At 36.4% G+C, this 255,262-nt stretch overlaps 12 protein-coding genes and 2 long non-coding RNA genes across 38 annotated transcripts; 8 read left to right on the top strand and 6 right to left on the bottom strand.

Annotated features, from left to right (window-relative positions):
- The first annotated feature begins 65,215 nt into the window (after positions 1 to 65,215).
- Positions 65,216 to 88,286, top strand: LOC114360310 (glycine receptor subunit alpha-3). Of its 4 annotated transcripts, none has more exons than XM_028314981.1 (10): positions 65,216 to 66,297; positions 78,151 to 78,214; positions 79,475 to 79,542; positions 80,930 to 81,150; positions 81,670 to 81,752; positions 82,472 to 82,630; positions 84,156 to 84,354; positions 84,856 to 85,066; positions 85,756 to 85,866; positions 86,640 to 88,286. In XM_028314981.1, exons 2-10 carry the CDS (start codon positions 78,160 to 78,162, stop codon positions 86,850 to 86,852), a joined length of 1,320 nt encoding a protein of 439 aa, XP_028170782.1. In that variant the 5' UTR covers positions 65,216 to 66,297; positions 78,151 to 78,159; the 3' UTR covers positions 86,853 to 88,286. The 4 variants fall into 4 exon arrangements, with proteins under 4 accessions (XP_028170782.1, XP_028170781.1, XP_028170780.1 ...); XM_028314980.1 differs by having other exon boundaries at positions 78,147 to 78,214; positions 82,472 to 82,603; XM_028314979.1 differs by having other exon boundaries at positions 65,217 to 66,297; positions 78,147 to 78,214.
- A 1,896-nt stretch (positions 88,287 to 90,182) lies between these two features.
- On the bottom strand, positions 90,183 to 91,664 carry LOC114360311 (mitochondrial inner membrane protease ATP23 homolog). The gene is made up of 5 exons (XM_028314983.1): positions 91,186 to 91,664; positions 91,056 to 91,101; positions 90,880 to 90,961; positions 90,578 to 90,802; positions 90,183 to 90,461 (listed from the first exon to the last, which is right to left on the bottom strand). The coding sequence occupies exons 1-5, from the start codon at positions 91,421 to 91,423 to the stop codon at positions 90,267 to 90,269; spliced, it is 786 nt and encodes a 261-aa protein (XP_028170784.1). The 5' UTR covers positions 91,424 to 91,664; the 3' UTR covers positions 90,183 to 90,266.
- A 464-nt stretch (positions 91,665 to 92,128) lies between these two features.
- Positions 92,129 to 98,355, bottom strand: LOC114360315 (protein-lysine N-methyltransferase EEF2KMT). Its single transcript, XM_028314990.1, is given in 6 exon segments — positions 92,129 to 92,474; positions 92,572 to 92,787; positions 92,889 to 93,015; positions 93,017 to 93,163; positions 93,240 to 93,557; positions 98,215 to 98,355. Coding segments are annotated over 6 exon segments (1,008 nt in total). The 5' UTR covers positions 98,302 to 98,355; the 3' UTR covers positions 92,129 to 92,361.
- A 26-nt stretch (positions 98,356 to 98,381) lies between these two features.
- Positions 98,382 to 106,409, top strand: LOC114360313 (uncharacterized protein YdcI). Of its 3 annotated transcripts, none has more exons than XM_028314987.1 (13): positions 98,382 to 98,457; positions 98,678 to 99,177; positions 99,430 to 99,583; positions 99,747 to 99,973; positions 100,309 to 100,551; positions 100,839 to 101,073; positions 101,442 to 101,563; positions 102,161 to 102,308; positions 102,553 to 102,636; positions 103,487 to 103,629; positions 104,501 to 104,713; positions 105,645 to 105,901; positions 106,140 to 106,409. In XM_028314987.1, the coding sequence occupies exons 2-13, from the start codon at positions 98,693 to 98,695 to the stop codon at positions 106,325 to 106,327; spliced, it is 2,499 nt and encodes an 832-aa protein (XP_028170788.1). In that variant the 5' UTR covers positions 98,382 to 98,457; positions 98,678 to 98,692; the 3' UTR covers positions 106,328 to 106,409. The 3 variants fall into 3 exon arrangements, with proteins under 3 accessions (XP_028170788.1, XP_028170787.1, XP_028170790.1); XM_028314986.1 differs by having other exon boundaries at positions 98,408 to 98,517; XM_028314989.1 differs by having other exon boundaries at positions 98,429 to 98,517; positions 98,686 to 99,177.
- A 705-nt stretch (positions 106,410 to 107,114) lies between these two features.
- Positions 107,115 to 117,806, bottom strand: LOC114360327 (cilia- and flagella-associated protein 65). Its single transcript, XM_028315007.1, has 25 exons — positions 117,670 to 117,806; positions 117,336 to 117,555; positions 116,903 to 117,057; positions 116,373 to 116,492; positions 116,003 to 116,285; positions 115,492 to 115,573; positions 115,117 to 115,407; positions 114,898 to 115,030; positions 114,503 to 114,666; positions 114,233 to 114,400; positions 114,083 to 114,149; positions 113,838 to 114,008; positions 111,578 to 111,766; positions 111,385 to 111,461; positions 111,038 to 111,308; positions 110,391 to 110,630; positions 109,771 to 109,944; positions 109,554 to 109,697; positions 109,363 to 109,478; positions 109,152 to 109,271; positions 108,950 to 109,082; positions 108,734 to 108,871; positions 108,248 to 108,369; positions 108,049 to 108,171; positions 107,115 to 107,896 (listed from the first exon to the last, which is right to left on the bottom strand). The coding sequence occupies exons 1-25, from the start codon at positions 117,778 to 117,780 to the stop codon at positions 107,797 to 107,799; spliced, it is 3,912 nt and encodes a 1,303-aa protein (XP_028170808.1). The 5' UTR covers positions 117,781 to 117,806; the 3' UTR covers positions 107,115 to 107,796.
- A 261-nt stretch (positions 117,807 to 118,067) lies between these two features.
- Ack (activated Cdc42 kinase) lies at positions 118,068 to 132,716 on the top strand. Its single transcript, XM_028314926.1, has 10 exons — positions 118,068 to 118,430; positions 118,509 to 118,762; positions 118,900 to 119,317; positions 119,958 to 120,159; positions 122,675 to 122,870; positions 124,781 to 124,906; positions 125,227 to 125,303; positions 128,188 to 128,415; positions 129,582 to 129,704; positions 129,785 to 132,716. The coding sequence occupies exons 1-10, from the start codon at positions 118,344 to 118,346 to the stop codon at positions 130,861 to 130,863; spliced, it is 2,790 nt and encodes a 929-aa protein (XP_028170727.1). The 5' UTR covers positions 118,068 to 118,343; the 3' UTR covers positions 130,864 to 132,716.
- Positions 132,717 to 134,159: 1,443 nt separating this feature from the next.
- LOC114360294 (tyrosine phosphatase IA-2) lies at positions 134,160 to 154,118 on the top strand. 6 transcript variants are annotated; one of them, XM_028314924.1, is made up of 23 exons: positions 134,160 to 134,599; positions 140,171 to 140,260; positions 140,924 to 140,977; positions 141,069 to 141,129; positions 141,439 to 141,573; positions 143,811 to 143,904; positions 143,977 to 144,109; positions 144,178 to 144,696; positions 144,778 to 144,921; positions 145,129 to 145,206; positions 146,093 to 146,195; positions 146,272 to 146,361; positions 146,451 to 146,530; positions 146,605 to 146,672; positions 146,756 to 146,998; positions 147,463 to 147,614; positions 147,901 to 147,955; positions 148,067 to 148,288; positions 148,820 to 149,020; positions 149,368 to 149,534; positions 149,651 to 149,704; positions 151,824 to 152,001; positions 152,370 to 154,118. In XM_028314924.1, the coding sequence occupies exons 1-23, from the start codon at positions 134,434 to 134,436 to the stop codon at positions 152,481 to 152,483; spliced, it is 3,201 nt and encodes a 1,066-aa protein (XP_028170725.1). In that variant the 5' UTR covers positions 134,160 to 134,433; the 3' UTR covers positions 152,484 to 154,118. The 6 variants fall into 6 exon arrangements, with proteins under 6 accessions (XP_028170725.1, XP_028170722.1, XP_028170723.1 ...); XM_028314921.1 differs by lacking the exon at positions 145,129 to 145,206 and adding an exon at positions 145,207 to 145,359 and having other exon boundaries at positions 134,161 to 134,599; XM_028314922.1 differs by lacking the exon at positions 145,129 to 145,206 and adding an exon at positions 145,207 to 145,359 and having other exon boundaries at positions 134,162 to 134,599; positions 146,768 to 146,998.
- A 4,481-nt stretch (positions 154,119 to 158,599) lies between these two features.
- Cjhbp (cytosolic juvenile hormone binding protein 36 kDa subunit) lies at positions 158,600 to 168,886 on the top strand. The gene is made up of 5 exons (XM_028314978.1): positions 158,600 to 158,833; positions 159,247 to 159,296; positions 159,467 to 159,732; positions 167,366 to 167,521; positions 168,113 to 168,886. Exons 1-5 carry the CDS (start codon positions 158,741 to 158,743, stop codon positions 168,403 to 168,405), a joined length of 858 nt encoding a protein of 285 aa, XP_028170779.1. The 5' UTR covers positions 158,600 to 158,740; the 3' UTR covers positions 168,406 to 168,886.
- A 3,116-nt stretch (positions 168,887 to 172,002) lies between these two features.
- On the top strand, positions 172,003 to 214,626 carry LOC114360300 (regulator of G-protein signaling 9). 14 transcript variants are annotated; one of them, XR_003656502.1, is made up of 17 exons: positions 172,003 to 172,132; positions 172,739 to 172,900; positions 184,185 to 184,355; positions 196,986 to 197,082; positions 202,408 to 202,560; positions 203,669 to 203,778; positions 203,983 to 204,207; positions 204,925 to 205,107; positions 205,320 to 205,495; positions 205,760 to 205,963; positions 206,343 to 206,567; positions 207,089 to 207,230; positions 207,622 to 207,689; positions 207,923 to 208,067; positions 209,830 to 209,979; positions 210,650 to 211,932; positions 213,887 to 214,626. XR_003656502.1 is itself a non-coding variant. In XM_028314957.1 (17 exons), the coding sequence occupies exons 2-17, from the start codon at positions 172,832 to 172,834 to the stop codon at positions 213,945 to 213,947; spliced, it is 2,829 nt and encodes a 942-aa protein (XP_028170758.1). In that variant the 5' UTR covers positions 172,004 to 172,132; positions 172,739 to 172,831; the 3' UTR covers positions 213,948 to 214,626. The 14 variants fall into 14 exon arrangements, 12 of the variants coding, with proteins under 12 accessions (XP_028170758.1, XP_028170763.1, XP_028170766.1 ...); XR_003656503.1 differs by having other exon boundaries at positions 172,004 to 172,132; positions 202,408 to 202,464; positions 213,887 to 213,986; XM_028314957.1 differs by having other exon boundaries at positions 172,004 to 172,132; positions 210,650 to 211,299.
- A 1,211-nt stretch (positions 214,627 to 215,837) lies between these two features.
- On the top strand, positions 215,838 to 216,234 carry LOC114360301 (uncharacterized). The gene is made up of 2 exons (XR_003656504.1): positions 215,838 to 215,931; positions 216,129 to 216,234. It is a non-coding gene; the product is annotated as an uncharacterized LOC114360301 (long non-coding RNA).
- Positions 216,235 to 219,097: 2,863 nt separating this feature from the next.
- Positions 219,098 to 220,603, bottom strand: LOC114360332 (venom serine protease inhibitor-like). The gene is given in 5 exon segments (XM_028315017.1): positions 219,098 to 219,161; positions 219,294 to 219,383; positions 219,386 to 219,475; positions 220,011 to 220,199; positions 220,552 to 220,603. Coding segments are annotated over 5 exon segments (423 nt in total). The 3' UTR covers positions 219,098 to 219,159.
- A 697-nt stretch (positions 220,604 to 221,300) lies between these two features.
- On the bottom strand, positions 221,301 to 222,189 carry LOC114360293 (uncharacterized). Its single transcript, XR_003656501.1, has 3 exons — positions 221,999 to 222,189; positions 221,869 to 221,892; positions 221,301 to 221,420 (listed from the first exon to the last, which is right to left on the bottom strand). It is a non-coding gene; the product is annotated as an uncharacterized LOC114360293 (long non-coding RNA).
- Positions 222,190 to 224,659: 2,470 nt separating this feature from the next.
- On the top strand, positions 224,660 to 242,457 carry LOC114360325 (uncharacterized). 2 transcript variants are annotated; one of them, XM_028315005.1, is made up of 29 exons: positions 224,660 to 224,714; positions 224,871 to 224,932; positions 225,679 to 225,803; positions 226,051 to 226,198; positions 226,468 to 226,599; positions 226,791 to 226,884; positions 226,971 to 227,087; positions 227,162 to 227,406; positions 227,592 to 227,709; positions 227,859 to 227,991; positions 228,084 to 228,202; positions 228,316 to 228,428; positions 229,057 to 229,266; positions 229,662 to 229,773; positions 230,555 to 230,672; positions 233,158 to 233,300; positions 235,254 to 235,373; positions 235,451 to 235,549; positions 235,760 to 235,861; positions 236,020 to 236,117; positions 236,641 to 236,814; positions 237,251 to 237,409; positions 237,744 to 237,844; positions 237,954 to 238,041; positions 238,148 to 238,246; positions 238,599 to 238,790; positions 239,457 to 239,562; positions 239,931 to 240,066; positions 241,964 to 242,457. In XM_028315005.1, the coding sequence occupies exons 1-29, from the start codon at positions 224,688 to 224,690 to the stop codon at positions 242,110 to 242,112; spliced, it is 3,639 nt and encodes a 1,212-aa protein (XP_028170806.1). In that variant the 5' UTR covers positions 224,660 to 224,687; the 3' UTR covers positions 242,113 to 242,457. The 2 variants fall into 2 exon arrangements, with proteins under 2 accessions (XP_028170806.1, XP_028170805.1); XM_028315004.1 differs by lacking the exons at positions 224,660 to 224,714; positions 224,871 to 224,932; positions 225,679 to 225,803; positions 226,468 to 226,599 and having other exon boundaries at positions 226,035 to 226,198.
- Positions 242,458 to 250,570: 8,113 nt separating this feature from the next.
- On the bottom strand, positions 250,571 to 253,112 carry LOC114360331 (uncharacterized). The gene has a single exon (XM_028315015.1). It carries the CDS (start codon positions 253,110 to 253,112, stop codon positions 250,620 to 250,622), a length of 2,493 nt encoding a protein of 830 aa, XP_028170816.1. The 3' UTR covers positions 250,571 to 250,619.
- Positions 253,113 to 255,262: the final 2,150 nt, after the last annotated feature.

Genomic DNA, 255,262 nt, shown 5'->3' with positions numbered 1-255,262 from the left:
CGCAGAGGTCCTACTGATTCTGACCTCATGCTGGTGTTACGTTGCGATCTCTGACGAGGACGTGCTTTGTTGCTGTCCCAGTAGACACGCTGCCACAGTGTTGCATTTGTGACGCAGCCTGAAAATTCAAGTGTTATACGCGTATAAAGTTTGCAACAAGTTTTTTAGATGTAACTACTTAGTGTGAAACTGTACATTGTAAGCTACATGTTGCCAGTATTTTTGCTCTACATAAAAATTTTACATAGGTACCTTTTATAACAGTACAAACTGGGAAAACGTGATGAGTTATAGTGGGGCTTAATTAGCCGCACTAATTACCACATGTTATTGGGTAGGGCTAATTATTATCAACAAATGAAAGGAAAACTGTCTTATTGGAAAAATACCTACCAAAAATAAAATGTTTACGAATAGAAAATCGAGCAAAAAATAGGTAAAAGGTGTATACTTCAAATATGTAGTTTTTATAACAGCTATAAAATTAGCAACAAATATTTTAAAAACATAACTTTTAACTAAACATTTTGCATTCTGTCACTTTGGCAACGTTATTGTTATCCAACATTCTGTGCATGTCGTGGCAACCTTTAATTAAGGCAACACCTTAGCTAAATTTATTTATAAGGATACTGCGAATGTATGGTGTATGTTTTGTTGGTTGTCCTTAAATAAATAAATAAATAAATAAATAACCCTCCTTCTGGCGCAGTCGGGTAAAAAAGTAAAATTAAAAGAAATTTTGCAGATTAAAAAAAGTCTTGTGATAATTGGAATACCGATTGGTTTCAATATTTATCAGCCTTTCAGATCATAATTATTTACACTTATTAATCCACGTAGGTAATCATAATTATGTTAAGCAGGTGATTTTAATCAACTCGTTTAATAATTATGAAGCCAAATGCAATTTAAATTAAAACACGAGCGACGTTTAATGAGCTTAATGGCGGGCGCGACTGAAAATTGCAAAAAACTTTTTGCCGTGCTATCAAATTAATGTTTTTATTTTCATAGTACGGGCTTACGTATTAAAAAAAATATACAGGGTGGAATTTTGTAAAGCCACCTGGAGGGAAAGTACTCTTAATACTGCAGATAGAAAATTTTACTGAAAGAAATATTATAACTATTTCTTTTCAAAAATAAAGGAATGTTTTCTTTGAGAATTTTTTTCTATCTACAATATTAAGAGTACTTTCCCTCCAGGTGGCATTACAAAATTCCACCCTGTATTTAGTGCACAGTTGAATTGATTTACGAAATGGGCGTTATCTCAAGAGTTATCTCTCCTCTACAAATATTTTTTCCTATTTTACACGTGTTTTCCATGTACCATCTTACCAATCGTCATAAAAAAATGTTAACAACAACGTTGTGTTCCTGTAGGAGGTAAAATAGCCAATTTCTCTGTGGAAGAGGATTCCGGATGGGGCTTGCTTCAACCTTCGGCCTAATCATCTTTTTCCATCAGGTGATATGCAGGCCAAGAGCTTTTTAATGTGGATAAAAAAAACCAAACAAGCAGTGGTATGGTTAATACTGAAACGTGTAAAAGTGCTTTTTAAGAGCCTACTTGCATAAATAAATGAGTTTTAAGAGTCTTTTTAAACTTATGTTAAGTATTTTTAACAGCCATCCATTTCTGGTTGTGTAATATTGTCTAGCAACTACGTAACACGTGTCAGAGTAGTCAGCGTGAGATCGATGTTGCCCTGTTCAGTGACCATGGTTCTCAAATTACTGGCAGCGTACGGTTAGCGACACTCGGGCACATTTATTAGGGCCCTCGCCCACGGCGACTTTTTGTAGGGACGCAGTCGCGCTGCTTTAGCGCGTTGGTAGCGCGCTGTCGAAAAGTCACCGTGGGCGAGGGCCCTTAGATAGCTAGCATACTCATTCGGTACCTACATACCTAGGTACGAAGAAGACCAGCTATAAGTCTATAAAGCTTGTTTCAAAGTTGTTTATTCCAAAACATGCTAGAAAATGTCAGGTTGGAATTGATACTACCATTCAAAAGCATTCCAACTTCTAAATTCTCACTACTACGGGATTTGGCGACACACAAACACTTTTAAAAAAGGTAAAAAGGTATTTGATTTCCCGATGTTATTCTAACTTCTCAGAACTGGCCCTCATTAATTAATAATATTAAATCCCGGAGCTGTACTGATCTGCAGAACGGCATTCTTAGTATAGTATAGCTAAGAAGTAGATTTACTGTTCTATTGATTTATTATTTTTTAACATTTGCCATTTTAAACCATTAACATTAAATTATGCATACCAATGCATTCCACTATCCAGTAAATATAGACTCGACTGACCAAAATAGAAAGCATTCTCTTCAGTTTCAATCACTATCTGACATTTGCATCGCTGTCATGTAGGCGGCGGGCCGGCATGAAATCAATGCCGCGCTCAGTGGCCAAAGCCTGCAAATTAGCGGTCGTGTCGCGAACCGAAGCTCCCACGTGTTAGGGCTGTGTGCATAGTGGACAGAATTAGTCGTTTAATACATTAGTTTAAACTTTAAATGGTATTGACGTTTACATACCTAAGTTTTAAAAATGTGTATTCATCGCACCTATGGACGTCGCACATTTTTTTGCTTTGCGTTAGACTGTCAGCTAGCTTAATGGTCCAGATTGTTGGTTTCTACGGGTTCTACAGAATCGAAAAGTGACCTAAGTGAAAATAGTAGGTGTATGTATTTTTGCTACTTCCTTTTGCCTCAGTCGCAGACATTATTTCTAGAGCTCAGACGTAAAAAATAAATCGTTAACTACTTATAACGGCCGATAAAGGTCAGGCAGATTTAATTATTAAAAAAATCTAATTTCCTTTTAATTCTATACCTAAAATGAGTGACCTACGCACCTAAAATATTTAAAAACCTTAAGCGGACCTCATTTGCCAGGCAAATGAAATAATCCCGCCTGCAATGTATTTACTTAGGCCCTACCGGACGCACGGAGGTAATTACGGTCTGATGTCGTTTAGCGCATTCCGCTCGCAACGGTCAGCCGGCGCTTGCGACAAATTGCCCAGAGGCTTCCATTACCGAATACCTAAAATTGTAAAGGAAAACGACACAAAATATATTTTATCATTCAGTCGAAATTAGCTTGGATAGCAGGAGGATATTTGAGACGAAATGTTAATTACTTACTTCTTTCGTGTCTCCCAGCGTTATAATTTTTTGAAGGTGGAAAATGAAAGATAAACAAAATTCTGAGTTTAAGGAAGAGCTGTCCTTTTGTGATATTTTTCAGTTGGGTTTACTGTATTTAACTTCTGCAAAAATAACATCGAAAATAATCTAATTGTGTGATTTTAACCTAAAAGCAACAACGTCTATCTACAACCAATTAATGTTTGTTGAAATAAGTTTCCCCATACAATGAGACCCTGGTAGCTAATTAAAGTAGTAAAACTACGTAGTTACGATATCGTCAAAGTTTGTTCCGAAGTTCGTGGAAAGCCATACAAGTAATCCATACGTTGTACATAATGGCATTTCTGAGAAGTTCATATGTCGCTTAGTATGTTAATTACATTTGTGGTGTGATGACAAGATGTTTTTACCTAATATTACTAAATACAGGGTGTACTTGCTCATTTGACAAAATATTTTTGATTTCTTTCTACTTACTCGAGATAATTGCGGACAATGAACAGTAGTAAAAAGACTACAGATTACGGATAATCTGTAGTCTTTTTACTACTGTTCATTCACTATTAATTATGAAAATATTTAAACCAATTAAACTATTATATTCCATTCTAAAGATGCATAGCACACAGATAAGGTTGTTTGCTTCTAAATGTGAATAGACCTATTAAACCGTCTGGCTTTCCTTTATCTGCCCCTCGCACGGGATCCATAAATTAAAAAGCCGAGATCACCGCTCAAATGTTAAACTCGTTATATTCATTCTAATTTTGTTATTTATTTGGAGCCGTTAAAAACCGACATTACATATTCAGAAAGGTTTACAGTTGGGAGCGGAGCGTGTCCTGTCACTTTTTTAATGCTGGAAAATATTATGCGAGGAAAATCATTGTGACAAGAACTTGAAGACCTTCCTACTAAAAATCAGACGATTGTCCTCCAGTTCTATTAAAATCTGGTAACGGATCAACAACCCATAAGCAGCATTTCACAACATGTAGGCTACACCGTCTCATGGTCCCATCTATCCTACAAAACAGGTTCAATATTAATATACAATTATAATAATATCTCATAACTCTATCTGCCTCTATCACTATTATAGAGATATCAGTGAGTGAGAGACGAGGTAAAAATTTCGATTTTAAAATTTACTATCGGTCAGAAGAGGGGCTAAACTTGCAATGAGTATCGATTGCGGCCGATGGCAACAAGCGTGGTATTAATAACGATGCCACTAATGTCTCTGCTGACCGCACGGCCGCCGCTGACATGCACACACCCTGTATAATTGCCATTGATAGGCGATAATAATGTCAGAGGTGACTGTTTTCCTTCTTTAAAGGTTCAAAAATAAGTTTGTATGTCATTATTTATAGGCAGCGGCGATTACCCCTTTGGTATTCGATTAGTTACTGAAAAAAAAAACAATTAAAAAGCAAAAAAAAAAATAGTACTGCGTGAAAATATCCGTGAAAAAAGAAACAATTTGGTTGGTTAGTGGTTAGTGCGTGCGTGACCAATAATTTGGTCAAAAGTTCCAAACTTATTTGTTTGAAAGGAAAATAGTAATAAATTATAGTCATAAAACCCACATAGTAGAGATTCCCTGTTTTATACCCATACTTCTAGTTCCATGAAAAGTCACATGAGTTCATGGAAATCAGGTGTACGATTACAATGTGTTAATTAGCTTAATAGATACATACCTGAAAATAACCTGTTCGACACAAATCACGCACGCATTGTGGTGAAATCCAAATGTGAGATATTATAGGCCAAATAGGTCCTAAAGGTGTATTCTCACTGATATGGATCATCTTTTTCACTATTTACAATATATTCCATGGAAAAGACAAGTGGTGAGTAAACGATTTTTATAATTATAATTGGATCAGTGGGTATCCACGCAGTCATGGAAATATAATTTGTTATGAATTCGTTAGTTCGAGGCACGATGTTGTTTAATACGACTTAAAAACAAAGAAGACGATTTGTATTTAAATGAGGCGCTGTGGTTTGCCGCCAAAATTTTTTTTATCATATGGAATAATATAAACATTTGAATTCAGGTTCGTTTGTTTCAGCCAAAGGACATCCACCACTGGACCACGCTGCTGGCATCCAGGTACTTCCCGCGACCTCTGATCAGGTAAGTATTTCATTTAAGTAGGTACCTACTTTATAGAAAGAAAGAAAGAATTTTGTTTTACTTATTTGGCAAGAAATTACATGTATACACATATTAAACTTATTTTTAACACTAAATAAAAATATATAAAGAAAGTACCGCTCTTTTATCAAAAACAAGTTTGACACGTGAAAGCGATTATGAGCGAAAAATACACGACGTATTAAAATATACAATAAGCTCTTGGTGTGGATTCTTCCCTATTGTAGTTGTAATAGTACCTATGCACTCCTAGATAGTTGTAGTACATTATGTACCTCAGTGTAGGAAACACTCGTGCTTGTCTATCTCCTCAGATTATAAGGTTAGTGTAACAATAAGCTTGTCGGGTTTCATTGTGCCACTGTTTGTATTGTTCTAAGTCTATACGCTTTACTAATTACACAATGTTAATTGTTTTACTATTCACGAATGATATTGGATATATTAAACGTATGAAATGTAGGTTTGTGTGTTTAGGTAGGAACTTCAGCCGAACGTGTTTTACAGTACCAATTTGTTAACAAACCATTTATTTACTTATATTAATAGCAAAGTTAAAATAATCAACGGCGCAACAAAAACAATGAGCTTGTGAAAATAAAAAGCGAACGGAAAGGAAATTGCGAGTCGACCTACTAGTGCATTGAAAAACATCTGGAGCGTAGGCCAAATAGTACACAAAGCCCAATGAAAACATCAATGACGTTACTCACAAAAATTTTAATCTTTGATAATAACTTTGATTCAATCGATTTAAGCCCGTTTTCAGTTAGGTAAAAAGGTACCAGCAAGTACAACTGGCTTTCAAGGCTAGTTTAGTACCTAAATGTAAATTACCTGTTTACAAAACAAGGTAAACAAGTGAACATCCAATTTCTATGGAAATGAAGTGCTTTTAGATGACACATTTGTATTTGATGTTACAATAAAAAAAATTCTTATCTTTAACTAAAAAAAAACTCGGTTAAGGCGATAGATGAGGCAAAACTGCAAAATAGACCTCTCTTTGAATCCCTACTCCTCCTAAATGGATGATCCAAACAAGAAAAAAAAATATGTGTGAGATGTATAATATCTTAAACTAAAAAATTGTTGTTCGTTTTTTTTGTTACAACTATTAGTTTTGACAGAAAAAATTCTTAACTTTCTTCTAATTTCACCTAAGAAATTTCCTANATAGGCTTGAAATTTATTGAAATCCAATTTAGTAACCCTGTGGTACAAATTATCGAACCGGTTGGCTAAATTGGACCGAAGCTCTGAACTCGTACTTTGTTGATTTGTGCTAAATTTACAACAATCATGTTAATTAATACTTATGAAATAGTAAGTTGAATAATGTATCTTTTATTATATACCATGGACATTAGCAAAAACAAAAGAAAACTATGTGTAAAATGGGATTGAAAAAAACTGGTCCAAATTAGCGGACTCTCCCTTATATTTAAGATGCTACAATCAAAAAAATTACTTATCTTTGACTATAAAAAAACTCGGTTAAGCCAGCAATAAGATGATCTCGTTTTAGGGAGTGGTTAAACTTTTCTCACTGCACCATGTTTGGGGGAATATTGTTTAATAGCAGCCGCCCGCCTCGCTTTGCAATTAATAACGCGGTATTTTCTTGAAATGTCATCGCTGTTTCCCTTACACCCTGTATAAATACAGGCCGAAACAAGCTGATGCTTAAATAGGTTACCTAATTACCGCGCCGTAGATTTGAGACGCAGCGGCAAAATTTCAAATGTTTTGTTTATTTGTTTTGTTTCAGTAAAAAATTAATTAAAACGATGGTCTCCAATACAGTTTAAATTTAACCCCAAGTCTTCAAAATACCTACAGTTTATCCTCTAGTTACACTGGAGAAGTAGGGGGTAATTTGAGAAGATTTTTTTCAACTTTAAAAAGTAACAGTTGTTGCAAAATATCAGTTACACAATTATGTCATAATAACAGGCGTCAATGCTACGAATACTACTAAAAGATTCCATAAGCTTAATAGCTTGTTAGGTACTTATAACCTAAATTACACAAACTGCAGTCCACAGAAGGAGAAATTAGCCACTACAATTGAAATACAATTTTCTACCCGGAAGTTCTAGGTAAATTATAGACAGTAAGTCAGTCCAGTTAAGTTCAAATTGCCTGTTCCCCAAACACAATCTATTTGGAGTGGTAAATTAAGCAAGGCAAGTTCTGCTCCACGCTGATTGTTGGTTAAATTAGTTTCCTTACACACGCCTCTCGGCGTTCGTTGTAACTTAGTGCGGTTCAATCGCCCTTCCGTCTATTAAAATTGGTAAGAGTAATTTCTTGACTTGGTTTGCCTCTACTGTGGTATTGAGTTACGGTTTCTGGCTGTTTCTAAAAAGAAATTAAAGAAAGAATATTACAATGATAGTCACTTTATATTGAAACGGTTCGACTCTTGAAGGTACGTACCTAGTTCTGCCAATATAACTCACTATACTCGTTGGCTTAGGTGCGTACTACGTATTCAGGCAAACGCAAAACGTGTAGGCGGACAAAAGCAATCAATATTACAATATATCAGAGTATTCATGAAAACGCTGTCTTCAGGAACGCTCTCATCTCGACGGTCCCTACGTACAATTCAGTATCTACCAGTTCCGTGATTTGCCGTTTTTGTTTGCAAAACCTTCAGAGGACCCAACAGTTGCGGCTCAGTTCAAAAAACATACACTTTTTATTCAAATTGAACCTTAAAACGCCAAAAAACAAATCCCGCAACTACAAAATTAGAACGATTTCCGCAGTAAAATTGCATTAGTGGGAGTTACGAAATTTTACGCTGGACCTCACGCTTATCCCCGCGCGCCCAGCCCCGCAACTGCCACTTTCTNTTTCCATACCAAATGACAATTTAAGCCAGAGTTCAACTAGGGTGTAACTTTTATTAATAAAGGTGTTGGAGTTTTATTACTTCTTAAGGGTTTTATTATGGGTTGCTAAAGCGAATAAACCCACAAGACCCAATAAGTCCACCCACAAGATGGACCGACCACCTCATAAAGGTAGCGGGAACGCGCTGGATGCAGGCCGCCACCAACCGGCCATTGTGGAAATCATTGGGGGAGGCCTATGTTCAACTAGACGTCCTATGGCTAAAATGAACATGATGATGATGATGTAAGCGAATAAAGGGCTAATGGCTTGGGTAGTTCATCGTAGGTATAATCCTTTCCTTTTCAATGTTTATTTTGGTTATATTAATAGATTCTAGTCATAGCACATACTCGTATACATGGATGATTGTGTTATACTTTCATATAATACTTAGTGGAATTACTGCTTTCAAAACGTGAGTTAGAACTGGCCCCATAGCAGACATTTTTCTACATCAAAAGGCCTTTTGAAATATATATTGGTTATGGCTATTGGAGCGGGTACCACTTTCCATACATTTGTGCCCATCATCCTTTCCAAAAGTTATAGGTGCATTGGATTACACACATATAAAGATAATATCACCAGGAGGAAGCCATGCTGAAACCTTCAGGAATAGGAAAGGCTATTATGTCAATAAATGTGCAAGCTATCTGTAACGCCCAGTTGATATTAACTGACCTAGTAGTTAGGTGGCCAGGAAGTAACCATGATGAACGGATATCGGATATTCCGTGCATCTAGAAGGCATGCAATGTTTGAATTGGGAATGTATGGTGATTCAGTGCTTGTTGCAGACAGTGGCTACATGAACAGAAGTTACATGATGATGCCATTAGATAGAGTTGCAACACCGGCATAATCGTTATATAATGAATCCCAAATCAGGACTCGCAACCCAATTTAGAGATTATTTGGGGTTTGGAAAAGGCGCTTTCCAGTGTTAGGCCTTGGAATTAGAGTTAATTTGAAAAATGTGCCCCCTATTATAGTAGCTACAGGTGTATTACACAACATCCTACAAATGAGAGGGGATGAAATGCCTTTAGACAGGGCCGCGCCGACCGCCGGCAGCGCCTGTGTGCGGAACCTATGAAGCGCCTCTTTTCTAATGAATCGTCATAAAAAAACGAATTTAAATTTTTAACGAATATTTTAATTGTTAATTTTTCTAAAATAAATGTTCTCCAGTTTTACAGTACTTAGATAATATTATCATAACTGTATTAAAACTGGAAACCACTCAGGAATTAGGATACTAAATAGGTAAATCCCGTTTCGTTCTGCTTTAAAAAAAAATTTAACATACTTATACAAAGAGTTTTATACTTAAATATTAATAACAAAGAAGCTGACTTTTTTCTATTCATATATCATAATAATACTATTACGTACTTACCTATGCTATGATTAAAAAAACAGAAGAACATTTGCAAGAATATTTTAAACATACTTATAATAAAGGATGTCCCAAAATTAACGAAACTTTTGAATTAACTTGAAAACATAGTTTTTAGCCTTATTTTTATTGAATCATAAAATACATAGAAAAGGGTTATTTATGGAATAATAACACATCGGGCAAATGGCACGCACGCAGCAACGCACTCGTTTGTCGAAATTTCCCATGACTATTCTGCATAAATGTGGCTGAATTTCGTTGACGCAACGTTGAATCTCCTCCTTTTAATGCACGTGTGGTTGTGGGCTTCTTAACATAGACCTGTGATTTTAAATAACCCCATACCGTACCGTACCACACGTACCGTGTCTCTTACGCAAATAAATGATTTCTATTCTATTCTATTCTTAAAAAGAAATGTAACATCTTGTCCATGACGCCGATTAGAGATTCCTGGGTTGTCACCGATAACTCACGCACTGCTTCGATAACTCACGCACTGCTTCGATATTGACATTTTAACGACTTGTTTTTGGAAGAACAGAGTGTTTTGCGTCTCCAACAGATCCTATCTCCCGGAATTTCTCAATTAATCTCTTCACAATTCATGAAGTTAAAACACTATTTCGACCATATTTTGTATGAAATTTTCGAATTGCGGACGAAGATGGGTTGTTCTATCGTGCAACGCTACATTTTTAGTAACCCTAAACTATCAGCTATCGATTTTTTTTATTTTTAGCGTTGTCAAAACTTTATTGCATAAATGGTGGCAAAAAAAGTTTCGTTAATTTTGGGACACCCTTTATATCCACTTTTCTCGCTTTTTTGTTTGCGAAATCCTTAATAGTTTCATGTATGTCTATATGGTCTAGTATGGTACGTTCTTCTTCTTGTTTTCTTTTCCGTATTAGATTCTGGTAACCAGATAATTTCTTGTTTTTATCATGATTACTATCACTCATCGTGAAAACACGTTAAAACAATCAGTAACACAAACTATTTATTATAATAATTCAATGTGCACCTTACACTCACTTTCTATCAAATGATTGTTCAATTGTTTCGTTTTGGCACAGTAGATTAGCTCATAAATTATACAGGGTGTTTGGCGGTAGGTTTGACAAACTTCAACCATACAACATTAGTATCGCGACTCGCGAAAGGCTTTGGTTTTGGCAAGTAGGCTAAAATGTCACTTTCTTCAACCCCGGAAATATCATCCCGGACCAATTTGAATTCCTTTTTATTTCCTAAAGATTTAAAACCTTCCACTACCAGTGGGTCTAGATCGATAATGCGACACACATATCTTTAAGTTTTCTTGCCTCTTAGTGACCAAAACTTCGCCAAAACAAATCTTCCTAGTTCCAAATCAGCATATGCTTCAGAAGGTTCATTTCTAAAAACACTGCTCTCTTCTTCTGCAGGGACCATTTCGTAATTTTCAGTAGTTGGATCGTCAACACTAATCGGCTGACTATCTTCCGTTTCACAATTCAAAGCAACAGAAACGTTCTCTTCAGTCTCTACTGGGTTGGCAGTCGATACGCTGGCACCTGGCTCTATATTTAATCACGTTCTCCTTCTTGGAGCAATCGACTGGCCGCCAAATCTTTGCTCCCTCAAATAATTTGTTAAACAGCTCTCAACTTCATTAGTTGGGTCGGCATTCTCATCTACAGGCAGTCTTTTTAGTACTGCTTCACTTGAAAAGGGATAAATTCCAGTACTTTTGAAGGCACTTACTAAATTCCTTTGAACTCCTTGAGTTATTTCTGCAAATTGTGAATTAGGCTTTGCTTGCACTGCATCTATCAGTGTTTTTTGCAGCAAGCGCGGGAAAGTGTCTTTTGGGACAGTCGATAAACGGGGGTTTTGTTGTTTCCAGGTAGTAAGCACATTTCTCCAAGCACTTTTCAATGGTCTAAAAAAGCCCAAATCTAAAGGCTGGCAAAGGTGCGTGGAATAAGGCACAAGACAAACAAAAACAATGCCATTTTGTTTTCATTCATTGAGCACATCTAAATCAATGTGCGATGAAAGGTTATCGCCAATTATTACTTTCTTTCCTGGCAAAGCTTTGGCGTGAGGCAAAAAAGCACTACGAAACCAATCTCGAAAAGTGATGCTGTCTATCCAACCACTGTTGGTCCTATTAAACCGGGAACCTTGGCTGCAGCAGATCTTCTGACAACATGGTGCGCCTTGTGGGCTTCCCTCCTTCCACGTGTCGTACAGGTGGATGCTTTTATAAATAACGTAAGGTGGTAATAGGACACCGTCTGCAGATCCGCAAACCCAGGCTGTCGCCACTCCATACAAAATAAGTTAGGTTGACTTTTTTCGTCAACATTGCAACAAAACATACAATCCTAACAAATCAAAAAGTATCCGCTCTACATTGAATCTTTAGATATGATAACATTTTAATTTGGTCGCATTATACGAATGAACGAAGCTCGAATTTACTGTTTTTATGTTGGTATTATCGGAATTCTTGTTTAAATGAAAGCCCCATAAGTAAAAGTAATCAGTGACATTTATTTTTAACTTCTCAATTATAATCTAATTAAACCTACGCACAACACGTCCGCCATTGCGAGTACGAGGGGACCGGGGATGAGGGTGTCATTTTGACAGCTCCACAGATAAAGTATTTTATCGAATAAGACCGAATGAATGATTATATTCAACACCCCGGCTCAAGATCAAGTCTCAATTTTCTTGGCCAAATTGACTTGAACTTGCAGACAATAAATTTAATCTTTAAATAGCAACACTTGGCATGAGCTGTCACAATGACACTTGACATTTGACATTGACACTAAAATTTTAGGTTATACTATACTTATCTTACGTCTCGATACAAAACAAGTCTGAAATATTCAAAAAATCAATATTAATCAACACAACTCTGATGCTATAATGTGGTTAAAACATAATACAACTAAAATATTAATCGCAAACTAATACAATCCAAGAGATTTACAGAAATAGTTATGTTTAACCTGGCACAAAGACTTTGTAAGATATCTGCTTTATTTTCATTAGTACACACATATTTCAATGTAATTAAGCCTTTTTTAACAATATCCTTAATAAAATGAACTTTGATATCGATATGTTTCGACCTTTTGCTATTTTCGTAACTTTCTAAAAATCTAAAATCTTATTTTTCTCTCGATTTTACCAAAAAATAATAACGGAGAAAGTAAAGTCTTAAATTGTATTCGATGATCAAAAATATTTTATTCAATGTTGACCGATATTTGACCAATATTTTGAATACCTGCAGACAGATATTTACATTTAGGTAGGTACTCGTACACACACTTAAAAACTGTTTAGAAGCTCACTTAGACACACGAATATCGTCAGCCTAACTTTCAAACTGCTTAGGTAGTATGTCCCTTTTTGCAAACTTTACAGTAGGAAATAACTGTTTATTTTTCATAGTTATGGTACTAATTAAAGTATAATGATGTCTAATTGAAATATAATCATTTATTTCAATTTTGTTTCACTTTGAAAATATGCTGACGATAATTATTATTATTTTGTATAATGAATTATTTTCTTTTTTTAAATTCTGTTTTGAAACACAAAATAAGCATCGCAATTTTTTTTTGATCTGCGTAAATTAAAATCGAGTTAACATTCCCGTAGGCAGTTATGTTAGAATTGGCAGCGCTTCGCATCTGTTTCTGAGCGCACTTTGGTATCGGGCAGAAGCACGGGCGCGCGGCGGGAGGCGCGTTGTCTCGCTCTAATGCTCAAGGTCGTTCGGCCATGTAATCGCCTTAAACCAGCAATAAGATGACTTCTCGTTTTAGGTTGTGGTTAAACTTTTCTCACTGCACCATGTTTGGGGGAATATTGTTTAATAGCAGCCGCCCGCCTCGCTTCGTAATTAATAACGCGGTATTTTCTTGAAATGTCATCGCTGTTTCCCTTACACCCTGTATAAATACAGGCCGAAACAAGCTGATGCTTAAATAGGTTACCTAATTACCGCGCCGTAGATTTGAGACGCAACGGCAAAATTTCAAATGTTTTGTTTGTTTGTTTTGTTTCAGTAAAAATTTAACTAAAACGATGGTCTCCAATACAGTTTAAATTTAACCTCAAGTCTCCAAAATACCTACAGTTTATCCTCTAGTTACACTGGGGAGGTAGGGGGTAATTTGAGAAGAATTTTTTCAACTTTAAAATGAAACGGTTGTTGCAAAATATCAATTACACATTATGTCATAAAACAGGCGTTATTGCCATGAATACAACAAAAAATTAATTCCATAAACTTAATAGCTTGTTAGGAACTTTTTAGCTACATTACACAAACTGCAGTCCACAGAAGGAGAAACTAGCCACTAGCCACTACAATTGAAATACAATTTTCTACCCTAGGTAAATTATAGACAGTAAGTCAGTCCAGTTAAGTTCAAATTGCCTGTTCCCCAAACACAATCTATTTGGAGTGCTAAATTAAGCAAAGCAAGTTCTGCTCCAAGCTGATTGTTGGTTAAATTAGTTTCCTTACACACACCTCTCGGCGTTCGTTGTAACTTCAGTGCGGTTCAAATCGTCCTTCCGTCTATTAAAACTGGCAAGAGTAATTTCTTGACTTGGTTTGCTTTTAGTGTGGTACCTATTAAGTTACGGTTTCTGGCTGTTTCTAAAAAGAAATTAAAAAAAGAATATTACAATGATAGTCACTTTATATTGAAACGGTTCGACTCTTGAAGGTACGTCGTACCTACTTCTGCCAATATAACTCACTATATACTCGTTTGCTTAGGTGCGTATTCAGGCAAACGCAAAACGTGTAGGCGGACAAAAGCAATCAATATTACAATATATCAGAGTATTCATGAAAACGCTGTCTACAGGAACGCTCTCATCTGCGAGCACAGTAGATACCTGTCCTTCGCGATTATTGGTTTTCGAGCGGCAATTTACGATTATTGTAATTGAGATGGTTCCACGCCGCAGTGCGGAGTGGTGAGCGGAGATCACACATCTTTTAGCATACATTTGATAATTTGATATTTAGTCATACTTTTTTTGGCATATTAATATTATGTTTGATGATGAATGAGGCTGCGTGAAATCATACTACACACATTCCAGATTCCACCAATGTCTTTTTTTAAGAAAAATGCGCATTGATACCTTATTTTACTCACTACTCGTTTTACTTTCTTTGGGCTAAGCTCTAAATATAATTCAGCGCCTGAATGTTAGCTAATTCAATGTGAATTACTCTCCAAAATGTAATATGTAAAAAACTGTAATATGAATTTTATCTTTTTTCCTTAAATCGTTATTAAAACTGAAAAGCATCCACGTGGTACTTGTTTCGACGAGTATCTCAAACAGAAAAACAGCTATATGATAATACCCGGCATTTTTGCGATACACGCGCAAAAAGACGGATTACATAGAGATTACCTCGCAAACATGCAGCACAAAGGGCTCGCCGATAATTACCTACCGGAGACGCCGTAGGCTGTACCAGATACCAGACTACAGGCGACAGCACATCAGAGTATATAGTTTTTTTGCAAACTTAACCAAAGTAGAACTTGATAAGAACCCACGGTTTTAGCTTTATTTGCTGGTCTGTACCAGCTGTGTTCAGCTGGGTTTTATTACCATTATTAAGACGATATTTCAAGACAGGACAGGATTTCTAACGCAACATCAGTGCTAGGATGCAATCTAATTTATAGAGACTGAAATGGAGGTGCTAACAATCTACTTTATTGAGGCTGAAGTTAAACAGCAAATTAAAACCTTCCATGACACTAGGTAATTAATTTGTTGCTGAAAATTCATTATAATTCAGTATGCATGAATGACTTTTAGTACTAAGCAGATGTTCTAAGATTTAAAGGCTAGTATCTATTACTTAGGTATGTGATCACAGCCACGTTACAATAAAATTGACGAGAGCCCTCATATGGTATAGGTAGAGAGTTACTCAACTAATCGAAAATATCTTTGATGACTGGCTATCTGTCAATATGTCTCACTCCACCTAAGCCTAAATGATTTGGGTCAGTAGCAACGAAAAATAGAACATCCAAAAATGTTCTCGTACATCTGAGCACACACAATATAGATTAATTAACAAATGGTACGAACAAGTGTCCAATTACAATAATCTACTAGGAATCCGAAAACCCCGAATCCTAATGAAATTACCCAAAAATACGAACCACAAATATGATACCGATCAAATGGAACAAAGGCTCCAGATCCTCATCGATACCCTTTGACACTAATATCTCCAAATTGACCCTTTTCCATGGAAATTTATCGAAACCACGTAGCCTTAAGCCAAAGCCTACAAATCACGATCCACGATGTAACATTTTATCCAATATTAGATCCAAAGGATATAAATAAACGAAGTTCTTCGTGAAAAATATTATACACAGAGCTTTTACTTCAATTGAGCTCACTTCTATTTCCGTTACCCTATTATTTATTCAGCACATAACAGCAACTACACTAGCTACATTACAGTGTTCAACTGATCATCATTCATGTATTCAAAAACAGTCCAGTAATTTTCTTAAAATCTTTTGAAAATGAAGATATTTTTTGAATTCACCCAAAAACCTTCCTGGTATAAAGTGAATAGACCTACAGACGATGTTATTAAAGAAAAACACCGTTAAGTATTTCCAAAACTGCTCAGACGAAAAAAGTAATGCCATTACGAAATTTTTGATCACGAAAGGAAAAGAGGCACCATTACATCCTCTTTTAGGTTCATTAATTTATCTTAGCTAACGCTTGAAATAGCCTAAACCTAAAATCTTTGTAAAAAAATATCATTGCTGTGGTCACGCCTTAAGTAATTTTGTGTAACATTAATCTCTTCCTCGAATGAGCCTTTACATTTCCAAACATATTCGAGGTTCTCACGGATCCCAATAACGGCTCGGCACACGTAACAAATATCCGACAACTCGGCAAGAGGTATCATCGGCATTATCAAGATAAATACACCAATAAATCTCTGGCCCTCCAGGTAACCGCACTCCGCCCGGTATCTAATCCTGTGACAGGTACATACACAGTAAAAGAAAATACAGAAAGCCTGTCATCAACAAAAAATCATGACGATTCTTACAATAAGTTTTTTTTAATACCGCTGTTACAGACAATTTATGTGTAATTCAATTTTGTACTTAAGCTCTATTATGAAAGCTCAAAGTTTATTCTAAAGTCAAACCTTAAAAGTCTATTGCCAAATAAACCTAAGTATTAGCCTTAGATACGAGTATGTTAGCTAATTACAGTCACATTTTGATTGGATTACTAATTTAGCCTAATGCCTATTACGATTAATTGCTTTAGACTTTAGAGTTTCTATAGGAATTTGAGTGTGAAGAACCGAGTGTAATCGATAGTGATACAAAATACTGGTTAATACTTCATTGTTAATAAATATTTTTATTCATTTATAGTTCCATTTCCGCAAATCAGCTAAAATCGAGTTTACTTAAAAAAACAATCCCAAGCTTGAGTATAATTCAGAGTTAAAGTCGAAGAGTAATATACCTTACTTAAATGACTGCGTTAGTTTAAATTTATCTCTCAAGCTTACTTTGTGTACTGACTCTACTGTGACCCAGATCACCTGACAGTCATTTTATTTGCAGACCCCAAACGAATAAGCAAAGCTCGCTTCAGAGACTTGTTATTTAATACGGTTTGTATCGTCGAGAAGGCACGTCCTTGCGGTTTTTAGCCGAATACTCAAATACCTATATTGTACGTTGGTTGTTTGATTGTGGAATTTATGATTGACTGGTTCTTAGACACAAACCTAAACGTGAATTATAGTAAGGTAGACCACAACAAAACCTGCCGAGTTTCCGAATATCTTCTATGGACAATCTTCATCAATATCTCACAAAATTAAATAGGTGTACTACATGTTCTAATTGCTTCCACCATACCTAAACCCTATACCGGACTAAAACAATACCCGCTGCGACATACGAGTACATAACTGATGACATACGAAGCTAACGATTCAATATCGATATTGGAGTCTCCTTGATGGTAAAAATAACGATGAAGTTTAATTTATTAGAGTGCCGTGCACACGAGTGTTGTCAGAAAATTACTTAATCTAATTAACAAAATAAAAAAAATTGATACGGTCAAGAGATAAGCGCTTCAATAGGACTCGAAGACGGCTAATTCCCATTCAACATAATGAATTAATTCTTTGACAAAAAAATGTCGAAGACAAAATAAAGATTTTTTTTCTATTTTTATTCCAAAATAAATAAGAATATACAAACGCCATCATTGTTACGGGTTCCACGCTCGACATTTTCTTTTCCTCAGCTGGTTTACGCGACAGATAAAACAACTTAAGAACTACTGAAAGTATAAATTGTTTTAAAAGTAACGTAGTGCGGTGCACCTCGGCTCTTACCATTAAAGATTTAATGTTTGTTTCTAGTACAATAGTCAACAGGAGGAAAAATGATGTGGACTCTAATAGCTGGATATAAGAGGCAATATCACTTTGACCTGTCTGAAAACTATACGTTCTACGCAACGCAGCAATTGAATGCATCCTACCGTTTTGGTCGTTATCTGCCTGTATTTTTGATGCAGCTTTTAGTCTTTCATAACCGTTGTGGAAAATTGGAACCTTTTTTATATTCCGTCCGAGCTTCCAACTAAATGCAAGCTATTAGAGCAAAGCGATATTTTTGATAAAATGAAAATATACCAAAATATCAATGTCGGGTGTAGGTTTTTCAATTATAGCCTGACCAGGAACATTAAAACCCTGGCTTAGAGGCGCTTCAATTGCATTTGATAGTGCAACACAGGGTACAGTCGTACCTGTATTAAATTAATAGGCTAACTTTATGTATCAGGATTCAGGATTATAGGCTTATTTAATATTTTCATAAATTAACAAAAACGTATTATATTATAGGTACCTAAACTGGTTTAAATAAATTAAATGAAACCATCAATCGAGCAAGTAGGATTTTATTATTATTAATCAATAATCAAATTCTGAACTTGAATATTCAACTACAATGTCTGCTCATGAACGCTTCAAACTCGGTACTTCTTTCCCAATTCCATAAAATTCAATACTTACAAAGTGACAAAAAACTTTAAAATAGGTAGTTGAAACAAACCACAGCTAATTTTCATAGTTGACTGTACTATACGATAAACATGTCAGTCAATTTGACAACCTTTGTCGGAAACATTATTCAATGAAAATATTGTCCGAACCCTTAGTATTTCTCTTCGACAAATACTTTAACACATTGTGAACCACTTTTCTTTCACGACTATAAAAAGATTTTAGCAATTTAATTCACAAAATCAATTGCGCACATTTAAAATAAAGTTTGTTTACACTTTGACAGCAATAGACTGACATGCAAGGTGACATGTCAATGAAGTTTTCAGTTACTGTTGCCATTAAAAGAAATTAGTACCATTAATTTTCCGCAACATGGCGAGGGTTTTTATGTTCCTGGTCAGGCTATACTGTTTCACTTACAGATAACGATGCTGCGTAGTATTCAGATTCCGCTGTGGACAGTGAGACCGATGATTGCTTCTTGGAACTCCAACTGACCAAGTTGCCTTTGTGGAAGATTGCAACTCCACTCACACTTTTGCGGTCCATTTGCTCGGATCCCCAATCTGAGTCTGAAAAAGCTATTAAATTATTATTTTCTTCTCTTTTATATATTAATCCCATATGTTTTGTTTGTTGCAGGTATCTGAGGATTCTCTTCGCAGCTGTCCATAAAGTTGGTGTTGGGCAGTGCAAGTATCTACTTAAAAACCCAGTGGCATAAGCGATGTCTGGCCTGCTGATAGTAGCCAAGTACATGAGTGAGCCTATGAGCTCTCTGTAAGGGATGTTTTCCATGATTTCTTCGTTTTCATTTATTTTTAGTCCGACTTCCATTGGTGTATTGCAACCCTTGCAATCTTGCATATGAAATTTTAATAAAATCTTTTCAATTATTTGTGTTTGTTTTATTTCTATTTTATCCAGTGTTTGTGTTATTTCCATTCCTAGAAATTTGCTTATATTTCCCATATCTTTAGCTTGAAATTCTTCTTTTAATTTATTTATTATTTTCTGTCCATCTCCAATTACTAGTATGTCATCCACAAATATAAGTATGTATACATTTCTTCCTGAGTACAGACAAAAGTCACTTTGAGATTGCTTTAGTCCATTTTCTGTCAAAAACTGATTTAACTTTTCATTCCAGCATCTGGGAGCTTCTTTTAATCCGTAAAGAGCTTTTCTGAGTTTTAGTACTTTTCCTTGTTTTTTATTTACACCTTCGGGATAATCTATATATATATCTGTATTTAATTCTCCATTTAAAAACGCTGTTGGGATATCTAGTTGTTTGATACTTAGATTTTCTTGAACTGCTTTGTTTATAAATAATCTTATTGTTGTCATTCTTGCTACTGGTGCGTAAACATTCTGAGTGGTTTCTTCTTGAAAGCCTTTAGCCACTAATCTGGCTTTCTTAGTGTTGTCAGATTTTGTACGGAATACCCATTTTGTATCGATTATCTTGTGACCTTTGGGTAATTCACACTCTTCCCATGTGCTCAGCTTTTTATGTGCTTCTAGTTCCTTCTCTATAGCTTCTGACCATCCTTCTTTCTGTATTGCTTCTTTGTAGCTTATAGGATCTTCTGAGATTAATGCATACGCTATATTTGTCATGTCATAGTCATCATATTTCTTAGGAATCTTTACTTGTCTCTTTTCACGATGTAGTTCCTGGCTTTCTTCTGTGCCTTGTACTGGTTCTTCTGTCATATCCATGTTTGTCATATCCGTGTCTGTCATATCCGGTGTAATATTCTTAGAGTTTTCTTCTTCTTCACTTTCTTCTATGTGAATAGTATTATGATTCTTTTCTTCTTCATATCTGTAATCTGCCTCATCAAATCTTACATCTCTTGACTCTATTATCTCATTAGTCTTTGGATCCCATAGTCTATAGCCTGATCCACAGTATCCTATCATTCTCATAGGTTTTGCTCTTGGCTCTAATTTGCTAGGCCTTGGAAGTATTAGGCTCCAAGCCTTTGCTCCGAAAACTCTCACTTTATCCAGATTGTTTTTGCCATACCATATTTTTGCTGGTGTGTCACCTTTAAGTGCTTTCGTTGGTGACCTGTTTATTATATAGGCCGCACATCTGATTGCCTCACCCCAGAGATACTTTGGGAGGTTGGTTTCTAATAACATTGCTCTTACTTTGTTTAGTAAAGTTAAGTTCATTCTCTCACAGATAGAGTTCTGCTGTGGAGTGTATGCGCATGTAGTTTCTTGTATAATTCCATGCTCTTCATAGAATGAATGCAGTTCCTCATTTAAAAATTCTCCACCTTGGTCGGTTCTGATTCTTCTAACATTGTTTCCATTATTTTTCATAATCTTTATGTACCTCATAATATAATCCTTGGCTTCATTCTTTGATTGCAGAAGATGTACCTCCAAGAAATGTGAACAGTCATCTATGATGGTTAAGTAGTACCTTTCTCCTTCTAGTGTTACAGGTGTGACTGGCCCACCTATGTCACAGTATACCAATTGACCTATTTTGTGTGTTCTCGGTATAGGATTTTCTGTAAATGGGTTTCTGCCCGCTTTTGCCTCCATGCATACAGTACATTTTTCTTTGGATAAGGGCAAATCCAGGACTTTCATACTACTGTAATTTAAGTGGCCCATTCTTCTATGCCATAGAAGCTCTTGCTCTTCTTTTGTGATCAATCCGTGTGACGCATTTAGATTCAATTTCATTTTAAATAGTTTCCCATCACAGTTTCCTTCAATTTTAATATTACCTTTTCTCATCATGGCTTTTTCTTTGTTAAATATCACTTGAATTCCTTTCTCATTTAGTTTTAATACTGACAGCAGATTGTGTGTTAAGTTTTCTACAATTAAACAATCTTCTATAGTCACTCTGTATCCTTCTTCAGACATTCCAATTAAGTCTCCTTTGTATAAAGCTGTCATAATTCCTCCATTTGCTGCTCTTATATTTATTTGTGAAATCTTCTTTATGTTTGTCATGTATTTTTCATATTTTTTATTTATCAAATGGTAAGTAGATCCTGAGTCTATAACTAGTTGTATATCTTCATCATGTGACATTGTCTCAGCCGGTATAGTTTGTGTGGCTACAAATGATACATTCTTGTCTTTGGTGTTCTGTCTCTCTCCGATATTTGCCGAGGCTCCTCGGTTTCCTCTTCCTCTGCCTCTGTAGTTGCCTCGTCCTCTATAGTTATTGTAATTTCTCTTCGTGCAATTTCTAGCAATATGACCGAGTCCTCCGCAACTGTAGCATTTGAATGTGGTGCTCTGAAATACATATTCTCCTTTTGAATTATTTGTTGCTTTGTTATGAGCCTTCTCTTTCATTTCCACATCAAGTAATTTGCATTTTATAAATTCCACAGTGAGTTCGGTGTTAGACATTTCCAAAGCTGTTACTAAAGGTTGATATACTTTCTCAATACTAAGTAATAATTGACAGACTTTTTCTTTTTCATCTACTTTTGTACCGCTCGCTTCTATGTCTTGTATTATTTTCTCGAACTTATTTAGAAATTCTTGTACGTTTTCTTCTTTTCCTATTTTTAGGTTACTGAGCTGGCGTTTTAGGCATAAAGTGCTGAGAGTGCTCTTTCTTTGGAAGACAGATTTCAGCTTCACAATCATTTCAAATGCTGATTGGGCTCCTTTGACGTACTCCAAGTATTTATCAGGTATTCCTTGTATTATCAAGTTTCGTGCCTTCGCATCATTCTTGTTTGTTTTCTCTTCACTTTTGGTATAAATTGTTTCTTTTATTCCTTTTTCATCGAGTGCCATCTCAATCCTGAAAAGCCAGTTTTCAAAATTTCCACTATCCAATTGTGGCACATTGCTTGTTGTTGCAGACATTGTATATATTTTCTCTGAAATCAAGAGCCTACCCCAAGAGAATTTCTATAACACGTGTGGACCTTTTTTTATGACCACGTTTTTTGATTAGACNTTTGGTCGCATTATACGAATGAACGAAGCTCGAATTTACTGTTTTTATGTTGGTATTATCGGAATTCTTGTTTAAATGAAAGCCCCATAAGTAAAAGTAATCAGTGACATTTATTTTTAACTTCTCAATTATAATCTAATTAAACCTACGCACAACACGTCCGCCATTGCGAGTACGAGGGGACCGGGGATGAGGGTGTCATTTTGACAGCTCCACAGATAAAGTATTTTATCGAATAAGACCGAATGAATGATTATATTCAACANCAGCTCCACAGATAAAGTATTTTATCGAATAAGACCAAATGAATGATTATATTCAACACCCCGGCTCAAGATCAAGTCTCAATTTTCTTGGCCAAATTGACTTGAACTTGCAGACAATAAATTTAATCTTTAAATAGCAACACTTGGCATGAGCTGTCACAATGACACTTGACATTTGACATTGACACTAAAATTTTAGGTTATACTATACTTATCTTACGTCTCGATACAAAACAAGTCTGAAATATTCAAAAAATCAATATTAATCAACACAACTCTGATGCTATAATGTGGTTAAAACATAATACAACTAAAATATTAATCGCAAACTAATACAATCCAAGAGATTTACAGAAATAGTTATGTTTAACCTGGCACAAAGACTTTGTAAGTAATATAAATCAGGTATGTACATATAAATATCCTAACACACGCATGAAATTGCGACAGATGTGCTGCAAACATCCTCTATTGTAGGTATACCTAGTTAGTTTCTAGACTGAGAATCTATCAAATATGCGTACGGAATTATTAGGCTTGTACGAGTATATCTAGTGACGTCAAACGGCAGTGTGACTTAAGATTATGCTTCAGATTTGTATGCTCTGTCTATTAACTATAGTTTATTATCAGTGATAGAACTATAGTAAAATATTTTTATACATAGTTTTTCTCTCTAAGTACTGATCGTACAATAAATCTCCTTACTGATTCATGTTCAAGTTAACAGTATTTTCTAGTCATCAAACTGAAAATTCTGCATGTAACAACGAAGGATTTTGCTGAAGCAGCTTGTTAGAGGACCGTTAAACGTGCCGACGCGGCTTCCCGCCCACGGCTCAAATCATCCGATCCGTGATCTTTTCCCTATTTNATTCAACAGAATATACAAACGCCATCATTGTTACGGGTTCCACGCTCGACATTTTCTTTTCCTCAGCTGGTTTACGCGACAGATAAAACAACTTAAGAACTACTGAAAGTATAAATAGTTTTAAAAGTAACGTAGTGCGGTGCACCTCGGTTCTTACCATTAAAGATTTAATGTTTGTTTCTAGTACAATAGTCAACAGGAGGAAAAATGATGTGGACTCTAATAGCTGGATATAAGAGGCAATATCACTTTGACCTGTCTGAAAACTATACGTTCTACGCAACGCAGCAATTGAATGCATCCTACCGTTTTGGTCGTTATCTGCCTGTATTTTTGATGCAGCTTTTAGTCTTTCATAACCGTTGTGGAAAATTGGAACTTTTTGTATTCCGTCCGAGCTTCCAACTAAATGCAAGCTATTAGAGCAAAGCGAAATTTGATATTTTTGATAAAATGAAAATATACCAACCATTTATTTCGGGTGTAGGTTTTTCAATTAGAACTTTTTAGTTTTAATTAAAACGTCAGCAAAGTTCTTGGCTTTACAAAAAAGTTCATGATAATTTGAAATAGTAATCGTTTTAAAATCCTGAAAATCTAACAGAGCAAAATTATAATTACCTACAACTTAATCAATGGCTCTGTAATGTTGCTAGTAAAAACAGCCTTGTTCCACAACTGTCAATAATATGGACTGAATATAGTCGTCAGCCAAATGTTTTTTAAGATAAATGCTGATTTTACCTACACTAAACTTGTGTCGAGACAAATTGCAGGTTAATTACGTAGTTTCGAATGTACGTCGAAGATCGCCGGAGAGGAAACGTTTAATTCGCCTGAACTAGGTCAGAGGTCGTCACGCATTGCATTGTGCGAGAAAATCTGCGAACTTGTTACCATTTCCATTATAAAATAAATTGAAATCTGTCAGAGGCAAGATGTAAGTAGTTTAGGAACCGTCGCGTCGAAGGCAAAAAGGTATTTTAAACTGGTAAATAAAGGATAAGCTACAGGCTTGCTACGAACATGCTACGAAAATACTACGAGTTTACTACGGCTTTAGTGAGTAGACTTTATTAGGTAGATATTATTTGGATATTTTATGGCTTAAAAAATATTAGCTGTCTAAACAGGTATTGTCCTACAACCGCCAAATTGCACTTTAATTACGTAGTTTCGCATGTACGACAGATTACGGGACGAAATGCGCTCAATTTACATCTAAACTAGATCAAAGTTTGGCGGCTTTACATTATGCGAGTAGATAGGCTAGATTTAACTATTATATTCTTAAAAACCTGTTAACGAAACATCAACGGGGTGCGCCTACTCTTAAACTTTTAAGCTAAAACGTATTGAAAGGTAATTATACTACGGGTAGGAGACAACAGAATACTACGGTTCTACGAGTATACTACGATTGTACTACGACCATTCCCGTAGCATAGTATAATGAACAATATAAATTTATCACAGCACTGTTTAGCTAAGTAAGGTAAATTGCTAACAATCCTACTCTCTGACTAATGTTAATATTTACCTTTGATCTCAGCTGCTTTTGTGTTGATAAATCTAATGATAAATTGTGGAAACGTTTATAAACATCTCGTTTGAACAACATGTTACAGTTTATTTACATATTACGGTGTATTTTTTAAAACTACAGTAGCTTGATATGCTGTCATCGAAAGGTAACATAATATACGTTCAATTCACACCTAAACTGGGTCAGATGTTGCGCATTTCATTGTCACATCGGGAACCTGTTACCTACCTTTGTTATTACGGAGTGCTCAGCTTTGTCGTTTAAACTAAAATTATACTAACTAAAATAGAAATACTAATAGGTAAATGAAACAGCAACTTTTTAATTAGCAATTAGTTGAGATTAAAGCCATTTCTAATTAAAATAATTTTATGTTTGCTGCAGGTATTGATCATTAATTAATACTTATTCTTGTTGTTGTTCTGTTATCACACTAACATTGTTCAACTAAAAGTAATTGAAGGTTCTGCCTGCATACACTAATTGATTGATCTTATCCTTGGTCATTCAAGCTTTCATTTTTAATTAACTTCACAACCTTTTTCCAACACGATCCGACTCGTAAATGCGAAATGTGAAACAAAAACGTAACGGAATTTTATGGCATTGATGAAAAAGCTAAATGAACAAAATCCGTGTTTATCCCTTCGCATACAAGGACTTAATAACCCCAACAACAGTCGAATCATTCTATTTACTTAACTGATAATGAATTTCCCCGTCAATTCGCTAATAAACAAATAATTGTTTTTACGAGTGATTAATTGTTCCGCTGTGCAAACTGTATTTGACAGCCTCCCGGGACTCATTAATGTAGATCAATATATTTTTAACCCTTTGCGTTTGGCGTGACGTAACGACGGCTAATAAAAACTTGCCGTTGAAAGTGTTTCATTAGTTTTGGACTATAGCAACTAATACTGCCTCTCAAGATAAGTCAAACATGCAATGTACATAGGTAATAAACATACGCACGCATGAAATTGCGACAGATGGGCTGCAAACATCCTGTATTGTAGGTATACCTAGTTACTTTCTAGACTGAGAATCTATCAAATATGCGTACGGAATAATTATAGGCTTGTACGAGTATATCTAGTGACGTCAATCGTCAGTGTGACTTTAGATTATGCTTCAGATTTGTATGCTCTGTTTATTATCAGTGATAGAACTATAGTAAAATATTTTTATACATAGTTTTTCTCTGTAAGTACTGATCGTACAATAAATGTCTCTCTACTGATTCATGTTCAAGTTAACAGTATTTTCTAGTCATCAAACTGAAAATTCTGCATGTAACAACGGAGGATTTTGCTGAAACAGCTTGTTAGGGGACCGCTAAACGTGCCGACGCGGCTTCCCGCCCACGGCTCAAATCATCCGATCCGTGATCTTTTCCCTATTTATCATGTACAATGTACTTACATAGTTACCTGGTACATACAATGGTTACATCTACATAAAGTTTAAGGAAAGCCACCGTAAATGAAAGAGAAAAATAAGCTAGGTTTATGCTTCATTATGATCAAATAATCCATCTAAACTTGAGAAAAAAGTAACGTTTAGAGTTATGCCTTTACTAAAATAACTCCAAAGCATGTTGACGTTAAATACTGCATACTCTTACGAACTACAATAAATCTAATTATCCAAATATTTATAGTATTTGTTTAATAATACTTAATGACTACACGAAAAACAGCACACAGACATACACCAAGTCAGGAAGTTGTCTAAGAATGTACCTAACTTTTATCGGAAACCTCAAGGGAAATGTGGGTCCTACAAAGATGAAACTGTTATCATTGTCATACAAAATTATGTTTTGATCTATCGCCCTCTAAAATAAAGGTCACATTAAAGGAAATTTATAGAGGTAGACCCGCATAATAGCAGAATTGTAACAAAATATTATATTGTTTCATTCTGAATTTTTCCGGCGCGTAATTTTCATCTCAATAGCGATATTTTTAATATTTGAAAAGATAGGTATGAAGATAAAGAGGTCGCCTAAAAACGTTTTTGTATGGCTTTTGAAGTATTTCTGGCGATTATGTAGATTAACTTTAATTAAAATTGAAACGTTTTGATATTTTAGAAACGAATTGCGATATTTCTGAGTTCCAAGTAAGGCTTATTCACCATTGATCTTTGCGTCAGATATAATTAAAGGTATTGTAACATAAGATTTTTATTTTTTATTTATTGTCTCATAAAAGTTACATCTATTTTACTTGTTACTAATCTGCCAAACTGCTGAACAGTTTGTCGACAGTCGTTCTCGTGCTAACTGTTGTAAGTGTAACTTTTTATACATAATAACTTTTAAACGGTCTATCAGGTTATTCTGCGACCTCATAAATCTATATATATAAAAGAAAGTCGTGTTAGTTACTTCGCTTATAACTCAAGAACGGCTGAACCGATTTAGCTGAAAATTGTCAGGGAGGTAGTTTAGAGCCAGGAGAAGGACATAGGATACTTTTTATCCCGTTCGAAATTAAAAAAAAAGTCTGCTTATTTATTGCCATTAAGGCGGAACAAAGTTCGCCGGGTCAGCTAGTACTCTATAAAATACCTCCGAGATATAACATTGACAGTAACTTTGGGAAACTGTTGCATAGTTTATGGGACTGTCAAACTAAACTTTTTTACTATTTCTCACATAAATAAGGAAACGAGTTCTCAAGAGCTTGAATACATAAAACTCATAAGTCATATCATAAACGATTACAAACTTGCGACACTTGGCAGCGCGGAATACTTGGCGCCCGTTAAAATCGTGACGGATCCCACAGAACTGGGACGGGTCCCGCAAAACTGTGACATTTGAAAACATTACTCACGGCCCGCGATTTATTATAGGGCTGCTCAGCATCTGCGGCTTTGTAATTTCAGCGGTGTTTTCTGTTACTTATGTTCCTCATTTTGAAATGACACAAACGTAACACAAGGCTTCAAAGCGTGAAACGAAGTTGTGGGGGATGATGGTACCAGTTATGTTAATATTAATAAAGTAGAATTCCAGAAAGGGGACAGCTAACTAATAGGTATTTAGAACGTTTTAATATATTATGTAGTAATCAACATCTCAGTATATTAGACTTTAAAAATTTACTGTTTGAAACTTATTTTTTCATAACTTTATTTCATAAAGAAACATCGTTAGTATGCATAGGTTACTTTTTTTTTCACAAATCTTTGGCATGGTAAATCTTTTAATGCTGAAAAAAGATTAATTCTGGATATAATTAATTCTGTTTGTGAAAGCCGTGCGAGCCTTTCGATAATTTTATTCTTTATGTACTTCAATCTTGCGTATTTCCAACAAAAGCCTAGATTTCTCCGGTAAAGACATAAAAACTACAGTAACACCTTACAAATCCTAGCTGACATTTCAATTTCATTCCGCCATACAGGCCAACTGTTGAAAAGCTCTTGCGCTCTCGCATAATGGCGACTAGTGGGTATAATAACGTCATTAATAACTCTTTCCCCGACGTTTAGGGGGCGCACTGATCGATTTTCCATGAATTCGGGTTTCAGCTTCAGGTTACGTACGGTTAAGAGGGGTCTCGGCAGTTAAGCAGACTTTTTCTCAATAGTAAGCGAAAATGTTGGCTAAAGAAGTAAGGTACTTAGAGTCTACTTAGCTTATATCGGAATATTGAAATATGAATCGAAGTAGGTAAATATTCGTAAATTACCCCAATTATGTCTTCTTTCCTTTTGGTCCTTGTGGACGGATCCTTCATCGTCATTTGGCTGAAACGAACGAACGAACGAGGTCTTGTTTTACAACATACATCGCTAATGTATCTTATCTTTATTAAACTGAGATTCAAATACCCTGGCATTGCTTACAAATATTTGTTAGGAAGACGCCAAATCAGAACTCCTTTGCAAATTATAGTACGTTAAAATTCCGTGGTAATAAAAAAACAAGGCAATAAAGCACATAAAAGTTCCTATAATAGGAACTTTAAACGGGAAAACGATACAATTCGGAAAAACGAATTCATGGGATACTTCATCAACAATCGTTCTGTGTGAGTGCGATAAAAACAAAACAATACTCCGTCAGCAATTTCATCGTGATGCGCGCTTTGTTTTGCAAAAAACGTTTTTCCCAGAGACTGTACAAAAATACAAAATAAACGATTTATCGAAATATTTTTGTCACTTGAATGGCCCCAAATCGTCTTGAACAAATGATATAAAAGCGATAAAAATCAAAATAAATAACGTATACTACTACAAACTATCCGCCAATTGCAATATGTGATTATATGAATGACCTCATAAATTAATCACCTAGCTAGTGATTAATTTATGTTTCTTCAATGGAGGATATTTATTTGTCCAAGCAGCCTTTTCTCTATCGTGCCGGAGGGTCAAATAATTTTCGAAGAGCAGACCGATGCAAACTGACAATCATATTTATGTGTGGGTGCAGCTCCGTAACTAATCATAAGTTGGGCTATATTTCAGCTCTGTCTAATGTACCGTGATGCCAGAGAAAGCTATCGATTTACACTACACTGAACACAGACCATACATCACGGTATTGGCATCTGCAGTATTTGTTTCTCTCACTCTATAACTCATCGCATTGTGTCACTCAATTAACGGACACCCTCTACCTAGCCATTAGTTTTCACTAGCTTTTAATGTGAAATATACCTACTTAATGAAACTCTCTACTCCCTATTAAAATGCTACATTACATAAGGACATAATATACTTATTTTGTTTTCTTACTTTCTTAATTTTATCCTTATAACTTCCCAACAGTTTATTAATTATTCCCCTGAGACTAGCTTGGCTTTCATTGAATGGGTTTTTACTCGTTTATAGAAGAGGTTGAACTTTATAATTAAAGACTTTCAACCGTGAGAACTAGAGATACGAGTAGATGTAAATAGACCCAAATTATCTGCATACAGAACCTTAAAAAATACTAACGAAATCAGCAAAATTTCAAAGACAGAACTCGGCCCCCTCGTTTTGTGGAGTCCCATAATTAAGTTACCTTAACTATGTCCCAACCCAACTGAGGTCCACTCTTGACCTTCCTTGATGTAATTAAAAAGTAAACCCTCAAAAGAAGACAGTAATAAAATTATGGAGAACTCGTCCGTAATGTTAAGAAACAAAAAGAAAATAAAACAATGGTAGTTACATACACGTGGGCGTGGATGTTAAATCACGTAAATTAGAGGCACTACACACTAAAGTGGGCTGGCGATATAATATGTGTGATACAGTCGGTAAATCGTAATAACAACAAACTGCCAAGCTGAATATAACGGCTTATGTGACATATAAATACATTTCCCTTGACTGATGATGATCATCACGTTACATCCACGTGGGACCTCAAAGTTGCTACTGGCGTATAACGCCAATTTATTCCAATTCAGTAGGTAACAGAACCACCAAGCGGAGCAGCTGTCAGATTTGATAAAAAAAATAAGTGCCCGAAATTAATTATCCAACAGACTTAGATATGTTTATTAGCTTTTTGAGTCCTTGAGACGAAGAAGTCTGTAACTATAATGAGGCAATTTAAGCTCAGTAGCGAAATAATTTGTACACTTTGATATAAATTAAGAATTTTCTGAGGAAAATTAGGATTGCCAAAAGACGTTTAATCTTTTTATCCCGTAAAATCCATCAAAGACCACTGAATGTAATGAGAAGAATTTTCATGTTAATAAGTAGGTACCTACCTAAACAATTGTCGTGGCTCGTGCCTGGCGTATTAAAACACCACGAGGAAACTTCACAATGGTCTATTCGAATTTACATTTATTACGCCTTTTAGCAATTCAAACCTAGCAGAATGTGTGTACGGTTTACTCACATATAATATCTATATTCTAGAAATTTTCAGTCTTTACTGTATGTAAACGAAGTCTAGTAAATAACCAAAGGCGTCTAAACATAGGTTATAATTTCAAGAATTATTACCTGTCTGTGAGTATGTATTAATTAGTTACATCATTATTATTACAATTTCAAAGAACCACTTCTCTAAAAACACCTCGTTTAGCCCTGAAAATATATTTTGTTTTATTACATTAATTTGACGTTAACATCAATAAGTAGGTATTGAGTTATCTAAGTGACGTCGTTAGTCCCTAATACTATACTAAATATTATGGGGGATTCACAGCATTCTGGGTATTATAGAGATAATGTCAACGAGCAATTGCGTTAAAAATGTTTTCCCATATTCGGCAGTCATTATGTCCTTCCAGGAAACCCCTATCATTATCTACTTCAATGTATGTCGTTTACGAATCATAATCATCTAGTTTAATAACGACCATAAACGCATCACAAGCTTCAGGGAACAGCGTTGAGGTAATATTTTCTTAGTTGTTCACACTACAAAAGTACGTAAAGGTCGCTTGTAGGAGGCTTTGATGAGCCAGGCGCGACCGGCCGACTGTGAACACCCTTAATGCAGCCCGTGGGGAACAGACAACTTCTTTAAAAAAATAGGAGACGCTGTTTAAAAAAAAAGAAATAGTACGTGTCAACAGGGTGCTTGGTGATATCTAATTTCAATGATAATTTTGAGCGGTTAACTCTTAATAAGCACACTAACAATATTCTAGCTGTAACAACTGTACCTATACCATGTTTTATACAAACAAAAAAAACAATTATTCTATTATATTCTAAGATTTGTAAAGTTCAAAATTCCAAGCAATCTCAGTTTATAGACTCAGTCCATATCACCAATTTACACACAACCAAAAAGCTTCAATCTATGATTGTCTCCTTAATATTGCAGTTTCGAGCTTCGTTCTTTCTGTCATCTTTGTAAATAAAGTATGTAGGTACTTAGTGATAAAAATCGGCTAAATCAGAGATTTAACTATCTCAATCTCTAACCTTACCTCACTCGGCTATTTTATGACTTGAATACATAAAATACCTTCAGTTCAGTGGAAATATTATTCGGCTTTATTTGCTACCAAAATTGTCAGTTTCCATTGGCGCGGACATGAATGGCTGTTCTTTTTAGTCTGGGCTCAGCGCCCACGGCGATACGTCTACAGATCTACAGCCGCTTTGATCGTCGATCGCTGAGCAACTGAAGAGGTTATTGTGTAGCCTATGTCTACGTTTTTATGGACTGACGCTGTTTATTTTATGTTTATTATATTTGAGTATTTTACATTTCATCATCATCATCATCAAGTCTGCGTACCGGAAAACGCAGAGTGCACAAGGTGGACCGACGACATCATAAAGGTACGGGACTATTCCCACCTCTCGTTCCCACCACTGCAACTCCTGTGTAGCCAGGATCTACAGCTTGACCGCCACAAAAACCCAACCAATGAAGGTCAAGTTTGTCCCGGGGGAAAGTTAAACTGTCATTGTACCCGCAACGAAATTAATCAGAAGAACATAGGAGGAGTTCGAAATTAAGGTTCGACTTCCCTCCATTGCAAAGCGGATGACAGGTGACAAACAAAGGTTTANAATGATGACAATGATGATGATGATGATGCTCATCAAGTCTTCTAGTCTCCATTGCAGGAGTACGACCCTCTCTAATTTACCAGAGGCAAATGGAGGATTTGGTCTACATGCTACCACGCTGGTCAGACGGGTTGATTTACGCTCTGTTATTTAATAAGTTAAAAATAATAAAATAATATTCTAGGCCTTATAATATCAACTAAATTAGGTCTAAACACACTCATTTATTGGGTAATTAAATTTATTAGACTAGGTATTTCTCTTCTCAATATCGTTTGGTTGAATTATTTACAATTTAACTAGGTATTTCGATACCTAGTTAAATGATTTATTAGAGAATAAAATAATAATACATTAACTTAAAATGACTTAAAAACTAAAATTTAAAAATTACTAATGATAAAAACTAGTTAAATTGTCTTTAAATATTTTAATGTCACAATATGTCAATATTGTAGTACCTACGAGTATTTCATCAGAAATATCACTCGAGCACTGCAAATACAAATGTTATCATTTGAATGGTATATCTGTTTCTATTTTAACCGTTCAATGTATTTTTAACTTCTCGTTTAAATGGGGATACATGTATATTCCTCTTCGGCCATTAAAATAATATGGAGCTCTATAAATACTGTTCTATCTCGATTTTAATATAAGACAGACAAGAAGAGTACACCCGCTATGTATTATGAAACACTAAATAGGTACTTTATTAAATAACATAAATCACCTTTATGTAACTTGTAATCGTTATTTTGTTTAAACTATTTTAAGACCCCCGAATGGACTCGGATTAGTACCTAGATTTAATTTCAAAAATTTTAGCATAGTGATGTAGGTATATTAATACATCTTACCTTTAAATAATGGAGCTTAAAACAACAGGCGCTCACGTCATTAAGTGCCTCGTTCAGTTGAGTTTAGATGTACTCGTAGAATGAACTGTGTTAGGTATACAGTGTGAGTCACGTTAAAGTGTACATATGAAAATAAATAAAACTAGACCTATTTTTATCGACAAAAAAGAGGTCAAAAAAATTTTGAGATTTTTTTTTATTTTTTATAGAATTTTTTTTCTTCTAATTACTTATTGTAAAGAAAACGTAATAACGTTTAAACTAAGCGGTATATCCTGATAAAATGAAAACAGTAATAATGCTAAATAATAAGCGATACTAAAAAATACATAAAATACACAAAAAAGGCCAACAAATAACGATCATAGCAAATGTTGTGATAGGGATAGAGACATGCGATTTTTGGTTTTACAAAGATAATACGATAGAGAATAATACAAAGTAATAATAACCACCTGTTATAGGGGCATTTTTTGGAGAAATTTATCAAATAACCAAAAAAACACGAATTTAAAAGCAGATTTTTTTCAAAAAGTATCATTTTTTATTATTAGTTGGCATTTTTTGTGTATTTTATGTATTTTTTTAGTATTGCCTGTTATTTAGCATTATTACTGTTCTTATTTTATAAGGATATACCGCTTAGTTAAAAAAATATCACGTTTTCTTTACAATAAGTTATTAGAAGAAAAAAAATTCTTTAAAAATTTTAAAAAAAATCTCAAAAATTTTTTGACCTTTTTTTGTCGATAAAAATAGGTCTAGTTTCATCTATTTTCATATGTACACTTTAACGTGACTCACACTGTATACTACGGGCAATAATTACACAATTCCCGAAGACTCATATTCATCTGTAATCTGCAATCTCCAATACACACGGTCCTTTTGCGTCTGTATATTTTGTGATAGCGAATGTTTTAGAATCGCAATCTGAATTGTTTCATCTCACGTTCCCCTGAGATGGAATTCAGTGAACAAATTTAACTTGCAGGAACATGCAAGTTTTAATCTGTTTGTTGTTTATTAATATAGCTAGCCAGCATGGATTTTAATGACGATATGATGGCGTGAGCGAGATGAATTACCGTGAATGAAACCAAGTTCGATTCCTAATCGAGTCAAAAATGATCCCTTATTTAATCAAGTATCAGCTAAATCGAGAAAATTGCAGGGAATTAAAAATCGGACCATGATGACAAAAAGTGTGTTCTTTATCTTTACTTACGTGTTCCCTGGACGAACACTCTTGTACGTGTGAAAAACATCATTTTATAAGCACTCTTTTTGTAACTTTTAAGTTTTTGTTAGATTAAACTGTTACTTAATATTTTATTGATATGTTTTAGCTACTGTTGCGGACATCCGCAAAACTGTGCCATAGGTACATTGACCCTCAAAATCTTGCAAAATTATTATAGTAAAATTCTCTTTTCCAACCCAAATTCTACTTGAAATTGAGTGACTTTCGCTTGCTAAGTCAATTAAAAATACATGACAGAACGAAGCTCGTACATAAGCATTTTAAGGCACGTTCCTTGTAGAACAAACAAAACAAAGTCAATAAGCGAACAGTTAATTAAGTTTTCAGTTCCCTAATTGGAGTTGGCTCATTATGCGTGTTCTTATAATCCTGTAAAGGCCATTAGTTACGACAAGATTCGTTACTCCGCCGATTAAAAGTTTGCGAGATAGATACCCACGATAAGCCCTGTTGTGATTTCTTTTAGAAGTTGGGAATGGGAAAGGACGATAAGAGCAGTAGCTAGGTTTAGGTACATTTATTGTAAAGTCACAAACACTTTTAGATTAAAAGCAACAGGTTTTTTGGAAAATCGTTCTTATTAAAGCTGTTTGAAACAGCGTTCTGTCTTTCGTTCAGTTGATTACTCGTACAAATGCCGAATTTATCACCCTACGGATTTTTCAAAATCTATAAAAGAGCAACATTTTGCGCTGTTGTCATAAGATGTCACTTATTCGCTAACTCTTATCAGTTTAAATATTAGGTATAGATGAAAATTTACTGGATTTTTTCAAAAGATAAGGATCTTGTAGAAAATTCTTGTTTTTAAATTTTTACCCTTTGTTTGTTCACCTTTAATTTCCTGAAAAAATCTTATTTTTTTAAAGGCTCGCCCTTTTGCTGAAAGCTCCTCAATTGAAGTAGGTATATTAGGGTGGTCCTTATTTTTCGACTTTTGAATTATCCCCGGGGCTTTCATATTTAGAGGTATATAATCGAATGAGAAAGCATTCGATTATATACCTCTAAATATGAAATTAGCTTTTTTGTTTTTTTTTTTTTTTTGGTTAAGATTTAGAGGTCGCTACCAGCTGTCAAAATATTTACAAAAAGCTTTGAAGATCTTAAATCATGGTTTCATAAATGTTTTATTTAAGTGTTTATATCACATTTTAGGTTCAAATGAACAACGCATAGATAGAATAGACAATCGCTTCTTGTCCCCTTCTCCCCTCAACCCCTCTTCTGTACCGACCATGGTACCGACGCGTTCAGATACTAACAAGTAAACTCTTATATCTTAGAAATAATTGATTCAAATATGTACATTGTACCTACATAATATCTTAGTTCATAGCTACAACAATAATTTGTAATATTTTTATTTGGCTTTGGCTTTAAAAATAAATGAATCTAACAAATACAGATTTTTGTTTTTACTTAAAATTCAAACCTTGGTAGCGACCCCTAAACGTCTTTTAAAAATTAAAAAAATAATAATGAAAGACGTGGTGCCCCGCAAAATATAAGAAAAAAAATTTTTTTCGTACGTATAAGGACCACCCTAAGGTATATGACAAAACGCCTCATCGAAGCGCAACACCTCGAGTTTCTCCACAGCAATTTAACGACTACACACGCCGACGGGCTTTTATGTTTTATCCGTTCGTTTCCGCGCGTGGGTCGACCGAGCCTCTATTGAAAACTCAGGCCCCCGAAATCTAATTTGTATGTACGAGGCAAGTTTCCCGTGGTTTAGGGCGTTGTTTTCGAACCCAGTGTTTTTATTAGACGGTGTGCTGATTTGAATAAATACGACTATTAGCTAACATTTGTCTGCGGATTTTCACTTCAAACTTTATTTTAGTCCGGCTTTCACAAAAATGAACCTTTGTTTAATCTAATCACAAACGTAGAGCTACGCAATAAGAACGAACTGTTTTTATGCTTAAATTCGGTTACTTACTTAGATCATTTAGGCTCAGTGGCTCAAATATCGTAGTGCAATTTTTTTTAAATGGTACGACTGTACAGACTAATAACAATAAACGATTAAACTATCACATTTTCACAAAGCATTAATCCTAGACTCAAAGTTAGGTCATCAGTTATAAATTATAATACAAAATATTAAAGTTAAAGGTTATGTTTCTTGATTGATGATACCTATAGGTAAGTAAGAGTATATGTAATCAAAATTGATTGTTTACATGTAAGGAATTTCGAGCACATACTTATCCAAAAGTTGTAATTAAAATTGATTTTATCTGAATAGTTTGATGTTATTAATATTTTGTTCATCAAAAATTCCACGTTACATAAACCAATCTACACTACATTTAGGGACTTCAATTTCAAAGCCCACAGTTCCTGCAAACATATAGAATGGCACACGTTTTAAAATAATTAAAACAATGGTGAAGTGGTATCGGAAAATGAGCGCACAGTTTGCGTGGAAGCGAACGCAAACACAGTTTACACTGACGTGCAAACGTTTGGCCATGGTCAGCCTTCAATGGTGGATTGTGCAGTAGTTTACACTGCAGTTTGTTGTGTGAAGGGATGATAGGAGATTGGATGGCAGTTTGAGCAAGGCTTTCCGGTGATATTTTTACTGGGGTCAAAATTGGACGTTAGGGAGACCATGGCGAGGCCTATCGATGGTTACAGGGTTATCCATTGTTTTTGGGACACCCTGCATAATGAGCAAATCAAATCTTTATCACAATGCAAATCTTTTAACACTTCTCTAATATATGCTGTTTCACTTACAGATAACGATGCTGCGTAGTATTCAGATTCCGCTGTGGACAGTGTGACCGATGATTGCTTCTTGGAACTCCAACTGACCAAGTTGCCTTTGTGGAAGATTGCAACTCCACTCACACTTTTGCGGTCCATTTGCTCGGATCCCCAATCTGAANAAACATTAAATCGGTACTTTATTAAATAACATAAATCACCTTTATGTGACAACTTGTAATCAACGTTGTTTTGTTTAAACGATTTCAAGACTCCCGGATGGACTCGAATTAGTACCTAGATTTAATTTCAAAAATTTCAGCATAGTGATGTAGGTATATTAAGTATTACATCTTACCTTTAAATAATGGAGCTTAATTAAACAACAGGCGCTCATGTCATTAAGTGCCTTGTTCAGTTGAGTTTAGATGTACTCGTAGAATGAACTGTATTAGGTACTCGTATACAGGGTGGAATTTTGTAATGTCACCTGGAGGGCAAGTACACAATAATTTAAGATTTCATGGTTTTCCTTTCATTTGATTTATCAAGTTTATTTGAGAGATTTTATCCTTATACTTAACCCTAACGATCGATGCAATAAAAATACAGGGTGTAATTTTTAACATATTTTAGATAGTCCGATTCCCGGGTATATCAAGCAAATTTTTGGAAATCTTTGAATACAGTTTTATTTCTTTTCAAAAATAAAGGAATGTTTTCTTTGAGGAAAATTTTCTATTTACAGTATTAAGAGCACTTTCCCTTCAGGTGGTTCCAAATTCCACCCTGTATACTACGGGCAATAATTACGCAATTCCCGAAGACTCATGTTCATCTGTAATCTGCAATCTCCAATACACACGGTCCTTTTGCGTCTGTATATTTTGTGATAGCGAATGTTTCAGAATCGCAATCTGAATTGTTTCATCTCACGTTCTCCTGGGATGGAATTCAGTGAACAAATTTAACTTGCAGGAACATGCAAGTTTTAATCTGTTTGTTGTTTATTGATATAGCTAGCCAGCATGGATTTTAATGACGATATGATGGCGTGAGCGAGATGAATTACCGTGAATGATACGTCAGTTCAATTCCTAATAAAGTCAAATTATAGTCTATAGTCAATGATCCTTTATTTAATCAAATAGTAGCTAAATCGAGAAACTTGCAGGGAATTTTCTAACTATTGGATCATAATGACAAAAAGTGTGATCTTTATCGTTACTTACTTGTTCCCTGGACACTCTTGTGCGTGTGAAAAACATCATTTTATGGGCATATTTTTTGTAACTTAACTTTTTGATAGATTAAACTGTTACTCGTACTTAATATTTTATTGATATGTTTTAGCTACTGTTGCGGACACCCGCAAAACTGTGCCATAGGCACATCGACCCTCAAAATCTCACAAAATTATTACAGTAAAATTCTCTTTTCCAAGCCAAATTCTACTTGAAATTGAGTGACTTTCGCTTGTTAAGTCAATTAAAAATACATGACTGAACGAAGCTCGTACATAAGCATTTTAAGGCACGTTCCTTGTAGAACAAACAAAACAAAGTCAATAAGCGAACAGTTAATTAAGTTTTCAGTTCCCTAATTGGAGTTGGCTCATTATGCGTGTTCTTATAATCCTGTAAAGGCCATTAGTTACGACAAGATTCGTTACTCCGCCGATTAAAAGTTTGCGAGATAGATACCCACGATAAGCCCTGTTGTGATTTCTTTTAGAAGTTGGGAATGGGAAGGGACGATAAGGGCAGTAGGTTTACATTTATTGTACAGTCACAAACACTTTTAGATTAAAAGCAACAGGTTTTTTTGGAAAATCATTCTTATTAGAGCTGTTTGAAACAGCGTTCTGTCTTTCTTTCAGTTTTCAAAATCTATAAAAGAGCAACATTTTGCGCTGTTGTCATAAGATGTCACTTATTAGCTAACTCTTATCAGTTTAAATATTAGGTATAGATGAAAATTTACTGGATTTTTTCAAAAGATAAGGATCTTGTAGAAAATTCTTGTTTTTAAATTTTTACCATTTGTTTGTTCACCTTTAATTTCCTGAAAAAATAGGTCTCTCTTATTTTTTAAAGGCTCGCCCTTTTGCTGAAAGGTCCTCAATTGAAGTAGGTATATGACAAAACGCCTCATCGAAGCGCAACACCTCGAGTTTCTCCACAGCAATTTGACGACTACACACGCCGACGGGCTTTTATGTTTTATCCGTTCGTTTCCGCGCGTGGGTCGACCGAGCGTCTATTGAAAACTCAGGCCCCCGAAATCTAATTTGTATGTACGAGGCAAGTTTCCCGTGGTTTAGGGCGTTGTTTTCGAACCCAGTGTTTTTATTAGACGGTGTGCTGATTTGAATAAATACGACTATTAGCTAACATTTGTCTGCGGATTTTCACTTCAAACTTTATTTTAGTCCGGCTTTCACAAAAATGAACCTTTGTTTAATCTAATCACAAACGTAGAGCTACGCAATAAGAACGAACTGTTTTTATGCTTAAATTCGGTTACTTACTTAGATCATTTAGGCTCAGTGGCTCAAATATCGTAGTGCAATTTTTTTTAAATGGTACGACTGTACAGACTAATAACAATAAACGATTAAACTATCACATTTTCACAAAGCATTAATCCTAGACTCAAAGTTAGGTCATCAGTTATAAATTATAATACAAAATATTAAAGTTAAAGGTTATGTTTCTTGATTGATGATACCTATAGGTAAGTAAGAGTATATGTAATCAAAATTGATTGTTTACATGTAACGAATTTCGAGCACATACTTACTTATCCAAAAGTTGTAATTAAAATTGATTTTATCTGAATAGTTTGATGTTATTAATTTGTTCATCAAAAATTACACGTTACATAAACCAATCTACACAACATTTTGGGACTTCAATTTCAAAGCCCACTGCTTCATGCAAACATATCGAATGGCACACGTTTTAAAATAATTAAAACAATGGTGAAGTGCTATCGGAAAATGAACGCACAGTTTGCGTGGAAGCGAACGCAAACACAGTTTACACTGACGTGCAAATGTTTGGCCATGGTCAGCCTTCAATGGTGGATGGTGCAGTAGTTTACACTGCAGTTTGTTGTGTGAAGGGATGATAGGAGATTGGATGGCAGTTTGAGCAAGGCTTTCTGTTTCACTTCTTGTTTAAACGCAGAATAATCCATAAATTGCAAGAGATGTCTACCTTGACTATACATTAAATAAACTTTAACTAAATAGACATCAATAATCTAATTTAAACGTTGCGTTCAATCGTTCAGTCAATCACCGAACGTAAATTGAGATCTTAGGCCCAGAACAGACGGTGAAACGCAACTGAAACGAAACTGCAACTGCTAGTTACTTTTGAGTTGCATCTAAGTTTCTGCCATAGCGTCCGTTGCCGAACACATGACGCGACCAGTTTAAAACTTTCAGTTTCAGTTTCATTAATAAGAATCATCAGAAAGTTGCAGTTTCGTTGCAGTTGCGTTTCACCGTCTGTTCTGGGCCTTAGGTGTAGTTCTGATTGCGAGTTTCATTGATATCCCAATTAAATAATTTGAAATTCGCATTGCGTCGTTTTAGCGCTAGAAATTCACGAAGCAATTTTTACCCAGGCTGTCATTTGCATTGCTACTGTTACTCGTAGAATTTAAAATTGTTAACAATCCATGTTTTCTCTACTTTCTAAGGTGTGGTTTATATAGTTTCATTTTCACTGTATCATTTGAAATCCTATACATATTTGGTACTTCCTACGTAGGTAAGTACATAAGTAATATTTCTTTCAGTAACTAGGAACTTTAAAGGCTATCTTCTTAGTAATTTCTGAATAGATAGAATATACATACAGGAGAGGGCGATTATAGGAAACTTGTCCTCAAAGACATCGTCACTCGAATATCAAATAAACGTAAAATTATGATCCAGTCTTGAATAGTTGTCATGTTTCGAAGAAAAATGTATTTATTTTACACCAGCATTTTTGTTGGCCGTGAGCTTAATGGACTTCGTTAGTCAAATTAAATGCAAATCATAAAGTGTAAAATTTTAAAGATAACTAACAAGCTACGCTATTATCACTTCAAGATATAAAATAAACATTAATTAAATTAGTACATGAATATATACTTATTAGTACTTTACCTCTCTGTTGTTGTCAAGCAATTTTTCAGCGAAAAATAATAATACAAAAAAATTAAACTTCAAGCAATTTTTCAGCGAATATTACGAAAAAAAAAATTAAAACTTCTCGCTGATCACAATTTGTTCGGAAACTCTCTAATCCTCCTTTTTTGTGTACTTTATTATGGATTGATAGATTAATAAGTTTTAAAGAAACATCATTTATTTTGTTAAGATATTAAATTTTAACTTTCCACCTAAATACAACAAGCTCAGTAAGCTTTAAGATTTTTTCCAGCGACATAATCCTCGGCAATAATCCGACATCGTAAATTTATACTAAATCAGTGTTTACCTTGGAAGTTAAATATTGTCGCTATCCAGAGAAACAAAGCAGTAGGGCAGTTAAGAGCCAGTTGGGCAGTTTAAACAATAGCAAGGTTTCAATGTTATTTTAACCTTAAATGCTATGACAATTTGGATAATATCGCTGTAATACCTAAAAGAGGTAATGGAGATAAATGTCTCTAGGATATAAGTATTCAACGCCAAGAATTTTATTGTTCTTAAAGTAATAATAATAATAAGCCCCGCAGGGCAGCTTTGTGGCGAGCTGTTGGTGAGTAGCGACACCACGGGGCCAGTTGTTAATCCGAGTGCTCCCGAGAGTCGGTCAAGACCCTCGTCTTCGGCTTGCCGAAGTGGAATCCGAGAGGGTCTGCAGGACTTTCACCTCTGGCTTGCCTTAACCGGCCGGCCAGAGTGGAGTCGCTAGAGCTATATGCTCCAGGGGCGGAAGTGTTAAAGGGCATAACGCCGCGAGTAACCTCGGAGAAAGCGCAGCACACCTCTCTACACCCCTGAGCTGGCAGACGCCAATGTTGCCCCTCAGTCCGGTCTATACGACCCATGACGCCAGGGGGGGCCCATTTAGTCGCTGGCTAGTCACCGCCTGCCATTTTTTCAGTCCGAGACTATGAACCAGGCAGGTGTCCCGTAGTCTCCATCCATAGCCCAGTAACCAGTCCATCCATCCTTCATCCATAACCCTAGTCCATTCTCCAATAACTGCAATAGCTCCTGTGCACAGGCTGGGGATGGTCTCTGGCTACATCCCATGATATAGACAGAGACTAGATCCAGCATGTGCACCACTTTCACTTTTGTCGATTATTTTGCGCTTAAAACGGCCTCTACGTGTTGGATCTGTATCCCCACGCAAGCCTTATAAAGGACCGGGCCACTTTTGACCCGTGAGCTCCAAAGCGTACAAACATAATAATAATCCCCTCTTCTGTACCGACCATGGTACCGACGCGTTCAGATACTAACAAGTAAACTCTTATATCTTAGAAATAATTGATTCAAATATGTACATTGTACCTACATAATATCTTAGTTCATAGCTACAACAATAATTTGTAATATTTTTATTTGGCTTTGGCTTTAAAAATAAATGAATCTAACAAATACAGATTTTTGTTTTTACTTAAAATTCAAACCTTGGTAGCGACCCCTAAACGTCTTTTAAAAATTAAAAAAATAATAATGAAAGACGTGGTGCCCCGCAAAATATAAGAAAAAAAATTTTTTTCGTACGTATAAGGACCACCCTAAGGTATATGACAAAACGCCTCATCGAAGCGCAACACCTCGAGTTTCTCCACAGCAATTTAACGACTACACACGCCGACGGGCTTTTATGTTTTATCCGTTCGTTTCCGCGCGTGGGTCGACCGAGCCTCTATTGAAAACTCAGGCCCCCGAAATCTAATTTGTATGTACGAGGCAAGTTTCCCGTGGTTTAGGGCGTTGTTTTCGAACCCAGTGTTTTTATTAGACGGTGTGCTGATTTGAATAAATACGACTATTAGCTAACATTTGTCTGCGGATTTGCACTTCAAGCTTTTGAGCGTTTTATTTTAGTCCGGCTTTTACAAAAATGAACCTTTTTTTAAACCAATCACAAATGTAGAGCTACGCAATAAGAGCCAACTGCTTTTATGCTTAAATTCGGGTACTTTCTTACATCATTTAGGCTTAGTAGGCTATACATTTTTTTTAATGGTAGGTACGACTGTACACACTAATAACAATAAACGATTAAACTATCACATTTTCACAAACCATAGTCCTAGACTCAAAGTTAGGTCATCAGTTATAAATTATAATACAAAATATTAAAGTTAAAGGTTATGTTTCTTGATTGATGATACCTATAGGTAAGTAAGAGTATATGTAATCAAAATTGATTGTTTACATGTAAGGAATTTCGAGCACATACTTATCCAAAAGTTGTAATTAAAATTGATTTTATCTGAATAGTTTGATGTTATTAATATTTTGTTCATCAAAAATTCCACGTTACATAAACCAATCTACACTACATTTAGGGACTTCAATTTCAAAGCCCACAGTTCCTGCAAACATATAGAATGGCACACGTTTTAAAATAATTAAAACAATGGTGAAGTGGTATCGGAAAATGAGCGCACAGTTTGCGTGGAAGCGAACGCAAACACAGTTTACACTGACGTGCAAACGTTTGGCCATGGTCAGCCTTCAATGGTGGATTGTGCAGTAGTTTACACTGCAGTTTGTTGTGTGAAGGGATGATAGGAGATTGGATGGCAGTTTGAGCAAGGCTTTCCGTTTCACTTCTTGTTTAAACACAGAATAATCCATTTGCAAGAGATGACTACCTTGACTATAAATTAAATAAACTTTAACTAAAGAGACATAAATATTCTAATTTTAACGTTTCGTTCATTCGTTCAGTCAATCACCGAACTTAAATTGAGATTTTAAATATCTGATTGGGAGTTTCATTAATATAATACTAATTAAATAATTTGATATTCGCTTTGCGTCGTTTCAGCGCTAGAAACTTACGAAGCAATTTTTACCTAGGCTTTCATATGTTACTATTACTCTTACAATTTAAAATTGTTAACAATCCAAGTTTTCTCAACTTTGTAATGTGTGGTTTATATAGTTTCATTTTCACTGTATCATTTGAAATCCTATACATACATATTTGGTACTTCCTACATAGGTAGGTACATAAGTTAATATAACTTCTTTCGGTAACTTGGAACTTTAAGGGCTATCTTTTTAGTTATTTCTGAATAGATAGAATATACATACAGGAGAGTGCGATTATAAGAAACTTGTTCTCAAAGACATCGTCACTCAAATATCAAACGTAAAATTAAGATCCAGGCTTGAATAGATACTTGTAAATTTGAAGTAAAATGTTATTTAATTTACACCAGCATTTTTGTTGGGCGTGAGCTTGATGGACTTCATTAGTCAAATTAAATGCGATTCAAACAAGTTTTAAATTTTAAATAGGACTGAGTTATATGAATAGATTCATTAAATATCAGTCTAGCTTTCCAAACGACATTTAAAGAAAAAAAATTTATGAATTACCTAAGCTCAAAACAGTCGCAAAATTTTAAACATACCTATAAATGATAAAGATAACCAACACGCTGCGCTATGATCACTTCAAGATATAAAATAAACATAATTAAATTAATACCTGAATGTTAATTAAATTAACTTTTAGTACTAAAGGTACACTTTATCTCTCTGTTGTTGCCAAGCAATTTTTCAGCAAAAAAGAATAAAACAAAAAAAAATAAACTTCTCGCTGATCACAATTTGTTCGGAAACTCTGTAATCCTCGTTTTTGTGTACTTCATTATGGATGGATAGATTAATAAGTTTTAAAGAAACATCATTTATTTTGTTAAGATATTAAATTTTAACTTTCCAACTAAATACAACAGTCTCAGTAAGCTTGAAGATTTTTTACCAGCGACATAATCCTCGGCAATAATCCGACATCGTAAATTTATACTAAATCAGTGTTTACCTTGGAAGTTAAATATTGTCGCTATCCAGAGAAACAAAGCAGTAGGGCAGTTAAGAGCCAGTTGGGCAGTTTAAACAATAGCAAGGTTTCAATGTTATTTTAACCTTAAATGCTATGACGATTTGGATAATATCGCTGTAATACCTAAAAGAGGTAATGGAGATAAATGTCTCTAGGATATAAGTATTCAACGCCAAGAATTTTATTGTTCTTAAAAACATCTTAAGCTTTCAGTTTTATGAAAGAAATCTTGAAACATTCACACGTGTAAATTTATACTCGTACGAGTGTGAATAATGATGAACCCTCAAGTTATACTTAACTTAGGTTTTATATTTTAACTTGTCTTTTTTTTCTGTGGATGTCATTCAGAACACCTAAGGCCGAGTTGCACGGTGTTTTTGTATGGAGTTTGACAGATTTTTGACGTTTAAAGTTAAAATAAGATGGTGGACTCTATCGGTTACATAACTATTGTATCTGCATACAACGACTACTATGTAACATACCAAAATATTATAACAAAAGTGTTCTATGCAAAACCACACCATTTCTAACAATGCGCCGCGGCTGCCTCCTCGAGGGGTGACAATGATTGATTACCATAACCGCAAAATTCCACTCACATTGTAATCATTGTTCTTTCATGTCATGTACTTCTCCATTTTTCATAATATCTACCAACTTTTAAATATTTCACAACTTCAGAAATGTTTCAAGAAAAGGATTAATACACTCTAGAATACCTACTCAAAGTATATTTTAAAGAATAGTCCTTGAACACGATTCTTAAATTCACTTATCATTTTATTAGATGCAATAGGTAACATGACTAGAACCATTCCGATCCTTTTTTTTCTGTGGATGTCATTCAGAACACCTAAGGCCGAGTTGCACGGTGTTTTTGTATGGAGTTTGACAGATTTTTGACGTTTAAAGTTAAAATAAGATGGTGGACTCTATCGGTTACATAACTATTGTATCTGCATGTATACAACGACTACTATGTAACATACCAAAATATTATAACAAAAGTGTTCTATGCAAAACCACACCATTTCTAACAATGCGCCGCGGCTGCCTCCTCGAGGGGTGACAATGATTGATTACCATAACCGCAAAATTCCACTCACATTGTAATCATTGTTCTTTCATGTCATGTACTTCTCCATTTTTCATAATATCTACCAACTTTTAAATATTTCACAACTTCAGAAATGTTTCAAGAAAAGGATTAATACACTCTAGAATACCTACTCAAAGTATATTTTAAAGAATAGTCCTTGAACACGATTCTTAAATTCACTTATCATTTTATTAGATGCAATAGGTAACATGACTAGAACCATTCCGATTCTTTTTTTTCTGTGGATGTCATTCAGAACACCTAAGGCCGAGTTGCACGGTGTTTTTGTATGGAGTTTGACAGATTTTTGACGTTTAAAGTTAAAATAAGATGGTGGACTCTATCGGTTACATAACTATTGTATCTGCATACAACGACTACTATGTAACATACCAAAATATTATAACAAAAGTGTTCTATGCAAAACCACACCATTTCTAACAATGCGCCGCGGCTGCCTCCTCGAGGGGTGACAATGATTGATTACCATAACCGCAAAATTCCACTCACATTGTAATCATTGTTCTTTCATGTCATGTACCTCTCCATTTTTCATAATATCTACCAACTTTTAAATATTTCACAACTTCAGAAATGTTTCAAGAAAAGGATTAATACACTCTAGAATACCTACTCAAAGTATATTTTAAAGAATAGTCCTTGAACTCGATTCTTAAATTCACTTATCATTTTATTAGATGCAATAGGTAAATCATGACTAGAACCATCCCGAACCTATGAAAATTATTCTATAAATTTTAAGTATTAGAAACTCATTTTAATGTAAATCTTCTTTCAGTTTATTATCATGTTGCTAACTTTGACGTAGAAAAGCGACGAGTTATCGTTTTCAAAACATTCTTTTTTATCTCACTATTCAACCGAATATTCCTGAAGCGTGACTTATGCCTGCTAGCAGTACGGCAACGGTGATTTTCTTCGGATATATCCGCGAACGTGTGGCTTTCGATATAAACGTGGAATAGGAGGGATTTCGCTGCACGCCGCGGTCGGTGCATATCCGATGAACTCCCTATACGTGCAGGGCTACCCATGTAAACCCAGAAAATAATATAAAATGGCCTTACTGTCACATCTTACTTTTACTGCTTTTACCGTGTGGATTACGGTGATGTCCGACTTCGTGAAAAACTATTAGGATTCAGACAATTGGAATTTAAGATCGGGCACACCAAAGCACCAAATCATTTCCTTTTGTACGAACTGATTTTAAGAGGGCATTGTTTTAGTAACAAGTTTGTATCAACACCAAACGGCCTTAATGTATGAAAGTATCTAGTGGCAATGCGGATATAATAAAATCTTTGCAACCAGCAAGATAGACCAATAAAGACAGAGATAGGTACCTGCTTTATTTTATATTTATACACGGCATAGAATGGAAATACGGCGTTTTTTCATTAACCGCCAACAGCGATAGGGACAGGCGGGCGGGAAAGCGCGTGCATTTAATTTAATACCTTATTTTCCTTTTTGGCTGTGTGTACAATATACATTTCAGTAAATAAGTAGGAATATTTCTTCAAAAGAGTTTTATTTATAGCTCTCCTCTTCTGGTGAGCTATGAGAACTGAAGTCATTTTATGAGCACAGGTGTCTGTTAAACAATATTATGCTTAATCGAAGAGACAGCTTAATATACCCGTACAGGCAACAATCTCACAAATATAATAACCATTTTCTGTATCCCAACTGATCGAAATCAAACCCGGGATTCCCGAACAAATAAAGGGAGTCTGTGACAAATTAAATCATATTTATTGTCCCTTTAAAACCTATTTGCAGAAAGTTAATGACTAATTAAAAGCATACCATTAATATTACTTTCACTCTTAAGGAATACTATATTTACTCGTATTTTTCTCTTAATATGTCATTGCCATGTCCAGTCTAGTCCAGTAGATAAACACTAAGGCTGGGTTGCACCATTTTATTTTAACTTTGACAAACGTCAAAAATGTGTCAAAGTCTATACAAAAAGCACCGGTTATTGTTAATGTTACGGTTAAAATAAGGTGATACAACTCAGCCTCAGTCAATAGACAGAATGTGTCAACCCTAACAATGCCGAGGTTTTAGCGTTACTACGCCAGGTTTTATTTGACATCTGCGTGTGAATTTTAACAAAATATACGGCACTTTTACCGAAGTGATCGCCTTTTTCAACTACTGCCTTTTGTTATTTTATTTTGCTTTTCCTATTGCAACTTTGCTTCGGGTTATGTTCGCCAATTCAAATCCATGCTGTCGCACTATGTTTGAATAGGAAAACTTGAAAAATATCTCGATTTGAAGTTAATATTGTTACTATATCTTTATCGTGATATAAATTAATAAACCCGCGACTTCGTACCTACGCGTGAAAAACATACGGGTCGAATTGAGAACCTCCTCCTTTTTTTGAAGTCGGTTGAAAATAGTTTAAATAACACTTCCCGTTTTTGAAACATTTTTACTGCTCCGCCCCTAATGGCTTTAGGGTGATGTTAATAGCTTAAAGCATTTCTAGATAAATGGGTTATCCAACAGAAAAAAAAAATTCATATCGGATCACAGTTCTTGAGATTAGCGCATTCAAGCTTTAACAAACTCTAAATACAAATTATTATTACTAAAGATTAGGTAGATAGATATTCGTAGATTGAAGTGGTCTTAAAAAAATCCCACTGTAAAAGAACAAAGTGAAAACACTATTCAACGTGAATGCAGAAAATAGATCGAGAGATTCCAAAGAAACTATCTAGGTACAGACGACATTTAGTTACGCTAAACTATGCCACCCTATGTCCTTGTAATAAGTGATATTTTCCAAAAAAATGTATAATCTAGTGTGCTGACCACTGTAATAATCCTCTTGAAAGACGTCTCATGTTCGAATGCTGCTTGGGTATTTGATAACAAACAAAACAATACAATAAGATACCTTTAAATAGTTGGTACAACCCACACAACCTATTCGTAAGGATGCCTTCACATTGATATTACATGCACGAATGCCACAGTGCTTAACTTGATGTACTACCATAGTCCTTATGTTTGAAATAACATAGCCATGCCAAAGTTGAGTTTGTTTCATTATTGTAGAGACACTCTTACAATCAGCTATTATTACGAGCATTTCCTAAAGGTTTTCCATTATGTAGATGGGAGCTTACGCACTGTTTACTCATGAATTAAATTAAGATAAAACAAATACAACGAGAACATTTTATCGTTTACTAGGAAATCAAATTCCTTCACGTGTGTGAAAACTGCGTAGTTAGCGTCAAATTTTAGTCCTTCCATACTTAATTGATTAATTAATTAAATTGGATTACAATTAAGTACATGATTACATTAGTTCTTGTACATATTTATTTATAGCCTATAATTTTTTAGTATAACACGCCAGGCTTTTTTATGAGAAAGCAACAGTTCCCGATTGATAACATTTATTTAATTATTATACGATTCTAAATTAAGTGCCTTAGCGTATCAGAAACGACATCTAGCAAACACTGTTACAATAAAATACTAATTTTGCAAAGTACACGAGCGTGGAAAACAGAACCACTTTACAGCTCGTTTTCTACTCGTGAAACCACAGCTTTTCACAGAAGCTGTCTTCAGCGTACAACAGATGGCGCTACTTGTCTTTAAAGAAGGTTAAATTCTATACAGACTTCATATTTTTTTGCTACTGGCAGCTTAGATTATAACAAAAACAATAAAACAGCATTGAATGTCATTTTATACCATTTTTTTTTTAAAAGAACTTTTTAAAGCATCATTACTTCATTTGTTTAAATAGCAACTCCATTTTCTTTTGTTTTACTGGAAACGTAGAGGTTTTCAATGTTCTAGAGAACGGCTTTTCTACAGGAAACCCTGTATTCATATTTTCCTTACCTTTAAATAAGTTAGAAAGAACGAAAACGCTCCTAATTTTTCCTCACTTTTCTTTTGTTTTAATTTAAGGTGAAAGGTTTTAATGGTGAGACAGAAATCCAAAAATAATTAAACTGCGCAAATTCCCCTAATTATGCACCTTATTAATGACACAATAAGAACCATAACATCAGCCTTGGCGCAGTCACGCAGCCGGTAGATTGCCCCGTCCTTGGCAACGCACGGAATCTGCATGGTAAGACATTTTTTACGTACGTTAATGTAGGTATTTTGTGGATAGAATTTCCATTCATATCTTATCTTCTGTCGTTTTCACAACTGGAGTAATGTAGCTAAATAAATACGTGACTTATCGCCTATTAACCCCATATTATTTCAACCATTTTTAGGAAAAAAGGATCCTTTAAAATGCACACCACACAGAAAACATAGAAAGCAAGAAGGATAGAAATACACAAAAAAGACAGTAGTATAAATTAGGCGGTCTTATCGCTATCTATATTTAATTTATATTTATTCAAAATCGGCTTAGTGGTTTAGACTTAAAATAGTAACAGTATCATACTCTTTTTTAAGTAAAACATGGTGTAGGAAAATACTTCTACCTAATTATGAGTTTGCTTCTTAATTCTAAGTTGACGTAGATTACAGTAGCTAATTCAATTCTAGGCCAATACCAATGATGAAAGTCTAGTTCTATTATTCAAAATGTTCGCCAGTGAAATGAAATACTAAATCAATACCTAAAAGTCAGGTGTCAGAGCCGTCAGGGAGCGGCTCCGGTAGAATTTTAAAGTATTTGTTAAATCAATGGCCGGCGACGTGCCCGGCTACGTGTAGGTTATCCAGGGCTTAAAATGTACAAAGGGCACTAATACCAAACTCGGACTTAATACTCGTTATAACGCAAATCTTCCTCTATGATGGCCTAGATAGGGACTATAACACTTAATATTATTGTACCTACCTAATTAAAATATATTAAAAATATAGATTAAAAAGATCTCGTAGCAGAATATATGAATATGAATATGAATAAGAACCAGACAACTAGTGAGCTCATACACTCATCTTGAAGTAATGATGGAAGTATTACTATTTAAATGAAATTAAAAATATAAACTTCCTAGTTATTCAGTGTCAAACTTAGTTTAATAATCCTGTAATTTTCAGACTGTGCAATCTGAAAAATTATCGACTGAAAATCCATCGAATATAATTTTTAGTGGACATTGTTGGCTTAACTATTTACATTAGCTTACTTATATTTTTTAGTTTGTATTTTTCATGTCCGAATGTACACAAAAAATCTTGGTTATCCTAGTATCCGTATATCGTGACAGTTCGCTGTAATGTGATGTAAAATCAATTGCAATGACGTTGCCGGCCTTGTGGAAAACTGTTATTCTTTTCATTAAGAGGGCTATTAAAGGAGTAGAAGGAGAAAAACCTGTAAAATTCGTAAAAGCTCAGAGCAAAAGAGGTGAGATGCCTAAGAAAATATTGAAAACTGACACATTAAACGCCTATAAGTAATGGAGGCAGCGAATCAATGGTATAATGTTTTAAGAACTTACTCGTATTAGATTAGATAATGTCTAGTCGTACATAAATCAACTTCTAAACTCTTTTTTGATGTTTTTTACTAGGTTAAATTAACCTAGTTACAAAGATCTTCCCACTCGTATTAATATTTTTGAAATTTTGTGTTATTGTGCTCAGTGCCTACACCTTGACTTTAGCATGATTCTACTTTACATTTTGTTTTATAATGAAACCATTACTCGTTTAATGTTTATTAAGAAATTCTAATGTAATTCTTGCGAGCACGCGAATTGTACGCGCGAAAGCTTTGTCAAGGCTGCTTACAAAATTAAATATCAATGGCATTAAATAAATGAGCCTTTTAGATTGAGTTTTTTGTTACAAATAGAAAATTCCTCATTTTTATTTCAACTTTAAAGAAAATAATTTACATACTAAGTAAACTTGCTGGGGCAGAAAAGTTCTCGATTACCAACCACGAGCCGGAAGACGTAGTGTGGGCAAGCCTCCCACTGGGTGGACCACCGACGATTTGGTGAAGATCACGGGTAGTCCGTGGATGCGGGGAGTGCGGGACCGCCGCGGTCGTTGTGGAGAAATCCTTGGGAGAGGCCTTTGTTCAGCCATGGACGTTATGTGGCTGAAACGAACTAAGTAGGTAAACTTTTATTTTTGATACAATCGTCATTCATATCCTGACGTGTTCAGGACCGGTCATTGTGGAGAAATCCTTGGAAGAGGCCTTTGTTCAGCCATGGACGTTATGTGGCTGAAACGAACTAAGTAGGTAAACTTTTATTTTTGATACAATCGTCATTCATATCCTGACGTGTTCAGGACCGGTCATTGTGGAGAAATCCTTGGGAGAGGCCTTTGTTTAGCCATGGACGTTATGTGGCTGAAACGAACTAAGTAGGTAAACTTTTATTTTTGATACAATCGTCATAACCTAACGTGTTAGGTAACTAGATTTATTTTAATTTATTTTCTTACTACATCATTTGCCGCCTTATTTAAGGGTGTTTTTCAACTCATACGGTGACAGGAATTAGCATAAGCTCTTCAAGTATGTAACTGCAGTAAACAACTCGTCGACCTACTTAAGTCTATCGTTATCACGATTAGGAAACTTTGTTCATTGTAGGTATATTTCTTGTGAAAAATTGTACCTTAGCACACCTTCTGATATATTTCATTATTCGGAAGTACCTAATTTAACGCCTCATTTACTGTGCGTAACGTATTAAATAATAATAATACAAGAATCTTTTTCTTTTCTTTACTATGTAGTGTAAGGTGTTTTTCACAACTTCACAGAACATTACTTGATACGGACCTATTAAGAACTTCACTGGTATTTACAAGACTAAACTTGCTTTTTTATCTTATCGATTTTCCGCAAACGAATCCTTGATCATTGTAATCAAGCATCGGACAGATGGATATAGTGAAACTCTGATAAATATTGTGTTAACTAAGGAACCCAAAAATTTGCGACAATCCACAGGTGTAGAGATGAAACGATATAAAAGTCTCCGCGAAATTAGCGAGAAATGAGCAGAACACTGTTTATTTTGATAACTAGTCCAGCGACTCTACCAGTGACGTCAACGGTGTACGAAAACACAATTAAATTATAGCGTTTTACATTTCCAGAAGAGGTATCTCACAATTTAAGATATTATTATCTCGGTTTAATGACATTGTTTTTTGCTACAACTTTGTTACTTACGGTTATTTTATGTTAAATCGAGTAAATACGCAGGTGGTTGTACATTACAATTTACAGTTCATAGCAACAAAATACAAAGGAAATATTGTAGTTACCAACACTGCTTAGCTACTGAACTGATAGATTGGTACAGAGAGTATTAATGAAAAACTTGGTATAATTTGTATCCCGGTTTTTGGTACGGTGACTCGCGCGTGATGAAGTCTTTCTATGAAAGACTGAAATTTACGCGGGCGAAAGCTAGTTCTCAAATTAATTTTTCACTTATGTATGACCTTGCTTTCATAGTTGAAGTTCCTTAATTATGAATATTTTACCACATTTGCATATTTTATGTAAATGTCTTCAGTAAAGTGTTCAATTTTGTCACGTTATGTAATAATGACAACTAATTCATTTGTTATTTTAATTGTAAGTAGTAAAATACCTTTGCTGACATTGAACATGGTTTTGTATTCGAAATTGAGCTGGTAAAAAAGTATATTGCTTAAAGTGTTTTTATCAACACGTTAAGTATAGCAAGGAGCTACCTACCTAACTAGTTTTTATTCCAAATTATTGTAAAGAATCTACTACGCTCTATATTCAATGCTCTATTATTTTGTTAATACGAGTACCTATAGTCTGCTCAGGAAAGAACTTCTAAAATTGGCTCATTATTTCCAGAGAACTTCCTACATACAAATCTCTCTTTATATACTGAAGATTAACATAAATGAAGATTTGACACAATCTAAATCTTGGGAATTCTAACCAACTGATAAACCCGGTTTGTACGACATTGAACAAATTTAAGGTCAGCCTAAAACGAGTACGGGAGCCAACTGACTCTTGTCACACAATCTTTGTGGTCCTCGTAAAGAGAAGTGAGGAATGCGCGTGCGCATCCACGCAGGCAAAGCAGGCATGCGTCAAATTAAACCATAATTTAGATGTTCTCGGATACCAGAATAATAATTTCAAATAGGAATAGGAATGTTAAACAATCTCAACATGCCAATGTCTACTTCTTTGTTGAAACCATCAACAAAATCTATCAACATGTTTTGTATAAATAAAGAGTCATCGTAACTGAAAATGAAACACGTGCTGGCGATTAAAAAATTAAAGACAAACTAACAACCTTCAATCAACATAATATCATTTCTTATTCTTAATCAATTTCATCATATCTATACCAGTTAAAGGCTTTAAGTACTGATACCAAATTATGTACGACGAAGAATCCCACAAAGATTTAATTCTACGTTGATTATCATAAGTCATATTGTTTACTGAATTTTCTGACGGTACCAAGAAACAGAACGTGTCATAAAAACAATACAGTATCAACATTTTCCTCTTAAAATACCAAACCAAAAATGTACACAAGAACAAATTACTGTTTCCCGTTTAATTTGTATATTTCAAATGTATCGGAAAATTTGGGAAGTTGTCCCAGTTTTTTGTTGCAGTAATTACGGGCGATGAAAGCCCGAGTTTCCTTAGAGCTAATTAGCGAGAGTGGTCACGGATGACCGGCGCGCGCGCTGCATGCTCTGTAGGATGACAATACGTGCATTAAAAGTATGAAAATGATCACAGAATTCTGGGCTATACATACTGAGTAGTTTACTGTAGTTATTTAAGCTCAATCTTTAGGAAGATTTTGGCTTAACAAGATTTTCAACATTCATAAACAGTAAGCATCGTTGTATACTTAAGACCTAAAAACCTCACAGACCGTGAGAAACGTTACCAGGGGCCATGAAAATGTTCGATTATGAAAATGACTTTTAAGTGCAGATTATAATTATTATCTTTAAATAGAAAATCCCAAATTATTTACACTCGATCACATTTAAAGGAACAATATCCCTTCGACAACGTCTACGTAAGACAATAACACAGATATAAAAACGACAGGTGTAGGAAAAGTCAGCAATAATGTCAAAACATGCGCCGCTCTACTATCCTATTAGCATATGCAAAGTTAGCCACCCTATCATTCAGCGGGAATCATGCTGGCAGCGTCTGCGCAGTTTATTTTGGCGACCTGCTACCAACACCCAAATAATTACATTTTTCGAATACCAGACAACGTTACGCAACTTCAATTGACACGAGTATCCTCGCCGACGCACTCTCCACCGTCTGGCTTTCTTAGCAACAATAGAAATACAGTGCAGGAAGATAGAGCAGGCCTATTAACGTGTAAACCATACACGCTTGGCATTTGTAAATTGCTGATGAATTGCCCAATCAGACTATCATCATTAAGATCTTTTTATTATGCTCTTTGTGTAAAGTTTTTGCGACTGCCTAAATATTGTAGATTGTCTTATATTTCGTTATTCACGTGGTTCACAAGAATCGGACTTCTATAATTGTCTTAGGATGTTTAATTTTTTTCCGGTAAGCCTACTGTGCTACCTTGAGCCTCATTACAATCAAAGATTTTGATACAAAAAAGTCACACATACATCTATCACTTTACCTACGTAAGCTAGAGACAAATGTTCATGAGCTATAAAACTTGTTGAATAATGAATTACCTATTGAAGATTTCGTTGTTTCTAACTTAACGAGTTCTACATTTCCTTCTTTGCAAATAAGATGTTTGAACGGCAACTTTGAAACTTTTAGTTATTTGTGCAAGCAATCGTAAGATGCAAATAATAAGGCTGAAATGTTGCATCATTAAAAATATCGTGACACCATGCAAGATAAATACAAGTATAATAAAAAATCCTAATGTTGAAGCTAGAAGAAATCCAGAAGAAGTAGTCGGAAGGTTTTTAAAGGATAATAAAACCATAAGAGTCGCTAACCTCGTCGGAGCAACAATGCAGTGTATTAATAAATCCAACATTGACAAAGACCGCCAAAACAACTGGCCGCCGGCCAAGCGCAAAAAAGCGGCCTACGCCGCGGGTCTCGATCAATTACGTGACGCGCCGGATCGACACACTAGTCGCATCTCCGGGAAAGATTCGACTCCCGAAATAGACCGAGGAGCCAGGAGTGGGCTTCAAATGGTCTAAGTCACAAGAACAGTGGCGGATTTACTAGTAGGCCATTAGGCTAGGAAGGTAGATTTTATGGGGCGGCGAAGCCAAATGTCTTTTTAACAATAATGTTTATAGGTAATACGTACCTTTATTAAACTAGGATGAGGANTTCAATTTGGTCACGTTATGTAATACTAGCTTTCCGCCCGCGGCTTCGCCCGCGTGGAATTTTGTCTGTCACAGAAAAACTTTATCGCGCGCGTCCCTGTTTCAAAAACCGGGATAAAAACTATCCTATGTTCTTTCCCGGGACTCAAACTATCTCTATGCCAAATTTCATCAAAATCGGTTGCGAGGTTTAAGCGGGAAAGCGTAACAGACAGACAGACAGACAGACAGACAGACAGACAGACAGACAGACAGACAGACAGACAGAGTTACTTTCGCATTTATAATATTAGTTGGGATGACAACTAATTCATTTGTTATTTTAATTGTAAGTAGTAAAATACCTTTGCTGACATTGAAAATGAGTTTGAATTCGTAATTAAGCTGGTAACAAAGGTATAGGTATTGCTTAAAAAGTGTTTTATCATCACGTTAAGTATAGCAAGTAGTTGTCTAACTAGTTTTTAGTCCAAATTATTGTAAAGATTCTACTACCTGCTACAAATATTCAATGCTCTATTATTTTATTAATACGAGTATAGATTGCTCAGGAAAGAACTTCCAAAATCGGCTCATTATTTCCAGAGATAACTCTCTAGTTCCCTACATATAAATATCTCCTCTTTATAATATACTGAAGATTAACATAAATGAAGATTTGACACAATCTAAATCTTGGGAATTCTGACCAACTGATAAACCCGGTTTGTATGACATTGAACAAAATTAAGGTCAGCCTAAAACGAGTACGAGAGCCAACTGACTCCTGTCACACAAGCTTTGTGGTCCTCGTAAAGAGAAGTGAGGAACGCGCGTGCGCATCCACGCAGGCAAAGCAGGCATGCGTCAAATTAAACCATAATTTAGGTGTTTTCGGATCCCAGAATAATCATTTCAAATAGGAATAGGAATGGTAAACAATCTCAATATGCCAATGTCTACTTCTTTGTTGAAACCATCAACAAAATCTATCAACATGTTTTATATAAATAAAGAGTCATCGTAACTGAAAATTAAACACGTGCTGGCGATTAACAAATTAAAGACAAACTAACGACCTTCAATAAACATAATATCATTTCTTATTCTTAATCAATTTGATCATTTCTATACCAGTTAAAGGCTTTACTGATACCAATATGTACGACGAAGAATCCCATCAATCAAATTCTACGTTGATTATCATATAAGTCATGTTGCTTACTCAATTTTCTGACGGTACCAAGAAACAAAATGTGTCAAAAAAACAATACAACATCAACATTTTCCTCAAATACCAAACCAAAAATGTACACAAAAACAAATTACTGTTTCCCGTTTAATTTATTTGCCTCAAATGTATCGGAAAATTTGGGAAGTTGTCCCATTTTTTGTTGCAGTCATTACGGGCGATGAAAGCCCGAGTTTCCTTAGAGCTAATTAGTGAGAGTGGTCACGGTGGGCCGGCGCGCGCGCTGCATGCTCTGTAGGATGGCAATACATGCATTAAAAATATGAGAATGATCACAGAATCCTGGGCTACAAACTGAGTAGTTTACTGTAATTATTTACGCCCAATCTTCAGGAAAATTCTAGCTAAACAATATTTGCAACATTCAGGAACAGTATCATTGTTTTCGACCTAAAAACCTCACAGACCGTGAGGAACGTTACCAGGGACCATGAAAATGTTAGTCAATCATTATAAAAAGACTGTTAGTGCAGCAGATTTATTGATCTGAAAATAAAAATTCCCAAATTATTTAAACTCGATTACATTTAAAGGACCAATTTCCCATCGAAACTTATGAGTAAGACAAGAACACAGATAGAACGATAGGTGTAGGAAAAGTCAGCAATAATGTCAAAACATGCGCCGCTCTACTATCCTACTAGCACATGCAAAGTTAGCCACCCTATCATTCAGCGGGAATCATGCTGGCAGCGTCTGCGCAGTTTATTTTGGCGACCTGCTACCAACACCCAAATAATTACATTTTTCGAATACCAGACAACGTTACGCAACTTCAATTGACACGAGTATCCTCGCCGACGCACTCTCCACCGTCTGGCTTTCTTAGCAACAATAGAAATACAGTGCAGGAAGATAGAGCAGGCCTATTAACGTGTAAACCATACACGCTTGGCAATTGTAAATTGCTGATGAATTGCCCAATCAGACCACCTTCATTAAAATCTTTTTGCTATGCTCTTTGTGTAAAGTTTTTGCGACTGCCTAAATAATTGTAGATTGTCTTATATTTCGATATTCGCGCGGTTCACAAGAATCGGACTTCTATAATTTGTCTTAGGATGTTTATTTTTTTACTGTAAGCCTACTGTGCTACCTTGAGCCTCATTACAATCATAGATTTTGATACAAAAAAATCACACATACATCTATCACTTTACCTAAGTAAGCTAGAGACAAATGTTCATGAGCTACTAGCGGCCGCCCGCGACTTCGTATGCGTGGATCCCGTTTTACCCCCGTTTCCCGAATTTTCTTTGCTATAAACCTCACGGAGCCCGAGACCTTTTCAACGAATGCAAAACCGTGGAAATCGGTTCGTGCGATCTGGAGTTATAGCGTCAGGGAGGAAAACCCGACTTATTTTTATATAGTAGATTAAACTTGTTGAATAATGAATTTCGTTGTTTCTGTTTTTGATTTTTTTTCTAACTTAACGAGTTCTACATTTCCTTCTTTGCAAATAAGATGTATGAATGGCAACTTTGAAACTTTTAGTTATTTGAGCACGCAATCGTCAGATGAAAATAATAAGGCTGAAATCTTGCATCATTAAAAATATCATGACACCATGCAAGATAAATACAAGTATAATAAAAAATCCTAATGTTGAAGCTAGAAGAAATCCAGAAGAAGTAGTCGGAAGGTTTTTAAAGGATAATAAATCCATAAGAGTCGCTAACCTCGTCGGAGCAACAATGCAGTGTATTAATAAATCCAACATTGACAAAGACCGCCAAAACAACTGGCCGCCGGCCAAGCGCAAAAAAGCGGCCTACGCCGCGTGGTCTCGATCAATTACGTGACGCGCCGGATCGACACACTAGTCGCATCTCCGGGAAAGATTCGACTCCCGAAATAGACCGAGGAGCCAGGAGTGGGCTTCAAATGGTCTAAGTCACAAGAACAGTGGCGGATTTACTAGTAGGCCATTAGGCTAGGAAGGTAGATTTTATGGGGCGGCGAAGCCAAATGTCTTTTTAACAATAATGTTTATAGGTAATACTCGTACCTTTATTAAACTAGGATGAGGATAGGNGATGAGGAGGGGGTATATAAATCCCAAAAAAGATCAGGAAGTCAAAAATGGGGTTGTAATGACATCCAGTTAATTCCAAGGACAAATTGCACCGCTTGGACTCGATAAATTAGATGGCGCATCTTATCGACACACTAGTCGCATCTTCATAAAAGATTTGACTCCCAAAATAGATCAAGTATCCAGGAATGGGCTTAAAACAGACCCTAACCTTATGGCAGAAAACTATCCTAACCGTATTATAATTTCGATTAAAATACTTATGTAGTTAATGCAATATGACACTTTAGATAGTTACTTCTTTGAGAAATATTCGAAATCCCAAAATAGATCGGGGAGTAAAAATGGGCTTGTAGTGACATCCAAGGGCAAAAGAGCGGAGTGCATCGCGTGAACTTGAGCGATCATTAGTAGTAGTATTTATTTAGTAAGTGTCGTAGCAGATCGATAAAAAGTCTCACCTCCTGGATATTTAGCCTCGAAAAAGATTAAGTTCAGAAAGAGGACTTTACATGGATGCAGAAAGAGGATTCTCATTTAGGGGATGCCCGGATCACGCATCTCATCTTTGGGAAAGACTCAATGCCCAAAATAGATCGAGGAGCCAGATATTGGATTGTGGAGTGGTGACAAGAATATTTTGTTTGAACTTGTAAATGAATTTTAGAGCTTTCGATATAACCAAGCTTTAAGAAAGCATTTTACCAGCATAAGTTTTAAAACTCAACTTTGTACTTTGCTGCCCATGTTCTATTTTTTGATTAATGAATACTTAACGTTCATTTATTCGTTAATGTTGAAAAACTGACCGTNCTGACCGATTTATACCATCTGTTTTCCCTCTCATCTTCATCCTTCAACGTTGACTGACTACTACAAGGTCCCCAATGGTCCAGGCGGTTAATCCGGCGCTCTAATTACGATGCGTAGGCGCATCGCAGTGACACGTCACAGACACGAGTTCGCTTTCGCCAAATCGTGACGTCACGTCGCCGGGTACACGATCATTTTCAGAGCGCTCTTTATTTTTATGCTTTTGTCAAACGATTTAGTCAACAACGATCTGTAATCATGAAGTAATCGTAAATTAAAAAGTAACAACATTATACACTTTGAGACTGAGAGATTCATTAACTTTTCGAATTATATCTTTGAAGTCTGTGATGCTGTTGAAAGAAGTATTGATGTAGTTAATAATAATATTATTATTAGTGCTAAAGATCTGGCCGGGAGCAATTATTTTACACATTTGAGTTCAGACTTTATAATTTAATTAATTATTCGTTTTAAGTACCTCTTAAGAACAGTTTAGTTTCGTATGTTTATGAACCTGTTTGTCTGAGCGAATTCAAGTATGCCTGCATATATTTTGTCACCACAGCCGGCAAGAGAGTTCTAGCAGTGTTTTTTTTTAATCTCCTCACAATCACAGTTCACAAGAGACCCATAATATGAACACCTAGTAACATCCACGTGTGTAGGTGAGCTATAGGCCAAGGAGAGTTAAGAAGAAGCAACGAATTAGTGTATTAAATAAATCGACTAAATATCCCTCTTAGTATGTCTCTTTAATCGTTCTCTCATCTTTAAAGATCGTGACGCTTTTCATGAAGGTTACTAATTCCTTGAGTTGCTGCTTTGGCACTTGTTCCAACCAACGCTTCGGAATTCGGCTTCTAGGACATCCTACTTTATGATACAATCAAAACAGATGAAGGCGCAACATCAAGATATCCTCAGCATTGAGGAACCTAGAAGAAGATAATATCAACACCCTTTAATGATTAATACCCAAATACTATATGTTAGGTTATACATAATTATAATATACTTGAGTTAGACTGTCTAATGATATTATTAATGTTTTCTAAGCAATAACTTTCAGTGTCCATTTAATTGTCTCATTATGATAATTTTACACTGCACTTCCGGTTTGTGATCTCATGTTGTGATTTGTAGTCTTGTATAAATTAAAATCAAAACAGTAAAATGTTAATATCAATTTTATTTAAAATAATGATTTATTACAATATTTTTAGTACATTGTTATAATAAGAAATAATTTATATCAAAATGCGCCGGGGTTTCCGCTTCCGATCACACTGTAGCGAAAACCACGTTAGCATTTTGTGGTCAATGGCGGGCAGTCGTTGGTGAACTATCGTGTCGAACGAACGGACGGCCGAAATGTAATTGTGTAATACTGATGAGTAATATTGTTGTACAAGTTATTCAATAAATACTATGAAAAGTATCAACCAGCGTTTGAACTTAAAAGGAGGATAAAATATAATATGCAGTACCGATAATAATCTCACATGTTAGCGTGCAACGCCGAAATTAAATTTCAACTGAAACCAAAACCTTTATAGCATCGGCCAATCACCAGCGTGAATGATAATCAAGGAGACGTCTAGGAATAGATCCGAAAAGGCCAGTAGTAAATACCTAATGGCGAAGGTTAGGGGCTTACGGCATAGCTCATTATGAAATTACAAAACTAAGGCTTTGGGATTTAATTGAAAATTCAATCTGATTGACAATGTAAAATTAATAGACAGTCAATCATGTCCAAAACTTGTTAACCTGAGTAAATGTTAATTTAATACCTGTCATAACAAACTATAATACCTAATTCAGCCTCCCAATAAAAACGTAAGAAGTCCTCGATTAAACAAAGTTGGGTGTTCTGATGGAAGACCGGAGTTGGGTTGGCAGCACGTAGCCCTAATATCATATTTTTAGCCATATTAATTACCTACCCTTATTTTCAATGTAAATTATTCCAAAAATGCGTGAACTTGACTTTGTCTCTATACAAATAAACGATTGTAACGCTGATAATTATGTGCTTTAGTTTACTAACAGCCGCTAATCGTAAACGATCTCATAGCTTCGTTTTACGATCACCTCTTTATTAGCATGCAAATATGTTTACCTCTTCAATAATACAAGTTAAATATCGCCTACAGTTCTGCTAACGAAGTAGATTCATAAATATATTGACATCGTTTTCTCTGCTTTTGTCTGTGAAAGAAAAGACTCAATGAAGAATCGTGATACTGAGATAGTAGAGTTTAATATTTTTAATACTCCCTAAATTTTGTCTCCAGTGTTAATCATCTTCATCATTTATTAACATAAGTTATTAATATCACGATTATTGTATTTGTAGGTACTTAATATGGCAAGTGTACAAAACAATTAGGTAGGTACTCTGAGTGATATTATAGTCTGTTATGGGAATAATGACTGACGATGTTATAACTAAATGTTATCTGGGTACCTACTTTACCAATGATTTGAGACTTTTCAAAGTCAAGCATGGATTCGTGTCGCTGATCATATCAACAGTAAGTAACGTAATAAGTGTGTAAAGAGTAATCGTCGCGTGGTCGGACATGGGGCCGAAGGAAACCGGCCAAGTGCAAGAGAATAACACGCCTTGCTTATCATTACGTGAGCGGGTACCGATGCGTGTTTTGTTTTTATTTTGCATGTACCTACTTGGAGACGAGCTGAAAAATACATTTTAATGGGAACGACAGCAGATAATGTGGAATTCCCTTGAGGATAGTACTTTTTCATCTCCCGCTTTGATGGGAATCAGAGGGTAGTACAGTAAATTCCCTTGAAGATTGACAGAATTATCCTTCATCAACCGTTAGCTTCTATATCCCACCAACTACGCTAATGAAGAATGTCCTAATTAGCCAAACTTAGAACTATCACGTAACGCACGTAACGTAATGACCTCTTCTTCACTCTTATATGGCTTACCGATTGTGTAAAATGGAACTAGAGTATTCTTGCTCTTTGTAACCAACGAGATAGTTGGTAGAACTAGAGATATAGGAGAAATTAATTTCTAGACAATTAAGGCTTTTGACTCGGCTCGGCTAAGTTCTCTTATGTAGAGGATAAAAGAAAATGAGCTTAGTATTTTATAGCCAATCATGTTAAGGGTACATGCAAAGCCTGCATTCACTATACACCGGTCTAAAAATACTTGCAAAACAACGCTGCGTTGCTTCTGCGGCATTGAACAAGTATTAATGCGAGAGTCGATCGAAAACAACCTATCGAGCACGATAGGCCTCCATTGGCTCCGTTATTTGAATCAATTTCCCCTCAACGGAATCCTCGCTCATTGCTAAGGATGAGATAGGGACTTTTATAACGATAGGCTGATAACACTAATCGCTATCACCTACTTCTATCATGAATGATGAAATTTTCAGAACCTCTACAGGCCACAAAAGTGTTGGAGTAGAGAAGATGTAAATGTTGTTAATTTTCAGACTATAATAGATTCAGCGACCAAATCAAATGCTTGTCCTAGGCCTTAAAAGAGGCTTTTTCAAGCTACAATCAAGTATCTCCTCGAGTACGGCCTCATAAAGGTAACAGGAAGGCGCTAGATGCAGGCCCCCACCAACCGGCCATTGTGAAAATCATTGGGGGAGGCCTATGTTCAGCAGTGGACGTCCTATGGCTGAAATGATGATGATGATGGATCAAGTATCTTTCTTCAAGTGCCAAGGAGAAAACAATACTCTTTTTATTATTTGAAACTTTTATAATCATTAAGTATCATCATCATTATCAAGATACAAGTACTCTGCAGTAATGCTAAATAAATATCTATAATTATGTGAAAAGAAAAATGTCATGATGGTGTGTGTGTGTGATGTATCCTGAATATGAACTATACTCATGCCACTACAAAAGAAATCGCTACAAGAGTTGTTAATGGGCCTCCTGTCTCATGAGGCTAAGTTCAGTAGAAATTAAATAAATTCGCGAATTGAGCACGCAACCACAGATGGCACGATCGATAAGTCGGCGAAATGTCGTTCGTGAATTATTATTACTTACTAATTTGATTTAGGTACCTTAGTCTGAAATTTATTGATGAGTGCAAATCATTCTTAGAAATGACAAAGTTGAAATGCGACCTTCTCTTGATCATTAATATTAAACAAAATCTTTACTGCATTACTGAAAATATCATCACGACATATTTTTAACGTTCATTTAATTTCACGATTGTTTCCAATCGTTGTCTCATTTCTTTTGTTGACGACAATGAAGACATCGCAGTTTTATATTAGCCTCGGATATTTATAAAAGCTGTTTGTTTGAAGTTTAATCGCGTCTGTTATTTTGGGGAGCGAGTAGATTTGCGAAGTCAAACCGTTGTCTAACGATTGGGCACGGCAGGCTGTCACGCGACCGCGACACGCCGTTCAACCCGCACTGGGATTCATTTTTACCAAGTCAACTATAATAATTAGGTGGCAGAAGATTTGTGTAGGTATATGAGTACGTGAGTGATCGCGTGTGTCCGCAGTAGACTGAACGCCGCGTACGCCGGTAGCGGTTGCGTAGTTTTTCTCGTGGCGCGTCACAGGGTGAGATCGGAAGCGAAGGTTGCGCCCGTGACCGCGCCCGCCGCGCCGCCGCCGCGCAGTGTCGCTCCGCGCTCGCTGCTCCTCGGACCTCGACCCGCGGGAGGTCGCGTCCTGCTGCGACGGTGAAGTGATGTGCGCGTAGCCGACGATGTGCCCCCGGCGAGTGAGTGTTGTGAGATGCACGCGAGGTGACCGCCCGCGCCGGCCCGCGCGACCGTAGCCATGTGGACTCTGCTGCTGCACACCCTGGCCCTTGTCGCTCTCGGCGGAGGGGCCACCTTCACCCCCAACAAGGAACTGCTCGAGTGCGCGAGGTTCGTTCAGCCTTATTTAAATTGATCACCGAATACTGTGCCCGCTGGGACCTCGAACGAGCTACGAAAATAATTTAGATGGGCACGCGAGACAGCCGTCTGGTTTACTGTAACAATTATTTTATCTTCGTCACTATTCCGAAGACGAGAGTGTCTTTCTTTGTTTAAATATAGTGTCTGTTTTTGAGGCTAAGATATCTGATGAAGATATTAGCGAATGGAAAAGTTACAAGTCATTTTAACATCTCAAGAGACCTTTGAATTAAGTAGCAATAAAATAGTTTTTGGTAACTTATTTCCATAAATAGATAAAATACCTGAAACTTAACAAATAGTGCGATTAATGTAATCTTAATTGCTTTATCTAATGGACAATGAATATGGGCTTATAATATGCATTAGTAAGTATTTATAACGTGCATATCGGCGCTGATCTGGCAGGGCTGGTGTCTCCGCGGCCGCGGTCTTGGCAGCCGGCTCCGTTGTTGACATAAACACCGACACTGCATTATGCACACACAATAATATTCGCTTTTCACGAAGAACAATCTGGTAGACAATCCCAAACAATATATAACAAACCACTAGAAGTGATTTCAGTGGTACTATTTTCTTCGATCTGATTTTTAATATTTTCTCTTACCTACTTAAGTATTCCTGTGGTGTAAAATAAACACACATAGTAGGTAGGTGTTTGTATCTATCAGCTTAGAACATTCAAATTACTAGTTTACTACCTAAGACTCTATAAAGCGCTTCTCCGTTATATTCACCACTAGCATCCCTAACTAAGTTACCACTTAGGTATAAGAGGGGGAAATCATCCTGTGAAAAGAGACGACCGGAGAAGGGAAACCATGTTTACTATTAGTTTTATCAACATTAACTCTGAAAAATAAATGCATGTAAAAACATACTTGGCAAACATTATGGAAATGCACGGCGGGATAATTTACCGGATGTCATCTGAAGATAAAAAAGTGTTATTTTAAAATATCGCAGACGCCGAGCGTCTAGATTATGTATGTAGGACATAGAAAGAAGCCAGAATTCAAAGCATTTCCTGTGCGAATACGAAAGGTAGTTCTAACCTGCTATCAGAATCCTATGAATGTTTTATTTGAAGATACGATTAGGTCATTTTGTTACAATTTACGTAAATTGGTACTGCTCCATGGGAAAAAACTTCCTACATTAGGTTCAGCCGAAAGACGTCCACTGCTGGACAAAGGCCTCCATAAGGTATTTGGGTATTTCTCATCGCCACGGNATTTTAACGTCTCAAGAAACCTTTGAATTAAATAGCAATAAAATAGTTTCTGTGTGGTTAGTAACTTATTTCCATAATTAGATAAAATACCTGAAACTTAACAAATAATGCGTCTAATGTAATCTTAATTGCTTTATCTAATGGACAATGAATATGGGTTTATAATATGCATTAGTAAGTATTTATAACGTGCATATCGGCGCTGATCTGGCAGGGCTGGTGTCTCCGCGGCCGCGCTCTTGGCAGCCGGCTCCGTTGTTGACATAAACACCGACACTGCATTATGCACACACAATAATATTCGCTTTTCACGAAAAAAAATCTGTTAGACAATCCAGAACAACTAGAAGTGATTTCAGTGGAACTATTTTCTTCGATTCTGATTTTTAATATTTTCTCTTACTTAAGTATTCCTGTGGTGTATAATAAACACACATAGTAGGTAGGTATTAATATCTACCAGCTTAGAACATTTAAATTACTAAGGTACTTACTTAGTTTACTAAGGCTCTATAAAGCGCTTCTCCGTTGTATTTACCACTAGCATACCCAACTAAGTTACCACTTAGTTACCTACAAGAGGAGGAAATCATCCTGTGAAAAGCGAAGGGAAACCGCCATGTTTACTATTACTTTTATCAACATTAACTCTGAAAAATAAATGCATGTAAAAACATACTTGGCAAACATTATGGAAATGCACGGCGGGATAATTTACCAGCTGTCATCTGAAGATAAAAAAAGTGTTATTTTAAAATATCGCAGACGCCGAGCGTCTAGATTATGTATGTAGGACATAGAAAGAAGCCAGAATTTAAAGCACTTCCTGTGTGAATACGAAAGGTAGTTCTAACCTGCTATCAGAATCCTATGAATGTTTTATTTGAAGATACGATTAGGTCATTTTGTTACAATTTATGTAAATTGGTACTGCTCCATGGAAAAAATCCTACATTAGGTACCTATAGGTAACTGTTAAGTAAATTTACATTAGTGTAACGACAGACTCTTAAGTCTTAACTATTGGGAAGATAAGTAGACCCTATTCCTAAAGGACATCATACCTACTACATGTAAGAAAGTCAAAATCCACTTATAAAAACTAACTCAGGTAACAAACTACCAGACTGAATAAAACATGTTTTAAAAAAATGCGTGGCCAAACCCCAGAACTTACTTCGAAAAAAACACATGGGTGTTTCAGATTCATTCCTGCCTGACCATTTAAATCGCATACTTTAGTTTACCTATTTCATTTGTTGTGCATGCATGTATGTACTTATTTAAAAAGAAATTCCCATTCATCTGACTGAAAAGCGCGACACATCCTACTGTAAAACGTACCTTAAGCTGTTTCCCATTTGTCGCACTAAAGTCGAAGAGCTCCTGGCACGCTGCAAGCTTCACGGCCCTCGCATGTCAACGGGAACCAGTGTGATTTATAGCAAAAACATAATTATTATACCATCTGCAGGTTGGATGACCCAAATCCGAAATTATTTTGAACACGTAGAATCAAAACATATTTTTATTCTGTGTTCCTAAAATTAGACAGTCATAAATAAATAAATACATTCATAAAAATGTTGATAGAGTTTATACATTTAAAACACAATATTTATCTCAGATATTATTGATTTATGTTACACTATTGTTAGATTTAGGGCTAGGGCTGACAAAAAAATCTATACCTATTAAAAACTTTTGGATACGTACTATACCTAAAATATATTGCGTAGGTAATTCTGTCTACTCACTATATAATGTAAAGAATAGATGTCCCTAACTCTATGAAAACCGTGCCATGGCGTAATCAGATCGGCAAGCCTGATAGATTCATGATAAAAATTACATAGGTAAATGCAGCCGAATCCAAAATTCATTAGTTATAGAACCATGATGGCAATTTAATGTACAAAACCTCGGTCTTTACTCCAGCCATTAGACCGCTACAATAAGATCAACCAATAAATCTGAAGCTAACTCATAGTAAACAATCCCCGACTTAGTCAACAATAGATTCTAAAGCGGCCGACCGAATTTAACCCCGTTTATCACGCTATTTGCGTCACTGATACCCTAAATATACCTAGTGGTTGTAACAGTGACAACTGAAATAGCTGGTCCGAATACTCGGTGCAGCTGCGTCTGACGGTTGCATAATGCACGCATGCACGGCGTACCGGCTTGACGTGTAGTGACGTGGGTCCACATAATTCGACTATTTAGACCTGAAGGTGAGGGAATAAAACTCTCAATGATAGGTATTCTACATTCCGTATCCGTATGCCATCGTCCGGGCGTGGCTATACGTCAATTGAGACCTCGAGTCGAGACGACCAACGTTCATATTAGCTGTTGATCAGAAGTTCACGTTTTTTACTTTTTCCTTTGACAGCATTTTGTTTTGTTGAAATAAGTGTATGTAAACAAGGCATCAATTAGGCCACTTTAATAAAATAAAAAATAAAATAAAAAATATAATTATATCTCATACATTTAGGATGTAAGTAGGATATGACAACGACAGTATTGGAATAATCCAACACTCAAAGCGACGACATCCCTTGGTACTGTAAAAGGTGTTATTAGTCAAACATCTTAGGCCCAGAACAGACGGTGAAACGCAACTGCAACGAAACTGCAACTGCTAAGGTAGTTGACTTTTGAGTTGCATCTAAGTTTCTGCCATAGCGTCCGTTGAGAGACCACACATGACGCGACCAGTTTGATACTTTCAGTTTCAGTTTCATTCATCAGAATCATCACAAAGTTGTAGTTTCGTTGCAGTTACGTTTCACCGTCTTTTCTGGGCCTTACTCGTATCATGTGATCAGTGTCATATGTGATCATTACACAAGTCATATTCTGACCGGAGATGACTTTGTATAATGATATATCGCGCATACAATAAGCATATATTTCGAGTGTTACCCCGCACTTGTTGTAAATTAGCATTTGTAAGAAAAATAATTGCGGCAAAAAAGTAAACAATCAAAAGATGATTGGCATTTCTGCTAGAGTTGTGAGATAAACATTGAAGTACACGTTTTTACATGAAAAACTTCATAATATCTTCTGACTTGAACAAAATATGAAAGAAAAACATAATTTCAGTTAAAAACATGCAATATTGGATTTCAATTGGTTTGATGAGCAGAGAAAAGAGGTTTTAGTTCGGACTAGCAACTCGGATAACTTTAACTTTCAAGATCAATGGAATCAAAATTTGATCACCTATGCACGAGTAGATGGCAGTCACCGTACCAGCGCTCTACCATTATTATACTATGGCTATACAATGCTAATAATACTAGTCTACCAAAACAACAAATAAACAATCAAAATTACTGTTTTATAGATGTAAAGCGCTCCTAAATTCACTATGAAAACGATTACAGTTCAATCTACAAGAGATTTTCTGATCAAAATATTTTTTCTTTACTTCACATAAAATAAATTAATTACGATCTTCAGTGCTATTTAAAAAATCTTTTTGACATAGATTATCTAAAATAGCAACAGAAGCGTGGGAAAGTTCTTTAACCTATGCGTATTAAATAAATCAATATATATATATAATTTCGAGGGCTATGGAAGTGTCGTCCCAGAAATTTGGCAGACTTTGGCACATCTCCAATGGATCATCATCTCGGTGTGAGCCAGCCGCAAATGGCTATGTATAAACACACGAATCTGTGTGTAAATAACCTCTGTAATGATATAATTGTGAACGTATTCTGAACAGATTATTATGCCATTATATCTCGTTAAATACACACACGTAATAAACGTTCAGCTTGATATTTTGAGCGGGAGGTAAAGGTAAACACCCAATTATGATGCCGCTTCCTTGTGATGTTTTCAAATCAACATGTGACAGTCCTCTAATCATGGGTAACAATTTTACCTCGCATACTTTGTGTCTCTGTTATGGTAGATTTTCAAACTTACTCGTGCCATATAAGGATTTGCCACACTGGATACGTTCTGCAGTCTGCGGTCAGGTCAACTAAACTCGGCCCGCATCATTATGATCAGTGTGGCATTAAGAAATACTCAACATGAAAAAACTAAAGAAATTACACGAAGAAAAATAAAGTAGGATTTAAAAGAGTTGATCTAATTTGTATCTCGTCTAGACGATCAGACAACTGCAATTATTCTTAATTCCCAGTATTTCCCAGTGATTATGACTTGATATAAAAGATTGGTTCCAAAAAAAACATGTTTCTGAAAATAAAAGCTCGACTCAAAGACGAGGAAAAGTGGCATAAAGTGGCAATAATTTAGGATGCAAATAAAAATATGTCTGGTCCCTGTCTGTCACGGAATAGCAGTTTGCAGCGGCTATAAAAGCCAGGATACTTTGTGGCTTTTACACATATTTTCAGGTTTTATATTTCCGCCATCGCTTTGCGTAGAGTAAACACGACTGAAACTCTTGCAAGCTCGTCATAACAACAGTGTTTATTGTCCGAATCCACTTGTTCTCAACAAGACTGAATCTTGTTTTCTAGTGTATAAAAGTTTGTGATTCAAGCGCTTCATAATATTGAAGTTTATGGAAATGTATTTTATTGTCCCTACACACTTGAAATTATGAAAAACTTAGAATGCTAAGAATTATGACTCTATCTGCCTTTCTTTTTTGAATAAGTCTGAGTTGTATCTGAGCGGCGCTGTGGGCTTATCGGTTGTCGTTAGGTACGTACGTTCAAGTTCAAATGAATCTAAAAAAGACAATTTATCGTTACTCTTTTAATAAATATTTCATTAAATGCGTATTTTCTTTATAGCTAAGTTTAGTTTTAAACAAATTACCTTTCAGTAAGTTAAGTAGCAAATAAATCATAACCATATCGCTAACAAGAAAGTTGCCTTGAACTCATTTAAAATTGTAGTACCCTAAATAGCAATATAAAAATGTATGTAAATATTGCCAAGGGTGTCGGAATTAGAGATGGGTTATACTAGGTAAANACAATTATTCTTAATTCCCAGTAATTATGACTCGATATAAAAGATCGGTTCCAAAAAAAAACATGTTTCTGAAAATAAAAGTGTTGTTTCTCAAAGACGAGGAATAGTGGCATAAAGTGGCAATAATTTAGGATGCAAATAAAAATATGTCTGGTCCCTGTCTGTCACGGAATAGCAGTTTGCAACGGCTATAAAAGCCAGGATACTTTGTGGCTTTTACACATATTTTCAGGTTTTATATTTCCGCTATCACATTGCGTAAAGTAAACACGACTGAAACTCTTGCAAGCTCGTCACAACAACAGTGTTTATTGTCCGAATCCGCTTGTTCTCAACGAGACTGACTCTTGTTTTCTAGTGTATAAAAGTTGTGCGCTTCATAATATTGTAGTTGTAGGTTTTTATTGTCCGTAGACACTTGAAAATTATCAAAGGACTAACAACGTCTAGAACTATGGCTCTATCTGCTTTGCTTTTCTGAATAAGTCATGAGTTGTATCTGATCAGTGTTGTGGGCTTATCAGTTGTCGTTATTTTACGTTTAAATTTTATTCAAATTAATTTAAAAAAGACAATTCATCGTTACTCCTTTAATAAATAAATAAATAATTCATTAAATTTGTATTTTCTTTATAGCTAAGTTTAGTTTTAAACAAATTACCTTTCAGTAAGTTAAGTAGCAAATAAATCATAACCATATCGCTAACAAGAAAGTTGCCTTGAACTCATTTAAAATTGTAGTACCCTAAATAGCAATATAAAAATGTATGTAAATATTGCCAAGGGTGTCGGAATATTAAGGTCATGAAAAATACAACAGGAAACGTTTACACTCCATAATGATTGCGTAAGGAAATACGATAAACGTCTGGTTATTCTGCAGTATGGAAAGTGCGTGTACCGGAAACTGAAAGAATTACTGTGACTGTTCTTCGTCAGTCGCGTGTAGCCGTCCTTCCGCCTATAGCCGGGGCTGTGAATCAGCGGAGCTTTTCTGCAGATAGCTTTCAGTTAAGTTGAATTCCATTTTGCAAACTTCAGTGAAATCAGATGAATTCCATTTGCAAGCTTCGCAAGCCGGTATATGGCCCCTGAAAATTATTGAACTTGGATAAAAGTAGATAAATACTTACGAATACTAATTCTACCTGTCGCCGAAGAGTTAGGTTTTTCGGGCGTAAAATATGTGTCTATTTCGTTGGCACGTTTGTATCATTTTTGCCTGAAGCAGAGAGAGATAGACAAATTCTACATTTGTTGCCTCTTTAACTACCCTTGCGCGATAAATACATAAGGAAGTTCATTTTGATCCTTAAATATGGTATGTAGTCACTTGGACTTAAAATGTCGTGGAGTTCTCCGCTGTATTGCAGCCACGTCTTTACATAATAAATCCTAAGCTGATTTACTGCATTTATACTGCGGGTGTTGTCATTTAACTACAACTAGAAAACACAAGGCATTTGTTGAAATTAAAATTTCTAAATCCTCTAGAATCTAGATAGGCAAATTCAATTACTTCATGAATAAAAAAGGTGTGTAAAACTCAAAAAGCACGAATTATGTTTAATTATTATTAGTGACTCATGCTATACAGAAAAGAAATCGACAAAGGTAACTGAAAAGTGTAATCCTATATGTTCCTTTAATTATTTATTACAAGTCTCATATTTGTCCTGATAGCACTTCTGCCGATATTGTTAGTAACAAGTATGTGCTTTGATAAGTACCTAACAAAAATGTTATGTGAATAAGTGGATATTTGAAACTAAAATTATAGGGTTGGCTCGATTGAAAATAGAATTTATTGAAATTTAGGAACAAAATCTATGATATAAAATTAGGGTTGACCTTGACCTCATTTTACTAGGAAAAATATGGAATCTCAAATCACGTCGCGGGAATCTCAAATTCGCCCAAGTATTTATAACTTTTGACTGGATTATGATTTCATTAGGTATGTACATATGTATATCTAAGCTAAGCTACTGTTTTTAATTTTTTCCTATAAATAAAATTATTCTAGTTAATTCACATTGACGTCTAACAATGCAACCTTGAAAATAAATTATTCAAACGAACTGAAAACGCGGAAACTGTGGTGTTATTTCGGAATCATACAATGTTAGTTAAATAGGGTAATAATTAGTTTACTAGTGCATATGAATGACCTAGAGCGATAAAAACATAAGCATATAGAGTTGCCTTATGACAAAAGTTCGTGCCACGCCAAGACATGCGATTTTTAACCAAGTTCTTAATTGCATACGACTTATAGTAAAAGTCACGTGTAAGCTAGGGATGGACGAAGCTGTCGATAGCTAAACTGTATTAATATTAAAAAAAGAAAAATAATGTAGAGACGACAGCACATAGGTAATCACAAAGTTTTTATCGTACTTATAGTTACTATTTAGCTACAGATTAGCTAATAATACAACCAATCTTACTAAATAGAGCTACTATTTACAGTTTAAAACGTAAGTTTTATTTTGATAGGTGATAGATCAACATTGATACCTGCAACTCCAAAGCAGTAAATAGCTTACACAATGGATTATAATAGTTCAGAACCCTACAAATTCTAAACGGAACAAAACTCCTCTTCACTAACTTTCATTTCGATATCGTTGTTACTTTTAAACATCCCTAGACCCAGCACAAGGTTAATATGAACTTGATGCAGCCCCATTAGTTGCAAACGAAGTCATTATTTATACAATATATTAACCCAAGACCAAGTATAGTAATGTAATTACGTAAGTATATAGGCATTTTTACAGTGACGTAGACGTGCAAAATTCATCAGGCCCAAAACTTGCGTGGAAACATTTACTTTCAGTTTTCTGTTTATAAATAAACTTTATAGCTATTTAGATCTGCCATGACATACTTTCCTTACCTATTTCATACGTAGGTCCAAAAAGAGTAACATTTTACTTCTAAATACTGAAATGATCAGGGGTGATTGCGGTCAAATACCTGCCTTGTTCTGTATAAAAAAAAATCGTGAATTCATGCCACAATAGAAAATTCCGTGATAAAGCTGAAAAATAGCTTCGTGAAATAATAATAATAATATGGATGGAATGAATGAGAATGCTAGCCAGGTTGAATGGCAGCTGATAGCACAGTGACGAGACCGGGATGAATGGAAGACAGTGTGTCGACCCCAGATAGTGCCAAGATCCCAGACGAATTAATTGGGAGCAGGACGTGAAAATGATGACCTACATGTTATTACATAACTATACTAGGTGCATAATGCGTATGTGTAATGTAGGACGTAGGTACTGCTCTACGTTTCAGGAGGAACTACACGATTTGTTTATTATATTATGTATTATTAAAATGGTTGCCATTTATTTATTTTTCTAATTATTGCTTATTGGCAACATATTTTACAAAACCTGCAAGTGTGTAGGTAGGTACTTTTGGAGGATGACTACATCTTGCGAATAGGCTATCAGAGAATATAGTCCAGAATTCCAGCCATCTGCTAGTGCTCAAACTGGCCCTAGGATAAAAAAATCAGAGGTTTAGATGGATGTTGAGTTTGAATCAAGTTTTGACCATCAATTTAAAATACACAAGTAGGTACGTCTAAACTACTATTATACCAAATTGTGAAATTTTTCGCATTTTCCTTTTATCTTGAGGTTACTCATACTTAATTTAAACACAAAAAATACTACATGCTGTTTTTGCTCTTATCGGTAACTTTGTTAGTAATGTTTAATTTGTTACCCCTGTTTTTACATACAACATACTTCTCCGTTGCGTGTTAAACCAGAAGTTTATAAGGTTTCATTTCATTAACATGACCTAAAAATACCAAGTGTTGATGCGTAAAGTACCTAAACAAATATTATGTATTTTAAGGACAAGCTGAAAACTGTTATGTAAAGATTTTTTTTGCTTCCATTATAATGGTTGTATGATGAAATGTTCATTGGTGTGACCAGATGTTTACTCGTATCACAAGAATATCTAAAAACGTAATATCTACGTGCTTGCAATTTTTGTTTGTACCAACTTGGAAGATTTTGAACGGCTGAAAAAAACAATTTAATTGAAGATATAACTCATCTTGTTTTACTTTTACAGTATTGCAGTCTTCATATACTTTAAAATAGTTTTTTTTTTACTTTCCTATTCAAGCATTTTAATGATTAAAATTTTATTTAGTATTATTATTAAATACTTCTAATCGTAGATACGAGTAGTTAACGTATTTCCAGCGCTGAGCCTTGCTTAGGCTTGCCCCTAATCCGTTCAGATCTTCACCTTGTTGTAATTGTATTACCGGCGCATGCACATGTTGACCTATGTGAACCTACTTAGTAGTGCACTTCCGTATGTTTTATATGTTACGTTAAACATTTCGATAAACGTTTTAAATTTCTTGAGTGATCAAAAACTATAAGAGGGAGTGACACAGCCCTAGAACAACTTACAGTGATAATAATGTGCTGACATCAGCGTAGGATAGCGTACTAGAGATATTGACCCTGAGACCCTGTGTTGCACCATCTTCATTAACTTTAACATGCGCCAAAAGTCTATTAAAGTCCATACTAAAACACTATGGTTACGGTTAAAATAAGACGGTGCAACTCAGCCTTAGGGTCTTTCAATGATCGATGTTAAGTTTAAGAGTCGATTAACGTTTTGTAAAATACATCTATGTGTAAATGACGATGTAATAAAAATAAGTAAGACAGCCTTAACAGCAAAAGATTACTAAGAAAACACTGCACGTCAATTAATGCTCATTTTAATTTTGAACACCTTATGCAAGTGTTCCCTGAACCGATAACATCTGACAGGTGAGGTAACTAATTACCTGAGTTTAATCGAACTTGCAGTTATAAAACGTTTTACTTAAAAGTACTTTTATGTTGCTTTAAATTCTGAAATATTCTTAAAGATTTCGCAACACAAAACGTGTGCAATTAGTTTTAAACTTACAAATTGTTTGTCATACCTACCAAAAACTCATTATAATTTTAAGCATACCTACATATTTAAAAGAGTCAAAATGTTGATAACAATCCAAGCAAAATAAATCGTTGGTGGGTACCAACGATGTATGAAGATGGTAGAAATGGGGCATTACACGATATCCACTTTAACCTTTCTAAGATTACACACAAGTAGAGGACATAAGGTGTGTTGGACAATTAATACGGCAAAATAGAGGCCATTAACAGAATTAGTCGATGTTTACTACTGCGATGAACCAGACCCTAATCCCACAAATCATATCATATTATTTTATGGTGTGTATACTTACCCCTTATGAGTTAANTTAAGTAATTACAATAAAATAATAAAGCATTCAAATTACAATGACATGTGCTGTTGTAATATAATTAAAACCTAATTCCAAACTTAGCGGAGCAAAGCATTCGAACCCGCCAATTTAGCTAAAACTAAACTTAATATCTAGTCCATTTAGTTAGACCAACTAACTATTCGCTAGTAAGCCTCAAAAACAGACCAAGTAATTTGTATAATCATGAAATAACTCTATACATCTTTCAGTCGTTTTGTTTCAGTTCATAGTAATCTGATAAATCTTAACTTTTTTCAGCCAGATCCTGTACATGGACCAGCATATCTACCAGATACCAACAAACTACAATAGGAACATTCCGCCTGGTAAGTGCCTACTTAATTTAAATAATGTAGAGCCCCAAAGTCTATAAATATGCCGAGAAAGCTCCTAAAAATATTTTCATTTGTATAGTTACAGTTACACCAGGTACAAAAATGATTTGAAACTTGAATATTTCTAATTTCCATTTTGATCATTACAATACGAATACGATTCTAAAGCAATTTAATAGTAGGACTTCGCGGAAGCAATTTTAGTAAAGGCTTCATTTTGTGAATCCATATTAGACAGACACTTTAAAATGGAGTGGGAAAAAACGCATTCAGTAATTTGTTTATAGGTAGGTAGAGGCATAGTCATATTGTCAAAATAAGGAAGAAATTCTGAGAATGGACATGGAAATTATCTTATTAATTACCTTTCAGTGTAAAAAGTAGTAACCAGTTATAACTTTGTTTCCTTTGTTCTACACGAGTCGAAGTAAATATCATAATATACAGTTATCGTGTATTCGCTAGATCTGCGGACATAATAAATGATATACGGTCTAGATCCAAAGATAATCCTGTTTCAGAGGCGGGTTGTATCAAAACAGGGTCTGTTGCTAAAAATATCGGCCTATTTTTGACCAAAGATCAACTGTGGCTGATATAACCACTATCCACTTAGACGCGGATGTTAGTCAGCGAATCGCCGAGGTTGACGAGCGGTCATTAGTCAAGCTATCCCTCCTTGACAGGTTTTATGTAAACGGACCGTTTCAAAATAATTTTAGATATCGAAAGCTGTGCTTGACCTACACATAAACGTTTACATGACATAGATAGATGCACTCTCTCTAGATCAATTAAGTAATTTTTAGTTGATTGCTTAAATATGAAAGGGTGCAGTACGACAAAAGAACTATAAAATAGTATACCTAGTAGGTATCTAGTATACCAGGATTAATTAAGGTTTATAGACTTTCAGCAAGTCTTTTTAAGTGTCAGTCAACACATTTCATCCAAGACATGATCGTGAAATACTAATTATAATTTTAAATATACAGAATTGAATTGACATTTACTGTAGCTAAAAGAGTGGAAATTTGTAAGCGATTTGCCTTCATTTCGTTGTCTTAGCTACTAAAACTTTGTAAATAAACATGCATATTATGGGTGGGTGGGCAAAGTGAACATAAATTCCGCCAAGGAGGCACCGGCGATGTCTCCGAGTAACCACAGTAAAATTAGATATCATTACTTGTATTTCGCTATAGTTTATCATAATTCGAGGAAATTGAAAGAAATGTCGTTGTGTTTCAGGGAAAAACACCACCGTGTACATAGGTGTGAACGTCAACAGGGTGTCCGGAGTTGATGAGAACAAAGGGGTATGTAGGTATCCATTTATTTGTACAACTTTATACTAGCGTAAATTGTTCATTACATAATAATATTTTTTTAACAAATAAGACTGTTTAATGATGGAATGAGTTGTTTCATGATACATTTGCTGGAAACTGGACAAGAGTAGGTAGGTATTTAAAGTTTAAATGCGTTTTTTTTTACCAGTAGCTAAGTCAAATTGCCACATTATGTTATTACATGATAATTATAGCCTTATTGAAAAAGACGAAACATTACTCGTAAGTGATGGAAATTATCACAATCAAAAAAGTCTGTTTTAAAAAATTTTCATTTCAAAACAAAAGTTCGTGCCATTTTCTTTGACTGAAGCATGAAAGGGAAATTATGAATCGCAAATTCCAACTGCCACGAAACTCCTAAAAAAGTTTTTGGAACTACTATAGCCACAATGTGGTAGCTGTTTATTATTGGACAGGCCATTTATTTCTGTATTTGTTTTGCTTCGGTATAATTTTATTTTTATATTTTTATGGTTTCAAAGTGTCAATAGAAGACGGTGAATAGGTAAACAAAGGGGACAAAAGAAAATACACGGCATAGTAAACGTTTTCGCAGTAAAGCTAACATGCTTAGGTTCATAGTAGAAAACCACCTCTGGAAAAAGGATTTTATCTTCTGACACCAACGAGTAAGAGATTAAGTTTTTACGAAATACGTTTCATTATTAAAATAATCATAATAGAGACTGTCCTACGCAAAATAAATGGCAAAATATCGTTGCCCCAGAAACTGTTGAGGTCGCCCCAAAATATGACGACGCTCATTTGAAATGCCAACCACGACCTGAAAACAATAACTACTTAGCAAAAGTCAGGTTTACGAGCTTTTCAAGCAGTGATTTAGGTCAATTTTAGTGTCCCGAGTACTATAATACAAAATCAGACCTTAATCATGAATCTCGATATGGGTGAGCTTTATCACTGGTGTTTGCTTAACTTTTAATAAAATATGACTGTCATTGTCTTACAGGCCAGAAACAAATAACTTCTATTATGTAGTTTGAGAGGTATACTAAAAGAACTGATCCAATAAAACTATTACGAAACTTTTCAAATGTGACATTCTCGTACATATTAGTTTTCCTCAACAAAACTTGAGCACGTCGATAAATCTTGTTACACTGGTAAAACATGTAACAAGCAAAGACACGAGTAAAACAAAAACTTGACGAAAGTTAATGCAAAACATGAATAGATAGATACTCAATATTCAACATGTTTATTGCTTCCAACTAACTTAACAACATGAGTTTCCACCGAACCATATGTTGCTACGAGACTACGACTGAAACTCTACAAACGATTCTAGTTCTTAAATTGGAATACAGTTAACTGAATTTCCAATTTCCAGGAGATAACATTGGACATTTTCCTGCAAGTATCATGGGAGGAGCATCGGTTACACATTCCGAAGAACACGCCGTTCATCGACCTGCCATGGGAGTACCGGCAGCTGATCTGGACGCCGGACCTGTACATCTGGCAGCTGCAGACCATGAGGATCCTCTCCGTGCTCCAGGAGATGGCGTCACTTAGGCTGTATTCCAATGGCACCGTCTCAGTCAGTATTGGGTTCGTCTGTTTTTCTTATTAATTAATTTATCAAGCTGTTTACTCACGAATATGTTTTCTATCACATGGAAATTGATGTTGATTTGTAGAGTCTCAAGAAGACATTGATTTAGTTAACATTCATTTTTAAACGATGGCGATAATTCTGATGATAGGTATATCAAGATGTTTTTGTATCTGAAATCATCTCGAGTAAAAAATAAAGCAACAATTTGGCTTATCGAATTTCGTGTATTTTGACAAACCGTAACTAATGTTGTTGCCGTTAAACGCAAGTATTGTGTAACAATACATTATAAATCCAATCTGAACTGTACAATGTTCACTATTTGTTTTGGCAACTTACAACGCACTAATTTTAAACGCTGGTTGGCTCTACGAAGACACATAAAATTTACCGCGGTTCTCAATTAGATTTAACAAAAGATTAACGGTTTACTCGAGTGTATAACGACTAAGTAGAGGAATTACGAGCAAATTACAACGCATTGAGATGTGACTGTGCGCTTTTGTTCTCAGTGCTACCATCACAATCAAGTGCGAGATGGACTTCGTTCTGTATCCATTGGACGTGCAGAATTGTGCAATAGACTTCAGTAGTTGTGAGTATTTTCAGATCTTTCTGATTTTAACACAATAGTTTCTCACTCAGAAAATCGAACTGTGAAATCAAATTTTTTACATCTTATATGTTATCTATTTCCTCCACGAAACGATATTGACTCGATTACGTGTTAGCTTTTCTTCACCCCTAATAGTTCTCAAACAATAATTGAACTCTACCGAATCGGAAGCGAAATCTAATAGCACTCGTGTCTACGTCCGCTAATGTTATGTGAGAAATTGCGTCCCTAATGATTCCAATAAAGGGGTGGTTAAAATATAAACAACTTTTATGCAGACAGTGTCTTCATCAATCAACTCATGTAGACTACCTTGTATTCTACTTCAGTCTTACAAAAGTAATTCTTACTATCCCACTTGCTACTTAATACTTTCCAAGGACTAAAAGATCGCTTATATGATTATATCTATCCAGGATTACTTTATTACAGAGGAGTAAATGCGATTGTAATATTTATTACCCATAATAATCTGTCCTCATAAATCAAATCCAAATTCGAATAATACAGTTATTCTTGGAGATTGGTAAAAATATCAATTTTAGACTCGTCTGCTCTCAAGCTGACAGACCTTCGTCTAGACAATGCCACAGCTGACGCAACTCCAACAATAGTTTTCATGAAGAAGTAACCATCTGCATCGCATAAACCATTTTATTATCACAGTCATAATGATGTTTAATGGTATCTCTTTTTAGATAAGTACACAACACAAGACGTTCGGTTCGAGTGGCGTGACGTGGCGTCGTGGTTGGGCCTGGGTCTGATTAGCGAGCAACGCAGCCACTTCCGACTCCCCAAATACGTTGTGACGTTCGTCACGGACAAAAGTAAACATATTCGCAATTTTGGTGAAGGTAAATGTATATTTATTGCTTTGCGCTTCTGTTTGCGCCTGAACTAACTGTGTCCACTAACGCTATGCGTTGTGCTACGCTCGCATGCCGCCCGCTTGGCCCGGATACTAAGCAACCCTGAACAGTAGGTACTTTAAATTTAATATTTTTCATAAAGTACCGATATTTTATACCATTGCCGATTCTAAAATTCGTAGTAAGCGCTACTCTATATTTTATGCTACTAAACTAATTCATAACATTTGAGTCGTAGAGCTACGAATCTTAATAATAATTAATAAATGAATTCAAATCATCAACAGTCCTTTACAGTCCACTGCTGGACTATGAGCCTCTTCCACTAAAGTGAAGGGTTTTGCCATAATCTCCACGCTTGGCAGGCGGGTTGGAGATCGCAGTTTAAAAGATTGATGTTTTTCAGAGAGCGCTGCTGCCCATTCTCTGTTTGATGTGTAGTCCCTAAGTCGCCTCTTACGACACCCGCGGGAAGAGTAGGGGTTGGTGACAAATGTATTCTTCTCTGCCGTCACCAAATGAATTCAAATAATTTGAATTAATCAAAAGCGAAGGGGGTTATGTTAATTTTGAACGCGTTACTTTCATCCACCAAAATAACTTCTTTATGATTTTACTATTAATTTATTTAGATTTCAAAATTTTAGACAGCGTCCGAGCCGAGCATTTCCTTGTTTGTAAGTGTGTGGTTTTATATTTGTATTTAGTCTAAAACACATTGTGAATGTCTTTAATTTTATGATGTTTTTAACTAGAAATTGTATTGTTGTCGTCGTTGTTTTTATCATTGTATGTAGTTAAGTAGTTAGGTATAATTTTTTTGATGAGATGTAGAGCATCTTTGACACCTTATACATATCTAAATTACATAAAATATTTATTAAACACATAAATATTAGTTTTAAAATAGAGAAGACTATTCATCAAAGTATTTAGTGTTGATTGGTATCTTTTTGTAGGAATAATTTTGCCATTTTCTAAGTAGCTAATTTGAAGATAGTTTATGTAGAGTTGGACTGCATGGAAATTTTATGTGTTTGTTGATGTTTAGTGCAAGCTAAGATTCTTGTTATGACCATGACAATTAGAGTACTAGGCGCACACCGTTGATTTTTAGTTGGCCGATAGTTGTGCCCGATTTTAATTTGTATGAAGAATCGGCCAAATCGAATCGGCGTAGTGTGCGCACTCCCATAGATGTCCATACTGATCAACTGCCCGACTAAATCTACCGACGAAAAATCAACGGTGTGCGCCTACTCTTAATCTGCATGGTACAGTCAGCGTCAAACAGTTCGTGACACCCAAAGTAGCCAAAAAGTTAGTAACGGGACTTTGTTGCATTCGGAATATGGTTGTATCAACTTTTTGGCCATTTTAGGTGTCACGAACTATTTGACGCTGACTGCACAAGTGGATTTAAAAAAAAATCTTATGGAGACAAGAATCTTAGCGACACTTTAAACATTGTATTTTCCAGTTCCTTATTAACCCTTTATGCTGATTCCAGGCGAGCACTCAGCAGCTCGTCTGCAAATCAAACTATCCAGAGAGCTCCGGAGCTATCTCCTGGAGAGCTACCTGCCTTCCTCCCTGTTCGTGATCATCTCCTGGGGCAGCTTTTGCGTCATCCCGGAGATCGTGCCGGGTCGAATGGTGCTGTTAGTGACCACGCTGCTCTCGCTGGTCACCATGTTTGACACAGTCAGGTAATTTGATAAAGAACATCTTAGCCCTTAGCCCTAAGTGCTTCGTCTTTTCAGAATCGGTACTTAAACTAGCTACGCTACGATACTGTCAGCGTTAAATAGATCGCAACACCCAAAGTGGCCAAAAAAATACAACACAACCTTACTCCAATTGTAACAAAGATTGCTAAAAAGCTTTTTGGCTACTTTGAGTGTTACGAACTAGTTGACGCTGACTGTACCTACTATTGTCGTTGTCTCCACATATTCGTTGGTCTTCTGTTACCGACGAACGACTTAAGTGTTGGTTACAGACATTGGCTTTACAAATCAGTAATAATATTTCTATCAGATGTTTCTTCAATTTCAACTATGCTTTAAAAATCTGAATTTTACCTTTCGCTAATATCCGTGTGCATCCAAGTGCATTTTACGAAGATTCTCTATGCTATCTCCATGAATTTTATGCCCAAATAAGTAATACAATCTCATGGAAAAATAAAACAGCTTACCAATTTCCAGCACAAATTCTCCAGATGCACTCGAGCTGAAGTGCATAGAAGTTTGGCTGATCTCGTGCACTTTGTTCGTGTTCTTCGCACTCCTGGAGTACTTCGTCGTGCTGTTTGGAATTCGGTACGACAAGAACTGGAGCAGGCGACGGCAGGACCTAAGAAGAGCGGCCTCAGCTGCCCAGCTCGCGCCGCCGCCCTTACATATCAACCACTCACAGGTAAAGGACTGTCCTCTAGAGCATTCTAGGAGTGTACAGAATAATTTGACCCTGTGTTGATAAGTACTTAATACCAAACCAAGCTAGATGCTAGAGAGTAGACCGATTTTATGGTCCGAAAAAGGCACATTAGGAGAACTTAGAGTATTAGAGTCATATTACTTCTTAATCAAGATACTTAAATGTACTTTACTCGTATTCGGTAGGTATACAATAAGCGTGGCCTAGCAACTAGTTTGAAATGTAAATTGTAACTTTATTATTTTAACCACTTTTACTTACCTACACTTTTAGGCATCTTTTATAATGTTACATACAGAAGTCTCTAGGCAATCTTTTTACATAGGTAGGTACATACCACTGGGTAGGTAGACTTTTAGGTAGTTTAGTTTTTTTAAATCAGCAATTTATAAATGCTTTCTGCTTTTCACTATCACTATTAAGTATAAGTTTTATACGAATACTTGACTAATTATCATTGTGTATTTCAGTGTTTTGTAATTTTGTTTCCAAATCCTTATCATTTTCAGGTGGTGTCAACGTGGCTAAACATTAATCGAGGCCATGTTAATTTATAAGTTTATTGTTGTTGCGATTGCACAAGAATAAGTTATAATCAGTTAGCTAGTGTCACATAATTTGACGGTTGTCCCTGCGGTCAGCCCATAAAAATACATTTCTTTTCACAGAGGTTAAGCACCCCTGTGACGGGTACACCGCAAGGCGGTGTCTTCTCCCCGCAACTAAGCGTCGAGGACGAAGGCCTAAAACAACAGTTCTCCCACCAGACCATCCAAAGGGTAGGTACAAAACACAAGCGCCACGAGCCTTCAGCTTGAGCAAAATATGTACCTAACCTTGTACGGTGTTGTTCTTTGCACGTATAATAACATAGGTTAACACGTACGCGTGGTATGATCATTAAAATTAGGACACAAATTTTTAGTCGTCCCACTCGGGAAAAAGGAATTGGAGACAAAATAAGGTTGGATGTGAAACAAGGTCTGTTAGCAAGGTAAAGACGAAATCAAACTGAACACTGCACTGTGTGGCTAGCGCTATACGCAGTCGTTGGTACACTTTAAGTAAAGAGTAGGCAAAATTAGAAAAGCTAAAGCATGTAGGTTAAAAATTTATGAATCACTTGAGTAGATTGTAGACAAGTATAATAAATTGGACGAGGCATGTTATTGTTCACGTGTCCATAATGTTCTGAATCATTCGACCGATCAAATTAAACAGCAAGTACCTAATCTTATCTGCGATTGAATTTGAAAATCTTCAGGACTGGTTTATAATGACCAAGTCGCTTTATTCAGAATAGGGTTGGTCTAGACCTTGTTAAATGTGATGTGCTGAAAATAGTTGTACAAGTATGTAGGTAATTGGTTAAAGAAAATTGAATGTGTGCACAGCTTAAGCGCATGTCAGCCGACAATCGTGCGTGTGTGAAGTAATCGTAGTTCGTTTGTGTCTAGGTTATTTTAGTCTAGAAATTAGATATTGCTTTAGTACTGCGTAATTGTTGATTTATGTTGATTATCATGTTATTTTATGGTGTTTAAATTTTTAGGATTCCCCCATTTTGGAGGCAATGGCCAGTGGTGATCGGCCGACTGGCGCCATGGCGCGTATGTCGGCGATGGTGTATGACGGCGTCATGTTCTGTGGCGCCCAACATGGTACACTAGACCGTATCGCCCTTATTCTATTCCCAGTAGGTTTCTTCCTTTTCAATATCATCTACTGGACAACATACCTCAGTGAAGCGTCACGAGATAAATAAGTGCCGGAGAAGTTCCTGTGAATGTGACTTATACTTTGCAATATCACAGACGAGATGTGATTATAGTGCCTCAGACTTTGTAATATATTTATGTAAATATTAGACAATTGCTAGTCTACTTACGGATAGTAGTGTGACCCTTTGAGCGTTATTAATTATTTATAAGAAATCATCAAGTATTTAGATTTAAAAGAACAAGCACATGCTGTGTCTACATCAGCAACAAGATCGTGTGAACAACGCTTTACCAAACTGAAAGTTGCTACGTTTGTCGCTGATGGGCAAGGAATAAGTAGGTACCATGTAATAATCACGATACCTTAACATTTATGGGACTTACCAATGCTTTGGCCATACCTATGGAATAAGGACAGATTTACTAATATGATTACCTAGGCTATGGTTTAACACTAAATTCAAAACTTATTAAAGTTTCAATATCTAAATCTAGCGTACCTACTGGCTAACATATCAGAACGAAAATGTGATAAATATTTTATTTGATTATTTTCGTATTTTAAAATTACACAAATTGTTATTAGAATACCTACCTAATTAGTGGGCTGAGTGGGACCATAACTTAGCTTGGTAATATTTAAAAATATTAACTCAAAAGATGCCTTTTCTTTTAAAATGTTTATTTTAAAATATCTATTGTGAATTTTAATGTTCGACGTAAACATTTACTCATCAATTAAGATGTGTGATGTCGTTTACTGTACTAGGTACATTTTATTACCAACTTTATATCATGGTAACAGACCCCATAGTGATTATTAATAAATACCTAAATGGTTAAGCTTTTAAAGTTAACTAATTAAAATACAAACGCCTTCATAGTTCTAAGATCAGTTCATTAAATATAAGATTTTGAAATGTAGTGCTTATTTTGCAATCACATTTCTATAAAATGTAATTCCTTTGATAATAAGTGATAGAAAACTTTAAAAAATTATGTCATAGGCGAATTACTTCTATGAGAAATGTAATTATTGAAAGCATTATCAAGCCATCGGCCCATATTACAGAAAGAAACTCAAAACTCGTTTTAAGCAGATCCAAGATCCGTTGAATTTAAGTGAATAAGAGCAAACACTAAAAAGCTCCAGATTAAAACTAGTTTTAGTTAGTTTCGTACCTAATCAAGCCTTAAATTACTACTCCAGTGATTATCCTTTTGAGTGATTTCAGTACCTCTAGCACGAAAAATTACGTCTTCGAATCGTTTGCGTATTCGACAAAATTCGATACCTAGCCTTCGAATTCAACGATAACGTGACGATATCGATTGTAAAAAATAATTTCGTGCTATCATTTCCCATACTTAGTTTCACGTCACGTTCACAGGGGCGCTGTTTATGTTTTCATACTAAATCTTTTGATGGCGATTCTAATACGCAAACAATTCGAAATTCGAAGTCAAAAGTTTTTGTGTTAAAGGTAAAGGAATGCAAGTCGCTATGGATCGTTCAAAGAAAAGATCAATATATCACGGTAATAATATCATACAGTATTGTAACTTCATATAAACAGACGAAACGAAGAACTTTCTTTCGAAATTCAAATCTCGGTATGCGCTCGGTATGCAAAAGTCGGGGGTGTCGTGAATCTGCCGAATGGACGTCGGTGGCCAAGTGTTAAAAATGACAAAACTGATTGAATTTGACTGACCGTCATTTACGGTCAAATTGATCAAAAACTAGTCAAATTGCCATTTTCAGTCAGTTTGATTTGAAATGAAAATTATATTGTATTAAACCAGCTTTTGCCCACGACTTCACTCGCCCGAAATTAACGTAACAGATCATTATGATTATTAAAGTTTCAAAATTATTTAAGTAGTTTTAAATAATTTAAATCTACTAATCACAAAACAACACACATTTTTAACCTATTCCATTCACAAAGTATTTTGTTTATCTAACTAAATAAAAAAATATAATCAAAAAACTAGATGGAAATTCTAAGTAGGCAGATGTAATTAAACTGGGTACTGTAGGTGGGCAGCCCTATCGCATGTTGTCATACTGTGACGTACCGCGCGACTGTTGACATTTATTTCAAAAATATGGCCGAGTTGGACTACTGTATAGATAGTATTACCGTGAATATATGGGCCTTTAATAATAAGGAAAAGTGGCTCAAACGGTTATCTGGAACTTTACCGCAATAATATTCAGAAGGATCGTGTTATTTATTAATTAATTAGATTACGACTAACAGTATCTGATCCCAAGACGATTTAGTATCTCATTCATTTATGTTTACATCTAATTTTAGGAACTAATACGTAAATTTCACTTCCATTATTATTTGTATGGTTTATTAATAGTTAGTTATAGTTGCTGCCTGTGGTGGAGTTTTTATTGTTAAAGATTTATATTTTATGTAAATAGGTTTAATGAGATGTTATTTAATTTTGTTAATTTTAGAAATGTTGATCATCGTCCATTTGTGAAGTAAAAGTGATATGGTTCAAGGGAGAGTAAAGCAGTAGAGCCTAACCGTGAATTAAAAATAAAAATATAAGTTATAAGTGTAGCTAAAGTACCTACCTAATAATTCATTTAATAAAGACTCTTAGCGAAATTTCCGAAAGTTAAGAAATAAATTAATAATTTTCCAATATCTTATCTTAATTTTCTCGTGATCGACCAAATATTGACGAACTCTAGTTATTCTGGTAGGCTCTATCTACTATCCTTTGCGTTAACCAAACCATATTTTTACAGCACAATAATATCCTACAATTTAAAATGTGTAGGTACAATGTTTTAAATGTACAAAAGCATTATGGAAACTCTAGTCATTTTTACCCGACTACGGCAAAGCAAAAGGAGGGTTATGATTTTTATATTCAACGAAATAATGTAGTGAAATACTACAGATTTGTATTCACCACCTGTGGACTGAGTGTGAGTTTACGTCAAACGCGAACTAAAATTTTCATATATTTCATGTAAACTCACACTAAGCCCTCTGTCCTTACTTCATGTTATTTATAAGCACAAATTACTTAATGGCACAAAAATATCTTCAGTAATTCCCCAGATTTAAACAAATTTATGTATATTGTATTATACACAGTCAATCAATCTTGTCCAAAACACATGGCGTCCATTAATACAAGGATTGTATATTTATAATGTTTAAAAATACCAGTCCACCTAGTGCCTTTTTGCTCCTGTTATAAAGTTTAAATTGAAATATTTTTATTTGTAATTTAATGTTTAATACAACCTTGGAAAGGACAGTATTAAATACCAAACTTTCATGTGTCTTAGACATGTACTAGTGTTAATGAAAATAATGAAATAAAAGACATTATTTTAAATCACTTCATATGTGTATTATTTAACAACTGATATTTACATCTACACTAACAAGTCCTATAATAATTTCACAATAAAGTGACTATTCATAGCCATAGTAAGCAGCTTCTCTAAATGCTCTGGTCATATCCTCAGAGTTTCTCCTGATTCGCCTACCAATTGGCTCAAGATCAGCGTAACACTTTGGGAACACTTTCTCTATAACATCAATAGCTTCCAACTTGCTTATTTGTCGAACCGCCATTACAGAGTATAATGCTTTGGTTTTCACACAATCCTGAAAGGTAAAGGAAATGGTTAAAATTTTTTCATATATTAAACCTATGGAATTTTTGAACATGTTTGAATACCAATGAAATGGCTTTAATTAATTTAATGTTGTAGAAAATTTACCTGATGAGCTTCCTTGATTTTCGTCCATGATGCGTCACCTTGCGACCAAGCACTGGTAAATGAGCAGTGAGTTAGGTTCGCAGCACGGATTTCCGTGCATGCTAAATGCTCCATATTTTTAAAGTCCAGATGGTTGCGGCAGTAATCAAACATGTGGATCATCTCATGAGCTAATACACCTTGGACCATGCCTTGCCTCGTTGAAACGTTTTGACATACTACAATCTAGAATGTATCAATTAATACATATTTTATAAAATTTCTTTATTTCTTGCTGTAAAGTAAAATAGTAATATTTTTACCTGATTTAATTCAGGATCGTAACCACCACTGACAGAGTAGTCACACACCTCACAGGAAATGTGTCTTCGAATATCAATTGGACTGAAAAAAGGGATTAATTACATTACAATGAGTAGTTATAAGTATGAATTTGAGATATCGAAGTCAAAAAGAGTACCTAGAGAAAAGTACTCACCATCCAGAGCTTTTCAAAGCAGCCATCATAACCTTCACAATTGCACCTGGAAAAAGAAACAGCCCTTTTCATATTGCTCTTACTAAGGTACTATTTACACTCAATTTCTAACTTAATCTTTAAAACTTACTGGTCTTGACGCAGTCGTAAACATTTTGTTCGCACTTTAATTTATCAATGTTCTCCTTTCCCTCTTTTCCAATTAGAATGTTACCAAGTTTGGGGGAAAATGTACCTCGTCTCTCAGGGTACAAATCGTACCCCCAAGCTTCTTCCTTTTTACCCGGAGGGTTCTCTTGTTTATTTTTGTTAGTCCCGCTGCTACTTTCTTGAGGAGTAGTTGTAGATTTATTACTTTCTTCAGACATATTTAACTTTTTTGTTCAATGCACTTTTGAGGTTATATTTGATAGTAAAGTAGGTATAAATAACAATTAATAAAGCATGATAGATCAAATGATAACTTATCAAAACGAACTGTTTGAAAATACGAAATAACTTAGTATTTATGGATAAAGTTACAGACAAAACAATGAAATTGTGAATGAAATCGCAAATACTCCAACAGCTGATTTTGACAACTGCCTGAGTGTCCTGTGTCATTTCAATCTTGCGTGCGGTCCGAATCAATCCCGCTATAGTTCCAAAATACTGGACTGTCCTGTCGATGACATTGACAGTGGGGCGCCACCGTCAATACCGGATCGCTGGTTCAGATTTTTGCCATGTTGGAAACCATATAGTTGAACGATGTTAGCGCCCCCCTGTCATTGAGTTTGGTGGGACAGTTCAGCGTGGGTCATCTATACCGACTAAGCTCCTAAAAAAATATTTCCGGCAATATTACGCAAGTTGCAGGCAATTTTATTTTCATAATTAATATAAAAAAAATCTGTCAAGATCTTAGCACTTAATTTAATTTTAGGAACCAATGTATCATTAATAAAAAAAATCNTACTTCAATGAACAAAATCAGATTGTAAGGAAGTGAAACCTAACATTTTTAATAAGGAATAAACACATACAGGATGTTTTTTATACTTGATTAAATAAAAAGGGTTGATTTTACTGTTCAAATGCAATGACTTTCCCTACTGGACCAATATCAATTTCTCAAAAAAATATCGACACCTCCTTACTAAATGACTGCTGTAACAATTTGTATGAAACGATTTTTGTGTATATTTGAACTTCGGTCTCATCTCATGGGAAAAGTTGTTGCATTTGAGCAGTAGAAACAATCTGTTTTTTTTTATCAAGTATAAAATTTATCACATTCAGAACATAAGTGAATAAAAACTCGGTTTCACGTTTCAGATATTTTATTAATTCTTAACAAATACTGTTTTACCTTAATATCCCATTCTACAAAAACATTTTCCGTAAGTTGTATATCTTCATATTCTAAATTAATATTTTCTGAAAAAGAAAAAAAACGACGCTTCATTATCATTTAGGTACATTTTGATAACAATCATGCAATAACTATAATTTCAATTAAAAAAATTGACAATACTTATTCTTTCCAGAAACATGTTGTATGTTTCTTCATTTCTTAGCACTCCAGCGATGTAAATTTTAATATTCTCGTTTTTGTCACACAAAGCTTTTATAACGTTACATAAAGGTTTAATTATTGCTGGATCATAAATAATATCACTTCCAATAATAATGTCTGGACATAATTCACTTGGAACATCATCAATGTGATTCCAGTCTAAATTCATAATTCCTATAAAAGAAACAACTCATTTTCAGTACTAACTACAGTATGTACTTCATTCATCGTACCAAACTACGAGTATATTCAAGAAATATAACTACTATACCTACCTAATGAAACATCAGCAGTACCCTTGAATAAAACAGATTCAGGCATTTGATGCCGTTTCAACATGGGAAAATTAATGGAGACATTCTCTTCTATTGTCTTTAGTACATCATTCTTCTATTGTCTTTAGGCTGTCAGTTAGTAAAATAGATTCAGGTTGACAAAATTTTCCAATTACAATACCAGTGAATCCAACACCAGAGCCAAGTTCTAGAATCTTTTTCTCCTTAATTATTTCAATGTTACACAGTGCCCAATCTGCGAGCATAATTGCTGCCTGGAATTAGGAGAAGTAAATATTAGTAGTATTTTTGAAAGAATTCCTAATGATGTAATAATAATCATCTTCTTACCTCCCACGTACGTAATCCCGTTGTGCCATTAACAACCATGTTATTTGTTTCCTTTACAGTAACGATATTTTGAATACCTTCACCAATGATATAATGGCGATAGCAAAAGTCGTTTTGTGAGCTATCCATTACCTTACATAAATTCTCATAAACACCATCATTCACTTCTTGAACACCCTCAAGGAAGGCTATCAACTTTTTTAAGAATAATCTGGAAAATTCTCTTTTTACTGGGTACCTTTTTATCAGTGGATTGTTAACAGTTGCACTCAAAAACTTTTCCTGTTTACTCCAAGTCATTTCTTGCACATCTTCTGTCTGAAAAAATATTTATATACAAGACGATTCTCACCAAATCATACGTGGGGGAAAGGACCCCCCCCCCCCCCTTCAAGTATCACGTAATTTATTTTTTCCACAAACAACAAATTGCAAACAGGAAGAAAATTACGAGGATATTTTTTAATGGGCTGAATAAACAAAACGTCGCTATCTCTGTTGAAAATTATGACTACAGTGTTGTTTTTAAATAAATGCCACGATAGCCGAATGGTGAAGGGGTCGAAATCCGGGGAACGCGGGTTCAAATCCCGCCGCCACGGCGCCGCTCGACTATTTAAATGTGGTGAGCCCACTTGTAACACAAGCATATTAAATAGCTTAGTACGAAGGGCTAACGGGGCTATTAGTAATTTGTGCAATATTAATTATGAATATTCTTTTAAAAAAATGTAATAAAGCTCATACCTACCTATTAACGTATCTCATGTAGGAGGGAGGTAGAGGGGGTCCAAAAATCGACAAAATCACTTTTTGAGTGGTTGATTAAATAAAAAAAGCTTTTATATTTCATCAAAATCTGTCCAGCCGTTCTTAAGTTATAAATAGTGTATATAAGTAACTAATATTTATTTAAATAGTGTATACAGGGTGTTAGGTAAATGGGTATATGAGCCGACACTAGCCCATGTTAACATGGGCATATAAATGGTATGGTGAAGTCAGAAATTTGATATCATCATTTTAATTTTTTTTATTTTCATACAAAATAAATTTTGGAAAATCCGACTTGTATGAAAATTAAAATAATTAAAATGGAGATATCAATTTTCTGACTTCACCATACCATTTNTAACATGGGCATATAAATGGTATGGTGAAGTCAGAAATTTGATATCATCATTTTAATTTTTTTTATTTTCATACAAAATAAATTTTGGAAAATCCGACTTGTATGAAAATTAAAATAATTAAAATGGAGATATCAATTTTCTGACTTCACCATACCATTTATATGCCCATGTTAACATGAGCTAGTGTCGGCTTATACCTATTTACCTAACACCCTGTATAAGTACCTAACACGATTTTATTTAAATTAGATTAAAGAAGGTTTGTTAAATAAATACCATTATAAGTCAAGAACGCACGGAACAAGTCCATATTAAAAAAGTAAAAGTTGTAAATTACAACTGGCCATAGTAGAATTCGGACTTGTTCCTGCCACCACGCCAAAATGTAAATAGTTTAACGCCCGTTTTCACCATCAATCCTTAATTTTTAAGCAGTGCCGGATTAGCCACGTAGCAAGAGTAGCAAATGCTACGGGCCCCGCGAATTTGGGGGCCCCGCGCTCCAACGCCTGTCTGACCGAAATAAAAAAAGATTAATTTAGATAGGAGCATAAAATATCTTGCATGCCTTAAACGCGAAGCGCTTAGGCTATGCTTTACTTTCACTTGAAAATCTAAAACTCTATTTCATCACGTTAAAAAATCATAAAAATAAGTAGGTAGGTATTTTACGAACTTTTTAACGTGAATGTTCTAATGTTTAATTATAATCGATAAAACTCATTTATTACTGTAAATAGGCTTAAAAAAGCACTTTTACACGTCCCAGTATTAACCCTACCACTGCTTCAGGACAATAAATGGGCCAGTGCTGAGAAGAAGCAGCGCAAGAAACTCAGTCACTATTGTCAGCCTCTTTTTCAAAGGTTTACAGGCTTTAAAATGTACAAAGTTAACTATAAATATTTATGCGAGCTAGGCAGTAACGCATCCCAAACATTTTTATCTTTTAAATAATCATCGACTTTATAGTAGCCCTTTTTCATTAAGGTACTTTTAATATGTGCTTTGAATTTATGAATGGTCAATGGGTAGTTCTACAACAGTTTGTGGTAATTTATTAAAGAATTTAATACATTTTCCCATAAATGAATCACCAATTTTATGCAGTCTGAATAGCAGTGGCGTAACTATAGGGTGGCAAGTCGGCAAAATGCCACGGGCCCCCAGCCCGAAGGGGCCCCCGGTCAGAGGAAATCTCATGCCCGTTTTCACCATCAATCCCTATTTTTTAAGTTACCCCTATGACCACAAAATTCCTGTTAATTGTTACCATAGGGGTCACTTAAAAATTAAGTATTGATGGTGAAAACGGGCATCAATCTCTCAAAAAAACACTTTATGTTGCCTGAACACGGTTTGAAGAAAATGACTAAAACTGTAAAAAAAGAAACGGCATCTGGTGAACACACTAACCGCACCCGAACGTAATGATGACCAGAAAAATATTCATTTATTTAATTCAGTTGATTTTGATAAATGTAATAATTTAAATTTTAGATACCTAATGGTTAAATAAATTCACATAAAATCACCTCTTATTGCCATTCATAAAATTCACAGCTAAAATTTAGCGCAATAGTTTGGTGTATTTTTTTCTTTCTCAATCGGCAACACTGCTTAAAATTTATGTTGGTAATACTTGTTGATGCTTGGGGAATCCCCGATTCGAGTTTGTATATATGAAAAACTCCACTATTGTATTACGCAAGAACTCACCGAGCAATTAGCAGTTTATTGTTGTAAGAATTGGTTGTTTGTTGCAAGTGAGGAAAAAGTCTTACANTTATATCTATTCCAAACCATAAAATTATTTTTTCTTTAGTTATATCTATTTATTTTAGTCTAATTTAACATAAAAGTAATACAGAAAATATAAGTGCTATGTATTTCAGTGTTTTTCAGTCGGGGACACATATGTCCCTATATGCGTTAAGGTATACATTGCCTCATATATTGAAAATAAAATACTTCGACGCTTTTATTGCAAAATAAATACAAATCACACTACAAATACACATCAAATTTAATCAATAAGCTTATTTTTAATATTTATAATAAGAAATTTAAAATAGATAGCATAATATTTTACGTATTTTTATATTTGATCCTCATCTCATCGTAGACCTCTTTCTTGAAGTTAGACCTACCTAACTAGACTATTTGTTTCAAGAACAACTTTGAGTTTAGAGTCTCCAGCGTTCAGAGGAGTGCGTGTAACACGGATATTTGACATAATTTTTTCGTCTTGTCCATGTTTATTTTGAATCGCATTTATTGAGAGCCTCTACTGAGGCCATAGAGCATTGATTCTAGGTCTTCCAAGGTCTCAGCCATGCCATGACTACAATCGTTGAATCTTACTTGGGGGGACAGCATCCAAGAGGCTTCGCGACATCTTATTATCCAAAATACCGCAGTGTCTCAAAACCTTTGACTGAAAGTCTTTGACCAATGTGTGTTGGCTTGGCGGCGATGACGCACGGAACGGAAATGTGTTCCTTCACTAACTATGGGCCTTATGAGAAGGCTCAGTCACCCAAAGGGTGATGAGGGAGGAAGTCTGCAGGAGACTCAAAGTAACAGACATAGCCCGCGCATAATTACCAAACTTTCGTGGCAATAGGCACACATAGCTCGCAGAAGTGATGGCCGTTTGGGCAGAAAATTTCTCTAGTGGCGCCCACGGATAGGAAGACGCAATGTTGCAGGCCTCATGTTCCTGTGCTCCTCATATACATTCATGTATACGAACAGCACAGGAACGATTGTTGTGGAAATCCTCAGGGAAGCCTCTGTCCAGCAGTAGACATTCTTTCATCAAGGAGGAAACCATCCTCGTTGTCACTATTGTCAGTCATCATGACTTCTAAATTTCGACTTTCCTTTCTTATTATTTCTTCAAGTCGATTTGAAGACAAATGATTTACAAAAAATGTATGAATTATAAATAAAACATCAATATAAACATACAAATTATAACGAGGCAAACAATATCCTTAGTAAGAACCAAGTTGCCTTTGACGCACATAGGGACACCCGTGTCCCAATACACATTTTTACATAATATTTATTATGCATACGAATAAAATCGAAAATATGTAATAAAACGATAATTATACTTATTAGTGAATGTAAATCGGAAGAAAAATAATGGGAAAAAAGCTGCTAAGTAATATTAAAATATTTTTTAATTTTGACGTCGAACGAAATTTTTTTTCACATTTTGTGCCAGTATTTTTTAACACAAAGAATCGCGTTTTTTATTATTTATAGCGCATCAACATAAAAGCTGATAATAAAATTTAAGAATATTAAACTACAAAGGGTTTAACTTAACTAGTATTACTGTAAATCGTAAAAACTTTGCGGGGACAAATGTGTCCCATATGCGTGAAAGGGTTAAAACGTATTAAAAATTAATTAAGGAACACGATGGGACAAGAACGTCTTAATCATCTTACTTTGTTGAATATACTCGTAGAGCATGATTTCCTTAAAGAAGTTGATATTGAAAGTGTTATCTCTAAATTTGTCCACATTAAATCAAGAAAAGTTCATTTGTAGATAACAGTTTTGTTTCATTTAATACCCTAAACTTGAGAACCTAAAGCAAACCAAGGGCCCCTTGATAGAAATTTGCTACAGGCCCCGCGCTGGCTTAATCCGGCACTGTTTTTAAGTGACCCCTATGAAAACAAATTGCCTGATATGTATTACCATAGGGGTCACTTAAAAATTAGTTATTGATGGTGAAAACGGGCATAACCCTTAGACACAGATATGGATCTGTGCCCTTAGATATTATTAATCTAAGGTTTAACCTAAAATTTACTACATACCTTGATGGTAAAATCCAAAGAACCTCTATAAAACTGTTTTATTAGAATATTTATTAGATCAATATTTTTAGACAAAGGTAACAACATGATAAGAAATAATTTTAATTCAATTTTTGTTTACGAGTTTGTTACACATTAATGTTAAACTGACGTTTCAATGTCAAAATTGTCATCTACAACTGTCAAACTCAAAAAATTCATTTCAAACTTCATGATCAGCTGTTCGTGTTTGTGTTTTGCTTGGTTGGTTTGGTTCAGTTTTTAATTTTTCTATTAGTAATGATAGCACCGATTACTATCTAGGTTAGTTTATGATTTAAAATAAACCTGTGATTTGTTATTTTCGCAATCAGCTAGCAATATTTTTCTATAGTACTGGCATGATTGACTGCTCTTTACAATACTGTTTACGTTTTCCGCTACATTGACTAATAATACCTGTGTTTCGTAATTATTTTACTAGTTTAATAGGTACGTAATGGAAAAAGAAACTGCCAGTAATCGTGTCGGCACTGCTACAAGAGGCAGAAAACGTAAAACTTCAGATGGTGAGACTTCTGAATCCGAGTGCAAAAGGAAAACTACAGTAAAATCTAAAACAAGTGATCAAGAGCCAAAAACTAAGAAACCAAGGCTTAAAAAAGAGCCAATAGTAAAAGAGGCAAAACAAAAAGTAATTAAAAAATCGTTAAAAGAAAATACTGAGATGGGTTTAAATAGCTCGAAAAAAGTAATTGAAAAGCCATCAAAAGTAATTACTGAGATGGGTTCAAATAGCTCTAAAAAAAGTGATAGTTACGATGGAAATTCTACAACGTGGGATGAAGCAGAAATGCTTTCACTTCACCAGAAGATACCAAAGAAACTAGCCGAAAACTTCATAGAGTTGCTGGAAGAAGGCTGCACATTACCCTTTATAGCGAGGTATCGAAAATCTGCTGTGGACCACTTGATGCCTGACAAGTAAGTAATGCTTTCACTTAAAAATATTGATATCACCTAAGAGTGAGTACACCTTTAAAATATGTAGATAAGCAATAATAATTGTTTGTGAAATTGAATGCAGTCAAATTAAAAATTATTAGGTAATGCTAATCCTACTAACTACTTACATCCTGTTTATGAAGTTAATTAGTGACTAACCTAACTCAAACCTTAACAATAGTGCAAGAAAGAGTAGTTGAACACTGATAAAATGTTGGTATTCTTTTTTAGACTTCAAGAATTGTTTGAATGCTACCAAAGTGTTTCCCAATTGAAAAAGAAAGTTAAATCAGTCATAGAAACTCTAAAAAAGTCAAAAAAGTTAACTCCAGACATAGAAAAGAGCCTATTAAATGCAAAAAACCTGTCAGAAGTAGATTTAGTAGTAAGTATTCCTTCAGCAGTCATTATTTAGTTCTTCAAACATAATTTTTCTACAACGTTTAGGCTATGTGTTACTTATGTCTATGAAATTAAGTCTTACGCTGTTTCAATTATTTTTAATTTGGTCTGCTAAAAAAATATTGTAAATGTTTGTTAAATTTCAGTATGCTCCCTTGAAATCGCACTCTTTATCATTGGCTGAAAGAGCCCGAAACCTGGGTTTAGAACCTCTTGCAATTCGTGCCTTGAACGGCGAATTTATAGATCTCAAAATGGTTTGCACTGATGACGAAGAGTTGAGCACTCCTGATAAAGTAGATGCTCACATCACACATATTATTGCTGACATTATTTATAAAGATACAAGAGTGCTTGAACAAATGAGGAACTTGTAAGTACATAAATAGTATTATCACAACATAAACTTATTAGTGATTTATATTGAAATAAAATAACTGATACACCAAACAAAAAATAACAAGCATGCCCTCTACTATCACATGATAATAGTGACTGAGTAATTTCTTGCGCTGCTTCTTCTCAGCACTGGCCCATTTATTGTCCCGAAGCAGTGGTAGGGTTAATATTGGGACGTGTAAAAGTGCTTTTTAAAAGCCTATTTGCAAAAATAAATTAGTTTTATGAGTTTTAATGCTCTGCCAAGAGTTTTTACTAAAATAATAATTATGATGGAAAAATACTTCATAATTTTCTAATACTTTTCAGGAAAGAAGAAACTAGATTTACAATCCAGAGTAGCAGAACCAAAACTTCAACAAAAGAAAAAGATGATGGTAAAAAAACTGATTCTAAGTCTGACCCAGAGACATACAAGTTGTATTTTGAATGGAAATGTCCCAGTCAATTCATTAAGCCCCATCAAACATTAGCATTGAACAGAGGAGAAGATGAGAAAATCCTCATTGTTAAAGTGGTTGTCCCTGATTGGTTTTATAATAGATTGGAAAAGTAAGACTTATTTTTAAGTACTTTTTGGTAGTAAAAATTGTAGATGTAGATACACACATAATTCGTGCTCATGACTAGCACAGACAGCCTAAATGATAATTGGGCCATCAGCAGTGCATTTTTTGAGTTAAATGATGCACCAACAACAGCCTTTATTAATAAATTAACAGTATTAGAATTAAGTGAAGTACCATATTTAATTAAACTAAGAAAATTAGTATAGTTTTGGTAGTGAAGTGTGCAAGAATCATCCGATTTAGTAACCATTTTCTTTTCTATTTTTCAAGATTTTGCCTTACCCTCTGGAAAAGTAATTACTGGGTACGAAAGGGTCTGATCGACGCCTACAATCGTCTCATAAAGTCATGGCTGTCAAGACAAGTCAGATCTGACCTTACGTCGCAAGCGCAAAAGGAAGCAGTCAAGACCTTCACCACTAACATGGAGAAATACCTTCTGACTGAGCCAGTGAAAAACAGAACCATTGTAGGATTGGATCCAGGGTTTAGAGCTGGTTGTAAGGTAGTTACGTTTTTGTTTAGTAAAAACAGTTGCACAAAAGTACTTATTCTCTTTAAAACGTTGCGTGCGCGAAACGTGTCGATATGAGACTTTTTAAAAGACACACGCAGATTCGTTCTCTACGAGGGGTCATACAAATACTCACTTGTAGATAATTGTCTGTTTCATTGCAAAATCGCCCTTATCACAGATGAGTAAGGTGCCATAATTTTAAGATTAATAGCTGTGTTAATAGGCCCTCATCGATACATACAAACACCCTCGTATACCACGTGGCAATCTCAATATGAGTCATGCACATGCCTAACTATGCAATAACGTTTTTGCATTTTACTTTTGACTTTAAACGATACATTGCTATGTTTTAGGTGGGGATAATTAATCCTAATGGAGACAAGCTGGATGCCTGCACCATTTATCCTAATTTGCGGCACATGAATCAGAATGATGCGGCAGCGAAACAACTGAGAGGTCTCATTGCTAAATACAAGTACGTATAGAGCGACTGAAAGAGATAACGCTATACAGGGATGGAAACGATAAGTGATCTCACTCGATAATTTCTAAACTATACAAGATTATAATAATAGTAGGATGTAAACTACATAATATCTTTTCTGTATCTCAACTGACATTGAGTTGGCTATCGGGATGATCTTTGTTTTGTATTGTATTGTTTAGGTAGTGTTGTGTGAACTTGTGTGGATAGGTATTGGTAGCATTCCAACCTTTACTAGTACTATTGGTAATAATTTAAGGGAAACCTGTTATTGGCCATATTGTATGTTAAATTTATGTATGGTAAAATTGTATAAATACGCTGTTGGTTTTCTCAATAAAATAAAATAAAATAAATAAATAAAGATATGGAAGCTGGAAACATTGAATTTTCAGATAGATCCAGTTAATTCTATAACATATTGGTACCGTTTGTAAGAGCTCGTGAAGCACTTTCGGGATCAGTAACCTGATTTTCGATATCTTGTATAGTTTGGAAATAATCGAGGGAGATCATTTATCGTTTCCACCCTGTAAACTTCGGGATCGTAAGGCATGTAGTAATATCTAATGGAGGTATTTGTTTCAGAGTAGAATTGATCGGATTAGGTAACGGTACAGCGTGTCGTGAGACAGAATTGTGGCTGAAATCGCATAAAATTTCAGAAAACATTCCAATTATTATTGTGCCTGAACAGGGCGCATCTATTTATTCTATAAGCAAAGAAGCTCAAAAGGTACATTTTATAACACATTTCTTAACATTTGTGTACGGTTCTTAATTCTTAAATGAATCCTGAATTCTTAATAAATTAAATTACATCCTGTATCTCTTAGGCTGAGTTGCACCACCTAATTTTAACGGTAACTATGACGATAACGGGTGCATTTTGTGTGGAGTTTGACAGATTTTTGACGTTTGTCAAAGTTAAAGTAAGGGTGCAACACGGCCTTAAATTAAATCCTGTATTCTCATTTCAGGAACACCCAAATATGGATCCTAACTTGATATCAGCTCTATCAATAGCAAGAAGAGTTTTGGACCCATTAGGAGAATTAATAAAGGTATGTATAGCCTGACCAGGAACATAAAAACCCTCGCCATGTTGCGGAAAACTAATGGTACTAATTTCTTTTAATGGCAACAGTAACTGAAAACTTCATAGACATGTCATCTTGCATGTCAGTCTATTGCTGTCAAAGTGTAAACAAACTTTATTTTAAATGTGCGCAATTGATTTTGTGAATTAAATTGCTAAAATCTTTTTACAGTCGTGAAAGAAAAGTGGTTCACAATGTGTTAAAGTATTTGTCGAAGAGAAATACTAAGGGTTCGGACAATATTTTGAAATATTTTCATTGAATAATGTTTCCGACAAAGGTTGTCAAATTGACTGACATGTTTATCGTACAGTACAGTCGACTATGAAAATTAGCTGTGGTTTGTTTCAACTACCTAATTTAAATTTTTTTGTCACATTCGTGTTGAATTTTATGGAATTGGGAAAGAAGTACCGAGTTTCAAGCGTTCATGAGCAGACATTGCAGTTGAATATTCAAGTTCTGAATTTGATTATTAATGAATAATATAATAAATCCTACCAGCTCGATTGATGTTTTCATTTAATTTATTTAAACCAGGTTACCTATAATAATATTTTTTCGTTAATTTATGAAAATATCAAATTAGCCCGTAATCCCGAATCCTGATACATAAAGTTAGCCTATTAATTTAACACAGGTACGACTGTACTCAGTGTTGCACTATCAAATAAAATTGACGCGCCTCTATGCCAGGGTTTTTATGTTCCTGGTCAGGCTATACTTATTTAACGACTGAATCATTCAGAGCACGTTAAAGTATTTTAAATTTTAGCCTATAGAATAGTAAACAGTTAAATCCTTTTTTATATAGGTTGATCCTAAAAATTTAGGAGTAGGATTGTATCAGCATGACATTCCTCCTAAAATGCTGGAATCTGCATTGGACTGTGCTGTGGAGAAAGTCGTGAGCTTAGTGGGTGTGGACATCAATACCGCATCAAAAGCTATGCTGAGGTAAGCAAGAATATTTATAGATAGTGCCATCCACGAAGACGCGCCCCACCAATTTTTGGTTTGGAAGCTCGGGGTGCGGGAAGTTTTGATCCGAGCGTCATTATTGTAGTATGCGTGTGCACTCATGGATAAGTAGCGTGTACCGATAACACCGACCACGGGCTGGAAGACGTAGCGTGGGCAGGCCTCCTACTAGGTGGACCGACGATCTGGTAAAGGTAGAGAAGGGAAGAGCCTGGATGCGGGCAGCGCAGGACCGTTCATTGTGGAAAACCTTGGGGGAGGCCTTTGTCCAGCAGTGGACGTCATTTGGCTGAAACGAACGAACGAACGAACCGATAACACTCAAATATTAGCGGACTGCGGAAGAAATATGGGGTGCGTCTTCGTGGATTGCACTATCTATACTCTACGCCGTACGCTAACGTACCATAATGAGGGCTATCATTTTAGCGCTCACCAGTTGGCGCCACTGTAGAGTAAGGTCACTGTCACTTGCTAGTGACAAAGACTGTGGCGCCAACTGGTAAGCGCTGAAGCGGTAGGAAGACTATCGCATAAGGTCAATATCAATCGCCTATTATATTTCGTCGCTTGCCTCTCTAACTGACGTAACTGACATTTAGCAAAATTTTCAGGCGATTAGACAGATCGATTCGTCTTGCAAAATTGATTAAGATGGTGTAGATAACTCAGTTTCGAAAAAAATTTCAGATACGTCAGTTAGAGAGGCAAGCGACGATTTATCGCCTCATTGTTAAAATGAGGGCTATCGTTTTTGACAGCAAAAAGTTTCTCCATTGACTAATGACCTTATAATTACCACAAGTAATAGTAAAATATTGGTGACTAGCTAACACTTCATTTTCAGACGAATATCTGGACTAAATGAAGGTAGAGCGACCAAAATCTTGACTTACCGCCAAGGAAATGGCGGTTTCAAGAGCCGAGCAGAAATCCTGAAGGTTGGCGGCATTGGGAAGATAACCTATCAGCAGTGCGCCGGGTTTTTGAAGGTGTTGGGAGGGACCGAGCCTTTAGATGCGACTATTATACATCCAGAAAGTTATAGTATAGCTAAGCTGTAAGTAAATCACTCGGTAGACAAACTAAATTCTTGTGCCCGTTTTGTGAGAGAAGCCAAATAGCACTTTAAAACCCATGTTGTAAACTCTCTTGCTCATGTCAACTGGTTATTACTGATAGTTATCTGACATAATATTGAATTCTTGAGAGATTTTATTTATAGTCTCTTGGTTCTTTTTACCCGACTACGGCAAAGCAAAAGGAGGATTATGATTTTGACAGGCTATGTATGTATGTATGTATGTATGTATGTATGTATGTATGTATGTATGTTCATCTGTTCCCTCGTAACTTCTAAACTACTTATCAGAATTCGACAAATGACATATCATTAGAAGCGTCTTAATTGTCCGCTGGTTATAGGCTATATGCGGTTTCACAAAATCTAATGTGGCGCCCTCTAGCGGACAAAACATACAGAGTAAAAAAATAAAGTTTAGATAAATATGCCGTGTTTGGTATCATTTGAAAGCGCTTTACTTGTACGTTTTGAATATATATATATTACTAGCATTTGCTTGTGACTTTACCTGTATTCATAGGCTGATTGCATATAATTCACATTTTTTCGTTCATAGCTTCTTTACTACTTATTAGTTCATCAATTTAACTTTAGTTAATATTGCGCCACAAATACACTTTAACACCAAAACAGTACAAATAATAAATAAAAAGTAAAAAAACTAAAACCCAACTACGACAAAAAAACGACGCTGCAAAAGTATAAAACAAGATTTTCAGCATACTGAACTGAACAAAGTTGCTAATGTAGTTGCATAGTAATTTTCATGTTTGGAAAACCGCAGTCACACGTTGTCAAAGTGCTACGGTAGGTAGGTATATGTAACGTGTGACTACGCCTTTCCAAACATGCCTTCATTCACCTTATAAAGCAGTGTCACCCTATGGCAAGTGATATCTTTTTTCAGATTCGCAAAGAAAATCGGAGTCAACATCAAAGATCTTTCTCAACCCAACTTCCCTGGTTTGGTAGAAACAAAAACTGCGTCCATCAACATAGAATCTACAAGCGCAGACTTGAAAACCGACACTTGCACACTGGAGCTCATAATAAATGCCTTTAAACAGAAGTCCTATGAAGATAACGTCATCACCTTCTGCAGACCTGTGTATTCTTTGACTGTGCAGGCTAAAGATGATATTCAAGAGGGAATGACTCTTACAGGTAAATAAGATACGTTTTTTTTTCGTTTATTCGTAGACAACACCTGTGTTTTTGGGGTCCATAAAATTTTACTTACAAAATTCTACTGTATTTGCGCCCATCACTTGGCTCTACTGTTTAATTACTGTTACTTGTCAGTGGCGCCACTAGTGAGCAAAAATTTACCTATTATTTTAATATTACAGTGTTTTCTTTGGCAGTTTTATAAGTATTTAAGCGTCCTTTTATGATATTCCAGGCGTAGTCCGTAACGTGGTACCGTTCGGTTGCTTCGTCGACTGCGGAATAGGAGACAACGGCCTCATCCACCGAAGCAATCTTGGCGCTAACCAGACGCCCAAACTCGGCGACCGAGTCTCCGTTACTGTGATACCTTCAACGAAGGCCAATAAACTGCAGTTAAAGTTGGAGAAGATTCTAGACTGATCGGTAAATGTTTATGTATGTTTTTATCGTTAGTGTTAGGCTAAGTACAGATGGGCGCCGCGATAACGTGCGATCATGTATAGTTCCAAAATACTGAACTGTCCTATCCATGACATTGACAGTGGGGCGCCACCGTCAATACCGGATCGCTGGTTCCGATGTTTGCCATGTTTGAAACCTGAACGACGGTAGCGCCCCCCTGTCATTGAGTTTGGTGGGACTATTGATGTGCCGTTCCCGAGAACGCTCTCCTCACTGAGAATATTCTCGGGAGCGCTCTCGAGAGCGTTCTCCTAAGTGAGAAAGGTTGAGAATCATGTTTATCAAATGGAAATAAACAAACTTTTTTAAGTAAAATAGTTTTAAATTAAGTCGACAGATAAGTGTATATTAAACAATACACCCTATTTGCAGAGAAAGGCTATATTCTCAGTGTTCCCGAGAATATTCTCGGGAACTTTCTCGGCAATATTCTCGGCAACTGTTCCTTTAATTTTATTTTTTTCGTCGTGAAATGTCGTTTTAATGATATGTAAGATGACAGAAATTTCTTTTTACACGCAATTAAATAATATGACTGTCATTTTTTTCGTTTTTAACACGCTTTTATTAGGGTCGTCGTGTATGTAACTAATTATGTAATGGAATCTTAGAATCTGAATTACATGCATTTCTAAGTCTTGTATCATCATGAAACTTTATGCAGATTTTTTTTTTTTTTTAATACGTATCTAGAAGATAAGAAAGAGGATATAATAACTTTATTTACAAGAAACAGAANACACACAAAACATTCAAGTTCAAATATCGTCAGAAAGGGAATACACCAGCTATGCTACGCAAAACGTCAGCGCAGACAGCGTAAACAGACACATTCTTTGCTTGTGTTGGTGGCTTCAACCCGTGCTTCAACTCTTGTTGCGCGACCTATAAAAGAACATCTAGCCTAGGCGCAAACCATCGATTTTTCTCGTCGGCCGATAGTTTAGTCGGGCAGTTGATCAGTATGGGCATGTATGGAAGTGCGCACATTACACCGATTTGATTTGGCCGATTCTTCATACAAATTAAAATCGGGCCCAACTATCGGCCAACTAAAAATCGGTGGTCTGCGACTAGTCTTAAGGTGCTCCCTCACTTGGAGCATTTGCCTGTAGTATAACTGAAGTCTGAAGCCTTAAGCTGTCAATTGCAGACTGACTACCTAATTGGTAAATGTTTATGTATATTTTGTTTGTAGTGTTAAGAATAATTAGAATAATTTTATCGTTGATTATCGCTGGTTATTGAATTAAATTGACTTCAATGGTTTTTATGGTTTATATTTAGTGATAAAAATAACAAATTATCAATTCTAACGTAAAATAAGTTAATATTTCGCTGGGACTTCTTCCAATCTTAGGGCTTGCTTGAGTCAGAGACAGCCATCGAATAGCAGCTTTTTTCAAAACTTAACAATCATCATAGTGTTATTCTGCTTCTAATATGGAAACGTCGTGCTTCGGGTTTAGGCTGTAGACGTGGAATATTGCTTTGTTGACTATGGCATCGCATATGCCTGATGTTACTCTGAAAAAATACTCCAATTTGTAGCAGAATATTCTACTCATAGAGGCAAAAGCAATGCATGAATCTCTTAAAGGTAAAGAATTAGCAAAATTAGTCGAATTTTCGGAAAGAAACGATAAAATGTAGTAAAAAGAAAAATTTTTTTTTCTTACCGTCTGCTTAGCCTCGACTTTGTGTCTGTCTCGATAACTTTGAGAAGTTGTTGATAAGTCGGAATCTCCTCTTTGGAGTAGAACATTATTTGATTTTTGAACATCTTGCTATGCAGTGCATCCCTGAAAATACATTATACATCGAAATAAGGCGAAAACATCTTAAAAAAATTAAATGTAGGTACATAGCGATGGTTACCATAATATCCCGTCGATGATTCGGATAATGTCGTTCATGGTCATGTTGTTTCCACTCGTGGTTCTTTCTCCCCCGCCCCCATAGTCGTTGAGGTCAGATGATAACAAATCATACGGCGGGGTCTGAAATATCACATTTATATTATTTCAACTTTTTAAACATCGTTCTTAATTTATTTTTCGGCAATGAGGGTTTTCGCGTATGAAAAATCCGCCAGATGGCAATACGTAGACGCATGGTCCAAATGCTGCAAGATTGGTTATTTTTAACATGACATTGACAGATATGTCAAAATCCACCAATCAGGCAGCAGTCAGACCCCACATCCACGTCCCGCCATCTAGCGGATCTTTCATACGCGAAAAACCTCATTCCAAAAATTTTACCATTTTATTACAAAATGTCCCGTTCGCTAAATGATAACGACACATAAGTATCAATATTTTAGCCGCACACTCTCGTTGCATTATTTTTGTATTGATTTACCTGTTCCCACATTTGCTTCAAAAGCATTCTAGGGTAGCCATCACGTTGTCCCTTAGATGATACTGACACTGTCATAGACAAGTAATATGGTTGTGGTTTCTCGATATCTTCCACGTATGGAGGGAAATCATTTATGCCCTAAAAGATAAAGAACAACATTAAAATCTATTAAAATACATGAACTACATGGACTGCTGAATTTTGATAATTGCTTACAGGATGAAATAATCCTTCTTCGATAATAATAAATTCCTGATTGCACTTTTCAATCTTGCTTCGTCTCAGCATTTCGTTTCTTTGATACCTCCGTCTTTCAGTCAAATCTAATATTTCACACGCCACTGTTGTTCTGTAATTGATTTTAATGTTATTTACGAAATGTTTTCTAGGTCTACTAGAAAATTTTGTGTATTCTTACGTAAACGTTGCTGGTTCTTGCAAGGTATAAACCGTCATAGTTATCCACTCGCTACATTTTGGTTGAATCACACCCCAACAAGGTGTCATCACGATGTTCAAAATATTTGCTATTCTTTCCCTAAACAAATACGCTTTATTAATACTTTGTTCTTAATGTTCATAAAGCGCTAATTCGCATTTAAGTTTGATGTTGTTATAAATGCACTTACGGCAACCAAATAAACCGCATGATATGATCAGTGTTGTTGCATAGAGCAATGATATCCCTTGACAATGAATGCGTAGGCATTGGCGGGATAGTGATATGCTCCATTGATAAGTAAATCTGCAACAACCAAGAATCCTTGACAACTATTCACTAGTTAAGACTAGTTCACCAATAACTTTATTTAATACTTACGACATCATCTCTGAAAGAAGATCTAATGACCTTTTGAATGTAGGTAGGAATGTCCAGCCTTGTCTCTACGCAATTTGGGAGACCGCCTTGTCCCGTTACCAAAATCTTGACTGTGTCATATCCGAAGGAGCAGTAGAAAATCATCTACATAGATTAACCAATATGAATGGGAGTCTAATGTGCCATCTTTACGATAGATAGAAAAGTTCTAGCTTGCCTCATAATCAATCATTTCAGTGGGCATAAAGGCGAAGGGTATGGCCAGCTTTCCCAAGGGCGGCACTTCAGCGAAGTATAGCAAACATCGTAAGACTGAATCTGGGGATATCGTGTTACCCCGTAAGAGCCGCCAAGTCGTGAACACTTCTGTAGGGTTGTAGAGCCACACGATCTGAAATCGATGTGAAGTCGTGATTTAAATTTAATCTCAGCACTTGCCATATGTTTGTCTCGAAGCGCTGGTACGAGTATAGCCCAAAAGATAAGGAGACATGTAAAGTGCCCCATAAGGGCTACCTTTTCTTTTTTATTATTTACTATATCTTGACGTTCATAAGTGCCACTTGTGGTCTAAACTGAATAAATATTTTTGATTTTGGTTTTAGCAAAGGGCCGATTGGACGAAGATGTTTGACATTGATGTGGACTTGAAAATACTTTCTTTGACCTTAATTCTTTGAGTTTTCAGTCAAGCTTTGTTTTTAATCAGTTGTTGATCTTACGGTCTCCAATTAAACGGCACACGCGGCGTATGATGACATCAGTACATTTCTATAGTAAGTTTCCGTTTATAAGAGACCACAGCCTTAAAGCGATCTTGTTAAAGGTTTAACTTACTCTGATCACTGGGTCAAGGTTATTAATAGGAACTCTTCCACAATCCAGCACAGCTAAATATTCTGTGATTCCCACTGGCCTCCTTAGGGGCGTTAGTATGCCTCTGGTATTCAAATGTGCGTACATGTTTATGTAGAGATAGATGGTCCTTTGGTTCGGCAACGTCATAATGTAACACAGTGTGTTTTGGCCCTCTAAGTGGTAGTTGAACTTTAGGTGTAGGAGGTTTGGGATTTCAGGCTGGAAAACATTATCAGACTAATTTATTCCATCTTAACAGGATGTGCCCGGTTGGTAGCGGCCTGCGTCCAGCGCCTTCCTGCTACCTTTATGATGTCGACCAGGCAACATGAAAAGCATTGGGGGAGGCCTATGTTCAGCAGTGGACGTCCTATGGCTGAGATGATGATGATGAAATAGGATTTGAGTTGTACCGTCGCATACACGTTTACCTCATTATTGTGATAGAGAGATAAAGATTTTGTATGTATCGATGGCTTGATCAGCTTGATGTGGTTGGTTTGGAAGCCAAGAGCAAAAAATAGCTAAGCAAGGATCAGGCTATCACAATTGATGTAGGCTGAGAATGATGAAATGATTATTATGTTGAAATCTTAGGTAATGAAATAGTTTAGTGATGTACCTACCGTTATCATGCCATTCAACGGTGTCAGCTCGACCAGCGGTCTGTGTATGCATTTATGTCTCATTTCATAAGTGGATATGCCAGTCTGGACTTCGATCATGTTGCAGTCGCATATTTTCTCTCTGCGCAGACTCCACGGCACTGGGGCCGTGTAAAGGCATCCCATCACGAAAATGAACTCCACTAATCCTGTTCTCACACATAAGTCAGGGGCGAAGATGTTTACTGAGAGGGGTTTGTTAGGCCGGCAATCTTCGAAAGCCTTGTTTAGTCTGTAATGGTTAATCATTATTAGAATTCTTCCATTCATCATTCTAGTTCGTTGTAAAACTTCTAAATTTTACTTACTCGTTAACGTTTACGATATTCCAAACGCAATGGTTGCTCAATATTACTGGGCATTTTACAGAAATTGTTCGTTTTACCTGTAAAAACAAAGAAGAGACTAACAGAGAGAAGAGAAGAGAGAAACAGAGCTCTACAGAAGTTGCTGAACGACAAAGCCCTTAAAACTTTCCCTATAAGTAGATGCGATCCGTACCTTGGGAGTTGGATAAATGCCATCGTACCAAATCGTGCAAATGGTTTTCTTTATGGGCTGTATTTCTTCTATCTCGTCGTGTTCAGTACGGAATAGCACCGTATATTTTATGTCAATCTGACGAGGGCCAGCTCCATCGGGAGTCACAGTCATTTTCACTTCGCAGTGGTTAGAGGGTTTCAAACTATTCTGTTCAAAATATCACGATATGTTCAGAATAAACCATGGTTTAGAACGTGCATTAGTCCAAAAAAATATGCATTACACAACCTTCTACTAGGGTAAACCACCCAATTATTGGCACTTTAAGCAGCTACTTCACAAAACCGGTAAAATTTGCATGTAAAAATATGTTTTACCAAAGAAAAAAACATTTATATTGGTCTTTTAATCTTTGCAGAATAATATAAAGTACTTATCATTAATAAATTAAATCATTTATTCAATATAGTGTACCTTTTAAAAAAATACCTCAAAATACCAGTTACTGGCATAGCCAAACCTTTTATTGGCAGTGATGATTACCTATTATTGGCACTGTTCTCGCAAGACTGAAAAATATCTGCTAGGTCTTATGTAGAGGTTTTAAAGAGATTCTTGATAGAAATAAACAAAATAAAATCCTTTGTTATAAGAAAAGTAACATTTATTTGTATAGGAACATACCATATCAGTTCAAACGCTTATATTTAAATATGGTTTTAAACTTTCCATAAACACTTTTATCAAATCTTCTTTTCTCTTCGGAAATACTTTTTTTCTACTGATTTTTATTTTATCCAGTCAACAAAAAGCTGTTCTTCCTCGTCAGTTAAAATTGTGAACGGACCGGGCTTAGAGCGATGATCAGGATGTTTCAATCTCAATTGTATAGTAGACCGTGGTACCACTTTCAAAGCCTTTCAAAGGCTTATTCCACTAATCCCGGGGATTAGTGAACTTTTTATTCATTAATCCCCGCTAACGCCAATGGAGCTTATAATGGGGATTAATGAACTTTTTAGTTTATTTTATTTTTCTTTATTCAGAAAACTACGTTAAAAAATAAAATACTAATGTAAGAATCATGTACCTTCTATTTATTATTGGATAAGAACTCACTTATTGATTATTTGTATAATCAAATTAAATTAAATTTAAGCCTGATTACAAAGCTATTAATTTACACCATTTTTATCTTGTTACATCTTGGCCCAAATTTGTATGTAATCGTTTCCATCTTCTTTTAAATGATGAATGGGGAATAACGATTCAATATCCATAGTGCTTTTGGTTAATCAGGTAAGTGTTTTTTTTTTAAGTAGGTGTAATCTTAAATTAAATTTAATTTGATAATAAAAATAATAAGTGAGTTCTTATTCAGTAATAAATAGAAGGTACATACCTGATTCTTACATGAGTATTTTATTTTTAACGTACTGGGGATTAATTAACTTTTTAGTTCATTAATCCCCATCGTAAACTCCATTGGCGTTAACGGGGTTTAATGAACAAAAAGTTCACTAATCCCCGTTGACGGGGATTGTCAACGGGGATTAGTGGAATAAGACCTTGAAAGGCTTTGAAAGTGGCTGAAAAGATAATATTTTTTATTGGCACCTTTTTAACCAATTTTTGACACCCGTGCCAATAAATGGATTTTATATAATTGGCAGTGGGCCAATATTTGGATTGGTGTATTCAAAACGTTAAAAAATATTTTAAATGCAATTTAAACTTAATTTTGAGACAAACAAGGTATAATTTTTAATAAACTCAAATTATTTTAAATACCCTTTTATTGGCATGTGTGCCAATAAAATGGATAAACAGATTTTACGCATACCAAATGTTGGCACACCACAAATATATAAAAGTTGGCGGTTAAATTATAAAATAATGTTTTAAAAAGGCAGTTAATATATTCAATAATAAGACAAAATGATTATGTATAGGGAAAACAAAATAGTTTTTGCATTTTTTTAAAAGATTATGATAGCTCTTACCTTAGTAAAAAACGAATATTTCGATTGTTTTTTTCGCACAGGTCCCGGTTTGTCAAACAAATGGTTGATGCGCCGCGATGTTTGAAAAAATAAAAAACGTGTGTAGCCAGTTGAGTAATAAATGATATTACTGTACAATTTCTACTAAAAAATATAAGGTTCGGCTACAAAAAACCTTAATTTTCTTAAAAAACTGGAGCATGCCAATAAATTGGTAGAGTGCCAATGATTGGGTGGTTTACCCTATTACAGAGAAATTTCAACTCAAAACTTACTACAGTAGAGTCTATTTCAAATCTGTCACCACTGAAGTCGTCTTCCAATCCGTCTATAAGGTGAAACAGCTTAGAGGTGAAGAAACAAGACCCGTAGTTGTATAAGGTAACTGAGAACATTAAGTTTTCTCCCACCACGATATCGTGAAGGTTTGTTGATTTCGGAAGAACCTGGAATAACGGACAGGGTAATCAGAGTCAGCAAGAATGATCAAGCCAAATTATTTCAAGCAGTCAAACTATACCCTTAAATCTGGAAGCTCAGAGAACCCTGTGATATGGATAAAGATTTCTGTCGGCTCTCCAACAGGCCTGCAAGTAGGTATTATGTATTTGATAGATGTTTTCTGACTCATGTAAATTAATCCTATTAGGAAGTACGAAAATTAACTAACCTCCCGTTAATCAAACAGACACAAGAACAGGTCACAGTCGTCTCGTAGACCTTGTTAGGAGTTTTAGGGAAGAACCACCAATGATACCGCACTATTTCTTTTGGTGGTAAAACTAATGACCCCGAGCTGTCGCCGCCCAGCCAAGGAACGCTGTTTAGTACTCGGATACTGAAATAATGATACAAGTATTAAATATGGTAACCTAGGTGATATCACCAAAGTGAAGAAGGTGGAAAAATGAATGTGATAGCTATCTGTAATGCAACTTACTGAATCTCCATCCTAGTGATGTTGTGCAAGTAGGCGGTGCAGTAATTGGTGCAGCCAGTGACGGTAGGTGGAAACTCGTACATGGCGTGGGTGGCCGGGTTGTACCCGTGGGACATCACCTCCACTTGACTGATCTCAGCATTGCCGCAGAAGCAGATACGGGCCTTATGAGGTAAGTATTAGAAGCATGTGTAGAGCCACATCACATGAGAATAAAGCCCAGTGTAGTTGCAAAATGCTCTATTAAGTACAACTACGTAAGATAATGTTCAAGTAATTAGCATAAAAAAACTCATAAGCCAATGTCAGCCATGGAGCCAATAATTGCAGAAGAACGTCGTAACGTCATAAAAAAAAACTGATTACCGTAAGCACAGCTGGTTTTACGTGCCTACCTTCTGAACTTTGTTGATGACTAGGTCCCATGTTTCATAATAATCGCCGAAAGACTTCGGTTCCAATGCGACTGATATTATTTGCCACCCTCGACTCTGAACTATTCCGCACATCGGTAAAACCACAAAATTCCTGAAAAATAACATTAATTTCGTATAATTTGACGATGTACTCGTAGATAGGAACTGTAACTGGCGTTAATTATACTCAGTACTCACGTGCTGTAAGGCGCTTCAAACTTAAAATACATAGGAATTTCAAGTTTATTAGCCAGCATAAAGTTTGTGAAAGTCGTTCTTGCTGGCACAGTGGGTGGGAGGACCACTTCTATTGGACAATCCCATTCTGTAGTCCACTCTGTACAGGGTGACCAAGTGTTCCCGATACAAGGTATACGGAACCAAGTGTGCTTAATTTTGACAGTGCTCGTGTCTTCGCTATCATCGTACCTCTTGTATTGAAAATCACCGCATATTAGATAGCCGTATACCTCATTTACTATTTTCGGCCTGAAATGTTGTTTTATAAAAACTTATGTGGTCTGGTGTTCCTACTGAATCCTAAAATTCCATGAAACGTGGAAAGAGTCTTACCTAAACCTCACAGTAAACAGTCTAGACTCGTTCGGCGGAATTACCGTGTCAATTGGATCTATTATAAAAATATTATCAGGATCTGCAACGAGAATGTGATCTAAAAATATTTTACATCTGCTTTTTGTCGGTCAAATGCGACTGCTCGTTATGTAGGCCATCTGGCCAACGAGATTGTGTAGTTGCAATTGTGTGTGACTTTGACGCATGAGAATTATCTAATTAAACATCTGAGACGTAGCCCGTAGCTCCGTACGTTTCTTCTTTATTGCTTAAACAGGAAGGTGGATTACAATTTGGTAGCTCTTGTTTTTACCACTTGGCAGTTCATTTTAGGTAGGTAAACTTAGGGTGGATTCGACCAAACAAGAGTTATTAATTTCAGAATAAATCGTCAGTTTTGATATATTTCCCATACTGAAACTGTCAATGTGCCAGTTATACCAGGAGTTAAGTAGGTATTCTCAGATAAAAGTTTGGTCGAATCGGGTCTTAAAGTAGTTGCACAAACCTGGCATCCACTGTATGTAACCCTCTTCTTGCTCATGGTTTGTAACACACAGCGTCTGCGATATATTCCTCGTGATATCAGAGACGCTGCCCATACCGAAATCCAGGTATCTTTCAAACACAGACGCCGATGGAATGTAGCTAAGCCGATTGAGACTGTTCTCCATGAGGTGAGTGAAGCGACTCTTGCGCTTCCAATTCTTCTCGAAGACATGGTCGTTGATATTGAAGAGAGGATTGCCTGGTAGGACTACTGTAGCTAGAGCGTTCAAGAAAAGCGGTTCCTGAAAATATAAACCATATTTTCGACACGATTTAAAGACCTATACCTACATTGGTCTAAATATTTATTGAAAGGTGAACCTTCTTACCTGATTCAAAACTAGGCAGACCAGTTCTCCCGTATAAATTCCGAGCGCGGTGCCAGAAAAAATTACAGTCGTCGTAATGGTTTCGTAAGCCCTGATAAGCCCACAGTTTCCGGTGGATATCTGATTGGAAACAACCAGCAAATTGGTCAGTAAGTATGTAATGAAAAGTAGGTAATTTAAACTACGAACTATTCTTTTATCTGTTATAGTTTCACTCGAACACTAATATTGCCTTGCCCGAATACCATGTCACTGAGTGACACAACTACACAAATGACAATTCTACGTACGTGATTCTTGTCTATCAGTAGGTAAGTTTAATTCGTCATCATCAGGTAACATGGGAAATACTCATGATATACAAATGACTAAGTACGACCGCGATATATTTCAATTTTAGACGATGTGGATCATTGAATCGCAAGCTGTATCACCTCATCTTCATGTGGAGTGGTTCGAATGGTTTCAATCAATGCAAATGGTGTTTATTTCGTAAAAAGTGACCTGATCTAGCATTCTAAATTTCTAACCTGGAAGTAGCCTTGTCCACCCAAAGGCAAAAGCCACTGGTACGTGGTCTCCACTGCCGATCGGTTCATTATGTTTATCACGGCCTTTCGATGTTCCGATACATTTTTACAAACTCGGAATACAAGTTTCCTTTTGCTAAGATACACCTCTGGACCTAAATTAATTGAAAACATACTTACTCAAAATAGTGTTTTTTTTATTTGGAGCTTACTTTACTTATAAACTTAGCAAAATAACTTTATTACAACTTTCCTATTTAAGTTGGACATTATAACATTTACTTCGTAGACGACCTTAATGCCACATTATGACATACTCTCCCAGTCAACATTTGGAGCCTGGAGTAAGGGTGCATTGAAGTAAGTATGGAGTTATCGGTTTATGTAGGTCAAGATAGGTAGGTACCTACTTATTCTTTAAAGATAATCTTACCAAAGCATTTTCCAACGATAGTCAGTCTATAAATACTTCCAGAAGTATCTTCTATCACGTAATAGTCTGTATACGATTGCCCAGACAACCGGGGTCTGAACAAAATCCTAACTTCTGCACTATCCCCTGGCTTTACAGGAGTTGAAGTAATCGTCAAATTAAATACACGATCGATACTATTCAAAATATACATCAAAGACACGCGGTATGATAGTACTTTCTGTAAAATATTCATTAATAAATAAATCAGAAACATTAATATTGAAAGCAATAAAATATATCACCTTTTTAAATTCATTAAAATGTAACGCTTGAGTAGGTAAATAAAACTAACATCCGATGAGTTTTCGACTACAATTATTTTCTCCGCTTCGGTATCCACACGAACAAAACCAAAATCTACAACTTTGATTGGAGAAACGCTTTCATCCGAAAAGTTCTGCATTTTTATAGTTATTTATAGGTCTGCAATCTAGAGTATGAAGTAGAAATCTCTATTCTTAGAAATAAATAATAAATACACAATCAATCAATTTTCTCCAAGAATGTTTGATTGACAGTGTAGTGAAAGCCATCACAAATATCAAAATATTTTATTCGTCCATCAGCCAGTGTTTTCTATTGAGAAATAAATGCTTCTCTGCACTGATTCGGACTGTTCAGTGACCTGTCAAAACAACCTGACAGTGACAGCTGTATATTTTTAGTCTGTGTTACTAAAGTACTAAACGTCAGTGTAAGTAAGTAATTCTTGGGAAATGCATCCGTTTGTTTTTTGTGAATTTCATTTAAATACGATGTTGTTTAGCTGATAAAAGTTTGTTTTGCTAGCTTAATAATTAAAGGTTAATTGTTTGGTGGAAGTGTATTCGATTAGTTTGTCATAAGAGATCGTGGTTGTTTTAAAAAAGGTGCTCCCATCCTCCGCAGTCGTAAGTCGTAACTCATAACTTCCTGCTTGAGATGCTACCTTTTCTATCTTTTCTACACGTGAATTAACATAATAGGATGGAGTCAGGCACGGACTGGCTTTGTGAAATTCTCCAACATGTCCAACTGGAACAGTTTTATTTACCAATCAGAGATCAGTTGCAGGTAAATAAAGTGGTTTCTAATTACATACTTTGATGCAATGGAATTTTTGTGTAATGCAGTTATGTATTTCGGTTGTAGATCACAAGATTAGCTCACTTTGACTATGTGCATGCAGAAGATTTGGAGAAAATTGGCATTAGCAAGCCAGGAGTACGTAGATTGCTAGATGCTGTGAGAAAGAAAAAGCTGCAACTCTGGAATCGCAAATTTTGGAACAAACTGTTTGGTTCGTCCTCAAGTTCGATATCTAGAGAAAAGACCGATTTAGCTTTGAAACCTGCTGCTGAAGAGGAGACAAGGACAACATGCATAATTTTAGAAAAAGATATAATGTGAGTATGAGTGAGATATTTTTATAAAAACAAATTCTGACTAGTGTACATGATTTACTTATTTAAACACACAGATTAGAGTCAAACAAAAGCTAAAGACATCATAAAATGTGAAAAAATATTACATTTTGTTACAGATTGCATAATGAACTAGGCAATGGGTCATTTGGAGTAGTAAAAAGAGGTGAATGGAAGGTTTCAAGCCAAGGGGCTCAACCTGTACCTGTAGCAGTAAAAGTATTGAAAGCAGATGCATTCTCACAGCCCGGCATTTATGATGATTTTCGGCGAGAAGTTGAGGCTATGCATAGTTTGAAGCACCCGAATTTGATCAAACTTCATGGGGTAGTGTTTCATCCTCTGATGATGGTGTGTGAGCTTGCTCCTATGGGAGCTTTATTGGACTATCTAAGAGCTCAAAATGGCAAAGTGTCATTGAACTTCATATCAAAATGGGCAGCCCAGGTGGCAGCTGGTATGGCACACCTGGAAAAAAATAGATTCCTTCACAGAGATCTGGCCTGCAGAAATATATTGCTCTCTACTTTAGAACTGGTGAGTGAATTAATTAATTATACCTGAAATTGCAACAGAGTTGCAGTAATAACAACATGTAATAATTTCATACATACAGTAACAGTACTGTTTCTTTATGTTTATTTATTTAAAACAAGGGTTGTTTACATAACTGTATTACTAACTACTTCCAATCTATAATCTAGGGTTACACCCATGTTTGAAAGAAATGTAATCTTTTACATTACAAAAAGAAATACCATCAACTGTTGTAGGTACCACTTTTTTTTGTGTGTGCAGGGCAATAAAGATTTAAAATAAATAAATCAACAGAACATCAGATGATAAACTCATATTATTTTGTAACAATATCACATAAAATATTATGCCTGCATAAGATGCCAGTGTTTGATTTGATGTGCCATTGTCTGCTGTAACATGCCATCCTTTTGTTATTACATTAACACTTCCTATACAAATAATAATCCTAATATAAAAATCAGTGATCAGACCATAACCCTCTAAAATTAGAAAAAAAAACTGTGATTTTAGCCTCATATTCTCTATGCTGACGTTTTCTCATTTGTTTCTGCCAATTTAATATGGGTGATTTCCACACGCGTGTCTTACCCGATCCGAGTTAATGCTTATAGCTTTTAAAATGTGAATAATTTATCAGGTAAAAATCGGCGACTTCGGTCTTATGCGTGCGTTACCTGACGCTGACGATTGCTACGTGATGAACGAACGGCGACGCGTTCCGTTCCCGTGGTGTGCGCCTGAGTCGCTGCGCACGCGACAGTTTTCGCACGCGTCAGATGTCTGGATGTTTGCTGTCGCGCTGTGGGAGATGTACACCTTTGGGGAGGAGCCTTGGATGGGTAAGAATATCTAGTACCTTTTACTGTCTGTAGACACATCTCATGCTAGCATTACCCGATGCTGACGATTGCTACGTGATGAACGAACGGCGTCGCGTGCCGTTCCCGTGGTGTGCGCCTGAATCGTTGCGCACGCGTCCGATGTCTGGATGTTTGCTGTCGCGCTGTGGGGAGGAGCCTTGGATGGGTAAGAATATGGCAAAAGCTACTTTTGCCCCTTGTTGAGACACATCATCGTTACCTGACGCTGACGATTGCTACGTGATGAACGAACGGCGTCGCGTGCCGTTCCCGTGGCGTGCGCCTGAATCGTTGCGCACGCGACAGTTCTCGCACGCGTCCGATGTCTGGATGTTTGCTTTTGCGCTGTGGGAGATGTACACCTTTGGGGAGGAGCCTTGGATGGGTAAGAATATCTAGTACCTTTTACTGTCTGTAGACACATCTCATGCTAGCATTACCCGATGCTGACGATTGCTACGTAATGAACGAACGGCGTCGCGTTCCGTTCCCGTGGTGTGCGCCTGAATCGTTGCGCACGCGACAGTTCTCGCACGCGTCGGATGTCTGGATGTTTGCTGTGGCTCTGTGGGAGATGTACACCTTTGGGGAAGAACCTTGGATGGGTAAGAATATGGCAAAAGCTACTTTTGCCCCTTGTTGAGACACATCATCGTTACCTGACGCTGACGATTGCTACGTGATGAACGAACGACGTCGTTCCCGTGGTGTGCGCCTGAGTCGTTGCGCACGCGACAGTTCTCGCACGCGTCAGATATCTGGATGTTTGCTGTGGCTCTGTGGGAGATGTACACCTTTGGGGAGGAGCCTTGGATGGGTAAGAATATGGCAAAATGTACTTTTGCCCCTTGTTGAGACACATCATCGTTACCTGACGCTGACGATTGCTACATGATGAACGAACGGCGTCGCGTGCTGTTCCCGTGGTGTGCGCCTGAATCGTTGCGCACGCGACAGTTCTCGCACGAAGTTTTCTGTCGCGCTGTGGGAGATGTACACCTTTGGGGAGGAGCCTTGGATGGGTAAGAATATCTAGTACCTTTTACTGTCTGTAGACACATCTCATGCTAGCATTACCCGATGCTGACGATTGCTACGTGATGAACGGACGGCGACGCGTACCGTTCCCGTGGTGTGCGCCTGAATCGTTGCGCACGCGTCCGATGTCTGGATGTTTGCTGTCGCGCTGTGGGGAGGAGCCTTGGATGGGTAAGAATATAGCAAAAGCTACTTTTGCCCCTTGTTAAGACACATCATCGTTGCCTGACGCTGACGATTGCTACGTGATGAACGAACGGCGTCGCGTTCCGTTCCCGTGGTGTGCGCCTGAATCGTTGCGCACGCGACAGTTTTCGCACGCGTCAGATGTCTGGATGTTTGCTGTGGCTCTGTGGGAGATGTACACCTTTGGGGAGGAGCCTTGGATGGGTAAGAAAATAGCAAAATGTACTTTTGCCCATTGTAGAGACATCTCATGCGAGCAGTACCATTACTATGTGTTAGCAGCAGATGATGGCTCTGAAGTAATATTGAAGAGTTGTAAGTATGCTCCGAACAAATACAAGATAATTTTAGGTTCCCTAACAAGTGACTCGCCATGATCTAAAGAAGCTGATTCCTTTCATTTCAAGTTGTAGCGGCGACAAGCTATTCTATTAAAAACATAATTTTGAATCGCGCCAAATAGCGCTTTGTCGCATAAAGTAAAAAACTGTACTGATTTTATCAAAAATATTTTCACAGTCTTATCACATGGCTAAAAGGTTCACTGTATTCTACAAGCGTGTAGCCTTCAGATTTCATTTCGAATAGTTTTCCTTTAGTTGAAGGTTACTGATTTACTGATGAGCGATTAGGTACCTACTCATTTATGTATTTTTTCCCTAAACTGTGTTATAAAAATATGCAATTTTGATTGTATTACTGTAACACTGACAAGTGTTACACAAAATTCAATGTTTCACTTGACCTCCTTCGGGCTTGTATGGTCAGAGATACTTCGGCGAATAATGCGCGAAGGCCAGGCAATGACCGCACCTAATATGTGCACTTCCGATCTCGTAAAAGATTTAATATGTATCACAATAGCACCTTAATTCAAGTGATTTATTTTATGGTTCTATTTATAAAAAACACTGACAATTTATAAAGATTTCATTGACCTTGACCTGTTGCATGTTCAAGTTCACTAAAATAAATTAAATATGTAGGTTGATTTACATTTCCAGTGGTACCAAATATTCATTTCCTTTTAATTTATGTTGTCTTTTTTACTTTTGTATGGCCTGAGCATAATTAATTAGACTTGCTTAAGTTGCTTAATTGAAGTCTGTAATACTTTCATGATGAGGCCGATTTCAAAAAATATAATCTATCTGCACACTAAAGAAGTTGATATTTTTTTAAAATTAATATTAACACGCGAATCTTCGGCTAGCAGTCATTTGACTATACGAAATTAGTCCTTAATAACACAACGTTTCTTTCTACGCAGGGTTGAACGGCTCAGAGATCCTGCGCCTCATAATGCGCGAGGGTCAACGGCTAAGAGCGCCCAACGCCTGCCCGCCCGATGTCTATATGCTCATGATGCAGTGCTGGGACCTCAACCCTAAGGAGAGGCCGACTTTCGCCGGCATCATGCGGTATATGGACACGAATAAGTCTGAGACGGCCATTGCAGCTCTTAGGTGAGTACAGACAACAGCACTATTGTGCTTTGTGTAGATCTTATTAGATCTGCACGCTTAGGGTGTAGTGCTGGGACCTCAACCCTAAGGAGAGGCCGACTTTCGCTGGCATCATGCGGTATATGGACACCAACAAGTCTGAAACGGCCATCGCGGCGCTTAGGTAAGTACAGATAATAGCACTATTGTGCTTAATGTAGGTAGACCTTATAAGATCTACAAGACTACATGCTAATGATGCAGTGCTGGGACCTCAACCCTAAGGAGAGGCCGACTTTCGCTGGCATCATGCGGTATATGGACACCAACAAGTCTGAAACGGCCATCGCGGCGCTTAGGTAAGTACAGATAATAGCACTATTGTGCTTAATGTAGGTAGACCTTATAAGATCTACAAGACTACATGCTAATGATGCAGTGCTGGGACCTCAACCCTAAGGAGAGGCCGACTTTCGCTGGCATCATGCGGTATATGGACACCAACAAGTCTGAAACGGCCATCGCGGCGCTTAGGTAAGTACAGATAATAGCACTATTGTGCTTAATGTAGGTAGACCTTATAAGATCTACAAGACTACATGCTAATGATGCAGTGCTGGGACCTCAACCCTAAGGAGAGGCCGACTTTCGCCGGCATCATGCGGTATATGGACACCAACAAGTCTGAAACGGCCATCGCGGCGCTTAGGTAAGTGCAGACTACAGCACATTATGGTCTACGAGCTTATGATGCAGTGCTGGGACCTCAACCCTAAGGAGAGGCCGACTTTCGCTGGCATCATGCGGTATATCGACACCAACAAGTCTGAAACGGCCATCGCGGCGCTTAGGTGAGTACAGACAACAGCACTATTGTGCTTAATATAGACCTTATAACATCTACATGACTACATGCTAATGATGCAGAGCTGGGATCTTAACCCTAAGGAGAGGCCGACTTTCGCTGGCATCATGCGGTATATGGACACCAATAAGTCTGAGACGGCCATCGCGGCGCTTAGGTAAGTGCAGACTACAGCACATTATGGTCTACATGCTTATGATGCAGTGCTGAGACCTCAACCCTAAGGAGAGGCCGACTTTCGCCGGTATCATGCGGTATATGGATACCAATAAGTCTGAGACGGCCATTGACGCATCTTATACAGTTGTAATAGTTACTATTTTGCAATGAAAATGTGTAATAGCCCTATATACCTACATTGTATAAATCGTTTCATCCACGAAGACGCGCCACCCAATTTTTGGTCGAGAAAAGCGCGGGGTGCGCGGAGTTTGATCCGAGCAATCCGAGCATCGTTATTGTAGTGTGCGTGTGCACTCATGGATAATTTAGCATGTACCGATAACACTCAACCATTAGCGGCAGAGTGGTGGGGCGCGTCTTCGTGGATGAAACGATTTATACCATAATACATTTGATCTCATGATTGATTTGTAATTGACAAGTGTGCCTTGTCATGTATGGTTCATAAACAAATTGGCTATTTATTTCGCTTTTAAAAATCGATTCTACAATTTATATTGGCCTTAATGATATTAATTTTTTTCTAATTATTTGCAGTTAAATTATAATGAAGATAACATTTTAATCCAATGTTCTCTTTGTTATCATAATGTCAATAATTATTACTATACTATTATGTCAATTATGTGCGTGCATTTAATTGCCGATATCATTACATAATCTAATTATTTATGAATGCCGACTCTTGTTTTGTTATGAAATGCTAAAATATCGTGTAGAAAGCAAAAACGATTCGCGTTTTCCAGTAATTTCATGGTTATTAACATTTGTAGTAAAATACCGCGCTTTCGATTAATTATCTGTCGTGATCATGATGATAAATGTTCAAATGAAGTAATTAGTATATTTTATAGTCTTTTTTAGCAATTTTATTGTTTTACAGTTACCGAAGACAAGGTCAAATGACCATAGAGTCAGGAGACGCGATAGTTCTCATAGACAAGAGACAAGAGCTGCACTGGTGGAAAGGGCAGAACCAACGGACATTGGAAGTCGGACTTTTTCCCAGGTAAAATAATTACTCATATCCAAATAAAAATAAACCATATCTGAATTTTGTGGGCAAAATATTTATGTAATTTACAGGGAAAATTATTATGGAAGGAGGAAAATAATCCAATCCAATTAGTGGTTTCGGTATTTCTCACATAATCAGCAGCCACTAAATACATATACCGCAATATTATCAATTTTTGAATAAACATACACTTCGAATACCACACATTTATGATTTTGTTTTATGAACAATAAACATGCACATCGTATTGCGGTATAGTTTATTAGTAGCTATTAAAATAAATGTTTTTCATGCTAATTATTACGTTACAGCACTTTAGTGGCGTCAGGGAAGAGCAAGCACACTCCGACGAGCAAAAAGCCACAAACGGACTCTCCCGTGCGTAAAGGTTCGTATTTTTTGGAAACTCTAGTCATAATAACTGAAAAATGGTAGTATTAACCCTGGGAATATATTTTTTTAGTAACATTGTCTATGCGACCTTAAAACGAGACATTGAAAACGATACATGTCTTTATTTATTAGCTAAGCCCTAAGCTAAAGATTATACTATGTTTACTAGAGTTAGTTAACATTGTTACAAGAACTATACTGCAATAATCGTCACCATTATTATGCAAGGGTATCGTCCGTGTTCCTTTTACAGCAATCGTAAACCTCATAGGCGAGTACGCAATTGCTTTTACTTTCATTGGTTAAGAGTCTTCAATGCTAATTGTAATTACCGCTAGTATAGTCAGTGTCAAATGTTATGACATCGTAATTTGAAGTCTTAATGTCAAAGAGTAATAAGCTTTATCGCGTCTAATTAGAATACACATTAAAAAAATTGCTTGTCTTAAAATAACTAATATACGTAACATAAAAACAATTGACATGTCATGTTATGTTAGTTTCAAGTTTGAGCCATAAAAACAGTAACAAGGATTCTTACAAGACTTCACCTTGTTGGTGGTATTCGTGTACAATGTTTCAAAACAATACACGTGATAATACAAACATGTAAATAACGCTTCTTGCTATTAGACAACGTCTAGTATTCTAGTAGAATGAGTACGCACGCTCATACAAATGGATATGGACTTAGAAGCAGAGTGTTATTACAAATTACCGCATAAAGGTTTAATAACTTAAACTCGAGTAAATGCAAGCTAAAAAGTCACCATAACCATGCGAATTTCAATCTTAATCCTTATATTTACTATGGAATTACAGCATTTACAGCGTCACTTTGGCTTGGCATTGAGTGCCGCTAATCTTGTAAATAGATGTGTTATCGATAGCGTACAGTGACTAATTGAGTTATATGGTCTCCTGAATAAATATGGCGGGCCTGCTTGAATATGTATGGCGTCATACAATGGGCACGACTGTGACGTGAACGTGATATCCCACACATGCTTTACATAAGTAAACATTGCTTGCAATCCTTAGGCTGGGTTTCCACCATGAGGAAAAATGAATATGAGACACATGGATTTTCTTAGAGTAAAGGAAGTATTACAGAGTGGGTAATAAGTGATATGTTTGATCTTATAAGTGAAAAAAAAAGTGTTTATTAACTCACTTTTTCAAAAAATTCAAATCAGTGGCTCGTAAACTGTTTAAACGAATCCGGTAACACAGATTACCACTTTTGCACCTCTAGTTCTCCTTTTTGGTTGATAGTTTGCATCCATAGCTTTAAACAAAGATCCATCTTCTAAGATTCTACTAAGATTCAATGAAAATACAAGCGAAACTCTGTGGATATCATATAAGTCCCATGCTATGAAGTGTAGTAAATACCTCGTGTAAAAGCAGCCTTAATGTATGTATGGTGTCAATCGGTTCACAACAGTCACAGCACTCGCAGCCTTTTAAGACATGATGATATCATCAACGTAAAGTTGATCCACTTGGAAGACACCAAAAATGAAAAATTGCGTCACTTTTTAGGGTTTAAAAAGTAAGCATGATTTTGAATCAAAGTATTTTTGACGATTAAGTTTTGGTCATGAAATTGAAAATAAACACAAAGTAAAATACGCACTTACTATGTAAATTAGAAAAATTCCCAAGATACTTAATACACATATTTAATATTATAAATTCATGAAACTGTAAGACAATGCAAGGCCTTTTTGAAGACAAATATTATGTGTTATGTTCGTAATTTTATTTTCATAACATTTTTCATAAAAAATAGAAATGGCGTGACGCGACCCCTGAAATATTTTGTATTATCGTTAACAAACAGATGACTATGTTGACATTGTGTTTCTCTCAGATAAAGATTAAGTGCAGATAACATTCACATGAATCACTGTGATTTATAATTTTTCCATTATAAACAAACAATATGTAGTTGTTATTCTCCCATAGATTTTAAATGGCAAAAAGAACCTTCAACGGCACTAGCTCATGAACTAAATTGAATAATTTTAAAGCTACTAAAATTAATGTTTACAGCAAATTAAAAACTAACTGCTGAGGCATGGAAGCGGCACGGGAAGGGTGACATTGACATATAACTTGACATAGCATGCAAATCTGAAGTCTCACTGAATTTTGACGTCTCAAAGTTCATCGCCATAAACCAAAGAAGAAGAAGACGTCTCAAAAACACCCTCTCGTGCCGCTCCTATATCTCAGGCACCGACTGAGTTAAGCGTTAAACCAGGCCTGTTCATCTCCGCGATTTTACATCGAAAACAAAACACGCACGATGGCCCACCTACAGGATACTATTCGACAAGGCCTCACATACTATTACGAGCGAACATTGACTCACGCACGCGTATTCTTGTGTATGATGGAAGAAAATAAAGAAAATGTTGTACTAAATACTGTGCAGTATTTAACTGCCTAAATAATAATAAAAACACAGAATGTACTTTTTTAAGTTGCCTCAAGACACTGAGAGGTAAATAAGTAGTTAATATTATTCATGATAATTCATGCTAAATCATGTATTTCCTCCGCCATTTTCCGCAGTTTGGCACCTCACGTCACATCATTTTACCGAAGTCAGCCCTATAGCTTCGGCGCAGTGCCGATCACTGACGTTTGTCAACAAAATGGTGCTTGACTCTTGAGACAGGCTAAATTACACCATATTGTTAATGACATTGAGCTTACATTTTTTTAAATACCTTCGCGAAGTAAAACTTCTGTACGTAGTACTTATTATTATTCTGTGGTTAAACCCTCAAATTCAATTCATTAAACTCAATTTGTACCTAAATGAATTAATTTACTATCCATTTGAAACGAAAGTCTCATGTTTACAGCATCAACAAATTCAACAGCATCAATAACACCCAACGGTTCGTCGGACGACTTGGAGGTGGTCTTACGCAAGCGGCGCACAATCGAATCCACGCAGCCTTCTTCGACGCGCGGCGGCAACACTGGGAGCAAACACTTCAACTACAATAAGCTGGTCAACGATAGAGCGCTTGGAGGGTTAAGACTGACACGCTCTGCCAGAGATGCGTACTCTAGGAGTTTGAACCAAGGTTAGTTTCAGTTAGTTAGGTAGGATATAAGACTGCTTATGACGCGCGTCGGTAACACTGGCAGCAAACACTTCAACTACAACAAACTGGTCAACGATAGAGCGCTTGGAGGGTTAAGACTGACACGCTCTGCGAGAGATGCGTACTCTAGGAGTTTGAACCAAGGTTAGTTTCAGTTAGTAGTATTAAAGGCTGGTCGATCTATTCTCATAAATAAAACACTGGATACTCATCTTTCACAATATATTGCCTTATTTTAGTTACAATTCATCACTTAGCACAAAAGCGCGCGGAGTCGTCTCCGCGCGTCCCTCTATTCTGACGTTTGATTCTCGTGTGACATTGACGTATTGTCAATGTCACTATGACAGCATCTCATTGGCTATAACGATACCGCTATTTTAACGTTTTATATTTTTCACAATTAACAGTAGTTAGCTAACTACTGTTAGTTAGGTAGGATATAAGACTGCTTATGACGCCCTGTGGTAACACTGGGGGCAAACACTTGGACTACAACAAGTTGGTCAATGATAGAGCGCTTGGAGGGTTAGGGCTGACGCGTTCTGCTAGGGACGCGTACTCCAGGAGTTTGAATTAAGGTTAGTTTTAGTTGACTAGACTCAGAGTATGCTAGCTTATGATGCGCGGTGGCAACATTGTGAGCAAACACTTCAACTACCTACCATAAATTAACTGGTGAACAATAGGGCGCATTAAGGGTTATGGCGCGCAATGTGAGGGATGCGTACTGTAGGAGTTTGAGCTAAGGTTAGTTTTAGATAGCTAGATGACTGCTGTGGGAAAAACTGGGAGCAAATTGCAACAAAACTGGGTAACGATTAGGTGTTCGGGGGCCCACCTTCACGTAATTTAACCTATTGTTCCTAATTTATCGAATCCGTTTTCTTACAATTTTCAGACGGTATTTGCTCATAAGTTTATGTGCAGTTGCTGTACGTGGTCGTCCAATTCACACTTTTATTGCGAGAATGGAAATACATAAATAAGTTACGATAAAGCTGTCTCATCGGAACAATCCATTCCATTCTATTGTTGTGTTTCTTGCGATTGCTAGTTTTATGTAGCGTAAAATAAAATAAAACTGTAAATATTATGATTTTTGTTGACATTATAATTAATATGAAATATTTTTATCATTTCAGTCAAAGAAGATCTTTTAATTGATTTGGATCTTCCGCCATCTACGAAACTGTCATCACCCACGAAGAAACCTGTGAGCCAGAACGTGTCCTTATTGGACGAGCCTATTGATGTTCCCGAAATAGGTAACATAGCCCTTTACAAGTCATTATGTAATAACTTTTTATATATTTTTTTTACTCAATTACCATTTTTTCCGTTACAGGTCACGAAGCCAGTTGGGGTGAGCCAAGCATCGAAAGTCTTCCGTGCTATACCTCCAGCCAAAGCGGGCCTCACTGCCCGAATCTCTACGGTGCTAAGTCCTTAGATAACCTAGCCCTGCCTAGCAGCAGCCATCTGTCCCTAGCGCAGCCCGATCCCTTCGACACCTCACAGTTCTGGCCCGCGCAAGGTACCAGCAGACCAAACTACGATAGACATCCCTACACCAACCAAACCGCCAACGAATCTCAACGATACTCAACCAATAGCTTTACGACATCGTCCACCTCAGATAGCACCAACATTTATAACAACATGACGTCCAACAACAGAAACAACTCTCTCCCAAACACGTCCGCATACGGGACCATTCCCGGTACGTATGCGAACAGCAACGCTCTCTCTCTAGAAAGAAACGTCAACGAATCAACCGTCGTCTCGTCCTTAGCGGATATGTCGCTGGACGACCGAATCTCCGAATCCTTGAATCTCAGATCTAAGAACACAAACAGTGAAAACATTTACTCGAATAGCGACGTGTACGCCGACGCGCGATCTACGTCCGTTACTGGCGCCAGTAACGCGGCCAACGATAGGTACAAAGACATTCCCATCTACAACAACTTCGAGATGAATCCCGCTCAGGAGACGTTCATCCTGGAGACGAAGGACTACTACACGAAGCTGTCGACGCCGACCGGCGCGAAGACGAGAAACGACTACGAGAAAAACATTTACGTGCCGAAGTACGAAGACGAGGTTGAAAAACTGCAGAATTTCAGCGATTCGATGGAGAATTCGAAGAATTACTCCGCATTAAAATATCAGAACGTAGATTACAGTAATTATGCAGCGTATGGAGGCAACTATGGGGGCAGTGTTGCGTCTACCTCCCGAGGTGAGGTGACCTACGATGAAGTGAACGACACCGCGAGCAACTTCTACAGCGAGATCGGGGAAGCGAGCAACCAAGGCATTTACAGTAGAAATATGAATTCTAGTTTGTACGACGAAGTGTACGAAGAATCAGTACCGAGACCGCATCGCCCAGCTCCGCCGTGCCCCTCGAAACCAAAATAGTATAATCTAAATCAGTTTCAATATTAGTGTGATGATTTTAGTGCAAAAATGGTTACCTAAATTTTGTAATTTTTGTGCCTTTTAACGCATATTTGCCGTTTGCAGTGAGATTTTAATTCTATAGTTATGAAAGCATTATTGCAACATTAGCAAACATTACCATTTTCAAATTTTTACTTTGATTTTTTGACGTATTATTGGTAGTTTAGTTAGCAATTTAGACTGCGTTTTACAAGACTTATTTGCCTCGAATTTTGGCTTATTAATTTTAGTTAAAAGTCATGGCGAAACCAGTGCTGGTGGTTTAATTTTGTGATATTATAAACCTACTTAAAAAAGGAGGTTCTCAATTTGACGCGTAATAATAATTAGGTAAATATTGTTTAACAATATGCATATTGATGTTCTTTTCGAATTTTCAGCTATTTCGTATATGACGTATTTTGTGTAATGCTTGATTAGTTTTATCATATTTTGTTTAGTCTAAGTCAAAATAAGCAATTTTTACATTATTTACTAAATTAAGGTTTATTTAAAGTTTAACTGATTTACACAAACTCGAATCTTTAGTGCTAATATAAATAATAGAATAGTAAAAGATACTCGGTCAAACATCACATGGTGCCTCGTTATTTTGTACCTGTTAGATTAATTATGTGCTCAGTCAATATTCTTCATCACATTTATGGCCGAAACCCACCGGAGCTGTCATCATCATCATCATCACTTCAGCCAATGATAGTGCACTGCCGAAGAAGCTCCAAAGAGCGAGATATTTCTCTTAACCCTGGGCTATACATATCACGATAACCCATAGAAACGTGCTATCGATGTGTGTAGCCAAGTATCCCCGTATACCTACTACAGATCCGGTGCGTTACGAGTCCTAATAAGAATTGTAATAAATCCACCATCAATGCAATTTTTTTATCTTGCCCGACTTGCGTAACAAAAATGTATAAATGTATATAGATTTGATTAACACTTTCATAACACTATGTTTAAAGTTGATATTGTTAACATATTTTACTACACATAATTGAATATGCAAGTATGTATGTATATATTTTTGTATTATTAATAAATGGATGGATAAACAATTCTAAAGGTAAGCAAACGGTCATTCGCTTTTTGTGCTAAATGTACATAAGGGCTTATGATAATTATCTCTACGTAAAGTCATATCACTTACATTTTTCGTATTTTATTATTGTTCACTTATTTTTGTCGTGCACTAGTGAAAGAGACAGCGCTCTATGAGCTCGTTCTGTAATGTTAAATGTCTCTTTCTAAGTTTCTTTGTAACATTTTTAAGATGTTTCGGATATTATGGCTGCTTATTTACATACCTTTTTTACTTCTCTTGAGTGTTAGGTTTAGTTATTTAAAAAACTCAGTGCTTTTACATTATGTAATAATACTTTTTAAGTTTTGTCGAACATATCACTTAGATTTTTTTATAGGTATGGTAAATTAAACGAATTGGTGAAACCACCCAGCTGTGCAAACAGGTAAATATGGCAATTGAACAAACCTTTTATCATTTACTTATGTTTTATGGTTTATTGTGTTTTATTCTAAACTTAATTATATTGCTGGCCACCCTGTAATTTTAATCGTCATTGCTGACAAAAGTTACACACGCGAATTTTTATGGAAATGTATAAAAGGGTGTACAGCACTCGTGTAGCGTTTATTAGAAAACAAACTGTTATGATTATTGATGATTGTTATGATTATTATGGAAAGTCTACATATTCAAAGATGTCCAAAATATTTAGATCTACCTGAGGTTGAATTGAATCTATTCTCCTATATCGTTTCATAGGACTTTATGTCCAATCTTTCTTGTTCTACATACAACAGAAGAACATAATGTCAGTCATTTTATAAATTGTCCAATTTTATTCTACAGTAATGTAGCAATTGAATCACCGGCCGTTAGTCTGTGAAATCCGTTATCCCAACGATATAATCATGCCAGCAATATTGATTAAGAAACAAAATTTGTGTTATGTAATAAGCCACTTTACTGACAAAAATATTCAGAACATGTAAAAATGTACAGTCCTAAGATTTACATGTATGATATTATTTATATGGAGATATTAAAACTCTTGTTTGCAAAAAGTTATTTTTCTTACTAAGAACCTCCGGGGTTGCAGTAGCTAGATTACAGTCCACTTTCCCTAGGATACCGTCTTCAGTACGCGATGACAGCACAATTATCAATATTTTACAGTTTGGACCACTGAAAACCAAGTTCTCTTTTTCTTCAGTCGACTAAAACAAATGTATTCTACACATTTTTTATGAAATGTTTCATTCGTAATCGTAATACAATAGGCATGCGGCACTTCAATTATGGTAATTTCAAGACGCGTGTGGGTGTTATACTTTTCGACTAAAGAGGGAATAAAAAAGGTCCTAACCACAAAAAAATTATACCTACTGAAATGTATGAAATATGCACATGATCATGATTTTCACACGACAATAAGTGGATGTGTCAGAAGCAGAAAATTCGATTGATTTTACTGTTTGAATTGAATTTGAAACAAATGGTATCGATTTGTTGAACTAATTCGTTTTTGTCAACAGATCTCATATTACACAACTATCCGTATTTCGTAAACAGATTTGTCGACACTAACTAAAACATCGTTTTTCATCCAGCCGTTAAAGTTTATCGCTGGCAGAAATGGCAGACTGTTCTTCAATTTTTCAACAGACGTTTTTTGGGTATTAGGTATTATCGTAAATGAGGCAGTCAAGTTTGCAGGTAAGTACTTATCTAAGTTATTACCTACTTACAAATGTAGATACCCAACTGAAAACAAACCATCCGTGTTCATTCATGAATTTAATTCACCGTACACCGTTATTTAATTATTTTCCGCAATAAATATCTAAGTAAGGTACGGTTAGGTGCGATTTCCTCTACACTTGTAAATAATTTTGCTGTTGATACCGCGGCGTAATTAATTAATTCAAAAGTTGCGACTATGTTCCTGAAAAAGTACCTATCTATACCTCACTTATTTATTATTAAAAAACGGTATTGAATAAATATCAATTTATCAGAAATGTTTCACGGAGTGTCACCTAGCTAGTTGGCAACGGGCCACGAATGGAGAGGTAGGTAACAAAAACTACCGGTGCCAACAAACAAACGCTAGCCTGAAGAAATTCTGAATACTTTATTAATGTAAGTGACTAAAATGTTTCTTTGTTTTTATGTGGTGACATCGACCGTTTCGTGCCTATCGCAACAACGTCATTAGCATTCAGGGTTCAGCGATAACTTGAGCGTGGGCGACATACACAAACGTCCTATTCACCCGTGAATCGTTACCCAATTTGCACTACAGAAACAAAATTGTCATAGAAAAAGTTTTTGTTCAAGCATCTCATGAAAAAAGTTCGTCGCATTTATCGCATCAGTGTAATTGGTGTCCGAGTGGAGTGCTTCAAGTGTAAGCTCGCCTAATATCGCGTTATCTAATGATGATTGGTGTCTAACACAGGCCGGTGCGTCGTTATGTAGGCGGCAGAAGTGGCAACACGTGAATGGACGAGCCAGGGATCGATACAGCGGAGTGCGCAGGCCCGCGCTCTGAGTCCACAGCTGGCGTCCGACGGAATCGCCTCAACCTGAGTTTCAGTGCCTGTTTTGAGGCTTCAAGTGCTCCGGTATACCTCGAATATGGTCTCCGCACAGCGACGGCTCTAAACGGTAAGCGATTCCAAACGCCATATTGTTTTAAAATCATCTTTGTGCTTTTCTGCAAAGTTCGCCATGTCTGTGCCTCTTGAAACCTGTTACACAAACCAAAAATTTTATGTTCGCGTTATGTTTGTAAACTCTACATTTCTTTAATTTATTTTTAAATCCAACTCTTAAATTATCAACCATCTTTATTGTTTGTTGTGTTGCGTGCTTAGTTAGTGGCAGTCGTGTCGTGACATAGGCTAGTTACACCGCATATTAGGTATAGGTACACTTATTTGCTAAGTAGGTACGTAGGTATTGGATATGAATTTAAGTTATAAGGTGTATTTATAGTGGTATCATTGTTAATTCAGGTTTTTCTTTGGGTGGGAATAAAAGTGCGCGGGTCGTTCTGCTTGCGTGGGCGAACGAAAGGGCATGCCTACGTCATAGGGTTCGATATAGCAACCTATAGATATACAGCACGATCGGGTTCGGGACGATCATTAGGTTGGAATCTCGATTGTAATGCAATGATTTCTTGTTCCTGAAAAAGATTTTACGCCACAGGAACCGAAGGAGTCCTGTATTTAAGTAATTAACAGCTTTTGTTGTTTTGGATTCATAGCGTTTCTAGTTCTTACTGCAAGGGTAAGGAGTAAGGAGTGCCATAGAATCGGGAATGGCTTGAACGATGTTATTTATGCCTTTCGAGTTTCTTATTTGACATTCTGTGTAAAAATTTTCTAGGATAATCAGGTAGAAGATTGTTTCACGTTATCCAAGTCTATGACCAAACTGGTAACTATTGTGATACCTACATCTGGAATTTAATAGAGTTAGCACTATAAAAGATAGAGATTAAAACAAATATTAAAAAAAAAAAGATAAGATGATGCGATAATTGAGTGGAGCTTTTGCTTTAATATTTTCTTCAGAGCGAGTTTTGAGTAAAATAGTACTAGGTAGGTATGGTTAGTAAACGGAACCTCTAAATTTGTACAAAATCGTCACAATAAACGAGCTCTACATAATTTCTTCAGATTTTTCATATTGAATTCATAAGCTTTTAATTTGCCTCTCCATAATCACTTAGAGCCACAGTCGCCTACGCATTTTGTAATTAATAACATCACCTTCATGTTCAGAGGGAAAACTTGAAGTAAAAGCCCCCGCGTGGGAGAAAACGGGCGCGAATTCGACCAGTTTACGGAGACCCGTCATAACTTTACCGATATGTTTATTTAGGTATCACTAATCCGAATAATTAGGTCTTTCTTTTATAAATGTACTACATATATTGAACCTGCTGCGCAATATCGTGGGATACTTCGTGATTCAACTAGAAAACTTTGAAATGTTGAAAGTTTCGGATAATGTTTACTGTTGGGAAAGATAACCTTTGAATAACTATAGTTATTAAATTACCTACCTTAATAATTCGCCCGTAGATTTTTATCTAAAAGCAGCCTGGGTGTACCTACACTGATTTTGCTTTCCTTTGGAATTAAATATACAAGCGCTAAAATATTGTACTTACCTATGTGTACAATTTATTGTGTCAATTTATCAGAACTGTGACGTTCATAAATTACTAAAAGGACTCACCTAAACCACTGAAATTACTAAAGTGAACCCGAGGATCGATAAAATGATAGATACAGATAATTTGTTGCAGAGCCGATATTTCTTATTTTGATGGCTTGATACTAAGTATCTGTGCTAAGGCATAGACTATTTTTTTGTAAAAAGAAATACTGAAAAGAGGGACTTGGTTTATGAAAGTCCTATATTTTCATTATGCTTCATTAGTTTCCCGCTGGCCTCCCAAGATCACGTTTTTAATATAAATAATTTGTCTTAGTTCTGCCACAGAATAATAATAAGTACTGGTTCTGCCGTTATTAAAACGTTTTGCATTTCTCTGAAGCATTTCTAATCTACGCGGTCTAGCTTCTAATAACTTATTTATATCATTCAGATTTACCATTTTGTTTTACTTTCATAAGCATATTACATAATAATAATTTTAGGTGCTCAATTAGTACCTATAGAAGAATATTTTATTGTTTTCTCCTTAGGCATAATTAATGTTTATTTTGTTCTCTTGACAAGAACGAAGCAATGTTAAAAGGATTGTGTTAAATTATTTAGCGTCTCTATTCAACCAAGCGGAAATTAGCGGTACGTGCTGTAGACGTCTTCGAATACTAGGTCATTAAGCACATAACTTATCAGCATGTAATCGATCGGTTTTTTTAGCCTAGCTTCGGCTTCATCGTAATAACTTTGATAGGAATCGCGATATAGCTATCGCGAAGTAGCCTACTTTAGGAAGAAATAAAACTTTTTAGTGCCGTGTAACAAATAGGTACATACGATTTTTACGATTACCTATACAAGATAATGCAAGAAAGCTCAGTCAGAAAGGAAACATTATGTTACATGAAAACTATACTGAGGGTCTTTGGGTTTTTTTTATTCACGAGAAGTGCCAAAGGATCCACGAAATCTGACTTACATAATTACAAGTGAAGCGAAGTGCAAAACTACAGTACAAATTAACTACCTACTTACCTAGCTACTTTGCAAAAGAAACCATAAAACGGTGCATCTTTTTCTTTCCGAGAATAACTTATTCAATCTTTACTTTGGCCTCTTCAAAGAAAGCAGAAAAATAAAGAAAGATAAAAGAAAAGAAACTGTAGATGGGCAATTTGGAATGCAAAGAACATTGACCTCGGGGCGAAACCGCCTACGCTTTGAAAACTGCTACGGCATTGTAGTATCTCAACAATTCAGCGAATTTATACTATTTTTAAAGGCTAAAAATATTTTCAGTCGAGATTGATCATCTCACATAGTTACTATAGTGTTTCAGAAACATGTTTTATGAAACTTTTACACATAAGTTTACAATAACAAAACCAGTACCTACCTAAACTTTGCAGAGCCGCTAAGACTGCTTACTGGTAATTGAAAGAAAGAAAGAAAAAATATTAATTTAATTGAACGTTAAAGCACAGAATAATAATAAGTACCTACCTACTGTTAAATTAACACATGAATCAAACAGTTTTCTCAGTCTGAGTTGAAATCATCATGTACGAGTACTGTTTTGGAAAAAACAATCAATTTATGTAGATAACTATGATGCGCCAAAATGTTAGTAAAAAAATATTTACAGAGCGTTAATTGCTTTTACCGCTTAGTTTGTAAAATTCGTTCTGGCACAAATTGATGTAGGTAGTTATTAAATAGAGTGCCTCTTTTAAAACCCGGGATTTTAAAAGCTTTCAATTGGAAACATACAAAAACGGATGAAATAAAACATTGAAAAAGCCCTCGTAACAGCTAAGCTATAGAAAAACAATTTGTCTATCAATTTGCTTCAACTGTAGCGATTAGATAGTAAAATATTCAGTTTTAGACTAGTCTATCTTTAGGATTTTGAATCAGACAATCAATATTCGATTTTTTTGTATAAAATACAAACCTATATGACTCAATTTGATAGTTGGTTAAATATTTTTAACAAATTGAGTCGACTTAGTTGATCTTATATCTATTTAAATGCTTCTTGCGGACTTTATTAGGACGGATATTGCTACGACGCTACGAGAACTACGAGGTCGTAGTTCTTTGCTACGAGATTCGAATTGATATAATCAAGAAATCTATGATGATACTCGTAATTAAACTTTTGATCTTCATGCAATCGAAACCAGGGCGTCAGCTAGTGTAAAATTAGAAACTTCAAACTAACTATGTTAATACCTATTACTAAAAAAATATTCCAATATCTTGAAACCGATTCATTAGAAAATTCAAATAATTTCAATACCTACAAAGTTTTCTACTCGTAGGTATTAGAGGACTTATTATTATTCTGTGGTATTAGTGAGTATTTCTAGTAACTAAGGGATCTCAATGAATTTACATACAGATGAAGAGCTTTTGCCGTATTTGCTCATTCGATGAGGTTCATTTGGGAGCTTTTGTGTTCCAGCAACAAATTGTAGTTTAATTGCGTTCGTAATCACTCCCACACGACTCCATTAATTATTCTAGATATAGAAGACGACAAACAAAGGTTACGTATTAGAGACTTGAAGCTCATGAAACTAGTGTAGATTCATACTTTGATGTCCTTTAATACGAGTTTAATACTCGTAATACCAGAATATAACGACGTTAATTATATTAATACGAATCTGCTCTCAAGAACATAGTGAGGCTTGTGTGTCTAAATATTGCTTGAGGCAAATGCTTTGAATCTACTTTCATGTCTATTTTGGTAGTTATATTGATCTAGTTTCCATAATACAATAAGCTACCTATGAATACTGTACGCACGTTCTCTACCATCGAATACAGTTTTTTTCCATTCATAACAAAGAACCTACCTACATTATACTTCGTCCTTCGACATCACACAATATACTAAGTAGTCACGTCGATATGTATTTGTACGTTGGACGTTCGGACAAAAGATTTCTACTATAAGTAACTGTTAGGTACCTGGTGCTGGAGTTATTTTGGTATTATAGCTATTTTATTTATCGTAAATAGACTACAGAAATATGGGGCAACAAACATTTTACAAGTTCAGAAGCACTATTTTATGTTTAGGTCGGCACGTAACAGAGATGGATCGTTCGGGACACCTCCACATTATTTACTTGCCAAGATGTTCCAGTTTAGATTTAGGTTGTTTATTTCTACAATGTTTGCTACTCCTGGAGTATGTGACGAAAGATTAAATTACCTGAATAGATATTGAAGATTTTAAGATAATAATCAAGTTAAATTTGAAGAACTATGGCCACAGAATGCATTCTCTGAAGTCATATATATGTGGCAAGGGTAAGTTTAGCCAACAAAAATGAACATGAACTCGTACATTTAGTTGTGTATTGTTTGAAAAATAATACAATTTTGGTCGTTTTTGTGTGTAAGAAAAGGTGATAGCTCGGGCTTGACATTTTCATGACACCATTATTCATCATTCTGTCCTATCCGTTGTGTTGTTCTTTTGTTTTGTTTTCATATTATCCCTTAATGGCTAGTGACAACAATGATATCCACGTAAGATAAAGGCGTTCTTGAAAGACAAATGTTTAACTACATATAAGCTATAAAAGCCAGCGTTACGTAAATGTTTTAAAAAGCGGGATTTATTTATGAAAACCCACATGAAAACTTGTTGAAAAGTTTTCATTGTTAGGTGTTTGAGTAAGTTTCGTTTTTCCAGGTCCTCAGTGGAAATGGAATGGAATATTATACTAATATTGTCTTTAAAGATGTCCGTTAGATTTTTTTATGAATTCATATAGTTTAAATTCAAATTATCCATTGCATTGTGCAGAATAAAATTTAGAACTTTGGAGATACGCTCATACGCTTGGGCTTGAAACTTTTATAGAAACGTTCCGTTTTCTTTAAGATATTATACAATATGCTCTAAGTCTAGGCGGAGAGAGCTCGCGTCTTGAAGGCAAGAGTTGTAGGAATACCTAGATGGGAAAATCTACCCTTTAATTAAACAATATTGTTGTCTAACTAATTATTGATAGTGTTCATTTTTGTGTGCAGATGTGATGTGCCGCCTCCGCTGGAGGCCGGCTTTGTGGGCGCTGGCGCTTCTGAGCTCGCTGGCGCCCTCGCACGCCGATGGGAACATAGGTAACTAATTTTTACATTTATTTTTTATTAAAGATAGATTGCAGACCGCATACTTCAAGCCACCGCGGCTTCTTCTTTGAACCTCTGTGAAAGAAATAGTTGGCATTTTGATATTATTTATTACCATTTGTTCCAAATTAATTCCAGTACTAACAATATTCCTTCAATTTTTGTAGCTTTAAAATTCACAAGAAGTAAACCAAAATTGTTGGTATCACTTAGCGTACTTTATCTATTCGGAAATTACTATTTGAAACGTTTTCCCAATTATATGAAGTAGGAACAAACAACTTCACAAGAAATATAAACACAAGTGAGTTTGTTTGGGTTGTTCGAAAGTACCGATTGGAAAAGTTCGAAGGATCATGTTTACAGTTACAGTACAAACACATTAAGCTTCTCGATAATGTTTACCTACTAAATAATGTTTATTTAACATTAAAGGTCATTAGCACTCTTATCAACCCGGAAAGGGACCAACACCGTATCGTCTTTCCAGCGCTGTCAACCGCGAGACAAGGCATTTACGTTACGTTACGTTTAGCGTGCGTTGCAGCATGGATTTTAATACAAAGAATACTGACCGCCTCGGGTTGATCCGTTTTCGGGTTTGTAAGCGTGCTTCGTCCTTAAAACTCTTTTAAAATCGCAAATTTTTCACAGGATGTCTATTCAGCGCCACTCTGTGCGTCGACGGGGTGGAATGGTGCTACGATGGTAGGTACTAGGTTAAGATTAGTTCAATAGCCTGTGAATGTCAATAATAATGTCGATAGAACATTATACTAATACCTACTAAAAAAATTAGATTTCGCCTTCGGGAGGTGCATCCAGATCTACGAGGAGCCGGACGAAGGGGCCCTCTACAAGTAAGTACTCCTGGACTCATAATATATTATGTTATAAATTAATTATTTCATTGGTTTAAAGTATTGCCACAAATTATTAATACAAGGAAAGGCCTAGGTAGCGCCACAGGGAATGCTATTGGGATCACATTCACATAGTTTTTCTCGGGCTAAATATAGAGCAGAATAATTGACATTAAAGAAAAATACTATTAAATGATGTAAAATTGATCCTTGGCAATCTATTATGTATTTGAAAAAATCATTTAAAAATTTAAAAATCAATTTAAAAATTACCCACCTAAATTAAAGTTTCCTTCAATCAATCAGGTATGACATGTCCTCGGGCCAACTGCAGTGGTTCGAGGGCGAGCTACAGCGGCTGGCCTCGCGCGGCTACCGCTGGGAGCATGCGTACACGCAGTGCGTGCTACAGGCCATGCTCTACACGCTACGACAGAACCTGTAAGTGCCTTATTATACACATACTCGTATCACTGCAATGTGTCTGCAAGGGTTCCCACTTTTTTTCATCCCACGGCGCAGTATTTTGTCACGATACGCCCTACCTTTTGAAAAAGATTCAGTCGAAAGAAATAGGCACCTATAATGATAGTTGATAGTAGTTAGGTAGATAGGAACAAAAATTAAAACATCTAGCTACAATATGAAATTTCTACGGCGCACCGCGGCGCACACTTTAGGAACCCCTGGTGTACAGCAGACGTAACTACGGTGCTACGAGAATGTAACTACGGTGCTACGAGAATATTACTACGGACAGGAATAACGTAGTATTTACATAGTGCGCGCTACGAGCTCTACTCACTACGGCAGTACCAAAACGATCGAGTGTTTTGACGTTTATGAAACGCTACGTTATGTAGCAGTGCTACAGGTCACGATGAGAACGTGTAATAGGTGCCGTACCAGCACTGATGCAAGGATGACGAGCCATGATGAGAATAAATAGTGCAACTTCGTAACACGCTACGGTTATGAAAACAAATGTACGAGTACATACGAGTATACCTAATAATACCTATTTTAAGTGATACCTACCTAATTCCATGTAAAGTTTCACTTCCAAAACGTGGGTGTAGTATTCGGTCTAGGTGAATTTAACGCCTTGTTTAATAAACAAGGTCTATGAGGCATTATAAATCGCCCACTCATTGACTTTTACGAACTCTACTACTTTTATAAGTTGTTTAATTACTAAGTAAATCTGAATGAATTACGTTTCTTTACAAACATCAACTAAATGCGTAAGTCACATTAGTAGCTACGCTATTTTGATTTATAGTTAGCAAACTTAGGGTAGACCGGGGACAATAGTACCATTTTTTGGAAATTGTTCAATATTGAGAAATCTAATGAAATATAACTTATTCTGTTAGTATGCTGTAAAAACTAGACTCCTAAGCTACAAATTTAAGCATGCAGAGTTGAACTATTCTTTCGAATACTTAATGAAAAACGAGTTTGAACTGTACGATGTCTCATGTTACAATTGACCCCTACAACGGGTCAATTGTACCAATAATATATGAGGCTATAAAAGTCGTTATGTTTATCTAATCATCACCTTTATTGGTATTCTGTACTCTTAATCTCCTACAATCATCATTCTTTATTAATTGAGATCGAAAATATTTAGGAACAAGTATGAAAAATCAACACTAAAGTTTAAAAACAAAACAAGAACTTTTCTTCCATAAAAACGAAAAAGCTAACTGTTTCTACATAATATGTCATTTATTTGGCTCGGATATTGCTCCTGAAACAACAATAAGCATAATAACAATGATAGAATACTCAAAACTTAAAAATCTATTTTTGTATGAGGGTACAATTGACCCCTGGTACAATTGACCCTGATTTATTTATACCTACTAATGCTTCGCCCTTTTAAAAAATTTTCATAAGCCTGTTCATAAAGGAATAGATCCGTTGATCCGTGATCAGTACTTTTGACTCTACGTCGAGGCATCTAAAACAAAACGTTCAAATACTTAGTTACTTACTGAATTAAGCTAAAATGTACATATTCAGAAGGGTTTTAGAAACCTATATTAAAATATTTTAAGTAGAACCCTAAGGAGAGGCCGACTTTCGCCGGCATCATGCGGTATATGGACACGAATAAGTCTGAGACGGCCATTGCTGCTCTTAGGTGAGTACAGACAACAGCACTATTGTGCTTTGTGTAGATCTTATTAGATCTGCACGCTTAGGGTGTNCAAATAGCATATAAGGCAACTTATGGGCTCATATATTTGACATAAAAACTTACTGCGGCTGGGCAAAAAACAAAAATCCTTCCTGTACACCTTCGTTTTTCAGCGCAAGCGCCGCCGACTGGTGAGCGGATGGAAACACAAAAAGCGCATATTCTGACGCTATGCACACAATCTAACGTCGCTTGTATGAAGAAATATCGCCGATGGTACTATTGACCCGTGGTACTATTGTACCCGGTCTACCCTACCTAAAGTTCTAAGTTCGTTCAAAGTGAAACATGCAGAATAAAATATGCTCGCTCAACACGTCTACACATTTTTTTCGTTTATGTGTTACTCCCACACAAACTCTCGTCCACCTACCTATTTCTATTAATACTACCACTGACCTTTTGCAGGGTATGCAAATATGCCTCTAATTGATAACTTTAGACTTTCAATATCGTCGTGAAATTTCAGGGATCCATCCATAGTGAACACCAAGATATGTGAACACTTTGTTGATCCAAAACTAAGCTCTGAAAACATTGGAGACGGAGAGGACGATACAGAAGTAAGTCACGTTTAAATCATTAGGAAGACAATTTATCTACGCTGTTTTTGTAATTTCCGAATTATATTTTAGGTTGAGCCTGATGAGACAGCCTTTGTGCGTTTTACGCCGAATTCGCAAATTGCCGATTCTGATTACGCAAACGAAGTATACAACCCCCCATTGACCCCCGATGAAGACCCGATAGCATATCTTATGGCTAAAGGTAATACAGTCTCTTGTATTAAGTATTGATTAAACTGTGGGAGTCTAAAGATAATATTGTGATTACAGAAAATGAAGATGAACTCAATAATGACGAAAATCCAAGTGATAAATTACGTGACTTGATGATGATGAGCACACAAGAAGAGGAGTCCCCTGTCATACTGCCTTTTGAAGGATTTAGGGAAAGGATACAAGCTGAGAAGGCAAAGGCCCATGATAGTGACAACACGGTCCCTAATGTAATGATAGACAAAGATAAGAAATCCCTTCCGAAAGCGGAGAAAGATAACGAAGTCGCATCCTTCTCAGACGAAGAACGTCTGGGTGCTCATTTCAGGAAAATTAAAACTAAGCCTCCGCCGTACACAGCGGAATATATTACCGGAAATAGATTCTCACCTTTAGATGCTGAAATCCGTTCGAACGCTTTAGAAAAATACAAGCAAAGCTTTGCTGAGAAAAACTTCCCTTTTGAATATGAAGCAGTGGAAATGCCGGAACAGAGAATTTATAATGACGAAGACGGCTTGGACGAAATTCCATTTGATGCTGGAAGTGGCGAACTAGATCCCTACCATTCAAAAGGTACCTTGAGTTTAATTTGATGGTTTGACAAGAAATAAAACTTTATAAATACCTACTCATTAATTTCTTGAACTTTTTCAGATGGCCCTATAGGTCTGGATGGGAAACCTTCTAAAAATATGGAGTACTTAATGAATTACTGGCGAGAAATCATAAATTCTAAATTGAAACCACAAGGCGCCTTATACGCAGAAGGTGGCCCCTTGAAAGCTGATGACGTGCAGGGTGAGTTCTGTTTACCAAAAATGAGAGCCATAAAATATCATGTAAAGAAAATAATTTATGTTGCTTTATTGTTTTATTTGCAGTGTAGGTTATTCGACGCAGCAGCATTGTCTCACTCATTATTTTAAATACCAAACATGATTGTTCTTCTTTGTTTATTATGTTAATCGATTTTATTTTCTTTTCTGACTGATCTCTGTCACATAGGCCCCCTAAACCCGAATGGCTCGGCCCCGACACCCACACACCGGCTCGATGGTGTTACAGATACCGACCATGTTTCAGGTGATACTCCCAAATTTTATTCTGAAGAAATTCAAGATTTCTTTAATAACGAATGGGGATTTAAACGTAGGGAAAGAGACGATGTTAAAAAGCCCGGGCCTCGCCTGGACGCGAAAACGTTAAAGATTTTATACCACAATAAATCAGTGACAGGTTAGTGTCACGATAGCCTGAGATAGTTTGTTTTAGAATATTGTCAATGTACCCTCCAGACAAACAATATTATGTTCCAACGGAATATAAAATGCCCTTCCTAAAATTTCGATGCACTCTACATTTGTCTAGAATATTGCACTAAATGTTTCCCTATGTGAGCACATCTTATTTTCTTTGTCACATTCAGCATGTATTTTATGGTTATTTATTTATTTTCGGTCTTCCTTTTTAAGTGTTGTCTATTACCTACTTATCTACACTTATTTATTTTAATTTATGGGATGGGTGATATATTTTTGTTATTGTCGTGATCATTTTTCTTACATTATTCATGTCGTTCATGTTTCTATTTTTATAAATGTTAGATGCCTGTCTGTAATACACGCTTCTTGTATAAAATATGACCTCTACTTTTCTCTATTTATTCTACACCCCTATAAATATTAATTTCTAATAATACCTAGTTCTGTGTGTACTTACTACTTATCTAATAATTATTATATTCATATCTATTTTATTAACATGATCTGCAAAGTTTTCATTTTGAAAGGCAATTATTGCATTAGGTATAAGTACCTACTGTAATTCTCAAAACCATGAGGAAATGATGTAAACCTTGCCAAGCTTTGTTTTTATAATGTGCATGTTCCCAGTTTTGTATAAATGTTGTGATCAGCAAATTCTTGTAGAATGTTATGATTGATTCCATGGAGAATTATTCTCTTTCCAGCTCACGGGCCGGCTGATGCTCAGAAATCACCACATGGGCATGATCATGACCACAATGATTACGATTATGATCCTTCTTACGCATACGTCTTGTTCCAAGACAGGTAAAGCTCTACTAAATTCTCACATTCAATAAATAAATAAGTCCCGAGTTTAAATTTTGTTTTGTTTTTGCTTCAGATTCCTAACTGATTGGGAGAAAGGCATTTCATTCATATCAAGGCTTGAAGAAATGCTCGGATTGGAAAAAAATACTTTTACCAACCCTCGGTAAGTTGAAATTGCTTGTGAATTATTATGTAGTTATTTCACGAAAGATGGAAACAGGAATTGAAGATTTTCTTTTACTTTGCTTACAGGGTTGACAGAGGTGAAGTTACTTTCAAAGTAGAAAAGAACAACAAAGGTTATAACGCCGTGGATGTCGCTCGACGTGTTGGTAAGAAATTTTTCTAAATTAAGAATCAGAATTAGATAAATAATGCTAAAATCTAATTAATCTTTTATTTTTAGATGATATCAAAGAAGACCTGCGTCGAGAAACTGGCGCTCAAGTTTTGTCAACTGGCGTTGGTGATCGGGTAAGTTTGTATTGAAATGTTTAACTAGGTAGCCAAAGAACAAATTGAAACTGAAAAATCACCTAACATAATCTAAAAATCAGTCCATTTCACAGAGCAAGCGTCCCGTGATCCGCCATATTGAGTCTCCGGAGACCTTGTTCTTTGGTCTGGAGTTGCCAGTACTCCTGGCTTTGGTGGGCAGCCTGGCGGTTTTGATAGTAGGGGCGGTCATCTTTGCCGTCCTTCTAAAACGAGACTTCAACTCTAAGAGGAAGATGCAAGGTCTGTCTTCCGCAGCAGAAATTGATGCTGAGGCTAAAATGGACTACCAGGTAACAATAGAGGTATATAAATTATGAACGACTACTAACTAACTAAAGCAAGCTACTAGTCTTCATTTTTTACGTACTTACTCATTTTACTTATTTAAATTGTTCTGCATAGAGATCACTTATTATTTTACTAATAATACTTATTTATGATACTAGTAATTAAATAATTATGTTATGCCTACTTAATAGGTGGTTTTGTATTTTGTGCGCTAAGAATAACATATTAGGCTTTATTAATTAGCATAATAGGTGCTAATTACTAAAATCAATAATGTCACAAAGATACGAAAGAGTCCAATAACTATAGTGTTTTTACTCGAGAAATACACACAATCACAGCGGCTTTATTTCACTTTATTATTCAATCACAATATTATAGTAAATCAATCTAGTGCGAGCTTACTTTAGTCCGTAGTAATAGCACTATTTAGGTACTATAAGTTGAACCAGTGATCAACATTAGCTGATCGTTGCAGGAGCTGTGCCGTGCCCGTATGTCGGGCAAGTGGACTGGCCAGCAGGCGACGGCAGCGGCGCCGCACCCGACCGAACCGCCACAGCGTATCACCTCGCTGTCTCGCGAACCAGACGCGAACTCGCCCTCGACCAGGTCCAGTACTTCATCCTGGTGAGCGAGTTCTTTTGTTTTTCTTCTGTGATGTCAATATTACGCGTGTACGAAGACTGGCCAGCAAGTGATTATAGCGGAGATGTCTGTCTATCGCGTGACCCCGGTTCTAACTCGCCCTCAAAGGACCCGAACTTCATCTTGATGTGCGACTTTATATTGTCCTTTAGTTCGTCCTTACTCAGTAGTTTCCATGCTGTATAATATACTAACAGAGTGAACCGAGGATCTTAGCATTTATTTTTCTTTAAAAGATAATATTTATCGAAAAATAAATTATTTGCAGGAGTGAAGAACCAGCTCTGACTAACATGGATATTTCCACTGGACACATGGTTTTGGTAAGTTTCTTATTCATCCTATTGTAATGGAGACTGTATTGTCCTCTCCATGATCTTTTTGATATTATGTACAGTTCTAAAGATCTTGATTATTATGACGTCTTGTGCTAGGCCTACATGGAAGACCACCTCCGCAACAAAGATCGCCTGGAGCAGGAGTGGCGTGCGCTTTGTGCTTATGAAGCGGAGCCCTGCGCCACCGTCGCTGCCCTCAAGCAAGACAACACCGGCAAGAACCGATATGCTGATGTCCTGCCGTATGACCACTCGCGGGTCACCCTCAACACCCTGTCCAACCATCTCGGATCTGACTACATCAATGCTTCGACTATTGTAAGTTGCTAAATGTGCAGTTTCGTTTGATAATGTAACACTACAATTTTCGAACTTTATAATTTTTGTATCTCTTAGAATAAGAAGATAATATAGTGGCTGTGCCATGATAGTGCCTATCTATTACTGACTGAATGGCCAATGTAACCACGTAGGTAAGGCTTTGAGCATTAAGTCCAACTGTTTTAGGTTTACACTAATATTTCGTGCAATAAAGAAGCAAAAATATATTAAGTAAAAATAATTAATTCATTACGGGACTATTCCCACATCTCGTTCCTACCGCTCCAACTCCTGTGTAGCCAGGATCTACAGCTTGACCGCCAATAATAATCCAGCCCGTGAAGGTCAAGTTTGTCCCGCGGGGGACTGTCATTGGACCCGCCATTTCCCGCAACGAAATTAATCAGAATAACGTAGGAGGAGTTAGAGGTTAAGGTTCGACTTCCCTCCAAATCAGTTAGTAAATTTTATATTAAAAAAAGTATTTCTAAAATGCCTACAAATTACTGTTAAACATTGTCCTTGCTGCAGACGGATCACGACCCCCGCAACCCGGCATACATCGCCGCCGCCGGTCCGCTGGCACACACGGCGCCCGACTTCTGGCAGATGGTGTGGGAGCAGGGCAGCGTCGTCATGGTGATGCTGACGCGCCTCACTGAGAACGGACAGCAGCTCTGCCACCGGTACTGGCCGGAGGAAGGCTCGGAACTGTACCACATCTATGAGGTAAGACGCATTTGTGATCCAGCTGTGAGAGAGAGCATTATATGTAGATAACCACATGAGAATTCCATCTTATATATTCCTTATTTTTTTCCTAATTTGGTTAAAATCTTGGAAAAGTGAGTATGATGACTAGTTTTTTCTTTTTTTTTCTTGGCTTTCGTGATAACTAGTTACATACAGAACATTTCTTGTCTATGAATAACATTTTAGACCAACAAACTTAGATAGGTAATTTTTTTTCTTCCAAAAATGAAAAAGATTCTGGGAAAAAGTAGGTATACAGTGACACTGAACTGTGTTATTGTTTAAACGTATTTACTAATATTTTTACCATTTTCTACCACCAGGTCCACCTAGTGAGCGAGCACATCTGGTGCGACGACTACCTGGTCCGCAGCTTCTACCTGAAGAACCAACGCACGGGCGAGACGCGCACCGTCACGCAGTTCCACTTCCTCTCCTGGCCCGAGAATGGAGTGCCATCTTCGACGAAGGCTTTGCTCGAATTTAGAAGGTAAAGAAACCACTTTGAATACTTTTCTTGCCTAAAATCGTTTGCGCTTGACTTTTAAATTATGCTCAGTGATAAAATTATAATGGATGTTAATTGCTGAAAATATTTTTTTACAGGAAAGTGAACAAATCTTACCGAGGACGATCCTGCCCGATTGTGGTGCATTGCAGGCAAGTTCTTTGTTTCTTGTTTTTGTGAGGTTCTCAATGTGTTAAGTATTATTTATTTTCATAAATATAAAGTTTAATCTGCTACAATCTGCTACATGATTCAACTGATTGATAAATGCAACTGAAATTGTTATCCGGGGACTAAAACTAATAAATCTTTGAGAATTTGGATACCTGAAGTAATCGCATATTACTTAAGTAAAGTGCAATAAGAAATGGTACATAGTAATTACTGATTAATACTTACTCGTAATAATGGACAATGTTTTTAGAAACAAAGCAATGACAACTCATTAATGCTTATCAAGTACGTGACAATGCTTAGGTAGGTTACTGATTATCGTTCCAACTTCCCATACATAATATCTATGCTAAATGCTATTAGAAATCTTGTCTGATCTCAACATCATATGACAGATAAGATATTCGAGACTATGACGTAACATCGCACTATCAGTCCTATCAGATTGGTATCAAACTACTTCGAATTCAAGAAAAAAAATCCCAGCCTTGTTCATATCCTGATGTCTGAACCGATAATAAAGCCTCGGGTATATGTAATAAGAGACAAAATGTTGCAATGAGTGTCACTTCATTCATCGAAACTGCACGAAGACACGCTACAATATTGTTTCTCGGACATTGTCACGTAGAGCAATACATGTACAACAGCATAAATAAATAAAGTTTACTTGTCGCTCCATTCTAGTGTATTCAGTTTTCTAATTTGGGGAAAATTAGGCTGGATAATCTTGATTTTCAGGATAAGGATATCGAAAAACATAAAGTAGAGCAGATTCTAATACAAGACGAATACTTATACAGGGTGTTTCTTGTAAGGTGTCAAGCCGAAGGCAGGTGATAGGTGAGGACTAGACCTATCGATTTTACCCCCATGTATGTTTTACGATTTTTCATAGTTTAGAAGTTATCGTTAATTTTGTGATTTTTTCAAATTGTATGACCTAGTAGGCTTTAAATTTTTTTTTCTTTTTTTTGGGTCGATTTTTCTCAGTTTTCTTTTTTTTTGACAGATTCCCTATTAATTGCAGATTTTTGAAAAAAAAAATCAACTTCCTATCTTTGATGCAAGATACAAAATTTTTGCTAGAAACATAAAAAATATGCTTTTAGCGGAACATTCTAAAATTTTCAACTTAAAAGTGTGTGTGCGTGTGTCTGTGTGTCTGTGAGAGAGAGAGAGAGATAGAGCAAAAAAGGGTGTAATGATTTAATTTAAAGTAAATGTTCAAAATGTCCGTCGCTGACCTGAATGCACATTCGACAACGACGCAAAACAATTATTCGTAAATTTACAAAAGCTTCTTGCATTCTAATATGGTTTATCATCAAAATTTTCATATTCCCTTTTGTATACCACATGAAGAGCAAGAGCTTCCACGTTGTGGATAAAAAAAATCTTTTCAGTTATTGTCTCTAAATGTGTTCTACATATCGTAAACTTAGGGGATTGCAAATATTACTTAGTCCTAAGAAAGTCAAAAACATGTAACGGAATCTCCGACTTACCACTTTAGTGGAGCGATTACAGAAAATAATGGCCTATTAAGTACATGTTTTTTTGTGTTATTATGAAAGTTCAGAAAATTGCGCAGTTTTTAAAATTATTTTGGACCTATGGAAATTCTTTTTTTTTCTCATACATTTCAATTGAAAATTTTAGAATGTTCTGCTAAAAGCATATTTTTTATGTTTCTAGCAAAAATTTTGTATCTTGCATCAAAGATAGGAAGGTGATTATTTTTTTCAAATATCTGCAACTAATAGGGAATCTGTCAAAAAAAAGAAATCTGAGAAAAGTCAACCAAAAAAAAAGATAAAAAAAAAATTAAGCCACTAGGTCATGAAATCTGAAAAAATCACAGAATTAACGATAACTTCTAAACTACGAAAAATCGTAGAACATACATGGGGGTGAAATCGATAGGTCTAGTCCTCACCTATCACCTGCCTTCGGCTTGACACCTTACAAGAAACACCCTGTATACGGACGTCGGCCATACATTACTAATATTGTGATATTCCTACTCGTATGATCTAAGAAAGAAATTTCTTGCAAAATTCACTTTTAATCTTTATTAATAAATTAAAATTTTAGTGACGGAGCTGGGCGAACGGGGACCTATTGCTTGATCGACATGGTACTGAACCGGATGGCGAAGGGCGCGAAGGAGATCGACATAGCCGCCACCTTAGAGCACATAAGGGACCAGCGCCCGCGCACCGTGGCCACCAAGCAGCAGTTCGAGTTCGTTCTCATGGCTGTTGCTGAAGAGGTAAGTTTGTACTTTAAGGTCTATTTGTCTCTTAGCCGAGAGTGAGAAAAAAAACTTCTCGAATGAAGATCGCGATCTCGTCAGACGTATCGTGAGATGTCCACCTGCTCCTTGGATGGACGACCTCAAGAAGAAAGCTGGCAACGGCTGAATGAAAACATACCACTCCTTTACGTCGCGCAGTCGGGTAAAAAGAGGGAATTTTTGGTGTTCTTTAGGAAGCTACCATTCAGCAGTGGACTGCGAAAAGCTAAAACGATGATGATGATGATGTTAACCAAAGGACATATTTTTCTTACCACCCTGAATAAGCTTTATACGTTAAGTTTATACATTGTGTAAATTCAAAATACATTTTCTTGATTTAGGTGCACGCCATACTGAAAGCTCTGCCGGCCCACCTGCAACAACTTCAGGAGAAGAAAGAAAAAGAAAAGGAAAAGGAAAAAGAAACCAACGACAAGGAAAAACCAAACAATTGAAACACGCGCTAATGACATGACTTTATTTTACTATAGCTACGTATTGATGTCTGTTTCTTGATCTAGACTGAAAATTTCGCTCTTAAAATATCACAATTTATTTATTTTAATATACATATTGTTAATTATTATCAACCAACTGAATATATTTATACTTACTGCTAGTCTTATTCGAAATTTTCAATCTAGAGTATTTGTATTGTACGTATTTACGCTTTTGTGCGCTTAATGCTAAACGCTTTTTTTATTTATTTCGTGTATATTAAACACTTGTTTGTAATATTTTCTGTAATGTAAAGTTTATGGTAGTACTTGGTGTGATGTTTTGAAGGAAAGCAATTATGGTCGCGTGGCCTAAGCTGTTTTTGTCTTTATCTACTTCTTTCCATAAAATGAAATGGCACAAAAGCCTTAAAATGTTTAGTCCACTGGGTTATTTCAAGTTTAATTCAAATATCAATTCTCAAGTTACAAAAAGATAACATAGAGGCCCAAAACACACGCCACGATAATGGTGTCAAATATCTAGGAAATATTTATTTTTCTAAGAAAGCTTTTCTATCAGCAGATATTTTATATATTTTCATAAAAACATAAACACAAAGCTATTTATTCAATAAACTACACAAATTGTTACTAATTACGAGTATCTATACATTTTACGCCAAAATATACAGGGAGTTATTTTATTCATTCAAATTGTTTAAAAATTAATAAATAAATAAGAAATTAGATAGAATTCAGGACATTAGAGTTGCTTGTTTTGTATGTTAGTGGTTTGAGCATTTTGAATGAAAAAAAAACTCGCTGTATATTTTACGTTGCCTGGCTTCTTTGCTGTCGTATCATAGTCAATTGTAAAGGTGTCTAAAAGTTTTATTATCTATTGCTATTATTTTAGTCCGAGTTTTAATTTTACGCTAGAATTCCGGTACAGTCAAGTGCACATTACAAGTAACAAATCTAACTTGAAACATTTTAAACTAAGTTGTTAGTGCAGCCGTCAGCACATCATTTTTCGTTTTTGTCGCAAAATAGTATCTATTACAAGTACATAAAATGCCACAGGTTTAAAAGCTGGGTGTGCCGGCGTCTGTACTAAAGTCTATAGTTAGTTACCTAGTTGATGCAAACTTCAATTATTTGTTAATTAAAGACCTGCCTCTTTTAAAAAATATATGGCATGTTTGAAGGATTGTTGCTGCGCATCAGATGCGCATAGCTGTGAATTGATCTAGTCGGTAAAATGTTAAAGTGCTGTTATTTGTTAAATCATAATTTTATTTCGCTTTCTAGTAAATGTTCACAAATTATTTTGTACACAAATGTACGTGCTACCTTAGCGATCATGTTATTTACCTATAGTTATACAGTTTTGTTAATATTAACTAAATTGTAATAGAAATATGATGAACAAAACTAAGATAAGACATGATAATATCGCCGCCGAATCATATCCTGAACGAACGGAATACCTGATAAATATAATCACGAGGACAAAATAACTATTTACAAATAATAAACAATAGAAATCGTTAGTAACACGTACTATGTATGAGATTTGTATAAGATTATATTTATTGCATATTATGGGAAAATGTAAAAAAAAATACCCACGAAATTATGAATGTAGAATAGATTTAAGAGAAAATATATTTAACCGTATTTCTGTATGAAATTATATGTAGTTTTTATGTGAATGATTGAATAATGGATTTTGATTATTAAATTGTTTTAGGGATAAGACGAACGGTATCCTGATTTCCTTAGAATATCCTATCCTTATATCGTTCAGTCCTACTCACCTCCAGAGACCGATTTAAGATGATAATAAACATCCTGAATAATTAAAGGATTAACCTAAAGTGGGCTCCAGATAGGTACTTTATCACCAGTGGCTAGACATTCAGCTAGAGAAGCGGTCGCTCAAGGCACCAGGCGGCATAATACCGAAAGCTGTTATCGCCATCTCTTGGAACCCCAAACAATCTGATGTGACATTTTGGGCTGAAAGGAATGCAATCGATCTACGACTATTTAGAGACTATGTCAACAGTATGGTCGTATTCGTTATCGTCATAGCTGGGCACCGGTAATCAAATAGTTAACTTCGTTAATCGTTGATAAAAAAATTAACTTCGTTAAACGCTAAAACGTTACATTTAGCAAGATTTAACGCAAGTTAACGTTAATCGTTAATCCGTTAACACATTATAATAAAACGAAAAAAATAATTGTAAGCAAGGTTCAAATAATTTCGAAAGCTTGTATCGCGCATGGAATTTATTCCTCTTTTTAGCCAGACAGTTTTGACAGTTCCAACTCCTTGCCAGACAGTTTTTTTAGGATAGCTGCCAAAGCCACGATGACCCAAACTTCATAATCCACCAACATTCTAACCTATATTTATTGGGAGCATACTCTGACAAACTTTCAACTTTTATAAAATGACGTTGATATGGCGTTCACCAGCTCTTAGTCTATAGTATCTCAATCTCAGAGCCTTGGTTCAATTACCTACAATACAATTTAGCACCAATGTGCTCGAAAAGACAAATCCAACTAACCCAAATTCGATGCGATTCCGCCGTTTCATTTCTTAGGAGTTCCTATGGCCGCCTCCTGACTCCATCATTAGACCAGCTCAATGGTACCACAACATTGATACTTTAATTTGTAATCTGCCTGTTTTGTTATTCTTTAGCATCAAAGTATGCATATGTTACATCTCATATTATGTATAATGTATACAGGGTGTTAGGTAAATGGGTATATGAGCCGACACTAGCCCATGTTAACATGTTCATATAAATGGTATGGTGAAGTCAGAAAATTGATATCTTCATTTTAATTATTTTATTTTTCATACAAATCGTATTTCATAAAATTTATTTTGTATGAAAATTAAAAAAAATAAAATGACGATATCAAATTTCTGACTTCACCATACCATTTATATGCCCATGTTAACATGGGCTAGTGTCGGCTCATATACCCATTTACCTAACACCCTGTATAGCCACCTACTCTGTTGCACTAAGACCTAGGTCACTAAGTCTTAAGCCCATGTGTATGTAATTTCCACCATTACAATAATTGTCACTTAGTACGCAATAAAGATTTGAATTGAATTTGAAAGTATACCAAATTGCAGCTCAATCGGTTGAGGTGAACTGGTCTAAAAAATTCAGTTGCAAGATTTGTCCCACACATACTAACAAGTGAAGTCAATACAGTCAGGGTGGAATTTTTTAATGTCACCTGGAGGGAAAGTACTCTTAATATTGTAGATATAGAAAAAAAGTCTCAAAGAAAACATTCCTGTATTATTGAAAAGAAAGAGAACTGCATTCGTAGATTTGTGTAGTGGCAAATATTTTTTGGAAATCTTTGAATGCAGTTCTTCAAAGATTTCCAAAAAAATATTTGCCACACCCGGGAATTGAACCAACTAAAATCTGTTAAAAATTACACCCTGTATTTTTATTGCATCGATCGTTAGGGTCAAGTATGGATGAAATCTCTCTAACAAACCTGATAAATCAAATGAAAGGAAATCCATAAAATCTTAAATTATTTTATTGTAGCGAATTTTTGAAAAAAATTTGAAAATCTATGAATGCAGTTCTCTTTCTTTTCAAAAACACAGGAATGTTTTCTTTCAGTAAAATTTTCTATTTGTTAATTTGAAATGTTAACTTCGTTAATTAACGATTAACGGATTAACGAGTTAATGCCCAGCTATGGTTATCGTTACTTACCTGATGTTTTTTGCAAAAAGAGTGCTGATGGTAACAAGCTATGTGACTCGTGGCTAGGAAACGAACGCTGTCGATGTCAGGTTCGATTTCTGATTTTCTTGAAAATACATACCTGAAACTTGGTGAAAAAATGACAGTTACCTACCTAATTACTTAATTTAATAAGGTTTTTATTAACACAACAGGTGACGATCAGTTATGAGACAGTAAGTATAAGTACAATTTTAATACAAGGATATTAATAGATGTACTATCGACAACAGTGTTAACTGCTTATTGCCGGTCATGTCGTCTCGTTCTATCGCAAAGGAATCACCATTTGATGAGAGCGAGAGCAAAAACGGAAATGATAGTTAACACTGTGGCCGTGTGTACATAGATTGCATGCAACCTAAAATCATGTTTATCAATGAGCAAGAACAGACAGTTGACAAACAAAAATAACAATGAAGCTAGTCATTACTTTGATGCTTATCTAATAACTTTGATCTCAATTTACTAAGGTATTGTAGTTATTACCTTGAGGAGATAATATGTCCAGCTGTAAGATGCGTGATCATAGCTTTATTTGTTTATAGAATAGATGGATTGCATCATAAAATTATTTAGTATTTGGGTAATATAGTATTTTTTTTATGGCTCCCTACTTTACGTAAAAAGGATCCTGTAACAAGAATTAAATACTTACTTACTGGCAGAGTAGGTAAGTAAAGAGTGAATTGATAGTTATTAATGTACGTTTGCTGATAGACATAAATAACATAATATTAATCCAATAAACACAAAACAAAACATAAAAATTGAAACCAAGCTGCTAACAAATGAACTCTAACTTCCCGCCAACCGCCAAGAACCGCCTTTTTTTCTTCCCGCGCCTTTTAGTGGTGTGCACTTCCAAATTATTTAAACTCAATATTCAAATACTTTTATTTTATCCTATCGATTAAATCAAATGGTAAAAAAACGAAACTACAACAATAGTTTAGCATCAAAACGAAATACTTGTATTAACAATTTAATTGAAACGTAAGTAACGTAATCGTATGTACGTGAAACGTAACGCAAGTTACGAAGTAATCTAGTTAGGTTTTACATCTGTTGTTACATTACAATAATAAAGTCATAATTTGCAGAGAAATAGGGTCATTTCGCCTGTTCGCGTCCATTTAGTGCAGTTGGCAAGTTTGACGGCGATAATAAAAATGCCCCAGCACTCATTTGTATGACAAATTTGTGTAATGTATTCATAATATATTCTATTTTAAGATTAACTTTCAGTTGTATTAGAAACATCTTGCGTTTTCTTTTTAAATAGATAAACTTCAGAATTAGGCGTTATACCCAGTTTGCGTCCACAAAATCCAAATTGCGTCCACCCGTGGACCATTTAGCGTCCAGCAGCTTAGAAAAGGAATATAGGGGTGATATTTTTAAGAATTAATAAAGAAAGATTGTATTTGAACAATTTCTTTATTTAACAATAAACTTAGTTATTAAAAATCAACATTATCATCATTTAAAACTCACTTTAAAAAGTAAAAATAATTTTTCTCAACATTGGTTTAAGTAAAAAATTCTTTATTTCTGGCCAAACATTTTTCAAACAATTTTTGACCTGGACGATCATCTTTGAAATTATTTTTAAACTCTCCGTCTCGAGTCAATTCTTGCGTTTTACTGGAAATCCACATTTAGAAATGTTAAGAAGCCATTCAACTACTTTTGTATTATNATAGTTTGCGTCCATTGTGGACGCAAAGTGGAAGTTTTGTAAAATCGATGTAGTAATTCGCGTCCACCTTATTTTATTCGTTAAATATAAAAAACAATACCAAATTCATAATAAACATTATACCTTTTTTCATCATTAAACTGTAGAAATAGATATCTATCCTAAAATTCACATTATAAAACTTACCATCAAACACGCCGCTGCACACTAATTTTTATCTAAACATGCAGCGCGTGTGAGCATCCTTGTTGAACAGCCGAGACTAACTATTTTTCTAAACAGGAATGGTTGGACGCACAGGACTTTTGTCTATGTGTGCGTGCCTCTTATACATTTACGTATTAGCGGTAATGACTTTTCGTTTGATTGGTGTGTTAGTTGACTTGTTTTCGAGGATTTTTAAAAGGAGATCGGCAAAATGGACGCGAATTGGGCGATGGACGCGAACAGGCGAAATGACCCTACTACCTCCCAAGACTGACTATTAGTCTTACTTCGGTGAGTCACTAGCACTGATGATTTCAATTGAGACCATAATCGATTCTAAGTAACTTGTAAAGTACATCACTCTTTGTCTTATCAAGTGTCAATTTGACGTTGATGAATGACTGACTGGCATTGACATTGACAGTTCTTTTTTACGCGTCGGTGGGTGCAGTTGTATCATCGTACTTTTTCCTTTTTTAACAATCCTCCTAATAATAACGTTTGTAATTTAAATTAACTTGTAATCTCATTACTTTTATATAAATTTTAATTTCAATATGTCTATTACCGGCCGTGCACTGCATTTTGTGTTCAAAGTTGCGGATAGAACACTCACCGCAAAATTCTACCGAGATGTCCTGGGAATGAAGGTAAATAACTTAAACTTTATCTAGAATGATCGAATAATTTTAAAAAGGACCCATAGGCTTTAATTAACTGTTCAAAATAAGTAGTTGTTCAAACTAGTTCCCTTAAAAATTAAACCAAGGTCATCATTCGAGTTTTTTACAGTACTCAGTCAGGATTGCCGGTAAATTATGTGTAGCTAATTGCAATATAGGTACCTACATAGTGTATTTTGTTCGTTCTCATGTGGTTCTGTGACAAATTAAGCAATTGAATTACTTTAAGTCTATTCTTTTCTTTTTCCAATAAGAAACTATATTTTCAATGTGACTGTAGCCACCTAACTGATTAATATTACTTACAGTAAAATAATATATGGTTTGTTCGTATCTATTTCCTGTTTCAATATTAACCAAGATGATTTGTTCATTATTAGGTTTTGCGTCATGAAGAATTCAGTGAAGGCTGTGAAGCAGCTTGCAATGGGTGAGATTAGATTGTTATTTTTGTATGAAAAATATTTAACACATGACTATGGGAATGATTCATTGGCTTGACAAAAAGGAGTCAGTCTAGTCATAAAATTTACATCACCTAACTTTTTTACTATGTCTGTACCTACATGACTCAATAAAATTGTTTTTCCTGTTTTCCAGACCGTACGCTAACAGATGGAGCAAAACCATGATTGGTTACGGACCAGAAGACACTCATTTTGTTGTGGAGCTCACATACAACTATGGAATAACACATTATGACTTGGGAAATGATTTCATCGGCCTGACGATACAGTCCAGTGAGAGTCTCAAGAGGGCAGCAGCAAATAACTGGCCTGTAAAAGAACAGAACGGAGTCAAGTACCTAGAGGCACCTGGCGGCTACAAGTTCTTCATTATTGATAAGCCACAGCCAGTTGATAAGGGTAAGATATTTACAAAACATTGTTATGATTTGATAGATTGAAGTACTTTATTTTAAGTGGCTGCAGACAGTTGAATTACTTGCAACATTTATCCTTCTTGGTATATTATTTAGCTGAATGAATTCAAATTTAAAATTACACAGTTTTCTCAATCAATGAGATTTTTATCTGATTGACAGCATTGAAGTAATATTACTACGTATAGAACAGACATCGCGAACAAAATATGTACAGTGCGGGGTGCGGGGCGGGAATTTGACGGACAGCTGTCAGTCAAATCCATGACTATCAAGTTTCATAATTTATGGCGATAAAATCTGCACCAGAAAATGTCGTACTTCATTGATAGGATTGCACGAATAGTGACGTTCCTGCGGTCGCCTCATCATAGACATTGTGAAACGATTGTGAAAATAAACAAATCGGCTAAATTGTGTTAAATTTTCATGGTGCTCAATAGCAAAAAGGTTCAGCTACTTACATTATTTTCTTTTATTATATTGTGCGTTTCCTGTAATGTAATCTAAGCTCCCCTCCCTTAGACTAAAATTAGCCCTCCTAGACAAGTGACAAAACGTAGCAGTTGAAACATTCGAAATCACTTCGCTCTGCCGTTTTTTGGTGTTAGTTACTTCACTCTGTGATGCGATTTTAAAATTACAACTGGCGATTCCGAATTCACAACTGAGGGGACTGAGGCTAATCGTGTTACTTGTGCTACAAGTGCGTATGGGCTTCATACTGATGCTTAAGCCATTAATTATTTTTTTTCCCGATTAAAATCTAATGTAATCGATAATCGCCTTGAGAATCGTTAACTGGTATTTTCTAATTCGATAAAAAAATTACCCATCTCTAGTTGAAAACTGTCATCCAACAGCGCACGAAATATTATGAGTTATAGATAATGATACCATTACAGAGGCGACACTTCGTTTACGTTTAGTTTCTGCCTATTGAATTGGATACTGTAAGGAAACATCGTCATCATCATTTTAGCTACTGGACGTCCACTGCTGAACAAAGGCCTCCTCTAATGATTTCCACATCGCCCAGTTGATAGTGGCCTGCACCCAGCGTCTTCCTGCTATCTTCAGTCAGTCCATCTTGAGATTTTAGAAAAATTCCCACTCGTCACGGTAGGAACAAAGCTAGGGATGACCCACGCCTTCACTCCAGAACCAATAAAATAACTGAAAGTCAGAAACTTTCAGTTATTTTATTGTCTCTATTGTTAACTATCTCAGTGGTTGAGTACACGTATAATAGCTGTGAGGTAGAAGTTACGGGACTATTCCGAGTGCATTACCGCAGCAAAATTTTTATAAATGTTGTGCTTTAGAGAGTCGAGAGTATAGCAGTAATGTTTCAAACATTACCCCAGCAAAATGTGTTTTTTCCTAATAACTTTAAAACTATAATTTGAACGAATTTTGCTATTAGTGGACAAATTTCTGCTCACGATGGACTAATTATCTGCTATACTCTCGACTCTCTAAAGCACAACATTTATAAAAATTTTGCTGCGGTAATGCACTCGACTATTCCCACCTCTCCTTTTCACCGCTGCATCTCCTGTGTAGCTAGCACCTAGACTAGTTGATTTAAAGCCAAGGTATATCATATTTTAGGTAATGACTTAGTGCATCTAAAAATGTAAAACTTTCTAGTTTTTTGTAACATTGAAAAATCTAAAAAGAAGCATCATTTTTTTTACCAAGTGTTTCTAAGAAATTTAAATGGAAGCTTTTGATGACAACGTATTGCTTACTTTTTCAGCTGTCGAACGAATCACTTTTATACTCATAGGTCCTGTACATCGGTAGATTTGGTAAATAAATGAATCCATCCGGACTCAGAAACTAAAAAAAATAAAATAGCTGTAATTTTTTTATACTGGATTTGTCGATTAAATTGATCATATTACTGCGCTACTGGTGACCAGACACACTGTACAATTATTATAATTTTAGCCTATCTCGTGAGCTAGGTGTCAATAATTAGGGTGATTTACTAACTAACCAGTCTCATACGAACAACAGCAGTAAGATTCAAACAAGTTTGATCCATGATGCCGCACGACTATTGTGTGAGCCGCCCACCCGTAACCCAAGCTTATTTAGCTTAACACAAGGGGCTGGACGGGACTATTAGTAATTTGTGCAATACAAAGTGCTTATAATCTTTAAAAAAATCTTCCTTCCTTTCGTATACTAATTTATGCGTCAGTGTCAACTCTGCGATTTTTATTCTTTGAAATTTTCGTAAAATGGCTGCCGCCGCGGTGACGCCTTGTAATTAACAAATTAAAATTAAATTAGTGTTTTAAAGTGCATAAATGTACAACTTAATGGTAAAAAGTCATTCCTTGATTTTTACTTAATATGTATCTGGAGTTATTTGAACAGTATTTTCGTCTATAGGATGGCATATTTCAAAAAACAAAACTGCACTCAAGCGTGTTGTCACAGCAACCGCTGAGCACATACTAATTGTATTTCGGTCCGTGGACCTATTTACATGCCAGAAACAGTCTAGTTGACATGTCTTCTCTAGTACGTAGTACATTATAACTCAATGATTGACAGATAGTAATCAATGAAGAATAATGATTAGACTGTTATCTCAATAATAATTTTATTATTGGTCTCTTATCATAATATTCTTGATAAATCAAACTGATTTTAATAATTAGGCCTTATTATCTTTTATTGTTAAGATTATTTATTTTATCTTCATGCTTGGTCAATGGTCATGTAAACTCATGTACACACATGGAGCTTAGAAGCAAAGCTGTGTGTGTAATGACTGGTTTACAATTGTCCTTAATTACATTCCACTCCATTCTTGGGACCGACTCATGGTTCCCTTAAATCCATTGTGATATATTGTCCCTTTAAAGTTTCCCCTTTGGTCTATGAAGAAGCACTTAAAAAGCCACCAGCTTACAAAGCAAGTACTTGGAAATCTAAAGATATGATATACACCATGTAATCGCGATACAACTATCACGCCAATACCACGGCGTCTATGTAGCGCCTTCCATAAATTGGTATTGTTTGCACGCCATGGACATGCGATCAACACGTGGCGTGAAGTTTACGTCTAGGGACGCTTTCACTCTGAATATACGAAGACGGGACACGCAGGGACCACGCCCAGAAATGGGCTCTTGGGAGCATTGGTGTGTCTTTATACAACGTCTCCCAAAATTCAAGGATAAGCCGACGCCGCAGGGTGGACATAGTCATGACTGCTTTAGGAAAAATAAGAAAAAAAATCTATCTCAATTATTTTTTAAGTTACACAATAAATTATGAAATTCGTCGAAAATTGACACCCCTTATGATATTTTACATTACCACGACTACAATTTTTCAAATACTTCAGTTTTTTTGTTTGTATCGGCAACTTAAGTAGTGCTGCTGTCCACCCCAATTCTTAAAACCCTCAGAATCCTTGCAGTTTTTACACAAAAGTGAATCAAAATATGATATTTCCTTAAAATTTTGAACGATTTTTACTTACACTCCACTTTGACTCGTCGTTTTGTAAAAAAACAGTATGAACACTACTGCGGCAAGTTTGTTATAAAGTTGACGCAACTATCCAAGATTCCGAAATGGTATAATACTCTAAGAAAACTAGTCGCAAAAAAGATATGCGTACCATTTTTACAAGCATTTCGCTTGTAAGTTAGTATGAGATAAATCTTGCAACTGAATTTAAAACCAGTTCTCCTTAACCAATTGAGCTGAAATTTGGTATACTTGTGTAAGTACGATGACAATGCAATATTATGGTACCATTGAGCTGGATGGAGTATGGAGGTGGCCATAGGAACTCTTAACGAAACGGCGGAATTACATCTAGTTTGGGTTCGTTGGACTTGTCTTTTCGAGCACTTTTCAATTATTTTTTAAGTTACACAATAAATTATGAAATTCGTCGAAAATTGACACCCCTTATGATATTTTACATTACCACGACTACAATTTTTCAAATACTTCAGTTTTTTTGTTTGTATCGGCAACTTAAGTAGTGCTGCTGTCCACCCCAATTCTTAAAACCCTCAGAATCCTTGCAGTTTTTACACAAAAGTTAATCAAAATATGATATTTCCTTAAAATTTTGAACGATTTTTACTTACACTCCACTTTGACTCGTCGTTTTGTAAAAAAACAGTATGAACACTACTGCGGCAAGTTTGTTATAAAGTTGACGCAACTATCCAAGATTCCGAAATGGTATAATACTCTAAGAAAACTAGTCGCAAAAAAGATATGCGTACCATTTTTACAAGCATTTCGCTTGTAAGTTAGTATGAGATAAATCTTGCAACTGAATTTAAAACCAGTTCTCCTTAACCAATTGAGCTGAAATTTGGTATACTTGTGTAAGTACGATGACAATGCAATATTATGGTCCCATTGAGCTGGATGGAGTATGGAGGTGGCCATAGGAACTCTTAACGAAACGGCGGAATTACATCTAGTTTGGGTTCGTTGGACTTGTCTTTTCGAGCACTTTAGTGCTAGATGATGTTCAGGGTCCTGATGATGAAGTCAAGAGGTGGCAGGAGCTGGCCATAGGAACTCCTAAACGAAACGGCGGAAGCTTATCGAGTTTGGGTTCGTTGGATTTATCTTTTCGAGCACTTTAGTGCTAGATGATGTCCAGGGTCCTGATGATGAAGTCAATTATAATTTTCAAACGAAGTCAAGCTAGTTTTTAAATAAGTTTTTTTTATTACAACTTTATTTTAAGCTTTTTAGTTGTTTCTTAATCTCATGGCCTAAGTGCTCGGGAAGACAAATCCAACGAACCCAAACTCGATAAGTCTGTATTGCGTACTAAGGCAGAACCGTTGGAAAACCTTATCACAATTCTCGAAGACCTTAATCGAGTTTCCCAACAGGTAGGCCTTCGGATGAGTATGGAAAAAACGAAGCTTATGTCGAATGTCCATGTTGCTCCTTACCCAGTTTCGGTTAGGAGCTCGATTCTCGAGATTGTTGACAAGTAAGTATGTCTATCTCGGACAAACGATCAGCTAGGTAGTTAGATGCAATTTCGAGAAAGAGGTAAATCGTCGAATACGAAGACGAAAGTCTTCAATTAGTGTGTCAAAGTCAAAGTCAAAATTTCTTTATTTGTTTAGACTAATAAATAGTTCTTACAAATCGTCATTTTGCTCTTAAGGAGCCTCTACATGTCTCATAATCTTTTTACCCTACCAGCGCTTCGAGACCAACATTTGGCAAGTGCTGAGAAGAAGCGCCGCAACAAACTCAGTCACCACTGTCTGCCGGTTAATATAAATAAATATAAATAGTAGTAGTAGGTACATTCGATTCAGGAGCAGTTCACTGAATTTACCATGCATTCTTGTATGGTGTATCTTATAAGAATGGGTATACAAGATTGAGTGGTATATTAAACAAGGTAGTGACGTGCTAATATCTAGACTTACATATTAAGATACTAGTAGAAATGACTCGCATACATAAATTTGAATAACTTGGATTGACCAGTCCCCGAAAGCAGCGCCTGTTCACAGACATGACGAGTGAACCAGCCATCGCTTCACTCGACCATATTAGAGGGAATGTAACGACCCGCCTCACTACGCCACCACCCCAGAGACATTTTAGTGAGAATGACAATTCCAAGTTATCTCTTTTTTTTTACAAAACGACGAGTCAAAGTGGAGTGTAAGTAAAAATCGTTCAAAATTTTAAGGAAATATCATATTTTGATTCATTTTTGTGTAAAAACTGCAAGGATTCTGAGGGTTTTAAGAATTGGGGTGGACAGCAGCACTGCTTAAGTTGCCGATACAAACAAAAAAACTGAAGTATTTGAAAAATTGTAGTCGTGGTAATGTAAAATATCATAAGGGATGTCAATTTTCGACGAATTTCATAATTTATTGTGTAACTTAAAAAATAATTGAGATAGATTTTTTTTCTTATTTTTCCTAAAGCAGTCATGACTAGGTCCACCCTGCGGCGCCGGCTTATCCTTGAATTTTGGGACACGTTGTATAAACCAGTAATTAGAATATTAACTCTTTGAAAGTCGATCACGTACGTAAGGCTAAACTATTGATCTTAAAAAACTGTGTTTTCAGAGAAGGCTCGATGTCACTTGTGGTGCATAAATAAATTATCTTATAGTTATCTCCATTCATAGTGATAACAGTTATGATAATTTTTCTGCACTGTTCAAAATTAAGTATTATCCACTTATTTTAACTAAAGATAGAGTAGGTATAGGCTCTATAAAGCCATGTCATTGTGACAACATCTTTTTAAAACAGTAGAATACTGAAATTTAAGGAGAAATTGATAAGTTATATAGTTCAATTGTCACACTTTTATAAAGTTGTGATGACAAACAGAATCGACTTTGAGTCATCATCTGCCTATTCATCATGACATGCATGCAACTTTGGCCTTCCTAATTTACGCATTGAGCTTCTTCGGCTCAGTCATAATAACTATGTAATTCAATAGCATATTATGATCTTATTTCATTAGACAAGCCAAATTAATTATTGTATATTATTATGTTGTACCTATAATGTAAGGAAACAAAATTGTGCTAAACTGCATGCTATGTAAATTAAGCTTCACACAATGTTGTGTACTTCTGCCTCAACACTTTTTGTATTGATATTTTAATATTTTGTACACTATCATTATCATGATCAAATTGTGCAGACATCGGGAAAACACGTCGGCCACTTTTTAAAGCTGACAGTAGATTATAAAATTTATTTCTTGTCGTGAGAAGTTTGGATGTAGGGTAAATATAAACGGTACGAAGAACGTTTTTAGCACTCTTGTTCCGTATCTGTCACGTAATAGGCGCCCGGTAAAAGTTTGGATCATTTTATACTATTAAAAATGTTAGACCATTTTCAATGGATAGAGGTTCGTATTATTTATTTTTATTTGAATTAAAATTTCTACTTCTCTCATCACCTCATAGTTATGACAGAAGGTCGGCGGGTGAGCTTTTGGGTTGTTATTTGTTGTTGTTTTAGCATTGCATCGCTATTATATTGGCTAATTGCGACGCTATTATAATTAAACACTTAAGATTTATGAAACACTTATACAATTACACTAAGATAGCGATAATATATTATCCTTAAATGTACCTTAAATTTTTCCATGACAAAATTGTTATACATATAGGATTTCGTTATCAAAGATAAGAATAAAGATTGTATACAATGTTGCACCATACTTATTGACATTATAAGTGTTTCTATGGATGATGACAACTCTCTTGTATTGGAGACACTCAAATTAAGATTGTTGGGTTCCTTGAACATTTTCAAACATTCCAACATCAGACATCCATCTGTCAGACAACTATGCACTAGATTTCGCGATCCGAACACTCGCACTTTCATTTTGCTGCATGATTTAATAGATTAGTTAGATGACAGAACCGTTTTAACGCAGCAACTAACTTAAGTTTTAATTCCTTCCAAAATGGAACAAGAATTTTGCTTACTATAGCTTCTCTACCCTTTTTAACTATGGTCACAGACAATTTTCAGGTTTATCTTGACTTTGTGGTACAACCAACTAATGATAATAATTTTTATTCTTTTCAGATCCTGTCGTAAAGGTGTCGCTCGCAAGTTCAAATCTGGCCAAGTCCATTGCGTACTGGAATGGTCTCCTCACACTGAAGATCTTCGAAAAAACCGACAAATCTGTAATCCTTGGGTTCAGCGAGGACCAAGCAAAATTGGAATTAGTTGAAATAAGTAAGATATTTTGTTATTATTTATTGCACTAATTACTTACACAAACAAATCGTCATTTGCAGTCGCAATATAAAATCTTATTCTAAATCTTATGTCCCAGTATTTTCAGTAGATTATTCTATAAATAGCTTGATTGCATCAATTGCATGGTTGACTGAACAAAGCGTCGTCAAGGTTGCAACCGTTTTCTTTGATATTTATTGCAACTAAATAACGTTATTTGTGACATGGGCCTTCAGTTAAGTTTTATGAGTTATGTGGATATTATTCATGAAAACAACACAGGTTTACAGACAGGTGGGAAAAACTACTACAGCAAAGTTATACCATTTGCATTATCGCAAAGTATAATTATTCGACGTTTTCCTGTTCATCAGTTTTAAAAGATCCCAATATGTATACTTATGTAGCTGTTGTACATGACGATACATCAAGCTCGATACTGTTGTGTCTTAAGGCTATTTCGCTCCGTATCTACCAGAGCGTCGATGTAACGTCACGGCTGCCAGATGCGCAGTCGGTCGGGTTGTAAACTGCAACTGAGAAATTCTATCCAAGAAATAAAATAATTAACCAATATTTTTAAAACAGGTGGCCCCGTGAACCGCGCGAAGGCATACGGCCGCATCGCCTTCGCCTGCCCATTCGAAGTCCAGCCAATCATCGACAAAAAGATCCAAGAAGCCAACGGAACCATCCTCACACCCCTCATATCCCTCGACACCCCTGGAAAAGCCACAGTCAGGGTCATCATCCTCGCAGACCCTGACGGCCACGAGATATGCTTTGTAGATGACGAGAGTTTCAGACAACTGTCTCAAGTCGACCCCAACAGCGATGCTGATTTGGACAAGTTCATCAAATCAGACAAATCCAGAGCATAATGTATGTTAACTTTTCAGACAGCTTTTCATGAGTATCTTTAGCGTTTTGGATTTTTATTTAAATAAAACGTTTTGTTGAGCTGGATGTCAGTGGTCTGTTTGCAGGACTGCACACGGAAAATTGTATAAAAACTGTTGGAATAATAATAAGGGTTCCTTGTAAGGACTATGGAACCCTAAAAAGGACAATTTTACTTACCAATAGGTACTTAGGAATTGGTCTTGCAAATGACTACTTACATCTGCCTCAAAACGACTTATTTGAAAGAGACCTTAAAGTACTTAGCATAAAATGTGATAAAATTATTTCTTATTTTGGTGTTTGTGTAATTTTAGCATTCCTTGTTAATTGAAGTTTTAATTATTATTATAAGTATATCGTTAGTGTACTGCATTGTTTCTTTGATATGTACACAGCATTTCTTCAGTACGCATGTACCTGTAATTTGTACAACTAACCAATGCTATGCGAAAAAATATCTACTAACTTAAAAATATATTTACATTGAGTAATATTTGCATACAGTTTTATTTTAGACAATATTGCATGCCTATGCTAAACGGTAACTAAAGAGGACAATACTGAAAATACATAACGCTAAACACTAACTAACATCTCATTTTGCGACAAAACTACACAACCCTCTTCAAGTTATCATGATGCCATAAAAACAACAATACTAAGAAAAAAATAACTTGTGACCAAGATAGCATAACTTTATCGTGGACTACATGTATTGCATTTAGGGCATAGTAAATGAATGCACCTGAAACGCAAAGTTGCATGAAAGTATTATTGATACGTCAGGGTCTTTCGGAAAAGAAATCTGCCATTACGACTATATTCGTGACGCATGCTATTCAAGTTTTATTTTAAAAGAAGCGAGTTGCGGCAGTGTCAGCAAGCCTAATGGCATGTTGTTATTGATTAAATATGTACTGTACTTACCTTTATTGCGCCCCTTTAGCAGCATATTGCATAGCACATAGGTTTACTAACAAGATTGTGAATCACAAGAATGGATAGACTTTATTGCACCAGTCATAAAACTGGATAATATGTTCCTTCATGCACCTAAACATTGCTGGAATCGAACCTGCGAAAGATGCACAGTGACCCTAGACTAAGAGCGGCCGTAAAATTATATTTTAGAAAACAACCGAGTAAAAAAATCAACTGCGATCTTCTACGCAATAATGGGCGCAATGAAAATTCAATTAGAAAATACTGAACTACACACATCGTAGAAGTTGCGGCGCTTTATGAAATTTGTACCTTCCACAGCCACGGAGAAGTAACAAGATTATCCCGGATTTTCCAGCCATTTCCTTTTTCATTAGTCGATAAACCTTGTTAGCTCGAGTAGCTGCGATTGCGTCCGATGCAGTCTCGTAGACATGAGGCTATATCGTAGGTAGAGTAATAAAATTGACAGTAAGTTCGTTCGATTTGTGATTAAGATTAATGTCAATTAATGAAGTGATCATCAAATAATATTATTATTGATTTTAACAAGTTAACTGGTAGAGACTGCATTATTAAGTTCACCTATTATAAGTACCTCAATTTCGAGTGCGATAGAGCTTTCATATTTCCTCCTACGCAAAAAACAAAACTTATAAAAATCAACACGGATGTCGACTCTTGAAAAATGTGAAAATTGACACTGGCATTTTAATTTATTTATCTTTCCGTAATAAATAATGGCTGCAATTTTTCCAAGTGCAAGTGCCCAAAGTGCATTATTCTTTTAACGTTAGTAACCCATCATAACAAATAATTCTTCGGAGTCAATAATGCTTTCTAAAAATAGACACAAATATAAAAGTTACCGAGAACAGAGCCCATAAACACATCCGTTTTCTTTACCTACTGCAATACTGTGAACTATAAATTCGTTACTTTCGGATCAAAGGGCGATTGTGTCTAACCCAGCATTGCGGCCTCGTTTCGGGCACAGCTGCATTCAGAGACTTGATTAATATCAAAGGCAACTCATATTCTTAATGAGTAAAGGATTTAATGAAAATACTTGGATTGGTTAGTCAAGAAAGATAAGATTAATTTAACCGTAGAAATCGTCACATGTGCAATCTTAAATTTAAATAAAATAACATCTGTATCCATAATCCGGCACGCAAATTAAACACTCATTAAAAAAAACTACCTTGCGTTCAGAACTGCTGAAAACAGGTAAAAACCGATAACAAAACAATGCAGACCAACTGAATTTTGATAATGAAGATTTTTTAAGGTTAATAAGTGTGTAATTTTAATTTTAATCCCTGTTATCCGATTCAAGAAGGCTACGAGTATGTTAGGAGTTGCCACTAAAGTCCAGCAACTCGGATCTCAAATCGGCAGTCTAATGCCACTGGGTTATCTAATGTCGCTTGGGCTATACAGTATACAGTAACAGGTAACTAAGGTAACAGTGTAGACTGCACTGGTCCGGTCGAAGATTATTTTGCTCAGAGTTCCTTATTTGGTTGTATAATGAAGTTACCATCGCCTATTATGATTGAAATCATTACATTAATGAGTGGTTCCGTTACGGCAGGCTGCGATGGACCATAACGCATAACAATATTAGCAATCGCGCTCACCGTACAAAAACCCGTTTAGTCATGCGTGCTATGTTCCTATCTTGTACAATTATGATGAAATTGCTAGCAATTTGTAGCGTTTTTTGGCATTTAGCTACGTTGACAGTGATACATGTTTATTGTAAAAATGTAGAGTCAATTTCGGGAAAATTTCACTGAACGGTTAAAAAAAATTTGACGTAGAGTTATTTTAACTAACTAGTTGATTATTATTTCAAAATACTTGACAGTTTAAATAATAACATACTTTGCACGTTTTTTTAATAATGTAAATGAAAATTATAGAGCAACAAGACATATAATTTCTTTGTTCGTTGATAGTTGAAAATTTAAATCAGATTATAGGATGTTTATTGTTTATATCGAGGGCACTTATCTGATATGCAGTTTATGAGAAAATTAAGAGAGAGTCCAAGTGTTAATTCGTGTCAGACATTTTAAAAGGCTATTAACTGATTAGAAACTGTGGGACTGTAATTAAGAATGATACGAGCGAGATTTTATGATTAAGATTGAAATATCAAGTGAGTACAAGGTGTAATTGTTTTTTTTTGCGTTTAAATAAAATAATATTATGTAACGTAGGTATCATTTAACAGATTAAGTAGTTAATCTACTCGTACAGTAAAATTTTTCACATAAATCGCTGGATGACTCTATAAAATTGTTATCGTGGTTAGTTTTATTTAGTCAAGTGGTTCTACAGCTAGATGTTACGGCGTAGTTTAGCAAAAAATAATAAAATGCTACATAATAGAGACGGTCGGGTAGATATATCTAATCCATTTCCAATCTCGGCGTTTATCGAGCCTGCGAATAATAGGCGGCTCGGTAGGTATCACGTCGATAATAGATCCACGACCTGTCATAAATTTCATTGCAATCGAGGATCCGGCTGATCAATTTGGTCACGGAGCCGGCGGTGGGGGGCGGGGGGAGCCAGGGCGCGTGCGCGGGCCCGGGAGCGGCCCGGGGGCTCCAGTGCGCGAGTCGCCGCCGCCTGCCGCGCCGCCGCCATGGCCGCGCGCCGCGACCGCTGACCGCAGCGACCGACCGCGCCCGGCTTCGCTCCACGCGACGCACGACTCCCTCGCCCCACACCTCGCTGCGCCGCCGCTAGGTAAAGTATCTCGCGGCACTAGACAAGCGCCCGACGGCGCCGCTGCGGCCCGCGTCACGCGAGCTGGCCCGCGCTTTGTCCTGCGGTGACCGCGCGACTCGCCGCCCGCCCTCCGCCCACCGTTCATGACGATACATAGGTAAAGTTATCACAACACGACGTTACCCGGACGATATCTACTGACTGGTTCGCTGGTTCTGGTTGATTCCTTGTGGTGGTGAGGTGACCCGTTCTCGACGGTTGGGTGTTGCGCCTCCGACTGCTCCGATGCTCCATCGGTTAGTTACCATTTTTTTTTTCATGAATAATGATAACGCAATCGCTTGAGATTCAGATTAGATGAGTAGATAGGAGCTTTTTTAAGTGCGAGCTAAGTGGTGACTTGGTCACTGTTACATAATGGACCATCTTCGTTGCCAGCCGATGTTACGACACGAGATGCTCGATTATGGAACTGAGGGATGTTCTATTGTGTTTTGAGTTTTCGGATTGATCGCTTTGGCTAAGCTTAGTTTGTGGTATAACTTATTCCGATGAGATCCCTCCGAAGGCCCCAAGACTTTAGTGATTAAGAATGTTTGGTTAATGAGCATCCGTCTCCTGTAGATGGTAGAAGACTGCCAATGGAGACGCGGGGCCGTGTTAGCGGAGGTCGGTGGTAATTGACATTAACGGAGACAGAAATGTGCGGCGTAGTCCATGGGATCAGACGTGCCGCTCATCCGGCGCCTCTCGCTATGCGGAGCCGGACCACCCCTCAGAAATGAGGTACATACTTAATTCATACTGTGTATATGTTATTATGACCTTCCTAACTCAGTGTTACGAAAGAAGCTGTGATGTCGCTTCTCTCACATTTATCGTTTTGTACAAATTGCTAATGACGTTATTTACTTACGAACTTAACAGTATTCCTGCAATTTTAACACATCGATCGATGTTTATTAATGAAAGTTTTTGAAATTGCGACGCTATATGTGATAAACAATACACTTTAGCGCTCTACATAGAGACAGTAATTCAAAATAAAGGAAATGTTCATTTAAAATTTTATAGAGGGATATAAAGTGCACTAACCTCATTTTATGATCTTCTTTCTTACGTTTCGCTAACAACGAGTCGCGTAATTGTTACTTAACCGTTTTTATTTTCGAATGAAATGCTTCAGCCATAGAATTTTCAACCCTTTTTAGTATTTTTATGTGTATTTGTGTGTATAGTTAGTTAGTTAGGTATCGCTATAGAATAATCTTAACATTTCTCTAGCCAAGGTCAACGATGGCCTCGCTTTGAGGACAGCATGGCCTAGCTAGGCTATCACATCTATGAGTAAACACATCAAAACCTCGAGGTTACGCATGACAAAGCTTTGCAGATTAGCAAAGCTGTACGATAAAGATTCTCTGTAAAGTTACGCACGTCGGATTATGATATGAGAACCGAGCAATTTATTGAACATTTTAGTTTGTGATTACTAATTAATCTTTTTTATTTCCACATCTGGGCCTTGGTTTTTCCAAAACCACCTAGTATCTGTCTTTAAGTTGGCCTCGGACATGCGCAGAAAGTAAAGAAAGATTTCCCCCGCGAGGCCCTGTGATTGTCTTCGCGCACAGATCCCCGGGTTTGATACCCAGCTGTTCGTTATTAAATACTAGTGATACGCCCCGGTTTTGCTTGGGTACTAAATTATATGCTCACAATAATACTCTTCTTTGTGAATTAATCAGTGGAGGAACATAACGGCATTTAAGTAACCAGTATTTTTAATGATTATGTTCTCATATTTTTATTAAAATGCTATTGGATTCTGCGCCTATGATCGCATAAAGTTAGAAACTTAACATTTTCAAATTAATACTTATTCACGGATTAAGTCTTTTTTTGTTACGACGTTAGGGAAAACACAAATTACCTAGGTCATTTATTATCTTCAGTATTTCTGGATAATAATAGTGTTTGCTGTTGGGATTAATGAGCGTTTATGACTTTTTTCTGGTGTAATTTCGGAAAATATTAGTTTTTTTAGACAAAGCTCTATGTGTATCACTTTCCGCCACAACCCACTTTGCTTTTTGTAAACGTAACTCTACATTTATCTTTCAGCTGTCACTACTTATATGAAGTAGGTACATACTATTCTCTAATTAAATTATAGTAATCATACTAATCATGCTCAAATAGCTGACAATACATAAAAATTAATGAAGAGTTAGATACGTTAATTTAGTAGAGACGTTGGTAACATGACTTGTTGTACAAGTTATAAAAAAATACAACATAATATCCTACTAGTTAATATCCATTAGGTACCTACTGAAGAGATTTCTACATATTATTATGAATGATTTTTATATAAACAGTAAACACGTTATCAGATCTGATAATTTGTAGTAAATAGGTTTTATCTAAAGGAAAACTGATTTTCATATGAAACTGCTGTTGTAAGAAGGTAGTCATGTAAAAGCTTTAGTTCATTTCTTTAAACAAGAGTTCACATCGTGAAAATAATATTAATAAACCTACCTATCTACTTAACTGATTTCAAAAACGCACTGTATTATATCTATAACGTCTCAACGTTTTCCATAACCACATAATCTAGTAATCAAAACAGTTAGTTCGGTTTTTTATCAGCAATTCTGGCACCAATTAAATTATTACGATTTCCTCATTTTCATACTTGAATTGGCCACACGTAAACACTGTGGGTAAACAGATGCCTCACCTAGCGGTGTTTTCAGCATTCAGTGAAATTTTATTACACTCTGGTTAATGTAATTGCAAGATAGCGGAGTTTGGCGAAAAATATTCTGTTAAGAGGCGCCGTTGATCGGCTAATGGGCTATTAACGGGTTAGCCTATATTTAACTGTCGGTAATTTTGTGTTTAAAATGTAATTAAAGTCCCTTTTTAATTGAAATGGCTTCAATTTATTTTTTAACTCAGTAAATAAAATGCACATTTAATTTAATTTAACAAAAATTGGGAGTAATAGCACAGAATAAAATAAGTAGGGTAAACCGTATAGCTATTGCCCACTTAAAGATTTCAAACACATTGAGATGAAAAATTAAAGAAAGTATTTTAATTATCGACCATTTATGACTTTTTTCTTATAACTCAATAAACTGTTAAACAGAATATTAACAGTTTTTAGTAAAAACTTACGTAACTTAGAAAATATTGAAATAAATTTAAAATCCTCCAAAAAGTACAGTCATTGCCCATTACTTACACTAATTGCCCACATCAAAGCACAGTAATTGCCCAGTATCTTAAAACAAAATAATCAAATTTAAAATGACAAAATAGGCTTTAAATAAACAAAACAAAACATTAAACTTAAATTCTAGTAGTACAGTCTTCAAAATTTCAAAATAAATTGCGTTTGGCCTTATTAAAACATATTATCAAATATTTCTTGAGCTGATGTTGATGAGTCAGAATCGGTAGATACAGAATCATCTACTTCAAAACATAGATGACGAAAAAATTTGAATTTTATTTGTAAATTTTATATTTATTTATTTTTTTATCTTCTTTGATATCAGTTCAAGTGGTTGCTCAGAATGTTCAATTAGCTGTTAGTTATTCTTCCCTAGTTGTATCTATTTCCTTACAATTAACATTTTCACTAGTAGATTTAACGTAGGATTTTCATTTTTTGTATTTGCGTTTGGAATTTTTATCAATTTTTTCAAGCCAAACCATATTTTTCAGCAATTTATCTTGTAGATAAATTGTTGGATACATCTTGTACAGCTTGGATCGCTTTTTGCAAATTTTCTATGCTATATTGAACTTTTGGAGTCTTTGGCATACTGAAAATGAAACATTAAAAGCCATTTCAATATTTATGCCTGTAAATTGCAAAACAAGTCTAGCAATGAGCAACTTAAACACTGCTACTGCATGGTGGCAACACTCTAATAATAATTGCCCTGGGCAATAACTATACATTAACATATGGCAATAACTGAAATGATGGTGGGCAATAACTAAAAATATACAGATTTACGTGCAGTGATTACCCACCGTTAAAATGACCGTTAGAAATCAAATTTTGTCAGTTATTTTCATTGATATTGGAGAAAACACTCATAATTTAATCATGATTATACACCATTACTTGAATATTAAATAACTTGCAAAAAAAATTTAACCTCTAAGCAAGTAATTCCTTAGTAAAATTGTTAAAGTCTTTACCTGTTTGAGTAACATTTTCACCCGTCTTGACAAAATCCGCCATAACTGTTTTTTTTTGTGTTTCCTATTGTAAATTTTAAATCTACTGTACATTGATCTCGGAGCCATCTACTTAGTAAATTCAAATCTAACTAGAGTGATTCAAAGTCAGCACCTGACAATATTATTCTTAAAGCGGGCAATCACTACCAGTGGGCAATCACTCTCTGGTTTACCCTACCTACTATGTAGTAAAATTTTAAATAAGACAATACCCTGAGAACCATAGCTGAAAATCGTTGAAATAGTAGCTAAATACATGGTGTCAAATATTTCATTATGCCTACTTTATGTTAGACCACTATTTTCGCCACACCCTGTAACATTATAGGTCAAAATATTGTTGGTAGTCACTGACCTACTTTAATATGTAGAGTAATGTTAATTTAGGAGAATGATTGTAGTTTAATTAATATCTTTAGACGAGCAAATATCTCGGCAAAGCTGTCAACAAATAAGTATTTAATTTCCCAGATCAGGTAGCAGGTGATGCACCTTAAAAGCAAGGTTAAAACCGTAAGCGGAGTTATTATCCTCTCAGGGAGCCTCACGCGACGGTGCACTTATCTCACTTATCTTAAGGTGCTTAAGCCTCCAAAATTCCCCCATGACTCTAAAATTTACGACCCGAGGTGAGGTTTTAGCGGACGCGGTCTTATCTTTTTTATCTGAAGATATTGCGAGACGTCGCTCGTTTGCTAAATAGTTGTCGAACATTACCGCTGTAGCCTGTAAGGCCCCAGTCCGGTAATTGCGCTGTTATCGTAGTGTGGAGATGTGTGCTGACACGTCTCCAAGACGCATGAATGGGTACCACAGTGATAATGTGTGACGCATGATATACGGTGCGGTACAGTGAGTGTGCGATGTGCCTTTTGAACACATAGGACGAGGTTAGTGATTCTGGAATATAATAATAGGTATCTTTGTTTATATCTTGTTCAAGTTCTCACTTTATTCACAAAAAATAGAGTCTTTAAACTTAGTATTAAAACTTTGCCTCGTTTACAAATGCACGCACTTAGCTCAATAATGAGGTCATTAATTGTTATAGTATTGCTCTTAAGCAGAAATGATAAAAATCAGTCCAAATTGCCTAAAATATTACATTTTATAACATCTGGGGGCACGGCAGTGCCCCCGCCAAGTCGAGCGCGAAGCAAACACTGCCGTACCATCCTTTACTGGAACCATTTCGCCGCATTTTCAGGCCTCTATTTGAGAACCTTTAGATAAGACCAGAACGCAGAAATTTTCGTCATCTAGTAAGCTATAATCACACACTTAAAATCCAAAATTTCAAGTCTGTAGGTCAATTAGTTCCGAAGTTAAGCGAAAGCAAAGTTTCGCATTTATGACACTCACTCACTCACTGATGATCATCAAAATAGAACTAGTACTTCCCATTAACTCAGAGAGCTGAAATTTGGTACAGAGTTAGGGTTTAATGGCCACATAAAGGGAAAACTATAAAAACTAGGAAAATCGAAGATCTGGAGTAACACCACATTCATAATAATCAATACTACTAGCGCCACACCGGCGCCGTGGTGTTCGCCTGTACCGCTCACCGCTAGATGGCGCTAGCACTTTGAGCGTCGATTTTCTGCACCGCGGTGTCCAGATTTTTTTTCCCCTCTAGTTATTATTAAATCAATTCTGATTCGTTGTCCTTTTTAAAGATGTGTTTAATATCGTAAAAAAAATGACGATAATATTAAAGGACGACGACGTTAAATAATTATGCCACATTCTACAAAAAGAAGTGAAATCCCACCAAAAACATTCTGTAAAAAACTAGCCAAGTCTCGATGGAGCTGCTTGTTTATCTCTAAAAAGTAATGAAATCTAGACAAAGTCGTGCCAAGTCTATGGTTCTTTACTGCGATTTCTTTTTTATTATAGTTAATGTTGTGTGACTTGGCCGTTGAACAATCTTTATTAAGATAATCAATAATTATGCATAAGTATTATTGAAATACGCAGCTTTATTAAGCCTACAATTCACTGGTTATTAAATCAACGTTTTCCAAGTGGCAATTTTCCATCGTCAATGGGTAGTGGTTCTGGCAACAGATTGGTGCAATGGTGTCATGGAGCACCTGGTTTTGTACCCTTCAACGGCCAAGTCACACAACATTAACTATAATAAAAAAGAAATCGCAGTAAAGAACCATAGACTTGGCACGACTTTGTCTAGATTTCATTACTTTTTAGAGATAAACAAGCAGCTCCATCGAGACTTGGCTAGTTTTTTACAGAATGTTTTTGGTGGGATTACGATTTACACGGTGTTCTTAGAAATATTAAAATAGACACATTATTGATCGCTATTCTTATCAACTAACTTGTTCAATCTGAAGTTTTGAATAATTTTCCAGATAAACCGCGTAGGATATGTCATCGATAGATGAATTCGTGCACTCTTCCGCATGGCTTATCAAGGTATAGAAGTTACTGAAAAAATAACTTTTTATCTATTTTTCTTGCTTGAAATAATAATTCTAACATCATCATATCTAATAGATAAAAAAATTATTGGCCAAAATGGCTAAATAACAACACATAACAAAAAATCGTAAGCCCGTATCATGAAATGACATTGAAGTACAAGTATGGATCTAACTCAAAAATAGATCAACCAAGCCTCTAATTGGTCTAACTTATCACAGGCTTGAATTTACTCTTGAGTCGGATTCCAGTTTTAATCTTCGTTTTATATTACGGGCCAATAAACTGCAGACTACTAACAAAACTTACCAGACGACGTTCAGTAGATACATTGATATTTACAGAATCTTATTTGAAACTTACACAGACATCATAAATATCTTTTACAGTGTTGTGACGTACATACACTGAGATGAATACACATTGTTAAATGTTAATGATTTTTACAAATCTAGAAATAAATCAGCATTTAGTGCTGATGTTTGAGATTTCTCACTAGTGAATAACCTGTCTTATATGCTTCTTTTTAATCAACAGTTTCACTGCTAACCTTTCATGAATAAACTGACATTAATAACAATTTTTCAAATAACACACATTTCATGCTCTACTTAAGTATCTGTGGACCTGAAAAAAAGGAAAAATGTAGAGTTCCATTTTTTTTGTTTCCGGCGGGGAAAATCACCCAATCACATTATGTACGTTTTTCAGAACCAACTGATCATTATTTTTAATCACAACTACTGATTGTACACAGTCTACTAGTTGGCGTTGTAGGTACACAATTAAGAGAAAAAAATACCCGAACGGTGAAAAAAATATAGTACGATATTTATAATTATGTGTGTTCTCATCCTACATCGTGTGGCTTACTTACGTCCGATCGCGGTCGTTACTTTAAGATAACTATCTCCACGGCTTACTCATCGTGAGCAATTAACGCTTGCACTGTACAAAATAATTACACATGATATACTGCACTTCAAAAGTATATTATGTAGTGTTACTTGAGTTATGAGACTTCAAAATATTAGGTATGCCTGAAAATATTTTATAGATTTTCTAACATCGTTTGGAAATGTTCAGATTTTTCCGTGAATAATTTCGTCTATAATTCTGCCACCCATCCTACATGCTCAATCATTAGTCCTGAGTCGTTGTGTCAATGAGCTATGGTTTCAAAAAAAAAATTGACTGTTCTTAATCACAATCTCATCCGATGCGATCTAGGTTTATTAGATTGCTCAAATAATTCATTTCAAGATGGCCATGGGTCAGACAGTCAAACGCGTAGACTATAAAAAAATAAGTTTTAAAATAAAACCTGTACTTAACCTTTAACATTGGGTATATTAGATTTTTATAGGGTTGTCTCATTTTCAACAAATACAAAATGAGCAAAATAAGTTAACTTTATTGGTCGGTTTTCTTTGAATTTAATACAAATATTTTTTAAATCAGAATAATAAATATGTATGTTGTTTGGCATCTTCCAACCAATGTAACTATAGGTAATTTTGTTTCAAAATAACATGAATGGTAACCCTGCCTATAATCTATTTTCTCATGAACACAGCCGCATTATTATCGCATAATGGCTAGAGATACCATCAGTGTGGGATCACGCGAATATCTGACATTATGTCGAGAAGAACGCCCTAATCGTTTGAAGTTGGCGATTTTTGAACATTTCACTTTTGGCCATCTTATTGTTTGGAATTATATCCGCGAGATATGAATACTGGCGTCGCAACTTTGTAAAATCCGTGCCAATAGACAAAAGCAATTTTGTAACTAAGAAAATTGTAAAAAAATACTGAACTATCTCAGTGATCTCTGTTTTTTGCAATCAAAGATATATTTCTGAAATTACTAAGATAGGACCATAATAAGTTCTATGTCTATGATAGTCGAATTTAGGGTTTGCAAGATTGCCAAAATCTATAGGCGTAGACTTGTACCTGAGCTCAGTTTCAAAAGTCAAGTATCTAATAAGCATCTGAAGTTTATCACGTAACCGTTTTTAACACTATTACCTACCACAGCTATTACACTACACTATTATCTACCATTTACTTACCACATAACTTGTAGAGATTACATAGACCTGTGCTTATTTATAACTTCCTATGAGTATTACCTTTAATTGATCACGATCTTCGGTACAAGGAATTTCATACATACCTACAAATAGATACCTACATAATATTTATTTAAACAGCCGTTCTATTTATCTATTTGCATCATCAATTTGCAAGTCCGTGCTTGACACATTTGCATGCGTAATTCGAATTTTGATCGATGTATTGCAGACACAATAGTTTAATGGTCCAGTCCTATCACTCACATACAAATTGCTTATAATGAGCCTTATAATTCATTTGTTCGAGCACCACTACCACCAGGTTTGTAAGGCCAGTGTTGCTTGGTGTAGAGTCGCGATTGGAGTCAAATACTAGTGCCAGTGAAGTAGTGAGAAACGTGCTTGTGGGTGTTAATAAAGTGTTTAAAGCTATTACAGTCCATTAGAATATTTTTTACTTTCGTTGTAAGTTTTTTTAGTGTTGGAATTATAAAATTATTTTATGTAGAGTTCTCGGATTAAGGTAACACTGCCAAAGAATGTTGTTTGGAATGCCTATTTGATTAACATAGTTCATTAATCTAACTATATAGGTCTGTAAGAAAATATAAAGGAATGCCGAGGTATCTGGTTTCTCAAATACAACTTATTTATACAAAAACTACAAATCTACAAAAAATATTATGTCGTTATTTAATCGTATGTATGCCGAATGCACATATTTTTAGAGTTTGTGAATTATTTTTCAATTGACGCAGTTTAGTTGTTTACAAATCGCACAGTGGGTCTCGGTTGTTTTGTTTTCAAAATACGGGATAAAATGAAATGAGCGACGCATTAGGGTAAAGCTATTTGTACATGCACGTGCTGGGAAAAGCTGCCAAAAACTAATGCTTTTCGTACATTGATTTTCAATATTTATAGTATGAATAGAGAAATATTAATAGCATAATGTATTCAAGTACTTTTGGCCCAAGACAGGTAAAAACGTCATGCTTGTAATGACTAGTATTTCAATGAAATAGCCATATTTATTACTAGCTTTCCGCCCGCGGCTTCGCCCGCGTGGAATTTTGTCTGTCACAGAAAAACATTATCGCGCGCGTCCCTGTTTCAAAAACCGGGATAAAAACAATCCTATGTTCTTTCTCGGGACTCAAACTATCTCTATGCCAAATTTCATCAAAATCGGTTGCGAGGTTTAAGCGGGAAAGCGTAACAGACAGACAGACAGACAGACAGAGTTACTTTCGCATTTATAATATTAGTTGGGATCTTGAATTCTTTAGTATACTACTAATCAATCGCAACAGGTAAACAATTAACTTAAATACCTATAGTTTTCTTTTACAATATTATAACTTGTTATAAGTAATGGTATTTCTAATAAACATTACTAAGAAGGTATTATTTTTAAAGCCAGAGTTACATTTGTAGCGACATTTACTTACAAAAATGCTTTTGTAAATGCTTTTATGTGCAGCACTGTACTTCTATACATTGCCATGTGGCTGTTATTGAGTCTGTATGTTTATTTATTATATCCATTTAATTAAAAAGGTAACTATTTTGTATTTAATAGTGTGCAGTTTTAGGGTGATGGGTATCAAAACAATAGGTACTATACTCAGCCCAAAGACTCGTGGCAGGTGGTGTCATAATAAAACAGTGCTTATCACGTTTTCTCTCGCACTAACACTGGTTATGGGTGACGTCACACAGAGGCAGGCATAGCGTTGATTATAATACGTAATAATTAATGAAATATTGGCGTGGGTGCATCTCTGTTTCAAAAATTACTTATGGCCCCGCTTGGTACGAGTCTTTGCATCGAGTATAGCTCTTGAGTCTCATACTCTTCACTTTCTTAAAAATACTTTGAATTTTTTTTCTAATTTCTCCAGTGTTAATCTTGGACTCTGTTAATTGTGTTATGTACTTTCTCTATCACACAGAACTATAATATAGATTTAATTTTATGATGAATGGAGGAAAAGTACTACGAAGCTGCGCCAAAGGTCCCACCAAATCGACCATTGTTCTTTATTATCAGTGATAAAGCCTACTAATGGACCATTAACACGAGGTCAATCTTGAGACATCTCGCTCAGCCATTGCCATATCTACGAGTGCTGGGCATGTTCTGGAAACTCAAGGAAATTGTTTGATTCTACTTATATTGATGAGAAATAAAAACACGATATCAAATACCTACTTAGTACATTGGTTTCGTCATACTAGATGACTCACGAATGAAATGATGTACCAAATATTAAATTGTTTCAAGTATTGATTTCTTCTCGGTCCAAAACTGTCGATAGTACGTGACATTATGCACTTTATACGCTTGTACAAAGTAATACCTATATTAAACTTTGATCTAGTAGCTTTCTAAACAAATTACGTTGATTTAACATTGACTCCAAATTGTATTATTATCCTAAAATTGATTTCTTTTTTTTTAAGTTTGTAGCATATAGAATGTGATTCTTAAGATCACTAAAACGATGAGTCTTATTGTGTGTAATGTAAGTGTAAATAATCAATTAAAATCTGATCATTTACATACTATACTGAACCACAGGATGTCGCTATCTAAATTTTGGCGCCCAACTTGGTAGCGAAATGAAATTTCGATCTGTGTGAAGTCAGGTACATCGCCTTGTTAAAGTTTTATGTCCAAAACGATTATGATTTTGTCTTTGCCCGTCTACTAACACGATAGTTCACGCTAAAGCTTCTAAATTGCCCTGTATATGTATGTAGAGATGGTACTTGGATTCAAACGACCTTATAATTCGTCGCCAACGCCGCAAAGTGGCGAACATCATACAAACGGTCAAAAATTTTGTCAAGTGTACAGAAATTCTGCATTCTTCAGGCACTACCTATGTCGTTTTTCGCACTCTACTTTTAGAAAAAAAGGTTCGTTCCTTTGCGGCGTCAGGCGGCGTCATACAGAAAAAAAGCTGGAAACTTATAAGCGCTTACCAGCGCTTGTCAGCGCTTGTCCGTTCGTTCACAAAGAAAGCAAGTTGAATGGCATTTTATATGGCAGCGTCCAGCGCTGACCAGCGCGTGTTGAAACTTATCGGCGCCGTTCAGTGCTTATCGGCCTGCGTTCATATATTTTTCTGCGCAGGTCACCAACGCTGGTAAGCGCTTACAAGTTTCCAGCTTTCTTTCTGTATACGGCCTCAGTGACGAATTAATCCCAAAGTATCTGAGGCCTATTTCCAGGTGGACTAACATACCTTTTTGGTGCACCAGGTGTCGGGGGCGCAGCGCGGGCGCGAGCGGCATGCGGCCCTGGCAGCAGACACCCATGGAGGTCGGCTAGCGGCGCGCGCGCAGCCCCCGCGCCCGCTACCCCCGCCCCGCCCCGCCGACAACATGGAACTCGCCGACGTGCCTCGACACCGACCCCTGGCCTTCGATAAGGTTAGTTTTTAACCATAATGGGGAAGCTCTTGGTCTGATGAACCTGATGGAAGGTGATGATCAGGCCGAAGGTGCAAGTGCACTTCACCCACTTCCAATCTTCAGCCATACAGGATATTTTGATACAAAATATGAGAGAGAAATATGATTCCGTGCTTCGCAGAAGCTTTTGACCTGCATCTCACCTGATGGAAAGTGATGATCAGGCCGAGGACGGAAAATGAAAATGAAGAAATATGTATTTTATAAAGCAGAGATAGGACTGTCACAGTAAGATTACTGAGTGACTGATTATGGCGATCCATACTAGCGCTACTGAAAGCTGTCTATTTCAATTACTAGGGGCAAAACATTTTGTAAAAACTACATAGACAAAGGCTGGACGACTCTACTTTAAAGCTGAGTGAGTCAACCAATTAATGTGCTCGTTTATGAATTACACATTGAATACTTAGCCTAAACAGTAGTTCGTAAAATAGTTTCTACTAAGTACTATAGACGCGCCCTAATAGTTACCGATGAAGGGTTAAAATTACTGCGGTTTAACCCTCCGTGCCAACTACATCCATGGCACGGACGGTCCATTATCGCCTCTGACGAAATTGCATGCGAAACGCTGGTTTTTAACGCTGACGTCAGCTGTTGGCGCTGACAGGCCCAGTAATTATAAAATTTCACCGGCCACGCAAATTACATTCTTTGGGGAAATTTAGGGCTGGTACACACAATGAGTTTGCAAAAATACTGTTGTGTTCACTTATCTTAACTTTTTTGGGACAGGCATCTTTCTGAGATACGAAGTATGTAATTTATTCGTAATCTATCATTTTATCGTTATGATATACGATAGATATACAGAAGTTCAGTAGATATACAGAATCAGTTTAGATAATAGTAGGCAGTGTAGGCATTTAAATCAATTGTGTCCAACATAACGAATGATGAGAAAAAGAAATACATTATAAGTAGTACCTAACTGTATAGTATTTATTGTACCAATACTGACTGTTGCGTAGTTAAAGACAAAATGTGTCATATGTGTTATGAGATCTCTAATTAAATACAGCGATAATATTTAATAGACAAACTACCAAGGTACCTATTTACCTTTACGATAATGTTCAAACGACCGACCCGAGATGCGTCAACCGCAACTTGGCAACAATTTGAATCCATCACGACTCAGTTTAAAATTAAAAATTCATCGCGTTGCTGCCAAACCTTTTCCCATAGGGTTGGGAAGAGGTATCATTAATAAAATGGTGCTTTTCATAACGGCGGAGGCTCTACCATTTATTTTTAACGGCAGTACCTACCGACGCGAATCGATAGCGCTCCGGCGCCTTCCGCACGCCACACTCGCATTCACCACACTAAATTGGGATTTTCTCGTAAATTTTTAAGGCATCCGTACGCTGGAATATGTCGGACATTCGGTTGAAGGATTCCGTGTGAACGACTGTTTTGGATATGAATAGAAAGGGTAGTTATACAGCTCTATATCGGTTTAGTAAGCTATTTGTAATGCCGGAATTATTACCTTAGTTGACAAAATAATAGCCACTCATGGAGAACGTAGAAGTAGGTAGGTATATCATGATTATGATGTTACACACTTCTAATGGTAAACCTTAGCCTTACTTAATAAATACGTGTTTATCTACCTACGCAATTAACTGCACTGCACAACAGATTAGTTATTTTGTTATTGGCTGATTTCTCTTAAGTACATGCAAGAAAAATGCGTGAAATATCGTTTTTCGTCAAGCTATCATTTCGTGGACCGCATCGAGTTACATCTAAGGCAACCGCTCTGAAGTTACACAGACACCTACATTGAAGTTTCTTTAAATCAATCTTTGAGAGTGTCATAGATTGCTTTAGTGTGTCCCATGTAGTAAAACCTTCCATCGGTTTCGGCACTAAAGTGGGATTTTCCCGTAAATGTTTGAGGCGCACGGACTACGTGGCCGAAGGATACGGTCCCATGAGTCGGCAATCCGTAATAATTAACTACCGCTCCAAAATAGAAAGGTCCACGGTGGCCGAGTTTCTTTTAGGTGTAAACCTAATCTTGTATTTATAGACCGTCCTGGAATAAGTAATGTTACTTCGGATTTTGGGTTTGGTGTGCTAGTTGGAAATATCAATTGGAAAATTATAGTTCACGCTGAAATACTTACGCTATTTACCTATAAATAGAATATAGTAAATGGTAAACGGTTGGTAAAATCGATGACGTATTTTGTACGACTACCTACGAGTACCTACCTACTTATATGAATTTCGCTTGCACTCATGGATCAAAGTTAAAGTAGCGCAGCTGGAGCTTAAGGTACTTTCGTGCTTAGGATGAAAGCTTTACATTTTTATACTTTAAAAGCTTCGTAAGTTTTCGTCGTAAGACGAAGACTACAGTTTGTAAGCTAAAAATTAGTGTAATTTATAAGATAAATAGAAAATGCATAGATATAGAGTTGAATGAGAGAGTAGGTTCGCCGAATGGGTGCAGAGAAACTAAAGTTTAAGTTTATTGGACAGGGCTTTCGTATTCGGACTCGCATTGAAACTGTAGTTCAATTAGTTACGCTACGTGAGAGTTTCTTCAGCCGAAAAAACATCTAAACATGTCAATTCAAATCGAGGTCATCGTTATTTTTGATTGAATTAGCCGTTGATTCAATTCTTTAAATTGGTCTCGTTAGTTCGCCACGACTGCGAATGTGTCTGCCGCGGCCTTGAACGTTCGTGTCGAATGGTCACTCAGCGGAAACCGCGGGTTCAATAACCCCCATTAGTACAATTACATAAAGGAAGGAACGATCAATTGTCGCCGGGGAGAGAATACAGCGTTCTAATTACACGTCGTGTTGATGTCTTTGATTTACAACCCAACTACCCACATGCCGCTATTATGACCGGCGCGAGCGTTTCGCCCTTTGTTGCGAGCGGGACGCGCACAATAGATGGGGTTGAACAATAAATAGTATACATTTGATTCCGGGAACGCTCGGCATTCGTCGTCCAAATTAGTGCTACCCGCGGAATGAGCGCGAGGCTACGGTGGAAAGCGGAATGTTCGTTGTTGGGGCGTTTTTTTTGGGCATTCGGAAAAGTTTTGAAAAAAAATCCTCATAAAATCATGTTGTTAGAAGTTGAGGATCTACCTACTTATACGATAAAAGAAAGATGCACGCGTCTCTATTTTTTACATTGAACTTTGTAGCATTTTTAAAGGTAGGTATTTCTGATCGAATGATAAATATCAAAACATTTCCGTTTTAGTTTTTTACGGGCAATGTGCCCAAAAAGATCTTTAGACATGATTTTTCTATGCTTTTCTATGACTCAGCTCATTCTGTTAAAGCTTCTATCTGTTATGAGTTCTTGCTGAAACGTCTATTTCTTACTTTTCTTATTCAAATGAACTGGGCCTTTCTCGTTTTTTCTCCTAGGTACGTGGAATGACAAATTATAGCTACAAGCAGGCGTTGCTCTACATTTGGCTGGCTGCCAACATGAGGCGAGACAAAAAGTAGGATGTGCTGGTAGTCGGGGGTCTTTCTATTTTGTACAGGGTGTAAAAGAGAAGCATTTTGTAGTTTGGGCGCACGAGCTCTATTTTGTGAAAGAAAATTCGAATTTTGAATTTTCCGGAGCATGGCCGACTAGATTCTTATGACAGATGTCAAAGTGTTAATTTCTTTTTTTATGGCCACTAAATAGGTTGCATACATTTTTTGAACGAAAACCAAACAGTTTGTTATACTCTTTGTTGAAACCATTTTTAAAAAGTAACGTAAAATTCGCCGCATAGCTTTCACGTATTTATGAAGAGTTTTATTTTTATTGATGAAATAATTTGAATTTGAATTGTAGCTCTTCTGTCTAAGGTATACCGAAAGTTACACAATATTATATCTTCTTAAAGTCTATGTCGATGTTTTTTTCACAGACATTGTGCTAGCATTCAATCCAATCAGACAATCTCTGACCGCTTTTCTTGTAACGTCCTAAGTAGGGAATCGCGTGAAAAGCCGACGCTTGGTCGACCATCAATAACTCACCGAGACTGATAACTAAAAGACGGCGATAACGTTCTGTATCGAACACGACAAATTACAATCACTTTTCTATTCGACACATTTTCCATTCGAATTTTATATCGAATAAGTTATTTTACGCTTTCCAAAATGTCATTGTATCTGTGCAAATAATTTCTAAAGAAAAATAATACGATGATGCCTGGAAATTGGTTAAAGGTGTTGGTTAAGTTGTCTATTATAACTTCTGTCTCAATGCTACTCCTCGCGCTCGATCACAATGGAATTAATAATGAAATAGTGTAGGTGAGGAATATTTTTGATTAGGACAGCCTGTACAATGATTAATGATACGAGGAAATCTGTCTAAAATCCTTGTGTTTATAGGCTGACTAGTGTTAGGTGCTAAGATGTAGTCTAAGGCTTTTGCTACTCACACTCTTGAAATTAAAAGTCGCTCTCTAATCTCACTTCGCTCGCCCTTATTCGCTCGCTCTGAATCGCAATGAAAATCTTTTAATTGCCGGATTCAGCAAGCAAAGGGTTGATTACAGCGAGCGGGGCGCTCCCACGCTCACCTATATCTGCAACTGCCTTTTAGGCCTCAGCCTCGAACTTAGCGGGCAGCGGGGCGGCGGCGGCGGCGGCGCGGGAGCGGCAAGATCTTATGCGTAAAATCAAATAGACCGGTTGTGCTTACCATGAGTTTACGATAGGTTTACTCGCTAGCGACTGCGTTAAAAAATGACATTTAAATGTATGACATATTGTGCAGCGCCCCTAGCGGCTACTTTCAGGAGAAAAAATCTTCATACAATTTTCTGACGTACTCGCTAGCGAGCACACCTAACGTAAACTCACGGTTCTCGAAAACAGCGGCGCGGCGCAGCGGCGCCGGAGCGGGCAACGAGCGGGCAGCGGCGAGAGAGCGGGCAACGAGCGGGCAGCGCACTCCTTCTTTTGCCCACAATAAATCGAGCGTTAGGAATAAATTTGAATCGAAATAAAATTGTCGCCGTTGTTCAGACATTTCGTTTGCGAATAAAAACAAATATCTCGACAACACAACCCCGAACACAACAATTCGCCGCTAAAGCGCCGCGCGAGCTGCTGCCCGCTTGTTTCGAGAACGGATCTGCGTTGCCCGCCCCGCTCCAGCGCCGCCGCCGCTCCCGCCCCGCTGCCCGCTAAGTTCGAGCACAAGTTCGAGGCTGAGGCCTTAGGATAGCTGGGATTAAAAGCATTCTAAAATCTAATTTCAAACTTTGTATTACTTTTTTTTTAAATGGGTATGAACCGTATATAAATCGATATCTTTTTATTCGATTCTAACATAATATGACGGTGTACGAGTAGTTTTATGTTTGTGTGGAATTTTCCAGGGAGTGGTTTTCCCAAGTTGATATTAATGGAAAATTAATAACGAATTATTGTAAAATCTGATAAATATTCAAAGTATTTTAAATGAGAAATCACAATATGTTCTCTGCTCTCTAAATCAATAAATAAATAGGTACGTACGTACTTGTGGAAACCCCCACTTTTTCTTACAACCACCCTCAAATCTTCATGACAATTACTGAAAAAGAACATTCCAAGTTTCAAGTGTTCAGTTATTGCATATTCAGTTTTAATTATCACCTGACTAACAACAAAGGAGGTTGATATTATGTATTTGGTACCAAAACACTGCGCCCGAATCGATGCCCAATCGAGATCTCATCGCCGAACCCTAATATTGTATTCCGAAGAGAATATGTTCAACACAAACAATCTCTGTGTGCAATGAAATGAATAGCGCCAAGGTTACCAGCGCCCTTGGAAAAAACGCACTTTTTGATCGAATCGAAAATCAAATCCGTCAAAACTCCATACAAAAAAGGGGCTTTTCGACCACTTTTCGACTGGTTTGCGATTAAGTGCACTTACATTACTTAGATACATATCAAAGACATTTATAGTGCAAGTGCTCAAAAATATCACTTTATTTTATTTCTTGCCTTAATTGCTTACTAAACATAGTCATACGTTATTTTATGTACTCACCTCTTTTATTGTGATTGTTTATTGCGTTACAATAAAGTTGTCAGAACATCAATTTTAATTGCTATTGCAGATTCGTACGTTTCATAACCTCATATTTTGCTTTCTCAGCACATTTTGTTATACGAATTAAAAACAATAAAATGTTATTTCTGTCTGTTTTGTCCACCTACGCTCTACCTAATAAGCATGATACTTTGGAAGTTACGTACCTACGTACTTTTTGAATAATAATGTTTTTTGCAAAAAGCCCATAAAAGTTTGAGAAAGCTTATCTTGGCGTGTGCTGTCTACAAAGAAACGCATCAAAAACTTACCACAATACAAATGAATATAAACGTGGTTTCTAAACCTTTTTCTCTTTCCATTCGACCCCGAAAGAGGCATGTCACGTGATTTAAAATACTGCGAGATTCGCCGCCCAATCTGCTAACCCTAGGGCGCTGGGCGGGAGGCGCGGGCCCGCCGGGCTGGGCGCGATCGATTCACCCGTGACGTCACCGCCTTAGCCTTCGCCTCTAGCCCTCCGGCCGACTACGGGAATCCACGACATAGACAATCTCAAACGATAAAAAATCTGATCTAGAACTTTCTTATTGAAAGATAATCGTGCGGGTGATAATTGAAAGCCTCTTTTACTTATCTGGTGACGTATATGACAAGCTAGACTGCTTCAAAATTGGTTGATGTTGATTTCATAATGCGAGGAAAATAGGCGTACATAATTATGAGAATATAGGAAAATGCAAGTTCGAAGAAAAGCCTGTAGTTACTCGTATAATTACACACATTGATTGATTTAATGATTCCTGGAATTTTAACCGAACGCTGTCAACATGCTTGTTGCGTATTTACAATTCATGGAAGACTAAAAACGATGGCAAAAAGCAGTAAAAAGTGACGATAAGCCGCATCAATTAAACCGATATCGAACGCATCATGAATGTATGAATGAGCTATCTATCGCTTTCTCACAATCCGCGCTGAAGTGGCAAATCTCCTCCGGCCTTAAGTGTCGATCAATCCGACGTCTAGATAAATGCGAAATTCCTGAATTACATTGCCTGAAGTTTTTAAAACGTCTAATCGTGATCTCGGCAAAGGCGACCACAATTCTGATAATCAAAGTGGTTAAATCATACCTCTGTCAGTCGTTCAGCGAGAAAATGCATGTCACAAAAGCGTATCATTTACGAAAAGAGGGCTATACGGGTAGGTACATACACCACACAACCTACGTGTGAGTATAATAAAAAAAATGGAAATATGATAACTTTTACTGTCCCACAAAAAGTAAAATTATTCGTGACAGTTTTAATTCCGCAGTCAGTTTTTATGTAGCTACCTTGCACCATAAGCTTTGTCTAACCTAACATCAACCAATAATAAAACCAATGCACTTCCAATACACTGGCGATTATCAACTGCATTCCACGACGTCAATCGCACTCCACAGCATCGAGGGCCCTCTCGGATTGAGTTTGACGGAGCTGCATCGGCTTTGTCCTCGGCCCTCATTGGCTCGAGGGCCCTCGGGGATCGCCGCAGGGTCGCCAGCTCGAGTGCACGTTGACCTAAGGACGCGAATGACGTCATTACAAATCTTACAGCTCAAGAGTTTCAGTAGCTAACTGAAGATATTATAAGCATGAGAACTGCAGAATCACGCAATGGAATTTTGAAGGCATCGAAAGTTTTTCATTAATATTTAATTACATGAATTGATATTCGTACATCTACTGAAGGACAAGACTGTATGGTTTATAAACTTCTCCTTCTTCAAGAATGAGATAGTATCCCGGACCGAGGAAACGTCATTTAGTAATCCGAAGTTTTTCTATTCTGGCATAGGACTAGAGGAGCTGGTATTACCACTATTATTCAACGAAGCTAGACAGCATACGGCCCTTTTCATCCATATTCAAATAATCATTTTTTTTTCTTTTTTGTATGAAATCCTACGTCTTAAATTAGCTGTATTCGTTGACTGGACAATTATCTGGAAAACGTTTTTCATTCGAAAAAAGTTGCGAGCACAGCTTTAGTCTTAAAATCCAGAACTTTCTCGGTGCATCGGCTCCCTTGTCGAGGGCCCTCTGAGCAAATACGTCGTTGGGTCGCCCTCGTGCCGGCTCGAGTGCAGGACGCGAATGACCTCATTATAAATCTTAGTTAGACAGCTTTTAAATGTTTACAGAAATACTGAAAATAGGCTGTAAACCTTACCTCTAGCACAGTATTATAGCGAGTATTGCCTATAGCGTTCTAGAGATAATTTTCAATTGATAATAAGTTTCATTCAGTTATTAGCAAGCGCAGGGTTTTTGTACGTGGATCAGTCAAGCAACGCACAAAGTAATATCATTTTGATATGCAGCAGGTATCATTTGCTTATCGGTTTCAAACAATAATATTAAATTTGAAATTAATATTTTGAGCACATTCAATTTCATAAGTGTATTCGAAGAGAAAAATGCGTGGATTCTCAATATGAGAACAATGATAGTAAGAGTCTTATCAAAAGGATTAAAACCAAGATATAATTAGCATCAAACGTTAATTTGAGGCGCCTCATTTCGCATCATATCATCGACAATACTTTAGAAATGTTAACTACCTACCACATTACCTATGATTCAATAAGTGTATTAGTTTGTTCCTACGTGAAACATGCCTGGGTAGGCCATACCTGCAGCGGTAACTGCCAATTTGTGCCGAGTCACTGGCATCAAATGACGGCGCGCTTTTATTAAAAGCCATATTGGCAAACACAATCGTACAATCAATATTATTTTTGAGCAGTTTATTTATATACTTTCAATTGGTTTTACCTGTAACCCGTAACTTGCAATAGTCTGGGTTTTATAATATTAACTGCAACCATCGAGTTACCAATATGTTTCTACTTGATTGTCCGAAAAATATACTAATGCAATTCTGTAATAATGTGTAATCAAAGTGAGAAAAAATATACAAACATTTCATACCATAAGTACACACTCAGTAATGTAGTAGTTTAACCAGTGGGTACATAACATTTTAGGCCGTATGTACTAGGATATCATTTTCATTGGTTTTCAAAATTCACACCTACTTGGTCTTTGACCAGCAGCAGACCTCTTTTTATGCTAATAATTATTTTGAAAAGTTTGTGTAGCTCTTGTAATATAGCTGCAGCGCCGAGTCACTGGTAACAAATAACAGCGCGCTGTGGCTGACAGCGATATTAGTCCTTGACAGAGACGCACAATCGGCAGTGTTGGGAACTAAATGCATAGACGATAGCACTTCAAGCTAAACACTGTAGGGTCTTATGAAGTTGTAATAGGGGCGATATTGCAATGAAAATGGGTAGTCTGACGTGTTGTCTGTACATCCACCGCTGAAATGAGCCAGCTAATAAAGATATTCACTTATTCAGTGTTCATTGATACATCAATTACAGTAAACACTAAACTGTGCAAGTGCGATTAATATCTTTAAAAATATAAAAACAACTGACTGCTTGGATACTAGGAATACTATCGCAACATGATACTTAAAAATTCAACTATAAAAATATTTTTAAGTACTTATATCATGTCAACTAAGACAGAAAACACAATTTTATTCAATTAAGTACACAAACCTTCAACTGACATTTTGACAAATTGTGTGCGTGACAAACATCTTTACTTAAAATTACTTACTCATTTCTTACTTTTAGAAATAGAAAAACATGAATATCTATTAGTGATATCATTGATATACACATTTTATAATGATGTGTCAGTTTTAACTAGGCACTACTTCAAAATAATAAATAGAGTTTTTAAATATCAAATAGTCATCAGCTCAATATCAACTGATAACTTGAAGCATATCAAATCACAGATTTTCATAATTATAGCCTGACCAGGAACATAAAAACCCTCGCCATGTTGCGGAAAACTAATGGTACTAATTTCTTTTAATGGCAACAGTAACTAAAAACTTCATTGACATGTCACCTTGCATGTCAGTCTATTGCTGTCAAAGTGTAAACAAACTTTATTTTAAATGTGCGCAATTGATTTTGTGAATGAAATTGCTAAAATCTTTTTATAGTCGTGAAAGAAAAGTGGTTCACAATGTGTTAAAGTATTTGTCGAAGAGAAAAACCAAGGGTTCGGACAATATTTTCATTGAAAATGTTTCCAATAAAGGTTGTCAAATTGACTGACATGTTTATCGTATAGTACAGTCCACTATGAAAATTAGCTGTAGTTTGTTTCAACTGCCTATTTTAAAGTTTTTTGTCACTTTCTAAAAGTTGAATTTTATGGAATTGGGAAAGAAGTACCGAGTTTGTAGCGTTCATGAGCAGACATTGCAGTTGAATATTCAAGTTCTGAATTTGATTATTGATGAATAATAAAATAAATCCTACTAGTTCGATTGATGGTTTCATTTAATTTATTTAAACCAGGTTACCTATAATATTTTTTCGTTAATTTATGAAAATATCAAATTAGCCCGTAATCCTGAATCCTGAAACATAAAGTTAGCCTATTAATTTAACACAGGTACGACTGTACTCAGTGTTGCACTATCAAATGCAATTGAAGCGCCTCTATGCCAGGGTTTTTATGTTCCTGGTCAGGCTATATGTAGGTAGAAGGTCTAAAATATTAATACAATGTCATCCTACTAATATTATAAATGCGAAAGTTTGGATGTCTGGATGTTTGTTACTCTTTCACGTAAAAACTACTGAACGGATTTTGTTGAAACTTTACAGTATTATTGTTTATAACCCAGTAGGCCTAAGATGCGCGCCGTGATAACTTTTATCGACGTCAAAATGTATGGGCAAAATCGATAAAATGGCGTGATAACTGCTTATCGCGGCGCGCATCCTAGATCTACAGAATAACATTAGGCTATAATTTATGACGATATGTGACAAACTAAATTTCATGCGGGTGAAGCTGCGGGCAAAAGCTGGTTTTCAATATTTTTGTTTTCCCTTTTATTTGTTTCACTTCCTGAATTAATCTACTTACGACAGACAATACCGCTCCCTAGAAAAAAAAACTGTAGGAATAAAATACACATAAACAAAACTATAACACTAAGTAGTTAAGCAGTAGTACAACCTACCACTACAGCGCTGCTACCATCAGTTTGGGTTACATAACGCTGGCTGTCACCACCAAACTAATTGCCGCGCTGTGCAGCTGAAGGGACATTAGTTCGTAACAGGCCGGCTGCAGCGTTGTATCAGCTGTGATTAATTGGTTTAATCATGTAGGTACATAATTTGTCTAGTAAATAATGTAATAGACTACTTAGCAGCATGGATTTCAGGCTATGATAAACACTCTACAGCGTCACGCGATAAGAAACACGATCGTAGAATCAAAGCTACTATGAAATTAAAGAAGAGGAACCATTTATGGCACTTAGATAATTAAAAAGAAGAAGAAACAGAGATAAGTAATATTATATTATTTCATTTACTGCTTAATAATAACACAATTTACTCGGATCTCATGAAAAAATTACATCCGAGAATGAAAAATTAAACTTCTTCCTAAAAACTACAATTTTAGGTTTCAAATAAAGGCGTCGACCTAGATACTAGGTTTCACCATTAAATGGTATTGTTAGTGGAACGAACCCGCGACAAAATCGTTCCTTTCTACCAGTAGTTGGCGCCAGTAATTAAAAGCAATACCGATCATTATGTGAACAGTTTCGCCGTCGTCGCATGCATTATGCACGGAGTTGTTTCCCGATGCGACGGTTTTAGCTTAACAGTTAAGTGCCTACTTATATCGCATAATACTGCCATAGTTGAGTGAATAATTGAAATGCTGAAACGATCGATGCTTCACAACGGTTATGAAACATTCATATGAATGTTCAATTAAAACGGTTTAGACAGCTGTTAGTGACAGCTTTTGCGGTACTTTTAATCTTAGATCTTTAAATAGCTATCCCTAAAATCTTTACCTTATTGGATATCATATATCGAGCATTGGCATCGCTTAAATAATATGCTTTTAGATGACCATATAGTAGGTAGATGGTCATTTTCAGCATTTTCCTTTCGTGAAATATCGATTAATGTAGGTTGTAAGACGTTCTACTGCAACTTATTTTAACTTACTAACTTATCATTTATGTAGAAATCTCGCTTACTCATCTCAGAATCTCAAAGTGAGTGAGAGAGGTGTATGAAAAGAGTTTATTGCTGATCAGGCGCTCGTACACGGCCGCCCGCCTTGCCTGCGCGACACTGGCCACCAAGAAAAGAAAACTGCATTCTTTTTCTTGACCACCAGTAAAATTACGATATTCTTTTGTTATTTTTGTCTCGACTCGTCTCTTAATTTTTCACTTAAAGTTTTTCCAGATATCTTCACGACGATTATATTATTGTAATGACTAATTAGGTATACCTATTCACGTTTTTGCCCCATATGTACCTACTCGTGCCAACCTATAGAAAACTTAAACTTTATTTCAATGAAACCCGTTCCAATTCCGAAAGTTTTAAATAATTATTTTTTCTTTGCAGATGGAAAGTTTGATAAAAGAAATGCAAGATCCAGAAACGGGTGTACCAGTACGAAGTCAAAAACTTTTTCTTAGTGTCATACCGTCTGCTTTTATGGGTGAGTTTTAGTTTTATGTATGATATTTTATAAGATTACAGTACAGAGTACATATATCCCGTAAAAGTGAGTGCTTCAGGACATTTTATACCATATTTTCTTGTAGTACATACGGAAAAAGATGCTTATATATTTATTTGACATACTTACTCAATTATAATATTAATATGTTCAAATAAGTACAGTTTAATTGTCTGCGTTTCTGTTATTAGACAATTATTTATTAAAACTCAGCAACTCAGCATTTCAAATACACCGCGTTTCCATACATATTTGATATCAATAAATTAGGTTAATACGAGTATTGTATGAGTGTACAAATAAAAACTTTTATTTTCATTCGGTTTGCACTTAAATTGGCTTTGTTATTAATATTATGCTGTCTTAAATATTATATGAATATTTCAAGAGTAAAACCATTGCCTTCATAATTAATTAATATTTTTTACTCAAACTAATGACCATTTGCATAAAATATCATGCTAGCTTTGTCATTGCAATATCGGCAGCGTAATTAAAAATAATTTAATTAATTTTAAACTTTCGTGTTGCATAATTGCCCTTTGTTGATTGTATTCTATGTGTTTTTGTACAAATAAAATAAACAGAACCTGTTTAAATTGATAAAAATATTTTTAAATGAAATATCTAAATTAATATAACTAGCTACAATCATTTAATTTTACAAAAAAGCATGACAAATAACCCCGTCTACTTTGATAAACGACATCGCGACACAGTCAACTTGAATAATGAAAGTTTTCAAACAACGTATTCTTAAATATTTTACATAGTATTTGCTAATCTCCAAAGATCTCTACTATACGGCGTTCGTCTAACTAAAGTATTCCGCAGGGAGGGACAGTCTGATTGTAAAATCAATAACCCAACATACTACATCGCCTAGTATGTCTGCCCCGACTTTAGATATTTCGGCTAAGGGCAACTGCATAATAAGAAAGCTGGTTTTAATACCAATAAGTACTTAAGTACGAGTATTAACAGGTTTTGCGCAAGATAATCTATCGTTCGGTGCAATGTAAGCAATCTGCATAAGTATATTATGTAAAATTAATTTTTGTTTTGAAATGAGGCTTTTAAAACAGCTGTACATGTAGCTGATAAATGCAAGCCTATGATATTTGGCTCTTGCCTAAGCACCACTTAGGGATAATATTGAGTCACAGTAGGTAACTTATACTGAAAAGAACCTTCAAAAATTCAGATGCCATTGGCACCCTTCTTTTTCAAATATTTTCCATTTTCTTGCGACTATTGTACTTATTGGCTAAGAACGTTGAGTTTAACTTGTACTAACTATTTAATTTCATAAAAATCAAAACATTTTCAAACCAAAACACATTAGGTAAATTTGCCTCTAAATCCGGACAGCAAACGTAGCTAGTTATTATACACACGTGCCTAATGCAAAATTCAAGTCAGTACCGGAAAGCCGTTCTTTACGTAACCCTCCCCTGACTCTACATAACATTACGTGCGGTTTCAGTAGTCCGTAATTTTGAACTGTATGTATAATGATGGAAAAGGCCTAGCTGTGTTGCCTGATCGCAAAAAGCGCACGCCATTTAAGCTACTGTTTGAAATAAATTACGAAATAAGTAGCTCGAAATGATAGGTACCGCACGGTGGTTGTTAAAAATTGCTATTTAGCGTTTCGAAGAAAATGCACGAATTATCATGCTAAAAATAGCTATGTATTTGAAGCTACATTACTAACTAGAAAGTAATAGTCTTTATGGTTTTAAAATCATCAAAGAGTTAATCTTTTTTTTTATTCACATCATGATGCGATCATGTATTTAGTGTGAACTTTTTGTGGACATGTCCACAAAATAATATTAAAGGAGTACTGACTTGACAGATTCCGTTACACGGAAAATTGTAGAGGCCTAAATGCTAAAATAGCTCACGAAACTAATTTGAAAAAGGCATCGCGCAATATAGGCCAGTAGAATTAAACACAAAAATTGATTAAATCGGAAATAATTCCTACAAAAGATTTTATGGTTTTAATGGCTTCATTGGTTGCCCATTAAGACTCTCCTAAGTTTTCGACTTCGACGGAGTTGTGCTTAAGTGGTGGGGGCCCCCGAAAGGGGCATTTTTTCGGTTTTCCGGTTATACCGCGTAAAGGACTTACCCTATCAAAAAGTGGTCTTCATGACGGTTTAAGGGCACCTAATCCTGCATTGAATAAGACCAAATTCATATGTTTTGGACAAACCGTTCTCGCGCTAAAGTTCGGCAAAGTAGAAAATATACGTATAATTAATGACCCTCTCCATGTCCAATGGTTTGTTACCCATAGGCTTCCAAGTCTTGAAAAGGGCCACCTCAACCAGTGTAACCCTATCAAGGCTTACGAGCTTGATGCGCCTATCCTTGTTCGTCCCAGCCGTTCCTTAACTGCGGTTGCTGCACCTCTTCCTGGCACTCACCGTACGTAATTATTTCCGATTTAAAAGCTAATTCTACTGGACTAATAGCGATTGGTTGAATTTGGTCAGCAAAAGTACCAACTGGCCCGATTGATTTTAGCTAGCAGTTTCAGAGTTATGAATGACCAGCCGTTATTACATTCGCTGAAACATTTGTTACATGAATTCAATATGTTAACACGTGCCTCACAATGGCGGTATATGTAACTGGCAATACGTAACACGCACGCTACGCGCCGATTAGCGATGTGGGCCGCACTGTTGATCGCGTCCATTCAAAAATATGTTATGTTAATCTTAATTATGTTAATTAAGATCATCATCATCATCAGGTCATTCTTCAATGTAGGAACAAGAACCTCTACAATTTATCAGAGGCAAATGGAATAGGTTTGGCCTACTCTCCCCACGCTTGCCAGATGGTTTGGGTTTAGAATGTTGTTCCAGAGAAGAATAGTCGTAGATTTTCCCGTAGATGCCGTTGGCAACTAAAGGAGAAGTGCGAAGTAAAATGTAATAGGCTAGATGACAAAATTTCAATCATTTGTCCGTCAGACAGATAATTACAAAATATTAGACTCATATTTTTCATTTTCTTTCATAATTAAATAATAACAGTGCTACATCGAGTTGAAATGGCGCGATACGTCACGCTTGAGTAGAATTTTTACTCAAAAGTGACGTCACGCGTCATTTCAACTCAATATAATACTGTGATTATTCGATTATGAAAAAAAAATAAAAATTATGAGTCTAATATTTTCTAATTATCTGTCTGACGGACTAAATAGAATTTCGATTTCATCACCCAGTCATCATCCCTATTGTCACTTCAACTAAAATGTAGAGTCATCTATTGCTGTGTTTGAGCTTAGTGTTTGAGCTCTCCTATTCACAATCAATGATGGAAAATTCAATTAAATACAAATCGCTCGTTTCACCCATAAAAATAAAGCTTCTTTGAGGACCGATAGGCTGCAGAGACAATCTGTGAGTGTAAACTTTACGAACATAGATCTTTCCTATCGAAGCAAACTATTTATGTAATCTATATACTTATAATAAATCTGTAGAGGTCAATTATGTACATGAAATATATATTCAAAATAACTATCAGGGGGTGATTAGTAATCGATACTGATGCCAAAAATGCAATCAGTAAAATTTTTGTCTGTCTGTCTGTCTGTCCGTCTGTATGTTCCTTATAGAAACAAAAACTACTGGACAGATTTTAACGAAACTTGGTACAATTATTCTTCATACTCCTGGGCAGGTTATAGTATACCTAGGAATTCCCACGGGAACGGTAATTAGCGGGAAAATCCTTTTGTATGAAAAATCTACATCGCTTAAGTTAGACGCTTGAAATTCGGCATGCAGGTACCTTAGTAAACTTAAAGCTTAGTTACACCGGGGTATTGCAAAATTCCCACGGTAACGGGAGTTAGCGGGAAAAAACATTTGTATGAAAAAATCTAAACCGCTTAAGAGCGTTTACGCCGTTTGGCGCAAAAACAGTACTTTTTCAACTCGTTACAATCATTAACCAGTAATACTACAAATATGTTATAGGCATAAATAGTTAGGCAATTTCGTCGTCTAAATAGTTAATTGAGAAAATATTGCGATTAGTTTAGAATTTAAGAATTCTATCAAGATATGTCCACACAGGTTTTGTAAATTTCCACTTTAGCATCAGTTTACAAGCTGAAATTTTTATAAAAATACTGTGAAAACGATTTAACAAACATTTATATCCTATGGCATAGATCCTTGGGCAAATAGTTATCTGAGAAAATTTTTAGATTTAAGCATTTTACAATAAGAAATCACAAATTAAAAGAACGTGAAATACCATATATTCTCAAAATAGTAAAAAACCTTTGATAATTTACTATTTGATAAAGAATTTACGTATTTATTATTGATTAGGACTAATGTATACCATTATTTATAATTATGGAGTCGGTGTTGGAAGATTTGAAGATTTTATAGTTTCCTTGAGCTGTCACTTGACAGCCTGGCACACTTTTACGATGGTGGATCAAAGTATTTTGGTTTGACTATAGAGCGTGAGAACACGCACACAGTCATAATTATTTTAGTGTGAATAAAACTAGCATCGAAATTACCTAAACTTGACATGCCACGCTAGACGTAAACGCTCTTAAGTTAGACGCTTGAAATTTGGCATGCAGGTATCTTAGTAAACTTAGTCAAAATCAAAGTCAAAAGTCAAAATTTCTTTATTTGTTTGGACTAATAAATAGTTCTTACAAATCGTCATTTTGCTCTTAAGGAGCCTCTACATGTCTCATAATCTTATTACCCTACCAGCGCTTCGAGACCAACATTTGGCAAGTGCTAAGAAGAAGCGCCGCAAAAAACTCAGTCACCACAGTCTGCCGGTTAATATAAATAAATAAATAAATAATAATAAATTCTTAAAGCTTAGTTACAACAGGATATTGCAAAATTCCCACGGGAACGGGAGTTAGCGGGAAAAAACATTTGTATGAAAAAATCTAAACCGCGTAAGATAGATGAAGGGGGTAAAATGGGATCCACGCGTACGAAGTCGCGGGCGGCCGCTAGTAAATAAATAATACAGTAAAATAAGTGGCAAACAACAATGTGCAAGTAAATTAAATGAACATTTTATTGGTAGGCTACATTACTAGCATAAAATTGGTGTCTTCCCACTGGGACATTTAAATAAATACCCGAAATAAGCTGAAAACTTAAAGAGTACAATTTCAGGAAAATATAGTACAAAATATCCATATGCATACATTAGCGCTTCATGACATTTAGGAGTCAGGTAAGCAGAACCTCATAAGTAACAATATGTAATTTTCATTCACAGGTTATGATCTTGTCGAATGGCTAATGGAACGGTTTAATCTCGATGAAACAAGCAACGGTGAGTGTTTTATAAGCGGCGTTGGAGCTTGGATATTCTCTCGGCGGCGAAACCCAGTAGAGTCTAGCCATAGCGAGTTCCCACAAGCGTTGATATGTATGTTATATTCAAGTTCTTGGCATGCTGTATGTACTGCCTCGACATCTGTCTGTTTCAATGGCGGCAGGTACGATTTTGCTCATGGAACACGGAACCAATTGGCATTAAAGTTCTGATGTGAAGAATTGTGAAAAGACGACAAATTGGTGACGACATCATGCTCTAAAAAGACATATTTATTTATCTTATTGGTTTGTTCAACAGCTGCAAGCGTATTTTATCTTCAATTTTATTTGCAAAATGTGTGTTTATAAAAGCAACTACCTACTCTATTTATAAACACACAAATATTTTCTTAATTGAAAAAACTAATCAACTTATGAAAAAAAATAACTAAGTACACGTATTTACCCCTTCCTTATTCTGGTAATTTATGACCAATATTAATATCTACAGGAAAAGGTTTTCTTTCTATATTCATAAAATATTATTGTAATTTGTTCAAAGTTAGTTCTCTACATATTACTTAAACCCACTATGACCTCTGAACTCTGAAACGATACTCAAATAAGAAACTATACTTAAAAGAAAATATAAATTGTGATGGGCTGAAATTCAACCAACGGGCTTAAAATTAATGCTTGAAATTGAATCCAGTTTCAAGTGTCGTTTCAGAATACGGAGCCTTTTTTAATAATCTTAAAATGTTTGATATCCACTATTTAGATTATTTAATAATATATGTAATAGGCGACAATACTACAGACAGATTTTTTCCAAATTTACCATTTTACCACAACAGAGCCATGAGCAAAAGATACCTTCAAAATTTTGTGACCACGTAACTGCTTCACCAGAGTTACGTCCTCAATTGGATAACTTTGAACTATGCTTCTTGTGTCACACATCAGCTAAATACTTCTCGCCTTCAATGTTTGTGTGTGCTACAATTTGATGTCACTTGATGTACAACTAGAATATTAATGAAATTAATTTATTACTGTATAAAACGCCTTACAAAATGTTGGCTATTTGTATCTACTGAAATATTTCTCTTCATGTCTATAGGCACGATAAATGTATGTTCGTATGCAAAGTAGTGTTTGTGTGTCACTTTTCACCAAATAAATTAAATAATAATTATATTTTTTTACGTAATTTTCAGTTGAAGCAATAAACTTAGCCAATCAACTCTGCCAATATGGTTACTTCTTCCCCGTCAACGATTTGAAAAACCTTGTGTTAAAAGATGACTCATCTCTTTATAGATTTCAAGTAAGTATTCATACTTTACAGTGTTTAAGATAAATTCAATATACATATATTATCTAAACCAACTTTTTACTTAAATTATGTACAGTCGACAGCATAATCAGACTATACACTATTTATTGCAAATCAGATCTATTACATCTAATTAAGATGCCACAGTCTTAGCTTATGTTCTGTCGCCTGTACAATATTAAAATCAACCCACAGAGTCCATACTACTGGCCATGGCAAGCGCCTCGGGTGGCCGGCAGTGGATCCAGCGCCCCAACCCTGGGCCCCGACAACGTGGAGTATGCCATATACCTGGTCAAACGCACACTACGGAACAAGCAACGCCACGGGCTCGAGGAGTACGAGCAGGAGACGCTCGCCAACCTCAAGAAGAATCTCGCCGCCAAATGGGACTTTATCACCATGCAAGCTGAGGAACAGGTAACTTTGTTAGCACACCTTGAGCTGGGTGCAAGGTAAGGCTTTGGTAATGAGCACGAAACACTCACAAACCTCGACACTCGTTCTTCTGATTAATTTCGTTGTGGGTCCAATGACAGTTTAACTAACTCCCGGGACAAACTTGACCTTCACTGGATGGGTTATTTGTCGGTCAAGCTGTAGATCCTGGCTACACAGGAGTTGCAGCGGTGTGGGAAAGAGAGGTGGGAATCTCACAAATTGGTGCAGAGGAATGGTCAAAATGTTATGACCATGTAAAGAAAACTGAAGGGATTTTATCTCTTTATCTTGATCATCTATTGAAAAACAAGAAATTGCAAGTGGAGTTCTTAGAATCGTTTTCTATTTCTGAATGAAGTGATAAGTTAAAAGTATGATGCATAATAAAATTATTTAGTTTAAAGTAATAATACGATTTATTTATTTTTCAAGACATTTTCCTATGTTAAAAACCCGATGTATTAACAACATTCTTCATACACATACCTACCTAAAATGTATATTAATATTAAAGTTATAAAAGTAAAAAATTAAACAGTATCAAGGTCGTTTATTCCAATTTCCCCAGTATTGCTCTCAACAAAGTTTATTTTCCCTATTTGCCATGAGATTCTGGTACAGCTTATATATAGAAACCATGTATTTAATCTTTGTATTTTGTTTTCGAACCTATTTTATACAGTTCATCAATTTTAGGTGCGTCTGGCGAAAGAGCGCAAAAAGGGCGATAAGATAGTGTCGGACAGCCAAGAGCGAGCGTACTGGCGAGTAGCCCGGCCTCCACCAGGGGTCGCTAGTGCGCTCGAGCCGTGCCCTGTGCCGGTGCGCGTGCGCCATCCGCGACCGAAGCGCCGCACCATCCACCACCTGACCAGAGAGGTGAGTGCTGTCTAAATATCCGAGTAATATCTTAATCCAGCTAAAGGCCTTTTATGACGCAACTCAGATGACCCTAAGGTAAGCTCCTCGAGGTAAGTCTGGAAAACTATCAAGTCGTCTAAGTATTATAGAAGATTAGATCTGAGCTGTGTTATGTAATAGTTCTGTTTGGAACAATATCTTCCTTTCTCATTCATTCTCCATACTTCTAGATCGAACATCTAAAAGTGAGCCTGGACCGCACGCGAGTGAAGACTTCAATTGCCCTAGAGGCCCTCGTGGCCTACTCGGAGACCTTCGCTCCCTACGATCCCTGGCTCACCCCGCCGCAGCCCTCCAACCCTTGGGTTAGCGACGACACCCTCTTTTGGCAAATTAACAGCCCTCTGTGAGTTCTTTATTACCTTGTAATTCTTCTGCATGATTACTGCTAACACTAAATTACAAACTTGTAGTTATTATCAATTCCTTTTCATAAGATTCTGTAAAGTATTAACAAAGAGGTAATCTCCGTCATTTGGTTATTAAAATCTTATATATTTACCAGTAAAGACCCCAAGCTAACTTTACTACTCTAGTAGACTAGCATAAAACACTTTCAGTATCAGTTGCAGAGGAAAATTATTCCTAAAACTAAAAATCTCCTTCGCAGAGTGGAAGTTCCGAGTGAAAAGCGCGTGCAGCGATGGGCGCTATCCATCGAGGAGCTGGTGTCAGACCCCACGGGGCTGCAAGAGTTCACCAGCTTCCTCCGCAAGGAGTATTCGCACGAAAACATTCGCTTCTGGCTGGCAGTTATGGACTTACGACGAAGCAGCACCAAGCAAATACCCAAGAAACTTGAGGAAATCTACGAGTAAGTACCTACAACTTGATTGCACAGAACATTTTGTGTACGATTTCTTGGATTTACTAAGCCATTTCTGCAGTCAGTCAGCCGTCAGCTGCGGAAGCTGCGGTCAAGGATTCAATTTCTGCAGAAAGCAAATGTTAGACATAAACATTTTTCTTTCTTTCAAACAGCTTTTGTATGTCTTTAATATAAGACATGTACCTAAGTATACCTATAATGTTTTCCCTGATCTATTACCTACTCCTCTGACTGTGGCCAACCAAACCTTACAAAAGGTTACCAATCAAATTGACAATATTTTTTGGGTTGATCAGTGTTTATAAGGCGCATTGCGTTTTCAATATTTACTTAGGTACTTACTTTATTTATGTCTCATTCTCAGAGAGTTCCTGAAGCCGGGCGCGCCTTGCGAGATCAACATCGACGGCGCGACGGCGGAACGCGTGAACGAGGGCCTACGTTCAGGCTCGCGATATGCCCTCGATCACGCAGCGGACCACGTGTATGGACTGCTATTAAAGAAGGACTGCTACCCACGATTCGTGCGCTCCGACCACTTTCAGCGACTTCTGACTGAGGGTCGAAACGTGCACCAAAAGAAAGCCAAGTGAGTATCGAAAGAAGGAAATGGGATTGACTAGAATCGTACTGCTGATCACATATGTACGGACTGTACTGCTGAAGAAGGACGGTGAAAGTGGTCGGAGCACACGAATATGCTCCGACCACTTTCAGCGGCTTCTGACTGATGGTTGCAACGTGCACCAGAAAAGGCCAAGTGAGTGCCTGCTGCTAACAGAAATAGACGGGATAAGATAAAACAGATTGTTTGAAGAAGTGTACCTTACTGTTTGCCACGTGTATGAACTGCGTGTTGAACAAAGAATACTTACTCGGCATAAGTAATTAACGCACTTCATGTAGCATATAACATTCTTAATTTAGGAAACATTCAATACCGATTTGTGACATAAAATATGATGTATGTATATTGAACAGAAGAGAAACAATGACTCTTGCCACATTCAGATACTCTTTCCAAGAAGTGTGATTTTTCTATTTTTATATACCTAGGTATGTAAAGTTTTATGCTCTTATTTTACTTAAATAAAACATCACTACCCGCAGGTTCTTCAACTTCGGCGGACAAGTGAAGAAAAAGCCGGGCTCGACGAGCGGCTCGGGCAGCGGCTCCGCGCTGACGCGGCGCCGCGGCTCCGACCGCTCGCTGTCGGGCTCTGCGCACGAGTTGGCCGTGTGTGCGGCACAGGTAAAATAAACCTTATCTCAACAGCATTTCAGTTGAAAATGGTGACAGAAAGAAACAATTTAGCAAGATTACAAATTCTTCCTTTTGAATTTTCTCTTATCAGGAGCAGGAGGCCTAGAAAAATATTCTTGACAATCGCTTCACGAGTGAAGTAACTGCATAATAAAACGCCGAAACGAAACTATTTCAACTAACTCTGTAAATTCAGCTCACTCAACAACAAACTGTATTCTTCAAAATATGATGGCAACAAAGCAACAATTTAGTCATCACAAAATAAAGAGATGTCGAAAATTGACTGACTCTACAAATCTAAGCTAGCTATAGAAATATTATGTTACGATTTTAACCATGAAATAAATTTGATCACAATGACAATATTGTTTTGCAGCCACCACGCGCGCCCGAACCGCCACCTCATAGCCATTCGCAGTCCAATCTCGCTGACATACCCTTCAGGTAAGTAACCCAAATAAATCAACCTACCAGATAACCAGACTAAGCATTTCTAACTACCTAAAATAAGTTTATATCGGCCCGAGCTTTTTTGCAAGAATTACCTATATCTACTAACACAACCGTTGTTGTGACGCATGACGCAACAGAAGCATATTTAAGAATGGTCTTTACTAAGTTTTAAGCAAGGCATTCTAACCCTTCCCACATCATAATACGGACGTCATTCCTTTCAGGGATCCTCTCGACGACGACACGGCGGACGTTCTGCCGTGGGAGAGTTCTTCCCGGGAGGGTATGTGCAGCGTGGCTGGGCGACGAAGGCAGGACTCTACTGCTGACTCGGGCAGCTCATCGTCTGACGTCAGCGCTGCTGTCGCGGTAAGTGACCTCTATCGCTGTATCCATAAGGCTCTAATTACAACAGTTCGTCCCGGTAGGGTATGTGCAGCGTGGCTGGGCGCCGAAGACAGGACTCCACTGCCGACTCGGGCAGCTCATCGTCTGACGTCAGCGCTCCTGTCGCGGTAAGTGACCTCTATCGCTGTATCCATAAGGATCTAATTACAACAGCTCGTCCCGGGAAGGTGTGTGCAGCGTGGCTGGCCGACGAAGGCAGGACTACGGCTGACTCGGGCAGCTCATCGTCTGACGTCAGCGCTGCTGTCGCGGTAAGTGACCTCTATCAGTGTATTCTTAAGGTTCTAATTACAATAGTTCGTCCCGGGAGGGTATGTGCAGCGTGCCTGGGCGGCGAAGGCAGGACTCCACTGCCGACTCGGGCAGCTCATCGTCTGACGTCAGCGCTGCTGTCGCGGTAAGTGACCTCTATCACTGTATTCATAAGGATCGAATTACAACAATTCGTCCCGGGAGGGTACGTGTAGCGTGGCTGGCCGGCGAAGGCAGGACTCCACTGCCGACTCGGGCAGCTCATCGTCTGACGTCATCGCTGCTGTCGCGGTTAGTGACCTCTATCACTGTATTCATAAGGATCTAAATTACAACTGTTCGTCCCGGGAGGGTATGTGCAGCGTGGCTGGGCGGCGAAGGCAGGACTCTACGGCTGACTCGGGCACCTCATCGTCTGACGTCAGCGCTGCTGTCGCGGTAAGTGACCTCTATCACTGTATCCATAAGGATCTAATTACAACAGTTCGTCCCGGGAGAGTATGTGCAGCGTGGTTGCGCGGCAAAGGCAGGACTCCACCGCTGATTCGGGCAGCTCATCATCTGACGTCAGCGCCGCTGTCGCGGTAAGTGACCTCTATCACTGTATCCATAAGGTTCTAATGAGGGCTATCGTTTTAGCGCTCACCAGTTGGCGCCACTGTAGAGTAAGGTCCTGTCACTTGCTAGTAGCGAAGACAGTGGCGCCAGCTGGTGAGCGCGAAAGCGGTAGGAGGACTATCGCATTTGCACTCATCAAGATGGCGCCACTGTAGAGTAAGGTCCTGTCAATCGCCAGGGGTGCCAACTGTTAAGTATAAAAACGATAGCCCTCATACAACAGTTCGTCCCGGGAGGGTATGTGCAGCGTGGCTGGGCGGCGAAGGCAGGACTCCACTGCCGACTCGGGCCAGCTCATCGTCTGACGTCAGCGCTGCTGTCGCGGTTAGTGACCTCTATCACTGTATTCATAAGGATCTAAATTACAACTGTTCGTCCCGGGAGGGTATGTGCAGCGTGGCTGGGCGGTGAAGACAGGACTCTACTGCGGACTCAGGCAGCTCTGCTGTCGCGGTAAGCGACCATTATCACTGTCTTGAGAGGGTTTTTTATCACAGCAGTATATTCTGGAAGGATGTAATGTGTACTAGCTGTGCTGTGTGGTTCCGACAAAGTAAAACCCACCACTTATTCCATACATATCGTATGAGGAAACTAGGAAGAAACATGCGAACTTCAGGCAGATCTCCGCAATCCGTCTTAACAGTGTGGGGAGTGTACGCCAAATTGTTCATTTTTGCCTCTGGTAAATTGTTCAAGGCTGCAGTAGGAGACTTAACGTATTGATGATGTGTACATACTATGGCCAGTCGTTAAAGAAAGGAGTCTGCTGCTGACTCAGGCAACTCATCTGAACCCTGCTGTCTTCTGAATGTTAACGCAAATACTTTAACATAAATGTTCCCTCTTTTAGGTGGCAGAGAGGACTCGGCGTTTACCGCAGCAGAGCACGTTAGACGGAGGTCTCCGAGGCGCGCCGCCGCCGCTCCGGCGGCTGTCGGCCGTCGAGCCGCGCCATCTCGCGCCGCTGGGGTCGCCGCCGCACGAACCGAAGCCAATAGAGGTAGGTGTTAGAAAGACCGTTGTTTAGGTGTGTGTGACATACAAAAATCGAACCTACTTTAGGTGAGTGTTAGTACTTGCTTCGCGTGGATAAAACACGCGGACGTTGTCGTTGCCTGGGTTGCACAAAGTGGAGGTACCTTACAATCATCTTACCCCTTGCTTAAAGAGCTTGAACAGAAGACGCCAATTATTCACTCTTACCTTAAAGTCTTGAAGTTTTATGGAGTCATCTTAACACTAATGTCGCATAGAATCCTATTCTTTGGCCGTATGATTTAAGGTTATTAGCACACCAACGTACCGCCTTTCGCCGCGAGGCGTGGCGTTTACGTTACGGTGCGGATATGTGTGCGTTACAGTATGGAGTTTCATAGAAAGAATACTGACCTCCTCGAGTTGATACGGTTACGATCCGTTTCCAGGTTGATAAGTGCTTCGTCCTTTATAAAAATCTTATAACGGCCTTATCTACTCCAATTATATGGAACGGAATTATACGGAACTCCTCATGAATAGAGGTCTAATGCCCGTTTTCACCATTAATCCCTAATTTTTAAATGACCCTTATGAATACAATATTCATATAATGTGTTACCATAGGGGTCACTTAAAAATTAGGATTTGATGGTGAAAACGGGCATAAATCTCAATATGGTTTCGTTTGGCAGCGACCACGGCCGGCGCCGCCGCCCGCGTGCGCGGCGGTGGCGGTGGCGCACCCCACGCCGACCATCAGCGTGAGCTCGGCGCCCGACGACGAGTCCGCGGGCTCGGGCGCCGCGTCGCCCGACGAGCCGCGCTCGCAGCCCGCCTCCGACGACCCGCCCTCGGTGTTCGCCTCCGCCGACGCCACGCCCACCGACCCCTCGCGCTCCCTCCACGACCGAACTGAACCGCGAGTGGAAGTGACCGTGGACAGTGCGAGTGAACTCTTGATAGGAACAACGAGTCCGGCCTCAAGTAAAGATAGTCAAATCGCCGATCTTCCATGCCCCGCCGCGGAGTCGAGCGAGGCCTCGGAGCCGCCGGAGCCGCCGCCGGCCGCCGCGCCGCCGGTCGCCGGGCCGCCGGCCGCCGCGCCGGTCGCGCCTCTCGCCGTCTGCGAGGACATCGGCGTCGACGACGACAACGTAGACAAAGTGCCTTCGGCGCCCATGCAGCGGGTCTCGGCTCCCGAGGCGGCATCCGAGTCGGACGCGAGAAATATTGCTCACAAAGACGAACTGTCGTCGGTCTCTGAATCAAATATTGTTAAGCGTGATAATAAAAGCGTCATCGGCGAGCGTAAGCGGAACGACATATGTCCGTGGGAGGACGAGTAAGTAATCGTGAGTTTAGTTTGTGCATTGTTCAGTTACACGTAGATTTATTTTTATAGCTATTAAAATATTTAGTTCACATTATGCTGTTTTAAACATTTGTAGCCATGCACCACGTCTGTGTATTTTATCCCGTGTGAATGTTTATGCACGACTCCTGCTCCTAGTAGGTAGAGCTCATCTCTGAATCATATTACTACAGAGACTTGTATTACCTACAAGAATTCTATCCTTGGATTCTAATAGTTATTATTAGGACACCATTGTTCATCCACTTTACCTTACCTACTGCTTTTGTAGAGACTAAATAAGTAGGTACATAGTTGCAGGCAATTTTAGCAGACTGAATGAATTTGAAATTATTTTCAGCACTCCATACTCGTATTTTTGAAAGCCCTTCAGTAATCGAATCTGAATTTCAAGTCATTATCATATCGCTTCCACTATCGCAAAATTCTCCAAATAATTGAATTAAAACATCAGCGCTGTTTTAGATCTCATTGATACGGTAATTGCATTCAAAAATAGTGCTGATACAAATAAGTATGGCTTTCTATAAAATTAGAACTTAATAAGTAAGCCAAGTTTAAGCGTGGCCTCAGGAGCACATTTTCTTCTACCCATTTAAGTAGGTAAGTAGTGTAGAGTGCAATTTTATCATTTTATTTTCAACTATTCATTTTATTGGAAGAATATTAATTTTGTCTGATATACGTTTGTAAATTCACTCACAGCATATCAATAACTGTTATATACCTATATAACTAATTGCTAATAGCTAATAGCTTACAGCATTACAAAATTACAAACACAACACGGAAAATCCTTAAATATAAATCTTGCAATAATCAAATAATTTTCCTTCAAAACAATGATTTATGACTATTTATGCACGTATTGTTGATACAATACTTATCGGTTCTTCAAAATCATTGTTCAAATTATTTATCAGATTAAGGCAAAAAGTTGATTTATAAAAATATAGGTACCTAAATAGATTTTTTTTATTAATTGAACTCCCTTTTTATTTTAATTTCTACACAGCTGGATATAGACTTCTTTTCCTACTTGTTTTATTATTATTTTGAGCTTTAATTTTAGCAATAAATCGCTATGATTTATTTTTACTTTTCTTCAGCCTTGTAAAAAAAGTATTTTATTGCACCGACCGATTAAGTAACTGTTAATTATGGCTAACTAGCTTTCCGCCCGCGGCTTCGCCCGCGTGGTTTGTTATTCCAAGACTGATTCTTTTTAGTGACTGACGTTTCATGTCAAGTCACACGGGAATGCTGTCGAACGGGATAAAAAGTATCCTATGTCCTTCTCCTGGCTCTAAACTACCTCCCTGACAATTTTCAGCTAAATCGGTTCAGCCGTTCTTGAGTTATAAGTGGTGTAACTAACACGACTTTCTTTTATATATATAGATATTCTACAGGAAAATGTCACAATGCACGTTTAAAGATTTAGCCATACCAACGCGATCATACGCGATCAGCCGGCGTGCAGCGATGGCGATCAATGCATTTAAGTCTGATCGCCATCTGATCGTTTGCCTGAACCTTAACACATCAAGCATGTCAACACAGACACTAAATTAAAACCTGGTCAAGTTAACTGCGCACCTCGCTGGAATGCGAGTCTCCCTCGAACTCACCCGCACATCTCCCCGCATTCACCCCGTCGTACCAGAGCGTCGATGTGACGTCACAGCCGCTAGGTGTGCAGTTTATTTGACAATTGGGTGGTAGATGCAATAAAGCCATAGATGGAGGTATAAAGTTTAAACTATTTATTGCACATTGGGCAACATTTTGTAAAGTTCTAAACAGCCCTGAAATTATTGGAATTTGGAAGTTATATACAATACATATTTGATAATTTTATCGCTGTATCTCAGATAATTCGAAGTAATTGCGATAAACCTGGAAAGGACATAAAAAGTTATAAAGCAATTGAAAAGGTACAGATGACTACACATAATAGTTAACATTGTTGCATCTTATGTTGTTGAAATAGAAGCTATTTTTTCGCAAAAAATGCATGTAAGTAGGCATAGTCTGACGTACTGTCAACTGTACAGTCCCGCCTTATAAACCTACTTGTGTGAAAATAAGTATAAAGGTGATTACTCACCTTATGCCTCGGTGTGTAATGTAAAACTGCATGATTCGATAGTAAGGGATTAATGAAATAACGCTCTACTTTTTATTAGCGTTATAATTTACACTCAAGCTACAAGTTTATGCATAAATCCTAATTGAATTTTGGGCGTTGTATCGTAACGGACCTAAGTAGGTAAGTTATACCAATGCCATACCAGCGTAGTTTTTAAGGGCAAGGACTTTTGAAAAGCTCGAAATGCGAGTGTTCAGTTTATGGATTTGTAGTATGATGCTCTCATTTATGCACTAAATAGTTACTGCAATGTTACAAAATGTAAAGACGGTGCTCTATAATATTCGCATGAACACTTTCGCTAGTGTAATGCTTGCAAGTAGGTACAACTACTCCCATTGAGTGATCACCTTTACGTTTGAACATAGCATAGTGACGTGTTTTAATACTGATTTTCTTTTTCAGGAATTCCTGTGAGAGTGATGCTCCATTTGTTAAAACTTATGCAACGCTGGGTTATTTATAATTTTTGTAGACGAATATCAATAATATTTTATGATGTCAGGGTTATAGAAAGAATAATATTTAATTTTTTATCTTAGACTCTTTGTTTTTAATTATCACAGAGTTAGGCCATTATTATGTAATTATATGAATATTTTAAAGTAAATGATCGTTAATTATTAGAAACTTGTGTGTTTTATTATACTAGGTAACCTTATTTGTTGCAAAAAATCCTTACGATAAATTAATGTTTATTGGGATTGAAATTGAAACATATACTCATTTTCCAATTATTTATTTAAAAAAAATCGTAATCTAAGTTAGCAACCAAATCAATAGGTGATTGATTCTACAAATTCTTATCTTAAAACATACATGGATAATACTGTTTACTTTAACATGAATTCTTTCAAACACATACTTATCCAGTCCATACAAATTCAGTTACAATTTCAGTTGCTGAGATCCAAAAATCGTGATTAATTTATCAAAATCACATCACATTCAATTTTCTTTATGAAATATACCAACCTAAAATTTGCATAAAACATTCAAGAAATGTAGAGCCAGTTTCTTAAAATGTTGACACAATAAATAATGATTTGGTGGGTTTGACACAATTTTAACTTATTACTAATTACGTTTTACAAAAAACGAGGATATCCGAGTAGTACGATGGTTTAGTAGCATCAGTTCCATTACCATACAACGCGGCAGACGCCATCGGCACCCATCTGTTGTCCCTCGGGACAGTTAGATGGGACGACGATCATGTTTCTGGTGGAGACAGTGACCGGGACTGTAGTCTCTGTGGTGGCCTCAGCAGGTGTTTCTTCAACAGTGTTGGTATCCCCCGCTGAGTTATCAACAGCTTTCGCAGCTGCCTCTTTGACGGCCTCTACTTCGTCGGGGTAGACGATGCGGTCGTTCTGGTTGTCGGCCATTTCTGCAAGATTAAAAGATACAAGGGTTAGCGAAAACAATATCCCACTTTCAAAAATGTTTGCAGCTACAAATTACTTAATCGTGACTGATCGCAGGTAAATCTTGAATTTTATTGTTATAGAGAAATTTTTAGTAAAGAGTACAAAATCAGGATTGACTAAACTAGTTTTTAGTTACTTTATTATTTCTACCTTTTTAGGTGGAACTCGTATTACTCAACGATTAGAAACAGAGATACAATCAAAAAATCATGTGACTTAAACTCGACTTTCAGAAACAAAGAGGCACCTAAAACCCTCAATTTACGCAGTTCAATGCCCATGCCCAAAGCTTTGAAGAAAGCAATTTCGTGGCAAAAAATCTAATCAACCATCGTTAAGGAATGCTGGTCCGCATTGCCGGACGTGCAATGTCACGACTCTTCGAAGGTCACTGTCCATGGCCACTACGCACTTACAGCCTTTTTGTTTGTTCCCAAAAAGCAGATAGCGCCCAACAAAATGTCGATAGTTTTTTGTCTCCACCGCTCTGTGCCTCTACCATGAGTTGCCATCGAAAACTTGTATTCGTATACTACAGTCGATAGAGTTTAAACGTGGATCGATGAAGTTTGCATTAAAATCATACCATGAGTTCAATTACCGTATACTTTACTCGGTAGCGATATTTCGATGGTTTTGTGATGTCATGTTGGTGAGCATGTAAACGTATCCAACTTCACACTCTATGAATGGATGAATGAAAGAACGAATGCCGCTCCTTTCTAACTATATAGAAAAGATAGAGTAGGAAATAACGAAAATGTCAAAATTAACACTGCAAAATTTAAGTGTCCTAGAACAGTGCTTAAAGCTGAATTAACATGATGATTTTAAATTTGTATTGTTTATTTCTTGTCATTGCGACTTTGACGCAGCTGTTGTCATGACAACAGATAACAAAACATGTTTTGTTGAAGGATTTTGATGAATAATTTTCCACAAAAAATTGGATTTTAACCAGGATAGGAAAATGAGAACCTGCGCCTATCCGTTTAAACCGATTGTAGAATTTATGGAAAGGTAAGTTAAGTAAAAATAAACATACTATGTAGTGGAGGAATTTCGAAATTAAACGAATAATTTTGAGCTGTTTTTTTTGGAGAAATACAACCTTTCCAGCATAACTTCCACGTGCCTAGCTAAGTAACGTGCCTAGATTTAGTAATATGAGTGCTAGATTTATATTTTCTAGATACAATAAAGTTGTTTTTCTATAGATATGGCGATCTGAGTATGCCCACTGAAGGGCCCCAAAAAAGAGCCAACAATAGTCAACGGTGGGTGGAACTAACGGACACGCGAACGTGAAATGCTGATGCCACCGGCGACACGAAAACTACTGAGAAATTGAGAAAAGTGTGTATAAATACCTACTACTATATTCATTTTGATTGCTTTTATGTTATTTCGTCATTATTATTTGTAATGTTTATTTGTTAAGGTGAGGAGTGACTTTAAACAGCAAGAAGAAAGCAAGTCGCATACACAGAGCTGCCAAGGGAACACTGGACTGGTGGCGGTCCATGTTCTTCCCTGAAGCCAAAGGATTTAGAGCAGAGTGCTTGTAAATAACTACTTGTAAATTAAATCCATAATAATGACCTAGCGTAACTGGATGGATATACATACCTACCATATTATTGTAAAACTTAAGATATTATAATTAATTAAATACCTACATTATATTGTTTTATTCTTTCATGGTCACTAAACATACATGGTAGCAATCTCGTCAGTAATAATAATTAAGGAAATACAATATATCCTACTAATATCCTACTACTTAATATTAAAAATGCGAAAGTTTGGATGTTTGGATGTTTGTTTACTCTTTCACGCAAAAACTACTGAACGGATTTTGATGAAACTTTTCAGTATTATTGTTTATAACCCAGATTAACATATTATAGGCTATAATTATGACGTTCTGTGTCAAAAAGCTAGTTGAAAATAAAATGATTAATTTTTATTGACTATTTATTTCATAAAACCTAATAGGTACATAATACACAGACTGATTAAAAACAAAAGTAAATTTCAACTTATGAAAATACATATTCATTGTTGGATTAGCTTTCTATCATGATCTCGTAAGGCTGCGTTTCCACCAGACATGTGCGAGGATGCGTAGCGAAGGATGTGTTTGTAAAGAACCAATAGAATCGCTTCATTTACCTCGCCTCGGTCAGCACATCTCTGGTGGAAAAGGCTCAGGCTGTACAACACTAAAGAGCATTTTCAAATCTCTGCTACACATCCTCGTATGATACATTTTCCTCGCACAGCTTTGGTGGAAACCCGCACACATTTTCACAGCACAGCTAGACATCTTCGCACGACACAATTCCCTCGCATATCTCTGGGAAACGCAGCATCCTCTCCCTCCCCCAAGGATCTCCACAATGTGCCCGCATCCAGGTTCTTCCCGCGACCTTCACCAGATCGTCGGTCCACCTAGTGGGAGGTCTGCCCACATGCTGATAACATGTTCCATCGTAATAAACTTCTTTCCGACATAATTTAATAAAGAAAACACCTAAAATGACCTAAAACCACAATTTTATTTTGCTTTTCACACGTCAATAAGCCAGTGAGTCACGTTACTGTGACAGCTAAGGTATTTTTCGATGACATCTTTGAAAATTGCAACTCATGGTAAGTTATTTGTATGAAACTTAATAAAAACTTTAGTCGCTATCGTATTCATTTAGATAGGTTTTTTACCTAACGATTTGAGATGAACTCATGGTAGTGTTTTTAGTTTTGCTGTGGTTCAGCTACTAACCGCTAGAGGCGCTGTACAATTTGCCATACATTTTTTTACGCCCTCGATAGCGAGATGCTCGGTAGGTAAACTCATGGTAGAGGCACTGAACTTTAGCGCTATCGCTAAGAATCTTTTAGATAGCTAATAAACTTGTAATAATCAACTTATTTGACAAGTAAAATATACTCGTAGTATGTATAATGTTAGATTAATTTGCAATATTTAGACAGGTAAGTAATGTAGTTTTACGAATTGAAAACATTCTGAAACTCTTACCATTTAAGAAAGCAAAGGACTACGTAGGTATGCCGGTAGAGTGTCTTCTGACTTTAACCACAAAAAGACACAATGACAACTACACATAAGTGCTTTGTAAGGTGCTATCCCAATCTCATTACTTTATAATTAGCTAATAACTATGAAAATTCGAACCTAATAAAATTACTCTTAGCAAAATTAATTATCCATCTCTACATTCAATATTTGACAGACCCATAACAATGCATGATAAAGACAAATTAACACTGGTCATTAGGTTAAATAGGTAGCTAAACACTATAAATGAATTTATAATTTTTAATTTTAAATGTACTCACCAATTGTTATTTAAAATTCCCAATAAGTCCTTGGATCACACGTCTGTTTCGCACTGCGTCCGCGTTGCAAGTGGTGAGTACACCGGCCGGCTCTCGTTATATAGATCGAAACAACAAATCGTGTGTTTATCTTCGGCCAGACTTCAGGAAAACCATGACGTCTATACCCAGTGACTCATACCAGTAAGGCGTATTGCAAAATATGGCCCTTTATCGATAGGAAATTAGTTATCAGATAAATTCAGTTCGGACTACACCGGATATTTGAACGCGCATTTTGCAAAAACATGAAATAACAAGAAGTAATCGTAAAATTGACAGATATACCAGGTGTTGTCGTACTTCATGTATTAGTAGTACACACGTGGTACCTTTGTGTGTGTACCCTAAAGTTCACATAAGTACCTATTAGGTACGAAGTACATACATCGTTATAAACATCTACCAATTTAAACAGTAAATCTTATATTACGTACCAGGTAGGTATGTGACCATGACCAAGAGCAATACTTGGTATTACGCCAAATTCTCGGAAGTTCGTTTAGCAATATAATACAAAATACTAAAACGTCTCTTCCTTCTAATTTATATAAATAAACATGATATAATAATTTTGTAATACAGGATGACCGGAAATTCGATACATTCCTTGTATGGGGTAACATATTTCCAATAGGTTTCGCTATACAAGTTGTCGTCTGAAATCATTGGTTTTGTGTGTGCTCAGTATTTTTTTACCAAAATAAAACATACAACTCTACCCTTTACATATTTATTTAAATAGAAGCTAAACACAGCTAATAATAGATAATATTCCGGGAATGCATCCCATCTAATAAATACCTCCGATTTCAGCAGCCCTGTACTCCCACTGACGTCTTCGAATCCTGTTAACATAAATAAATTGTATGTATAATAACCACGTTACACTTTGGGCTTTCATTATTGTTTAGAAGCTAATGCAAACGATGAGTAACTATGAGTAACTTTCACATTTATATTAGTACGGATGATCTTACAACAATCAACAGGCAGCACACATTTCTTCAAACTGTCATGGTAGACGTAGCCATATCTGCAATCGCATCTGTTGTATAGGCAGCCAGTCAGCAGGTCTTGTTGACTTCCTTGTAGTCCGAGCAAGAGTTGCCGCAGTAGTTGCCGCAGCCGGAGGTGGCGTTTCTATCACCACCACAGCTGGCTGGAGGTGAAATATTCATCATCATCATCATCATCAGGTAATTTAATCTCCATTGCAGGATCACGATCCTTTCCAAGCTACTAGAGGCAAATGGAAGCTACGTATATTTTGACTAAGGTGGTGTAGAGTTAGGGCGTGTAGAGTTAAAAGCTTAGCTTTACATGCGATTTGATAACTTTTTGCAAAGCGAGCCATACGTCTTGGCAACATTTACATGACACTGTTTTTTTTGGGATAAACACAGCTGGTCGAAGAAGATCAAACTAGCGACTCTTGAATAAGCAGTCCGGTGACTTCGCTTGATTGTTTTCTTTAATTTGATGTAAAGTAATTGTGGACCGGCGACCATAGGCCGGAAGACGTAGTGTGGACAGGCCTCCCACCAGGTGGACCGACGATCTGGTGAAGGTCGCAGGAGGTGCCTGGTGCAGGACCGGTTTTTGTGGAAAACCTTGGGGGAGGCCTTTGTCCAGCAGTGGACGTCTTTCGGCTGAAACGAACGAACGAAAGTAATTAATCGCAGACAATAACTCACGGCAATCCGCCTTGGGTATGCACGTGCCGTTCTCGGCCCGGACGGAGCCGTCGACGCAGACGCACTCCGGCCGGCACAGCGCGGTGCCGCCCGAACACGGCACCGGCTCGCCCAGCTCCTCGCACCGCTTCGGGCCGCAGTAGGCGCACTCGCTTTGCATCTCGTTCGGCGGGCATGATGATTGGGACACTTATGAATTGAACAAATTATTATGAGTGGTTCAATATAATGCATGCAGAACTTTTTCTTGATGCGATGCACTTGCGCCTGGGCGACATTGCATTTATAAGTTTCCATTAATAGCATGTCGCTGATCCACAGTAAGTTACTGATAAAACAAATTAAAATTAAGTAGGTACCTATTTGTGTGTAAGTTATTCCTAAAATAAATATTAACCAATCCTTAGCGTAGTAAATGATGTGTAGTAATTTACCATTATTTAACGTCTTCTTGGGACTGCTTGTGAAAAATCCTTTTACTTTCAGATTTAAGTTGCGAAAATTATTAAGCAGATATTTTAACATCTAATAACGACCTTACCTTGGCAAAGCCCGATCGCCATGAACATCAGAACCACGCTAATCACCAACATTCCAAAGCTAAAATGGCTCGAGAGGCATAAAAGAATTATACGCATCAATTACATAATAATATAGAACATGGCGAAAAATTGGTACAATATTTTTAATTATAAATAAAAAATTAAAATTTCATACTATAATTTTGTTTTATGCATGAATTTTATTATAAACTAAACAATCATAGTAACTACTTACATTGTCCAGTCATTACCCACAATCGTCCATTTTGCATTCTTTTTACCCAAAAATGCTGTAAAAGCATTTTTTTTACATGACGTGTTTATTCTGGACAGATTTTAAAGATTGTACAAATAAGATATTACAGGAAAAAACATCATTGGTGAAATAGTAATATTAAACTTTACCAGTAACTGTATTTCGCTATGTCTGTATAATATCTAGACCAAAATATACTGCATCTGGATTCGATTTGCAAATAAACAGGACAGTTGTTGTATCCAGAACTATTTCTTGGAGCTGAATTTGGACGTTTACTTATGGTTTGCGTTTCAGCTGCTAAGTATGACGTCATTTATTGCGATTTAAAATATCTTTATTTTTCAGTTTTGCTGAAGTTATGTAGCCGAGTACTTAAGTTGGTGAAGGGTTTTGTATTAGGTAGGTACTAATGTTATAATCCCTTTAGCTGCATTTTTGAAATGTGGGTGTGCATAATTTACTTACCTAAATAAAACACATACAAATGCACCCTTGTACAAATTTATTTAAATGGAAGCTAAATTGCACGTTTCAGGTGATTATTGGAAATCATCTAATAGATGCCTTCGATTTCAGCAGCCGCAGATAGCCCGCTGACGTCTTCGAATCCTGTTAACATATGTAAATAATTTTATATTAATCACATGATATTTGTTTTATAAACGCCACGTTGTTTTATAAAAGCTGTGCCAGGCTTGTGCCTAGTTGTGTGTTTCATAAGAAAGATTTTTTTTATTTATTTCATAGTTTCATGATTTGATAGTCTTCTATCATCTCCATTCTCCATGCTCTCGGTAGCATAATTGTGTCTGTGTGGCGTAGGTAGGATTTTTCCCATAGTTTTCTACTATTTTATAGTAGTACGTGAATGACACGACTAGAGAGTCGATCCTTAGCATAGTGAAAAAGATGTTTCCATAATATTGGATCTACTAGAAGATATCAATTTATCTATATGTCAACTTTAACAAAAAAAAAATATTTAGGAAAATTAAGTATTTAGGTGTAAAATAGACCTAACGTAATTATAATCAGTCTCTATAGGAAATTAACTCACCATTCTTTTTGGCACTCTTGGGACCTGCAAATGAAAAGTTTTAAATTACGAAAATTAACTAAACATTTTTTTTAAGTCAAATCATAGTTAAAGTTAAATATTTTTAAAATCAAATCATAGTTATATTTACCTTGGCAAAGCCCAACCGCGACGAGCATCAGCACCACACACATCACCAACATTGGACGGAATGTCATCTTCCCAAGCTAGGATGGCGTCTTCACGCTACAAGGTATAATTAATCAGTTGGAAGCTGTAAATAAAGTTCAACTAGGTATGTAATATCTTCTTCTCTGTTAGGTAATAATGCCGTTGCTTGTATTATACTGCACACCTGGCGGCCGTGACGTCACTCGACGCTCTGGAACGAACGGGGAGATGTGCGGGGTGAGTGCGAGGGAGAGTCGCATTCCAGCGAGGTGAGAAGTTGACTCGACCGGGTTGTAAAGTAGTAATTTACTTACAAATGTTATCCAGAATTGTAACAATGGTTACGGATGTTGCTGTTATTTATACTTACTACAGAGGCATAAAATAAATTATACGCTTCAGTAAGTATGAAACAAAAAAAAAGTAAATAAATTGACATAGCATGTTTTATAACATGGCGAAAAATTGGTAATAATAATTTTTAATCCGTAAATTATTTGAATTTTATCGCTTATTTCAAATTTATTTTTACAAGCACCATTATACTTTTCGACTTCAGCCTCCCTCGCCAAAGTAATCGAGATAGATTTAAGTTTGTAATGCTTCGCTATGCCTTTAGCGATCAACAAATTGTGTCTGTAACAAATGTTACATTGTCTATTGATTTCATGCACATCGGTTCGGGTGGATTGTATGTATCGGGTATTGTGGTGGTTTACCCATTATTCCTACTCTTGTATACCTACCAATATAATATACTGCCAATAATATGGGAAATGGATTGCTGAATAAAGCGTAATTGAAATAAAACAACAGTCCGAATACAATGGAACTAGTTTAATACCATTAGTTTAGACACTCTTAATTTAAAATTTAACTAGTTATCTTTAGAATATTCATAGTGCCACACGACATGACACCGTCCGTAGAGCCATTCTTGTCCTTCGGGGCAGTTGGGAGGGGTGATGACCAATTTAGCGTCCGCTGAGTGTCCTCCCACTCCAAAGTCGGCATTCTCTACGAATAAGAAACATTAAACCAAAATGTCTTTTTACAAAATTAGTGTAGGTAAAACACACCAACATTGTAAGTATTAAATTATTTTCATAGAATAAAGATGCATCGACGTCACGAAAGCAGAATAGGTAATAAACAACCAGATTCAATGAGTAAAAAAATATGATGATGGTTCGAAATGATTTCACCAAGTCTGAATTAAAAATTCTCAATCAAATTTTTGATTTCAATGGAAATCATTGAGGAAGGCCTATGTTCAGCAGTGGACGTGCTATGGCTAAAATTATGATGATGATGATGAATTTTTCGCTTTACTAACCTTGACATAAACAGATCCTGGTGATGACCATCAGAGCGAGCATCATGGCCATCAGTGGATGAGATATCATCTTGTAACACGGTAGCCTCCTGCGCTAAAAGCTAATAATTAGTACGTGCCGCTAATGGAATTTCAATGGATTTTATCAGCTGCCCTCTCATAGGTTTTGTAATGAAAATGTAAGCAAGAATACTTACTTACTTGTTAAAATTGTGAGAAAATTTTATACTTACTTAACTCGCTAAAATTTACTAGAATAATAAAAAAAAATGACATCATAGAAAAATCGAAACTAACCAATGTTGGTAGAATGATATTGTTTTCACGGTAGGTTTAGTTTACTCAATTTTCATCAAGTGATTCGATAGTGATTAGATTTTCTTTTGCTTTTTATTTGTACAAAGTAAAGTAACTGTATCACTAAACAAAAAATAATTCTATAATACAAATAAATGAAACAATATTTAAAAATGATTTATGAAAACATTTGTATTTTGATCTGATTACGTATTTAACATTGATTAAGATTTCATTAACTATGCGATTTGCCGGAACCCTTTTTGACGAAATCCCTTAGCACTAGGAGCTATCTTTTAAAAATGTCACGGCAGTGTTCATTCACCCACTCCTGTCCATCAGGGCAGTTCGGGGGGATAACAATAGCGTTCTTGAACATTCCCTCCACCGGCTTGGTCGGCTCCGTCGCACTGGTGGTCTCTTCCGGACATGCGGTGGTGGTGGAGTCTGAGGTGACGTGGTGCTGTAACAATTAAGATAAGAGTAAGAAAAGTCCTGGGATCCCCAGATATACTGAGAGTGAGTGAGTGAATATACTGACTCTAAAGCACCGTAATATTAATAAATTAAATCTTCTGAATATAATAATTAAAAAGCTCAACTAAAAATAATCTTAATCTAACTACCCTGATGAAGAGCTGAAGGACAAACTTTGAATGTACTGGAAACTCGGTTCATGAAAAGGCCATCAAGTAATTTTAATTAGGTATCCAATTCGCAGCTTCATAAGTAGCCTTATTCGGAAAGCCTAAATAAAGAGAAGGGAAACCTGGGAAAACCTTAGGAAAAACTATGGGAAAAACTCTTAGAAAAACCTGATTTTCACCTAAGTTTTTACCCATAGACACAATTTATGTTGACTTTTCTCCACAAAAAAGTAAACATTTTTCAATATGATGACGTTGTCACGTTTAAAAAAGTCAAACATTAGCCGTCAAAAATTTACAAAGAGATTTGGGCGTTTCTAGTAACCATAAAAACATTAATAAGTGCATTATGGTTCACGTTTCTCAATTATTCGTTTGCCGAGATTGAAATGCTAAAAAGCACTAGTTTGGAAAAAGTAAGAAAAGTGTCTTAGACGCTGAGTTACTTACAGCTAATATTGCTAGAAGGAATACGCAAGCGTATTTGCTTTCTATCATTTTTACAGGCTTTTACTCTCACTAAAACACACAGGGTAAAGTCCAAGATTAATCAGTACAACTGTTCTTCACAGATAAATAGTACAGAAGTAGAGTCAAATGCAAGGAACGTCGCACTTATACGGCACTCACCTGTGTAAGTTTCAGGGTGACCGTACCCAACATTTTCCATAGATTTCATAAATTCCTTACTTCGCTTCCTAACCATAAGTATGATGGGACATCTAATTTGAGGTACATATGCTGTTTAAAATATGATTTGTGTTATAACTCTTTTCATGAATATGTTATCTATTGCAATTTGTAACATTTTGTTGGATTAGTATTAGCAGGCCTAGCTATTGCGTCATAATTATCAACGGCAATCAACTTTTTAAATTGTTTTGCAGCGATTTTAATGGTTCTTGTAATTCTTGAAACTTCAAACTATTCTTCTGAAAATGTATTTAGCTTTTCCACTTTGGATATGGTCACTCTTGTTGTCATTCATGTCTTATGTCACAAATGGATAAACTCCATTGTGATTACAAGGTTCTTCCACAAATCATTTTAAGTTATTTTTATGATGCCAAGAATCTTATAATTTGCCATACAAATGATCTAGTAACAATGTATCGTTAGTGTTAAGATGTGTTACTACGTCGATTCAGAAACGCTTAAGCTATTTAGTTCTTATTTTATGGTTGTTAGTATCCTTTTTTACGGGAAAAACTTTTTACCTATACTTAACTAAAACACTGACGCATCAAGGTGTGTTAAAAGTTAGTCCCTCTTATATTTTAGGTACTAGGTACCATATTTAGGGTGGTTTCATAACAACATAGATTTCCACCCAACAGGCGTTAGCTTAATTGGGCCTAAACTTTCACTCAAAATTTGCAGCTCTGTCTCGAGAAGGAAAAACAAGCGCTTCGGAAACGTTTTGGAACACTACTGCATAACCATCAAACCCCGCCTCCACAGGAGCAGTTCGCTCTCTGACCTCGCAACCAACACCAGCGACTTCAGTAAGTAACTCTTACTATCCACATTAAATGAACATGAGTGTTGAAGAACGATTTTCTTAAGCCTCTGAATTATTATTAAGAAAGTGATATACCTCTATCAGCCGCTATCAACCGGGCGATGTGGTAATCATTGGGGGAGGTCTATGTCCAGCAGTGGACGTCCTGTGGCTGTAATGATGATGATACCTCTACCTAAAAAGCTAATGAGCGTGGAAAATTGTAGAGAAACACAAATTATTGGTTTCAGCATTCGATTTTCTAAAGCACTCTACAAAACTCTTCTCTCAAAAACACGAAAGGGACTCCATTAATGGTAGCTCAGGAGACGCCTCGCTTACCTATCTGAAACGAGACCGACAAGACGCACAATACATGTCGTGGAACTTCAAAGGGAAGTAAGTATCACCTTCCAGAGACAGTTAGTATTTTTTTTATTATACGTTCTTTAAGTAGGTTAATACTTCAGGATAGGCATAATGTTTCGACTTGTCTACCAGTCTGTTCCGAGTATGCTAGCTACCAAAATAATGTATAAAAGGAAAACTGTACCATAGTAATAGCATTCTGAAAAAAAAACGTTTTCGTAATGGATCTCAGCTCCATCCCTTTTGAATTTAAAATTAGCAAGGTATTTTAGCTGTTGCATATTGATTTTTCTAAAAAGGAAGTCGAAGAGAAAAGCGGAGATGTCACCAGACACGTTTGCGTCCAAGTTCGCAGCGGAGTATGTCCAAAACATCCAAATCGACAGAGATGCCTTAGACCTGAACCTTTCATCGTGTGCTGATAACTCAAGGTAGTGGCCAGAGATTTATCTAAAAAATACCTTAGTTCTACAAGTCCAATGCTAAAGATAGCATTGTGAAAGAATGACAAAAAGCTATTTATTATGCTCTAGGCCCTTGACATCCGGCTGATTTTCGTAAGCTTAATCTAAGTGTCATTATAATAGCAGTTCTGTGTTCATGTAAAAGAAAATTGTTTCAGTGCGTGTAGCATGGATCAAATGAGCAATCAAAAAGGTGCATCATTTCCCTTCAAATCAACTCCCAGTGGAAATCTAAAAGTTCAGTCTAATCAGGTAAAAAACCCCATTTAATGAAATTATAATAAACTATAATCTTTTAAAGTGAACTCAAAATCCATATTAATAATTATTTTAATTAGGTAGTGTTTCAATCATCTACAGTTGGAGTTTTACTAGCAGACCCAACACAAGCAAAAGTTAAAGTAAAATTTGAGGGAAAAGCAGCTGGCGAACCTGATGATATTGAACAGAACTTTGTAAGTGCAATATTTTAAAAAATATATAACAAATAGAAGTTTCGATTTAGAGCATACATGATGGACGCTTTTAGGAAATTGGCAGTGGATCAGAACCACAGTTACAGTACGGACCTAGAGACGTTCAAAATACAAATATTCAAGCGAGGAATTTTGATAAATGTGCAAAAACAAAGCATCCTAGTGTAAGAGAGGATAAGGGCAAAGACTTGGGCAGCCTCGGTTATGCTGTGGCAGAACCCATAGACTGGATGCGGGTGCAGCTGCCTAAGAAGCAAGACCTTTTCCAAGAGTTCTACAGGCGGATACATAATCATGTGTAAGTCAAAACAAAGTCAAGTGAGTCAATGAACCCTTTAAGCGTGTCCTTTGCTTCACTTTCTCAAATACTTGATATGAAGAATGCGATTGTGGTAAATCCCTTTCATAGTATTGTTTACAAGATATTGAAAATATGTATGTGATTGTTTTGTTATACAGTGATAACAATTTCAATAATTTCAGGAACACTGATACAGTGATCCACATAGGTGATGAAGAGTTCCATTGCCACCATATTGTCTTACAAGTTTATTCTGCTTTCTTTGACATGAATCCAAGACGAGAAATCGAATTACCTATTGTAAGTTAAATATATTTTCCTAAACTATTTTGCACTACACCAGTCACTGAAAACTCTTTGAGTGACAATACTCCACATTTTCCAGGCAAATAAAACGTGGGAGTGTATTTAAATAAAATATTTATATTTTCATTTCCAACTTCTTGCAGACTAGCGTTACACCCGAATCTTTTCAAACTATTTACGAGTGGATGATCATCAGTGGGCCTGAAAGCAATAAAGTACTGAGAAGGGAAAATATTTTAGATTTATTTTGCGCTGCACAATTTTTAGCTGTTAAAGGTATTGCTTACGATTTCAATAATTCATTTTGCAATAGGTACTCGTACCACTACCTAAACAGTTGCTTACATTTCAGTTGTTTTTGTTTACAGATTTAGAAGACCAGTGCTGGGCTTTTATTGTTAACGAAAATTTGTTCAGCGAAGATACAGCATTTGCTTTATTTCGAGAGGCAAGAATAAAGGGGATGCAGCCTGTCGTCGATCTAATGGTAAATTAGATATTGACTTGTCTCGATGAGTTAGTTCACTGAATAATTTAAAGGAAAAATTTTCAACATATAAAAATTGAATGAAATAATTAGTTTAATAAATAATATTACAGATCCCACGCGTCATGCGTTTCTTTCTTCCTCTGGTGGCGTCGAGGGACTTTCTAGAACTGGAACCAGAAGAAATTCTGACTTTCCTCAAGTCTAACTACATATGCGTCACAAGGTAAAAACAAACCGATTATACTGAAACCTGAATCATAAACTATCGGCTAATCTATTCCTGGACAAATACAATAAATGTCTGTCTAGTTCATTTTATCGAAACGAGTCTTGTTTGTATGTATACTAATATCAGATAAATTCTAGTAGTATTAGAGTACAATTTTTTCATTATCACTCCAGATAAGATCAAAGCCAAACAACCGATACTATAGGTATTAGGTAGGCCAACGAAATATTAACTAGTCAAAGCAATAAATAATAGTATTAAGTTAAACATTATAAATAATATAAATATGTAGTAGTTCTAGAAAATTCATCTAATTTTAATATCAACAATGTCTACAAAGAGCCTTCTTTGATGTCAAACTCTGACGTTATTCGGCTCTCGAAAACTAGATCAAAATGTCTGTTTTATATCAGCAAAGGCAAATCACTATAGTCTTTAAAAATATTATAGTAGGTACAACATACCTACATATATCGTGCATAATACATCGTATATGAATGAGATTGATGGTTGCAAAAAGCCGCTTTCGACCGGCCTATTTGCAAATAATTGGGGAGGCCTTTGTATAGCAGTGATCGACTTGTCGTCCTTCGACTGAATGATAATGTTTATCACATTGTAGTGAAATAGAAGTCTTGATGGCTGGAGTAAGATGGCTGTACGCAGACTGGGCATCCAGGAGACAGCTGGCCGTGGAGGTGATGCGGTGTGTCCGCTTCGGGCTGATCTCCCCGTGGCAGCTGGTGGACATCAAGAGGAACCCGGACAATGGGGAGATCCTGGAGATCGTGAACGAGCCCGAAGTGCAGCAGATGGTTGACGACGGTTTGGCGTAAGTTTGATGCTGTGATAAGGAAAGGGTAACGGAAAAAATATCATGAGATCGGTATCAGTAGTAAGGCATATGATGTCTGTATGATATAAGTTTGTATGACTCCTTATTTATACTTATAATTCACTTAAGATAAGTAATGTTGGAGAATAATCTCTTCTCTCTTCTGCCCCGCCTTACGCGGCGTCGGCTTTGTCAATCATACGTCGCCATTTGATTCTATCTTAAATGTCTTGTTCGTGGAGTGCCAATATACTTCATGAATATTCAGCTTGATGACTCATTTTCTGCTGTTTCCACTATTATTATTAAAAATAACATTACTGTGCAAAATCTAACATGAATGTGTTATTATTGCCTACTTTAGCGTTATAACAACATGTTTCATATAACAGGTATGTGATAATAAAGTACTGGTACGGGAACAACTCTAAGAACTACTACCATTGGATTGACGTCCTCGGCTTGACTGAGCCAGCTGAGAGGAACTGGATCGGAGAAGAGAAGGTTAGACTTCGGAGTCCTATTTTCCTGTAGACTCTGTGATTCGGTCAAATATTGATTTTCAAACAATCACAAGGTCGAATCTTTGTTTAACACGTTTAAAATACACAAACGAGACTCAAAAGTAAAACAACGGGCTTTGCAGTAGGGTCGAAACCGTTGCCTAAGTTGAAAAATCAAAACGATAGTGTCATTTATAAATTCAAGCCTTAATAGCATTAATTAACAATCTTGCAAATAATTATAACTAATTGACTAACATGTGGGTGGATACCTAATTCTGACTACAAAAGCAAAGTGAAGTAATGAGTAAAATAAATAATTCGATGACAGTTACAAGTGTCGACTGTACCATAGAGAAAAGTAATACATAGGACTGTACCACGAGGGCTTCGATTGAAAATTACGTCATTATTGTATCGGTAGTTAGCACAATAGCACATGCACATGATCATCATCTTTCCTGTTAGTTTTTATTTTTAGATGAATGATCCAAACAAAGGTCCTGTATTTTCTGCATTTTAATTAGTTGATACTAGTACGTATTGCATTTATTATTGCACCTAATGATAATTAAAGGGAACGGAGCATTTTTACGTAATCCTTTTATGTAAAACGTTCACAAAAAATAATTTCTTATGCGACCTATTCCATCTACGATCTCTTAAAATCATCATCACCGTAAAGAAGTTTTACGACGTCACATTAGCTCAGACATCGTATGTATCTGCATTAACATTTATAAATAGGTACCTACGAATTTAGTATGTACCTATAACCGCAGAACCACGTGACGTACAAGGATTTCCTGAAATACCTGGAGCAGTTCATGGTGCCGCGCGACCAGATGTACCAGCAGATGGCGATGATGCAGCCTGCCCGCCGCAGTGATGACGTGCCAGGTATGTTGTTTACGCCATTAGTTCTGCAAATGTTTGCATAAAGATGTGTTCTCATGAACACGGCCTAATGAAAATAATTTAGGGCAAGCTGTATTTGGGAGCTGTATAAGTGTCAGTGTAAAAAATGCATAAAAAGCACGCTGTTGTCCCGTGAAAAGCTCCACATTGACTATTCATGAAAATATGCTGTTTCTCATCACTCACGCGTCCTTACCTCGAACCGTTTTCGAGAAATCAAGCGTAGCTATTTGCAAAAATGTTTGACCCATTCTGTGTAGAGTCGTGCCCTAGAATCGCCATATTTCTTTTTTTTGTTTGAATCAATAAATATGTGTTCAAGCCTACAATGTCCAAACTGAACTGAAAACTCAAATAAGTAACTAGCATAGCAGTTTTGCACTCAGTAGTGAGGTCCGAGCCTGGAACCACCGAGTTGAAAAGAGTCTGAGACCACGAAGACATTAAAAATGCATATTTAATACTTCCTCAAAAATTTAAATTGGAAAACCCACCAGACTTATCATGCTTATCTGCTTAACTAGAAGCGCCTGATAAAGATCTTATCATATTTTATCTGCAATAAATGCGTTTTTATTACAACAATAAGTAATACGTTTAGCTTCTATGAAGTGAAAATATTGTGAAACTACATCTAAATCCCATCAAAAACAATACTTGTCAAAAAAACCAAGTCTCGCAACTCAGTTGTTCTACGGTAAAAAGTTGTGAGATCCATGTAATACCAAGTCCAGGCCAGGAAATCTTTAATTAACGTTTTACANTCATTTCTTTTTGTATTTTGTAGACAGCAGTTATGTATCTAGAAAACTGGACCGAAATTGAAAAATTTTACTCGACTTGGCGGTTGCACTACCGTGCCCCCAAATATTTTAGTTTTTCCTTGATTCATACACCAAACACTACTTATATTCCAAATTTGAAGCTTCTAGGTCTGCTAGAAGTGCCTTAGAGTTTTGATGATCGGTGAGTCAGTGAGTGAGTCAGTGAGTCAGTGAGTCAGTCAGTGAGTGACAAAATTAAGTAACTTTGACCCGTTATAATTCTTAAACTACTGGTTCAAATTGAATGAAATTTTAAATATACCGTGTCTTTACAATGCCTGCATAGCTAATGAAAATTCAGCCTTCTAGTTTTATCCACAACGAAGTTACAGGCGGTCGAAAATGGCCTGAATTGCTTCGAGAAAAGGATGGTACGGCCGTGCCGCTTTTTTGCTCGTCTTGGTGGGAGCACTGCCGTGCCCCCAGATTACGCCTAATGTTACTGATTCATCGATTTTATTCCGAAACAACCTTGACTTTGGGAATTTCTATTGAGAGTTCTGTCACAGAATAATAATAAGTACTACGTACAGAAGTTTTACTTCGCGAAGGTATTTAAAAAAATGTATGCTCAATGTCATTAACAATATGGTGTAATTTAGCTTGTCTCAAGAGTCAAGCAAGTTTGTCAAAAGTTTTGTTGACAAACGTCAGTGATCGGTACTGCGCCGAAGCTATAGGGCTGACTTCGGTAAAATGATGTGACGTGAGGTGCCAAACTGCAGAAAATGGCGGAGGAAATACATGATTTAGCATGAATTATCATGAATAATATTAACTACTTATTTACCTCTCAGTGTCTATAGGCAACTTATAAAAGTACATTCTGTGTTTTTATTATTATTTAGGCAGTTAAATACTGCACAGTATTTAGTACACCATTTTCTTTATTTTCTTCCATCATACACAAGAATACGCGTGTGTGAGTCAAAGTTCGCTCGTATGTGAGGCCTTGTCGAATAGTACTCCTGTAGGGGGCAATCGTGCGTGTTTTGTTTTCGATGTAAACTCGCGGAGATGAACAGGCCTGGTTCTGTTGTTTGGTTATTTAGTACCGCATTCTAAAACAATCTGAAGAAATCATTCATTCATCAAATCTTTAAAATACCTATTGCTAATACGTGTGTATTTGGTGACGGTGTCATGTAGACCGCATGAAAAAACTTAAAACCGCCAAAGTATCATGTTACAAATTCCGTATTCGTTGCAAAGTAAGGTACCTACAGCCAGCATCAAAATGCCCAAAAAGTTGACAACACAACCTTATTCCAATGAGGGCTATCGTTTTAGCGCTCACCAGTTAGCGCCACTGTAGAGTAAGGTCTTGTCACTCGCTAGGAGCGAAGACAGTGGCACCAACTGGTAAGCGCTAAAGTGGTAGGAGGACTATCGCATTTGCACTCATCAAGATGGCGCCACTGTAGAGTAAGGTCCTGTCAATCGCCAGGGGTGCCAACTAAGTATAAAAACGATAGCCCTCATTGCAACAAAGACGTGTTGCGAACTTATTGCTTTAGGTATCATGAAGTTTTTGTCGCCGACTGTACCTACAGTCGACAGCACATCAGACTTTACAGTTTTGTCCAAAATTCCACAGTTTTTTTATGTGCTGTCGTTTGTACCAATTCTAAGTTTGCTGCTAGGCAGCATGCGGGGTGCCGATAACGACAAGATGGAAATGCGGCGGCCGAAGATGGAGTTTCCACTTCCAGCTACTCTGAAAGGACTCGCAGGGGACAAAGACAAACTACCCACCATGAGCGAGTTCTTTGACACAAGAAGAAAGGTCAGTTTCGAAAAAGTTTTCACTTACTTACAAAAACTGAGGGCAAAAGTTCTTCAGCTAAAGATTTTGCTTCATTTTATGTAGTTGTTATTTTTAAGGTGAGTATAGACTATAGTATTCACTTGTAACAGAACAACGAGCCACTCTATGATATGTTCAGTTTCAGTAGGTGACCCTTTCACAAACTAAACACACATGAAAATGATTTGGAAACTGGGCTTTTACCTGTGTTGTATTATGTCCCATTCGTCAGAACGTTACCTTACATAGAAATGTTTGAGAAAATGCTTTAGTGTTTAACCACCTTATTCTGCAAGGTTGAGGCTGCAGATTAAGATCAAAACTAACGAGTCTAGTGTATTCGGCGTAAATACGCTTTTAAATTTAATAACTATGCTGCTTTGTCCAAGAGACAAAGATCCTGTACCTATTACTATAGTGACGCTATGACGCAATAAGTCCTATTGAATTATAGCCTAACCAAGAACATAAAAACCCTCGCCATGTTGCGGAAAACTAATGGTACTAATTTCTTTTAATGGCAACAGTAACTGAAAACTTCCATGACATGTCACCTTGCATGTCAGTCTATTGCTGTCAAAGTGTAAACAAACTTTATTTTAATGTGTGCAATTGATTTTGTGAATTAAATTGCTAAAATCTTTTTATAGTCGTGAAAGAAAAGTGGTTCACAATGTGTTAAAGTATTTGTCGAAGAGAAATACTAAGGGTTCGGATAATATTTTCATTGAATAATGTTTCCGACAAAGATTGTCAAATTGACTGACATGTTTATCGTATAGTACAGTCAACTATGAAAATTAGCTGTGGTTTGTTTCAACTACCTATTTTAAAGTATTTGTCACTTTGTAAGTGTTGAATTTTATGGAATTGGGAAAGAAGTACCGAGTTTGAAGCGTTCATGAGCAGACATTGTAGTTGAATATTCAAGTTTAGAATTTGATTATTGATGAATAATAATAAAATCCTACTTGCTCGATCGATGGTTTCATTTAATTTATTTAAACCAGTTTTCCTGTTTTATAATATTTTTTGTTACTTGTAATGTGGGGACCGGGAGTTGTCAATAAAAGTAGTTTATACTGTACGATGCGAGTATATTGTGTCTCAGTCTACGCAGCAACACCAAATATAAAGCCTTAATTTATGTTAGTGTGAGGGTGGCGCATACACATACAACACCTCCCCCCTTTTTAAAAGAAAAAAAATGGTTTTTTAAGATTTTTTCAAATATTACATTTAGTTACAACAGTTTAAAACAAAACATCAAAATACATTAAAATCCGAGAAAAACTCTAATTTCAAATGATCATAATTTTCATTACAAACCATAATAATTGTAAAAAGTAACTAATTGAACATAAAAAGTCCAAAAGTTTACAGACAACAATATTTTTTTTAAACCTTCATATTTTTAGAGAAAAAGAAATACTGAGTGAATAAATAAATGAGACTAATTTAGAAAATTCAATTTAAACTGATATTTGAATAGGATGATTTTTAGACTATCAAACATAAACAGAAAAACAGATTTTTAATGATGTTACAGCCTAAACACATACTACATACTTTATGAAAATATTAAATTAGCCCATAATCCTGAATCCTGATACATAAAGTTAGCCTATTAATTTAATACAGGTACGACTGTACCCAGTGTTGCACTATCAAATGTAATTGACGCGCCTCTATGCCAGGGTTTTTATGTTCCTGGTCAGGCTATAATTATAAGTGGCTGACGACTTGACATACCTATAGCCTATACTGGTATTTCCTATATCCCTCACGGATATACGATTTGGTGACTGAAGATAATAGGCATCTTATTCGCCGAAGAACAAATGAGGCATTCCTTATTTTTAAGTGAGAAATATTTGAGATTTCAGTACTAAACTAGTCCATACTTATTTGATGTAAACTAAATTATTTCAGGCTCAAGATGGCAGCCATAATTCCCCAATGGCAATGCGGTCACCACCGCTGGAATCTGAGGCTCTACCTTCGTCTCCCAGAAGAAGTCCCGACTTTGACAAACGCCAGAATCAGTTAGAAGTAAATCACTTTTGTCTTTCATTATTTAATGTTAGAACATACTGACTTGTTCATTTATTTCCCTTTTTTTTTTGTAGGAGCAACGAAAAATTACTGATCAAAAGAAACCACCATCGCCTACGAATAAAGTCAAACAAATCCAAGAAATCCATATGTGCTCCGTTCATCAAAACCATGTATTTTTTTTTATATTTACTTTTACTAGCTGTAGATGAACCCCTTTAGAATTTGTTTCGTAAATTCTATACACCGTGTAAAATTTTTACATTTTTTAACTTTTACACCTTATACAGTGAACATTATAAAAATTATCATCTGACTGAGCCTTGTTCGTAACCTATTTCGTCCAAGATACGTAAGTTAGTTTAAATTTAATACTGATACAGAAGCAAATGTTCGACCCTCCTGAAAAGGATTCAGCTGACGACTTGATCACCACGAACAGCGAGACCAGCAGTGGCACCCTGGAAACCAGCACTACAGATAAGGTTTTGAATCGTCTTAGCATAGCATCATTTTTCTCCTTGTAAGTAGTTTGTAAAGGAAAATAACATTATTTTGAAGATAAATTATTTTCATAAAAAGTACCTAGTAAAAGCCATGTCAAACTAAAAATATAATCTCTTAATGACCTTATTAATTTCAGTTCCAGAATCAATTCTGCATTGGAAAGAGTAAAGAAAAGAGGCACAGCGTAGCCGCTTCATACTTAGCTGCTGCTACAGCTGCTTTAGGATCCCGCAGGTACTTATAGTCATTCATAGATATTTACATTTTAAAATAATAGATTGTGATACAAGGGAGGTAAGTTACATAACTTTACACACAAGGAAAGTAAGGATTCGATAAAACCAATTGTTCTGATAGACCACTGTTCACGATATTCTAGTGATTAGATTGGTAACTTTATTTAGTGAGCCTATCTGACTGATGTAAAAGGAGCTCGTTAAATCAACTTTACAATAATCATAAGAGATGTTTACAGTCGAATATCTTACGCTTGTCTAGCTCTTAACTCAGTCAGCACCTGAGGTATGTGAGCGGGAGGGGTGACCTCGACATATTTATGACGTGACAGCATACAAAGCTGAATTAGATCTGAAGTATTTCTGACGTTTAATCGTCACAAAAACACCCTCCCATACCGCTTCCATACCTCAAGCACTGAGTAAAGCGCCAGACCCCATAGTTCGTTAAAGCAATGTGAATTAATCCCACATCCCGCTTTTCTGCCACTCTAGAGGTAGAACAAACTTTTCTTTTCCAGGAACTCCCACAACCCTTCATCTCCAGGCCGCCAGCAGTCCACGGCGAGTGCTCTCCGGAACGAGGCGATGCCGCGCGCCGCAGGACCGGCAGGACTGGTGTCGCAGAACAACTTCCCCAGCCCGCAGATATCGCTCTTCAACCACTCCAAGGAGTCGCTCGCCAGGATCAACATGTCAGTGATAGATAACAAATACATCTCGTAGATAATTTAAAACTAGACGTTGGTACCCCTACCTAATGTCGCAAATAATATGAGAAGAGAAGGAATCTTAACGGACAATTAACACTCATTTCGCCCCTTTCAACAAAAAAAAGTAATTATTTATAGAACTACCGAGCATTACGAACTATACCTACTTGTCATGGTTACCTCTATCCAATCTATGGCACATAAAAAAATATGTTCTTTATGCCGATATGAAAGTTTGCAATAGCAAAATTTAACTTGGAGCTAAAATTGCGTCAATATTATGCAAAGGAACCGACAGTATCATACCTTCGTCCTTCATATACGGATATTTGTGATTTTTTCATGAAGTTTATCTATACAAAAATTTCAGTCGGTTACAATAATCAATAGTTATACCCTTACCTTTATGTATCAACAGGAATAAACTTTCCACGTCTATTCTCGGACCTTCCAACAAGAACTACATAGCAGATGGGTCGTTATTCAACTGGGACAGAGAGACGGTTCTGGTCTTCGGTGGGATTGACCCTCACACAGCTTATGGACTCGGGAGGAATACGGGAAAAGATATATACAGGTACAGTTCTAATAAGAGATTAGGTAGGTACTGAATTTCGCTCACCAGTTGGCGCCCCTGACGAGTAGGTATGGGCTTGTCATTTGCTTGTGGCTAAGACAGTGGCACCGACTTGTAAACTCTAAAGCAGTAGGAGAACTATCGCATTTACAGTGTCACTGTCGAGTAAGGTCCTATCACTAGCCATTGGTGTTCTGGTTAGCGTGAATACGAAAACCCTTAAAAAAATTCCTAGATGATACTTTACTCAACTAAAAATCCCTATTTTGAGAGACTCCTGGTAGTTTTCAAATATCTGTTTCCGAATATTTCAATACAAATTTTCTATGGCCAGATTTGATCCAGTGACCAATGTCTGGGACTACGTGGGTGAGCTCCCAGAGCCGAGACATCATCATTCAGTAGCTTTCCTTCGAGGCCGGGTGTATCTTGTTGGTGAGTGGCGTAAATAACATGTCCTCATGCATGTGTCCTTATTTGACCGTCAATTTGCCAATCTTTATGGTAGAAACACATGAGTGTTTAAAACTGCTTTTGTTTTTAGGTGGAGCAGATCCTAGAGATGATGATATACGAGGAAAGTCCGTCGTCGTTTCCACCGTATGGAGCTACGAACCTGTCACCAGATCATGGTTAGTTTCTGCATGAAGATCTCTCAATGCATCTTTGTTTACGACGCCTGTTATCTTTTTACAAGCTATATTGTAGAGACTGTATTTATAGAAATATAATTTTCAGGTACAGTGAAAATGGTCTATCAATCCCGAGGAAGAACTTTGGACTTGTGGTACATCGAATGGCTTTGTATGCTATCGGTGGACAGGACAAGAAGGGCAGGTAAATCGATTGATATTGATGTGTATGAATGTACCAATAGCATAGACTTTAATCACGTCACAAGTTCACAACTACACAATAGAAATGTTACAGTCACGAAACAATAATTATTAAATTTTCCTATGACCCTTGACGCGTTGATGTCTTTTTAGGGAACGAAAAAAAACATTTTTTTTATTTATATTTTTTCTTATTTTTACTACATTTAACATATTTTGAAAGGCAGCATATCTCTACACCTTTACCTTATGTTCCGTGGAAGAGTCTAAGCGCCTGCCTAAAAAACTAAGTATGTTTACTCTCATTGCAGTTACTTTTGCCAATTGCCACGTGACGTTTTATTTATCATCAGAGTCCTTCGATCCGTGGAGCGTTTCGACCCCAAATCCGGTTCCTGGAGCGAGGTCCGTTCCATGGGGTCGGCTCGGATGGCGGTGGCGGCGGTCAAGTACCGGGACTACATCTGGGTGGCCGGCGGCATGACCGGCGAGAAGAAGAGACCCGTCTGCAAGATCGTGGAGTGCTACAACTCCAAGACCAACGAGTATGAACAGTACCTCTAGCATGAACAACTTTCGTCTTCGAATCGTTTGCGTATTCGACAAAACTCGATATTTAACCTTCGAATAAAACGATAACGTGACAATTTTGATTCTCAAAATAAGTTTCGTGCAACCATTTCTTATACTAAGTTCACTTTACGACACTTTCACAAGGGCGCATTTGTAGTTTTCGTACTAAATCTTTTGAAGGCGATTCGAATACACAAACGACTCGAACTCGAAAGTTTTTCATGCTAACCATACAGATGTACTCGTTCGTTCGTTTAAGTCAAATAACGTCTACTGCTGGACCCTTGTCCAGCACGAGGAAAAGGAGAGCAGGAGGCGCTTGCCTCCTTCAAGGGTTTCCACAACAACCGGTCCTACGCTGCCCACAACCTTCACCAGATCGTTGGTCCACCTAGTAGGAGACAAGACTACGTTTTCCGGACCTCGTGTATGTACTCGTACGGAGATATAAAGATATGAGTCCCAGTAGCTTTAGGTATATTTTTCTTTATGCAAGTTTACTTCATGCAATTCTTATGGCTCTGCTACATCTCACTTTATTCCCGATGACAGTCATGTATTCTCAGAAACGTCAACATTATAGGAATGGTATAACCCGGAATGCAAAGTTCATTCAACTGACGTGTTTGTTTTCACAGATGGACAGAAATTCACAGCCTCCGATTTCCGAGATGTTTCGCGACGTTGTTTTCCATGAATGACAAATTGTACATCGTAGGCGGTGCAGGGAAAATTTCGGACAAGGTAAATTAAATGAATGAATGACGTACTGATGGGTGAATTTGTTGTTCCGGCAAACTTGACTAACATTGCTTACCAATTTTTAACCGTCGAAATAGAAAGGGGCACTTTTTAATGTAGCCAGGGTTTACAGGATATTTTTAACTGTTATTCTCAATGAGGGTTTTCGCGAATGAAAAATCCGCCAGATGGCAATACGTAGACGCGAGGTCCAAATGCTGCATGATTGGTTATTTTTGACATGACATTGACAGATATGTCAAAATCCACCAATCACGCAGCAGTCAGACCCCACAACCACGTCCCGCCATCTAGCGGATCTTTCATTCGCGAAAACCCTCATTGTGACGAAATTTATTCCAATATTCCAGGATAAAACTTCAAGCAGCGTGGGCGCAATAGACGTGTGGGACTGGAAAGATCGGGATTGGAAGCTGGAGACTGAGATGTCCATTCCACGGCACGGTCATGCGCTGGCCTATCTCGGCACTCAACTCATCATCATCGGTTAGCTTTACTTTAAGTATGTTTATATCCGTTGTCTAGTACCCATAGTACAGTTTGGGACTAGAAGCGCAGTGTAAAAATGTCCAACAATATTTATTTTATTTTTATTTATTTTTACTTTTATGCCTATTTCACAATATCTTTCAACAGTCCGACATCTCGGCTCGCTCATTGGGTAAAGCACGCCAAGTTAAACACTGATAGACATCTGATGCAGTTTTAAGAGGGACAACATTGGTTATTCTAGATATGTACCATCCTAGACTGCATCTCAAATAACACCAGGTGCGATTGCGTTCAAATACCTGCATTGTCATGCATATAAAAAATGTGCTGACGTCTGAACATCTTCTAGAGTTTTAAGTTTATTCTAAGTAGATAACCAAATATTTGATGCACAGTTAAATTAGTAATATCAAACAAGGAAAATCAAAACATAGGTAATACGAACTGCGACACGTATTAGGCATCATGCGTTTGCGCAATCTTAACAATATTACGCGAATATTTTCTTGAGAATCCATGACGAAGCGTGTTTGCTACTCAAATGTCGTACGATTTCCAATAATTTACATTTTCATTATTGAGTGCCATGAATGAATGTCACGTTGTCACGTTACATGTCATTTCATTCATTCGAGTTTCAATCTAAATTTTGTAGCTCATGTTAAATGCAAAAAATCTTTTTAGTAAAAACTATGGGCTAAGAAAGTAGTGTCGTTTCATATGAAATGTATGCGAAACGTTTTATTCGATGCACGAGGTCTGTCAGATTTACAAGATTAAGAGTTTCCATCAGCGATTTCCATCTACTATCGTCTTCTTACATAAACTCAAAGCGAGACGGAATAGAATAGAATGAAAACTGGAATGAGCAATATTGAGCAGTTAGTAACAAGGTCCCGAGAATATAGCATCATAGCTAGGGAGTAGCTCCAAAGAATAGAACGTTAGCTAGAGGAAAGGCTTCGATTCCCGCCAGTAGTCTCATCATCTGGGCTCTGTTTGGGTTAGAATTGGTATAATTGTTGAAATTAATATTAATTTATTGGGACAATATTATTTGATCCTCTAAAAACTAATTGATCTTTTTTGAATGTGCACTTTTAAAAATAAATGATGTATTTTATTATATTTTATCTTTATATTAATTATTGGGTCTATATTAGTTGATCTACGGATAAATTATGAATGATCTTCATTTAAGGTAACATAATATTTATGTTTAACATACTCTTTTAATATTTGGTAAACAAAAATAATATTTGATCCTGTTTTTTAGTTATTGATCTTTAATTTTGTTAATTTGATGATTTTTATATCAAGTTTGCCTTTTAATATTGATCACCTAATTAATACATTTCAATCTATGTATAACTTAACTTTAAAATATATTTGATCTAACTAAAATTATTATTGGTAAATATTTTTAATTAAAAAATATCTTTTAATTTACGCGGTACTTTGTGGTTGAGTGACAATCGTCCGTCATTGGTCACTGAGTTGGCCAAGGGCTTAGCGGCCAATAAGCAAGCAGAATGGTACATTGCCATGTTTGTTTAAATTACTAGCTTTGCTTATTTTGGGACTAGAGGCGCTATCTATATACTTATAATAAATCTGTAGAGAGGTCAATTCTGTACATAAAATATATTTTCAAAATAACTATCAGGGGGTGATTAGTGATCGATACTGATGCCAAAAATGCAATCAGTAAAATTTTTGTCTGTCTGTCTGTCTGTCTGTAAAGAGGTTAAAATATCGATCGATTTCATTTATTTTATGTCTCAAAGAAAGAGGATCAATCATTAAAATAGATGACCATTTAGATTTTTTTACTTGCCGTTTTTGCTAATTTAAAAAGATCATTTAAATACATGCCTAATTTATTTAACAGGCGGTGTAACAACAATATACATGCGGGCTCTCAACAACGTGGAATCGTTCTGCTGCGAGCGGGGCGCGTGGATCCGAGGGGTGGCCACCCTGCCTTCCCCCCTGTCTGGCCATGGTGCGGTCACCCTCCCCCCTGCTTCCCTAATGTAACCATGACTTTGGGAAAGCCTCTGCTGTTCAGTTAGGTGCCAATGAGGAAGAGAAATGCATCGACTACATAATTTTTTTGCCTCTCATTGAGTTATTTTTAAATGGTTCAACTTTAAAGTACTTTGAACAGATTCTTAAAACTGTAATTAATGGCACAAATTGTGACGGTCTTGGCACCAAAAAGAATGGCAGAGACTAAAGTCGTTATGGGAATTTGATATGATACAGCTTTCATTATTGTCTTTAACCGTTTTGTATTGTCTGTACTAAATTAAAAGTGGCTATTTTAAGTTTCTTAATTTTGTAGAAAATTTTCGTGCTCTTATAATTTATTGATTTTGTCTCTTGTGTATAGTGTGTGTAATAAACATTTTTCTAATCTCAATTTCAGTCTTTGTATCTGTGTAGAATTATTATTTTAGGAATATCATATGAAAACAATAACAAACAATGCAATAAAACCGTCTGATACAGGTACTAAAGAGATTTATTGATTTATCTAATCTACTACAATCACAAAATAATCTACAAGTACTTGAACACTTTACATAATAATAATATCACAATATGCAATCATTATACCTAGTTACTCAAGTGTTTACCTACTTAAAAAAACTTTGGTAAACAAAGAGCATTTTCAGGGCCCTTAGTCTTATGCCCATTTTCACCATCAATCCCTTATTTTAAGTGACTCCTATGGTAACACATAACAGGAATTATGTTTTCATAGGGGTCACTTAAAGATTAGGGATTGATGGTGAAAACGGGCATTTGCGTCTTATTTAAAATAACCCTGTACATTGTTTAGTAAATAAAACTGCATTTATTAATTCTAGGATAGATAGTAGATAATGAGAAAGTGTCACCAAACTTCCCTACATACACCAAGGATGTCCCTCTCATAGCCATCTTCACACTTCAAATGGTACCTCTTGAAGAAGTAGTCATTGTTGATCGGCACCAACCCTTGTGGCCTGATGTGTTGGATCATGTCCTGAAAACGAAAGTAATTTAATGTTAAATACAGCATTTCGTAGCGTAGCTCATACAAGGACTTACAAAAGAGGTGGTTTATTATTTAACAACAACATAATATACCTATTTGTTACAATTGCATATTATTATCATAGATCTACATTTGCTATATGTACAAGACCCTTGTGGTACGTGTACAGACAACAGCAAATCAAGGTAATCTCTATGGGCCTATGGCTTTTTATAAGTTAGAGACACCATGTCAGATTATAGGTATGATGACTGTGATATTTTTTATGATAACTTTCTAATAATTCAAAAGCTGTTATGTTAATGTTACAGTGTCAGTACTCACAATTGACAATCCATGGATCTTTTCTTCATGGTCTTCTTCACTTTTGGGGTCTCTTTCATTATTTTCTTCGTAGTTTCCTTCTATAATATGATGCGGGTGTATATGCATGGCTCGCACAAACATTCCCAGAGATAGAATCAGAGCAATGATGAATATCTTGTCTGACATTGTTGTTGTCTTTGTATTCTTTGATTTTTTCTCAACTAAGTAAAAGGTCCAACGAACTTCCGAAGTACCCAATGAAGTAGCAGCAATGATGTTGAAATTATTTATGAAGCTCCTGCGTCCCCTTTAGCACTTATAAATGCCGTTTGTTATCTCAGGCCGTGTAACGTTCGCGTCATCGCCGTGGTGCCAAACAGGCTGGCCGTTGTTTGTTTGGAGGGGCTTGACGCTCGCGTGGGATCTTTTTTACACAACACGGACGAATTTATGAATCGCAGCTTTATTTTCCCTTGACGTCAAACCTACGAAAGTAACGTAAGGTCAACAATTTTTATGGGCGCATTTGCGATATAATGAAGTAGCCCTCGTTCCAGGAAAAGTAGTTGGGATCGTCACTGGCGTTCTAGTAAGTAGTAGTAAGAGGTTCTTCTACTTATTGCATGAACAAGAAAGTCATTTTTACTACAATAATATTTTTTATAGCGAAAAATCTTAACATGCTCCTTCACCGGGAGCATTAACCTGTGTAACATTAGGTATAAATTAGACTTTGATCATTACATTACACTATCTACCTGAGTGACGAGCATTCGCGTGTAAGCATTCGCAATAATTGTAATATCTATAATACATTTTCGAGTTTTCACGTGTTGATAAATTGTATCATAACAAGGTGCGCGATGTAATTGTTTATTTTCCTCCCTCACTGATATAGGTAGGGGAGACCGGGGCAAGATGAGATAGCTAAGACAAAACTCGATGTAAAATGAAAATTAAGCTCTGTACCTAATTAAATTCTTTCACTAAACAAGTAACACTTATACATTAGTCTCTTATAATTTATCATTTTAGCATGCAAAATCACAGTCATTTTTTGTCAAATAATGATTAACGTTAATGAGGCGAATTTCCCGTCTTGCCCCATGGCTGGGGTAAGATGGGAAATGTTACGGGGCAAAAGGAGTCAGGAATCTTTCATCTACATCGGCACAGGAAATGTGTGCCGAACCATGGCACACATTCCAGATGAATAAATTACATATTTTCATAAACTGTTTAAATTATTTCACATGCTACTTATTTAAGTAATGTTAATAACTTTCAACAAAAAGAAACACGGTGTGTTAGCTTAAATATTTCGAAACAAAATTACCGAATAAAGAAAAAAAATCGAAAGAGAAACAAACTTATTTAAATCTTGCTAATGTAGAAGTCACTACAATATTATATTCTATCGGTACACAGAAGGCATAGTAAAATATAGTATCCCATTATACCCCGACCATTGTGCCCCGATCCACATGTATTCAAATAAGTTGAAGCAATTATAATCTCATACGTTGCCGGCGCAAAAATATAGTCTGAATTTAAAGTGTTATACTATACAATAAGCTTAGGATTAAAACATTATATTAACGTAAGTACTTACAGGATTGCACATCAGTTTTTAAACCAAAAATCGGATAAGAATACTTGCAAAATCAGTTTTTGTCCTATACAACGTAAACACGAGTTCCAACGCCTTCGCTCTGCTTGGACGCACTTGCGCGGTGTAAAGTTCGAGCAAATGGAGCCATTGCTGATCCGAACACGATTACTATTCACGCACAAAAGCTTATTTCCCGTCCTGCCCCGAACTTCATCTTGCCCCGGTCTCCCCTAAGTAGGTAATGCTCCAACATTACGTTACACGCAAATGCTCCCGGTGAAGGAACACCTTTAACTCGTATATCAAAGAAAAGAAGGAAACTGAATTAAAGAGTAATTTAATTACTGGAATAAATTGATTACTAAATTGACTATTTCATAGGATAGAGTTCCAAGGGACAAAAATGTTACCTACAGTGTGATCGGGTTTCTCTTGTTATTTTATCTTCCGAAGGAAAAACAATACACTAGGAAACAAAACAATGCTAATGACGAATGTTTAATTTGCAGCTGGTAGATATTTTATGTTATCGATCTGCATGGTAACGCATTATTTATTATTAAGTATTAAGATGTCATCCTTTTATCACCGATTGCACAATTTCAGAGAAAATAAATCAAAACTGATAACTATTTTGCAAGAATCGCTACAACGCAATTTTATGAGTCAGTTTATCAAATCCAGTCATAAAATAACTCTCTGCAGATAATTTGTGTGAACATACTAATAACAAAACACAGGATTTGGGATTTAGTGGCATCATTTTTGTGAATTACACCATCTTCCGCAATATTATAGTCCGGGCCAGTAAACACTGATAATTTTTGTAACATACTGAAAAGTAAAAACGCTAAGACCGAACTGTTCTTGCAGAACAATAACTGATTTGAGAAAGTATATCTTTGATTACAAATTATGTAATGCACACTCCAACCCCCTTGTACCTACTTGAGTAGCAGAGGCGGCGTAAGGCGTAGGCGACGTGGGCCACCGCCTACGGCCTCGCGGAACAAGGGGCCTCGCGCATCAAAAATTTTGAAAAAATGTATACAAGGTGGAGATGACAATATCACAATACGAACATTGACTATTAAATATAAATTCTTGATAGCTAAACAATGTAGTTAAAAATAAAAATATATTTTTTTCCAAACAAATTCAGACACAAAATTAAGCAACAACACGGTTTTAAGTGACGAACATTATTCTTTGGCGCAATATTCCTTTAAAAATAATCACTGAATCAAGAAATCAGAAACTGTCAATGTATAGACCTTTGACCCTTTTTTTATTATTTCATTATACAGGGTGGAAACGATAAGTGATCTCACTCAATTATTTCTAAACTATACAAGATATCGATAAACTGTTTATGGATCCTGAAAGTGCTTTACGAGCTCTTTCAAACTCTATCAGTAATATTTTACAGAATTAACTGGATCTATCCGAAAATTCAATGTTCCCAGGCTCCATACTAAATGTATGCCAGCCACTCAATATTGGAAGTGTGAATTTTTTTTAATTCAATAATAAATACTTAAATTGATCTCCAAATTGCTTTCTTATTTAAAATTATTCATGAAAAACATTAATTTTAGGCTTTACTTGCTATATTATCAAGACATGAGTGCCATGACTGTGGCAGTACTAAATGTACGGAAGCGGGAAACATTGAATTTTCGGATAGTATTTTCGGATTTGTAACCCATTATTGGTACTGTTGGATAGAGCTCCTGAAGCACTTTCAGGATCAGTAACCAGGTTTTAGATATCTTGTATAGTTTTTCATATTATGTGGTTTTAGTAAATGTATAGAAGCCAGAAACATTGAATTTTCAGATAGATCCAGTTTATTTGGTAACCTTTTATTGGTACCGTTGGATAGAGCTCGTAAAGCACTTTCAGGATCAGTAACCAGTTTTTGGATATCTTGTATAGTTTCGAAATAATCGCGTGAGATCACTTATCGTTTCCACCCTGTATATAAATCCGTCTTCAGGTCGCCACAGAACAAGGCCTCGCGAAATCTGTCTTGCCCACATCAAATTTAGGTCTTGCCCCGCCTCTGTTGAGTAGTTACAAATAAACAACTAAAGCTGGCAGAGAATGCTTTGTGGCAGTAAGTTCGTCATAATATGCACTGATTAATGTTGCATTAACCTTGACCTCAAACCATAAGACTGTGTTTATAACCCGACTGCGCCAGAAAGAGGGTTATGTTTTTTATTTACTTACTGCAATAAAAAGTCATAAAGGCCTTAAGACTTAAACGTGTATTTGATCATAAGTAATATTGAATATCATCCGTCATTGTACTCCTTCCAATAGGAGTTGTTGGTGATGGTGTGACGTCGCCGCGTAATGCACTGCAGGTTCCAGCCCATCTGTTCCCCGGGGGGACACGTGTCTTTATCTGCCGACAAAGTGTACTTCATTAGTTCTAGTGCTTAACTCATTTACTGCTTGAGGTATGGCTGAGGAATGTGTTTTTTCATAATATGTGCAAAACAAATGCAGGTAAACGTGCACCTTTGCGTCGCATAATGGAACTATACGACAACAGCTTCTCCGATGTAGATTTATTCAATATGTCACTGCCTCAATTTAGAAAGGCTATAAACCTTATATTGAACGAATTGTAAATTAAGTAGGTACTTAGTGAAAAACAGTTTTTATGTTTTCCTCTTCAAAAATAATGTTTCTTTTGTTTTTATTAACTGTATAGAATCGCACGTTTGGCACGTCTTGTGCTTTAATATCTTTGTTTTTTCTATCTGTGCCTTTTCACTTTTATTAGTAGATACAGTGGGTTTATAGTGCGCACCGTGATAGAATCATATCAATTATTTTGGATGGTAAAATCGATCAAATCGCGCGGTTGCATCGTTTCGCGGCGCGCATTCTAGACCCACAGTCCTCTTGTGGATAACGGTGTTGGTTGTATAATTACTTAAATGTTTACATAAGCTTTTAATTGTAATTCTTATTCTACAACTGTTTGTTTTCCTTAATAAATTAAATAAAATAAAAAATGGCAGCGGCACAGGAGGGGTGACATTGATATATTATGACGTGACAGAGTATGCAAATCTGAAGGATATTTGAAGTCTTGTTGAAGTAAGACGTCTTAAAAACACCGGCTTTTACCCGTGGTCCCGTTTTTATAATATTATAGATACCTAGGTGACATGCAATGTTTGCCACTTAGTACGGTGGGACCATGGTTAAAATAAATTACCCGTAGACCCACTGGCAAACACTGTTCAGAACGGTAGGACAACGGGTAAAAAAATTACCCGTGGACCCACCAGGGGGACATGTTGGGGGGACCACGGGTAAAAGCCGAAAAACACACTCCCGTCCGCATCCATACTTCAGGCACTGACTGAGATAAGCGCTAGACCTATAACGTCCATCATCATCAGGTCTCTCCTCGCCCTCTCCAATTCACCATATTTGTTAACATACACCCCTATCCGGTAGATAACTAGATGCCCACATACTTGTCACATTTTGTGAAGGTGGTTCTATTCTACTTTGAACCACTACTTATTAACATTACTAAAAAATAAATTATCCAGGCATAGCCATAAACAAAACACTAAAATGTAGTGACTACTCGGTGAGTTAATATCATTGAACTTAATTCCAGTGCAAATTAAAAACAAGAGTTTAAAATAATCTAGAAATAACTAGTTAAATATGCTAAAACAAAATGAACTACAGATGAGCCTCATATAAACTTATTTATAGACAGTTTTACAAAACAAAAAGAAATATTTTCGGGACTAAAGATTTTAATGTAATTTGAGTCAAAGTACCTATTCAACAAGGAATGGGAAACTAAAATAAAATAATATCAGAACATACAATGGATAGAGTTTATTTGTGTTAAATTCACGTACCTACTTACAACGACTTATAATGAACGCGAAGAACAAACCCGATTAGTTCATATCATTATTTAATTTTCTATTTATTGTTGTACATTTTCAGGTAGACCTGATGTTTTAGAGTCGTTTGATTTTGCCTCTTTGTCTTCTTTTTTCGCTTTTATATGATCAGCTCTGTATTTTCCTATGACAGTTGGCTTTTTATGTGCTGCCAGAACACCTTTGCTTATTCTTGGAGAACACGAAAATAGTAGAGGTATACCACAACTTCCAGCAGCATTATGAGGATACAAAGCTACAGCTGGAGGGGCGAAGACTGGAACCTGGCTAGCATACGAAGAGCGGACCATTGGCACTGGCATTGTAGGAAGAACGTTAACCATTATAGCGTCGTGTGTTAGTTGCTTCAGGAAATCATCTTCCTCATCTTCTCTAGTGAACCTAGTTCTCGGTAGTTCGTGTAGATAAGGTCCAAAATAGGGCATGGTCTCCCGAATGCGAGTGACACTAGGTACAACAGAAGGCAATCGTGACACGGGGATAGTTGGGTTCAAGGCTGCGAATAGGTTGGGGTGTGCATAAGGATATAACACGCCGTTATAGTTTCCCACACCGACTCCGAGACTTCCAACATTCGCGTAGTGATTGACTTGATATGGCGACTGAAGCCAGGTACGAGCTTCTCCATCGTTTTCAAAACTTGTGATCTTCGGCATTTGTGGCGGAAGACGCTCTTCTAGTCCTTTTACTTTGCAATCTTTATCATGATTTACACAGGAGTCACTGGAGCCCTCGTCGATGACACCGTAGGTTCTCTCGCCTCTAAAATCACCATTACTTTCTTGAGATAAAATGTTGTCTTGGGATTCTCGAGGAATGTCTGGCACATTGCGACAAAACGCAATTGTTGTATAAAATAATACAATGAACACCGTTCTAAACTCCATTTTAACACTTTTAAAGGAAGTCAGGTGTTGAGTTCGATAACTAAAATGTAACTATAAGTCACATTACACATTTTCATTCAATGGTCGTATGTATCAAATTTCACTCTACCAGCATTTTAACAACTTTAATTTGCGCCGTGTGTCCATGAGGGCGAGTCCCTTGCATCGCTACCACTCTATAATTTTTTTAATTAAATCATGATTTAACCATCTATTAAATTCAATTCGGAAACTAGCACATGAAGCTGATTCAAGTCTAAGTAGGTATCCTAAGTAGTTGTAACATAGGTAATATGCAATTTAGTGCATAATATAGTTTTACGACTGGTGTAGGTGATAGCATCGTAGTTATTTTACGGAAGCGAATAAACGCACTTATAGCGACTCAGCTCTATGCCCATATTGCCCATGTGAACGCGTACCTTTATTTATAGAAATCAAATTTTTGCAAAGTACTGAATGGATTATAATGCGATCTTCACCAGCATAAGGAACTACGTATTGAAATGATAATATTGTAAAGATACAAAATGATAAATATTATTTATGTTTACTAATAATTTTTAATGCGTTTGAATTAGGTAGGTAGGTTTGATAGGAACAAAATTATTATAAAAACACTAAACTTATTTTAGAAATTGCTTTATTTGTGATGTATTTCATAAAAGTACAAAAAATAAATAAATAAGTCCATTATTCGTTAATTGCAAGTTATACAGAGTAGTACGAGTTTTCGTCATTATTTACAGTTTCTTCTCGCTAGTTTTTGGTGGGGTCTGGAGAGTTTTAGTTGAATGCTTGAATTTGCTTGGTTCCTCCTTAGTCTTGATGATGTCACGCTTGTGCTTGAATTTCAAGTCTTCTTCAGCTCTATATGCTGGAGCAGCATAGCCATGTGACTTGATCAAGCTGCCTGATGCAACTGAAGGGGAGCAGCTCAGCAACAATGGGATGCCACAGCCTCCAATCTTGGCATTAGGGAACACACCAACGGCAGATCCACCACCACCAGCAGAAAGGCTTAATCCACTGCCATAACCTAGACCAGCTCCATACGACCTTGCTGTATCATGATGCTTCCACTGGAATAACTTGTTATCCATGGCAGACTTCTCCGCAAACTCTCTGATATTCGTTTGTATGCTTGGGTTCATGAGACTATCTTCCTCCGCTGATTTTCCGTTATGTAAGGCACCACCGTGATGTTTGTGACCGCCAATTATCAAAGGTTTGTTGAATGAAAGTTCCAATGGTGCAGGTTTGTGCACGTGGTGGGGCCCAGGACCATGCGTATGCCCAACAGCATGAGCGTGAGCAGAGGCATGAGCGTGAGCGTGAGCGTGTGCTTGATCATGGCCAAGTTCGTGAGCGCTTCTCAACTGATCCATGTGCAAGTCATCCACCAAGTCCGTAGATTTTCCTAACTGCGACATATCATCGTTTAAAGCAACTGGACCATTTATATTGATATCACTGGCAAACGCAGCATTGTCTGATGATTTCATATCGCTATGAATAGAGTCCTCCGCTGACTTTCCATGATGTAGACCACCGTGATGACCTCCGTGATGTAATAGACCACCGTGATGTGGGTGACTGACAATCAATGGTCCAGTTGAATGTATGTTATGGAGTCCATGACCGTGAGCAAGAGCATGGGCCGCGGCATGAGCATGGGCGTGGGCGTGAGCATGCGCAAGTTCATGGTGAGCGTGTCTCAGCTTGTCATTGTCATCCCACAGGTCCGCCGATTTTCCCAAGGTAGTCTTTTCATTTTTCAGATCAGCCAAACCCTTTAGACTGATGTCACTACTCAACTCAGCATTGTCTGCTAATTTCATATTGCTTTGGACAGTCAATCCAGACTTCTGGATAAATTCAGCATCATTGTCAAAATGTTTGTTCTGCTCAACGGATTTCGGAATAGCCACGTTCAAATTAGCGTTCAAAGCTATTTTCTTGTGTTCTGCGGACTTCATCATTGGTTCTTTATTTTCAGTCTCAGTCCAAGCACTCTTTTCTTGTTTCATGAGTTCATCGGTGGATTTGGTATCCCATTCTGATGTCCGTAAAGTTGATTCCTTATCATTAATCTTATGACCACTGCCAGCAATTTCCGTTTTCAATGACATCGATGTTGCATGAGGCTGTTCCATTCTAAGTCCAGGTTGAGATGTTCTTAATGAAGTACCCAATTCAACACTTTTTCCTTTGGTCAACTCAACGTGGCCACTGTGTTGCAGGCTGAGAGGTTGGCTTTCAATATTCAAGGAAATTTCGGCCAACTTGCCTTTACTTGCTTGAGTATTGTGAGTGGCTTGGTGGAATTGGTCATGTTTCATAGGTGTTACTTCTGAAGCAGCTGTTTTCATATCATGTGCGATATGGTCTGATTTCGTTTCCATCGTCTTTTGGTTCATGTTATCAGATGCTCTGCTAGATGTAAGGCTTTTTGTGGTATCTTTGTGGAAATGAGAGCTATGTTCTTGGTTATTGCTCCTCATCAGATGAGATGTGTCGACTGGTGGGAAGTTGGAGTCGGATCTGAAACTATCTTCGATGTTTCTTGCTATATCAACATTCCTTTGTATGTTCTCCATGGCTTCCTTCCATTGAGATAGCCTCTCTTCTTCCAATTTGCCCTTGTTCATGTCCCCCAAAGTGGTAGCTCGCAGGCTCATTGACTCCAGGTTACCGAAGTTGGTTTGCATATGACGCGACGAGTGTTTTATGCCTGCAGCATTTTCGTGCACGTTCTTGGGAGACACTTTGTGTTTCCACTGAGCGTTCTTGGCGCTGGGGCTATGCTCGATATTTCTCAAGTCATGCTGTAAGCTTTCAACGGCCTCCTTTGCAATCTTGATGCTCTCCTCGACATTATCCTTATGTGCGTCAATGTCTTCAATCTTGGTTGATCTCCTTAAGTCAGCTGATTTAGCAACGTTCTCGTCACATACTTTGACACGAAGGTGTTGTGAGCATCTCTCGTGAGGTTCAGCATTAGCTCGTTCTTCAGTGGAGTCGCGGTACAGGTGGTATCCGCTTTTCTTCTTGACTATGATGGGCCTCTTCTGACCAAAATGACTCCTCGCTGAGACCCCAGGATCAGTGATTTCAGAATCGAAGTTGAGAGGGATGTTTTCGGGAGTATCCAGAGTTTGGAACCCATCCTCCTGGAGTGCTGGTGCAGCTATGGCTATACACACTAAAGCCGATAGCACCACTAAGGTCTTCATGGTGATGTGGTGATGGATCGTTTGATGCTGTGAACCGAGATCCCACAGCATTTATACTAAATCGATACAAGAGTAAAACACATTACATTAAAGAAAAACAATACGTGCCGATTGTAAGTGATTGTGATTTACAAGATAATGATATTATGCTGAAACGTCGCATTCCCATACGTTCAAGGCAAATGCTTGGCATCGCGTTAATTATATCAAATTAACTAGCGACCCGCCCCGGCTTCGCACAGGTGCAAAGTATACCTTCCTCTTGAATCACTCTATCTATTTAAATAAACCGCATCAAAATCCGTTGCGTAGTTTTAAAGATCTAAGCATACATAGGGACAGACAGCGGAAAGTGACTTTTGTTTTAAACTATGTAGTGTTAATCAAATCAAATCAAATCAAATAAATAATAAGGAGAGAAAATACCAAAACTTAATTCAGTGTGCAAACACAACGTAATCAATTCCTACTTGTAAAAAAAACGTTAGTTATGTTTTTATTATTTTCATCCAGTATAAAAACAAGCGCTTCCGCGCTGAATACTATTCATCAAAATATTTTTTCACAGAAATTTCTGTTATAAAGTTATAATATATTTATTTATTTAAAATTTTTGCACATAATGTAATGTACAAGTGGCGGGCTTAATGCCGAGTAACGTGGTATTCTCTACTAGTCAACCACATTACAACTCTATCTAAACTACTGTGTTTTGAAATTTATAATAACTTGAAAAAATCGAACTGCCTAAGGCGTGGGTTCAATTCCCGCCTTAGGCAGTTCGATTTTTTTCAAGTTATTTATAATAACTTTCAAGTTAGTGTGAGATGCAACTCTTAACGCTAAAAATTAAATAACTACTGTATTTTATTTCGTCACATTTTTAATATTTTCTGTAAACCGCAAAAAAACAAATTGGACATGTGACTATTTAGAGAAGGTGTAATTAATTTAGATGATCCAAGGATACTAAAATAATAATTTAACTGCAGTCCACTTTGATCACCCAGGTCATCCCGAGTAGCAAAATCTGGTGATCAAAGGACACCAAACTGTCGATTTGACTCAAATCGACAGTTTGGTGTCCTTTGATCACACAAATCATTTGAGTCCATGTGAGAAATAGACCATTTAATTTCTATCAAAAATATAGAAACCACGAAGAAAATTCAATTAAAATTTCCACAACGGGTATAATAATTAAAGAACGTGTGATATTCAAGGCCAGAGTGCGCGAAACACATACATGTGCATATTGCAAATAACGCACTTTGCCCAGGCTGGTTTTACACTGAAGAGGAAATAAATTGGACTTTTTTTTATTTGCTTAAAACATGGTATACACAATTAAACATCGGTGTTAGGTACATGTTGAAATTTGGTTATTTTCTACTTAATTAAAGAATGCATGCAAATATTTTATATAATATTTATTTTTCAGACTTTATTTTAAAAACGTTTAATTTTTATTTCATTTTTTCCCAGAGTAAAAGCAGAAGTATCTGCTTGGATATTTTCGTAACATTATAGAACTTTTAAACGAGAATAATAATGATAAGTTCTCAAATTACATACGACGTCGTTAGGATTACTCGATACTCATGGAACCAGAAGGATACGCTATAAGCTCACTAAAATGAGCTTCTTTGATAATTTTAAAATTATGATGTTGTAAAAAAAATCCTATTTCTTTGCTCGAATTGGTAAACATTTAATACTTTAATTTCATGAAGCATATTTATATCTACTGATCGTATCAAAAATACGCACGCTGAAGAATTTGATGACCTATTGATTGATTTTTGTCGGCCGTTTGGTGTAGTGGTTCAGAACGGACTACTATGCCGAGAGGTCCCGGGTTCAATTCCCGGCCGGGCAGAATTTGAAATGATGAATTTTAATTTCTGTGACGGGTCTGGGTGTGACTATGTATAATATTTATGTAAGTATTTAAAAAAAAAAGTATAGCTATGTAAAAAGTATTGTCCAAAGATTTATTTATTTATATTTATTTATTTATTGATAACATTTTAATCTAAAACGATTAATTTAAATAATATTAGTAAATTGTTATATTAGGCAATGTTGTAGAGGCAATACAACGAAACCATATTTCGATTCAGATTCCACTGATGGACAGAGGCCCTCCC

The sequence above is a fragment of the Ostrinia furnacalis genome, unplaced genomic scaffold, assembly GCF_004193835.3.
Source record: "Ostrinia furnacalis isolate ACB-3 unplaced genomic scaffold, ASM419383v2 OfSCF4936, whole genome shotgun sequence".
Lineage (NCBI taxonomy): Eukaryota > Metazoa > Arthropoda > Insecta > Lepidoptera > Crambidae > Ostrinia > Ostrinia furnacalis.
Note: the sequence above shows the minus strand (reverse complement) of the source record. Positions and strands in the feature narration are given on the sequence as shown.

What these genes read in the sequence shown, in the direction of transcription:
- LOC114360310 (XM_028314979.1), top strand. Translation starts at nt 66,206, where the DNA reads ATGTGGACTCTGCTGCTGCACACCCTGGCCCTTGTCGCTCTCGGCGGA. An exon ending in GAGTTGATGAGAACAAAGGG is followed by an intron (nt 79,543 to 80,929) that starts GTATGTAGGTAT and finishes TCCAATTTCCAG; the next exon opens with GAGATAACATTGGACATTTT. An exon ending in ACCGTCTCAGTCAGTATTGG is followed by an intron (nt 81,151 to 81,669) that starts GTTCGTCTGTTT and finishes TTTTGTTCTCAG; the next exon opens with TGCTACCATCACAATCAAGT.
- LOC114360300 (XM_028314957.1), top strand. Translation starts at nt 172,832, where the DNA reads ATGGGATCAGACGTGCCGCTCATCCGGCGCCTCTCGCTATGCGGAGCC. An exon ending in CATACCGTCTGCTTTTATGG is followed by an intron (nt 197,083 to 202,407) that starts GTGAGTTTTAGT and finishes TTTCATTCACAG; the next exon opens with GTTATGATCTTGTCGAATGG. An exon ending in ATATGTCCGTGGGAGGACGA is followed by an intron (nt 211,300 to 213,886) that starts GTAAGTAATCGT and finishes TTTCTTTTTCAG; the next exon opens with GAATTCCTGTGAGAGTGATG.
- Ack (XM_028314926.1), top strand. Translation starts at nt 118,344, where the DNA reads ATGGAGTCAGGCACGGACTGGCTTTGTGAAATTCTCCAACATGTCCAA. An exon ending in TGGGGAGGAGCCTTGGATGG is followed by an intron (nt 120,160 to 122,674) that starts GTAAGAATATCT and finishes CTTTCTACGCAG; the next exon opens with GGTTGAACGGCTCAGAGATC. An exon ending in GGACTCTCCCGTGCGTAAAG is followed by an intron (nt 125,304 to 128,187) that starts GTTCGTATTTTT and finishes TCATGTTTACAG; the next exon opens with CATCAACAAATTCAACAGCA.
- LOC114360294 (XM_028314920.1), top strand. Translation starts at nt 134,434, where the DNA reads ATGGACGAGCCAGGGATCGATACAGCGGAGTGCGCAGGCCCGCGCTCT. An exon ending in GACGAAGGGGCCCTCTACAA is followed by an intron (nt 141,130 to 141,438) that starts GTAAGTACTCCT and finishes TCAATCAATCAG; the next exon opens with GTATGACATGTCCTCGGGCC. An exon ending in CCACTGGACACATGGTTTTG is followed by an intron (nt 147,956 to 148,066) that starts GTAAGTTTCTTA and finishes GTCTTGTGCTAG; the next exon opens with GCCTACATGGAAGACCACCT.
- LOC114360325 (XM_028315005.1), top strand. Translation starts at nt 224,688, where the DNA reads ATGCTAAAAAGCACTAGTTTGGAAAAA. An exon ending in AGCCTGTCGTCGATCTAATG is followed by an intron (nt 228,203 to 228,315) that starts GTAAATTAGATA and finishes ATAATATTACAG; the next exon opens with ATCCCACGCGTCATGCGTTT. An exon ending in ATGGTTGACGACGGTTTGGC is followed by an intron (nt 229,267 to 229,661) that starts GTAAGTTTGATG and finishes TTCATATAACAG; the next exon opens with GTATGTGATAATAAAGTACT.
- LOC114360331 (XM_028315015.1), bottom strand. Translation starts at nt 253,112, where the DNA reads ATGAAGACCTTAGTGGTGCTATCGGCTTTAGTGTGTATAGCCATAGCT.
- LOC114360311 (XM_028314983.1), bottom strand. Translation starts at nt 91,423, where the DNA reads ATGTCTGAAGAAAGTAATAAATCTACAACTACTCCTCAAGAAAGTAGC. An exon ending in GCTTTGAAAAGCTCTGGATG is followed by an intron (nt 90,962 to 91,055) that starts GTGAGTACTTTT and finishes CCCTTTTTTCAG; the next exon opens with TCCAATTGATATTCGAAGAC. An exon ending in ACGATCCTGAATTAAATCAG is followed by an intron (nt 90,803 to 90,879) that starts GTAAAAATATTA and finishes GATACATTCTAG; the next exon opens with ATTGTAGTATGTCAAAACGT.
- Cjhbp (XM_028314978.1), top strand. Translation starts at nt 158,741, where the DNA reads ATGTCTATTACCGGCCGTGCACTGCATTTTGTGTTCAAAGTTGCGGAT. An exon ending in TGTGAAGCAGCTTGCAATGG is followed by an intron (nt 159,297 to 159,466) that starts GTGAGATTAGAT and finishes CCTGTTTTCCAG; the next exon opens with ACCGTACGCTAACAGATGGA. An exon ending in GCCACAGCCAGTTGATAAGG is followed by an intron (nt 159,733 to 167,365) that starts GTAAGATATTTA and finishes TATTCTTTTCAG; the next exon opens with ATCCTGTCGTAAAGGTGTCG.
- LOC114360313 (XM_028314987.1), top strand. Translation starts at nt 98,693, where the DNA reads ATGGAAAAAGAAACTGCCAGTAATCGTGTCGGCACTGCTACAAGAGGC. An exon ending in TTTTATAATAGATTGGAAAA is followed by an intron (nt 100,552 to 100,838) that starts GTAAGACTTATT and finishes CTATTTTTCAAG; the next exon opens with ATTTTGCCTTACCCTCTGGA. An exon ending in CATTAGGAGAATTAATAAAG is followed by an intron (nt 102,637 to 103,486) that starts GTATGTATAGCC and finishes TTTTTTATATAG; the next exon opens with GTTGATCCTAAAAATTTAGG.
- LOC114360327 (XM_028315007.1), bottom strand. Translation starts at nt 117,780, where the DNA reads ATGCAGAACTTTTCGGATGAAAGCGTTTCTCCAATCAAAGTTGTAGAT. An exon ending in TCTGCCTAGTTTTGAATCAG is followed by an intron (nt 116,286 to 116,372) that starts GTAAGAAGGTTC and finishes TTATATTTTCAG; the next exon opens with GAACCGCTTTTCTTGAACGC. An exon ending in CTGAAATGATTGATTATGAG is followed by an intron (nt 109,698 to 109,770) that starts GCAAGCTAGAAC and finishes TAATCTATGTAG; the next exon opens with ATGATTTTCTACTGCTCCTT.